The sequence below is a fragment of the Cervus elaphus genome, chromosome 28, assembly GCF_910594005.1.
Source record: "Cervus elaphus chromosome 28, mCerEla1.1, whole genome shotgun sequence".
NCBI classification, from domain to species: Eukaryota; Metazoa; Chordata; class Mammalia; order Artiodactyla; family Cervidae; genus Cervus; species Cervus elaphus.
In genome coordinates, this window is record NC_057842.1 from 62879079 (window position 1) to 63116117 (window position 237039).

Below are 237039 nucleotides of genomic sequence, written 5' to 3' on the forward strand. Positions count from 1 at the left end.
TAAAAATAAAAAACATTGAGTCTTCTAACCCTCCCACTCACCCCAAAAAAGACCTCCAGTCCCTTGATTGTTCAATTTTCTTCTGTCCTCTTATGTTCCCTACCCTAACCAGGCTCGATTCCCCAGTGAAATACCTGTCCTGGGACTATGCAACCTCTTCCCCCGCCTCCTCTGTTCAATCAGAGCAGCACTACTGGAAACACTACAAGATTGTCCTCCTAACTTAGCTGGGTTTTGAATGCTCTATCAGCAATCCTTATATATATAGCCTCTCCTATTCTTCACCTCAAACTTTAACATTTAAAAGTTGATTTCCTACTTTTTCAAGGCTTGCTGCAGCGCAGGAATGCTGTTTCCTAGATCATCACTGCTACTTAAGACTTAGTCTAGAGGTCCTTTCTATTTGGGAAGGCTGACCTTGGCCACCTATTCGAGGCGAGGTCCCATTGACTAACCTGCCAACTTTCTCCTCTTCAATGGGACCTGCCCAATCTCACTCAGTCACTCAGGCGTGTCTGACTCTCTGTGGCCCCGTGGACTGTAGCCAGCCAGGCTCCTCTGTCCATGGGGTTCCAGCTACCACTCTATCTCCTCCTCTACAACCAAACTTTCCAAAAACAGGTTTTTACAGAGTCAAGCTACGAAACTGCCGAGGTCACCAATTACTTTCTTACTACTGAATCCAAGGGATACTTTGCTTCCTTTTAGTCTCATGATCTTTCCTTTCTCTTAATCTACTTTAAAATACTCAGTTAAAAAAAAAAAAAAACTCAGTTAACTCACCTCGGAGTTCAGCCATAGGCCCTTTTGTATACATTTCTCTAGCCAATCACCCATTCACAAAACTGCTCCTCTTCCTGTCTCATCTACCTGAATAAAGGGTATTTCTTCAACCATTTAAGCCAAAATCCTGGAAATCTCTACTTCTCCCCTCCTCTTCCTTTTTCATAACTCATAATGATTAAGTCCTGTCCAGTATTCTAGATCTCTCAAGTCCATTCACTTTTCTCCTTTGGCCATCACCATTCCACACCAACAGTATCCTCTCCCCGCCACATGACTTGGAAAGCCTTAACTGGTCTACTTGAATTCCCCAGTGAAATACTCTCATTAGAGTAAATTTTTAAACTTGTAAGCATTTCATTGTTTTGTTTGGAAACCCAAATGTGAACCGAGGATAAAGTCCAATGCAATTAGGTCTAAGACACTGTGATCTGGCCCTTGCTTATCTTTCCTTGTTCACGTTAAACTCTTATCAGCTTTTTACCATCTCCTCAAAAGTTATCCTTACCACAGCTTTTCATGTCTCCCCATAGCCTGGAGCTTTCTCTGCTTTCCCTCCCTCAACATCTCCCTCTTCAGTTAAGCCTTCAATTGCTTCCCCTCACTACAGACCATACAGTATCATATTCTCACCCTGTTAATCTTACGGTATCCCTAGAACTAGGAAATTATAGTGATTGTGTAATTCTGACCTCCATGAGAGTTTGAATAATCTTCCGTTTAAGAATTCAATACAATTTTACTTCTAAGTCTGTTCTGTTACTACGTTAGGGTTAGGGTTAGGGTGAGGGTTAGGGTACTGGACTAGGTACTTGGCACAAAGTGGGAGGTGACCTAATGGAAAGATTTCTGCCCTTGTGCAGCCGATAGGTTGCTTCTGTGGCACGGGTGGTGAGATTTCAGCAAGGTAGGAAAAGAGCAATCACAACTGAAGATGAGCGGTATCAGGGAACTTGAGTGCTGGGACTGGCCATGCTACGGCTGGGGCTAACGCCTAACTTGAGAAACCTGGGTAGTGACTTTGGATAGAGAGACTAGGGAGAGGAATAGGTTGAAGGTGAAGTGGGGAAGATAATAATTTTGGACGTGACATGCTTAACTGTGACGCAGGCAGCTGAACACGAAAGCCTGAAGCTATGAAAAGTCTGGGTTTTGAATTTAGGTGTGACAGCCACAGTGCTAACACTGAACTCCACAGAATGGACGGCATCATCCAGAGAGTGCAGAGACTCACACGGAGCCAAAGGTCAGGTCCTGGGAGAACTAGGATTGGTACCAGTGAGGAAGCAGCCAGAAAAGCTGAAGATAAGCAGAAAACCAAGAGCAAAGGCCAAAAAAACCAAAGAGAATACTTTAAAGAGGACGTCATCAACCCTTCCGAGTGCTCCTGAAGCAGTAAACGAGAAAAAGAAGAGCCAACAGCTCTGACAGCCCAGGAGAGGCTGCTGATCCTAATGAAGGCAACCTCAGAAAACTCGTAGGGTATACGAGGTGCCAGTACATGAAAAACGGAGGTGACTCAAATTAGTTACGACGGAAACTAAATCAAAGAGGTTATAGCTGGATGGGATCAAAAGACCTCCTCCTTCACCCCTTTCCTTAAAGAATAGCAGCCGTTAGGGGCATGCTGTGAGCTGTTGGGAAGAATCCAGTGGAAGACTGATAGGACAAGAATAGTTAATTCAGAGTTTTTGAGACGGTGAGGAGGGGCTGACTTTTCCTAAGGAGAAGAGAGAGCAGATACCGATGCGTTTGTAAATGTAGGGATGAAAAGCTGAGAAAGTTCCTATCAAATTTTTGCATTTTTCTCAGAGAATTTAAAAACTGCCAAGTAGTTTTGAGCCTATTTGAGATTATTAACCTGCCTTTTGTAATAATTTTCTCCCATTCAACTGCTCAAGAGTAGACAGAAAACATTGAGGGTTTTCCAGATCATGTGAAGGGAGGTGCAGGGGTATGGTCTGAAGATACCTGTAAAGGGGAATCTAGCCTCTAAGCCAGACTGGATGAAGACAGGAGTGAACTGGTAAAGAGTGATCAAGTGGTGGGATTAACTGTTAGTTGTGATGACGTAGAAATACTTTTTAGTGGAGGGAGCTTAAGCAGATGAGCTGGAAAGTTTGTGGTTGGAGAAATGGAATTTTAATTCCAGACTTGGAAGTGATACAGGTTTTGATTATGTCAAAGCACAGTGCTCCCATTTATGGGAAGATCACTGCAATAAGAGGTACCTTGAATGAGCAAGGTCATTAGGAAATAAAAGAAGATATAATTTGTTCACTGAGTGGCAGGTTGGGACGCAGATAATAAACAACAAATACAAAAATTAAACACGCTGGTATAGAAAATGAACACATGAAACTTCACTAGAGTCATCTGGGCGGCTCTCTGAGGGGCTGCCATTCAAGCTGAGCTCATAAACACAGAGGAATAAGCATTCCAAAGAAAATGTGTAAAGGCTTGAGGTGCTGGGGGTGGGTGATGTGGAAGCATCAGGAAAATGGGAAATTGTATGAGTGTCTGGAAAGCTTCCGGTTCAAGATGGCAGAGCAGGAGGAGGCGCGCTCATCTCCTTCTGCGAGAGGACCAGAATTGCAACTAGCTGCTGGACCACCACCAACAGGAGGATGCTAGAACCCAACAAAAAGTGATACCCACATCCAAAGACCAAAGCTGCAGGGAGGTGGCAGGAGGGACACAGTCACGATAAAATCAAGTCCCACACCTGCCCGGCGGGCGACCCACAGACTGGAGAAGAACACCGAAGTTGCTCTTGCACTGTTGTGAAAGTTCTTAACCCCAGGCTTCCTGGCCTGGGGATCCGACAAAAGAACTGGGAATCCTCAGGGAACCTTGCCTTGAGGGCCAGCGGGGTTCAATTATAGCACTTCCAGAGGACTAGGGGAAACAGACTCCAGTCTTGGAGAGCACAAAAAAATGTTATGCGCACCAAGATACAGAGGAGACCCCACTGGACACTGAACCAAAACTGCCTGCCAGTGCTGGAGGGCCTCCTGTGGAGACGTGGGTCGGCAAGGGCTCGCCACAGGGATGGGAGCACTGGATGGTCACCCTGGGTGTAAACCCTCTTAGAGCTCGCCATTAACCCCACCATAGAGTCTGCAGGCCCCAGGGCTGGGTTGCCTCAGGCCAAACAACTACAAGGGAGGGAGTGCAATCAACAGGTAATTGTATTAAAGCTTTACTGAGCAAGGTCCTGCCCACCAGAGCAAGACCCAGTTTTTCCATCACCAGTCCTTCTCATCAGGAAGCTTATACAAGACTGTGAGCCTCGTCCATCAAAAGGCAGACAAAAGGAGCAGCAGTCTCACGGTGGCTAAAACAAAAACCAAATTAGAGAAAATTAATCACAATAAAAAGCAGAAAGTTAGGTCCCAGATGAAGGGACAAGGTAAAACCTGAGGAAAACAACTAAAGAAATAGAGAGGCGACCTTCCAAAAGAATTCAGAATCATGATACTGAAGACAATCCAGGATCTCGGGAAAAGAATGGAGGCAAAGACTTGAGAAGATGCAAGCAATGTTTACCAAAGACCTAGAAGAACTAAAGAACAAACAGACAAGAGATGAGTAATACACGAGAAGGAATCAAAAGCAGTAAATGAAGCAGAACAAATAAATGACCAGGAGGACAGGATAGTGGAAATCACTGCTGTAGAACAGAACACAGAAATAAGAAAGAAATGAAATGAAGACAGCTTAAGAGACCTCTCAACAACACTGAAAGTGAAAGTGAAGTCACTCGGTGCAGTCAGACTCTCTGCTACCCCATGGACTGTGGTCTACCAGGCTTTTTCATTCATGGGATTTAGAGTACTGGAGTGGGCTGCTCTCCGTGAAAGGGAGAGAGAGTGAAAAGGCTGGTTTAAAACTCAACATTTAGAAAACTAAGATTATGGCATCTGGTCTCTTCACTTCATGGCAAATAGTGGAAACAATGGCAGACTTTATTCTTGGGGGCTCCAAAATCATTGCAGATGGTGACTGCAGCCATGAAATTAAGATACTTGCTCCTTAGAAGTTATGACCAACCTAGACAGCATATTAAAAAGCAGAGACATTACTTTGCCAACAAAGGTCCATCTAGTCAAGGCTGTGGTTTTTCCAGTAGTCACGTATGGATGTGAGAGTTGCACTATAAAGAAAGCTAAGCGCCAAAGAATTGATGCATCTGAACTGTGGTGTTGGAGAAGACTCTTGAGAGTCCCTTGGACTGCGAGGAGATCCAACCAGTCCATCCTAAAGGAAATCAATCCTGAATATTCATTGGAAGGACTGATGCTGAAGCTGAAACTCCAATACTTTGGCCACCTGATGCGAAGAGCTGATTCGTTTGAAAAGACCCTGATGCTGTGGAAGACTGAAGGTAGGAGAAGGGGTTGACAGAGGATGAGATGGTTGGATGGCATCACCGACTCAGCGGACATGAGTTTGAGCAAGCTCCGGGAGTTGGTGATAGAAAGGGAGGCCTGGTTGCTGCAGTTGATGGGGTCACAGAGAGTCAGACATGACTGAGCAACTGAACAGAACTGAACTGAATGAATAGCTGAAAACTTTCCGAACACAGAAAAGGAAATAATCAACCAAGTCCAGGAAGCACAAAGTCCCAGGCAGGATAGACCCAAGGAGGAACACATAGAGACATATAGTAATCAAACTGACAAAAGTCACACAGATAAAATATTAAATATTAAAAGCAACACATAATAAACAAGGGAAAAATGACAAATGACATACAAGGGAACTCCCATCAGGCTATCAGCTGATTTTTCAACAGAAACTCTACAAGCCAGGAAGGAATGGCATGATATATTTAAAGTGATGAAAAGGAAGAACCTACAGTCAAGAATATTCTACCCAGCAAGACTCTCCTTCAGGTTTGACAAAGAAATCAAAACCCTTCCAGACAAGCAAATGTTAAGAGAGTTCAGCACCACCAAACCAGCTTTACAACAAATGCTGAAGGAACTTCTCTAGGCAGGCAGGGAACACAAGAGAAGGAAAAGACCTACAGAAAGTACACCCAAATAATTAAGAAAACGGTAGTAGGATCATACATATGGATAATTACCTTAAATGTACATGGACTAAATGCATCAACCAAAAGACACAGACTGGCTGGGTGGATGAAGACATCTGCCTGTATGCACTTCCACTTACCACATGACTGTTTGAGACTCCCCAAACTATATGTGACTATTTCATATTACTAAGTTAATCATGTTCCCATTATGGCTTACAATTATCTTTTTTGTCTGGCTATTGATTGTGAAACTGATAAAAGTCTTTTACTCTAGTGAATTATGTAACTATTACTCACTTAATACCATTGTATGATTGGTCAACAGAAAAAGAATAAAAGTCAATTTCCACCGAAATGCTTCCGTGGTGGCTCAAATGGTAACAAACTTGCCTACAATGCAGGAGACCTGGGTTCAATCCCTGGGCTGGGAAGATCCCCTGGAGGAGGGCATGGCAACCCACTCCAGTGTTCTTGCCTGGAGAATCCCACAGACAGAGGAGCCTGGCTGGCTACAGTCCATGGTGTTGCAAAGAGTCAAACACGACTGAGCGACTAACCACAGCACGTTTTCACCAAAAACTAGGGTATAATAGAAAAACCTGTAATTACCTTTTAAAATCCAGATGCATATCGGAATTATCTTGACATTTTTTGAAAAATACAAATGCTCAGGCATTGCTTTTTTCTCCAGAGCTCCAGATGTTTCTAATGAGCAGTCATGGTTAAAAACAACTGGACTACACAATGATCTTTTACTTTTATCTAGTATTGTTTACTTCTTCTCTTTCAGATTCAGTGCTCCCGTTTCACTTAGTTTGTTTTCCAACTTTTCCATCTCTTGTTTTTTATGATCTTTATCAAGTCTTTATCAAGTGTAGTAGGAAAGCTTTTGTATACATATATATAAAAATGCATTATATATATTAGGAAAATAATGAATTTTTGCCTAAAAAAATTACGACATTTTGATTCCACTACACTTTGAATAGAATGTTAGATTTCTAATTAAAAAATAGATATGCAACAAAGGTTTACTGTATAGCATAGGAAACTACAGTCAATCTTATATTTCACCGTCATTGAAGTCTGAAAAATTCCCACTGTTAACATGTAACATCTTTTCTGTATAAAAGAAGTTCCACATGTTAAGACACAGTGGGTTCTTTAAAGGGAGATCTAATACAGTTTAGAAAACTTCTCTGATCACTGCCATCACCTTCCCACCCACTGACATCACACACACTACCCACTAATTTTTGCCTGAACTATTTCAAGTTTCCCAACTTTTAACTTCCAACTTATCCGACCTATCCTCTATACTGTGCCAACTGCCCTTCTAAAATTGGTACCTGATTAGATTGTTCAACATAAATGCATTCAGTAAGCACTTAAAAATCAAAATATGGTGAAGATAACACGGCATACGAGAACCTTCATGATCTGGTCCATCTGCCTCTTTGGTTCAGTTTCTCCAACTCCCTATCTTTCCGCACTGACCACCATAATACTGCAAATACTGCATTATGCAACTTCCCACCTACAGCCGACAATTCCCTTTTCCCCTCTGACCAGCTGTTGACCTCTCATTCATCTTTCAAGACTCATCTTTCTATAAACACTCATAACCACTTATCTTTCTCCCTGAAAACAGAGCATTTCCTCCTTAATATCTCTAGCTTTTATGTAGTTTTAATAGCTACAGCAACTGTGTTTGCTTACCTGATCACAATTTGCCTTGTTAAACTCTCTGTCCAGCAGTTTAAAAAAATAATTTACTTATGCTGACTCAATTTGACATTGCTGAAAAATTCTCAAAATGTTACATTTCACTTAACTTGATGTATTTTGAATAACATGTTCTGACTGGTAAGATTCAAATTCTCTGGGTTTAGAAGAGAGGAAAAAAAAATCCACTTTTCAAATGATGAAACCTTAGGCAAATTTACACTGTGGGAAGAAAGTATCTCAAAGGGATTGAGGAAAAGTATACCAAGAAAAATATATACTTTTTGATTCTTTTTTAATACTTAGGCATTACATTCCGTATCAAATTTTACCAACATGCTGTTGTTCTATAAATTCATCATTTATTTTATACCATAATTTGATTTTTCTGTTCCATGCTAAAAAGCCCACTATTCCATAATTACTTTTAGCATACAGTACCTGGAATATAAAAAAAATTAACTCAATGTTGGCAAATCTCCCCCCCCCCCACCTCCGCCGACACGTAGGAGAACAATTACAGAAACGTCTAGTGGTTAATTTTCTTAAGCTAATAAGCAAAAGAAAAGCCCCAATACATTGGCATTTTCCCTTAACAGGCTCATCACTACATTCATCAGAAATAAACCTATCTGCTGCCGTACTATAGAGCAGTTTGCCAAATTCCTACCTTTAAGAGTTAGGTCAACTTCTAAGAAAACTGTAGGAAACATTCAATGTTGACAAAAATTTAATATTAAAATTATTCAAAGTTAAGTTACTATTAATTTAGAAAAAAAAAACATGTATTAATCACCCATAAGAACAATTTTTATTTTAATAAATAACAGTGGGCTTACCAAAGGGTAGAGATTTTAATGTGTCAAGTTTTATGCATATTGGTAATAAACCTTAAGGAGGTGAAACCAACTATTCCATATACCCCATTCGGCCCTAAAAATAAAACTATAATACTTTAATAATAAAACTTAAAAAAATATTTCCCAAAAGAAAATAATTCACTCCTTGACCATGCTTATTTATTCAGAGTACCAGCAATTTCAGTTAATATTAAGTGCTTCATTTTTCCTGCAAGTCTGATGTTGCACAGGGAATATACACATTTTCATATCACAATATCATCAATATCTCAGGCAAATAATATTGTGAATGTAACTGGTTTATAACAAACAAAGTAAAAAATCAATGCTACTATTCATGGCAAACAGAAACAAAAGTAAATTTGAAAGGATGTTTTCTTTTGTTTCCAGTACTGATTTTAGTTGGACTTCAAAGGAAGGTTCATAAACTCTCCTGAAATAACCTCTATCTCTGGCCGTAAATCCACAGTATAAATATGGTGAATAAAGCTAAACTATAAGAGCTAACTATATACTGAATAATCAAAATAATCAATTATAACAACTAATACTGCTCTGGAAGACCAATCTAATGAAAAAAGTATCATTAGATATGGCAGGAAAATACAGACAAATCTGTACAATCTAACATCTATAAACAGTAAAATCAAAACATCCAACTTCCTTATAGAAAGTGTTTTATCTATGTAATTATAAATGTTTAAGGAACTCTTGCATTTTATAAACACAAGATGGGCTCACTTTGATGATACCAATTTTAAGATTTATAAAAATGTTTAAAAAAATCTTTCCACAAAAGTTTATACAGTTTAAAGCTATACACCAATCTATAAATCTCAGAAAATGGGGGAGGGGGGGAACAAAACCTTTATAAGATCACATGTATAAAACAAGAAATGAAATGTGATTTTATTTAAGGCAATACTGGGCTACTTCACAAATCACCACCTCAAATATTTACACTGCTCCACACTACTGTTTCTATCACATTCACAAAGGATTTTTTTTTTAAATACGAAATGTTTAAAATCTTTGATGTAGGAAATCCTTTATTCACATTTCCATTATATTTCATGGAATCATAGTAACTATATCCAATTAAAAGCTTTGAAAAAAAAAATGTAGCTATAGGAAATTCCTAAAGAATCTGCTTTAATTTCACATGTATACCACCCAAAAAATCCTGGAAGGTAAATTTACAAAGCAGAGCAAGTTGTTGATATAATGTGCCTACTTTGTGAAAAGTAAATTTTTTTTGGAGATCATCTTGTAAATAAATGTTTTATGTAAAAAAATCAATGAACTATGGCAGAGTTTCTAGTTTTTAGTTCAAAAAATTCTTAAAACAATAAAAGAACAGTTTTAAAAACTTGATCACTTGGTTAAAAATTAAAATTCCAAATATAAATGTGTCATTTAATAGTTTAGACTTACACACTGCTGGTGGCAGCAAATGATTTACAATAATAAATATATACAAAAAAAGGTATCTACAAACAAAGAGTACTGTTACACATGAGCAGTGACCTGGTGAGACAAATCAATCACACAGATAACTCAGTTTAGTTCATGAAAAGGGCAACTGGCTGATAGAAATTTGAGGTTTAGCTCAACTATTTACAGTAACTGAAGTATGGATTCTGTTCCTCAAGTCCCATAGGGATAAAAAAAAGTTTTACATGACAAAATGCCATGTTTTTTTTTTTTTTTCTTTTTTGGCCAGGTTAATTCATGTCAGCAACAACAAAAAATAACGAAAAAGTTTCACAATTTTAGCATGCTTGATGGCTTCCTATTTAAAATAAAACTGTAAATAATGTATTTATAGCACATCAGTTATCAGTACTGCCCTCTCCCTGTGGCTTTGCCCATACTGATGTCTTTCATAACAGACACATCTGGATCATTTGAATGTACTTCAAGTTTTTTCAGACTGACGGTAGGTTTCATTTCCTGAAGCTGCTTTAAGACAAGCTCAGTGCAATCTTTCAGAGTCTTGTCTAGAACAATTTTTACATTCTCACTGCACTGAAGCTGTGTTGGATTGGCAAACTGTACAAAAGTTTCACTTTCTTTACAAGAACATATATGATTTCCACTAGTCACGGCAGTCTTGTCGACATTTTTCCTTGAATTTGAATGAGATCCTTTTTTACTCCCACTATTGGGATGATCTTTGTCGGTATTTTTCTTCTGTTTCACTGCAGACTCCTCCAGGAACTTGAGAAAGGACACCTCAAACCCCATTGGTTTAAATGAGCTCCAGTCAAAAGATGCAGGGTGCTCCTCAGTGGTCTGAATGGCGACAGCGGTCTCTTCTTCCTTGTGTGTACTACCTAATTCAGCTGCTGGGGCTGGTTCGGCCTTTTCAACTTTTCTCTTTTTATTTTGGGAGACATTTTTTTCTTTATTAACTCTCTTCAAATTGCTTGTTTTTTGTTTTTCTGACTGGCAGGGGTTATTTTCCTTAAAATCATTACTTACGTTTGAAGAGGTCTGAGGCTGGGCCTCCGTACTTGTGTTGTCTTCATTTATTAATTTGGTAATAAATAATTCTGTTAGTTCATCCACTTCATCTTTTTCATTTTTCACAACTTCCTTCTGTGGAACTACAGCTGTTCTTGCATTATCATTGCTCTCTGATACACCTGTGTCAGAATCCTTCACACCAGTCTTTTCAACTTCTTGCTCAGAAGTTTCCTTTAATTGTGAGCTGCAACACCGTTTGAAGACAATGAGGAGATTGCGGTGTTGTGATGTAAATGCCTTAGATAACTTATGGCATTTATAATGTCTGATTATATTGCTTTCACTTGTAACAACTGATGTACACCCCTTTATCATACATGGATACTGGGTAACAAATCTGCTCGTACATTCAGACAAGGCATCATTTCTAGCCTTTATAGAATATACATGCTTTCCACGTTTCAGAGAGTAAGGCTTATTTTCTTCAATCTGCACAATCTTTGCAGTCTTGTTTTCCAAATTATTTTTTTTCTTTCGTTTGGTCTTAGGCATTTTGACTCCTTCCCTTCCAGATCTGTATTTTGTCCCCCGGTGTTTAGACTTTGTCTTTTCTTGGTTTGCTTTGCTTGATATGTTTTCCTGACCAGGTGTTAATCTTCGTGGCCGGATGAGATGAGCTTTATGTTTGTCATTATGCTTATTAAAGATGTGTCGGAGGAGATTAGACCGGGTTGCATATATTCGGTCACAGCCTTCACAGTCACATTTGTATATGCCGTCTTCTTCAGTTTTACTTCCCCTGGCCCCGATTCCATGATCTGCCTCAAGATGAACAACATAGTTCAAATATGTTGTAAATGAAGATTTACACTCTGACTGATCACATGGAAATTTCCCAACATCCACTGAAGCGGTCATACTTTCAATTTCTTCAGGCGACATCTCGTGAAGCTTCATGTAGTGTTGTATTAGGCCAGTAATTGCTTGGAAAATACGGGAACAGTCACTCACCTGACATCGAAATTCTTTCACAGTTTGTTTCGTCTCAATGTCTTCACTCTCTTTACCAGCTTCACTCTCTTCTTCAACCTCTGCAGAAAATGCAGGCAGATCTGATTTGTGCACAGCCTGGTAATGCAGAATTAAGTTCTGCTGTATCGTGAAAGCAGCAAAGCAACCCTGATGGACACAGCGGTAAGGTCGGTAGGGACTGTATCTCGTGGGAAACTCAGGAGACTGAGAAACTGGCTTCTTGCGTTTCCTCTCCTCCTTTTCCTTTTTGTGTCTCCTAACTTTCCGTCCTTTGGTTTGCACATTTGTGAGAGGATTTGTATTACATTGTTCTGAAGTAATTGCAATCACTTGAGAAGAACTTTCTGTTTTTTCAGGACTTTTTTTTTCTAGAAGTTGTTTTTCTGGGATCACCGCTATACTACTGAGGGCGTTTTCTTTCATCACCCCTAACCCTAGAGCAGGCTGGGGCTCCCTTTTATTTTCCTCTGTCAGAGCTAGCTGTCTTTTCACTTGTGTAATTCGTGGGGCTGATGAATTTTCACTCTGAGATTTTCTTCCATAAGGTCTTTTTATTTTTAATTTGACCATTTCTTCTGTTGTAAAATGATGTACCAACTGACAGTGTGCCCGAAGATTAGAGTTTCTTGTAAATGTCTTTGTACATGTAGGTACTACACATTTAAATGGAGCAAATTTCAGCTGATTCTTCTTAATTTCAAGAATCATCTCTGGAGTGTACTGATGAATTTTCCCGTAGTGCTTAAACAGTGCATCTTTTGTCATAGCACTGTAATTACACCCTTGGTTTTGACACACAAAGGGCTTATTAACTCTGTCATTAAACTGAATGTTGCTTATAATTTCAGAAACTGGCTGAACCACTGTGACATTTGCAATTGATTTCACAGGGGTGGGAGTCAGTGTCACTGATGTATTTATCAGCACACACTGGGGTGCTGGAGTGGACAGGTCATTTTCTAATTTTAATTTCTGTAAGCCTTCTAAAATCTCCTGCATTTGATCCTCCTTATGTAATACTTCAGACTGAGGAATGCTACTTTTTGTTGGCATGACACCTATGAAGGAGGGAAACTGAGATGACTCAGATAACTTGTTATTTTGTACAGTGTTTACTGAAGGAAGCTGAATGTTATAATTTATTTGAGCATTCTGTGATGTTTCACCAATACCCTGAGATCCATTTTTTACCTCAAGTATTTGAGAATTCATAGCACTTTTAATAATTTCAAGAGTCTTTTCAAAGTTTTGTATGACATTGTCTTCAGAGATCTGCAAATCAGAATTTATTGAAGGTGTGCATGAATTCAAAGCCATCATTTGGGAATCACCATTTTCAGTTTTTAATGTTAAAGGAGCTAACACTGTATGGGACTCAAGACTGGTTTTGAAGTTTTCTTTCACATCAGTCATAAACAACTGATTGTCAACATTATTTAATTTCTGTGTTAGATTTTCCACCAAACCCTGAGGTTCACAATTGGGAATTACAGTGGAATGAAGGTTAGTAGTTGGTATCTCAATGCTCTTTGCTATAAGTCCCATTGCTGTCAAGTCACTTGTTACCAAGTTTTGGGGAGTATTAGGGGCAATTAGTGGAGGAGTAACTTTCTTTCTTCTCTTAGAAGCACTGTTTCCTTTCTTATTTAAATGACTAGACCTTGTGTTCTGAGGACCACTTATAACTGAAACACGTGAACTGCTACCAGTAAAATTTTGTGATGGCCCGCTAGAATTAGGGAATGAACCAGAACACAAACCATTTTCAACAGTCTTCAGCAGTAAGTCGTTTGTTGGGAAAACAGGCAAGCTGCTGCACTCCTCCATGGAGGAAGCTTTGGGGCTTGGGGCCCCGTTCTGGCCTGTCAGCAGGGGGCTCGGGTGGCACACGGTCTGCAGCAGGGCTGGCACAGGGGGGTTTGGCATCACTGTCGCGCTCTCCTGTGCTGCGTCGGAGACACAGCCTGTGGGGACGTGAGGGAGCGCATCGGCGCCCTCAAACGTGCTGGGGATGCCAGCCGTTTCCAAAGCCTGCTTGATGATTTCGCTCCCCTCCTGACTAACACTTGTATTAAAGCTAGTCACACCAGTCCGAGGAAATGTATTTGGTAAAAATGTTGAGGAGCGGTTTTCAGCAGCAAGAAGTTGCAGGAATGACGGATCTTTAAAACATGCTTCTGGACTGAATGTAGACTGTTGTGGCTGCTGCAAGTTTACTGCATTTGTAGAGAGAATCATGCTGGCAAGAAGAGAAGGCTGCCCATTATTCTGTAGAAGTTCTTGAGCAATTTCTGCCCCATCCAGTGGTTTACAGTAAGATCGCTTAGACAAGTGTCCACCCAGAGATCTGGGGTTGGTGAAAGCCCTGTAACACCTGCTGCAGATAAATTTCCCATCTCTGATGATCGCCGGCCATTTAGCCCTTTTGTTGTGCTTGGGTTTTCTCTCTTTCCCATTTGGGCCCCGCCCGCGGTCTTTCTTCACTTTCTCCGGTCCAGGCTGTTGGGCGCCAGTGCCACTGAGGTCATTTGCAACACTGACTTGTGAAGGAAAAACTGCATTCTCACCATTCCCTCCCTTTAGAAAGGAGGAACTGGTGTTTCCTTCGATCTGCGAAGAAAAATGATTTGTATTATTTTCCAGTTGGGAGAAAACGGAGTTAGTCCCACTGTCTGCTGGTGAAGGGAAGAGAGACACGGAGCTGCTTTCTGCAGGTAACGGAAGAAAAGGGTCTGAGCCGCTGTCAATATTCAAAGGCAAAACCGTTTTGGTTAGGTCTTCCATTTGTGCTGGCAAGGTGGTGCTAGATAAATTCTCCATCTGGGAACATAACAGACCACCACCCTGTTCATTCTTATCCTGAGAAGGTATATTTGGATTTATGACACTTTCCACCGAGGGCAACAGTGGGGTTGACACCCTTGCTAAATGAGCTGGGAAAATGGATGATGCGACATGCTGCAACTGATCAGAACAAGCAGGAGTCCCGCTGGCTTTGGTCTGTGGTGTAAAAAATGCGTTACTAGAGCTGCTCACCTGCGATGGCAAAAAATAAACAAACTTTCCATTATTTGGTGTATTTAAATTGTTAGCTTTCTGACCCCTTTTGCTTTTGCGTTGCATTTTGAATGCTGCATACTGGTCGGGGTGTGCTGTCTTCATGTGTTTCCCAATACTCTGTGAAGAGTTATAAGTTCGAGTACATCCCTCAACCTGGCAACTGAATTTCTGAACTGGTGCTTTTGGAGGCACTGATGGAGTTCCTAAAGAATTACTGACACTGGGCTGTGGTGGAACAAATGTGATACTTTCCAGCGTCTTCAGAGGTAAATTATAAAGACTGGATGATGTTTTAAGGTTACCTCCACATTCAAACTTGGGAGTTGGTAAACTGTTTTGAAACCCTGCCTGGTTTTGCACAGAAAAGGTCATCAGGTTGCTCACTTGTCTTTCTAAGTTTTGTGTGGTCATGCCGTCCATCTTGAGGGCTTCTGAGGCCACTAAAGAATTCTGAGTAACGTGGGTTTCATTAAAACAATCCTGTTCCTTTCTCTCCTGGAAATCTGTGTGACACAAATCATTACAAGTATTTTCAACTGGTGTATGTAAGTTTGTGACCAGTGATTCACCAGTGCTTTCCACAGTTGAGTTTTCTTGCTTTCCAAAGTTCCCCTCGATCCCCTGATTGAGGGACACCTTAATGGACACGGCTACTTCACTGGCCTGAAGCAGAGGAGTGGTAGCCGTGTTTCCTAAACCATTTGGCAGTGCTCCATCAGTCTGCCCGAGCTCCAAAGCAGAAATCTGGTCTTGTTTGGTCACAGGTGATTCTGCCTTGCTTTTATCCCAAGCATCACTTCTATCAGCTGGGATGGTGTTTTCAACACTATTTTCTGAAGGAAGCATGGATCTTTCTTTCTCAGAGTTCCCTTCTGCACTCTGACTCACTCTGGAAGGCTGAACAGAATCTCTGGCTGAATTAAGTTGGTCTTCAGGAGGCAGCACTTTTTCAGGAGTATTGTGATCTTCCAGATGCTTTTCAAGCTCACTCTGAGAACGGTAAACTTTACCACAACCTGTGAACTTACATGTGTAGGTGTTATAATGCTGTGCTTCATGGTCATACAGTAAATAAGCTTCTGAGAAAACCCGGCCACATCGAGGAAACATGCACTTCGCCCTGAAGACCGGGTGCTCCTTGCGGTGGGTTAAGAGCTCCGCGTAGCTGTTGAAGCCGGCCCTGCACTTCATCTGTATACAGATGTACGGCCTGCTGCCACAGTGCATCTGTAGGTGGTCATTCAGGTGGGCGACGCTTACAAAATGCCGCCTGCAGTACTGGCAGATGACTTTTCTGCTCTGCATTTCAAGAAAGCGCTTGGCGTCTTCATTATCCTTATGTCCCTTTACGTGAGCAATTAAATTTTTAAAGTACTTAAAGCCCTTTTTACAACATGTGACAGGGCAGTTGAACTCGTTCACAGGTACTGGTTTCTGGACTGGGGCCGCCTCTGGCTCGTAAGACTTGTCTCTGTCATCAGTTTCATCATCTGAGCCGTCGTTGTCGTTGAACACTATGAAGTCTGCGGAATAGAGACTGTTCTTCTTGATCGGCCGCTGCTCCTGCTTGGCCACAGCATTTGTCTTCTGATTCTCGTTGGTAGTTGTGATCTTAGGAGGCCTTCCCAACCTTCTTAATGGTTTCATAGCTGCCAGTCTCTCTTTACTTGACTGTTTAACATGCAACGTGACATGAGGGACGAAGGTCTCTTTAGAGTTAAAGCTCTTTGCACAAATGGGGCAACTGTAAACCCCGTCCTTGTAATGTTTCTGAGCGTGCCGCACGATTCGGTGGCCGAGGAATTCCTTGTCACACAGCACACAGTACTGCATGTAGGCCTGCCAATTCCTGAACCGAGCCGATATAAACCCCCTCTCTCTCAACTGTTTTATCTCTCTCTTTTTCTGCTTTTCATCACAAATGTCTCTAAGGAGGCCAGAATTAGCACCAATTCCACCATTCACAGAAGTGTCTTTACTCTCTTCCTGGTAGTCTGCTACTTTCTCATAAACCTCACTGTCATTTAATTCATCTATTGAAGACACGATGGATGCTTCTTCTCCCATCAATGCAAGACACTGTCGTTTTAAAGTTTTCCAATCCCAGAATTCTGGATCAAAGGGCCACTGAGTTTTCAGTACAAGTAAGAGCTCACAGCGTAGGGAATTTGGTATTGGAAGATTCTCTTCATCATATTTCTGGTCTGGCTGGTTATACAACATTTCCACAGCATAATATGCATCTACTGTAGGCTCAATAAGAAATTCACTCAGTTGACAAGCACGCTTAACTTCCAGATCATCAGGCAACAAGCATGAAATGGTCTTGCAGATAGATATTTTCACTTCAGTATTTTCTGTAGATTCCAGGCGAAGAGCTTTTACGCATAACTCTATACAAGTGGAAAGTCCAGCTCCTTCAGTCTGTGAAGAAGCAAGCAAGAAATGTTACCTTAATTTACACTCATCAACGCAGATTTGTAAATTTAGTAATTTTAAAACTGAGGTTTGTTTTCTCAAATTTTGCAATAGCCCATCTATGAAAAGAACCCCTCCCAAGCACTGTGGCTGTGTGTGTGTGTGAAATGAGCTGCAGAGAATAGCAGAGAAAACATAAACGCTGGTAGCTAAGACATGAGTATAAAATCATGTAATGGCCAGACAAACTTGGATGCTATTTAACTTCTCTGATCTTTCACATCACAATATAAAATAAGAGATCAAAACAACACTTAAACTTAATGAAACTGTTGTGAACATTAATAGATACCATGCATCTAAAGTATCATCTTTTGCACATAGTAAGTGATTAAGAAATGTCGTTAACTTTATCACAAATTTCATTTCCTAAGTTTGTATTTACAATCCTTCTGAAACAACAACCCTCTTAGTTTAGTTATAAAACTGAGAATGTCCCCATAATCCCTAACTCATTAGCAATGAAAAGAGATTCTCATATTTGAGAATAAAGTCTTTTTTAAATACTGGGAATCCTAATTCAATCATAAGGTGAAGTGAAGTGAAATGAAGTGAAAGTCGCTCAGTCATGTCCCACTCTTTGCGACCCCATGGAATTCTCCAGGCCAGGATACTGGAGTTGGGTAGCCTTTCCCTTCTCTAGCGGAGCTTCGCAACCCAGGGATTGAACCCAGGTCTCCTGCATTGTAGGAGGATTCTCTACCAGCTGAGCCACAAGGGAAGCCCAAAATTGAATGCCAAATCACCTACCTTATGACTGGAACATCCTGAGAATTAGGAGTAGCAGGAGACACAACAAACCTTTTATCCTTTTGAATTAGCATCTTGAACTATTATGATAATATAGCAGTAACAAAGGTAAGAGTCATTTGAAAAATATATGAAGAGATAAAAATGGGTTTTAAGAGGCTAAAAGACAACAAATAAATGAGAAATAAGCCAGTCACAAGATGTGGCCACATTCAGGGGAATGAAATATATGTGCTTTAGACCAAAGGGCAAGGAAGTCAAAAGAAGTTCAAAAGAGCCGAGAGGATTTGTATTTTCACAGGTTAAGAAGGAAACAAAATATTTCACTAAAAGGGAAGCTTAGATTTGTGGGCCAAGAGGACAGCGAGTGAGACAGGCTGAGAAACTGGACTGGCCATCTTAATGTTGTAAATCAGCCTGAAACCTTAACAAAGAAGGCCAGCAAAACAATGTCAAAATTTTTGTTCTTGTGAGTTTTTTGTCGGTCTGTGTATGTGTGACTGAAGATTAAGTTTACGGGTAATATTCAATTCATGAACTGGTTATATGACAACTATCTTTAGAGCTGAGTTAAGAGAGAGCTAGGTGGACAGCGTCAGAACTGAGTTAAATTACAGAGCACTGAACTGGCGTCTGGACAATCAGGAGTGCTTAGTGTGGGAAAAAATCACACACGTGGCGCTCAGAGGCACGTCGTGAGGAGCGAACGGAGGAGAAAACTGCCTTTTCTTCATGCTGTGTTTCATGACTCTTTGGTTACTAGGAACTGTGTCTGGCCAACACCACTTGCGAGTCTAACAGGTAAGCGGGTGAGGGCCTCTCCTTCCTTCGCTCAGAGCCTACTCACAGGTAAGCGGGTGAGGGCCTCTCCTTCCTTCCCTCAGAGCCTACTCACAGGTAAGCGGGTGAGGGCCTCTCCTTCCCTCGCTCAGAGCCTACTCACAGGTAAGCGGGTGAGGGCCTCTCCTTCCTTCCCTCAGCGCCTACTCACAGGTAAGCGGGTGAGGGCCTCTCCTTCCTTCCCTCAGCGCCTACTCACAGGTAAGCGGTGAGGCCCTCTCCTTCCTTCACTCAGCGCCTACTCACAGGTAAGCGGTGAGGCCCTCTCCTTCCTTCACTCAGCGCCTACTCACAGGTAAGCGGGTTAGGGCCTCTCCTTCCTTCACTCAGCGCCTACTCACAGGTAAGCGGGTTAGGGCCTCTCCTTCCTTCCCTCAGCGCCTACTCACAGGTAAGCGGGTTAGGGCCTCTCCTTCCTTCCCTCAGAGCCTACTCACAGGTAAGCGGGTGAGGGCCTCTCCTTCCTTCCCTCAGTGCCTACTCACAGGTAAGCGGGTGAGGGCCTCTCCTTCCTTCACTCAGCGCCTACTCACAGGTAAGCGGGTGAGGGCCTCTCCTTCCCTCGCTCAGAGCCTACTCACAGGTAAGCGGGTGAGGGCCTCTCCTTCCCTCGCTCAGCGCCTACTCACAGGTAAGCGGTGAGGCCCTCTCCTTCCTTCACTCAGTGCCTACTCACAGGTAAGCGGGTGAGGGCCTCTCCTTCCTTCCCTCAGCGCCTACTCACAGGTAAGCGGGTGAGGGCCTCTCCTTCCTTCCCTCAGCGCCTACTCACAGGTAAGCGGGTGAGGGCCTCTCCTTCCTTCGCTCAGAGCCTACTCACAGGTAAGCGGGTGAGGGCCTCTCCTTCCTTCCCTCAGAGCCTACTCACAGGTAAGCGGGTGAGGCCCTCTCCTTCCTTCGCTCAGAGCCTACTCACAGGTAAGCGGGTGAGGGCCTCTCCTTCCTTCGCTCAGAGCCTACTCACAGGTAAGCGGGTTAGGGCCTCTCCTTCCTTCCCTCAGCGCCTACTCACAGGTAAGCGGGTGAGGGCCTCTCCTTCCCTCGCTCAGCGCCTACTCACAGGTAAGCGGGTTAGGGCCTCTCCTTCCTTCCCTCAGAGCCTACTCACAGGTAAGCGGGTGAGGGCCTCTCCTTCCTTCGCTCAGAGCCTACTCACAGGTAAGTGGGTGAGGGCCTCTCCTTCCTTCCCTCAGCGCCTACTCACAGGTAAGTGGGTGAGGGCCTCTCCTTCCCTCGCTCAGCGCCTACTCACAGGTAAGCGGGTGAGGGCCTCTCCTTCCTTCCCTCAGCGCCTACTCACAGGTAAGCGGGTGAGGGCCTCTCCTTCCTTCCCTCAGCGCCTACTCACAGGTAAGCGGGTGAGGGCCTCTCCTTCCTTCCCTCAGCGCCTACTCACAGGTAAGCGGGTGAGGGCCTCTCCTTCCTTTGCTCAGCGCCTACTCACAGGTAAGCGGGTGAGGGCCTCTCCTTCCTTCCCTCAGCGCCTACTCACAGGTAAGCGGGTTAGGGCCTCTCCTTCCTTCACTCAGCGCCTACTCACAGGTAAGCGGGTTAGGGCCTCTCCTTCCTTCGCTCAGCGCCTACTCACAGGTAAGCGGGTTAGGGCCTCTCCTTCCTTCACTCAGCGCCTACTCACAGGTAAGCGGGTGAGGGCCTCTCCTTCCCTCGCTCAGCGCCTACTCACAGGTAAGCGGGTTAGGGCCTCTCCTTCCTTCGCTCAGCGCCTACTCACAGGTAAGCGGGTGAGGGCCTCTCCTTCCCTCCCTAAGCGCCTACTCTGCACCAGGGACTGTGCCGAGCCTCCTGCTTTTCTCGGCTCAGCAGTCCCGATATCCCACTAGTCAAGAAAGACGTATTACAAAGCAACTGGCAATGGGTCTCGGCAAATATGAGATCCTTAAAGGTAGGGCTTTATATTTCCAACTCTTTGACTGCAGGCGTCTAGGAAAAAATAAATCAAATGATGAACCAAGTTATCTGCCCCATTTCCTTTACAGATCTCAATTACAGTTTAAGAAGGAAATAATTATTCTAAGTCATTATGTCAGCAGCTGGGCAACAATTCTCAACAACTCCTGGAGCTCTGAGGTACAGAGGGGAAAGGGGCACACCAGATAAACATTCCTGTTCTTTCCTCTACTGCTCATTCCTGTTCTTTACTCCTGAAAATGAAGAGAAATTATTTCAGGAGGAAAAAAAAAGCAAAAGATACATGTAATAGTTACTGACCAAATACAGATCTTAAAAGATCAAAGACAGTTAGAATGTCTTTTGGTCCCTACTTTCAAACCCAAAATTATACATACAAATACTTCATGTCATGCTACATCCTAGCTTTCAAGGATCCCTAAGACCTGTTTGGCATCCCATCCCATGCAGTGGTAGCACCTTTGGAAGCTGTCTTTGTGTACTTTTAAAGTGGAAACCAAATGCATTCCTACAAGGATTACTATAACAAAAGAAATTAGTTTTGTAAAAGCTGGATTCTGATTTTTGCTAGTAAATGAACGGAAACACATATGCAATCTCTATTATCACTGCCCTTTAGAATTTTGTCTCATCTACTGTTTAATCCATCTGTTAAGTGTTTTCATGTCTATGATTATGTTTTTGTATTTCTAAAAGTTCTTTTGACTCTTTTTAAAATCTGCTTGGTCATTTTATAGGACCTCTCTTTTTCACACTTTCATTCCTTATTTTATATCTTTAAATATATGTATCTAATAGATTTATCAGACTGTATTTAAAGACTCAAGCAAATGATTCCATCGTTTTGTCTACTGAAATTCATTCACGTTGGATTGTTTTGTATGCTTAATAGATAGTGATGGTTAACTTATTTATGTCTTTAAATATATGTTATTTATACTTTTTATCCTTTAAAAAGTTTAATCCTACTGTTAGCTGTCTCTGCAAAAACTGCCCATGGCTGACACTTTCATTATAAAGCTGGATGGTGAACCTATCTTGAGAAGAGCTTTATCAAAGAAATCATGTATTGAAGGTATGTCCCTCCAAAGTAGTTCTTCATTTGCTTCTGCCAGGGATCCCAGGCATTTACCAGCCCAGGACTTCACCCTTACCTTTTTAAATATTACTTAGGTAGGGGAGCAAACTCCACTACCCCAAAATGTGTCTCTTTGACAGGAGGATTATTTTAGGCTGATTATTTTTAAAAAACAGAAGACTAAGGAGGTTTTTCTTGTTATCCCCCAAAACTCCTCTTTATTGACTAAAAGAATTTAGAAAAAGGGCCTGCTCCTGTAACAGAGCTATTTCCAGACATATCTGCAAAGAACATGGGTTGGGCATGGTGGAGGAAACTCTGTAGGGCCTGGAGATCAGTCTACCATGTCTCCTTGTTTCTTCAGGACCCAACAAGCATTTGCTTTTCCATTTCCATGTGAACTCCCTGCTTTTGCTCCGAAGGCCCAAACTGCCACTCCCAACATTCTCTCTTTGTCTTTAACTGAGAGCGGTAATTAAGGTGAAGATTTTGGCCATTTTGGCAAGCTACTTAGTTTTCTTGGGCCTCTCCCAAGTATATATGTTATTAAACTTTTGCTTGGTGTTCTCCTGTTAATCTGCCCCATGTCTGTTTAATTCTTAGAAGAGCCAACATAACTAAGAAGGAAAAGGAGAGGAAAAGGTCTTCTTCCCTGACACCCACTTGATGTGGGGATTCCTGGTTATAGTGTAGGGTAAATGTGGACCCTAAATCTGTGTGAAGGCAGACCTATGGTTACAATTTATTAGGAAAAACATTTTCCTTCTCTGACCCACAGTCCAGTTGGACAAGGTTTCCAACCATCATCTGTGTTCAAGTAATATTTTTCTAGTTCACTTTGCAATGAAATTATAGTACTTTACAAGTTAGTGGAAAGGAAGTGGGGGACATGGAACTCAGTTCTAAATCCCCAACTTAAAAAGGGCCCAAGATGCTGTATCTTATCTTATCCCTGTGTGGATATAAAACTTCAAACCCCTAAGCTGCTCCAAGTACTAACACCCCACTCCCCAGCAGGTTAGGAGAACCCTAGCCTCAGCTCAGTTTCTACTCCAGTTTTGAGGTTCCTCTTCTTTTTAAGTCTAGGGAATTCCCCACTATTCTTGTAATTAAGCTGCTAACCACTAAGAACAATGTTTTATTTCATCAAGTATTTCTGGGTCTTTTGTAGAAGAAGGAATCTTAGATACTATAATCTGCCAGACAGCAAACAAAGGAAGCTATATTTCTTTTTACACTTTCTAAATTTACATAGAACCAAATTATCAAAACAGTGTTAACACCTAGAAGAAAAACTGTGGAATGATAAAATATGAGTATTATGTATACAGTGCTTGTCTTCAGGCTAAGAGCAAGCCCCTGGCTATCATTTGCATTTTTAAGTTTCTCTGTATCAAGTAAAATTAAGGACTAATAAAATCAATATTCAAAGCATTAATTGAAATAAAAGTCACTGGAAGTCCACATATTAAATGTGTAATTTACACATCTGAAATTAAGATACCTTGATCATTCTTACCTCTGAATTAATAACTTTAATCAGGAAGAAAATGTGATATACTGTCTTGGTTAACAAAGAAAGTTGACGACATCTTTCTAGGTACACTTGAATAGATGGTTCTACTCTCTGCTGTAATTTACTCCAAAAGAGAGTGAGTTCCCTAAAAAGAAAAAAAAAAGTAAGTTGGAGGTGCAATGTAAAATCATGAACTTTGTCTAGTAATTACATTCGAAATTAAAACTAGTTTCAGATTCTAATGCTATATGTGGAATGACGTTTAAAAGAAAAAGACCCTCAATTTTCTAGAGACTTATTAAATAAAATCAAGATATGATTTATCACTTAATATTAAGATTTTTCAATCTCAAAGAAGCACTCACCCTTTTACTAGGAAACCACCTGACATTTAAATAAGATACATACCCGACATTTAAACAAGATACACACACATCTGAACTTTAAAAGTAATAAGAAATGCAAAATATGTGTATATATAAAATGCATCAATGGCAAAATGATTTTTAAAAAGCATTTAATTTTTATCTTCTAATAATTTATTATTAGATAATGTTAAGAATCTATGATGACATAGAACCCAGAAGAAAACAACTGCTCTGTGCTACCGCAGTGGAAAAAAATAAAAGACTTTGAAAAATAAACTTTGAAATTTATTCCAAATGCAATCACACTGTATTTCTCATAGAAAATAACCCTACTGAACTGAGAAATTTTCTACCCTTTTACCTATCATCCTATTTCTCTCTGTCCTCCACAGTTAACTTCCACACAAATCTTTGCTGTTTCAAGTATTCTCCATATAGGCCTTTCCAATTAGCTCCTCAGTTTCCAGTCCTGGAAGCTTTGCCCTTTTCACCATCCACTTGAGTAACTTGCTCATCTACTGGATTTTAACCTGCATATTGAGGACTTCAAAATCTGTCTCTCTAGTCTTGACCACTTTCACCTCTTTAGTTTTTTCTAAGACTTCCCCACTTTGATCTCTCCTGAAACTTGAAAGTTAATACATGAAAAGGATAATTAACATTCTTTTTGGTTCACTGCCCTTCTAATTTAACACATCATTATCACTGACCCTATCTATCAGCCTCTTCAAACATTTCTTTCACCTCACCCCATATCCACAGGAAACTTTAACTCCCCAGCTGAACTACTTACAGGCTTTCGAGTTGACTTTTCTATCTCAACTCAATTCTGTACTGCCACTTCCTACCATGAGCTCACCCTCACAGTTCAGGTAAATATTCTTAAATTTCAGAATGCTGTACACTAAATTTTCTTTTGTGTTTCCACGATACAAGTACAACACTGAAGACTAACAATACAGTTGACTGACCAGATAAATTGTCAGTGTGAGCTAACACTAACTTAAGACAGCTGATCTTAAGTTTTCTGACTTAACTCAAGTAATTATCCCTGCTATCTGTATCCTCCCAAAGGACGATATATATAACAGGTTTGCACACTAGGGAATGTACCATATGAAGAAATGTGTATTGAAGAATTTAGTGAAGTATTAATAGAATGACACCTCGTAAGTGGGTAAATGAACTATATTTCTACACGTAAATGACTAGCACCTAGTTATGCATTAACAGCAAAAAGTGTGCAATATGCAAAGGAACAATACATACATTAAAGGTGGCTTCCATATCTGAAAACATTTTTATTGTAGTATTAAATAAAATAAGCCCTTCTTTCATCTTCCAACATTTAAAATTTTCCTAGTCATAACTGATCATTATATGATCATTACTGGTATACTGAGGAATTGTGTGGTCTCTTAACAGAAAAAAATTTTTAAGTTATAATATGAACTACTTGATAATCAGTTTACACAGCATACAGTATCTGAAAATAAGCTTTTTTGTCTTGGTAACACTAAAAAGATTTTTAAAAATATGTTCTTAAGCTATCTGCACAACCTATCTGTAATCTTACTTAAAAACCTTCTCTTTTCAAAAGAAAATCAACTCACCAAGCACAGTACATATCTCCCTGTTGAAGCTGACGTGATAAAAATGCAGTACATAAGACAAGAGCACTTTTTTCGTCACCCTCAGATTCTAAGTTACAGATCATTTCTAGGGCATCTTTGCAATCAACTTCTGAAATCTACAGAGAAAGGATACAGAAATATGCCATAAAATGGTTTTAGGTTAGAATATATAGTAATATACTTTACAATTTTTATTAGGTATGTACAGATCATTTTCTATGGTAAAACCTCATTAACTCATACATTATCAATTCATAATTTGTCATGACTGGGCTACTGTTTAAAGAAATAATCTTTCTTCAAGTCAGAGAACCAATGATCTTCAAAACCTTTATAAGTATTCATTTATATGTAAATAACTAATGCTAATTACAAGCAACGCCTACCCATTAAATCAGGTCTATAATACTGAAAAAGAAAAGCTGCTACTTGTATTTTTTTCCGTTTATCCAGTAATTTAAAAAGCATTAGAATGAACAAAAAGACAGAAACATTTACTGGATATAGACTAAGAAACAAAGTGTCTATTCATTGCAGGGAATAAAATAAAACATGAAACATTTTATGTAGCTATACCACTTTTAAATGAAGCTCACCTCAGTTTTCTATAAATCTCCATTATTTTTCTTTTCATATATATTCATTCCATCTCAAAGCTTGTCAAGTCATGCATGCATAAGTATAACCTAGATGAAGGCAACTTGCTTCATTTAATTATGCACTTACATCTATTGCTTATTTTTAAAAAATTAAAATTTATTATCTCTACTACAATGATTTACTACAATAAACAATCATAATGTACCTATGATCTCTATAAGGATTTGCTTTAAGATAAAGATGTGACAAAGAGCACACAATCACAGATCACTGGTGTTCCACAGAATTAACATGGCACAACTGTCAAATGGCAAAAAAAATTGAAGATCGATACAAACCATTAGCACCCATGTATCACAGAGCTAACTATACATCTCCCTGTTAATCTCTGTGCCTCCTCATTAATTTTTGAGTACAGGAAAAGTGTGTGTGTGTGTGTGTGTGTGTAAAAATGTAAGGTGTTTAGAATTAAACAAGTGTCTGAATGGAAATGTGGTAATCCTGAGGTTTGATCTTTGACAACAAGGATAAAGACTGCAAGGGGACAGATTCAGAAGTTCCATTTTACATATTAAATCGAGCTAGGAAACACTAAGGCCCAACTCTGAATCTATGTGTTTAACAACAATCACTCCTTAAAGTAAATAGGAAGTTAGTGTAAGAGTTATGACTAAAACCCAAATCCTGGAACTCTCTGGCACAGTACGTTTTCCATTATTCCTGTGTCTGCCTCTTTTGTACAGATCTTTATCTATAAAGAACCCTACGTAAACAAACACAAAAAGGGCTGAACAATATATATTTATACAATTAATATTTTCAAATACCTACAATAAGTTAAATGTATTGTTAGACATTTTATACATGTATGTAATTATTAATCTTAATTTTTCTACTAGACAGGCATTAGAAACATTTTACACGTAAGACGTCAGTAATAACAACAAAGAGCAGCTACTCTACTATTCATTCGTGTCCACTTCTTCAGAAGCATTGCTAACCCAGTGCAGTGGCCTGCCTGGTACACACGACTGTTTCTTTTTAGAGACAAGACGCAGAGAATTAAGTTACTTGCTCAAAGCTGCATGCTTAATTAGCAGAGTCAAGATTTCAAACCAGATCTAGCTTCAAAGTCTGTGCTTCTTCTAGACTTCTACATAAGCATATTACATAAGCGCACTGAGGGTCTTCATTGATCAATGCTGATTTTACAAGTTCAAGTTTTAAAAAATTCTTACATCACGCAAGTCTAATTTATTTTGAATCAAATTTTCATGTTTTTTAAAAACCTAAGGTGTTCTTACTGAATGCTTAAATAATGCAAAATATGTACATTATATATAAGAAATTAGTTTTTCCAATGATATTACCTATATTAGCTTACACTTAATAATAAAACATATTTATATCTATCTAAAATACAAAACCAACAAAGGTAGCTCCTATAAATCCACAAATATACAACATACTAACTGAAACATCTGCTATATTCAATTATATTTCACTTTTTATTGGTATGCTAAGGAAGCAATTTTTACTAAGCACTACTCATTTCCCTAATATAGATACCCCACTTGAAAAAAAAAATAGGACACTATAGAGAAACTGAAACCTAATCAATGGCTGAATTAAAACTGTGCAAGTGAAACATAGGTCAACTTTAGCCATCAATGAGCAAGAACTATATTTTATAATCCAAGGCAGCATAAAGTAAGGATTATCAATATACTACCAATATAGGGACTATTTATATATTACAGATATCTATTCTGTATTGCTTTGAAAAAATGAGCAAAAATTTAACACTAGAAAATTTAAAAATATGAATAAAACACTGGAAGTCAATTAGCACCATCCCTTTGCTAAATCCCTTTGTAAAGTGTAAAAATCATTTCAAAAGTGCAAATAATGACTTTTATGTTTTAATATAGCCTTCTGCCAGATATTAAAAAAATATAGAACAGTTCATATTTTACATACATTTACCAAGTGCACTTTTAAAATGTATGGGCTTGAATACATGTCAGGAGAAGCTTTTTGCTTATCAAAATAAAATTGCTTTCCTCCATTCAGAAAAGGACTTAAATCGTAAACCTGTCACACTAAAATAATTAGCTACTTTTTTTTTTAACTCTCAGAGTAGCAACATCTTGGGCTAGATTTAAAAGACAAATAATCTATAGTGTTAGGGAATAAAAAATTTCGTAACTGTTTATGGGAGCATAACTCATAACCTTTTTTGGGGGGGGGATGGTAGCATGGCCCGATTTAAGATGTGTAGGTTCTTTGATTCAGCAATTCTACTTATAGAAATTTACCTCACCAGTGTACCCCCAAGAAGAATGAAAGGATGTATCAATAAGTACCAGGCAACAATTTAAATGTCCTCTAGTTTGACTAAAATATTAATTAAAAATCTATACTATGGAATTATGCAGCCATGAGAAGGAATGAGGTTGATTTATAAGAAATGACATGGAAAGATGTCCATACTAAGAGCAGGAAAAGTCCCTATCAGCCAGGATGTGTGTATGTTTAAAGAAGGTTTATATGTAAAAATATTAGAAATAAAAAATTTCACATTTAATGATTACTTGGGTCAGATGGGAAATAACAGAGACAAAGGAGATTTTACTTTCATGTTTATTTTGACAACAAAACCAGGAGAAATACTGAATATAAAATAAACACTGCTAACTTCATTTTTATACTGACACCAAGAACCTAGGCCAAAGCCCAGCCCTTATAGAGAAGCCAGATAAACACGGGTCTCTCCGCCTCGCTCCTCGGCCATCCACCAGGGCTAGCTGTTATTTCCGTCACAGTGCAAGGGTCCTGAGAAACAGTCAGCCCTTGCTCACAGGCTCACGGATAAAGACTAAAGGTCCAGGTCATGGCTGACTCTAATATCTACTGCCACCTACTCTAAAGAATGGGTAGAAACCTCAAGTGTTTACAAGAACCAGGTAGGTAAGGGAAATGTTTGCAGTGGGCCATGTGAGGGAGCGCGCATGCCTCCTCTGAATGGGGCAATGTCTGGGCAGTTGCTCCAAAGTGATTACTTTCCTTGGGGCAGAAGGGATGACAGAATTTACTTCACTTGGAACAATCAATATGTTTGTAATAGAAAAATAAAAGAATAGTCAAACAATCTCTAAGTGAAAAGAGATTCCTAACAAGGAGCGTTGTCAGACTTACACATATCCTGTTCTGTTCTACAGTATTGATCTAGGTTCGCTTCTGGTGGGGAAACTGATTCTGTGTACTCTGCTTAAAGAACATGGAGTATCTTAGTTTCACCTGCCTAAAATGAGAAGGAAAAAACAACTTCCCATGACATCAGAGACACCCAGGGGCCTCAGAGAGAATTTTCCCGAGGAGCTCCCACAGCAGAGTGGGCTGCTGTTACTTAACTCCGGACAATTAAACCAAGAGGGAATTTAGGTTCAATACTGCAAGATTTTTTTGATTATTCAGGATAGCTAGAAATAGAGACTTTCCTGGAGATAACAGATTCATAGTCTTCAACTTCAAACAGGACTTTAAAAGTTAATGTAACCACCCTATCTTTAGATACTTTCCTGCCAGAAGGTACGCGTCTAAGGGTCCGTCCTTTACTCACTTACAACCCTCTTGGTGTTTAGAGGACACCTTTCATTTACTTAATAAAAATCTGCTGAAGGAAGGATGAGCAGACGGACAGACTTAATTAAGGGTTGGGACTGAACTGATAATGAAAACTTAAATGAAGCTGAAAAATACATAGAATGCAATATCATAATAACTATTTAAGGACTAAAAAATGTCACACACATTTCAAAAGCTGTATCTCAAGAAACTTTATACATCTGCCAATGAAGTTGTCTACAGAGTTATTCTTGACTAATAAGAAAATTTCAATCCTCTATTTAGCTCCTATTACAGCAATGAAAAAGCCATTACCTGAGATAAAAGAGAAACACTAAAGAGAAAAATAGCTAATATTCAAACTAATGATATCTCTTAAGCCAGAGCCCTTGGCTCTACTTCATCTGGTCTAGAAACTGCATCACTCTTCCCAGGATCCTCATTATCCAAAACATACACAACAGGCTTCTCATCTTGGTCCAACGCTATCATCTTCCTCTTTATTTTCTATTCTCAAGAAAAATCACACAATCACCATTATAATTCCAACCTTTAACCTCATGTGGGCATTTAGCTTTCTGTCAGAGGTTATCTTTGTTCTGGATTCTGACTGCAGTCTCCATCTACTCAGGGGATCGTGCACCTCTGTTAATTGTCCCCTCTCTCTCTTATTTCAGCTTTTCCCTTTGCATATCCTAAAATCTGTCCCACAATCCCTTTGTTCTCCATTTGCTACCGCTCTAGAATCAAAGGATACTTATATTAGAGATATAAGACATATATACACATCACTGTCCAATGTATTATAGTTTTATCTATTCTCTTTATATACATATTCTGCTTTTTTGATCAACAACTTTCAATTCTCCTACCCAGTCTTCAACTTCATTTTGGAATTACGAGTCCTCTAAGATGCAAAATTCCATTTGGATTACGATTCTACTTTTAGAAATCTGTAGTATAAAATACACAAATACATGAATACTATGCTTTCTGCCAACTAGAAGTGAAAAAAACACAATCACTGGTCTTACAAAGAAAAACTAAATATGCAAATTTAAACTATGCAAATAAATATATATATAGATAGACAGATATAGAGAAATATCAGAGGAAGAGAGAGAGAGTATTATTAGGGGGAAGACATATAAATTTTTTAAAGTTACTTAGTTAAAATAAAATCTGCAAGTATTGTGAAGTCAGGTAAAACTGAAATTAAAGCCCAAACACTAATATAAAATGCTAGCTAAATTAAGCTACCACCGTCTTTCTGATAAAAAAGAGCCAACTTATTTAAAGTAGAAGCCAGGTGAAATGTTTACACAGAATCCTGAAAGCTGCTTACAATCACTATCTAAGAGCACATCAAAAATTTAGCACTGATAACAATGGCTCTTCACGATTTAAGAGAAAAGAAAGTCAAAGACATTCTAATATAATTAAAAATTATTAGCTTTACTTAAAAAATAACTACTAACAAAAGAAAACATACTCACCTCTTCGATTAACTTTTCATTTGGTGATGATGTACAAAGACAGACAAGGTAAGTTTGCTTAAAACTACCTTTTGTACCAATCTCTGGATGGTCAGAACACAGCTTTGCTAGAGCAGTTGCTTGACTTAACTGATTTGTTTTGATTAGATGTTTAATTCTCATATCCAACAAGATGGGACCCTCAAAAGCTAAAAATTCATTCACTTTAAAAAACAAGACATAATAGATTATTAACATTTGGTAAATAGTTCATTTGCAATACAAATACTTACAAGCAATATTTGTTTAAAGCACAGAAACTAAACTTTTTTGTTGTTGCAATTTTCTATCATTCTCAGACTAGCACAAAATATTTGATCTTATAAGCAGAAGATGATCATGTAGTTAATTTTTTAGAGTTGTATTAAATACTTTAGCCCCTTAAAGTACTATTTATAATGATTTACAATGAGGTGAGTTGAATTCCTGATTATAAAAATAATTTTGCATTGAATTCTGAGTCGGTGTTATTAAAATTATATTAAATTCTTTCTCCCACAGCTTTTATTCTTGAATTATCAGGGGTTAGCATTTCTAGACTTTTGCAGGGCAAGGGCATTACACACTTATATGTGTATACGCACAGTCCCTCAGCTGTGCCTGACTTTTTGCAATCCCATGGACTATAGCTCGCCAGTTTCCTCTGCCCATGAAATATTCCAGCCAATACTGAAGTGGGTTGCCATTTCCTACTCCAGGGCATCTTACTGACCCAGGGATTGAACCTGTCTCTCTTGGCATTTCCTGCAATGGCAGGAGGATTCTTATATGGGTAACCCCAAAAGGATGTTTGGGTATTCTAGAAGATGAAATTCAACTAATATTGTGTTCAATTCTGTTGATGTATTTTCATTTTAAAAGGTGAAGTCTGCGCATGCATGCTCAGTCGTGTCTGACTCTGTGCGACCCCATGGATTGCAACCCGCCAGGCTCCCCTGTCCATGCGATTTTTCGGGCAAAAATACTGCAGTAGGTTGCCATTTCCTCCTCCAGGGGATCTTCCTGACCCAGGGGTGGAACTCGCATCTTCTGCGGCTCCTGCACTGCATGTGGATTCTACACTGCTGCGCCATCAGGGAAGCGCTATCTTGCCTTAATAGGAGTCTTAGGACAAATTTAAATTATCTATGGAAAAATGAGGGGTTGGAGGGTAGTCTGCTGAAAGTTCTCTAGGTTTTCAAAGTATCAACCAATAAACCTCAACACTTGCTTAAGACCCGCTAATGTATAATAAATATTCATTCTGTTCAAACTTTGAATTTCTGAGTGCTTGTCTGATCAACTACAAGGAAGAATTTAACTTTTTTTTCTAATTTGTGAAGGCAACTTTAAAATTTAACAAACACAAATTTAAACTTTTCCTTAAGTTTTCTTTACCAGGATGAAAATGGTGCTTAAAAGTTTACTTGGTGATGGCTAGCCAACAACCTTTGGAAGACTTTCAAGTGATAAAATTTTATATGCCCTATAAATAAAACAAGATTTCTCAACTTGTGAAAGGACTGGAAAACATGTCTAGGAAGTAATTTGTGGGTTAGAACATGGAAAATAAAAGATGTTCTTCCTCTTTGTAAATATCCTTTGCTACCATTTAGTAACTTTGGCTCTAACTATACTCCACTATGAAAATATTCTTCTATAAAATAGTATGATCAAAGCTCCTCAGTATTAAAACCATGAGCACATAAGCAATTTAATACAGGATCCCAAATTTCATTCTTTTCTTGAAGTCTAGACCTTATTCCTGCTACTCTCTATTCTTTACACATTAAACTACACCAAAAAAAAATATATATATAAAGACTAAACACAAAGAAATAACACTATTTGTATAACCCTATGGTACCTCTGATGGTATGTCTGACATACATAGGGCATTACTTTTCTTTTCAATATCACACGATTCTGTTAGGACAATTACACTGCAAATATCCTTTCATAGCTTAGCTCAATAGCCAAAGCAAAATCTGTAAAGATTTTCAATGAAAACACTAAGGAAATAAGAGTTTTTAAAAAAAGATATTCTGGCTATAAGTTATGGACTTTAAGAAACAGCCTGAGGTTCCAAAAAACACTAGTGGTAAAAAGCCTGGGAATTATTTCACATACTCCCACAAAAACTCATACTCAGTGAACTCTGAAGATCATAGCAAAGAAATTATTTAAAGGTGGCAACTTTTAAATGAAACTAATGATAATAGAATTTCAAACAGTCCCTAAAATCTCAAAGAGCAGCATGTAGTTAGAATGACAAATTACACAAAATAATTTCTGTACTAATTCAAGTAGAGTAGAATATGTTACTATACATTGCAAAGACATATTTGTGTGTGTGTTTTTAAACAATGGAAAACCATTGCCACACTTAGCGCAAAACAGATTTCAAAGAAATATAGAACATTAGAGCGGAAGGAGCTTCACAGATCGTTTTGTCCAGCTCCATCGTTGGGCAGATGAGTAAACTGAGGCTCACGGAAGGCAAACGACTTCCTAGGGTCATAAACCCAGTTATCACAGAACTGGAACCAGAAGCAGACCAGTCCTGCAAACTTCCACCTTAACACAGTGGTGCAATGAGAAAAATAAAATTCCTCTTTAGCTAGTGTGCCTACTGCTCGTTAGAACAGCACTTTAAGTAACAGAGCTGTGAAGTAGCATTCGTTTTCAGAGGAAAGTAATTATGTATTCTGAAGCTCATGGTTCAAATGGATCAAAAGTAGATTTCATTTAACACTCTATTCAGAACCTCCCCCTATGGGAGGGAAACTCACTCCCCACATTCCTCCTCCTCCTTCTCCATCTTCCTTTTACCTGCTTTCCTTTCCCCCATTCCTCTATATGTTTCTCTATTTCTCTCCAATCCAGGACATGTTTTCCTTACAAAGTTATAACAGCACATCAAAGATTATCAGACTCTTGAAAAAAAGCTTTATCTTTATCCTTGAGTAGCTAGTCACATCAAATTTCACTCCCTACCCTGCTTTCCCCACCCTCTATCCCAGAAAACTATAAAATACATTGAATTTTACTTGGGTAGCCTTTTTATCTATTTTCTGTGTAATTTATGTACTTGGGAGGAAAAAGCAGTTTTTATTTACTACATTCAAGCGTATCAAGAGATCTGGATGACCTACAATGGCAATGTAAATGAGTGATACTGTCAGTTCAATTAAAGTAATAACGGCCTTCTTTCCATAAAATGCTACTTACATAATAGTAAAAAGAAAAACATGAAAGATAGAATTAATTTTTAAACTATTACAATATGTAAGCTGAATATTTGTGATAAATCTTTATATAAATATTAACTGATCATGTACCATACACCAAAATTGTAGGACTTAGTTCTGGACTCCCCCCAAAGTGGAGTCAAATCTATTTACCGAGTGTCTATCTCCACACTCAGATTTGCACATAATTCCCCTTGCAGCATCTCCAGCTAGCTGGTTCCCAATCATCTCAAACACTGCATACAAAAATATCTATGCCACAATATGTGTTATAAAACTAAAGAGAACTAAAAGGTGGTGTGAAAATTTTCCTCTTCTCCCTTGTTCCTCCTTCTTATCCTAACCTACAGTTCACCATACAATCCTGTTATTTCCAACTCCTAAATACTTAACCCCATTCATTTTTCTCCACCTATACACCTACCATTCACCCCCTTCTCCCAGCCAAAATTGTTAAATCTCTCAGGTGACCCTGTTGCATTCTGCTAGTCTTTCTAACACATCTCCGCTAGGACTCAGGATGCTTTTCCCCCCTGCTCTGAAGAACATACTCAATTCTCTTTTCCCAGCTAAAATTTCCAAGTGGTTTTCCTTTGCGTTCAAATGGTAAATTCCAAAATTCCCATCATGACCTTCATGAATCTGCATCACCTATTCCATTAAAAAAAAATTATTTTCTCTTAAGATCGATTCAGCATTTGAGCAAGAAGTAAAAAGGCATCCAAAATAAAAAGGAAGAAATAATATCATCTGAATGCAGATAATAGAAAATCCTAAAGATTACACACACACTAAATAAATTTAGCGAAGTTGCAGGATATCAAAACCAGAACACAAAAACAAGACGCATTTCTATACACTAATGATGAACAAACTGAAAAGGTAATTCAGAAAACAATTCCATTTATAATAGCAACAAAAAGAACAAAGTGCTTAGCAGGCCTGACCAAGAGAGTGAAACACTTGTACAGCGAGACCGATAACCACTGGGTGTGCGCTAAGTCGCTTCAGGCATCTCCAACTCTTAACTCTTTGCAACTCTGTGAAGGGTAGCCTGCCAGGCTTCTCTGTCCATGGCGTCTCCAGGCAAGAATACTGAACAGGTTGCCATGCCCTCCTCCAGGGAATCTTCCCAAACCAGGGGCTGAACCCGAGCTTCTCTCGTCCCCTGTATTGGCAGGTGGGTTCTTTACCACTAGTGCCGCCTGGGAAGCAAACAGATAATTTGAATTCATGTCGCTCAGACATGTTCGACTCTTTGCGACCCCATGGACTACAGCTCACCAGATTCTTATGTCCATGGGATTCTCCAGGTGAGAATACTGGAGTGGGTAGCCATTACCTTCTCCAGAGATCTTACCGACCCAGGGACTGAACCCAGGCCTTCCACACGGCAGGCAGATTCTTTCCTGCCTGAGTCAGCAGGGAAGCTCTGCACGAAATTAAACATTACTGAAGAAATTAAAGACGACACAGGAAAACGCAAGGAACCCCATGTTCATGGATTTGAAGACTTACTGTGGTTAAGACGGCCAACAACCCAAAGCAAACTATGGATTCAATGTAATCCCAACAAAACTGAATGGCTATTTTGAAGAGATAGAAAAACTGACCCTAAAACTCATATACAGTCTCAAGGAACCCCAAACAGCCAAAACAATTCTGAAAAAGAATGAAGCTGGAGGTCTCACACTTCCTCACTTCAAATGGACTGCAAAACAATCAAAAGTGGCGTAACAGACAGCAATACAGGCAATGCAACAGAATAGAAAAAGCTCAAAAAAAAAAAGAAAAAGCTCATCTATGGCTGATTCATATCAATGTATGACCAAAAAAATAAATAAATAAAAAAAAAAAAGAAAAAAAAAAAAAAGAAAAAGCTCAGAAAGAAACCCTCACTAAATGATCAAATAATCTTCAACCAGGTGGCAAGACCACTCAAAATAGGAAACGATAGTCTCTTCAACAAATGGTGCTGGGTAAACTGGATATTCACATGCAAAAGAATAAAATTAAACTCTTATACCATATAAAAAAAAATATGAAATGAACTAAAGACCTAAATATAATACCCAAAACTATAAAATTTATAGAAGAAAACAATGGGGAAAAGCTTCAAGAACTGGACTTGGCAATGATTGATTAGGTATGATACCAAGGGTTAGCCAAGAACAACAAAAAAATAAGACTACATTGAAGTTAACTTCCTACATCAAAGGACAGAATCAACAGAGTAAAAAGGCAACTTACACAATGGGAGAGAATATTTGCAAATTATATGTGATAAGAGGTTAATGTTCAGAACATGTAAAGAACTCCTATAATGCAACAACAACAAAAGTCAAATACTCCAATTGAAAATCGGCAAAGGACATGAAGAGACACTTCTCCAAAAATGATACACAAATCAAAACTACAGTGAGATATCATTTCACACCTGTCTCAGAATGGCTGTTTTCAAAAGCACAACAACAAAACAAAAAGAGAAAATAAATGTTGGGTGAAGGTGAGAGGAACTGTAACCTCTGTGTCCTATTGACAGCACTATAAAATGATACAACCTCTAAGGAAAACAGTCTAGAAGTGCCTCAAAAAATGTAGCTATCCGCTTCTGGAGGTCACAGAAGAGGTCAGACGAGGGTCTCAGAGAGGCATCTGCACTCCCATGCTCACAGCAACCCTGCTCACGAGGGCCAAGAGGCAGAAGTGACCCAAACGTCCATCACAGGCGAGTGGACAGGTAAGTGTGGCACGCACATATAATGCAGTATTATTCACCTTTAAAACAGAAGGAAATTCTGTCACATACTAGCAGGTTGTATGTGGAGGACATTATGCTAAGTGAAATAAGCCAGTCACAAAAACGTAAATATGCAGTACGACTCCGCTTATACCAGGTGTTTAAAGCAGTCAAAGTCATAGAAACAAAACGCAGAATGGTGACTAGCCAGGGACTGGGAGCGGTGTATGGGAAAAGGAGGGAGCTACTGTTTAAAATCCTTTTGCAAGTGATAACATTTTTTTGCAAGATTAAAAAAGTTCTGCAGATCTGTTTCAAAACAATATGAACATACAAAACACTACTGAACTCTTACTAAACTGTACACTTAAAAATACACTTAAAAATGACTAAATGATACACTTTATTTTGTTTTTACCCCAAGAAAAAAATGCAGTAAAAAAATCAATTCAGCATTATTAGTCCAAAAAATTCAAATTCAGAAATTTAAGAAAAGCTTAACATTTCCTTCACCCAACCTCTCACCCTTTCCTGGAAGAACAAGCTAAATTTCAAGAAACAGCATTTTCACTCAAGATTTCAGAATTGCTTAAACTGCCTACTTTGTCATTAAGCCTGAAACTTCATGATCGTAACTGATTTTTGACATGATTGATATAAAACAGAATTTAAATAAATTTTAAAAATTCCATGTTACAGATGAACCTAGTGAGTCTCTGGGAGATAGTGGAAGACAGAGGAGCCCGGCGTGCTACAGTCCATGGGGCTGCAAAGAGTCAGACACAACTTAGCAACTGACCAACAACAACAAAGGTAAGTAAGTAACCCTAAAATTTTCTTGTGGAATAAGATTTAATTATTACTATTACATTTAATTGAATTCTCATGTCTTTATCCATGTAACATGATAATGAAATCAGACTCAGAACAGAAACAATGAATTTTTCTAGGATGTTTAGAAAAGCCAGGAAGTTTTTGTCTTAAAATCATTAATAGTAAAAATAAAATCTTGGTGGTCACCATGTATCTAGTTATATAACAGTAGAATATAATTAAGGTTAACAAAATGCAAAATAAAACCTCAGTCTGAAATGGGAAAGTGAACACTTCTACAATTTTACTGCAGTTAAATTCCATCAGCTCAATTCTATCCAGAGTCACTGATCCAAGTAAAATGTACACAGAGAGCAATCTAATTTAGCAGTGATTTTTTAAAATAAAATCCAAAATGTTCTATTTATTTTTTATAACAAGACAAGGTCAGTAAGAGCAAAAGGGAGAGAAGGCAAAATAATTTTAACTTAACAACAACAACAAAAAAACCAAATAGAAATGGTTAGGAGAACTGTATTTCTTAAGCTTATTTCATGTATAATCTACAAGATGTTCTTTTTAGTGATTTTATATAAGAAATGTTTTAACACTCAAAAAAACTGTCAACATATTTAAATGTAGGTTTCAGAATCACCCATTTTGGTATTCTATACGTAGAATATATAGGTGAAGATACACACAGGCCCATAAAAAATACAGGAAAAGTTTCAACAAGTCAAAGAACTAGAGATTTCTATCGGAAAACAAATTCAGCTGCATGTAATCAGATCTGGCCTCATTTCATCTGTTCTCTCCTCCCATCTCTTCCTTTAAAATATTATCACATCGTAGGTATGCTAATATCTGGTAAACCAAGCAGCAAGTTTTTCCTGTTTATTTTAAAATGCCAAGTTTATTACTGAAATAAAGACTTATTTTCTCACAAAGCTCTGAAGGATTTATAAGTACTGTGGAAAATCTTAAGCTTTAGAAATTTCCTTTGAGCACCAAGGAGTTCAAAAAACAAAAAATGAACCACAGGCCTTAGGATTCAAGAAAGAATTGGCAAGCTGGTAAAAATACAATTTATGCAACTACAAATTATTCCAAAATAAAGGGGAAAGGGCTGAAGGAATTCAGTGTAACTGTTAGTAGGGCGCTCTTTCAGAGTTTAGATTTTTACAATAATGACATATACAAAAAAAGAAAAAACAGCAGGGTCAGGACCAAGGATGCATACACCATCAATGTCGGCACCTGGTACTGACCTCCGCAAACTGTCACTGGAAAGATGGCCCCCAGCTCACCGACTGGACTGCCCTGGCGGCTCAGTGGTAAAGAGTCTGCCGGCAACGCGACCTTCCAGAAAAGCAAGGCAACTCAGTCTAGAATCCTTGCCAGGGGAACCCACGGACAGAGGCAGCCGGCAGGGTACACTCCACGGGGCTGAAACAGTGTCAGACGCAGTGAGCAGCTCAACAAGCAGCGTCCGAATACGCTGGACGTAATCAAACTGGTGCAGGCGGGTAGCTTCTTGAGAAGGGTCTCTGCTCCTTGGGTTTGATTATTCATTGTTTATGAGGACAGAGAGAATGGTGGGTCTGATAATAACCTTTAGATTGAAAAGGATAGAACAATGGAGCAAATGGAAACAGATGGGAAAATATAATTTTCAAAATGGGACTTAGGTACATTTTGCAAACTGTAGATTAGAGGAATAAATATATTCCTAAGAGCCTTAAAATTAATACATTAAAAATATGACTTGTGAGTGTTCAGGAAATAAAAGTGACTGTTAGGAACCAAGAAAGATTCACCAAACAAAAATTAGGTTACACTTTTACAAAAATTATCTCAAAATGTATCACAGACCAAAATACATAACGCAAAACTATTAATATGATACTTCCAGGAGATAAAGTGAAGTCGCTCAGTCGTGTCCAACTCTTTGCAACCCCATGGACTGTAGCGTGCCAGGCTCCTCTGTCCATGGGGTTTTCCAGGCAAGAATACTGGAGTGGGTTGCCATTTCCTTCTCCAGGGTCCAGAAGATAAGAGGAGAAAAATCTATATGATCTTGGGTTTGGTGATTATTTTTAGATAAAACAAAAGCACAATCCATGAAAGAAAAAAAAAATAAGTTGGACTTTATTAAAATTTAAAACTTCTGCCCTCTGCAAGGCACTGTGAAGAAAAATGACAAGTCACAGAGTAAATGGAGATATGCGCCAAGCTGCTACCTGCTGAAGGACCTGTATCAAACCGCAACAAAAAGGAACCGCGGGTGACCGAGAAATTGTCATACTGAGCAAGTCAGAGAGACAAGTATCATGGCATCGCTTACATGTGGACTCCAAAATAAACAGAGTACAGATAAAGCTATTTACCAAACTGGAAGAGTCACAGATGTAGAAGACAATCTTACAGTTACCAAGGGGGAAAGGCGGGGATTAAACCGGGAGACTGGGGTAGACACATACACTCTACCATACATAACACAGGCCAGTTACAGAGACCTGCCGCACAGCGCAGGGGACTCCACTCAACTCTGCAGTGACCCACATGGGAACAGGGGCCGAAAAGGAGGCTACGTGCGCGAACGGGGGCTACGTGCGCGAACGGGGGCTACGTGCGCGAACGGGGCTACGTGCGCGAACGGGGCTACGTGCGCGAACGGGGGCTACGTGCGTGAACGGGGCTACGTGCGCGAACAGGGGCTAGGTGCGCGAACGGGGGCTACGTGCGCGAACGGGGCTACGTGCGCGAACAGGGGCTAGGTGCGCGAACGGGGGCTACGTGTGTGAACGGGACTAGTGTGTGAACAGGGGCTACGTATGTGAACGGGGCTACGTGCGTGAACGGGGGCTGTGTATGAACAGAGGCTACGTGCGTGAACGGGGCTACGTGCGTGAACAGGGGCTACGTGCGTGAACAGGGGCTACGTGTGTGAACGGGGCTACGTGTATGAACAGAGGCTACGTGCGCTAACGGGGCTACGTGCGCGAACGGGGGCTACGTGCGTGAACGGGGGCTACGTATATGAACAGGGGCTACGTGCGCGAACGGGGGCTACGTGTATGAACAGAGGCTACGTGCGTGAACGGGGGCTACGTGCGCGAACAGGGGCTACGTGTGTGAACGGGGCTACGTGTATGAACAGAGGCTACGTGCGCGAACAGGGGCTACGTGTGTGAACGGGGCTACGTGTATGAACAGAGGCTACGTGCACGAACAGGGGCTACGTGTGTGAACGGGGCTACGTGTATCAACACGTGTATCTACGTGCGCGAACGGGGGCTAGGTGCGCGAACGGGGCTAGGTGCGCGAATGGGGGCTACGTGTGTGAACGGGGCCTAGGTGCGCGAACGGAGGCTGTGTGTGTGAACGGAGGCTACGTGCGCGAACGCGGGCTGTGTGAATGGGGACTACGTGTGTGAACGGGGGCTACGTGCGTGAACGGGGCTACGTGCGCGAACGGAGGCTTCGTGTGCGAACGCGGGTTGTGTGTGTGAACGGAGGCTACGTGTGTGAATACACATATGTATGTATGTACGAACGGTTCACGTTCCTGTACAGCGGGAACTAACACAGCATTGTAAACCAACTATACGCCAGTAAAAAACACCAAAAACAAAAAACTCAACTAAAAGAGCAGAATATATAAACAGATCCTTCTCCAAATAAGATATACAGCTGGTAACTATTCACATGAAAAGATGTTCACAATCATCTGTCTGTAGAGAAACACAAAGCAATGGGATATCATGACACACCTATCAGAATGGCTGGCCACCTGATGTGAAGAGCTGACTCAGTGGAAAAGCCCCTGATGCTGGGAAAGACTGAAGGCAGGAGGAGAAGGGGACAACAGAGGATGAGATGGTTGGATGTCATCTCCGACTCAATGGACATGGGTTTGGGTGGATTCTGGGAATTGGTGATGGACAGGGAGGCCTGGCGTGCTGTGGTTCCTGAGGCTGCAGAGAGTCGGACATGACTGAGCAACTGAACTGAAAATTCCCAAAATAGATAAAATCAACTACCAGTGAGAATTCAGAACAGCCTGCAGAATGCTATAGTTGGGCAGCTTCTCACAAAGCAAAATATACTATCTTTCTCCTAGGTATTTACCCAACTGATCTGAAAATTTATCCACAAAAATGTGTATGCAAATATTTATAGCAGTTATATTCATAAATGCCAAAAACTGGTAGAAAACAAGATGTCTTTTAATAGGTGAATGGATAAACAAACTGTGGTACATTCTTACAATGGAATATAATTCAGCAACTTTTTTTTGAATGAGCTACTAAGTCACTCTAATACATAGATAAATGTTACATGCATATTGTTAAATGAATGAAGGTAGACTGAAAAGTCCATAAATGTGGATAAGTAATTGTCATCTGTTCAGGAGAGGGTTGAATAGGTGAAGCACAGTTAGTTAATCTTTTTTAGGGCAATGAAACTATCCTGTATGACACTGTAATGGAGGATACATGATAATATGCATTGGTCAAAACCCAAACAACTTTACGGCACAAAGGACTCCAAAGGTAGGCAAATTTGAATATGATTTAGGAGGTTGCGAAGCCCAGGACAGATTGCAGAATATGGCAAAAGATTCTATCTTACAAATGTGATGAAAGAACTTCACTGAAAGAGATGGAAGAACGGTATGCTCACCTAACGGGACAAGAGGAGTCAGTGCGGATATGCAGAGGAGCTGTGTCCACGGATTCCACAGGGGTACAGGTTATCAATTCTGAAACTACTACACATATACTAGGAGTAAGGAAGGAGGAATATACGGAGGGTCTGTAGTAAAAAAAGCAAGTCTGAAAACGCTACATACTGTAAGATTCCAAGTATATGATATTCTTCTGAAATGAGAGGTTATAGATAATCAAGAAGAGAAGGTCAGAATGATCCAGGTGCAATAGATTAGAGCTGGAGACATCTGTATAACTCTCACATATAGTTTAATACAGATACAACTGGCCACATACACATTTATAAATACGTGTACACACACAGATTAATTATACCTACATACATTTTTTTACTCTGTCTGCTCAGAGTAAACAGAGTTTACTCTGTTCTGCTGAACTAAGGTTCCTTGGAGAAATAGCTGATTCTAGGACTGGAGCAAGAATTATGCAGAATAAACCTGAAGCATCTTGTAGAAACAGAAAACAAGGAAGTACTCAAAAACGTAACCCACAACCATGGGGATATGTCAAAGGGACAGAGAAGTTAACTTGAAGAGTTCCCAGTGGTTAAAGCTGAACAATTTGATCAACGAAATAGTGTTGGATTATCACCAAAGCATAAAGTAAATATCAGTGAGTCTATACTAATTAAACAGATAAGGAAGAAAAGACAAATCTCGAGCTTTCTTGGTAATACAGTGGTTAAGAATCCGCCTGGCAATGCAAGCAATTCCAGTTCGATCCCTGGGCTGGGAAGATCCCACAATTAAGTCCAGGTGCCACAACTACTGAACCAGTACTCTAGAACCCACGAGCCGCAACTGGGGAGCCCAGGCACTGCAACTACGGAAGCCGGCAAGTCTAGAGCCAGTGGTCTACAACAAGAGAAGCCACAGAAATGAGAGCCCACACACCACAACCAAGAGCAGCCTCCGCTCACTGTAACGAAGAGACAGCCCGATGCAGCAATGAAGACCCACCGTAACTAAGAGAGAGCCCGATGCAGCGATGAAGATCCACCGTAACTAACAGAGAGCCCGATGCAGCGATGAAGAGTCACGGTAACTAAGAGAGAGCCCGATGCAGTGATGAAGACCCACCGTAACTAACAGAGAGCCCGATGCTGCGATGAAGACCCACCACAGCCAAAAAATATATGTCATCTTTAAAAAAGACAAATTGCCTGTGGAGAACTCCAAATAATCTGTGTAGATACTGCCTCCTCAAAGGGGTGGAGCTTAACTCTCCAGCTCCTAAGCGTGGCCTCTGCATGTGGTGACTTCCTCCCGAAGAGCACAACATGGAAAGGTGGAGAGAATAATTCCACAGAGAAAAGCCCAAAAGGCACACGGCCTCAGCCAGCTGACCAACCTCAACACCAACAGTGAGGAAACCTACCTACTGCCTCAGCCAGCTGACCAAGGCCAACACCAACAGTGAGGAAACCTACTGACTGCCTCAGCCAGCTGACCAAGGCCAACACCAACAGTGAGGAAACCTACCGACTGCCTCAGCCAGCTGACCAGCGTCAACACCAACAGTGAGGAAACCTACCTACTACCTCAGCCAGCTGACCAAGGCTAACACCAACAGTGAGGAAACCTACTGACTACCTCAGCCAGCTGACCAAGGCCAACACCAACAGTGAGGAAACCTACTGACTGCCTGCCTCAGCCAGCTGACCAAGGCCAACACCAACAGTGAAGAAGTCATGTTGATTATAGGTACCTTTGGTGTGATGACAATGGCACTGGACCTCAGTGATCTTCCTCCCCAACCCATAAGCCAAGTACTAATCCTGCGAGCAACATCAGACAGATCCCAACTGAGGGAGATTCTACAACACTCTTCAAAACTGACAAGATCACCAAAAACAAGGAAAGTCTGAAAATAATGTCACAGCCAAGAGGAACCTAATGACACATGATGACTAAATGTAATGTGATATCCTGGATGGGATCCTAGAACAGAAGAAGGATATTAGGTAAAAACCAGGGAAATCTGAATAAGGTACAGACTTTAGTTAATTCTGATATTGCTTTATTAATTGTGACAAATAGATCATACTAATGTACAACAATCATAGTTGGGAAAACTGGTGTGGAGTATTTGGAAAACTATTCTAAAATAGTTCATTTAAAATATGATTAGGTCAGGGACTTCCCTGGTAGCCCAGTGTGTGAGAATCCACCTTGAAATGCAGAGGACATGGGCTCAAACTTCTTTTGGGAAGTAAGATCCCAAACGCCTGGAGCAACTAGGCCCTGAGCCTCAGCTACTGAGCCACACGCCATGGAGCAACTGAGGCCTTGAGCCTCAGCTACTGAGCCACACGCCCTGAGCCCCTGAGCCACCCTAGAGCCCGTGAGCAGCACTCAAAGTCTCGCACGATGAAATGAAGATTCTGTGCACTGCAACTAAGACCAGACGCTGTCAGATAAATAAACAAAAATATTTTAAAAAACATTAATGTCAGACTAACCTCAATAGTAAACAACCTTACTTAACATAATTCTAGCCAAATAGCTCTTGCGGTCTTTCATCACAGCATCCTTAGAGATAAAAAGGAAGGCCATGGACCAGACACAAGGAAACAGGCCTATGTGGTGAAACAACCATCATCAAAGGGCACTGGCCGAAAGACTGAAAGCAAACAAGACAATTTCTCCAAGTATTCCAGGGGCTAGGTTTTTGGGTATCACCTTCTTGATGGTCATTATCAAGAACCTGGATGCCAACACGGTGTATGCTAATATCATCTTCTTAAACTTGGAAAGACAAAACCCTGGAATTAACAAAACCAAGATTTAACATAATATGGACAAGCTGCAGAAGCAGAATGCATTTAACACTTTGAAATTTAAGAAAAAAAGAAAAAAAGGAATACTTTGTATGCCAAAATACTATGTATAAAAATGCAAATAATTTGAGTACTATGTATTTTTTTAGAAATTTTTTGTGATTTTAGTAACCTCACTGAGTTTCGAGAATGATAAGGCCACCCCAAAAAGGTAATGTCATCATAAGTCACACTAAGATGAAGAGGATGGAGTGCCCGTGACTTCAGAGCCGGCCAGGTCGTACTTGGGGTTCACGTTAAGTTTTGAGAATTACACATGAACGACAAACAAGATGCACCGAAGTCAGAAATCAGGACTGTATACTTAAGAGTCATGCCACACCGGGACAGCTTTTAGTCCCTTTAGAGGGATCTGTACTTTGTTAGGTATGCATGGCTTTAGGGGTAGCACTAGATCCAAAAGAGAGCAACTCTAAGTACATAGATCTTCACAATTTACACAATAAAGATTATCTAATATAAGAGCAGCTATTAACGGAGTGAATTACATAGTTACCATTCTCTATAAGTGTTCAAGCAAAGGCCCATTCATTTACCAGTGAGTGATGTTTTAGAAGGGAGTTAAAACTGAGTAAAAGATAAGTGATCATTCAGTGCCTTTCCAATTCTGAGATGAAAGGCGCTGTAACATGTAAGCCTGAAGTTCCTGTAATAGTCAAAGGCCATCTACTTGAATTACACTGGTTTAATTATTAGAGTTACGTTATTCTAGGGTACTACAACCTTAAAGTGAAACCAACATTTTTAATTGAGTCCCATACACCCTCAATCCCTAAATCAAAGAACATTTCTTGGTTCAGCTGGCCTTTGCATGTGTGCCATCACGACCAACGCTTTGGGACCCCATGAACTACAGACTGCCAGGCTGCTCTGTCCATGGGGATTCTCCAGGCAAGAATACTGGAGTGGGTTGCCGTTCCCTTCTCTAGGGGATCTTCCTGAACCAGAGATCAAACCCAGATCTCCTGCACTGCAGGTAGATTCTTTACCACTGAGCCACCTGGCTTTAGCAGTTCTAAAATTAGTCAATAAAAATTAGTTATAAATCAGAATTAAGTTGATTATCCATTGTTCAAATATTACATCAAAACTTCCGACGCTTTGCTATAAACAAACTAACACACACAGCCTGTTACAGTGTACCTACTACTGGCAGAGCTCTACTCTCATCAAACCTCACAGGCCAGCAGCGGTTAAACCAAGGGTCTGGACAGACCTTATAAAAAGCCCAAGTCCCACAGGCTGTACAACTGCCCAACCTGAAAATGTAAATAAATCAGCGGACACGCGTAACATTTTAACTACGTCAACACACACTTCGAGTCTATGTGATTACCCACAGAGTAACTGCCACCAAAGAAGCAGGTCTAAATAACAGGGCCAAATGAAGACTACAGCTGCAGTCTCTCAGTCACGTGACACCTCTGGTTACGTCACAAGTCACACTGAGATCTGGCCACCTACAGTCTATCTGCTACTGTAGAAACTCCTTCTGCTTTATGACCCAAGTGATTCCAGTAGCTATGCCAGGTGAGGATCATGAAGTAACGGAGCACAGGGATGGGCAGACATCTGTTACAGAAACCATGTCAGGCGCATTGCAACAAGGACGGACACTGAGCACACATTAAGGTAAATTTTAAATCTCTGCAAAGGTAAAGGTTCTATTTTTCTGTATTAGCATAATGTGTGAGTTTGGCAAAGATGCTCTTCAGAAACTGACAACAGAAAAAAGGAGTTAAATCTTTATTTAAGTGAGGTGTGATTTTATTTTATTAGGCTGGGTGCAACACGGCATAGTATAAAAAGGACAGAGCTGGGGACCGCCCTCCAATTCCCAGCTCCACTTCACATCACTGGCAGTGTGATACAGAAAAGACAACTCATCTTTCTGAGCCTGTATTTTCCCACCTGTAAAACAGGGACAAAAAAAGATCCTACTTTTCCACAGGATCATTGTGAAGATTAAAAGAAACCAGGCATATAAAAGCACAGTACAAACAGCAATAACTATACAATGTAATTTGGTATCATTATTAATATATTATATCCACTATTTCTAAACCTGAGAAGAGTAAAAAGTAGAATTTAATTATAGAAATAAAAACATAGTGGTAATACACTGGGGATAAAAAAATAATACACCAAAGGCAAAAAGCCCCTAAGACTCTCAACCTTTAAATGTTGTTCTTATTATTCTAAATAATGAGGATCTATTTCTCTAAGAATAATGTAACTAATCTGTGGAAACACACCAAGGGCAGTAACACAAATGAACTTTCAGTGAATGCCAAGAACCAGACAACACTGCTAAAACTATCCAGAAAGGTGTGGAAATGTTGAGAGAGGAGTCAGGCAGGAAGAGTCAGCTCCGTGAGGAGTTTGGAGATGAGCTGAGAAGTCTTTTGGTAAATGTCAAAGTACCAGAAGAGCTGACGACGGTGAGTTTACTCCTTTCTCAGAGCCTCAGAAACTGCTATCACGGAGCAAAATGCCTAAGCTTTGCCATCAACCAACAAGGAAAGCGACCATAAACAATGGAAGAAACTTTTTTATTTCTCTAGTTAAATACCTTGGGAAAACAGGGTGAAATCTGAGCACTTTCCTAAACAATCTGGAGAAAATATCACAGGTAAGAATATGTGCTCTTCTTCACAGCACATACAGTTTTTGAACTCTGAACATTAAGTGTTACACGTATTAGTGATTTAGCCATCTACTTCTAGTAGGACACCTATCAGTTTCAGTTTAACTGGGATCTTTATTGCCTAAGCTCATATAATAACAACAACAAAGCAGGATAAAGTAAGTCTGAGAAAAAACTGTTTGAGAAAGAGTACTAATCTTAGAGGCAGAAGACTTTAGAGTTACTAGCGTTAATCTTATCTATTTTGAGAAAAATCATTTAACTACCCTACTTTTGCTTCTCCATCTGTCAAATAAGTTATCAAATATAAGCTAGATTGCCACCTGTCAGGATGTTACAGAGGGAATTCCTCTGATAAAATAATGTTGAGAAAAAAACTGAGTTTCTCTGTTACCCTAAGATTACATAACCCTATAAATACATCTTCCCCCAATTTAAAAAAAAAGGTGAAGGGCCTCAAGCACCTCATATAAAATTTAAATAAAACGGTCCTTCTTGGAATATTCTGGGATTATATCAAAACAATTTTAAGTACTTATTTCCTCTAGTCTAATGATGCTTTTTTCTTTCTCTCTTCTCTCTAGAAAATTTACCTTTATCCTTATCCAATGGTTCCTGGGAAAGAATAGTGCACAGTACCGGGTTTTTCCACACCCCAGTCTCTTGAGCTAGAGTAGCTAAAAAATGCAATTCACAGCTGCCATTCTCCATCAGCTTTTCATGAGCTACCTATAAATATTAAATAAACATCCAAAGAATTACAACAGATTTTCAAAACCAAGCTTATCAGCCTTTAAATATAATACTAAACTTTTGAAAAATAAGACTTTAATCTTAAAATTTTCATGTCACATTACAAAGTGCTGCATTCTTCTGATTTTTAAAGATGAATTTCAAGAATAAGAATTATACTAATTATAAATTTTAAATAAATAAAATAAATTTCTAGAAATAAGTTCATATTATTTTTCCCCCAAGATCTAAATCAACAGTAAAGTTATTTCTCGAGGAAGCTATCAGAATATCCATAGCATGAAAGACCTTATACATTTTATATCCTCTGTTAGTAAAAAAATTTTCCAAAAAACTTCTACCATTAACAGATGACAAATTTACATCAAGGCCTAAATGACAACTTATATACACGTATTTCAATAAAAGGGACTTGTGAAAACAACTAAATGTATGACTTTTCATACATTTGTAAGACTGCATAGTCTTAGCAATATCCTATTAAAGCTGACACTGAACCTTGCTTACTTGTTTCCAAGTGTTCATGCAACTGGCATATTTTTCAGGCCACAAAAGACCAACAATTTTAAATCAATTCAGAAATTGTTTACTGAGAATTTCTGTGGGCCAAGTACCAGGGAAGAGAGCAACTAGTCCCTGCGTTTATGGGGCCTATCCTCTAGTTCGGTAGAGAAATGTTTAGTTAAAACACAGGCAAAATAAAATAAATGTAGTTAAGCCGGTATAAAATAAGCCTGAAGAAGCTCTGAAATGAAAGCAAAGTGTCATGGAAACTCTTAAAGCTCATGCTATGTTTGTATTAAAAATCTATTCCTCAAAACCATAAAAATCTCACTGAAACAAGTTCAAGGGCCTTAAGATTTTTTTTTTTTTTTGAGCAAATGCCGAGAGCTACCATACTGGGATTTAGTTATTTCCTTCTCATTAACACACATGAAAAAGTATCAAGTAGTGCTATTTCAAAAGGAAAGTTTCAAAGTTTACCTTATGCTGACAAACAAAATTAGTATGAGGAATTCAGTATTATATTTGCAATATAAACTATCTACTTAATTAACTCTGTGGTAGAGTGTATGTGAGTACCAAACTATGAAAATAGTTCTGAAACAATCCTTTACCTAAAAATAACCACTTGCAGGGAAAAAAAACCTGAGACACAAGTTATTGCTATGCTGAAGTAGAAACTGCATGATCAAAAAGTTAGTTGCAATGTGACAAACAGGACAAGACACTTTCAACAGTTATTAAGTATCTACTATGTGTAAAATACTATGTGAAATCCTATGGTATAAAGACATGAATCCTATCTTTAAGAATTTTGCAAATTTAATTTGCAATTAAAATAGATTTTAATGTTTAATGTTAAAATAGAAAAGTTGACTTTTCTGCCTAACTATAGTTTATTTCACATGCTTCTAAAATCTGAGACTAATCTACTTTTAATATTTCTTCTATGCAAAAACATAAGGCCAAAAGGTATTTTAAGAACTCTGGATAGAGGAATAGAGAGACAACTATACTTTCTGAGATTAGCTGGCAGGAACATTCTTTTAAACTAACCAATTAATCAAAATTTACTTGAAGCTATAATATATCCAGCACAATCTAGTGCTTAAACAAAATTTAATATTCTTGAAATACTCCAAAACAACTAAGAGCTAAACTATGTAGTACTTTTATAAGTAGAATCACAGCACTAAGTAAAAGAGATAAAGCATGTGTTTTCAGATACAGGAGAAAGCCTGGGCTATGGAATAAAGAATCTCGGTTCAAATTACTACTCTGATATTAGCTGTGAAAGTATGGGCCAATAAATACTGTAGAACTGAGCCTCAGTTTCCTCACCTTTAAAATGGGAAAAAATATAACCTACCCCCACAAAGTTTTCATAAGGATTAAATGAGGTATGTTAAATTCTTATAAAGCACACCACAATTTTCAGCAATTAAACTGTTTGTTTGTTTTTTTTTAAACTGTTTCTAAACACAAATGAGGGCATTTTCTTTTGTGTTCTCTTACTGCCGTGGCAAAGTTCTAATTATTTGATCTTGAAGAACTGTGCAATATTCAATCAATCTACTTAAGTGTATATATTTATTTAATAAACATCTTGACTAGGTGCAAGTCATCACTGTTAAAAAGAACAGCAATTAATGTTTGTCATCACTTAAATCTTTTACATTTTAACTATAAATAATTTATTCAGAATAAAGAAAATCGCCATAAAATATACCTATGTTAAATCTAGTAGGTAAATATTCTCACCTGCACCAGTGTCTGAAATTGCTCCCACTGCTTATCAGATAATTCAACAGGCAGACACAGCAAAAGTTCAACACAGCTTCTGAAAAAACAAAAAGTCGTAAGGATACAAATAATTATTAAAATTTAAAGTAAAATAAGAAAAATAATTCTAATATTATCAGTAGACTCTCCATAACTCTTTAAAATTAAACTATCATAAGACCTGAGATGCAGAGTTAAAACAAAAAGCTTAATCTAAGTTTTTTATTTACTCAAAAGTTTACTTACAATGCCAAGCGTTCCAGAACCAAAGCTACATTTTCACATTCAGAGGTAAGATAAGGTCGGGCTTTCACGTAACTTTGGATAGCCACTGTGTATACCTCCAATAAAGGTAAAGGGTCTTCTGAAGTTTTCCACTTCTCTGCATATTCAAGGAGTGTCTGTTTGGAAGGAATAATAGAAAGTATTCAATGTAAATCAAAATACAAATTGACAAATCAACTGTTTTTCTTTCCTCCCTAGGAAATTTTGAAAAATTATTTTATAAAAACAAAAAGCAGTTTATACAGATTAAAATATTAAAAGTAATAGAGCCACAATCCAGCAGCTCTTTGTAGGAGAAAATAATAGTTAATTCATCCAAAAATAGCATCATTTCATGAAGTCTGGTTTTAAATAGTGCAAGCATTCTCTTCTATCTTTCTGAGTCAAAACGCCATCTTTCACCCCCAAAGTTCTGAGATTTAAAAGTTATTTTAAAAAGAAGATGTGTGGGCAAGTTATATTTGAGCAGGCATGCAGTGAAGAATTTCAAATATTTGTTTTCTATTTTTCATGCAAGGAACATAAAACTCAAAATCTAACAATAAATGAATCACATTATGGACAGAAAAGACATGAAGTATTTTCAGTTATAAAAAGTAATATTATTTGCATATTACTGCTTTATGACAAGTTTTATCATTAAAAAAATCAATCTAAAGATGTTCGGCATACATAAAATCACTATTAAAGATTTTGAGAATGATTATAAGTTCAAGAAATTTTTATAATAAAGTGCTTATTTTTTAAAATAAAGAACACTCTTCATTCCTTAATGAAGTAACGAGTTCAACTATTTTACCTCATCAAAATTATTAAAAGGAAAAACAAAATGCTGCTTATCCTACAGAAGTAAGAAATGGAAGAAACTGGCAGCAGTAATTAGACACCCACTTGTTCTACAGCTATTAAAACCGTTACTTACTAAAAACTATCTAAAAGGTTCTACAATTATGCTAAATGAAGTAGAACTCTAATTAAATGTTTTTATAATATAGAAGACGACCACAATTAGTCCTTCTCACACTTCAAGGTTTAAGACTCATCAACACATGGCAAATTTAGGTGCTATTTCCTAGAAAAGAGGGCATCTTGAAGGAATACTCCATGAGGTCTTGCTTGTACCCTCTGGCATACAGAGGAAGCTTTTTAAAAACGTGCAAGGAGGAAAGTAGGAAGGACAGAATTATATTTTACTATCAAACACTCAAAAGAAAACACTTATTACCTTGTCCTCTCTACAACCCTGTAACTACTAGAAGTAGTAAGCAATCAGAGAGAATGAGGAATAGAAAAGGTAAACTGGTAAATTAAAGAGCAACATAGTAACAACTTATTTTTCTGAGTAGTCATATATTCCTAAACCCAGACCCTCTCCAAGTTGGACAGAAGTACAAATTACTTGAAGGCCTAGTACTTGGAACTGGCATGTGAAACAAGAGCAGTCTGTGGGACTGAGTCCTTTCCCTGTGGAGTACGACCTAACTGAACTGAACTAACTGAACTGAATTGGAGGACACCTATTTGGCGTCAGAGAGTTTGAGAAGTGGTACTGGAAAAAATGCCACGTGTTCATAAAGTTGTCAGTACAAATCTCTCAATAGGACTTGGAAAAATCAAAACAAAACCTACCAAATGAATGGAAAAATCTGCATTCTGGAATTGTCTTGTGATTATCCCTCTATTTCTAGGAATAAAACTTAGCATGACGTTCTGTGTCTAAAAAATGTTAAATGTGCAAATGTTGTCATGGTTGGTTTTAGTGTTTTCCTTGGTTATGCAGGAGACATAAGAAACCCGGGTTCGATCCCTGGGTCAGGAAGATCCCCTGGAGAAGGGAATGGCTACTCACTCCAGTATTCTTGCCTGGGAAATTCCATGGACAGAGGAGCCTGCTAGGCTACAGTCTCCAGGGTCACAAAGAATCTGACACAACTGAGTGTCTAACACTTCACTTTGGTTATTTTATGATATGATGATATGATGCAGGATGACTCCACTCACACCTTCAAGGTTTTTGAAACTGTAACACCAACCATGAACAGTATGAAAAGGCAAAAAGATAGGACACTGAAAAGATGAACTCCCCAGGTCAGTAGGTGCCCAATATGCTACTGGAGACCAGTGGAGAAATAACTCCAGAAAAAATGAAGAGACAGAGCCAAAGCAAAAACAACACCCAGCTGTGGGTGTGACTGGTGATGGAAGTAAAGTCTGATGCTCTGAAGAGCAACAATGCACAGGAACCGGGAATGTCAGCTCCATGAATCAAGGCAAACTGGAAGTGGTCACACAGGAGATGGCAAGAGTGAGCATCGACGTCTTAGGAACTGGTGAACTAAAATGTACTGGAATGGGAGAATTTAACTCAGATGACCATTATATCTACAACTGTGGGCAAGAATTCCTTAGAAGAAATGGAGTAGTGATCACAGTCAACAAGAGTCTGAAATGCAGTACTTGGATGCAATCTCAAAAACAACAGAATGATCTCTGTTTGTTTCCAAGGCAAAACATTCAGTATCGCAGTAATCCAAGTTTATACCCCGACCAGTAATGCTGAAGTTGAACAGTTCTATGAAGACCTACAGTCTTCTAGAACTATCACTCCAAAAAGATGTCCTTTTTATTACAGGGGCCTGAAATGCAAGAGTAGGAAGGCAAGAGATACCTGAAGTAACAGGTAAATTTGGCCTTGGGAGTTTTGCCAAGAGTACGCACAGGTCATAGCAAACACTCTCTTGCAACAATACAAGAGAGGACTCTACACATGGACATCACCAGGTGGTCAATATTGAAATCAGATTGATTACATTCTTTGCAGCCAAAGATGGAGAAGCTCTCTACAGTTAGTAAAAACAAGACGGGGAGTTGACAGTGGCTCAGATCATGAACTCCTTATTGCAAAATTCAGACTGAAATTGAAGAAAATAGGGAAAACCACTAAGACCACTCCGGTATGACCTAAATAAAATCCCTTATGATTATACAGTGGAAGTAAACAAATAGATTCTGTGGAAAATTCTTCAAGAGATGGGAATACCAGACCACCTGACCTGCCTCTTGAGAAACTTGTATGCAGGTCAGGAAGCAACAGTTAGAACTGGACATGGAACAACAGACTGGTTCCAAATTGGGAAAGGAGTACGTCAAGGCTGTATATTGTCACCCTGCTTATTTAACTTATATGCAGAGTACATCATGAGAAATGCTGGGCTGGAAGAAGCACAAGCTGGAATCAAGATTGCTGGGAGAAATATCAATAACCTCAGATATGCAGATGACACCACCCTTATAGCAGAAAGTGAAGAAGAACTAAAAAACCTCTCGATGAAAGTGAAAGAGGAGAGTGAAAAAGTTGGCTTAAAACTCAACATTCAGAAAACTAAGATCATGGCATCTAGTCCCATCACTTCATGGCACATAGATGGGGAAACAATGGGGACAGACTTTATTTTTGGGGGCTCCAAAATCACTGCAGATGGTGACTGCAGCCATGAAATTAAAAGATGCTTGCTCCTTGGAAGAAAAGTTATGACCAACCTAGACAGCCTATTAAAAAGCAGAGAACAAAGGTTCATCTAGTCAAAGCTATGGTTTTTCCAGTAGTCATGTATGGATATGAGAGTTGGACTATAAAGAAGAATAGATGCTTTTGAACTGTGGTGTTGGAGAAGACTCTTGGGAGTCCCTTGGACTGCAAGGAGATCCAACCAGTCCATCTAAAGGAAATCAACCCTCAATATTCACTGCAAGGACTGATTCATTGGAAGACCGAAGCTGAAAACTCCAATACTTTGGCCACCTGATGTGAAGAACTAACTCATTTGAAAAGACCCTGATGCTGGGAAAGATTGAAGGCGGGAGGAGAAGGGGATGACAGGAAGATAAGATGGTTGGATGGCATCACCGACTCAATGGACATGAGTCTGAGTAATCTCCAGGAGTTGGTGATGGACAGGGAGGCCGGGAGTGCTGCAGTCCATGGGTCGCAGAGTCGGACACAACTGAGTGACTGAACTGAACTGATCCATATAATTCTTACTTCACCTAGCACCTGTCTCTCTACTGAAGATCATTAAATATTATTTTCCTTTTTCTGGAAAAAGAAGTTTGGATGTCTAGGGAATTTCATGCCTGCCAAATGTTAATATGGGTTTGATCAAACACTTAGGTTTCCCCTATTAATTCTCTTGCAGTAATAAATCAATCTTGTAATAGTTTTAACTTCTCCTGGAAAAGAAAATAATGTACTGACTTCCTAAAAGTTTTGAAATTATGTTTCTTCCTTTTCTTGTCTCCCAATCAATCCCCTTCCAAAAAAACCCTTAAAAAACTACATATATCTACATGTGGGTATATATATCTACATTTTGCCCAGGCTCTACATTTCTTGATAGATCTGGCTCTGCACAGGGTACTTATATACCTTTTTTCCTTTACATAACTGAGTTCTGCTGTCCAGTTATAACCAAAGATGAGCTATTTTAGGTATAACAAGGTCTGAATTGATGAGGAAAATAACTGACAAATCACAGAATGTTAGAACCATAAAGCACGTTAAAAATTATATACTTTCACCTCATTTATAGATGAAGAAAGAGGGAGAGAAAGCAGATTCTGGTGAAAAGCAGAGCTCTTAGGTGGCTGCTTAATGATCTGGGACTAAGTGTATTAATAATTGGGGAAAGGGTAGAAGAAAAGGATCACAGCAGATGATGAGATGGTATGAAAAAAAAACTAATGGCATGCTTGTTCTGATGACTTACAAGGGAATAAGTTTCAAAGCTGGGCTAAAAAACAAATATCTATTTTTACAAAGCTATGAGTTGATATGCAAACTGGTTAGTGTACAGATTGATAGTAGAGCTTCCCCTGTTTCTCAAGACCCTAAAATTAGCAGGACCACCATGGAACTGGAAGCATTCCCAACACGACTGGCTAATAAACTATGCTTTCTTCAACTAAAAAAGTTATTTATATATCTACTGCCTTAATCTATACAAAACCTTTCATTTCAGGCAGGAATTTCAGAATAATCACTCATATTCTTTATGCAGAATCAGAACAGATCTTAAAGATCACTTAATTTTGTTTTATGAAGTTGAGTGACCTACAATTCGAATATTAACTGAATTCAGTAATTAGCAAAGCCAGGTAGCCTCGCTCTCTATGAAACATTCTGTCCGCTACATACTGTTTGTGGCAATGTCACAGAACCATAAATCTGTAGATTACTTTATTATTTCAATTATTCCTCCTAACTTTATGAGGTTATGGACTGTTTATCCAATTTGCCAGTCATATTCCAGGTGAAAGTAAGGAGACCCAACTCAAAGCAGCAGAATCAGTAAGAAAGGTTTCCCACATAGTAAGACATTAAGAGGAAGGACAGGCTGCCGGACTGGTTAGTTCAGCAGCTCAACAATATCTCCAAGGACCCATCTCTGCCGTTACTCTGCATCCTGCTCCCACCCAATCCCGAGGTCTCAGCAAAAACCAGGTGAGACCACCACTTCATGTGCCTCTTTTTAAGGAACAAAGAAACCTTTTCCAGAAACCAAAAGCCCAATTCTGTCAGTAAATTTTTCCTCCAGTCTCAATGACTAGAATTTCATCACATGCCTATGCCAAAAATCACACAGCCATTGAGAGAAAATGGACACATGTATATGTATGACTGAGTCCCTTTGCTGTCCCCCTGAAACTATCACAACATTGTTAATCTGCTACACTCCAACACAAAATAAAAAGTTAAAAAAAATCACAGAGTATAAAGGACTCCATGGTTGACTTTTAAACCAATCAAACGGCACTCTCCAAGGTTCCTTCCTATTTTAAAATAAAAATGTGTGAGCAAAATCAGGGTTCTATTAGAAAGTGGGGAGGGCCTAAGCCTCACACTTTGGTTGTCCCTCCAATGATCTTGTGTTCAAGAATGAGTAAGTCTGTTTGTCTGTGTGTGATGCTTTCATATTTACATATACATACAGAAATGGACAAAGATAAAAGTCATCGTGAACTGATTTGGAGAGGCATATGGGAGGAGATAGTATAGAAGAGATAGGAAAAGAAATCTGTAAGTCTTCCTACAAGGCATGGACTGCTTCCATTAATGAGTAAACTATAAGTTTAGTAAGCAAATTTAAACCTGTGGTCTATGAAGAATGGCTTCCTTGGTGGCTCAGACAGTAAAGAGTCCACCTGCAATGTGGGAGACCTGGGTTTGATCCCTGGGTTGGGAAGATCCCCCAAAGGAGGGCATGGCAGTCTACTCCAGTGTTCTTGCCTGGACAATCCCCATGGACAGAGGAGCCTGGGGGGGGCTACAGCCCACGGGGTCACAAAGAGTCAGACACAACTGAGCGACTAAGCACAGCACAGCGTCAAGAATGACAGACGGAACTAAGGATCAGATGCTTAATGTGGACAGTAAACAATACTTACTAAATATTCACTACATACCAGACACGGTTCTGCAAGTCTTACATGTAATACTTATTACCAATTAGATAAATTACAGTCATATGCTGATATTAAAATGGACAAAGGTACAAAATGAATAAGTCCTAAGATCACAGAGCTAGACAGAGAGGAGATTCAAACCTTAATAGTCTGACTTCAGAGCCTGAATTCTCAAACACTATGCTCTGCATTTCTAGAAAAATAAAGTGCTGATTCAGAGCCAAAGTAACAAATCTGAAGACGTGTCACACAAAACAAGTTTTATTCTTTGTGGCCTCAGAGGATAAACCAAGAGCACTAGGTTAAAGGTTTAAGATAAATCTCTGCTTCCTATCAGACTGACCATGCAACAGAGTTAACCAAAAATTGAACAGGTTGGCCTCCTGGGACAGGTGGATCTATCACTGAAGTTACTCAAGCAGGAGCAAAATGGCTCTGAGTTTAGACTGCAATAAATAAAGGAGTCATACTTAGGAGACACATTCCATCATGCCAAAAGAGAGTATACTAGTGGGGATGGAGGGGGAGCCCCTAAACTGGTGATTCACAGAGGTTTTGACTGATGGGCATATTGTTTAAAAATTATTTTAGTTTCTAACATTTAGAAATCATAAGTTTACAGAGAATCTGGATTTCTAACTTTTTCTAATTTGGAAAACGTGGAAACCCTGGGTTCACATTCCAGCACTGCAACAACTGGTTGAAGCTGAGGCACTAGCTCTCTGGCTGCTGGAATCCTCACCTCGCTGTCTCCTTCTTGAAGGGACCTACTGGATTCCCACAAGTTAACTGTGTCATCACCTCGATTCTATAGTGTGTATTAGGTAGCAGGCCTGGGATCTGAGAAAGAAATACAAGCAAAAGAAAGGTTCAAGGGTCACATTCCGGCAGGATCTCTAAAACAGTGTTTCTCAACCTCTTTTTCATTCTCATCTGCTCCTATGGAGACTTGACTTTTTTTCCTAACTGGCCCCCACCCCCAATGAAACTGTAATACCACAAATGTACTATATATCTGTTTAGGGACCACAAACTATTATAATATCTAAAATTCTTTTTACTCCCTGAGAACCAATTTTGTCCCCCTGGGAACAAAAATGCACATTTAATAGTCTGGCTAAGCTGATTTATTATTCTCTAAGTCAGCAGAGACTGAAATATCTATAGGGATAAAGGCAGTATAGATTGTAATTTCCAGAAGCTTCTTTTAGTTCCTCTCATGATTATTAGGAGAAAAAAGAAAAGAAGAACAAAACCACAGGAGTGTTCAATCTAATGAGCAGGAGGATTAAATTACACTATTGTTCTCTGTAGAGGCAAGACCGGAGCGCTGGATACATTTACACTGTTACATGCAGGGTCCAATTTCAGTTTACAGCTACGATACCCTAGAGTGCATGTTTTCAAAAGTTTTGACCTCAAAACCATTTACTTTCTTAAAAATTACTGAGAAATCCAAAGTGTTTGTTTATGGAGGCTGTAACTACTGATTTTTACCATGTGAGAATTAGACATGAAAACTGAGATGTTTAATTATATACTTATAAATGGATTTAAAATAACAAGAAACTCATCCTATGTTACTATCAATACAGTATTTTTAATGAAAAATTTTTTTCAAAAAATTAGAAGAGTGGTATTTTTTACATTTTTCAAATCTCTTCAATGTTTGACTTAATAGAAAAGAGGAGGATCCTCGTATCTATCTCTGAATTTAATCTGCTGCAATATCACACATCATGTAACCTCCAGAAAAACTCCACTGGACAAAAGTGAAAGAAACAACAGGTTTTTCACTTTTTTGTACCCACTGAGTCTGAGTGTGGGTGATACTCTTTCAGAATTTCAAACTTGCTAAATGTTACTTTAAGGTTTTGTGTGAAAATGGTGGATCTAGACACATACAATTTGTACTTTGCTCCCTTCAAACCTCACTAAATCAAGAGTAATTTTTTTTAAGTGACATAAACTTACAAGGACTAAGAAAACAGGAGTAGGGGAAAGATAAACAAAATTTTAAACACTGGAAAGCATATGGAAGATTCGAACTCTTGAGGAAAATGACTCCTAAGTAAGGAGGGTTTAGGTAAAGAGCTAATCCTTCGGAATCACCAAAGGGCTCAAGAACCAGAGCATCTGGTGCTTCTGGCAACGGGGCAAAGGTGAGACAGAATGCCAGGGCTGTGCAGGCAGCTGGCCCCCCTGATTTCTGCGTCCCTCTCTACCGTCAGGTGACCCGAGCTGGGCATCACCACAGTCGCCAGCAGTTTATTCTGGAGAGAAGTAGAGAATGATACCTGCATGAGATGAGGGGAGCGTTCAGTTCAGTTCAGTCGCTCAGTCCTTCAGTCGTGTCCGACTCTTTGCAACCCCGGGGACCGCAGCACGCCAGGCCTCCCCGTCCATCACCAGCTCCCTGAGCTTGCCCAAACTCGTCCGTTGAGTTGGTGATGCCATCCAACCATCTCATCCTCTGTCAGCCCCTTCTCCTCCTGCCTTCAATCTTTCCCAGCATCAGGGTCTTTTCAAATGAGTTAGTTCTTCGCATCAGGTGGCCAAAAGTATTTGGAGTTTCAGCTTCAGCATCAGTCCTTCCAATGAATATTCAGGATTGATTTCCTTTAGGACGGACTGGTTGGATCTCCTTGCTGTCCAAGGGACTCTCAAGAGTCTTCTCCAACAACACAGTTCAAAAGCATCAATTCTTTGGCACTCAGCTTTCTTTATATTCCAACTCTCATATCCATACATGACCACTGGAAAAACCATAGCTTTGACTAGATGGACCTTTGTTGGCAAAGTAATGTCTGCTTTTTAATATGCTGCCTAGGTTGGTCATAACTTTTCTTCCAAGGAGTAAGCATCTTTTAATTTCAAGGCTGCAGTCACCATCTGCAGTGATTTTAGAGCCCCCCAAAATAAAGTCTGTCACTGTTTCCATTGTTTCCCCATCTATGTGCCATGAAGTGATGGGACCAGATGCCATGATCTTAGTTTTCTAAATGCTGAGTTTTAAGCCAACTTTTTCACTCTCCTCTTTCACCCTCATCAAGAGACTCTTTAGTTCTTCTTCACTTTCTGCCATAAGGGTGGTGTCATCTGCAGATATTTGTCCCAGCAATCTTGATTCCAGCTTGTGCTTCTTCCAGCCCAGCGTCTCTCATGATGTACTCTGCATATAAGTTAAATAAGCAGGGTGACAATATACAGCCCTGACGTACTCCTTTTCCTATTTGGAACCAGTCTGTTGTTCCACGTCCAGTTCTAACTGTTGCTTCCTGACCTGCATACAGGTTTCTCAAGAGGCAGGTCAGGTGGTCTGCTATTCCCAACTTTTGAAGAATTTTCCACAGTTTGTTGTGATCCACACAGTCTAAGGCTTTGGCATAGTCAATAAAGCAGAAATAGATGTTTTTCTGGAACTCTCTTGCTTTTTCAATAATCCAATGGATGTTGGCAATTTGATCTCTGTTTCCTCTGCCTTTTCTAAAACCAGCTTGAACATCTGGAAGTTCATGGTTCACGTACTGTTGAAGCCAGGCTTGGAGAATTTTGAGCATTACTTTACTAGCGTGTGAGATGAGTGCAACTGTGTGGTAGTTTAAGCATTCTTTGGCATTGCTATTCTTTGGGATTGGAATGAAAACTGACCTTTTCCAGTCCTCTGGCCACTGCTGAGTTTTCCAAATACTGACTATAGAGACAACTTCCCTTCTTGAGTTCCTTTCTCCTCATAATTGCCAAAATCTCCTTAGATGAGTCAGTCTCAGGAAATTCACGAGAAAAGACCCAAAGATTCTGAAACAAAGTTCTCCACCATGAAAAGGAAACAGCTGAACCCCCTTATGGTTAAGGTCACAACAAACCCCATGCGTGGGCTCGGCGTTCTCAGTGGGTTTGCTGGTGGTACGCCTTTAAGTGGGGCTTCCCAGCTGACTCAGTGGGAAGAATCCACCCACCAGGGCAACTTTCCCTGGTCAGGAAGGTTCCTGGGGAAGGGAATGGCACCCCACCCCAGTACTCCTGCCTAGAAAACCCCATGGACAGAGGAGCCTAGCGGGCTGCAGTCCATGGTGCTGCAGACGTGGACGTGACTGAGCATGCATGCACACACACCCCTTTAAAGAATGGGAGCCAAGACAAACTAGTGTGAAAGGAAACTTGGAGTAAAAACAAGAAGACAAGATTCCCAGAAACCATCATCAATATCTAGGGGTCAGAGAATGTCTTAGACCTGTGAATAAAAATACCACATCATAAAGGAGTATTTATAGAAAAAAGATTTAAATTGAAAATATAATAGCAGAAATGAAAACCTCAAAGAGTTGGAAGATAAACTGAGGAAATTTACCCCAAAATTAAAAGGCACAGGAAAGAAAAGACAAGAAGATCTGGAGAAGAGCGCTAGAGATCTCAAAATCAACAACAGGAATTCCAGAAGTTAGAACAGAAAAACGGAGGGGAAATCAAAGAACTAATTCGAGTTAATTTCCTAGAATCTAAGGACACAAATTCTAAGAACTGAAAGACCCACTGAGCGCACAGCACAATCACTTAAATTAGACCTGTATCAAGGCACTACTTCATAAAATTCTGGCACTCAAGGACAGAGAAGACCAAAACAAACTTCAGGCAAGACTGGGGGCAGAGCAGACTTCTCAACAGCAACACTGGAGCCAAAGGAAAATGAGGCACTCCATGAAAAACTGAAGGGGAATCATTTCCGCCCAACTACCACAGGTATTAAGGCAGAAAAGTCATTTTCAGACATGCAAGTTTTCAAGAAGCTCAGTGTGTAGGCGTATTTTTTCCACAATGCTACTGAAGGGAGAGTTTCATCAAAACGAGGGGAGATAAACCAAGAAGGGAATGAAAACGGTATGCAGGGGAAGGGGAACAGGAGAGAGGTGAAGAGGGAACATCCCAAGAAGACAGTGGGCCTGAAAAGTAACCACCACATGTCAGATGACTCCAGGGCAAATTTCCTCAAGGTGAACTTAACAGACTACCTAACGTGCCTGAGTAAGCTGAGAGGAGATTTATACAACTGAGGGAGACTCTGGATTGAACTAGTGAGGTAAACATAGAATATTCAGCTAAGAAAATAAGGTAATCTAAGTATATTAACCTGTACTCGGCAATTAGAGAATGCACATTCTTTAAAAATGCAAAACATTTACAAAAACTGACTCCACACTAGGCCACGGTCACAATAATAACAAAGAATATTATACATTTCACATTCTTTGAACACAAAGCTATAAAGCTAGAAAATATTAACAAGATACACCCACAAAGAAAACTACAAATTTGAAAATCTTTAAGTGCATTTTTTAAAAAGAATTTTAATTTTATCTTGGAGTGCAGTTGAGTAACACAGCTGTGTGAGGTCTCAGGAGTACAGTAAAGAGACTCAGCTACACGTGTTTGATTCAGTTACACGTGTCACCTACCCTTTTTTCAAATTCTTCTCCCGTTTAGGTTATCACAGAACACTGAGAAGGGCTCCTCGTGCTGTCCTTGTTGGCTACATCTATTTTAAATATAGGAGTGTGCACATGTCAATCCCAAATTCCACATCTATCACTCCCTCCCTCATGTGAATTTCTAAATCATGGGGGGAAGAAATCATAACAGAAATCAGAGAATACTCAGATCTGAATTATAGCCAAAATAAATAAAAATCTGCAGGATGCAGCTAAAGCAATCTTAAGAGGGAAATTTATAGATGCATATGTTTGTACTTCAAGTTGTGCTATAGCTTAAAAAAAAAAAAAATGTAAATTTGTTCCAACACAGTATGAGCAAAACATTAAACTTCTATTCGCCTATGTGTGACTTTTTTTAGTGAGAAACATTAGGTGAAACTAGAAAAGTACACCCGGCTGAACTAAGCTGTATAAGAAAATAGAAAATGCACACAACTCAAACATGTACCAGCTATGTCAGTTCACCAGGTGTGTGATGGGCCATATCTATCCACACATGGTTTCCACTTTCTGTCCATTTTCAAAGAATTCTCTTCCCACCACCTCACCTTAACTCACAAACTGCAACCCTTCTGACACCCACTCCTACAAAGTATAGGTCTTTTTCAAGGTAAAGCACCATGTTTATCTTAGTTATGTCTGTCTTAACCACTAAAGAGATATAAAATTGTGCTGCAGTTCTTACAAGACTCCATTGGGTGACAATGATGAAGTTCTATTTTCCCCCATAAGCCTTGTGATTTTTGTTGTACAATTTTGCACAGCAAAGTGATTGGCAGTAATACTTATGTTGTGATAAAGCTAAACTGGCTGCATAAGAAAAAGACGAAATGAAAAGTCAGAGAATATTATTGAGACAGAGAAATCTGAACATATATTGTAATCAGACATTATTATTGTGTCAGTATTAAACTTTCTGAGCGTGATGACTGCATTTTTTGGATTTAAGAGATAAACACAAGGGGGCAATGTCATGATGCCTAACTCTAAAGAATTCAAGGGAAAAAAAGAGAATTAAAGCATGAGACAAAATACATATAGCAAAATGCTAACACTGGGTATTCAGTGTACTATCCTTGTACTTCTTCTATAATAAAAAGCTTGGAAAAGCAAAATATTGGGGATGGCAACTGACAGACTGAATGCCTCACTCTTTGTATCCACACTTTTTCACATGACTTTGGAATACTTTTCTCAGAATAGCAGAGAAGATTTTCCTACCCCACGTGACTTGCTTTGACAGAATGTGGCAGAAGTGATAGCAGGTTATCTATGACTTTAAGAATCTTGCTCCTTTGTACGCTTCTACCATCAAGAGGAGGTGTGTCCAAATTAGGCTGCTGTTTCCAGGAAGATGAGAAGATGTCATCCCTGTTGCTCTAGTTGAGACCACCCTCTTATCAGTTGACATCCAGTCAACCTTAAACCTGTGTATGACTTCAGTCAAGGCCAGCAGATTGCCTTGCCAACCCTGTCCTGACTTCAGATAAATGAGCAATATGTACTTACTATCAGATGTGACTAGGGTTTTGTGGTTATTACACAGAATTTTGTCAAAACAACTAAGTAGTTAAGTTAAACAAAGAGTATAAATTCAAAGAAAGCAAAAAATTTTAAAGTAATAAAAAATAAGAGCAGATGGATAAGAAATAGAAAATAAAAATACAACAGAGAAGATCAATAAAACCAAACACTGGTCATCTGAAAAGACTTAAAAAAAAAAAAATCCTCAGGCAAAAATAATCAAGAAAAAAAGAGAAGGTACAAACAGATTGAGGAATGAGAAAGGGACCAAAACTACAGAATGTAGGTTTTTTGTTTTTTTTTTATCTTAATACACTGTTATTCCTTATTTGAAACAGCTTTAAAAATCTTTAACTATTTGTTTTTTAATGAAACAGCTTAAAGATATGAATGAAATGGGAAGTGTTTAAGAAAAAGTTACTAAAAGTATCTCATAAAGTCCTTTACTCACTAAAGAAACTGAATCCATTTTTTAAAAAAGAATCAAGTTGGTTTTCTATAGTAAAATCCAGGAACTGATCCTTCAGGAAATAGATTGTCTATTAAAGAAAACTCTGGAAGAAAGAAAAGGATAAAGGGAGGGAATAAAAGTTTCCCAAGATCTTGTTTGAGGCTTAAAATAAACTTAAAACTGAGTAAAACTGAATAAACATAATATGAGAAAGGAAAATCACAGACCAATCTCACTTAGTAAACAGATTTTAAAATCCCAAATATTACCCAACCAAATCCTGCAATAAACTCTCGAAAATTAAAACAAACAAACAAACAAACTGAGACAATCACAAAGTTACAGCAAGTTGAGAACACAGCACACACACAGTTTTTTCCAGAACCATTTGGGAGTAAGTTGCCAACCTGGCACTCCACAGCTTTCAAATATCTAATGTGTATTTCCTGCAAACGAGGACTTCCTACATGATCAGAGTAAGATCACGAGAATCAGGAAATAAACAGTAGTACACTACTACCATGTAACTCAGACACCACTCAAGTGTGCCAATTACTCCAATGCCATCTTGGACGGCAAAGGATACAGTTCAGAACCATGCTCTGCATTCAGCTGGCATGGTCCCTTCAATCTCTAAGTCCTAAGTGGAGCCTTAAAGACTCATTTAGGACTCTTACACTATCAAAGATTAGACACCAGTTATTCTTGTAGAAAAGCTGTCAAATCGGATTCAGTGTTTTCTCATAATTATACCCATATTACACATTTTGGCAGAAATATCACAGAAGCAGGATGATTTCTGCCCACTGGATCCTATCAAGCAACACGTGATTTCAGCTTGTCCCATGACGGATGAGGTTTCTGCTGGTCACCTGATTAAGTCAGGGCTGCCCTCATCAGGGCTTGGGCTCCGCCTGCTGCAGCTGGCTGTGTAGGCAGGCAGTCCTTCCTCCTCCCTCTGCGGAGACACGGACGCCCCAGGCCGGGCTGCTCTGCCCCTCCCCACCTGTGCGCACCTCACCGGAGCTCTCACCCCACAAGCAGCCGCCCCTGCAAACTCCCGCGGGGCCCTCCTCGCCCCAACCGGGCTGTGACTCCTGCCCCGCAGAGCTGCTCCTCACCCAGCCCGGCTGCGACGCTCACCCGGGGCCAATGCAGCACCCTGCTCCCACCACAGACACCTACTCTGCTCGCCTCTACGTAAGGTATCAAGGACTGACCTGTTCAAGGAAGGAAACGGAAGGACTGCAGTGTATTCTTTAAATGTATTTTGGACTCAGGGGGATTTATCTTACCAATAAACAGATTACTCTCATTTTAAACTAATTTATCATAGTAATAGATGTAAAGGGAAGTTATATGATTATCTCAATAACTACCAAAAAAGGACAGAATAAAAATACAACCCATTCAAGGTAAAGAATAATACAAAACCTTTCTGAAACGATGAATAGAAGGAGAGCTCTTTTAACTTGATAAAACGTATTTTGTAAAAGGCACGGCAAACTTCATACTTAAGGGTGAAATGTTAACAGCATTTCTCTTTAAAGTCAGAAACAAAAACAAATGCCTGCCATCACTGCTTCTACTCAATGTTGTAGGCCTCATCAGAGCAATGAGAAAAAGAAATGAACAGAATAAAGACTGAAAAGGAAAAATAAACGTGTCATGACTGCAGAAAATGCGGATATAAGAAGTCCAAGAGCATTCAGATTAGCTAGAGGATATAAAACTGATAAAAAAAAAAATCAACTCTATTCACAAGCAAGCAAGTAGAAGCATCTGTTAAAAAGACACCATTCACAGTAACTAAACCTATGAGGTACTTAAGAATAAATCTAACAAAATATATATATATCTAACAAAATATATATATATATAAGATCTTTCCAGGAAAAATTATGAAACTTTATTTAAAGACATAAAAGAAGGCCTGCATAAATGGAGATACTTCACTCATGAATATCAGAAGACAAAAAAAAATTTTAAATGGCAATATGTCCCAAATTTAATATAGTGAAAGGAATGCTGAAGAAATTCCCCGTAAGGATTTTTCATATAACCTGGTAAGTTGACTCTAAAGTTCACACAAAATGCCAAACCAATTTTGAAAGAGCCAGGTGGGATTATATCCCCTAGCCAGATAGCAAGACATCTTAAAGAGAGGGAAATTGAGAGTGCATGTATCTGTACAGGTACAGATAACGAAGGAGAACTAGAGGCTTTAACAGAGTTAGGGATATATGGAAGAGTGGGTATACAACAGGTGTGCCAGTAGTGATCAGTGAGAAATACACAGACCATTCCATGGATAATGCTGAGACAACCAGCTCCTCAGGAGAAAAAACTACAGTTCTCAGTATATAACAGAATTATATTTCAAATGGATTAAATATCTAAAAATATAAATGTGAAAACCAATACTTTAAAACATTAAGAATACAGGAGGAGAAGATCTCAAGATCTTGAGAGTATTGCAAAGGACAATGAAGGATTCCTTACACAAGATGCAAAACACACAGCCATAAAGGAAGACGCTGACAGCTATAGTTCCACTGGAACTTAGCATTTGGTCACCCGAAACCCCACATAAAATGAAAAGCTACAACCGGCAAGAGGTATTTGAAACCCATATTCCCAGGAATACATATTAACATATCCATAATACAAAGTTCCTCTGAACAGAACTGGTAAAGTTCTTCCCAACCACCCAGCCAGTCAGAAGTCTGACTTCAAAGCGCCGACCGGCACCCCTCCGCGCGCCTGGGCCGCTGCCGAGGCGCCCTCAGCAGCCCCGGCCGGAGCCTTCCCTGAGTGCGGGCGCTGCTTCTGTGCCGTCCTTCTCCTCAACAGTGAGAACCGAATGAGTCACCCTTACTCGTGATGAAATCCAGGGTTATTTCACAATCTTACTTCCATATTATTCTGGTGCAGACACTTGTTTCCCAACACCACAGTGGACTGACTGTCCCTGACAAACGGCCACTCTTGTAGCTATTTCAGCAGCACCTCAGCATTTTCAAAGAAAATCAATTATGAACTTGACATCATTCACATGCCCACACGCTCATTCTAGGATGTGAGGTGACCATTCAGAACCTGAGCTTCTGACAGCTCTAAATCCTAAACAATTTCTAATATGGATGCTATAAACACTCACTTTCCAGAATTTCCAAGAATCCAAGGCCTAATTCCTTGCAGCATTTTGGTGGCAGGAACATCACAACCCCCAAATTTTCTATTCCCTACAGCCATGATGTGGCCCACTACTCCCTCTAGTTCTAACAGTACTGGCTTGGCCAAAAGGTTTGGTTTTACCATACCATCTTATGGAAAACTCAAATGAACTTTTTAGCCAACCCAATATATCCTTCCAGTCCTAAAGAAGGGCAATGCCAAAGGAGGTTCAAACTATCATACAAATGCACTCACTTCACATGCTGGCAAGATAATGCTCAAAATCCTTGAAGCAAGTCTTTAGAAATATGTGAACAGAGAACTTCCAAATGTACAAGTTGGGTTTTGAAGAGGCAGGGATCAAAGTGCCAACATTTGTTGGAACATAGAAAAAGCAAGAGGATTCTAGAAAAACATCTATTCCTGCTTCACTGACTACACTAAATTGACTGTGTGGATCACACAGACCGTGGAAAATCCTCAAAGACATGGGAATACCAGACCACCTTACCTGTCTCCCAAGAACCCGGCATGCAGGGCAAGAATCAACAGTTAGAACCAGGCATAGAACCAATCACTGGTTCAAAAGTGGGAAAGGAGTATGACAAGGCTGTATGTTGTCACCCTGCTTATTTAACTTCCATGCAGAGTACATCATACAAAATGCCAGGCTGGATGAATAACACGCTGGAATCAAGACTGCAGGGAGAAATATCAACCTCAGATATGCAGGTTTAGTTTTTTGGGCTCCAAAATCACTGCAGATGGTGATTGCAACCACAAAATTAAAAGATGCTCCTTGGAAGAAAAGCTATGACCAACCTAGACAGCATTATCAAAAAGCAGAGACATCACTTTGCCAACAAAGATCCATCCAGTCAAAGCTATGGTTTCTCCAGTGGTCGTGTATGGATGTGAGAGTTGGACCATAAAGAAAGCTGCGCAGGAAAGAACTGATGCTTTTGAGCTGTGTGTGGTGTTGGGCAAGACTCTAGAGAGTCCCTTGGACTGAAAGAAGATCAAACCAGTCAATCCTAAAGGAAATCAACCCTGAATATTCACTGGAAGGACTGATGCTGAAGCTCAAACTCCAAATACTTTGGCCACCTGTTGGGAAGAGCCGACTCATTGGGAAAGATCCTGCTGCTGGGAAAGACTGAAGGCAGGAGAAGGGGATGACATAGGATGAGATGGTTGGATGGCATCACTGACTCAACCAATATGAGTTTGAGAAAGCTCTGGGAAATGGTGAAGGACGGGAAGCCTGACGTGCTGCAGTCCATGGAGTCACAGAGGTGCACACGACGGAGGGACTGAACAACAGACGCGCAGATGATACCACTCTAAAGACAAAAAGCAAAGAGGAGCGGAAGGGCCTGCTGATGAAGGTCAAAGGGGAGCGTGCAAAAGGTGAACTGAAACTCAACATTCAAAAACCAAAGATCACAGCATCTGGTCCCATCACTTCAAAGCAAACAGAAGAGGAAAAAGTGGAAGCAGGGACAGACTTTATTTTCTTGGGCTCCAAAATCACTGTGGACAGTGAGAGCAGCCATGAAATTAAAAGACTTGGCTCCTTGGGAGGAAAGTTATGACAAACCTAGAAAACAGATAAAAAAGCAGAGACATTACTTGGCCAATAAAGATCCATACAGTCAAAGCTATGGTTTTTCCAGAAGTCATGCATAGATATGAGAGATGGACCATAATGAAGGTTGATAAGAATTGATGCTTTTGAATTGTGGGGCTGGAGAAGACTCTTGAGAGTCCCTTGGACTGCAAGAGATCAAACCAGTCAATCCTAAAGGAGATCAATCCTAAATATTCACTGGAAGGACTGATGCCGAAGGTGAGGCTCCAATACTTCGGCCACCTGATGTGAGGAGCTGACTCGCTGGAAAAGACCCTGATACCGGGAATGACTGAAGGCAAACAGAGAAGGGGGTGGCAGAGGATGAGATGGTTAGACAGCATCACCAACTCAATGGACATGAATTGGAGCAAACTCAGAGGTGGCAGAGGACAGAGAAGCCTGCCCCACTACAGTTCACAGGGCTGCAGAGTTGGACACAAGACTTAGCAAATGAACAAATAACATAAGCAAGGTTTACAAAAGCAGTCAAATATTTGAGTTCCTTGGTGTAGCGGGTCTCAATTTTAGACTAATATGAACATGTTTGACACTAACCTGTTCACGATGCCCATGAAAGTGAAAGTGGCCCAGACACGTCTGACTCTTTGCGACCCCGTGGACAACACAGCCCTTGGAATTCTCCAGGCCAGAATCCTGGAGTGGGTAGCTGTTCCCTTCTTCAGGAGATCTTTCCAACCCAGGGATCGAACCCAGGTCTCCCGCATTGCAAGTGTATTCTTTACCAGCTGAACCACAATGCCCTTAAGTGACTCTTTAATTTCCTAAGAAACTTGATGTAACAGAGATTAAAAAGTAACAAGGTCTAGCACATAACCTAGAAAGGAAGTGTTTTTAGAGTCCATCCAATTAACTCTTACAAAACTATATAACTCTTTCTGCATACAGGAAATATACCCTAAAATTGACAACTGTGACTGCAGTTTTGTCTCCACAGTATTTCTTAGAATTTCTTAGAATTACACTCTAAGAACACAAAATATGTCTGATTAGTGCTGTTACAGAAGAGGTCCTAGAAAGCTCCCTTGCCTCTTCTGTTACATGGGACAAAGTGAAAAGGAGTTGCCTATGAACTAGAGAGGGGGCCGTCACCAAGCCAGACTCTGCTCATGCCTTGGCCTTGGCCTCCCCAACCCCCAGAGCTGTGAGGAATGAACTTCTACTGCTTTTAAGCCATCAAGTTTATGTTATTCAGGCTACAGCAGCTCAAATGAACTAATACACCTACTTCAGAACATTAAATATTACAGCAGAAAGCCCAGCTTAAAAAGTGATCAATTCTTCAAAACTAAACCTCTACCTTAAACCACTCATAAGTATTAACTCAGAATAGACTGCAGAGGTAAAAGGAAGGAAGACTGGAGACTGCAGATCATCTAGAATAAAACGCAGGAAAAACCTCCGTCGCTGTACAGAAGCCTTGTAGTTTGATGCAGTCCTGCTTATCTACTTCTGCTAATCATCAGGGAAATGCAAAGCAAAACCATGACAAGGTATCAACTCAGATCTCTTAGGATATCTGTCATCAAAAAGACCAAATTAGTACTGGAGAAGATGTGGAGGAAAGGGAACCCTTGTGAAATGTTGGTGGGAGTGTAAAGTGCACAACCATTGTGGAAAACAGTATGGAGGATCCTCAAAAAATTAAAAATGGAACTACTGTATGATCCAGCAATTCTACTTCTTGAATATATACCCAAAGAAACTAAATAAGTATCTTGAAAAGATATCTGGAACCCAATGTTCATGCAGCAACTTTCACAATTGCCAAAATGTAGAAACAGCTGAACTGTCTACTGACAAAGAATGAAAACGTTATATATATAAATTCAGTCACAAAAAAAGAAAAATCCTGTTATTTGCTACATCGTGGATGAACCTACAGGATGTTATGCAAAGTGAAATAAGCCAGACAGAAAACCAGACACTACACGATCTCACTCACACACAGAATTAAAATGTCAAAATCACAGAAGCAGAGAGTAGAATGGTGACTGCCAGAGACTGGGGTGTGGGAGGGATATAGAAATGCTGGCCCAAGGATACAAACATTCAGTTATTAGGTAAATAGGCTTTAGGAATCTAATGTACAGCACAGTGACTAGAGTTAATTTCAAATTTTCTATGACAGTTAAGTCCCAGGGTTCTCACCACACACACACACACACACACACAAAAACATGGTAACTAGGTGAGGTGATGGATAGGCTAAATTAATTTGATTGTAATAATTTCATAATGTGTATGCATATCAAATCATTATCATGCACACCCTAAATAAATACAATTTTATTTATTAACTGCACCTCAAGAGACCTGGAAAAAATTGAAAGCATTTGCTGGGAGAAAATTTTTGCAAATAACGTACATGATACAGGACTTGTATCCAGAATACATAAAGAACTATTACAACTCTATAATAAAAAGAAAAACGACCACCCCCTCCCAAAATAAATGGGCAAAGGTTTTACATGGACAGTCAACCAAAGATTAGCAAATGACTTAAAAAGCACATGAAATGATGTTCAATATCATTAGTCACTAGGGAAATGCAAATTAAACCACAAGATACCACGATAAATCCACTAGAATAGCTGTAATTAAAGACAGACAATACCCAGTCTTGGTGAGAATCTAGAGAACCCTCATGCATGCTGGGAAGAATGTAAAATGGTACATACAACCACTTGTGACAAATAATCTGGCAGTTTCATAAAACAGTAAACATAAATTCACTATCTAAACCAGCAATTCTGCTAGCAAAGCACCCCAACAAATATAAACATGGTGATAAAAAGAAATGTATATGAATGTTCACAGCAACACTAACTGGCAACAAGTCAAATGTCCATTAGATGGAGTGGATGGGCAAATAAAATGTATTATATCCATACAGTTGAATATTATCCAATAAAAAAATAAAAAGAAATGAAATACTTCACAGCTTTTATCCCACTTGCTGAGAATATCCATATATCCTGCCATGTGTCTATGGGCAACCCAAAGCCCCTCTGAAGGTATTGTGTAAAACACAGTACATGCACCATATAACTTTTTGAAAAGTCATAAAATTTTGAATTCTGAATCACATCTGGCTTCAACGGTTTCAAAAAAGGATTGCTGAATTCACAGAGAATTAATAACTTTCTCAAGCCCTTCTAACACATTCAAGTATTTTGTATCATATAATAACCTATATTAAGCATTATCCATTTCCCAACTACAAATTAGTCCTTATTTTAATATTTTTAAATGACTGAACATGAAGCACAAAGACAATGTATACTATGTAATATGACTCGATTATTTCAGAATTTAAATTTTAAACTGCGTCATATAAGACATAGATCTCTAGTTGTCTGAATTTCCTGATTTTAATGCATCATATTCATGGAATCAACTTGAAACTAATGGAAAATACTGATCAATATATTTAAGATTGCTTAAAACATTAATGGTTTGAAATCATATTTTTTCCAGAAAATATTAACTGTCAATTCATAGGCACCTGATATAAAGATTTAAAAAAATACTCCTAAAACAGAAACTATCTAAAAACCATTTCAGCCATAGATCCTTTATAACCTTGAATCAGAGATGAAAAATAAAACCTTCTGAAAGACTTCTCCATTGCAAAGCACAGTCTATGAAAAAGAAATTTTCATACCACCCCAGCTGTCGGAAGTCTAAGACTAGAAGCAGCAAGGAGCTACCATCTCACTTTGCAGAATGACAAAAATTATAAAACTTAAATATCAGTAATAGATTGTTTAATAAATTATGGTATAGGTATAGTGAAGTCACTCAGTCGTGTCCGACTCTTTGTGACCTCACGGACTGTAGCCCACCAGGCTCCTCTGTCCATGGGATTCTCCAGGCAAGAACACTGGAGTGGGTTGCTGTTTCCTTCTCCAGGGGATCTCCCCGACCCAGGGATCAAACCCGGGTCTTCCTGCATTGCAGCCAGACACTTTACCACCTGAATCACCAGGGAAGACCTATTTAGGTATATATGGTATATACTCATTATAAAATGTTTTATTTAAAAAGAATGAAGTAGTTTTGAATTTACTGACACGAAATAATCAGTATATATTATTAGGTGAAAAAAATATACAGCACAGAACAATATTTATTATATTATCTTGCTATTTAAATACAAATATATAAAGAATCACATTTAAGTGAATGCATAGGAAAATGTCTACAAAGACACAGTTTTGTAACTAGTTATCCCTGGAGTGAAGAGCAGAACAGGATAGGCAGGATGACACTTTATATTCCTCGGATTTTTAACAAGAATGTCATTTTTAACTTAAAGGGAATAGTTAAAAAATGGAAAGAGACTATTAATATTATGTACTGGAGAGCTAATAAAAACTAGTAACACAGAAGCATTTTATCTGACTTAAAGAACGTTTAAACCACACAGACAACCGTGTTAGAAGTGACTTTCAGAGGACGCTAATGACTATTACATTTCTTTGAATAATTACCATCAGTGAGGAATCTCACTTCAAACAATGACTTCACTGGCTCCTACTAAGTCAAACTCTACAGACAGATTATATATTAGGGTCCAATCCCTGGAAATGAGTTTTATATCACCAAAAACTATTAAAGTTGATCAAAAGTAAAATAAATGTATGTTTCAAAGATGTTTTTTAGATCTTTAAATATTCCTTTGAAGGAATTTTTCTGCAGTATTCTTAAAAAATATATCCATGGGCCTAAGAACTCCTTTTTCTGCTAAATTTTCCTGTAGCAAGTATAGGCAATTTTCACTGCTTCAAGAACTTCAAAATCTTCTAGGATATTCTATCTTGACAGTATTTATTCACTTCCAAGATAATATTCACCAATGCCTGTGAAAGTACCAGAATAAAACAAGCCGAGAATAGGGCGTAATCATGATAGTGGAATTTTACTGGTTATTGTGGAGTTTTAGGGTTAGCAAGAGAGTAAAAATAGAAAGATTACCTGTGTTTAAAACTTAACCTCTATTAAAAACAATTTTTTTTTTCTAGATAGAAAGACTTATTGTGCTCACACACGCACACACACACACACGGAAATGGTAGAGAGAGAAAGTCATCCAAAAGGACATGAGTCAAACGAAAGAGCTGCCAATGCCCCAAACTGGAACAATTTGAGCAATAAAGTACAATAGTATTAAATTATAACCCAAGGTATAAAACATAGCCAAGAATCCAGATTGATGTAAATAAATGTGGCAAAAGAGACAAACTTCCCATTATAAAAAAATTACAAGGACTTCCCTGGTGGTACTGTGGGTAAGAATCTGCCTGCCAATGCAGGGAACACAGATTCAACCCCACATGCTGTGGAGCAACTAACCCCACGTGCCACAGCTACTAAGCCCATGCACTCAGAGCCCATGCTCTGCAACAGGAGAAGCTGCTGCAATGAGAAGCCCAAGCATCGCAACCAAGAGCAGTCCCTGCTTGCTGCAACTAGAGAAAGCCTGCACACAGCAACAAAGATGCAGAGTAACCAAAAATATTTTTAAATGACTATAAAACGGTTACTAATTTCTTAAAAAAAAAAAATTAAAAATAATTTATCCAGACACCACAATCAAGGAGGTAGAACCTACCTTGCCACATCTTAAGTGTAGGGATTTCCTTCCAAAGAGTACATCATGGGAAGGGTGAAAAAAGAGTGACATTACATTGGAGAAACCTACCAACACTACTGAGCCAGATAATCAGGTCAACATCAACAGTGTCAGATCATTTACTGTTAATACGTACCTGTAACGTGACAGGCTGAGGGCAGGGAGAAGGGGACGACAGAGGATGAGATGGTTGGATGGCATCACCGACTCAGTGGACATGGGTTTGGGTGGACTCCGGGAGTTGGTGATGGACAGGGAGGCCTGGCGTGCTGCGGTTCATGGGGTCGCAAAGAGTCGGACACGACTGAGCGACTGACTGAACTCAACATGACTGTGGCGACAGCAGCACTTGACACGCTTGGTCTTCCTGCCGAAACACTCTAACTTCAGTCCAATCAAGGGAAGACCATTAGGCAGACTCCGTTTCAGGGATTTTCACAATACCTAACCAGTACTTCTCAGAACAGAAGCAGAAGGTGTTAAGAAGAGGTGGCAAGAATACACAGAAGAACTGTACAAAAAAGATCTTCATGACCCAGATAATCACAATGGTGTGTGTGATCACTCAGAGCCAGACATCCTGGAATGTGAATTCAAGTGGGCCTTAGGAAGCATCACTACAACAAAGCTAGTGGAGGTGATGGAATTCCAGTTGACCTATTTCAATTCCTAAAAGATGATGCTGTGAAAGTGCTGCACTCAATATGCCAGCAAATTTGGAAAACTCAGCAGTGGCCACAGGACTGGGAAAGGTCAGTTTTCATTCCAGCCCCAAAGAAAGGCAATGCCAAAGAATGCTCAAACTACCACACAATTGCACTCATCTCACACGCTAGTAAAGTGTTGCTCAAAATTCTCCAAGCCAGGCTTCAACAGTACATGAGCCATCAACTTCTAGATATTCAAGCTGGTTTTAGAAAAGGCAAAGGAACCAGAGATCAAATTGCCAACATCCATTGGATCACGGAAAAAGCAAGAGAGTTCAAAACAAAAACATCTATTTCTGCTTTATTGACTATGCCAAAGCCTTAGACTGTGTGGATCACAGTAAACTGTGGAAAATTCTGAAAGAGATGGGAATACCAGACCACCTGACCTGCCTCTTGAGAAATCTGTATGCAGGTCAGGAAGCAACAGTTAGAACTGGACATGGAACAACAGACTGGTTCCAAATAGGAAAAGGAGTATGTCAAGGATGTATATTGTCACCCTGTTTATTTAACTTATAAGCAGAATACATCATGAGAAATGCTGGGCTGGATGAAGTACAAGCTGGATCAAGATTGCTGGGAGAAATATCAATAACCTCAGATATGCAGATGACACCACCCTTATGGCAGAAAGTGAAGAAGAACTAAAGAGCCTCTTGATGAAAGTTAAAGAGGAGAGTGAAAAAGTTGGCTTAAAGCTCAACATTCAGAAAACTAAGATCATGGCATCTAGTCCCATCACTTCATGGCAAATATGACGGGGAAACAGTGGCTGACTTTATTTTTTTGTGCTCCAAAATCACTGCAGATGGTGACTGCAGCCATGAAATTAAAAGATGCTTGCTCCTTGGAAGGAAAGTTATGACCAACCTAGACAGCATATTAAAAAGCAGAGACATTACTTTGTCAACAAAGGTCCGTCTAGTCAAGGTTATGGTTTTTCCAGTGGTCATGTATGGATGTGAGTTGGACTATAAAGAAAGCTGAGTGCTGAAGAATTTATGCTTTTGAACTGTGGTGTTGGAGAAGACTCTTGAGAGGCCCTTGGACTGCAAGGAGATCCAACCAGTCCATCCTAAAGGAGATCAGTCCTGGGTGTTCACTGGAAGGACTGATGTTGAAGCTGAAACTCCAATACTTTGGCCACCTGATGCGATGAACTGACTCACTGGAAAAAATCCTGATGTTGGGAAAGATTGAAGGTGGGAGAAGGGGACGACAGAGAATGAGATTGTTCGATGGCATCAGCAACTCAATGGACATGAGTTTGGGTAAACTCTGGGAGCTGGTGATGGGCAGGGAGGCCTGGTGTGCTGCAGTCCATGGGGTCGCAAAGAGTCAGACACGACTGAGCGACTGAACTGAACTGCTCAAAACTTAAGGTCATCAAATACAAGAAGTCTGAGAAGTTCATTAGCGCACAAAGAAACCTAAGGAGGTGTGACAGCTAAGTGTAAAGCGTTCTCGATGGGATTCTGAAACAAGAAAAAACATTAAGAGAAAAAACTAAGAAAATGCCAATAAAGTATAACTTCAGTTAGTGATACTGTATCATACAGGGTCATTAACTATGAGAAATTCACTACACAAACGCAAGATGTGCCTAATGTGGGAACCTGGTCATGGGGTAAATGGGAATTCACTGTCCTGTCTTCAAAATGTTTTTGTGCATCTAAAACTATCCTAACAAGAAATTTATTTTCTGGGACTTCCCTGGTGGTCCTGTGGTTAAGAATCTGTGTTGCAGTGCAGGGGATGCAGGTTCAATCCCTGGTTGGGGAACTAAGAGCCCACATGCCTTCTTGGAGCAACTAAACCCACACTGCAACTACTGAGCACAATGCAGCCAAATAAATGAATAACTATTTTTTAAAAAAGAAATTTATTTTTAAAAGGTTATTTACTTGTTAAAATCTTTCATTAATTTTCAAACTTAGTATCTATTTGTTACAAAAGCTAATATAGCTAATTAATTCTAAACTTAAGAATTCTTAGATAATGCAAAAAAATTAAATAAGAATACTGACATTCTAAAACCTAATTTTAACAGAAGTATATTTTTAACTCTTTAAAATAATCACCCAAACCAAATTAACAGGGTTGCAAGCTAATATTATTTGATCTGCTCTCCTCTGTCTTTCCATTGATATACAATCACCCTTGGATATATACAACATTTAAACAGTTCCTGAAACCTAGAATACTGGTTAAAAATCTGTCAGGCCTCAGGATAAATTAAACAACGCATACAGTCCTATAGCAGAAACACAAGACTTGGAGGATGGTAAGAGATTTCCTAGGTACCTGCCAACAGGACTCGTTACCTCAGGGAGTTCTCTACTCTAAAGAAGGTGCCAAAGCTGGCTGACTTGTTTCCCTCCTCCCACCATATTATCCATTTGTACACACCTCTTTCCAGATGCCTTCAGGAGTACCATTTTCAGAGATGCAAATGAAGAAGGGAAACACATTAACAGTGATGGAATCATAACCAAATCTCACTCTGGGGGAGGAGTTTTTCCATGTACTGTTTCTGGCAAACTGTGGACTGCTCAAAATATCCAGGAATAAATTTAAATTTCCCAGACATGTTTTGTTTGGCTGACACAATGTGTTTTGGGGATCCTCCCAGACATTTTGAGTTAGTGCCAATATTTCAAAATTGGGACAATGCACATGTGATTTCTAGTTCTTGGACAAACCGGAAGATCTAGCAATTATGGGTCCAGAGCTCCCCACGGCAGTAACGAGCAAGCAGGGAGTACCTGAGTCGTCATGGAGGCGCTGTCTGGCTCTTCACTGCCCTTCCCTACCCAAGCGACTCTTTTATTTCACATTCCTGCTACTTACAGGCGTTCACTGTTCCACTGCCAGCACAGACAGTTAAGTAGTAAAAGCAGCTTTAACACAGAAGCACCAAACTGCATTAGGTCATCAGTAAATGCCAAACATTTGTCCACAAAACAGGTTCATTCAACAGGCCATCAGCTAAAGATCCAGCTAAGGACATGTGTATTTTCCAGCATTAAGTGCCAAGGCCTTGGAATCCAGCTAGCTAAGTCACTTCAGTCGTGTCCGACTCTGTGCAACCCCACAGACGGCAGCCCACCAGGCTCCCCCGTCCCTCGGATTCTCCAGGCAAGAACACTGGAGTGGGTTGCCATTTCCTTCTCCAATGCATGAAAGTGAAAAGTGAAAGTGAAGTCGCTCAGTTGTGTCCGACTCTTAGTGACCCCATGGATGCAGCCTACCAGGCTCCTCCGTCCATGGGATTTTCCAGGCAAGAGTACTGGAGTGAGGTGCCATTAGCTTCTCCGAAGACACAACATATGCCACATCAGTCTCACATTATATTTTCTTGCAGATGACAACCAGCAAGAAAAACATGCATTTGATAGTAATACATACTATAAACTGGGCTTCCCTGGTGCTCAGACTGCAGTGCAGGAGACCCGGGTTCAATCCCTGGTTTGGAAGATCCCCTAGAGAAGGAAATGGCAACCCACTCCAGCATTCTTGCCTGGAAAAATCCACAATCCGCCTGCAGTGCAGGAGACCCGGGTTCAACCCCTGGGTTGAAAGATCCCCTAGAGAAGGAAATGGCAACCCACTCCAGCATTCTTGCCTGGAAAAATCCACAGATAGAGAAGCCTGGTGGGTTCCTTCTCAGGGGGTCACAGAGAGTTGGACACGATTCAGTGACTAACACACACACACACTACAAATTACTTCCCTCCAGATTACTTTCACTATTGCAAAGAATTCTATTTTTCTTTAAGATGATTAGATTCATCTCCTTGTAATTATAGTCTTTCTTAAGTACATCACACACTTACTGAATCAATCTCATATGTCAAAGACTTAAAGACTTATATAAAGTACCATTCTTTCCACTGCAGGGAGAAAAATTTCTACTTGTAACTTTACTAAAAAATACATTTTTCCTTTTCAAAAGCACTCATGGTATACACAGTAATTATAAGCTAGGTTGTTTTTTGTTTTTTTTTTTTAATGGGCTCCTTCACTGGAAATGTCATTTGCTTTTAAAAATTTACTTAAAATACTAACTGGATAAATGTTCCACTGGGAAAATAATCATCTACAAAGTCAGGATTATCAGTTTTATCTTCAATAATCTCTCTACCAAAGTTGTCACAAATAGTGAAGTTAAACACAAATCAGATTCTGGTGTCGTTTTATCAATTAAAAATACATAATTTATTTACTACACTATGTAGATTCATTACTTTCATGCCAGGGTAAAGGCTATTGGATACCGCAAAATTATTGGCTACAGAATCAATAATCTGATTATTATTTTTATTATTTTCATCTTCAACTTCTGGAAACATTATCTTCATCCATTTTAAGCCTCAAAGAAAAAGCTGGAACTAGGGTTCACACAAATAGTGGATGTCAGATATGCAGTAAGCAGAGAATTGAGAAAAATTCCTGGGAATGAATGTAGTATTTACTAGAGTATTTTAGTCAACTGCATAGCAGCAATAACTGCAGGCATGTGCTAAGTGTCCCTGAAGATAGATCAGTCTTAGAATTAGCAAAGTTACTAACTGTAAACATCCACAAGAAACCTCAAATATGAAAATGTTAAACAGAATCAAACTCAGAGGTCTAGAGATGAACCACGTAGGAAGTCACTAGCACCAAGTCAGCCAGGACGGCACTTCTGTCTCCTGCCTCCCCAGCCCCACATCCTCCGCCAGTGCGGGTGTGCTGTTTTTAACCCAACCTCCTACTTGGGGAATTTCTTTAAAGATAACTCCTGCCTGTCATTTGCTAATTTATTCCAAAACTGATCAGGTGGAAATTTTTTGAGCAATAAATATGCTAATAATTTTAAGACTGAAAAGTTCTCATTTGATGCTTCCTGATTGTTTAAAGTATGAGAGATATTAAACTATGAAAACACACACAATTGCTCCATTCCCTCATCTAAACAACTTTGGGGAGCAATGACTTTTCAGGACCACTCCTACGTAATTATAATCCTACTAGAATGAAAAACTGAATTTACAACCACGGTGTGTGTGTGTATATATATATTCCTTTAATACCAAAGCCAGTTTCCATGAACTAGCTGATGAGAGAAATATGCAAAGTGTACGAGGCGGAAAGTACTGATGTTAATCTGCATACAGTGTTTACGTTTAGTATGTAATTTATCTCATTGTAGCCCACTGCATCAGGGTCAAACGAAAAAACTGGGGATTTGAACAGGGAAAGTCTCACATGAAGAGTGCTCGTAACAGGGAGAAACAGACAGACAGGTAAAGAGCACTCTAAAAAACACTCAAGAGCCGAGACAGAACCAGAAGCAAAAAAACCAGCCAGGCAGCGGGCCCCTCCCCAAAGCGAGGGCTTGCACTCTGGTGGAGAAGACTTGGCTGCGGCCCACAGGATGGTACAGAAGTCTGGCAGGCTGGGCTCCCTGGCCTAAGCGGCTGGCCAGCAGCATCTGCCCAGAGAGGCCGCGGGACACAGCCTACGGAGTAAGCAGCCGCACAGGGCGCGGGGCTGCAGCGGGGCTGCGCCACGTCCGTGTCAGGACACGGAGAGGGGGTCCCAAACCCCGGGGCTGGGGCTGTGAGCTCAGCGGGACGCTGTCCACGCTGGGCACCCACCGGGGCAGAGCCACTGGCTGTCCCTGCATCTGTGCCACGCACGGCCACGCAGCCGCGGCGAGAAACAAGAAGCCCTCTTTGTGCAAAGTCCCTTCAGATCCCCTCCTGACAAACTCAATCAATGGAGAGATGCTTAAAGGACCAAGCTCCAACATCAGAGCAAGCGGACTCAGAGCTGAGAGGGAATCTGACGTAACAGGCACACTCAGCGTTCAGGGATCCTCATAAAGGGTAAAGCAGGACAGAAACACAAACCGGAAATACACATTACATTAAATGTGGCTCAAAGGCAGGATGAAAAACAAAACCGTCACTTCTCCAGTACACTATGAAAATGCGGAAAATAAACCCAGCAGTTATACAACAATGTATCTCAGAAACATCAGCTACTTGTAGCACTATAAACCAGAGGTTTCCAAACAGAGTACAAGATACAGTACAGAAGAGGGAAAAAACTTTTCCTATGAAATCTATCTAAAATACAAACTTTATTACTTAATAAACAGATTCAAATAGCAATGCAAGCTGAAGTAATAAGCATGCACATGTGTGAAGTTTATAATAAGACATCCCTATACTGAGGTTTCATATTCAAATGTTTATGAGATTCCCAACTAAAAGCAGTTTTAAAGACCACTGATGACCTACTTTTCCCCATGGACTTTAGGTACTTCTTTGCACTATATAGAGGCCAAACAACACAAATGCAGTTTTTTTTTTTATTCTGATAAAGAATTGATCTTAGTTATATTAGGACATTAGAAACAGATTTCTTCAACAAGTTGCCCTCATTGTAATTTATTATAAATATGTATTGATTATACCCTTAAAAGACCTATAAATTGAGAGACCCTAAGGACTGCAGCACACCAAGCTTCCCTGTCCTTCACCGTCTTCCAGACATTGCTCAAACTTGTGTCCACTGAGTCGGTGATGCCATTCAACCATCTCATCCTCTGTCATCCCCTTCTCCTCCTGTCTTCAATCTTTCCCAGTCAGGGTCTTTTCCAGTCAGTCAGCTCTTCACGTCAGATGCCCAAAGTATTGGGAGCCTCAGTTTCAGCATCAGTTCTTCCAATGAATATTCAGGATTGATTTCCTTTAGGATGGACTGGTTTGATCTTGCAGTCCAAAGGATTCTCAGTAGTCTCCTCCAACACCACAGTTCAAAAGCACCAATTCTTTGGCAGTCAGCCTTCTTTATGGTCCAACTCTCACATCCATACGTGACTACTGGAAAAACCATAGCTTTGACTAGACGGACCTCTGTTGGCAAAGTAACGTCTCTGCTTTTTAATACGCTGTCTAAGTTGGTCACAGCTTTTCTTCCAAGGAGCAAGTGTCTTTTAATTTCATGGCTGCAGTCACCATCTGCAGTGATTTTGGAGCCCAAGAAAAAAAAATCTGTCACTGTTTCCATTGTTTCCCCATCTATTTGACATGAAGTGATGGGACCAGATGCCACGATCTTTATTTTTTGAATGTTAAGTTTTAAGCCAGCTTTTTCACTCTCCTCTTTCACCTTCAACAAGCAGCTCTTTAGTTCCTCTTCTCTTTCTGCCAGTAGGATGGTGTCATCTGCATATCTGAGGTTACTGATATTTCTCCCGGCAATCTTGATTCCAGCTTGTGCTTCATCCAGTCCTGAATTTCGCATGATGTACTCTGCATATAAGTTAAATAAGCAGGGTGACGATATACAGCCTTGATGTACTCCTTTCCCAATATGCAACATTACTCAAAGAAATTAAAAACTAATGAAATTCCCACTACTGCCAAACAAAGAAACCAAGACATTCTTAAATAAGACTATTACTCAAATTTGATCACAATAACTGCCTATATTCATTGCTCTACTTTCCTGAAGTTTAGTTTCAAAAAATTTAAGGTTATTATTGTAAGCTCTCTTCATATGTAAAATAAATTTTAATACCCAAAAAGAAACAAAAGAAGTTTAACTTAGTTTGTGTTTTGCTTTTAAAATTAAATAAGTTTATTGACTTGGGCAAGTTACTTTACTTATTTGTGCCTCAGCAGTCTCCTACATAAATATGGGTAGTGGACAGCTCCCTAAGAGGATGACTGAGGATTACAGTGAGCTCACCTCTCTCAGTCCCTCACGCCACCCCCCCCCCCACACACACACCCACATCCCAGGACCTTGCACACAGTCAGCACTTAGCAAACGCATGATACTAAGACAGCTACTGCTCATCACACGTTCAAGTCTGCTTCATAAAAACATCTGATCAAATTGAACCCTTGCCTCAAACACAGAAAACTCATGTCGGAATTGACATGAAACATGAGTGGTCAGAAGAAACCTAATTTCTATAAGTAACGGAGCACAAAATTCAACCCACAGTTTAAACCAACCTATTCAAGAAAAAAAAGAGAAGACACTCATGCAACAGATTTAACCACTTCTGCTTCAGTAAAATAAGGCATGGCCCCTGCTTTTAAGGAGCTCCAGTTTGGGGAGAGGATGAAGAGACAACCACAATCTTAATATGGAAAACCTATGATAAAAAGTCAGAAAAGCACACACAGTTCATTAAAAAGGGATAGGGAATATACCATTAAATCCATTTAGAAGTACAGCAAAGCCTCATGAAAAATGTAATAATAACTAACAGTCTGATCAGATTGAAGGGAGAAAATATGGAGAAACGGAGTTGATAACAGAAGGAAACACTGAAGGGGAAAGCTAAAGCCGAAGCACAGAGGTGAGGGAAGCTATGCAAACTGTAGTAAAGAACAGACGATAAACTCTTACGGCTTTACCTAAAAAAGAAATGAGAGATATGGCTGCCACTAAGTCAGGCTGGCAGGCTGGGTGCCAGGTCACGACCGTCCTTGAATGCAAGGCTAATGAGCCTGAATTTTGTTTTTCACGGAAGAGCATTTTATGTGGCGCTTATTAATGTGACGGGTGCTGTGTGGTGCCTCAGTGACCTCACGATACAACTCCCATATTTAACAGGTTAGGAGACCGAGCCTGCAGCCAGTCAAGAGCGGAGCTGGGGTTTCAGTTCCCGGTGCCTGGACTCTTCCACACTGTGCTACCCTTCTAAAAGTCTTTAAAGATATGTTCTCCATGCTTTGAAAGGGTAACACAATCTTAGTGACAATGTAGAAGATAGATTAGCGAAGTGAATGGACAGAAAAGTACCTTCACGAAAACACCTCTGTTGGGTTTTTTTTGTTGCTGTTGTAAGAAACTAAGCGGTTACTGACAGTACATCAGATCTCAGCAGAGGAGGGTACAAGGGTCCGGGCGCGTATAAAGCTGACGGAACTCAGTGACTGGGCTGCGGAGGTGGAGGAGGAGCTGAAAATGACTCAAGGTTTCAGAACCCAAGTTTGCGGGGGAGGGGAGCAGAGTCTTCCTTCTGGTCGGGGGTGGGGGAGTGGAGAGGAGCATGGATGGGCTCAATCTCAGACTTGTTTACTGGAAATACCAACTTGGGGGCTCCCTGCTGGCTCGCTGGTGAAGAATGCAGCTGCCCGTGCGGGAGCCACGGGTTCAGTCCCTGCTGAGGAGAGACCCCACGTGCCGTGGAGCCACTAAGCCGGTGTACCCCAACGACGGAGCCTGCGCCTGGCAAGCCCGAGCGCCGCCGCCGGGGAGCCGCCCCCACCCTTCGCAACGAGAGAAGAGCCGGTGCGGCAGCAGAGGCCGAGCGCTGCCAAAAACAGACAAGTAAGTAGAAATGAAAACAACAACAAAAGTACCCGCTGAGCTCCCAGGAGGAAGGGTCCCACAGGTGGTCGGGAACACAGGCAAGAGCTAAAAAGAGTGGCAAGGCCTAAGAGGAGGGACGCCCTGGAAATCGCATCCTGAGTGACGGGGAAGCTGTCGGAGTGCACACCTGCTGAAGAGGAGCACCGTCTGGAATGCACTGATGTGAGCCGCCTTCTGATCAGTGTCCTGTCTCAGGCACGATGATGAGGTGGGGAAAATGGTGGAGGGTCACTAGTGAAGAGTGAAAGGAAGAAAAGAACACTGAAGAAATGCCACAAAAATCTTCAGAACTGCTGGGTCTGGTCCTCTTAAATACTAATATATTAATATTAGTGAATAATGACCATGCATTTCCAGCAGGTGAAAGGAACTCAGGGAAGACGACGAAGGAACAGTCACAAAGGTAGGAGCATCGGAAGGGCAGTGTAAATAAACTGAAGGGAGAGCGACTTAAGATGGGGTCAAACATTTTAAAATGCTAACAGAGGCTGAGCAAGCTCCACTTCAGCTGGTAGCCTTGAATGAGTCCAATATTACCCAATTTTCTGATTTTCCAGGAGAAATCAAACAGTCTCATTTCAACATGAAAGCCTATGATTTTTAAAATGTTGACAATTAAATTTTATTAAACACAATGTGCAGGCATAGGAAATAGTCTAAGTTGCTGGATTGCTACTTGGATCTAAAGTTAATAAAGTATTACAAATATGCCAAGCAAATGACCTTCAAAAGAGCATTTTCGAAAGACAACATAGGGGGTGCTTTTCCAAAGAAGTTTGGCAAGAAAGACTAGAAAACAAGAGTTAAAGAAAACATCTAAAAATGGTACTGACGAGCCCAAGTGCAGGGCAGGAATAGAGACACAGACGGAGAGAATGGACCTGTGGACACAGGGGAGGAGAGGGTGAGACCAGTCAAGCGGCGCCGGCATGAATGCACCACAAGGCGGGACAGAGCCAGTGGGAATGTTCTCTGTACACGGGGAGCCCCGCCCAGCTGGTGAGGACCTGGCGGGCGGGGCCTCAAGAGGGAGGGGTTGTCTATATACACACACATATATACTTACAGCTAATGTGCACTGTTGTATGGCAGAAACCAACACAACATTATAAAGCAATTACCCTCCAGTTAAAAATTTAAAAAATAAATAAATTTTAGGATAGAAGACATCTCATATGTGGAGAGAAAGGGTTAAAAAAAGGAAGAAAATCTGAAGACATGATCAACAAAGCAATAAGACAAGAAAGACACACACACATCTCTGTAAGCTGAAGGAGAGACGTGACGGAAAGAAAAACATAAAGGAACAGGAAAGTGGAAAGGTTCTATGAGAAGACGCACAGCTGAAAAGACCATCCAGTCTGCAGCAAGGATCAGGGTTAGTGGAAAGGTTCTCTGAGAAGGCCACAGATAAGATCCACTTGCCAGGTAACAGTCACTTCCTCACAAACGCAAGAAAGAAAAGAAATGATTTAGAGAAAAACATGAAATATGAGGGGTATACAAGCTGGTCTAGGTCCCCAGTAAGCTTCCAGAAAGAATGAAACGCAAGCCCTGAGTGTGCCTGTGGGACGGCTCCATGTGCAAGTTTCACTATGATTTAACATCTACTGTTTCTCTGGTAAGATGCAGCTTCCCTATCTAGACATACTTACATCAGTGCCATGTTCCCAGAGAAGTAAGTGCATTTTAAATCTGAAGTACCAAAAACTGAGTTTATTTAGTGTGGAAAAATTAAATACAATGTATTACTTCATTGATGGCTTTGTTATTGCCTCTAAGACAAGCTCACTCATTCTCTCCTGGGAGAGTGTACAGCGGCAGCAGAATGAAGGAAAATAAAAAGACCCATCTGAGAAGAAGAAGACATCTGAAGAGAACAATGCTTGGACTCCCTTTGCCGCCCCCGGCAGCAGTGCTACTGACCTCCTCAGCCTCACACTCACCAAACCTTCCGCGGCTGCAACAGCAGTGTTACTGACCTCCTCAGCCTCACACTCACCAAACCTTCCGCGGCTGCAACAGCAGTGTTACTGATCTCCTCAGCCTCACACTCACCAAACCTTCCGCGGCTGCAACAGCAGTGTTACTGATCTCCTCAGCCTTACACTCACCAAACCTTCCGCGGCTGCAACAGCAGTGTTACTGACCTCCTCAGCCTCACACTCACCAAACCTTCCGCGGCTGCAACAGCAGTGCTACTGATCTCCTCAGCCTCACACTCACCAAACCTTCCGCGGCTGCAACAGCAGTGTTACTGATCTCCTCAGCCTCACACTCACCAAACCTTCCGCGGCTGCAACAGCAGTGTTACTGATCTCCTCAGCCTTACACTCACCAAACCTTCCGCGGCTGCAACAGCAGTGTTACTGACCTCCTCAGCCTCACACTCACCAAACCTTCCGCGGCTGCAACAGCAGTGCTACTGATCTCCTCAGCCTCACACTCACCAAACCTTCCGCGGCTGCAACAGCAGTGTTACTGATCTCCTCAGCCTTACACTCACCAAACCTTCCGCGGCTGCAACTTTTCTGTTTTACTCACAAGATTTCAAGTCAGACTTGGGGGGGAGGGGAAGGAGAAGGGAGTTCCCTCATTCCTTTTTTTTAAGTTTGAAAACCACTAGAGAAGAACCTAAAGACTATTTTACTAAGATTAATATTCTCTCATATGGGGTCGCAAAGAGTCAGACCTGACTTGGCGACAGAAATATATTCTTTTCTGAGGGAAAGTTTCACATCTTGTCCTTGTAAATGTATTATTAATAACAGCTAACGTTTGCTGTGTGCTTCCAGCATCATGATATGCAAAGTGCCCAACATATATTATATCTTAATCACAGCAGCTTTAAGGCAGATATTATTCTTACTTCTAGTCCAGAGATGAGGACACAGGCACAAAACCAAGCTTGAAGTCCCAGAGAAGTAGGAGAGCTGGATTCAAATCATAGTTCAAAATCCATACTTTTGGCTACTAGGTAATACTAGATTCTCTCATCCCAGCCTCTCAAATCCCAGTTTTACAATTTTGGACAAAGGAAAGATTTTAATTGCAAAGCCAATAATCTTCTCCTGGCATATTCACACACATTGAATAATATGTACCCCTTCTCCAAAGACAAAAAGATCTTTCATAAGTTATTATAAAATCTAATTCTGCGTTCTCTAAAATGTAGACTTCAACCAAGTTGGTAAATCAGAAATCTAATGCTATTTTCAGAGTGATAACAGATGACTTGAAAATGACAGTATTAACACAAAAAAATTATGCTAGATCATTATCATATATAAAACAACAAAGGTGTTTCCAAAGTAGTCTCTAAGTGTAAATGAAAATGTTACTTTATATGACAACAATCACTTTACATAATCATGCCTTTGATCAATTCTTGTAACAACCAACAAAAGTCTGTAGCACCTCAATTTCAAGGAAAAACAAACAGGAAAGTCATAGGTAGTATGTCAAGGGTCACAATAAACAATTTTTATGAAAATTAAAATCAACATCCTTAGAATTCCAACACTTTAGTTCACAGTATCTAATGAACTATCAAGCAAGGTATACGTGAAAGAATCTAGAGGGTAGGTTTTCCTATCAAGTAAAACAAAAGATGACTCTGGGGGGAGGGGGGGTACTAAACACTGTAAATGTTTTCATTAAAGATAGGTAAATCCTCAAAGGTCTTTTTGGGTGTTAATTTCTCTTCAGGTAGCATGCACAATATCAGGTTGCCTTTTCAGAAATACTAAATAGGTCACAGTACTAAATATACTAAGTCTGACTCATTTCTTGCCAACATATTCAATTTTACATACTACTAGGGTTAATCCTGAATTACTAAGAAGCAGTAGTTTATGACAAGCACTCAGATACTCTCCCTATAAAATATCTTCATGCTGATGATGAACTTCATGATCAATTTGTTTGAGGATATAGATTTTATTCACACTATTATGCTATCTGCAATATCCCAATTTAGTCCAGCAGTTTTTTTTTAAATTTCCCTAAAAAGATTCAAAACACAGTTATATAAATATGTAGTGGGTAAGTCATGGCAAGTTACAGATACAAACTACTTAAGCATCAATGTTAGGCCATGCTCGTGCTCACTCATGTCCAACTCTCTGCAACACCATGGACTGTAGCCTGCCAGGCTCCTCTGTCCATGGGGATTCTCCAGGCAACTGTAGTGACTTGCCACTTCCTACTCAGGGGACTGACAAAGGTCTGTCTAGTCAAAGCTATAGTTTTTCCAGAAGTCATGCATGGATGTGAGAGTTGGACCATAAAGAAGGCTGAGTGCCGAAGAATTGGTACTTTTGAACTGTGGTGTTGAAGAAGACACTTGAGAGTTCCTTAGACTGCAAGGACATCAAACCAGCCAATCCTAAAGGAAATCAGTCCTGAATATTCACTGGAAGGACGGATGCTGAGGCTGAAACTCCAGTACTTTGGGCACCTGATGCGCAGACTCAACTCACTGGAAAAGACCCTGATGCTGGGAAAGATAGAAGGCAGGAGGAGAGGGGAACAACAGAGGATGAGATAGTTGAATGGCATCACTGACTCAATGGACATTAGTTTGAGCAATCTCTGGGAGCTGGTGAAGAACAGGGAAGCCTGCCATGCTGCAGTTCATGGGGTTCCAAAGAGTGAGACATGAATGAACGACTGAGCAACAACTCAGGGGATCTTCCCAACCAAGGGATTGAACCTGCGTCTCCAGCATTGACCGGTGGATTCTTTACCACTGAACCACCTGGAAAGCCCATTAATTTTTAACAGGTATTTTATTAAGCTTCACGTTTTATTCTTTTGAAATATAATCTTGTGCAAGTTTTGTTCAGAAAATAAAAATCTACACTTTTCAGAATATAAACTGACAAAAATACTCATGCTTTTGAATTAAGTGTATAATGATGTTTTCAAGTTTTTTATGTTAAATGGGATTTCTTATATTTACAGAAATTAGGAAATGATCAAGAATATGTACAAATGTTTATCTAGAAAACACAAAATGCAAGCTATTTATTTTATACAAATAAAAATTCTAAATGCCTGCTTTTGACAATAATGGCTCATCTAAAAGCAGCAGCAAACATAAGCATCCTGATTTACTGGAAATAAATTTCTCTCAAAATCACAAATATCTGCTTCATTAACTTTGGTAAGTCAAAATTACTACAGGACTTAATTTAAGTATTTGTTATGCCAGCTTTCCAGTATCTCTGCAGATTGCTTAGGGGAGTTCCCTGGCAGTCCAGTGGTCAGGGTTCAACACCTGGTCAGGCAGCTGAGAGGCAAAAAAACCCAAAACACCCCAAAACTAACTGGGATGACAACCAAATCAATTAATTATTGTTTTTAAATTTAGATGACCTCTCTCTAAATGTAAAATCTGGGACTTCCCTAGCAGCCCAGTGGTTAAGACTCTGCGCTTCCAATGCAGGGGACTCAGATTCGATCTAGGATCCTATATGCCACAGAGCAATGAAGGCCACATGACAGCTACTGAGCCCAAATGCCCTAAGATCCCACATGCTACAACTAAGACCTGACCCAGCCAAATACATAAATGATAGTAAAAAAAAAAAAGAAAGAAAGTAAATAAAGCTTGTATCTAGGAGTGATAAACTCAGAACACAAGTAATACTGCCTACCAGACTTGGAGCTGGTGAGGGGACAGGGCGGCCTGGCGTGCTGCAGTCCGCGGGGGCACAGAGGGGTGCACGCGACCAGGGAACCGAACACACGCTGCGACGCTGCTGTACGCCAGGCAACGTAAGGATGCCAAGCCTTCCACACGAACACATCATCCACGTATTTGAAATTCATGCTTTAAAGAACTGCTTCATTCTGACCATTTAACCACATAGCTCAGTCTTCCTAAACAAGTGCCTGATAACAGTGAAATAAATCACTGTCATACTGAACAAGCATCATATAGCAAAGATGAGATCTTAAGAGGCAATCTGGGTAAACAGACATTTAAACATACTAAACAGTTCTTAATCCTATGACCTCATAGGTCTTCAGATTAAACAATTCACTGTTAGTAAAGCATCTAACAGTGCCTGCTTTGAACATTAATTATTTTCCTCTTCAGTCTGTTAGGTCTAGTCTATAACTCCAAGCTTCACCCTCACCCCAGACAAAGTATGAGCTAAAACCTTGCGTGGATTGTTGGAGACCTCCTATTTGAACACAAAGACTTTTCACTGCATAACACTGCTCCTCTGAACAAAGTCACAAAAGCAGTAAAATGAGGAATGAACAATTTAGATTGAGCAGAAAATTCCTGCTGAAAAGTGAAAGTATGACAAAAATAGTGACAAAGCAAGGAGATGACTGGGCTCAAGCTTCACTGTGGGTTTGATCCTGGGCCAGCATTTCTCAAACCGATTCCCTGGACACATGCTGGGTTTTCAGCATTCACTGTAAGAAATGTAAAATTATAATTTTGATGCTCCTCACAAATAAAAATGTATGCATGATCTGAATCAACTAGACTAGAAGGCTACCTTACAACAAAGGGCTACCTGGGTTTGTGCTTACTCGTGAATTGTGCCCACTAATTCCCTCAAAGTTGTGTTTGCCAATTTGTTGGTTATGATGTATTAGTGGATCACAAAATCAACAGCAGCTTTCAAAAAATAACAGAATGCATCACACATAGTAAAGGTAAGTATTTATGTCTGCTAATCTTGTTTCAGTGGACAACTTAGTGGTGAAGTAAAAAAAGTTGCATCTTACTCTGAGCTGAGTAACTCTAAAACCTACAGACTCTTGAGATTCTGCAAACAGAGACCTGAGAAAAACTGTCATGAGTACGGGACTGTCACTGAGGTAGAAGGTTAAAAGCAGGATGTTGGGAAAATTTCACGAACTGAATGACAGGTTAAAAGAAGTTTATCAGTTAAGAAAAAATAAGTTCAAACATTAGGACAAGAACTGTATTTTTATTATTAAACTGTGTAAGACAGAGAGACAACACAAAACACCAAATACAGACTAGGTTTGACATTAAGGTAAAGAACCATGGGAAATAAGAAATTGTTCCATAAATTTTCCAAAGGTACAATGATGGGGTGGGATGCCTTTCTATTTAGAGACTGAGTTTAGAAAACAGGAATGAAATGCCTTTTGCCAACCAGGGAGAAAATGGACAATTAGATATGCTTTGAAAATCTAACTATCTTTGAATATCACAGAATATATGTGAGAAGAAAGCAGAGATGGGGCTACAGAGAAGAAAAATAAAAATGTGACCCATAAAACTGCCTGGAATTGCAGTGGAGAATAAACACAAGTGGGATGTCGTTCCGTTCAGTTCAGTCCCTCGGTCGTGTCCAACTCTTTGAGACCCCAGGGACAGCAGCATGCCAGGCCTCCCTGTCCACCAACTCCCGGAGTTTATTAAAACTCATCTCCATTGAGTCAGAGATGCCATCCAACCCTCTCATCCTGTGCCAACCCCTTCTCCTGCCTTTAATCTTTCCCAGCATGAAAAAAGTATGGTCTGTTCCAATGAGTCAGTTCTTCGCATCAGGTGGCCAAAGTACTGGAGTTTCAGCTTCAGCATCAGTCCTTCCAATGAATATTTAAAAATGATTTCCTTTCGGATGGACTGGCTGATCTCCTTGCTGTCCAAGGGACTCTCAAGAGTCTTCTCCAACAACACAGTTCAAAAGCACCAATTCTTCGGCACTCAGCTTTCTTCATAGTCCAACTCTCTTATCCAAACATGACTACTGGAAAAACCATAGCTTTGACTAGATGGACATTTGTTGGTAAAGTAACGTCTCTGCTTTTTAATACGCTGTCTAGGTTGGTCATAACTTTTCTGCCAAGGAGCAAGCGTCTTTTAATTTCATGGCTGCAGTCACCATCTGCAGTGATTTTGGAGCCCCCCAAAATAAAATCTGTCATTGTTTCCACTGTTTCCTCATCTACTTGCCATGAAGTGATGGGACCAGATGCCATGATCTTAGTTTTCTGAATGCTGAGTTTTAAGCCAACTTTTTCACGCTCCTCTTTCACTTTCATCAGAAGGCTCTTTTCTTTAGTTCTTCTTTGCTTTCTGCCATAAGGGTGGTATCATCTGCATATCTGAGGTTATTGATATTTCTCCCGACAATCTTGATTCCAGCTTGTGCTTCCTCTAGCCCAGCATTTCTCATGATGTTCTCTGCATAGAAGTTAAATAAGCAGGGTGACAATATGCAGCCTTGACGTACTCCTTTTCCTATTTGGAACCAGTCTGTTGTTCCATGTCCAGTTCTAACTGTTGCTTCCTGACCTGCATACAGGTTTCTCAGGAGGCAGGTCAGGTGATCTGGTATTCCCATCTCTTGAAGAATTTTCCAGTTTGTTGTGATCCACACAGTCAAGGGCTTTGGCATAGTCAATAAAGCAGAAATAGATGTTTTTTCTGGAACTCTCTTGCTTTTTCAATGATCCAACGGATGTTGGCAATTTGATCTCTGGTTCCTCTGCCTTTTCTAAAACCAGCTTGAACATCTGGAAGTTCACTGTTCCCGTATTGCTGAAGCCTGGCTTGGAGAATTTTGAGCATCACTTTGCTAGCGTGTGAGATGAGTGCAATTGTGTGGTAGTTTGAGCATTCTTTGGCACTGCCTTTCTTTGGGATTGGAAAGAAAACTGACATTTTCCAGCCCTGTGGCCACTGCTGAGTTTTCCAAATTTGCTGGCATATTGAGTGCAGCACTTTCACAGCATCATCTTTAGGATGTGAAATAGCTCAACTGGAATTCCATCACCTCACTAGCTTTGTTTGTAATGATGCTTCCTAAGGCCCACCTGACTTCACATTCCAGGATGTCTGGCTCTAGGTGAGTGACCACACCACTAGGACATGTCATAGATTGTTATAAAAGTGGTCCCTGAAGAATCACATCTCACTACACCCACAAAGGGGCTGATTCTGACTACTTGCTGAGCCAACGGGTCATGACAGAAGCAGAAGCTTGGAAAGCCGCTGTTCGAGGGAACCGGCATTCCTGCTGCCAAGTGAAGAAATTCAGGCTGCCTCACTAGAGCAGAGGGTAAGAGCGGAGCAGAGACGAGCCAACCTCACTGGGGCTCCTCAACCAAACCACCAACCACAAGACGGGAGCGGGCTCATCCGGGATCACTCAGTTCAGACCACCAACCAGCTGCCTGCAGAGCTGTTCCTCAGACCCATAAACCTGTAACAGTAACAGAGAAGGGCTACTCTCTTAGAGCCACTGTGGTTGAGTAGTTACCTGGCATCGACTGATACAGGGTATTTCAAGAAAAAACAAAGGCTGTTAAGATTCTGAACTTCTAAATATGTGAGGACCTCAAACTTGGAAGCGCAAGTCTTCAGGAAATGGTAACCATATATCCTCTACACTTACAAGATTAGTTAAAATTCCTTGGTTTGGATCTTACATCCTTAAACTGGTTCTAACCTACCTTTTCTATCCTGTTTTTCATCTCAGCCCCTGACATTTTCTCCAAGATGCCAGTTTGAAAAGTTGTTCCAGTTCCCTGAGGTTTATTCCCATCCTTCTAACATTAGTTACCCACATTTAAGACCCAATGTAAACAGTGTTTTCCTTTCCTGTTCAATTTTTAGCCAATTTAAGTAATTTCAAAATACTCTAGTTTTTCTTAATTCACACTCCATTTACTGTATCACCAGGTACTTTATTATCTAATAGCATTATTTAACTATGAATGTATGCGCCAGATTCTGCAAAGTCTATGCTACAAGTCTCCAGAGCTCTCTTAATGCTCCCACATAAGAGGAATTTAAATATTTGCTTAAAATACATTTATAAATATGTGTGTAACTGATTGAATTTTAACAAATCTTGGCTAAATATAGGTAAGGCGGGAGAGGCAACATTTTTTCTAATGAGGTGCACTGTGCAACTCTAAATGCTAAAAGAGAAACAATGAATCAAGAGACTCTCCTGGAAAATACATAGTTAAAAGTTATACAGGGTATCTGACAAACACATTAATAATAAGTAAACTTTCCATTTTAGAAGCAAGGCTACTCACATATTGGTTGGTTAATTTTTGAACTGAATTTATGTGTGGGAGTTGAGAAAAATAAGGTAATTTCTCAACTTTGACAGCATCTCAAGGAAAATAAGTACAGCAGCAGTTTCATAGTTAAGACCACACGTTTTCAAAAATCCTTGGTTTTGCAGATAAGTAATATAAAATATTATGAATGGCAATTGAAGATTACATCTTCCCTTCCCCTATTTTAAGTTAGGACCAGGAAGTGTTAAGGAGACAAGCAAAATTCAGTAAAGCTTTCCTTTACTAAGTATATTCTGGAAAGTATATTAGTATACTTAGTATATTCTATACTAAGTATATTCTGCAAAGCAGAATTTAATGTCTCTAGCATGCAATCATTCTAATTATGAACACCTAAATTATTTCCCCTGGGCATTACCTAAACTTTTGAAGTTTAAATGACTTATTACTCCCTCAATACCTAAAGTAATTATCACTAATTAACAAGCAAGCCATCTTTTCTTCTGATTTGAAGTGACCTACAAATTAACTTAAGATAGTCTCTAACAATCAAGTCTGGTTTCCCAAGGAGAATGTTTAAGAATTTTCAAAATTCTTGCCACTACAATTAAAACGAAGCAAAAAACGCAGACAAAAAAATCAACTTGTATCAAATAAACGAAAGAAATATATACAAAGAAATACTGTAACTGCACAATTTTAACTTAGTAGCTCTCAAAGGTTTTAACTTCATTTTTGTTTCTCACACCAATAAGGCACTAAACATAGTTAATAAAGGCATTAAGGTCTAAGTCAAATCCCACCTCTTCAATAAAGCCTTCTGATACCCCAGGCTGAAGTGCTTACTACCTATTTGGAATTCTACTGAAACTGCTGCACATGAAATTAAATTCTTCTTCTAAATAATCACCAACAATTAACTGATTAAGACACAGACTAGAATCAATATACAATTTAAAACAGAAAGCCACAGGTTTACACGTGCAGCTACAAAATGCTCTCAGATACCTTTTTTTTTTTTGGTGAAACAAAGATGCACTATACACTATGCCCTCATTTTAAAATTTTTTCTTAAAAGAGTAAACGGCATTTCTGGCAAGATCCATAAAATACTATTAAGGGACTATCTTTGTGGAAGGTGACTGGACATCTAGGGTGGGAAGGAGATCAAGTTTTCAGTTTGTCTTTTAAAAAATCATTTTAACATACCACATTTTCAATTTAAAAAGAGAATAAAAAATAAAGCAAGTATGTTGATACACAGCCTTTGACTCTCTTCAACTGTCATCTTGAAGTGACATTTCAATCTTTTCTTTTTGGGGGGGTGGGGAGTGGGGAGGGAACGATGCTTTGCCACTTGGCATACGAGATCCTAGCTCACCTGTGAGACCAGGGATTGACTCTCACGCCCCCTGCAGTGGAAGCAGAGGTCTAACCACTGGACGGCCAAGCATGTACCTAAAGTGATGTTTAAATCTTATTCGTTTACTTCTTACTAGTCTCCTGTATCTTTTTGTAAGCACAGAATTTCAGTGACATCAAAAGGTCAACAAATCTCTGCTTTAATCAGGTCAACTAAGGATGCTGAATTTGCCACCCTTTTTAACCTAGTAAAAGTGAATTGTTTGAGTAATTGTTTAAGTAATTGCTTGTAACTTCTGCTAAGAAAGTAGAAATGCTGAAGTTCAATGTGCACTGAAGCTCCGTGTGCATTTACACAACGGTCACAAAGCACTGGCCTGGATCTGTTCCAGATTAACTCCATTTCTTAATACACCTGTGTGCCTAGTTGCTCAGTCACATCTGACTTTGCGACCCCATGGACTGTAGCCTATCAGGCTCCTCTGCCTATGGGGGATTCTCCAGGCAAGACTACTGGAGCGGGTTGCCATGCCCTCCTCCAGGGGCTCTTCCCAGCCCAGGGGTCAAACCCAGGTCTCCAGCATGCAGGCGGTTCATTGTCTGAGCCAGCAGGGAAGCCCAACATACCTATGTTAACATAAGAAGAGCATAACAGTCAAAAACATTAATATATTCCTTTTCTTTTTTCCACTGTTTCTCAAAAGGGCACTGTGGGTCTTTGTGGGTCTTTAGGCAGAGAGGTACATTTCAGTGGTGTGCAACTGTCCTGGTGACTTCAGAAAATGTAGCATCCATGGCCCATGAGCACTAAATGCCAGTTATCATAACCCCAGTCACTGCAGTAACCAAACAACTGACCCCACATATTTCCAGATGTCCTTGAATAGAGAAATGCAGTGGGAAAAAGCACTATGCCTAGCTGAGAAGCACTGCTTATATGAATTATGGTATGAACAAAGGTATGAGATATGTGTGTGTGTATGATATGCAACTGAATTTCCACAACAGCAATTTCACCTTTTAAAATAATTATTAGGGACTTCCCTGGTGGTCCGCTGGCTAAGATTCCACACTCCCAATTCAAGAACTAGATCCTGCATGCCACAACTAAGTATCCCACAGGTAGCAAGGAAGATTGGAGACCTCATGTCACAACTGAACCCTGCGCAGCCAAATAAATAAAATCTTTAGAAAAGATTTTATTTAGAAACCTAAATAAAATGGTTATCAGTTTTGGTAATAACCAAAAACCAGTCATTACTCATTCATCAAGCAGTCATCCAGTCAGGTATATAATGCTGTCAACAAACACCATGTTCCAACAACTCATTCTTCAACTATTTCAATACCATAAGTTTTTAAATGAACAATCATTTTAAAATCCTTTCAGAACAATTCTTCTACTGGAATGCCTCTGCTGAAACTTCCAAACAGTGTTCTGTATAAAAGATATAAATCACACTTTGCTGCAATTATTTGCCTTTCTCCAGAGGCTGTAGAATCTTTGTGGCCAAGGAACACGCTCACGGTCGCCTGGTCCCCATGCAGGTGTTCAATAACAATGCTGAAAGCGTGAGTGAATGCTGGTCTTGTCTAATACAAGAAAGTCCCAAGTCCCAACTACCATCAGTTTTTATATATAATAATGATACAGATGTTTTTATTCTAATTTGTTTTTTAAACAAGTAAGCATTATCCAGATTACAACTAGCTTAAAAACATGTAAAGAAACCTAAGATTTTTCTTTACAGACACTCCCTTGTGCCCATGTCTACCACCTTCCCCTCCTTTTATTTTTAAAATAAAAGTACTTAAAGCAAATGCTCATGTAAAAGCAGGGCATGCTTCCAGGAAGCAGCCCAATATAAAGAGCAAAACAATACTGTTAACAATAGGAAAAACTTAAACATTTCTCATTTCTATTCTACGTCTCAGAACTCAAGAAATCTGTTACTCTCCCAAACCTCATTCAAAAGGAAAGAAAAATCTGTAACAGAAAAGAGTAAGCAACTTTATTTCCGTCAGTTTCACTACATTCTCCAGAAATTCACCTTTTGTTAAGATAAAAAATTCAGGATATAAACTAAGTCATATTTTAAAATCCACGCAACAGTGAGGGTTCCACAAGCACCAAGCATCAACACTCACAGAATGCTAACTCTGAAGCACACTAACTCTGACAAATATTTACTCATCTTTGCCTTCCTGAAGCGTGTGAACATTCCCGTTTTACAATGAAGCCTCAGACAGAAAAGCTAAACAATAAAGGCAGATGCAATTTCTAGCTCCTAGTATTTCTAGCACTGTTTTTAGACCGCTCTAATAAATCCTGTAATTGTTAACCATTGCTCTGCTCAATTCCTATCTGAAATGTTAAGTAACAATGGCTATGACACAATTTTAAAGAAACAATTGTTTCCAGTTATCTCCCATCTAGCAAAACCAAATAGGTAACCAAATATATATACACACACACATATAGAAAATGTTCTACAGCAGATCTGAAACATCAGATACACCCTCATATTCAAATAATGGAGATCACTTTTAAATGCAGTCACATTATTGCGGGATTTTAGTGCCTGCAATGCTTCATTTTTGAAAATCACAAACCCAGCATTTGTTTTATCACTATTTCAAGTAGCACTGGTCAGTAAAAACAATGTACATGTTGTAAGACTAAACACTTGAAACTGATACAGGAAGTTTCTTTCATGCTGACAAAAAGGAAGACTGCTTCATGCATTAAAAATCATTTTAAAGTGACAACTATCTATGTTGCACAGCCTCCAAATGAAACCAACTTGTATGAGACTTCACTTTCCCAGAATTATTAATTCTGCTTATAATTACAGCTGCTCAAGAGTATTTACAGTAATCAGCCTTAAATCCATCAGTGGAAACTGCTACCTGAAAAATGTCTTTCAGCAAAGATACACTTTTCACGGACTAAAAAGCTAACTTCACTTACAAATGAAAGAGCTCCTTTTATGCATATCTTACTAAAGTTTTCTGGCTTTAAAAAAAAATCTAAGATAAACTTTAATATCTACAAGGCCAATTAGGAATGAGTGGTTAAAGTCAGGATAGTGAGATTAGTAAATTTCAACAATTCTATAATCCTAGGATTCAAAGGAATGACATAATCTCTAATTATGGCAAAGGTATTCACCAGACCTATATTACCTTTTAAGTGGGTGGCTTTCACATTGCATTTATTCCCAGAAAGTCACCTTGCGGTCTCACAAATTTGTTTTTGGTTTGCTTATTTCAAGAAAATGAACCACTATCAAATAATCTGTGACAATAAGGTGCAAATAACAATGGAGAATTTTGAGTATGGGATCAAGTATCCCTGATCTTGTAAAGCTTTCAGAGAGTGGAGGCTAAAAATTAAGTGAAAATGTGATCGAGTCTGATATGCTAAAAAGGCCCACCATTGTTTCACCTGAAGTTCAGTATCTTTCCTAAACAACTTCTCTATAATATGTTCATAAGCTAACTCAAAATGCGACCCCTAGAAATTCTTTTGCTTCCTCAAGAAGATAATCTAACCAAAATCTTCACCATAGCCAGCAGCAGCACCTTGAAATTTCAAACCTAACTGGAGGGTATGTAATCAAGTCCAAATGTAGACACAAACTCCCCGATTTCTATCAAGCAAACAGTGCTATTAACATTCCAAATCCTGGTTAGAACGCAGTTACTGGAAAGCAGCGTCCTTGTTGCAAAAAAAAGAGGAGGGTAAGGCCTGAAACTGACCTGAGCACGGGTCCACATAACCTTCTCCGTTCCACCGGGAGGCCAAACAGGGACGGCTCCAAGCAATAGAGGGGTGGGTAGGCGGGGGAGGAAGGGCAGACAGGACACACACTCCTCCAAGGGTGAAAGCAAAAGAGAAGCGGGCTCTGGAGAAGCCACCCCGTAGGGACATTCGACCCTAGGATACACACATGGTTTCCCTCCGCCGAGGAGAGCAGCCTTTACCATGGAAGCGGGACTCCTAGCAAGTAAAGGCAGGAGGGGACGACCCCCGCCCCCTACCCCCGAACGTCTCGCCGGCTGGAAGGGGTCGGCGGGGACTGCTCCTCGGAACATCAACAAAGGCCCCTTCAGTCCTAAAGCGAAACTCGAACAACAAAGGCCGGGAGACAGCGAGAACGGGACCGGGGGGCGGGACGGATGAAAGCAAGCCAGCGGAGGCAAAGCTATCAAACCAGTGGGGGCGCAGGCCCGTCGAAGTGGGGAGCAGGGGCGCAGAGGCGCGGGGCGCGGTAATCCCCGGTGCACAATGAGAGGAGGAAGCGGACCTGGCCTCCATTCCCGGCTTACCCGCGTCCACAGCGGCGAGGGCTGCAGACCTCGCCGTCTGCATCTCTCGGTGTCGGGGACCGCGCAGTCCCGAGTTCGGGGAAGGAGAGGGGAGGGGGGGTTTCCATCCTGACCACAACTCCCTTCCCCCAGCCGGGAGCAGCCGACAACAACCGCCACAACGGCAGCCACACAAAGGCGCCTTCCTGGTGCTCGCCGCTCCCGCCCGGGCGGCGGCGCCGACGATGCCAAGGCAGCGCCGACCACCGCTCGGCCGCCAGGCGCTCGCTCGCCCTCGTCCCCCTCCAGCAGCGGGAAAGGGGGAGGGGACCCTCGGCGCCCTCACCTGGCACAGCTGCTGACAGTACTCCGCGGCCGCCTCCACGGCCGGCACCCGGCTTTCCCGCAGCCGCCGCTCCAGCTCCTGGAGCCGCTCGCCCAGGCGCTGCAGCTCCGCGGCGCAGCCGCCTCCGCCGCGACTCAACCTCTCCTGCTCGGCCTCCTCGTCCGCCATCTTCACACCCCGCTCCGTCGCGTACGCACCTGGGTCACGTGATAACACAATGCCACGTTCGGCGGGGTCACGTGCCGGGCGCGCTCGCACGCCGCCGAGCACGTACAAAGGGCCCGGCGGGGAGGACGGGGGCGGGCAGGGTGGCGCGAGGCCGCCGGAGGGAGGTGAGGGGAAGGGGAAAGCAGGAGGGCGGGGTTGGGCGGTGCGGAAAACCGCGGCTTACTTACCGCGAGCGGGAAGTGGGCAGCAGCGGACGACAGGGGCGGGCCGGCGGAGGCCTGTTCTCGGTCACGTGGGCGCCGCGACGCGGGGAAAAGCCTAGGGAGGGGCTGCCCTTTCGAGCGTCCGGATCCCGGCGTGGCTCTCCCCAGTCCCCGAAGTCTGCTGCGGACACATGTCCCAGCTCCCCAAGAGGACGGGTGAGGGGGCGCTCTGGGTGGGGTGGGGTAAGGGCTGCATTTGCGATTGGCCCGAAGGCAGGCCAGAGGCAGGGGAACTGGGAGCAGGTAAAACCTACCCATGGACACAAGCCCGAGAGCCAAAGCGAGACGCTGGACTGTCAAAATTGCCCCCAACTTCTCACCGGGATGGGGAGGAGAGATCTCCTCCCACTGCCTGAGGTACCAGATCTCGTCCCACTCTCCTCTGCAGCCCCAAGAACGCCTCTCCCTTGGAAATACAATCTCTAGGGGGTGGAGGCAACAAAGAAAAATAACAATTGGATCACAGCAGAATGAGGTCCAGTCAGTCCTCAGTCTGGAGAACGGAGCAAACCCATGAAAAGCGGAGCTTAAAAGATTTCATACTGTGAAATTGTGGACGTTGAAACCAGGTGATTTGAAACCACGAAGACATTTCTGGAATAAATGATAGCCAACTAATCTGTTCCACCGCGATTTAAGACTCTCCTACACACTACAGAAATCACCAACACTGAAACACGTTGTATATGAAAGCTCTTGGAAGTAGGTCAAGACCAAAAAAAGACAGCAATAAGGACTTCACTAAAAATCCCAACGGAGGTAAAATTGTAAAACAAAACAATAAGGTTATCTAGAGTTATAAGTTTAACAGCATTTTTTCCTGGCGCTGTAAATAGAGATGGTCTTCTGAACCATATTTTATTTACAACCTGAAAAGAATGGATACTTGGCACTTGAACAAAATAGAACTAGAACAAAAATTCAAGTGCGTAAGTAAAGTTCAGACTAAAATATTTTTTTAAGTAGTCTAAAATTAGACAAAAGGCTTATCTTCCTTACAACTGGTCTACAGAAATTCAGGAACAATGATAGTGATGAGGTATCTAGAGATTTCTAGTATTAGTAGGAAACATTCTAGACAGTTTGTTGTCCAGAATGAATGTTTTGTAATGCATCAGTGATGGCAGTGTTTGACAGTGGGCACAAAATTAACCCTTTATGAAAACAATTATCAGCTAAATAATAATACAGCATGGGTGTGCTGATATTACCTATTAACAACACAGGTTCTTCAAATATTTACGAAGAGAAGAGTCTGTGGAGTACACTCAAAGACTAAGGAACAAAGATACAAACGTGTCATTGAGAGCTAAAAACCAAAAATTAAGGTAGCTAATGGATATTAGTATTTGTAGCTCATGTTCCCAAGTGGGGTATTTTAGGTATCTAAGCCAGATTTCTCCAATGTATGTTATCGTCAGATGCCAGTGAAAATATAAAAAATGAGAAATATGAGATTAGCCACCAGTAAATCCAAAACATCTAAGGTATCAAAGGCCAGCAAGGCATATTTTCAAGTATAATGCCTTACACCACACCTAATATATAAAAAGAAAGAAAAAAAAGGAGAAAAGAAAGCAAAATATATCCAAAAGAGATGTATCCACTTATTGGCTTAAAAGCCCGGAGAATGTCGATCATTTCCACTTCCTGCTCTTGTAAGCCCTAAAACCAAAAAGATTTGATTAACAAATTGATTTTAAGCATTATCACTGTCTTGCAAATGTGCCTCAGCTTGGACTACTAAGTCGTTCACTTTTATTTGGTATCTTTCCTCCCCACCGCCCCGTTCCTACATTCCTGCTTTAGAATCTATGGAAAATGCAAGGATTGGAGTGAGGGGTGTAATCACTTAACAATCATTTATTGATACTTTTGCGCAGGGGAAAATCAAAGGTGAATAGAAACTGTCCCTGCCTTGAGGCAGCGTACAGTTTTGAGGAAGAGTGACCTGCAGTGGCAGTCCCTCTGACAAGTGCTCTATTATGAAAATGAACGTAGATTCAATTTGGAACGCCAAAGGTGCTAGCTAGACATGTCCATCGAATCTCTACAGAAGTGCAGGTTTTTTAATTAAACGAGGACTGGAAATTCTATGCTTTGACAAGTCGATCTTCTCGCAGGAATTTCATTATATATTTAAAAAGGTGTATCTACAAGTACACAATGTATTATTGCGCTTAAGTCTATTTGGTCTTATATTAATAATAACATACCTGTCAGGTCATGGGAATCATTGCACACGCGCGCACACACCCCTACTTACTGAGACGTTGCTGGGGGGGAATTCAGAGGCCTGTCCACGCAGAAAACAAGCATAAGCCCTGGGCCCAAGAGACTCAGCGTCTCTGGGGACCTCAGTGTCTGCGTCGCGAATACCCCGTACCCATATAGGACACAGCGCGACTGCTATGGATGTGATATAATCATGTGGACCTTCACTCCCGAGAGACTCGATTTCAGAGTAAATTTGGGAGACAGAAAAAGCCCTCCACTCCACCCCTGCGATCAGCAAAGCTGGGGAGACTCTTAGGGGACAGAGATCACTGCATCCAGGCCGCGCCTGCCAGCCTGCTTCATGAGTTTCCCAGGCTGCGTGAGCCCCCACCTCGCCAGTGCACATTTTCCCCCTAAAATTCTTGAAATAGCAGATCCTGGGAGCCGGAAGGGCGCGGGGCTGTGCCTGCTAACAGAGCCAGAAGGCCGCGCCCGGGCTGCGGCGGGCGCGGCGGATGGCTCAGGGCTGAGGCCCCCAGGGCGCAGAGCAACCCCGGCCCGCTGGGAGAGCCCGCGGGCCGCAGAGGGCGGAGGGCGCGCCGCCTTGCCGCCGCCCTTTCTCCCTGCCCCGGCTTTCTCCTGCGGCGACTGGGAAGGTGCCTGGGGCTGGAACCGGGCTGAGGTTGCCTCCGATCCGCTCGGCTAGCCGTGTCCTCGGGTCCGCACTCGGGCGGGGCTGGGCTCCCGGGGCGCGGCCGGGCGCTCGCTGCCCGGAGGCCGGCGCTTAGCAGCCGCAGCCCTGACATCTGGCGGCGCGGCTCTTCCACCCAGCCCTGCGGATCGAGGCCGCGGAACCACTGTGGATCCTGGCTCAGGAGTCGCGGCCGCCCGGGACCTCCAGGCCGAGGGATGCTGGAGCCTCTCAAGGGAGCGGCGGGGATGCTAGAGTCTGTCGTGCGGAGGCCCCGACGCGGGCACGGCTGCTGGGTCTCCGGCGGGCTCTACCTGCTCTTCTCCGAGGGGCTGGGCCGCCAGGCCTCAGACAAGCCGCCTTCTGAATCTCTGAGGTGAGGGCCGAGTCTGTCTGGGGATCGGTCCGGTAGGAAGTATCCCCCTGCTCCCCACCCCACGCCGCCCGGAGTCTGGGAATCACTCATTGTCTGCAGACACAAAGAAGGGGCCTGGGTTGGAGGTCTGCTGGAATTGGTTAAAAACACAGCACACTTTGCCGAGGAAAACATCTTCCGTGAGACAGCAGAGAATGGGGTCCGCAGTTGAGAACAAGAGACAGGTGATGTGCCAGATACTGAACGGATGCCAAAGGCACCGCAACCGCCGGGCCGCGTTTAAAAGGATGGCTTGAATTCTTTCCAGAAAGAAGATAGCATATATATTTAAATGAAAGTGAAAAAGTGAAAGTGGTAGTTGCTCAGTCCTGTCAGACTCTTTGCGACCCCATGAACTGTAACCCACCAGGCTCCTCTGTCCATGGGATTCTCCAGGCAAGAATGCTGGAGTGGGTAGCCATTCCCTCTCCAGGGGATATATTTATATGAAAAAGTAGTTAAATGAAGAGGGATATTTGTATTGCCTATTTGGATTTGTCTTTCTTTCCCTGAGGAAAAGCCAAGTGCGGGTGAGAAAAGACTAATAGCATTCTAAGGAAAAATACTTTTAATAGAGTGTCAATTATTCAAACATATTAACCTAGGTGAAAAGAATTGCAAAATAAAGCAAAATAAAATCTTGAAATCATAAATGTGGCCTATGCTGTCTCAGGGAATGCTTGTGTTGATTCACAGCATCTGTCTGGAGAAGAAATATAGAAACTGCCTTTAGAAAGGCAATATAAAAAGTGCCTTTTTCTTATTTCTAAGTATTAATCATTGCATTTCCTTTACCTCATTGGAAATCCATCAAACAATATCACTTTTGTGGTATCTGGATTTTTAAAAACAGGATTGTCAAAGTGTGATGAACTTGGAAACGCACAGGTTTCTTTTACTATTTTAAGACATCAACTTCTTAGGAGTTTTGCTGATTTCTGTGATTCATACAGGTATATTCTTCAATATAACAACAAAAACAATAATAATAGCATCAGTTTGGGTGTTCAGTATTCTGTTCATACACTGGACCAGATCAGTCCCACGAGATGCTGACCCTCTGTCACACCCTTACAAAAATGTTCATTTACTCTGATTCCTCTCTCCACACCCTCACTCTCTCGACCACACCCTGTGTAATCAGGGCTCCTTGGATCAGTCTTCCTTTCTCTTGGTAGTGGAGTGAAGTCTGGATGTATCTGTCATCAAAGTTGAACTGACTGATGTGTTCTGCTTTCCCTTAGCTCACATGACACCCCCCCCTCCACTTTCCATACAGAAATAACCACCCTTCAAAACTCCTATCGCTTCAATCTATTATTTACTGCATTTTGATTTGAAATCCCTTATCTTGCCTTTTATTACAGTCCATGCTCGTGAGCCTATAAGCCCTTTGAGGGTAGAGATCGTGTCTTATATCCAGGCTCCCTTCTGTATTATTCCTTGACACATTTCAGGGTAAAAATGAGTAGTCAATAAATGTCCGTTGAACTAAATTCAATTCAATTTATTTTGGGCAGTCATAGATAATATATTTATACTTATCCTCATATTATCAAAAATATCCTAGACTTTACAGAGTGAGTAATGATCCTCTCTAAACACCGTGTGTGTGCTAAGTTGTTTCAGCTGTGTCCGGCTCTTTGCAGCCCTGTGGACTGTAGCCCACCAGGCTCCTCTGTCCATTCTCTAGGCAAGAATAGGATTATCTAGGCATTTAGATATGACCTAAACAAAATCCCTTATGATTATACAGTGGAAATGACAAATAGATTCAAGGGATTAGATCTGAGAGACAGAGTCCCTGAAGAACTTTGGATGGAGGTTCATGGCATTGTACCAGAGGCAGTGATCATGACCATTCCCGAGAAAAAGAAAGGCAAAAAGGCATAATGGTTGTCTGAGGAGGCCTTACAAATAGCTGAGAGAAGAGAAGTGAAAGGCAAAGGAGGAAAGGGAAGATTTACCCATCTGAATGCAGAGTTTCAAAGAATAGCAAGGAGAGATTAAAAAAAAAAAAAAAGCCTTCCTCAGTGACCAGTGCAAAGAAATAGAGGAAAATAATAGAACAGGAAAGACTAGAGGTCTCTTCAAGAAAATTAGAAATACCAAGGGAACATTTCATGTAAAGATGGGCATAATTAAGGACAGAAATGGTAGGGACCTAACAGAAGCAGAAAATATTAAGAAGAGGTGGCAAGAATACACAGAAGAACTATGCAAAAAAGATCTTCATGACCCAGATAACCACATTGTGATGGTGTGATCACTCACCTAGAGCCAGACATCCTGGAATGCGAAGTCAAGTGGACCTTAGGAAGCATCATCACTGTGAACAAAGCTAGTGGAGGTGACAGAATTCCAGTTGAGCTATGTCAAATCCTAAAAGATGATGCTGTGAAAGTGCTACACTCAATATGCCAGCAAACTGGCATACTGGAAAACTCAGCAGTGGCCACAGGACTGGAAAAGGTCAGTTTTCATTCCAGCCCCAAAGAAAGGCAATGCCAAAGAATGTTTAAACTACCACACATTTGCACTCATCTCACACACTAGCTAAGTAATGCTCAAAATTCTCCAAGCCAGGCTTCAACAGTATATGAACTGTGAACTTCGAGATGTTCAAGCTGGCTTTAGAAATGGCAGCGGAACCAGACAGCAAATTGCCAACATCTGTTGGATCACTGAAAAAGCAAGAGAGTTCCAGAAAAACATATACCTCTGCTTTATTGACTATGCCAAAGCCTTTGACTGTGTGGATCACAACAAACTGTGGAAAATTCTTCAAGAGATGGAAATACCAGATCACCTGACCTGCCTCCTGAGAAATGTTTATGCAGGTCAAGAAGAAACAGTTAGAACTGGACATGGAACAAGACACTGGTTCTAAATAGGGAAAGGAGTACATCAAGGCTGTATATTGTCACCCTGTTTATTTAACTTATATGCAGAGAACATCATGAAAAATGCTGGGCTGAATGAGACATTAGCTGGAATCAAGATTGCCAGGAGAAATATCAATAATCTCAGATGTGGAGATGACATCACCCTTATGGCAGAAAGTGAAGAAGCGCTCTTTCCCTTCGGCAAGCCACTGAAGATCCTGGTGTTGCCACGGGCCACCACCCTGCCCGGTGTGACCCGTGTTGTAAGAACAAGCTGAACCCAAAGTCCTGCTTCTGCCGCGGTGTCCCTGATGCTAAGATCTGCATCTTCGACTTGGGGCGTAAGAAGGCCAAAGTGGATGAGTTCCCATTCTTTGGCCACATGGTGTCAGATGAGTATAGCAGCTCACCTCTGAAGCCCTGGCAGCTGCCCGTATTTGTGCCAACAAGTACTTGGTGAAAAGCTGTGGCAAAGATGGTTTTCACATCCGAGTGGGGCTCCACCCCTTCTGTGTCACCCGCATCAACAGGAATTTGTCTTGCGCTGGAGCTGATAGACTCCAGACAGGTATGCGAGGTGCCTTTGGAAAGCCCCAGGGCACAGTGGCCAGGGTCCACATTGGCCAGGTCATAATGTCCATCCTTACCAAGCTGCAGAACAAGGAGCATGTGATTGAAGCCCTCCGCCGGGCCAAGTTCAAGTTCCCTGGCCACCAGAAGATCCACATCTCCAAGAAGTGGGGATTTACCAAGTTCAATGTGGATGAATTTGAAAACACGGTGACAGAAAAGCGACTCATCCCGGACGGCTGTGGTGTCAAATACATCCCTAATCGTGGTTCCCTGGACAAATGGTGGGCCCTGCACTCATGGCGCTGCCCCCTTCTTGATCATGCTCACCAATAACTGCTATTTCCTGTCAAAATCAAATCAAATAAAAAATAAAGTGAAGAAGAGCTAAAGAGTCTCTTGGTTAAAGAGGAGAGTGAAAAAGTTAGCTTAAAACTCAATATGCAGAAAACTAAGATCATGGCATCCAGTCCCATCACTTCATGTCAAATAGATGGGGAAACAGAGACTTTATTTGGGGGGGCTCCAAAATCACTGCAGATGGTGACTGCATCCATGAAATTAAAAGACACTTGCTCCTTGGAAGGAAAGTTATGACCAACCTAGACAGTATATTAAAAAGCAGAGACATTACTTTACCAACAAAGGTCCATCTAGTCAAAGCTATGGTTTTTCCAGTAGTCATGTATGGATGTGAGCGTTGGACTATAAAGAAAGCTGAGCACTGAAGAAATGATGCTTTTGAACTGCGGTGTTGGAGAAGATTCTTGAGAGTCCCTTGGACTACAAGGAGATCCAACCAGTCCATCCTGAAGGAGATCAGTCCTGGGTGTTCATTGGAAGGACTGATGCTGAAACTGAAGCTCCAATACTTTGGCCACCTGATGCGAAGTACTGACTCATTTGAAAAGACCCTGATGCTAGGAAAGACTGAAGGCAGGAGGAGAAGGGGATGGTAGAGGATGAGATGGTTGGATGGCATCACCAACTCGATGGATATGAGTTTGAGCAAGCTCCGGGTGTTGGTGAAGGACAGGGCGGCCTGGTGTGCCGCAGTCCATGGAGTCACAGCATCGGACATGACAGAGCGACTGAACTGAACTGAACTGAGGTAAGAAGAATGGAGCGGGTTGCCATGCTCTTCTCCAGATGGTAAAGAATCTGCCTGCAATGCGGAAGACCTCGGTTTGATCACTGGGTTGGGAAGATCTCCTCGAAGAGGGTACGGCAACCCATTCCAGTATACTTGCCTGGAGAATCCCAATGGACAGAGGAGCCTGGCGGGCTACAGTCCACGGGGTCGCAAAGAGTCAGGCACAACTGACCGACTCAGCACAGCACACCTCCAGGAACCTATTTACAGCCGCCTTTCAAATATTTGGGGGAGTCTGCGTTAATCAACCAAATTATCTGTAATCAACCGTTATGGCAAGCAGAATCAAAAGATGGCAAGATAATTGTTCAGTTGTTACACTGTATCAGATAAACTGCAAGAACGCAGGCTCTAGCGTTCTCTTTCACAAACAAACTGTGCTTTAGATCTAATTTAATTTTGTCTTTGCTCTCACATTTTGTTACAATATTGTTTTTTCTTTTATTGTCTGCTCAAGAGAGTCTAAATTTCCAGTCCAATTGTTTTTTTTTTAACATAATCAAATCTTTTCTCAATTTTTTCACCATGAGATTACTCACTGTCATTTAGTGCAATGCTTAATATGAGACCTTACCACCTTCCTAGAATTCTAAAGAGAAAAATAAATGTAAGAAGATTACCTCTGACTCCAGATAAGGTTTATTCTTCAGTGTCTGAATTATGTTACAGGAGAACCTCTAAAACTTTAGTGTGCATCAATTCACTTGAAAATTTTGACTTAAATGCAAATTCTCAGGCCACACCTCTAGAAAGTCTGGTTAAGTAGACTGAAGTTGGGCTCTAGAAATCTGCATTTCTAACCATCACTTTGGGATCCTTCAAATAATATGGTTCCAGACCTAGAGTTACCGAATTTCTACCTTCCTCTCCTTCCCTCTGACTCATGGCCATTGTATCTATTTTGTAGAAAAGAAAGAAAAAAAGGCTAAATAACCTCTTTCTTGCCCCACCCACCAGTGGGCACAAATCTGTTTTCAAAAAAGTTATAGCCAATTCCTCAAAATTTGCTCTAATCATCCTATTATTCAAAGCCTTTGTTTTGTGAATCATTTAACTCCTAAGCTCCTAGTTCAATGAGAAGCTTGTGGGAGGGGTGTTTTTAATGAGTATGCATTTTTGAACCTCTTCCTCATGCATCCCCAGAAAAACTCCTTGTTAAGGAGAAGAACATGATTACTTCTTAACAGCCCTATGAGAAGTGGTGTGAAGGGGTAGGAGAAGAGTTCAAAAATTTCCCTTTATTTATCAGTCTTATTAAAGTGCATCTTTTTATACATACAAGGGTAAGTGGACAGGGAAGAAAGACTTAAATTTGATTTGTAAATTCCAAATATCCATGGTTCTGAGACTTCCTATACTTGCTAATTAGGTGCCATTAGTTTTAAAATTATAAATATAATTTGTGTTTGCATAAAATTTTCAAACAGCAAATAAAGATATAAAATAAAAAATAAACATCTTCCTCCATTTCTGACCTCCAAAATCAAGTCCCACCCTGTTACTTGGCTCAGCAGTGGTTTACTTAGTCTTAAAATTTTATTTTCACTGGTGATCCAGTGGTTAGAACTCTGCACTCTCACTGCTAGGAACTGAGGTTCAATCTCTGGTTAGGGAACTAAGATCCTGCAAGCCATGCAGTGGCCAAAAAAAAAAAAGAATTTTCTTCTGTATATATAAGCAATGTATGCTTATTACCACTCTTATTTTTTAACAAATCTATTCATGCCACTTAGTTGAATGGTTTTCCATTTTGCTTCTTTCTCTCAATAATTTATTTACAAGTTTTCCATATCGGCATTCCTTTTAATGGGCATATGATAGTCCATGGTATAAATGAAGGTAATTTAATTAATCATTTCTCTGATGGGCAATTAGGTTATTTTTTGTTTTTTTAAATAAAAATGCTGCAGAGACCTTCCTTGTGCATATATTTGATTATTTGAATAGGTAAATGAGTGGGATAAGTTCTCCAATGAAGAATTGTTAAATGAAAATAATTTGTGATTTTAATTTACTCAGATGTTGCTAAATTGTGCTTCCAAAAGGTTGGACCAGCTACAGTCCCATCAACACTTTAGAAAGGTGTTGAAAAGAACCCATTTTCAAGGAATCCTTCGTAGAACTACGTTTTGTCAAGCCTTTAAAACAATCTCATCATTTAAAAATAGCACCATACTTTGATGAGCATTTCTTAAATGTTGGGTCAAATCGAGCAGCCTTTTTTAAGCTGAAGTAGAGTCGATTGACAGTGTTGTGCTAGTTTCGGTTGTGCAGCACAGGCATTCCGTATTTTTTCAAATTATATTCCATTATAGGCTGTCACAGGGTTTGGGGCCTACTTCCCTGTGTTATACGGTAAATCCTTGTTACCTGCTTGTTCTACTCATGGTGGTTTGCATATGTTAATGTTGTGCCTCTCAGCTGTTCTCCCCACCTTTGGGGACCAGTAGTCTGTGAGTCTGTTTCTGGTTTGTATACACATTCATTTATATTATTTTTTAGATTCCACATATAAGAGATAGCCTACAGTATTTATCTTTCTCTGTCTGACTTACTTTACTGAGTATAATCATCTCTAGGCCCATCCATGTTGCTGCAAATGGCAACATTTCATTCTTTTTATGGCTGAGTAACATTCCGTTGTGTGTGTGCCTGTGTGTATGTGTGTGTGTTCACACCACATCTTAAGCCAGTCATCTGTTAATGAGCATTTGTGTGTGTGCGCCTGTGTGTGTGTGCGTTCACACCACATCTCAAGCCAGTCATCTGTTAATCAGCGTTTGTGTGTGTGCGCCTGTGTGTGTGTGCGTTCACACCACGTCTCAAGCCAGTCATCTGTTAATCAGCCTTTGTGTGTGTGCGCCTGTGTGTGTGTGCATTCACACCACGTCTTAAGCCAGTCATCTGTTAATCAGCGTTTGTGTGTGTGCGCCTGTGTGTATGTGTGTGTGTTCACACCACATCTTAAGCCAGTCATCTGTTAATGAGCATTTGTGTATGTGTGCGTTCACACCACGTCTTAAGCCAGTCATCAGTTAATCAGCATTTGTGTGTGTGTGCCTGTGTGTGTGTGTGTGTGTGTATTCACACCACATCTTAAGCCAGTCATCTGTTAATCAGCGTTTGGGTTACTCTGTGTCTTGGCTATGGTAGACAGTGCTGCTATGAACATAGGGATACGTGTATCTTTTCAAATTAGAGTTTTCTCCTTTTCAAGATGTAAACACAGGAATGGAATTGTTGGATCATATGATAGTTGTACTTTGAGTTTTTTGCAGGAAGTTCCATTGTTTTCCATAGTGGCTGTACCAATTTACATCCCCACCAAAGTGTGGGAGGGTTCCCTTTTCCCAACACCTTCTCCAGTACGTTGTTTGTGGACTTTTTGAAGATGACTGTTCTGACAAGTGTGAGGTGATACCTCACTGTGGTTTTGATTTGCCTTCTCTGATAATTAGTGACACTGAGCCTCTTTTCGTGTGGCCTTCACTTTTGGGCAAAAATTTCCATTGCATTATGAGGTCTTAGAGCTCCCATTCAAGTCTATATCTTTCTCTGTAGACTAAGTACATTATAAATTTAACGTCACTCTTAATATTGGTATTGCTTTTAGCAAACTCACAATAGAAAATTTCGGACCTTCTACAAACATTTAATGAAAGGGTCTATGGATGTCACACTTTGTAAGGATGATGAGAAAATGTAAAGATAAGAAGACATTATTCATACCCTAATGATCTTATTTTCTGGGATATTAACTGGCTTTGGAACATCTTACCCTGAATAGATTTGCTCTGAGAGCTGCCTGGCATACACAGGGGGGCCCTGGCCCCTCGGACTGTTTGAGGCGGTCTGCCCTGATGCTGAACCTGATTGGATTGTAATGACTCTTTGACCCAGAAATTCGCAGTTGGAATGCAGAGTCATTTGATATGTGTGTGAAGCTGAGTGGATGGAGATAGTGAGGCATACACCTGTGAGGTGAGTTGCTGCAGTAGAAGAAGAGGCAAAGAAAGCCAACTCGCTGGGCAGGAAATGAAGCCGATGTGTAGAAAGAAGCGGAGCCTGCGGGGTCCCGAAAAGCCAGTGACCGAGCGGGTGCTTTCCGTGAGGCCTGACATCCTTGTGGTCCCTGACTGACTCCCATGGGTGAGTTAATAATATCCCTTTTTACTTAATTTCACAGTTGTAATTAACAGAATGTTGACTCAGATGGGGAAATGAAATAAACAGCCGCGAGACAAAGGAGAAACTAAGAAACACGTTAGGTAAGTGACATGTGTAGAGAACAGCTCAGCACGTACGACCGAAGGTCCGGCAGGTGGGATCCAGCGCCGGAAGGGTAGATTAGAGCTGTGACTATCACAGCACCGCTGACAGTCCTGTGTCTGGCCACACCTCGCGGCTTGCGGAATCTTACTCCTCTGACCAGGGATCCAACCTCTGCCGGCAGCGACAGCATACAGTCCTAACCACTGGACTGCCAGCCTGTTGACCGTTTTGAGCAGCACAGTGACGTGATAACGATAACTTACCATCTACTGAGTGTTGTTCGTAATAAAATGCCAGGCAAGCATTCCTGCAGTGAGTTTCCATTTTCTTCTCCGGGGGATCTTCCCGATCCAGGGATCAAATCTCTGTCTGTGGCATCTTTTGCATTGTTAGGTGGATTCTTTATCACTGCACCACCTGGGAAGGCCAAAAATGCCAGGGAAAATCATCTTATGTGCATATGTTCATGTAATTGCAACTATAATGACAGCTTATAGAAATTATTATTATCCACAATACAAATAAGAACTAGTGAATTGAAGGTAAAGTGGCTTAACTAATCCTCCACCCTTAGCTTACTCCAGATTTGGGGGCTCAAATCTGATGTTGTTGTTTAGTCGCTAAGTCTTGTCTGACCCTTTTGCGACCCCTTGGACTGTAGCCTGCCAAGCTTCTCTGTCCATGGGAATTTCCCAGGCAAGAATACTGGAGCAGGTTGCCACTGACCTCCAGGAGATCTTCCTGACCCAGGGATCGAACCCACGTCTTCCACGCGTCTCCTGCATTGTATCAGATTCTTTACCATTGAGCCACCTTGCATTGCCTTAAAATCGGAGTTGTCCTTTACAAGAGGAACTCTAGCTGGAAATCCTCAGGACCAAATAGAAGAGACAGAAGGCAAAGAGGCTAATTAAGAAACTTTTTCCTGGGAGAGGTTTATAAGAGCTGCTGGGACACGACATTGGGAAGGGAGAAGAGAAGTGATGGAAAGATTTCGTAGGCAAGTCTGAACAGCTGTGGGACAGACAGGAGAGGGGAAGCAAAAGGTCAAAGCTGAACTCAAGGTTTGGAAGCCAAAACCTGGAAGGGCAGTAATACCCTGAACAGAAATAAGAAAGCAAGAGAAAGCTTAACCTGGGTGAGAGCAAGTGCGGGAGGGGATCTTGATGGGTTCATTTTGGGATGGAGATGCCAGCACAACACCTAGGTGATGCTGTCTATCAGGCAGGTGGATGCGGGAGGGGAAAAGTTCAGCTTGGAGATATTGATTTGGGAGTCAGGTTTATAAAAATTAAAATAAAAATCAAAGCCGTGAAAATGGATGGGATGGCCAAAGTAGAGGATACAATGAGAAGGCTGATGGCCAAAACTTAAAAAATATTTAGTGGCTTGAAAGGGGTTTCTAAAGAGATCAAAGATCCAATATAATAGAAGCATGTTGAGTCACTGGAAGCAAAACAAAGCAAACAAAAAAATAGTAATCACTCAACATCAGAGCAGCTAAGACACAAGTTCAGATTTTAAGGATCTGAGAAGATATGCCCCCCTCCCCAGATAGAAACTTAACAGTGGCAAGTGTATCAAAGGAAGTTACTTTCCAAAATAATTGTACCAAAAAATGGCTTTATGAGTTCAGAGGCGGAAATGGAGGGCTCAGGCTTCAATTCATGAAGATCATCACTACAGATACTCTGGACATCCTGCATGACGCCTGCAGGGCACACGGATGCAGTCATCTTTAACACAGTGGGGACTTTACGTGTACTGTGCTTTAAAGGGAAAGTGTTTGGACCAACGGAAAATTCTTAGTGCACAAACTTTATACAGGATAGTAATGGAGATCGGTTACCCTTTTAAAAGTAACCTTTTGAGTCCCATATATATATATATATATATATATACATATGTATAGCTCGAGTAAACGAAAAATACAAAATACTCCAACATCTTGTTTGTCCTAAAGCTAGTTTTGATAGTTATAGACCTACGACCTCAAATAAACATGTACACAGTAGTTTCTAATTATTCTGTGAGGAGCGATACGTAGCGATCACTTGGAAGTTAAAACCTGATGTTTTGACTTTAATCTTGAAAGTTGATGTGAAGCACATTCGATTCATTTTTTCATTCCTGCTTTTACTCGTTTGCCAGGAAACCCAAGCACAGAGAACACGTAAGCTTCTCCCGGTTTCTCTTTTCGGCTTCACTCCCCTGCTGGTTGTGCCAGTCAGCACTCGGTAAAAAAGGATTCTTACTTTCTAAATGATGCACCAAAGCCGAGACAGTTGAGTGCTTCTAAGTGTTCGGTTTCTCTCTATACTTGAAATAGGGCAGCACTAGAGGAAGGAGCTCCTACAGTGGAATGAAAGTAACAGCAAGACTTGGGCTTCCTGAAGCTAAGTTAAAACAAGTTGCCTCCTTGGTTCACTGAGTATTTTATATAAAATAAGTAATTCTTACTAGAAATCAAGCCATTTGCGACCTGTCACTAATACAAAACAGAAATAATGTACCAGAAAGCCATTCTATCAGCAGAAATATCAAATGAGAAAGAAACATTAGCTCACTCTTAATATTCCTTTACTGATGTAAGAGAATAAGTTTTCCCCTTAAGGGAATATTTTAACATCTAAGTTAATAAACAATTTCAAACATGGTATATTCATGAAGTTTTTTACTAATATTACACAGCATAATAATTGCTTAAAATTGAGTCTCATTTAATTGAATAAACAAAATAAGAAACGAAAGAGCAGAAATAAAAACCAATACTACAAAATATAAAAAATCATAAGAGGAACAGTTATATGCCAATAAATTTGACAGCCTATAGGAAATGGGCAAATTTCTAGAAAGATGCAGCTTGCCAAGACTGAGTCAAGAAGAAACAGACAATAATATCACTTCCATGTGGAATCTATTTTTTTAAAATGATACAAAGGAAATCATTAAAAAACAGAAACAGACTCACAGATTTTGAAAACAACCTTATAGTTACCAAAGGGGACGTGGGGGAGAAGGATAAATTAGGAGCTTGGAATTAACGTACATACACTACATAAAACAAATAATCAACAAGGACCTGCCATATAGCACAGGAAACTCTGCTCAATATTCTGTAATAACCTAAGTGGGAAAAGAGACTGAAAAGGAATCAATACATTTATACATATAACTGAATCATGCTGCTTATAGCTGAAACTAACATGACATTGTAAATCAACTCTACTCAAATTTTTTTAAAAAGAAGAAGAAACAGACAAATTGAACACAGCAATTGCTAGAAGTGAAACAAAATCTATAATTTTAAAAAATCATCACACACAAAACTCTAAGAGTAGATGGCGTCATTGTGGAATTCTACCAAATATATAAAGAAGAACTTATACTATACTTCTCAAACTATTCCAAAAAATTGAAGATAATAATAGTAAACAATAAATGCTGGAGAGGGTGTGGAGAAAAGGGACCCTCCTACACTGTTGGTGGGACTGTAAATTGGTGTAGCCACAATGGAGAACATACTTTTCATGTATGTATGGAAACTCCATACATATATATTGAGCTTCCCCTGTGGCTCAGCTGGTAAAGAACCCGCCTGCAATGTGGGAGACCTGGGTTCGATTCCTGGGTTGGGAAGATCCCGTGGAGAAGGGAATGGCTATCCACTCCAGCATTCTGGCCTAGATATTCCATGGACTGCATAGTCCATGGGGTCGGACATGATTGAGCAACTTGCGCTTCCCATACATACATATCATATGTGTATAGCTATATCTATCCATATACACATAGACATGTATAGGGAACACTACTCAGCCATAAGAAAGACTTTGCAGCAACATGGAAGGACCTAGAGATTAACATGCTAAGTGAAGTGTCAGAAACAAATATCACATGATATCACATAAATGTGGAGTCTGAAAAAATTATACAAATGAATATGGATAATTCATTTCAGTCGCTCAGTCATGTCTGACTCTTTGCGACCCCATGGACTGCAGTACGCCAGGCTTCCCTGTCCATCACCAACTCCCAGAGCTTGTTCAAACGCATGTCCATGGAGTCAGTGATACCACCTAACCATCTCATCCTCTGTCGTCCCTTTCTCCTCCCACCTTCAATTATTCCCAGCATCAGGGTCTTTTCAAATGAGTCAGTTCTTCAAATCAGGTGGCCAACGTATTGGAGTTTCAGCTTCAACATCAGTCCTTCCAATGAACACCCAGGACTGATCTCCTTTAGGATGGACTGGTTGGATCTCCTTGCAGTCCAAGTGACTCTCAAGAGTTTTCTCCAAGACCACAGTTCAAAAGCATCAGTTCTTCGGCGCTCAGCTTTCCAACTCTCTTATCCATACACGCCTACTGGAAAACCCATAGCTTTGACTAGACGGACCTTTGTTGGTAAAGTAATGTCTCTGCTTTTTAATATGCTGTCTAGGTTGGTCATAACATATGGAGGTCAGAATGATCCACGTGAGAAAGACTTGATTAGCCGTTGCTGGCTTTGAAGATGAAAGGGAGCAACAGCCTCTAGAAACTGGAAAAGGCAAGGAAGTGGATTCTCTTCTAGAGCCTCTAGAAGGAATGTAGCCCTGCCAAAACCTTGACCTTAACAGTGAGACTCCTTTAGGACTTCTGACCTCCTGAACTGTGAGTTAACAAATCTGTATTGTTCTAAGCTACTTAGTCTGCGGTCATTTATTACAGTCGTCACAGGAAACCAACACAAGTGCTAATGTCCTAAAAGATGGAAGATAGTCTTTAAACTGGTTAATTTTAGTACAGAATCAACAACTTGAAACTTGTAAAACAGAGATACCTAAGACAAAATGGGCTTCCCATGTGGCTCAGTGGTGAAAGAATTCACCTACCAACGCAGGAGTTGCAGGAGATCCCTGTCCAACCCTTGGGTCTGGAAGATCCCCTGGAGAAGGAAATGGCAACCCACTCCAGTATTCTTGCCTGGAAAACCCCATGGAGAGAGGAGCCTGGAAATGTTAGAAAACATAACAATGATTTGGCTTAGAAAACAATTTATCAAAACCAATTGCTAAGTGTTACTGCTGGTTGTAAAGGATGTTAATACCAGATTCTTGATGCAGAGGATGTTTTCACATTGTTCAGCAGCATTACACTCAGAAGCCAAATAAGCCTTTCAATCAGAGTATTTGTACTTTGTTTCCGTTTACTAAAATAAAGCTTACTAAAAGGAGGCATATGCCCAGTAGAGTGTGTTGAATTCAATCAACACAGCTGGATTTGGAATTTTAATTTCACTAGCAGTATGAGAAGGTTCACCTGTAACCAGCTCTCTGGGGAAGATTGTCTTCCTGTGTAATCTGATTTCCATAGTTACATAGAATGAGAACCCGGCTCCTTGAAAACAAGGTATTGATCTGCTAAGAATTTACCTTATTCTTATTCATAAAGCTGTTTTCAGTTGCAAGCATTTAAGGCTCTGAAAAATCACCCTATTCTAAAGGAATATTAACTAAAGCTTGGAGTGACAGTTGTTGCCCTGATTTTTCTTCTCCTATTTAATAGATTACCATGCATTCAAGTTGTAACACATTCTGCAAAAGTAATACTAGCCTTTGAGAAGCTGAGAAGTCTCTGAACCGACCAGTTGTTCAGTCACTCAGTCGTGTCCAACTCTTTGCAACCCTGGGGACTGCAGCACACCAGGCTTCCCTGTCCTTCACCATCTCCTGGAGTTTGTTCAAACTCAAGTCCATTGAGTTGGTGACGCCATCCATCCTCTATCATCCCTTTTCTCCTCTGCCTTCAATCTTTCCCAGCATCAGGGTCTTTTCTAATGAGTTCCTGAATTTTCATGATCTGAAAATATTCTTTTTTTTTATTGGAATATAGTTGCTTTACAATGTTGTGTTAGTTTCTGGAGTATAGTGAAGTGAGTCAGCTGCAGGGATACGTATTTCCCTTCCCTGGTGGACCTCCCTCCCACACCCTCTTCATCCCACCCTTCTAGGTCATCACAGAGCTCCACGCTGAGACTCTTGTGCCTTGTAGCAGGTTCCCGCTAACTGTCTATTTTACACTTGGGAGTATACAAATTTTTAATGGGCCTTATCCTCTTTTGGTTTGTTGGACATTTTCAACAAAATATCCCTGACTTTAATTTATAAATCAAATGGTGGGAGAAAAAGGAGTGACAGCCTTCTGAGAATATTTTTTGGGGGAATAGATTGATTACAGAAGGGTTTGTAGGCCCAGAGATTTTATGGTCAGTCTTACAAAATTCCCAGTTTCTTGCAGAGACTTATTTCTAATTACTAAACTTTATTCTTCACAAAGTGTTTACACCTTCACACCTTTCCTTTCCTTTCCTTTTCTTAACTATCAAGACATTCCCCAAGAAATTTCCTTTATAACCATATACATGCCGGTATAGACAACACAGCCATTTCAAACAATACTGAGCTCCATTTGGCGAGGATAATGTGTGAAAATAATGGCGGTGAGTTTCTTGAAGTGGAAGAATGTGCTCCTAGCACTGTTGATGCTCTGCTGTGTTAATATAAGTGAGAATTATTCTTTGGTAAACATTCAGCCATAAATTCTTCCTGGCAGGTGGGAAAAACCAGCAAGTGGGTTCCAGAACCCAAAGAAATACTGCAGGTTGGACTGTGATGGGCTGCAATAAAGGAAGAAGTAACCAAATGACGGAGGATTACACAAGGAGACCAGTGCATGAAAAATTTGAGGTCCTGGCCTGATAGCTCATTTCTGTCATCTCTGCACCGTTACATCTGGAGTTGTCCGGTTTTCAGTTCCAGGACCTCTCATTGCTAGCTAGACTCTTCTCTGTAGGTCCATCTGTACCCGTATTTTCAGCTTTCCTTAGTATTAACTATGTGTTTTCCCTTCTACTCCTAATAATAATTAGTGCCACACTCTAATTCTAAAGTTCTGCCATCATTTTAATAATTTGATCTTTAAGTTTTTGGCTTGTCCCATCTTAGTTTCTTGGCTTAGGGGTAGACAGTATAATCAAACAACCAAAGTATATTTGATTAACAGTATAACCAAAATAACCAAATGTTATTTTAAGCAGCTTTTCCTCAAAAATATGAGTTTGGTTTTGCCTTCCTGGAAAGCACTCTATCTCCGATCTCCTTTTAAGTAAAGGTTTTCTATGTAAAAACTATATAAAGCCCAAGTAGTCTCAAAATACCCTCTCTACTGTATTACCAAAGCAGAATGAGAGTGGAAGAAAAGGTTCCAAATTTTCATGTTCCAGCTATGTGCAGTAAATTATTTTTTTCTGAATTACATTTCCTTAAATCTTTTGTCAATTATTATTGAGAATTGCATCATTTTCTCAGTAAAATAAACCAGAACCTGTAAAAGAGGTTTCACAAAATACAACAGCAAGGATGAAATCCAACTCAATTTTAATAAGTGCTGTGTTAGGTCCTTGGGGTTTTTGATTGATGATAAACCTATGTATAGTACTTGTTAAATGTTTATTGATTTCAGCCTCCTGGTAAAAATCATTGCCTAGTGGAAAAACAATAGCGGAGAAATAAAATGAAAAGCAATACAGTATTTATTTTTTAAAAGATTAATGGGAATACAATGAATGTAATAAATTCCTCTTGTAACATAGTTGAGTAGCAGAACTAAGAATGTAGAAAATATTGGGAGAAGAATGTAATATTAACCATTTCTTAATAAAAAGCTTTATAACACATATATCTTCAGCAGCTAAATTTATTTTCCTGTAGCTCTTTGTGTATAATTTTCAGTCATACAACCCTTTGCATTAATTTGCAATTAATTCAAAGTATTATGGTGATATAGAATTTAGCAAGAAAGTATTAACTTCCTCCTCTAAATCTCTCCTGAAATCAACACCTTGCAAATACATTCTTTGTTCGGGATGCACAGACTCCATTGTTCAGCACCAAGATAACAGCTTCACACACAGTTATTCTCTGACTTGATTAGGGCCAAAATGTCACCTTTGCTGAAAGCAAACCACTGCTTTTCACAGCAATCAAGTGATCAACATTGCACTTTACAGATATAAATTGTTAATGGATTTCTGTAGGAAAAAAAAAATGTCATTGATAGGGTAAGTTGTTGTGTAAGCCAAGAATTGGAGAAACCTGCAGGAATCTAGGACAAACATAATTTTATGATTCATTTAAAAATAATTATTTAAATTGATCACTAAATCCTGTTTCTCAAATGTGTTCTTTTTAATAAGTCCTCCAATATTTATTAAACTGCGTTTGGCACTGAATCAAATCGCCATAATCTGCACCAAATGAGGTTTTAAAACACTCAGTAGTTACGGATGGGACCCCCGTGTTCTTCTGTGTCCTTAACCCTTTCCCAGTTGTACTGTGGGATGGATGTTAGGCTGCCAATGTCCCCAGATGTCCCAGGGATAATGGAACCAGAGCAACAAGGCAGCAATTTCCTTTTTTCTTTTTCTCTTTTGCGCCACCTAAGATCGTATTTCTCTGATCAGGGATCGAACTCAGGCCCTCAGCTGTGGAAGCACAGAATCCTAAACAGAATCGAGGAATTATTAAGGCAGCAACTTCTTGTTTTTGATCAATTGTTTCCTTGCTTTTAAATCTGAATCTCCAGGACCAAGTATAAGGCAGAGAGACTGGAAAGAATGCTTGATAAATGAGTTCCGCTCTGCGCTGACCTCCCTTCACTCCTGCCTGAGAGCTGTGAGTGAAACCACTGCCTGACGGCATCAGCCCTGAAGAGGTGTCCAGAAGCAGCTCAGTGCCCACAGCTTCCCGCTGCCCTGCTGGCTCCTTTTAAGGAGACAGATAATTAAGACTCTTGTGTGCTTGCGCTCCGTCACTACGTCGTGTTCTGCTGTTTGCGACTCCACGGACTGTAGCCTTCGCCAGGCTCCTCTAAGAGAGTCTCCAGGCAAGACTGCTGGAGCGGGTTGCTATTTCCTTCTCCAGGGGCTCTTCCCGCACCAGGGTTCGAACCCACGTCTCCTGCATTTGCCGGCGGATTCTTTACCACTGAGCTGCCGTGTGTGCGGGGTAAGTTGCCTCAGTTGTGTTCAACTCTTTGTGACCTGTGGACTATAGCCCACCAGGCTCCTCTGTCCTTTGTCTAGGCAGGAATAGTGGTATGGGTTGCTGTGCTTCCCGCCAGAGGATCTTCCTGACCCAGGGATCGAACCCCGCGTTGCTCACGTCTCCCGCATTGGCAGGCAGGGTCTTCATCACTAGCACCACCTGGGAAGCCCCACCACCTGGGGCACCAGGGAAGCCCGATTAATAGGCTAGAAATATTTATATAGAATATCAAATATTTACTGAACGTTATATGTGATCATCTTAAAGAACTATTGAGGAAGTGATAGTGCAGCCCATACAATGCATGTTGTAAGAACCAGAAAAAGGAAGAATTCAGAACAGAATGAAATATGATTCATGGGGGAGAGAGGACTTGGGTGGAAGGCAAAGACATATCGATGTTGCTTTTGTCGCTAAGTCCTGTGCAACTCTTTTGTGACCCCACGGACTGTAGCCCGCCAGCCTCTTCTCTCCATGGAATTCCCCAGCAAGAATACTGGAGTCAGTTGCCATTTCCTTCTCCAGAGACATATTGGTTATTAGTAAAAGTTAAGCAAACACAGAATACAAAAATCAAGCAAGAAGGAACAGGTCTTCAAAAGGATAGTCTTTTATTTCTGGAATCACCTCTAAAGTAGACAATCACTATAACCTGGATACATGCAGAAACTGAAAAAGAATTAAGAGCTAATAATAAGTGACGACTCCTTTCCCCTTAACTGGCTCAATCCCATAATGGGCAAAGAAGTGCTCTTTATGAAGGCTCAGTTGTGGATGTAGATATACGAAGAAACTTCCCTTCAGCAGGCAAAATGGCCAGGGGAGAATGATTGCTCTTTTCTTTCTCTGGCTAGTCTTCAGGTGAAATTGTCCAAAAAAAATAAAACCACACCAAAAATTATTCTGAAATATAAATTTCCCTGTGCTGTGCTTAGTCACTCAGTTGTGTCCGACTCTCAGTGACCCCATGATCTGCAGCCCGCCAGGCTCCTCTGTCCGTGGGGGTCTCCAGGCAAGAGTACTGGAGTGGGTTGCCATGTCCTCCTCCAGGGGATCTTCCCAACACAAGAATTGAACCCAGGTCTCCTGCATTGAAGATGGATTCTTTATCATCTGCGCCACCAGAGAAGCCCAAGAATGCTGGAGTGTGTAGTCTATCCCTTCTCCAGGGGAACATCCCAACCCAGGAATTGAACCAGGGTTTCCTGCATTGCAGGTGGATTCTTTACCGTCTGAGCTAGCAGGGAAGCCCATAAATTCCCCCTCTAGAAACAAATAGGAGAGCAAATTGCTGCTAGTGTTAAGACCATGCACTACTGTTTGGGGAAATTTCCCAGATGCCATCTTGTGAAATCATGTGTGTCTGTGTGTTTGTGTGTGCGTGCATGAAGTTCACGATGAAGATCTTGCACTTAAACCTCTATTGCCACATCACCCCTTCCACATGCTTTTCCCACGGAGCTTAACCTCTGCATAACTATTCCATTATTTGCTCAGAAAAAACATTATGAAACTGTCATGGACTGAATTGTGTCCCCTCCCCCACCCCCAGAAATTAATACATTTAAGCCCTAACTTCTATTGTCATGGTATTCGGAGATAGAATCCTTGGGGGGTAATTAGGTTTTGTTATTGTTCAGTCGCTCAGTCAAGTCTGATTCTCTGAGCCCGTGGACTGCAGCACGCCAGGCGTCCCTGTCCTTCGCTATCTCCCCAAGTTTGCTCAATCTCATGTTGAGTCGGTGATGCCATCCAACCATCCCATTCTCTGTCATCTCCTGTCATCCCCTTCTCCTCTTGCCTTCTATCTTTCCCAGCATCAGGGTCTCTTCTCAGGTGGTCAAAGTACTGGAGCTTCAGTTTCAATATCAGTCCTTCCAGTGAACATTCAGAATTGACTTCCTTTAGGATTAGTTAGTTCAGTCGCTTAGTCGTGTCTGACTATTTGCGACCCTGTGGACTGCAGCATGCCAGGCATTCCTGTCCATCATCAACTCCCAGAGTTTACTCAAACTCATGTGGATTGAGTTGGTGATACCATCCAACCTTCTCATCCTCTGTCGTCCCTTTCTCCCCCTGTGTTCATTCTTTCCCAGCATCAGGGTCTTTCCCATGAGTCGGTTCTTCAAATCAGGTGGCCAAAGTATTGGAGTTTCAGCTTCAACATCAGTCCTTCCAATGAATATTCAGAACTTATTTCCTTTAGGATAGTCTGGTTGGATCTCCTTGCAGTCCAAGGGACTCTCAGGAGTCCTCTCCAACCCCACAGTTCAAAAGCATCAATCCTTCCACACTCAGCTTTCTTTAGAGTCCAACTCTCATATCCATACATGACTACTGGAAAAAACATAGCTTTGATTAGACAGACCTTTGTTGGTAAAGTAATGTCTCTACTTTTTAATATGCTATCTAGGTTGGTCATAACTTTTCTTCCAAGGAGCAAGCGTCTTTTAATTTCACGGCTGCAGTCACCATCTGCAGTGATTTTGGAACCCCCCCCAAATAAAGTCTCTCACTGTTTCCCCATCTATTGTTCTCCCCATCTAAAGTCTCTCATTGTTTCCACATCTATTTGACATGAAGTGATGGGACCAGATGCCATGATCTTAGTTTTCTGAATGTTGAGTTTTAAGCCAACTTTCTCACTCTCCTCTTTCACTTTCATCAAGAGGCTCTTTTCTTTAGTTCTTCACTTTCTGCCATAAGGGTGGTGTCATCTGCATATCTGAGGTTATTGATATTTCTCCCTGCAATCTTGATTCCAGCTTGTGCTTCATCCAGTGTGACATTTTGCATGATGTACTTTGCATATAAGTTAAATAAGCAGGGTGACAATATACAGCCTTGATGTACTCCTTTCTTGATTTGAAATGAGTTTGTTGTTCCATGTCCAGTTCTAACTTTGCTCCTTGACCTGAACACAGATTTCTCAGGAGGCAGGTCAGATGATCTGGTATTCCCATCTCTTGAAGAATTTTCCTCAGTTTGTTGTGATCCACACAGTCAAAGGCTTTGGCATAGTCAATAAAGCAAAAGTAGATATTTTTCTGGAACTCTCTTGCTTTTTTCAATGATCCAGCGGATGTTGGCAATTTGATCTCTGGTTCCTCTGCCTTTTCTAAATCTAGCTTGAACATCTGGAAGTTCAGGGTTCACATACTATTGAAGCCTGGCTTGGAGAATTTTGAGCATTACTTAGCTAGTGTGTGAGATGAGTGCAATTGTGTGGTAGTTTGAGCATTCTTTGGCATTGCCTTTCTTTGGGGTTGGAATGAAAACTGATCTTTTCCAGTCCTGTGGCCACTGCTAAGTTTTGCAAATTTGCTGGCATATTAAGCGTAGCACTTTCACAGCATCATCTGTTAGAATTTGAAATAGCTCATCTGGAATCCCATCACCTCCACTAGCTTTGTTCATAGTGATGCTTCCTAAGGTCACTTCACTTCGCATTCCAGGATGTCTGGCTCTAGATGAGTGATCATACCATCGTGATTATCTGGGTCGTGAAGATCTTTTTCTGTACAGTTCTTCTGTGTATTCTTGCCCCCTCTTCTTAATATTTTCTGTTTCTGTTAGGATTGACTGGTTTGATCTCCTTGCAGTCCAAGGGACTTTCAAAAGTCTTCTCCAGCACCACTGTTCAAAAGCATCAGTTCTTCAGTACTCAGCCTTCTTTATAGTTTCAGATGGGGTAATCAGGATGGGACCCTCAAGAAGGGGTTAGTGACCTTTAGGAAGAGAAGCCAGAGCTTGCGCTTTCTTTCTTTCCACCATGTTGGGATGTAGTAAGAAGGTGACCATCTACAAACCAGGAATAGAATCCTCACCAGGATGCAACCGTGATAGCACCCTGATCTCAGACTTCCATCCTCAGAACTGAGAAAATAAATTCCTGCTGTGTGAGCCCCACAGTCTGTGGTATTTGTTCATGGCAGGTTCATGAGGACATTTTCTGAATGTCAAGTGGGATATTGACTTTTAGTCTACAGGAATGTATTATGGTGAACATAAACTGCAGCTTCTTACCTCTTATGTGTCATGATGTCAGGGCTGGAGCTGGGTCTGATCATAAAATGCCAGTGACAAAGAGACCCCAATTGTTACTTACTTGAGAGAGTATTACTTGGAGAACAGAAGGACTCACAAATGACGGAGAAGCCCTTAATGTTACCTCAGGGGTTAAGGGTCTCACATCTTCCTCTGCTGGGCCATGCTTTTATAGTCTATACAGATCACCAGCTTGCTCTGCACGTCTTGTGGAAAGATCACCTTGTATCCCTAATTACTGGCACAGGCACAGAACCAGAGATTTTTTACTTGGTGTGTGTCTAGGTGAACAAGTATAAACTTCAACAAGCAGAATCTGATGCTTATGATTGGAACCATCTACCACAGCAAAGACCAGAATCTGCAGCAATGGCTTCTTCAAAAGTGTAATGGAGAGAAACTTCTGGATGATCAGACTGAACGATTAAATTAATTCCAGGTTTTTTGTCCTCCCCACCCCTTACCCTGACCATGTGGTGTGACTTGCGAGATCTTAGTTCCCCAGCCAGGGATTGAACCTGGGCCCCACCAGTGAAAGCACCCAGCCCTAGCCATTGGAAGGCCGGGGAATTCCCAGGCAACAGTTCACGCTGGGCGTGAGGGCATGTGCAGGAGAGAGACTGCTTGAGTTATTAAGCTATTTATTGGCTGGAAACACAAATTATCACTCTCATCTTTTGGGAAAAGTCACATTATCCCTTAAATTACTGTGACTATGGTCCATGTATCGGGGGCTTCCCAGATGGCTCTAGTGATGAAGTATCTGCCTGCAACGCAGGAGATGCAAGAGACGCGGGTTCAATCCCTGGGTGGGGAGGGTCCCCTGGAGAAGAAAACGGCAGCCGACTCTAGTACTCTTGCCTGGGACACCCCATGGACAGAGGAGCCTAATGGGCTACATTATAGTCCATAGGGCCGCAGAGAGTCGGACACGACTGAGGATGCGTGCACAGACATGCACGTGGTGCGTACATAGAGAATCCCAGGTTGTCCGCACGGAAAGTAATGGCTAGAAATTATATTCAAAGATTGTAAAGCCAGCAGTCCTGCCCTAAACGCAAGTTCTCTTTATATGAAATTGTAATATACTTAATTTATTTTTGTATGCAATTTAGTAATCATGAAAAGTTTATTTCCAAAATAGGTGAATGATTATTTTTGGAGTAATTTAAGAAAGGAGAGAACTGGAAATAGAAAAGAAGAAAATGACGATAGCATTAATGGCAAACTATGAGAACAGGGTTCTACAAATTTTGAACTACAGGAACAAGGGTGGAAAAAATACAAATATTGGAATCAGCCTGTTATGTCTGCTAGAAGAAAGGACACTGAGATGCCCCTAAATGGGTGACTCAGAAACCTGCTTCAGTCCAACTCTGGGGGCACCAGTAAAAGTCTTGGGTAATAAAAGGTAATACAGCTTTAACATCTGGGTGAAGAAGCAGACACACGAAAAGCATAACTTTTCATGTGATAATACACAACTTAGGATGTGTATTATCTCCAGAAAAGTCAAACAAGCTTACCAGAATTTCCTTGAGACTGTAAGTGAAGGCGATCCTAAGAAGTTGCTAGTAAACAGGAAATGGTACCTGGAAATTAATGGTATCGTGCCCATTATTACTCATTTACAATGTTTCTACACCCAGCTTCAACCCTGGTCAAATGCATGGTGGAAGGAAGACTGTATATGACAGGTGTTTTTACATCTGTTCAAGTTCACAAACCCACATCTACAACCCTTGTACACAGATCCGTTTCATAATTCAGAGATTTTTTGAAGTATTAATTTCAGAAAAATTATATCTATGTACATATACACATATACATGTTTTGCTGAGAAATACTGAAGTGCTTGATTACTCTATTATAAGTTATTTTCCCAAACTCCACCAGAGGCCAGATAGATATAAAAACAATATAATAATTACATATATATTCTTTATATACATATTATAATTATTTATATACATATATATATACATATATAGAAAGTTTAAGAAAGCAACTCATAATCAAGTAATCTAGCACTCTAATATTTCTCAGGAATACATAAATATTCACACAAAGTAGAATAAAGATTGTAAATGATCTCCTCAGTTTGGGCCAGGATTTACTGCCAAATGAGTCTGAGTTGGGTTGGGTTTTACTGCCAACAGGGTAATGAATAAGTTTTTAGATTTCGGAGGTAAGGCTGTGGGATTATAAAATTATATTGCTTTTTTAAAAACCTAAGACTTAGTTTTGGCCAAGAACTATGGAGTTGTGCCAAATTATACTTTTCCCATGATCGCTGAGGTCATCGAATCTGGGGTAGACAAACCATAATGTGTAGACGAGTTCCTAGGACATCTTCCAGAGAAGTTGCCTGGAAGGGTTTTCTCACAGTGACCGGGCACAGAGCTATTGGCACAGTCTTGTCTTGTGACTCTAGTCAGTAGGACCTGTTCACGTTTTCCACCATTTTTATCTCGTCTTGATGAGGTTGCAGGAGCCCAGTCTGCAATTATTTTAGCATGCACCTATAACAAAGCAACAGAAACCTAAACACCAGCCCCACAGTAAGCCCAGACATACAAACAGGGGCCTTTCAGGAAAATAATAAACTGAGCAAAACAGAGAAACAGAAAATAGGAAATGCAGGGAATGTGAGGAAAAGTAGGGAAGAGTCTCCCAGAATAACTTCATGCTGGATCCTAACAGAAAAAAAGCTGAAAAAGCAGTATGGGACCAGGCAGGAACCGATGGTCTTGTGCTAAGATATCTGCATAATTGATTTTCTCCAGTGGCGCAGCGGTAAAGAATCCACCTGCAATGCAGAAGCTGTCGGAGACACAGGTTCACATCCCTGACTTGGGCGGATCCCCTGGAGGAGGGCATGGCAACCCACTTTGGAGCTCTTGCCTGGAGAATCCCGAGGACAGAGGAGCCTGGTGGTCTATAGTCCATGCGGTCACAAAGAGTGGGACAAAACTCAAGTGACTTAGCATGCATGCCAAGTGTAGGGAGAAGAATACTAATAGCTCATATGGGTCGAATAGTCTTTAGGTGCCTGGCATTGTCTGTTTTACGTGAACTGGGTTAATTACTTGTCACAGCAACTTCATGAAAAGGGTGCTCTTATTACCCACATTTTATGGATGAAGAGACTAAGGCATTTCTAAACATTTTAGAAATGCATGGGGAAACAGCTGCAATTCATATGATTGTTGCTTCTATGCCAAGTACAAAGGTCATAATGATAAAAATAATAATGTGTATTAGTGTTGATTTTTTGTGACTCATGGTCTATGGCATTTTTGTGTTAGTTTATTTGCTGTTCACAGCAGTACTATGATGTGACTCTTACTACTCACATTTTACATGCATCTGTGGATAATTCCCTGGTAGCTCAGAGGGTAAAGAATCTGCCTGCAATGCAGGAGACCGAGACTTGATCCCTAGGTCAGGAAGACTCCTGGAGAAGGGAATGGCACCCACATCAGTATTCTTGCTTGGAGAATTCCATGGATAGAGGAGCCTAGCAGGCTACAGTCCATGGGTCTCAAAGAGCTGGATACAACTGAGCAGCCATCAGTTTCACTTTCATGGATAGCTATTACTTATCATTAGAAGAAAGATGGAATTTGCAGCATTCAATTTTCAAAAAAAATTTTTAATGATGCAACCTGTGAGAAATCTTTATTCCTGTAAGTAATGAGAATGGAAGAAGCTTTATTGTGGCAATATTACTCAATTTTTAAAACTTCTTTCAAGTTCTGTGCTAAAAATAGGGCAACTGACAGCTTGATTAGGTGTTCCTTCAATTTTGTTGAAAGCACAGAATTAGAAACCTCCTAACCGGCAAAGTATTTGTTACTGTCTTTAGAGTTCTCCCATTTCTGCGAATCTCCCAGAGGGCTTCACTCAAAGTTATCAAATGAGTATTCAGTGTGGAGAGCCGCGAGCCTTAGCTTTCCACACCAAACTGGCTGGGATCGCAAGGCACGGGTCTCATCAAGCAGTCATCTCACTTTGGCACACGGATGGCTGTGGCAGCATCTTGAGGCTCGGCAAGATTCTTCTCAAGAAGCAATATTTGCTGAGGGCGAAAACAGACAAATGAGCTCTCAGAGGTCAAAGTTCTTTACCCTGACCACATACACAATCATTTCATTCCAGAAAGACTTTAGAGGAGCTATAATTAATCATTGACCTTGGCCATAAAACTATTTCAGTAAAGGACTCAGAAAATGTATACCTTTAAGAAATATGATATTCTGATGGAAATATTAAGTTAAACTGGTTGTAAGATATTGATAAGTGGATTTATAGTGTTTTAAATTATGAACTCATTTAAGGTTGGGTGATATTGAACAAAAACAAAGACTTTGATTCGAGAATACTTGGTCTTTAGTTTTCTTGAGGGAAGTCATGTAGTAGAAAGTTTGATTCTATCTTAAAGCCAATATTGGACCATTTGAATAGGCATGTAATCTGTGTGTAAGAGAATGTTTATCTCTGTTTGTAGTGGGACCATGTATTCAAACCACGGAAAAAGTGAAAGTGTGAGTCACTCATTTGTATCTAACTCTTGTAGTCCACCAGGCTCCTCTGTCCAGGGAATGCTCCAGGTGAGAAGACTGGAGTGGGTACCATACCCTTCTGCAGCAGACCTCCCCGACCCAGGGATTGAACCCAAGTCTCCTGCATTGCAGGTGGGTTCTTTACCATCCGAGCCACCAAGAAGTGCTATCAAATCACAAGGGTAAAAGCAAAAAGCAGCGAGGGGCGTTGCAGAGGCCTGTTTCGTCTCAGTGGAAACTGTTAGTGGGCACATCAGGAAACTACTCTCTTCTTTCAGACTCTTCTTAAGCTAGTTCAAATAGATACAGATTATAAATGAGCACAAAAGGCAAAACAGTATGATTTAAAAAGGATTTCTATTTGAGTGCATGCAGCTTGACCGATAATTTATGCTGTTCCCAAAAGACAAGAAATAAAGCAATTATCCTTCAATAAAAAAAAAGACAAGAAAGATGAATAAAAGACAAAAAATTATTATGTTATTGTGGGAGAAATAGTAATGCTCACCAAATGTTTCATTTGTCATATGTTTCATTTGGTTCCTCCTCCATGTCTCAGCCTCTTAATGGTTTGTGAACCTATGTGACTAGTTCTGGCCAATGAAATGGGAGCCAAAGAGATCTTCAGAGTGAAGGAATAAGCAGCCTATGTATAATTTTTCAGCCTCTCTTCTTTTCTTTCTTTTATTTTTTTAGTTTTTCTCTCTCTTCTTTTCTAACTGAGGAAGTTATGTGTTCCATATGGAGTGCCTACAATTTGGTAGGGTCTTGGTCAGCCTGGGTCCTTGGATGGAGCAGAGATACTTGCTGACCTGTGATGGACATGTAGGATGAGCAAGAAATGCATCTTTATTATATTAAGCAAGCAACCGAGAATTCAAGATTAACTTGTTGCCACAATATAACCCAGTATATCTCAACAATTGCATTTTTGTAATAGATTTCTCCACACTCTATTGCGTTTAATAATGCTAATAGCATTATTTCTAATAATGTTAATAGGCAAATGATTTTCTCTGAAGAATGCCTTTTCTTCACAATGAACATCAGTTTGGGAAATCCAGTATTAGTTTAAAAAACACAGAACTGACATACACATTATGTGAAAGATGTAGTGAATCAGTAGGTCAAAGAGCTTTTCTTTGGGAATGATACATACATGTGCGTGGTTGAGTCCCTTCACTGTTCACACAGAATTATCACAACATTGTTAATCGGCTGTACCCCAGTACAAACTAAAAAGTTCAAAAGCAAAAACAACTGTTCTTTGAAATATGATATTAAATTATTGTTGGGATCTAAACTGACAGACGTACATATGTAGAGTTAATGAAGGCAAACCGTTTGGATGCATTCAAAACAGTCCTTACTGTTGTTTAGTTGCTAAGTCACGTCTGACTCTTGCAACCCCATGGACTACAGCCTGCCAAGCTTCTCTGTCCGTGGGATTTCCCAGGCAATACTGGAGTGGGTTGCCGTTTCCTTCTCCAGAGGATCTTACCAACCCAGCGATCGGAACCTATGTCTCCTGACCTGGCAGGTGGATTCTGAGCCACTGGGGAAGCCCAAAGACAGTGCTTTAAGGCTTAATAATTCCAAAATTAGAAAATCACATACTACTGTTTATGTAGGTTGAGATTTTAAAGTCAATAAGCAATGAGAACAATGCTGGTGTGCAGTCAGAGGGCCCTCTGGGGTGTGGGAAGTCTGGTCTGGGTGTGAATGTCGGCTCTACTGTTTCTAGTTTACCAAGTGTCATTTCACTTATTTGTAAAATGACGATAAATCTTTTTATCTTTCAGAGTCACTGTGAGAAGTAATTATGGTAATCTGATGTATATTAACTATTTAGTCTGGATCCCGGCCCTCAGAAATCACTCATAACTGTGATGATAATGATGATGGTTTCATCAACCAAGATTTGAGATGCTACAGTTAAATTCACAAACTCATACCTTGAGTAACTTGGCCCCAGACCCCGCCCTCATTATAAGATCTGATTTGTTGTTTGAACTCTGCTTGGGCTGTAATCCAAGATTTTGTGTGTCTGTTTGTGTGTGCGTGTGTTTATGATTTCTTTTTGTCCTTTTAAAGAAGATTAAGGAGATTAAGCAATTTGTAGGGAATAAGGAACCAATAGCATCTTCCAAATTCTTTCAGATGTCTTATTAACTGTGGCTTTTTTGACTCCTGAGATCTTGATCAAACTCCTTTCTGGGACGGAGCCCAATTTGCTGAGGCAGCCCTGTGACTGTGATCAGCAGTCCATTGATAGCAGGTGAGGAGGACAGTTTCGCCTTTGAAGAAGCAGTGCTGATTTTTAGAAGTCATTGGATAACAAGAATCTACCCTCAAAATCAGGAAGATTCCTGGTCTCTTTACCCTCTCCATAGCCTTAATTTTTACCACCCAATCCCAAGTGTAATGGCTTCTTGGTAAACTATGAAAAGGAATTTTAAAAAAGTAAAAATAATAACCTTAGCCCAAATATTCATTTTGAGAGAAAGCAGGGAGGAAATAAACAGGATATCTTTTGTAACAATATCCAGGGTAGAAATACAGCCAAAGCTTTTTCCAAATTTATCTTACTTGCTACCTTTCAGCACACACACATTCTGTGTTTAAATACATTTAGAGAGAATTTTTCCTTTTAGATGAATATATTTCTGTCTTAAAGACTGGCTCAGTGGAAAGCCCAAGATAAGTTCCCACAGGAAGTTTCCACCAATCCTTACTGTGTTATTTGAAATAAATAAAAGAAGAACGTAAAGAAGAAGGTGTGTGTCCAAAATTCAGAGTGAGCCTTTATTCAGGAAATATGTTACATTTACCTAAGGATGAAAGATGTCAGTGTGGCTAAATTACTTTTACTTCTGATGGATTTTTTTTAACCTTGAAATCTGAAGAGATAAAAACTCTAAATTTTTCTGACTTGTTTCCCAGTTAAATTATATTCTCTCTAAATTTTACTTCATAATTTGTCTCCTCTTTGCTGCCAGAACATTTTTATAATTTGTAATTACATTTTAATTACATTTTTATTTGACTTTCTTTAGTATTTATCTCTCCTATTCAAAACACACACTGTGAAAGCAGAGCTTAATTATATATATATATAATTTATTTCTTCTTCTTCTTCTCTTACTTTTTGGTCATGCACGAGTCATGCTGGATCTTAGTTCCCTAACCAGGGATCGAACTCTAGCCCCCTGAAGTGAAAGTGCAGAGCCTTAGTCACTGGATCAGCACAGAGGTCCCAGAGATCACTCGTATTTTGCTCACACGTAAATTTTTGTTTATAATCACCAGCACCTGGGTGGATACTGTCTGGTACATGGGAGTCGTTTAATGATCATGACTGAATAGAGAATTTAGAGAATTAAATCTTATATTGTTATGTCTTAATATATGTTATACAATTCAGTTCTTTTAGAATATATATATTCTATATATATTTATATATATTCCGTTATATATATATTCTATATATATTATACATATTATAGAATATATAATATATATATATTATAATATATATAAATTGCTTGCAAAGTCAATGTATTAGAATCTTTACCTTTAATTTACCAATTGGTCATGTTACCCTAAAGAAATCCTAGATGTTGAGGGTCCTCAAGGGAGTTTAATAGCTTAAACAATTCCGCATCTGCCAGCTCTATAATGTAGCCTAGAACGCAGATACTATTAATGGGTGATATTGGTCATAGGAAATCAATGTGAGGCAGGATCTGTCTCAAGTTGGACTCAAGCTCAGCCCATTCCCTGGCCATATTTTATTGGTAATTAATTTCCTATGGCTGCTATAAGATAGTGCCACAAACATATTGGCTTAAAACCAATCACATTTATTATTATACAGTTCTGGAGGTCAGAAATCCAAAATTGTTCTACTGGGATAAAACTGGTGCCAGCAAACCTGCATGCCTTCTGGAAGCTCAGGGGAAAAATGCATTTCCTTGCCTTTGCTGGCCTCCAGAGGCTGTCTACATTTCTTAACCTGTGGCCCCTTCCTCCATCCTCAAAGCCAGCAGCATAGCATCTTCTCTCCTCTATGACCTCTGCTTCTGCCTTTACATCTCTCTCTTTCTTTGTTTCTCTCTGATTCTCCTGCCTCCTTATTATAAGGACCCTTGTGATTACATTGGGCTCACACAGATAATCCAAGACAATCTTTCTTTCCAAATCCTTAATTTAGTCTCAACTGCAAGATCCCTGTAAGGCAGGTTCTGGGGATCAGGAGGTGGGCATCTATTGGGAGGGTCATTATGTAACTTGTCACAGTTGATCCAGGATAAGAATATGACCAAAGTCAGGCCAGCATCCGTCTGGACTTTTTTGCCCTGGAACTCGAGAAAAATCACTTATGGTAATGGAAGCTCTGACATATGAAGTTTAGGATCCACCAGCAATCATATTCTGTGAGGTACAGAAGAGACTGGCATAAAGGAAAAAGAATGGAGTCCCAGACACAGAGAACAAAATGTATAGTACCAAGGGTGGGGAGAGGGAAGTGGGGGGCACGGGGAGACGGGCACTGACATATGCACACTATTTATGTGTGCATGCATGCTACGTTGCTTCAGTTGTGTTCGACTCTTTGCAACGCTGTGGACTGCAGCCCGCCAGGCTCCTCTGTCCGTGGGATTCTCCAGGCAAGAATACTGGAGTGGGCTGCCCTGTCCTCCTCCAGGGGATCTTCCCGACCCAGGGATCAAACTGATGTCTCTTTTCAGTTTCCTGCATTGGCAGCTGGGTTCTTCACCATTAACACCATCTGGTAAGCCCCATCACTGTTGATACTACATATAAAATAGGTAACTAATGAGGACCAAGTGTATCGCGCGGGGAACTCTGCTCAGAGCTCTGTGTGTGTGTGTGTTAGTCGCTCAGTTGTGTCCGACTCTTTGCGACCCTCTGGACTGTAGCCCACCAGGCTCCTCTGTCCATGGGATTCTCCAGGCAAGAATACTGGAGTGGATTGTGATTCCTTTCTCCAGAAGATCTTCCTGACCCAGGGGTCGAACCCTGGTCTCCTGCATTGCAGGCAGATTCTTCACCATTTGAGCTACACGGAAGTCCTACTCAAAGCTCTGTGGCGTCCTAAACAGGAAGGAAATTCAAAAAGAGGGGTTATATGTATACATAGAGCTGATTTGATTTGCTATACAGTAGGAACTAATGTGACATTGTAAAGCAACTATACTCCAGTTAAAAAAAATAGAATGGAGTCCCTGAAAGAAAAACTAATGTGGAAACAGAGGGCTGAGGGGCAGGTGTCTCTTGGCCAGGTGCCTATAACGGATCACACTGCTATACACTTGAAACTAACACAGCATTTTAAATAACTACACTTCAGTAACAAAATCATGAAAAAGAGCATGCAACAAAAGACAGTCTTCACCCTCAAGGAGCTAAGAGGCCCACGGGAGGCATGGTCGCAAATCTTCACTGTGATGAGTACTGTGGCCGGGGCCGGGGCCACCCTGTGGAAGCAGGCTTGAGGACACTTCATCCAGGAGTGTGCAGGCCAGGGATGGTTCCCAGAAAGGTGATGCTTGGGCTGAACCTTCAAAGATAAGAGGAGATTTTGGATAGTCAGGGAGAGGATATTCCACGAGAAGTCTTAGAGCATGGTAGATTCCATGCATCATGAGCCGTGTGATTTTATAAAAACAAACATTTTATGTGCTGTACTGATGAGAAATGAGATTAGGGAGCTTGACAGGGCAAAATTGAAAAGGTCTCAAGGCTCATGCTAGGGAGTTAAGGTGCTGTTTCCAAAAGCAATTGCACAGTGCCTGGCATAGAATATTGACCATCACATCGCTGATGGTTCTGATGCCGAGACTGCTCATAATCAATACAGGAATCAAAAGGCCTGTTTGCAGAATTGATATTTGGCATTGGGACTGTTACACTGATGTCTTTGCTCTGGGAGAGAAAAATCAATGTTGGAGAACTAGGTTTTATTTTGCATTTTTAAAATCCAAAGATCAAAGGCATGAATATGACTGGGCAGCTGTATAATGAAGGGGATGACAAGTAAAACTGGAAAGATTGAAAATAATATGCACTTAAGACTTTCAGGTTCCTCTACCTTCCTAATATACTAATTGCTAGTAGCAAGGATCTTAGCCTGGGGTCTGGGATGCTGAAAATATTTTGAAGTTTTAAGCAAAATTTTGGGCATGACATAAAAAGGAACGAAGTGACGTAGATGAACCTAGAGTTTGTCGTACAGAGTGAGGTCAGGCAGAAAGAGGAAACAAACACTGAATGTTACTGCGTGTGTATGGAATCTAGAAAGACGGTACAGATGAGTCTATTTGCAGAGCACACATAGAGACGCAGACATGGAGGAAGGACACGTGGACAGAAGCAGAAGAAGGTGGAACAAAGGGAGAGTAGTCTTGACATATGTACACTACGCTCGGCGGTAAAGAACCTGCCTGCAAAGCAGAAGACCTGGGCTCGATCCCTGGGTTGGGAAGATCCCCTGGAAATTGCAAAGGCTATTCTTTCCTGGAGAATCCCCGTGGACAGAGGAACCTGGCAGGCTACAGTCCGTGGGGCCTCAGAGAGTGGGATACTGCCGAGCGACTAACACTCGCAGCTTCATGTGTGAAGTAGGTAGCTAGTGGGAAGCTGCTGTGTAACGCAGGGAGCCCAGCTCAGGGCCCTGCGGTGACTTGGAGGGGACGGGACAGGGTTGGTGGAAGGGAGGTCCACGAGTGAGGGGACACGCGCATGCTTAGAGCTGAGCCCCCTCATTGTGCAGTAGAAACCGACACCGCTTTGGGAAGCAATTATCCTCCAACTAACAACAATTGACAGCCTGAGTGCATTGGTTTATTTTCTGAGGGATATTTTAGGGGTTTTGAAATTTTATCAAATTCAAACAATCCCTTGGCTTCCAAGTTAGGATCCACTGGCTTCGAGCAGGCAACTAGAACAAAAAAATGTGAGGACAAAAAAATTGTTTAGACATTGCATGGTAGCTCATAGTGGTAGAAATTTCTTTTGAGGGGAGCAAAGAGATAGTAAGTAGGCCAACAGCCAGCGGTCTGAAAAACAATCTCCGAAACTCTGATGCCTTATGGTAATCACAATCTATTTCTTCCTCACTGTGAAGATCAGTGCAGTTAGTGGTGGAGGGTGGAAGGTACGGGAGGGTCTTCTATACACAGTTGACTGAGGCTTAGGCTCCTTCTGTGCTGTGACTCTGCCATCTTCAACAGGTCCCCTCAGAGGCACCCTGGCATTATCCAGGAAGCACAGGGGGAAGCCCTCTTAACTGCCTGGATGGACGAGGCACATCCCTTTTCACATCTCATTCAGAAGAACTGACTATATGGTCCCTTCTTCTAAGTGCTCAGGGGCTGGGAAGTGTTTATCTGGGTGCACAGAAGAGGAAATGTATTTGGCGAATACCCAGCTAGTCTCTGTCCTGGGGATTTTAGTTTATTTTTGTATTAATTTATTGGCGCATAGATGCTCAATGATGTCATGTTAGTTTCTGCTGTACAGAAAAGCGAATCAGCTATATGTTTACACATGACCCCTCCTTTTTGGATTTTCTTTCTGTTTAGGTCACCACGGAACATTGAGTAGAGTTCCTGTGCTATACAGTATGTTTTCATTAATTATCTAATCTATATATCGCCTCAATAGTGTATATATGTCAATCCCGGCCTCCCAATTCATCACCACCACCCCCACCGCTGCTCCCCCTTGATATCCACACATTTGTTCTCTATGTCTGTGTCTCTATTTCTGCTTTGTAAATCAGATCATCTATACTAATTTTCTAGGTTCCACATGCATGCATTAACATTTGGTATTTGTTTTTCTGATTTACTTCACTCTGTACAATAGTCTTTAGGTCCATCCACATCTCTGGTAGCTCAGCTAGTAAAGAATCCACCTGCAATGCAGGAGACCCCGGTTCGATCCCTGGGTTGGGAAGATCCCCTGGAGGAGGGCATGGCAACCCACTCCAGTATACTTGCCTGGAGAACCCCATGGACAAAGGAGCCTGGCGGGCTGCGGTCCCTGGGGTCACAAAGGGTCAGACACAGCTGAGCGACTACGCACAGCACCAGTCTCTGCAAGCAGTGTGATTTCATTTTTCATGGCCCAGTAATATTCCATTCGTCAAGTATTTGAAAAAGCAAGAGAGTTCCGGAAAAACTTCTATTTCTGCTTTATTGACTACGCCAAAACCTTCGACTATGTAGATCACAATAAACTGTGGAAAATTCTGAAAGAGATGGGAATACCAGACCACCTGACCTGTCTCTTGAGAAACCTGTATGCAGGTCAGGAAGCAACAGTTAGAACTGGACATGGAACAACAGACTGGTTCCAAATCAGAAAAGCACTACGTCAAGGCTGTATATTGTCACCCTGCTTATTTAACTTATATGCAGAGTACATCATGAGAAACGCTGGGCTGGAGGAAGCACAAGCTGGAATCAAGATTGCCGGGAGAAATATCAATAACCTCAGATATGCAGATGACACCACCCTTATGGCAGAAAGTGAAGAGGAACTAAGAAGCCTCTTGATGAAAGTGAAAGAAGAGAGTGAAAAATTGGCTTAAAGCTTAACATTCAGAAAACTAAGCTCATGGCATCTGGTCCCATCACTTCATGGGAAATAGATGGGGAGACAGTGGAAACAGTGTCAGACTTTATTTTTTGGGGCTCCAAAATCACTGCAGATGGTGACTGCAGCCATGAAATTAAAAGACGCTTGCTCCTTGGAAGGAAAGTTATGACCAACCTAGATAGCATATTAAGAAGCAGAGACATTACTTTGCCAACAAATGTCCATCTAGTCAAAGCTATGGTTTTTCCAGTGGTCATATATGGATGTGAGAGTTGGACTATAAAGAAAGCTGAGCACTGAAAAATTAATGTTTTTGAACTATGGTGTTGGAGAAGACTCTTGAGAGTCCCTTGGACAGCAAGGAGATCCAACCAGTCCATCCTAAAGGAGACCAGTCCTGGGTGTTCATTGGAAGGACTGATGCTGAAGCTGAAGCTCCAATACTTTGGCCACCTGATGCGAAGAGTTGACTCACTGGAAAAAGCCCTGGTGCTGGGAGGGATTGGGGGCAGGAGGAGAAGGGGACGACAGAGGATGAGATGGTTGGATGGCATCACTGACTCCATGGACATGGGTTTGAGTAAACTCCGGGAGTTGGTGATGGACAGGGAGGCCTGGCGTGCTGCAGTTCATGGGTTGCAGAGAGTCGGATACGAGTGAGCGACTGAACTGAACTGAACTGAATATTCCATTGTATATGTGTAGCATCTCTTTATCGATACATTCCTCTGTTGATAGACATTTAGGTTGCTTCCACGTCCTGGCCATTGTCAATAGTGTTGCAATGAATATTAGATGGCATGTATCTTTTTGAATTATGATTTTCTCTGAGTATACGCCCAGGAGTAGGATTGTTGGATCATAGGGTAGTTCTATTTTTAGTTTCTTAGGAAACCTCCATACTGTTCTCCACAGTAGCTGTACCAATTTACATTCCCAATAGCACTGTAAGAGGGTTACTGTTTTTCCACATCCTCTCCAGCATTTATTGTTTGTAGATTTTTTGGTGATGGCCTTCTGATTGGTGTGAAGTGATACCTCATTATAGTTTTGATTTGCACTTCTTTTATAATTAGTGATGTTGAGTATCTTTTCATGTGTACCCCGGGGAGTTTTAGAAATTGGTTTCTTATCTGCTGGTCATGGTTTTGGTATAATTCTAGATGAAAATAAAAAATGGAATAAACTAGATATCCTTTCTCAAAGACCATATGGTTGTTCACATGGGGTTTTAAAAAATGTGTCTTTAAAGTTCAAAAAATATTTTGTCAGAAGCACAACTGCAAGAATTTTCTGGTTCATCAGCACCCTCAAAGACAGTCACCCATCCAATAACTCAGATGGACTGTGAGATAAAGGCCCAGCCTTTAACATGAAGAAAATGATTCCTCCCTATCCTCCTTTCTACACTGAAGATGCTATCAGTATTTAAAGGACCAGGATATTTTATTGTCAAATAAGATTCTCTTTCTTCTTTCATTCTGATAAGCTCTTTTCTGAAACATTAGTCCAAGAGTTCCTCAACTCAACCTGCAGAACAAGTCAATTCCAGAGGAGAACCCAAAGATCAAGTGATGTCATACTAAAATGCTTTACTTTGAAAGACATTTTCAAGAGACTACTTTAATCATATAGAATTTTGCTAATTAAAGAGCCAATTTAAATGCCAACTCTACTAACTGAATTTTGAGTTACATTTAATTTTAATTGTTTCTGTCCTCTAAAAATATACATCAGAGCTTTTTAATTTTAATTCCACATTTTACATAGCAGTTAACTCTCCCACACAGCCAGCTCCAACAGTCACAGAAGCAGAAGTAAGTGCTTGCTTAGGGTACTGTTTTCCAGTTTCAAGTTCATCTGTTGAACTCTTTAGATTAAGTACCACCCTTTACCGTATCTTACTGATCTGACAAAAGCCAAGCAGACAGTGTGGTCTGAATGGGTGCAATCATGGTCAGATTCTGACTTGACATAGTCCTTTTCTGACTTTAAATAGTTTCTTCTCTATTAAAAACAGTCCTGCCTCTTCCTCTTGATTGCTAAGTGATTTCCTAGTTCTGTCTTCATTTGTTCGTTTCAAAAATGTACTGAAAATCTTCTTCTTAGCTATGTGGCCTTAAGCAAATCACCCTGCATTACGGAGGCTCAGATTTTCTACCTTTGAAATAAGAATAATCTCCTAGGTTTGTTGAGAAGTCCTCAAACTGGATGATGAAAAGGAAGCAGTTTGCAATCTTTCAGTGGCTGTAGAAATACCGTTATCAATACAACCACTGACTGCGGAATACTGAACAATCAGTATTCCAGAGTTCAGAGAAGGAAGCAAGTGCAGCTTGAGGAGCGAGAGATGAAAGTGGGGAGATAGAGGACTTGTGCTGAGTCATGCTGGAAGAAGAGGATTGAAACATATGGAGAGGAGGGACTTCCCTGGTGGTCCAGGGGCTAAGACTTTGCACTCCCAATGCGGGGGCCCCGGGTTTGATCTGTGGTCAGAAACTAGATCCCACATGCCACAACTGAAAAATCCTGCATGCTGCAACTAAGACCTGGTTCACCCAAATAGATGAATACGTTAATAAATAAATATATTTTAAAAAAATATAAATATATGGAGAGGGAAGGGGAGGGCAACTCAGAACTGTAAGATCTCTCTTGAAGAAAATACACACAGGTAGAACTGCACAACTCAGGTTGGCTGGCTCTGAAGCAGGTTGTTGGCCTGGGTGGACTGAGGAATAAACGTGAAAGGTAGATTCGGATCAAGCAGAGAGTCTTTTGGTTGACAAAACAGCTTGAATCAGTTTTCGATTAGGACATGGTAGGATGAGGTTGGTATTTTCGGAAGACTCGTCTGGCGAGAAGGGCGAGTGACTAGATGCACAAACACCGGTTGGACGGCTGCCGTGTTCTAACCCCGGTGAGAAGGAACAGAAGCCCGAGCTGTGTGAGCGCAGTGGGGCGAGAAAAAGAAATGGGACGCGAGAGAAGCGGAAGACCCTCGCGGCCATCCGTGCCGCCACCACCAGAAGCACAAAAGCCACGGCCTTGCAAGGGAGCAGCGCGGACTCGGCCGGGCAGATAGAGGGAGACGTGGGCAGTGACTCCAGCCTTAGTTTCACTGCCGAGGAGAATGACGTCCTCAACAGGCAAGACGGCACTTTCTGGGGCGGAGGGACGGGGGCGTCCACGCTGGGTGTACTGAGTTTGAGGTGAAGGCTGCACACGAAGTGAAAGTCTCAGGACTCCTCGCCGGCCTCCTCGCCTTGACAGTTACGTCCTCTGATGTCGGACTGCTGTAGTCTCTTTCTTGCATGCACTGTGCTGTCATACTTTCACGCCTTTCTCTTGCCCTCCCCACCTTTATTTTTATATTTTCCTTAAGTCAGGCTTCTTCTGCCACTAAGCCTGAAGGTCAGACTCTGTGACCCCATGGACTACAGCAGGACAGGCTTCCGTCCTTCGCTGTCTTCTGGAGTTTGCTCAAATTCAAGTCCATTGAATCGGTGGTGCTATCTAACCATCTCACCCTCTGCTGCCCCCATCTTCTCTTGCCTTCAGTCTTTCCCAGCATCAGGGTCTTTTCCTCAAGTGGCCAAAGTATTGGAACTTCAGCTTTGGCATCAGTCCTTCCAATGAATAAAATCAGACTTAGTGACGTATAATTGACATACAGTAAAATCCATCATTTCCAGATTATGCTGTGAGTATCAGCAAAAGTATAATGTCATAGAAGGACTTCCCTAGTGGTTCAGAGATTAAGACTCTGTGCTTGCAATGCAGGGGATGCAGGTTTGATCCCTGGTCCGGGAACTAAGATCCCACATGTGACGGGGCAGCTAAGCCCATGGGCTGCAACTAAAGGAGTCTGTGCGTCCCAGTGAAGAGCCCACTCACCGCTGTGAAGACTCAGCCCAGCCAAAATTTTAAAAAAAGTATATGGTCATACAACTACCACTACACTCAAACAGAAAATTTCCTCTGTATTTCTCTGGAGTCAAACTCCTCACTCTATTTCCAAAACTCCGATCTCTGTCCCTATAGTTTTGCCTTTTCCAGAATCACACCTTTTGTGCCAGACTTCCTTACTTAGCCTAATGATTTTGAGATTCACTCCTGCTTTACAGGTACCAATAGTTTGTTTCTGTTTATTGTTGAATATAATTCCTATGTACGGAGGTGCCGTACTTGGCATATACATTCACCATTTGAAGAACAACTGAATTATTTTTAGCTTTTGGCTATTATGCTTCAAGCTTTGATGAATTTTCACCTACAGGTCTTTGCATGGACATAATTTCTCTTGGATAAATACCTAGGAGAGAGATTGTTGGATCACAGCATAAGTATATATTTAATGTTACAAGAAACGGACAAACTCTCCTAAAATGACAATACCATTGACATTCCCACTAACAGTGAATGAGGGTTCCAGTGGATGTTTGGGGTGCCTCCCCGCCTCTCCTGCTTCCTCCCACTGCCCACCACGTTGCTACGCTGTTAACCACCCGATGGAGGAGCCTGTGGTATAAATATCCTGTCTGAACAACAGGTAATGAGGAATTGAGGCTTGCCAGCAACCACGTACATGAGTTAGGAAATCAGTTCTCCGCCCTAGTTGAGCCTTGAGATGACTGCAACCACATGTGACAGCTGGGCTGCAGTCTCAAGAGAGCCCTTGATTCAGATTCACCCCCTAAGACGGTCCCAGACTTCTGACCCTCGGAACCCATGTGGGTAGCAAGCGTTTGTGGTTTTAAGCTCCAGACTTTGGGGTAATTGGTTACACAGCAGTGTCTAGTTAGTGCCCTGAAACAAGACCCTGGTGTGAGGCTCAGGGGAGATGTCAGGTCTGGTAGAGAGATTTCACATGAAACTAAGATAGAGGGTAAGACTCAAGCTTTATGCTTGAGGTCAGAGCTTTCAACCTTTCTAGGACCCAATCCAGCATGTCTCCATCACAAAGGATATAAATAATGTTCAAAGCAAAAGAAATTGTTAAAAATACAGTATTTGAAAAAAAAATACAGTATTTGATGGGTAGGGAGAGGGAGTGACATACTCAATGATTGTAGTCTCTCAATTCTCTGAACTATTTTTTTTTTAATTTTGGTAATTCCACACAGCATGAGGGATCTTAGCTCCCTGACCAAGGATTGAGCATTCTTTGGCATTGCCTTTCTTTGGGGTTGGAATGAAAACTGACTTTTTCCAGTCCTGTGTCCACTGCTGCATTTTCCAAATTTGCTGGCATATTGAGTGCAGCACTTTCACAGCATCATCTTTCAGGATTTGAAATAGCTCAGCTGAAATTCCATCACCTCCACTAGTTTTGTTCATAGTGATGCTTCCCAAGGACCATTTGACTTTGCATTCCAGAATGTCTGACTCTAGGTGAGTGATCACATCATCGTGATTAAGTGGATTGTGAAGATCTTTTTCGTATAGTACTTCTGTGTATTTTTGCCACCTTTTCTTAATATCTTCTCCTTCTGTTAGGTCCATACCATTTCTGTCCTTTATTGTGCCCATCTTTGCATGAAATGTCCCCTTGGTATCTCTAATTTTCTTGAAGAGATCTCTAGTCTTTCCCATTCTATTATTTTCCTCTATTTCTTTATATTGATCACTGAGGAAGGCTTTCATATCTCTCCTTGCTATTCTTTGGAAGTCTGCATTCAAATGAGTATAACTTTCCTTTTCTCCTTTGCCTGTAGCTTTTCTTCTTTTCTCAGCTATTTGCAAGGCCTCCTCAGAGAGCCATTTTGCCTTTTGCATGTCTTTTTCTTGGGGATGGTTTTGATCACTGTACAGTGTCATGAACCCCTGTCCATAGTTCTTCAGGCAATCTATCAAATCTAATCCCTTGAATCTATTTGTCATTTCCACTGTATAATCATAAGGGGTTTGATTTAGGTCATACCTGAATGATCTAGTGATTTTCCCTACTTTCTTCAATTTAACTCTGAATTTTGCAATAAGGAGTTCATGATCTGAGTCACAGTCAGCTCCCAGTCTTGTTTTTGCTGACTGTAGAGAGCTTCTCCATCTTTGGCTGCAAAGAATATAATCAATCTGATTTTTGTATTGACCACCTGGTGATGTCCATGTGTAGAGTCATCCCATGTTGTTGTAAGAGAATGTTTGCCATGACCCATGCGTTCTCTTGGCAAAAGTCTGTTAGCCTTTGCCCTGCTTCTTTTTGTATTCCAAGGCCAAACCTGCCTGTTATTCCAGGTATCTCTTGACTTCCTACTTTTGCATTCCAGTCCCCTATGAATAAAGGGGCATCTTTTTTTGGTGTTAGTTCTAGAAGGTCTTTTAAGTCATCATAGAACTGTTCAATTTCAGCTTCTTTGGCATTAGTGCTTGGAGCATAGACTTGGATTACTGTGATATTGAATGGTTTGTCTTGGAAATGAACAGGGATCATTCGATCATTTTCGATTCTTGCCCACAGTAGTAGATATAATGGTCATCTGAATTAAATTTGCCCATTCCAGTCCATTTTAGTTCACTGATTCCTAAAATGTCAGTGTTCACTCTTGCCATTTCCTGTCTGACCACTTCCAATTTACCTTAGTTCATGGACCTAACGTTCCAGATTCCTATGCAACATTGTTCTTTACAGCATCCGACTTTACTTCCATCACCAGTCACAACCACAACTGGATGCTGTTTTTGCTTTGGCTCCATTTCTTCATCTTTCTGGAGTTATTTCTCCACTCTTCTGCAGTAGCATATTGGGCACCTACTGACCTGGGGAGTTCATCTTTCAGTGTCCTATCTTTTTGCCTTTTCATACTGTTCATGGGATTCTCAAGGCAAGAATACTGAAGTGGTTTGCCATTCCCTTCTCCAGTGGACCATATTTTGTCAGAACTTTCCACCATGACCCGTCCATCTTGGGTGGCCCTACATGGCATAGCTCATACTTTCATTGAGTTAGACAAGACTGTGGTCCATGTGATCAGTTTGGTTAGTTTTCTGTGATTGTGGTGTTCATTCTGTCTGCCCTGTGATGAATAAGGATAAGAAGCTTATGGAAGCTTCCTGATGGGAGAGACTGACTGTGGGAGAAACTGGGTCTTGTTCTGATGGGCGGGACCATGCTCAGTAAATCTTTAATCCAATTTTCTGTTGATGGGTGGGGCTATGTTCCCTCTCTGTTGTTTGGCCTGAGGCCACAGTGTTGACCCACGCCTCCACCAGAGACTCCTGGACTCTCACAGGCAGAACTGACCCAGTCTCTTCTGGGGCACTGCGCCTCTCTCCTGGCTCCTGGTGCACACACCGCTTTGTTTGTGCCTCCAGGAGCCTGTTTCCCCAGTCCTGTGGAAGGTCTGTAAGCAAATCCCACTGGCCTCCAACGTCAAATTCCCTTGGGGTTCTCAGGCCCTTTGCTGGATCCCCAGGTTGGGAACTCTGTTATGGGTCCTAGAACTTTCTTAACAGTGTGAGAATTTCTTTGGTATAATTGCTCTGCAGTTTGTGGGTCATCTGCTTGGTGGCTCTGTGGTGGGTAATGCTGAGTGACCCAGGCCTGCTGCAGCCAGAACCCCTGCTCCCTGGCAGGCCACCACTGACCCGTGCCTCTGCAGGAGACACTCAGACACTCAAAGGCATGTCTGGCTCCGTCCCTGGGGGGTCTCTGGGTCTTGGTGTGCACAAGGTTTTCTTTGAGCCTTTCTTGGAGCCATTGATTCTAAATGCAACTTTGCCCCTCCTACTGTCCCGTTGGGGCTTCTTCTTTGCCCTTGGACATGGGGTATCTTTTATTGGTGTGATCCAACATTTTCCTTTCAATGGTTGTCTAGCAGTAAGTTGCAATTTTGTAGTTCTTGAAAGAGAAGATGAGCGCACGTCCTTCTACATTTATTTATTTAGAAAATATTTATTTATTTGGCTGCATCAGGTCTCAGTTGTACCATGCGGGATCTTCAGTCTTGCATTGCGGAATCTCTGTTGTGGGACTTAGGATCTTTAGTGGTGGCCTGCAGGACTAAGCATTTGAACTCTTAGTCATGGCATGTGGGATCTAGCTCCCTGACCAGGGATGGAACTCCATTTCCCTACTTTGGGAGCAAGGAGTCTTAGCCACTGGGTCAGCAGGGAATTCCCTTAGGCAGCATTTAGACTATGAGCTTAGGCAGAATCCTTCCACCCTCCTGTTCAACTAGAGCCTGGGGGTTGGGGTGGTTAGGTGTGTGGTGCGAGAGTGTCAAGACAATGTTTATGACAAGGTTTCCTTGTGGCTCAGCTGGTAAGTAATCCACCTGCAACTTGGGAGACCTGGGTTCGACCCCTGGGTTGGGAAGATCTGCTGGAGAAGAGAAAGGAATACAGTATTCTGGCCTGGAGAATTCCATGGACTATGCAGTCCGTGGGGTCACAAAGAATCGGACACGACTGAGCAACTTTCACTTTCCTTCTTTCCCTTTAAACATACTTTCTGTTGAATTGCTGCCAAGATTTCACACCAGGACAGCCACACTGCTGGCCCTGCTTATTGAGGGAATCATGGGGCACCTGTGACCCACCAAAGGCAACATTCCAAGGACGTGTCTTTTACTTAATGAAAGTTACTATGATGGCCTCCCACCAAGTTCTTCACTGTCTCTGAATCTGCACATGGCCATTGATACAGACACAGAGGGAAAAGACACAATTTTCTGAACGTAGCACCCTTACCTCTCCCAGCAAAATAGCCAAGCCCTTCAGGATGGAGAGGATTTAGGCAAACCCACATCACATCTAATGTCCCCTAAGACTTCAGCAGAATGAGGGTAGGAAGTTCCTTTGGTCTTCATTTCTCTCTCACCTCATGCACTATAAATATAACTAAACCACTCTATCAATTCAATTGCTTCTTTTTTGATTTTTGCACAAAACCCATTTCTTCTGTGAAGCCTTTCATTGATAGTCCACTACTGAAAGCTTTCTGAAATGAAAGTGGGAGGAGGTATGTGCAAAGCCCCAAAAAAGGAGAAATGTTAAACAAATTACTTTTCACCTGTGAGATTTCCCTCTCTTTCTCTGCAGCGTTATTGGCCTCCTCTATTGACATTTCAGGCTAGAGGAAGATTATGCATAATTGTAGCAGCAGTTTCTTTATCTCTCTGAGGATGCCAGTGACAGAGTCTGTTAGCCCGGGAAACAGGATGTTTGCATTATTGATTGGGCCATGCTGTTTTGACTGAAGTAGCAGGGAATATTCTCCGGTGGTTAGCATGTGTCAAGTTGGCCTGCTTCTTGTCCATCACTTCTGGGGAGAGTTTGTTGCTGCTGCGTGGGTTAGACATCAGTCTCAGGTTGTTCTTTCAGGCTGTCAGTCAACTACCTGCTCCTGCTGATTAAAAACCTCATCTTCGCTGAGAAGCGGTCTGCTGCCAGCCTTCGAGCCTGTGACCGTGGGGATAGTCGTTTGGTGCTTCGGGCTATCTTTATTGCAGACTCTTGGGGCTTGGGGTTCCAGCTGTCCGTGGGAAGTGGAGGCTTGCAGAGCTGAATAAATGACTCGACCATTTTCAATTTAGTTGTGCTACAGGGACAGCTGCAGAGGGAACCATGTGGTATTACACCTTGACGACACGGCTGGCTGGCTAAATGGTGCTGCACAATCATGGTTTGCAAGCTTTGGTACAGAAAATGCAAATCTTTTGGCTCAGCTGACTGAGAATTTGATCCAGGAGGTCCCAGATGGGACCCAAGGATCTGTATTTTAAACAAACAGCCTGATCAATCTGATTTAGCTGGAACACGGTACAGACTACAAGAAACAGCTACACAACATTCAAGAGTCAAGTTGAGGTTAGGAGTTCTGTCTTCATACGCTCATGACAAGTCAAAGAGAATATTGAGGGAAAAATCCCAATACTTTTAATTTATAGCAACCAGATTGTTAAAGATATGATTTATGTTTAATTTCTCTATTTTTTTTGAGTAAGTAAATTTATTATGGTAATCAGTTTTTAAAAAACTGAAGTATAGTGGATTTATCGTGTTGTGTAGAAATAGACTCACAGACAAAGGAAACGGGAAAGTGGCGGGGTGGTGGGGGACGGGCAGAGAGGATATAAATTAGGAGTCTGGGGTTAGCAGATACAAACCACTGTATATAAAATAGATACACCAAATTAAAGATAAAATTAACAGCTTGAGGAATATTTTTGAATAGGTAGTTACAGAAAAATAATCCATAAATGATCTATAATGTGTGAAATGATGTTTAGCCTTGCTCAAAATTATATAAACAAAAATTAGATACTCTTTTTCATCTATTTCACAGCAATTAACATATTTCATGACATCAACTTTGGGGTGGTTGTGGTGGAGAAGAGCACTTGAGCAATCTCTAAATAAGTTTAAAAGACTCAAATTCTTTGATCCAGCAATTCCACTTCTCAGTGTATCCTAGCACTATAATTGTACATGTAACCAAAACAAGGATAATAATTATAGTACTGTTTGTAATAGTTAAAAACTTGGAAATAATCCAAATAAAACTTATTAGAGGGCTGGTTAAGTAATTCATGATTCATAATTCTTTGTACTATTTTTTTTCTGACCAAGTCACTTGCAGATTTTATTTCCCCAATCAGGGATTGAAACCAGGCCCTCAGCAGTGAAAGCATGCAGTCTTAACAACTAGACCACAAGGAATTTCCTACTGGGTACTATTTGAAAAAGTATGTTTAGATTTGTGTAGTTGGATATGGAAAAAACCACCAAGATACATAGCTAGATTTAAAAAGAGAAGGCAAGACATTCAACAATATGTTTATTATGTTTCTATTTGTATACAGCAACCCCCCATAAAAGGTGTTTAGGTACTCAGAAAATTTCTGGAAACATTAAGAAATTGTTAAAAGTGGATACCTTTGGGAATGGGAGTGTGTTAAGAGGAAGACTTATTTTTCCTTATAAATACTCCTGTGTTGCTTGAAAATTTAAAATCATGTAATGCATCTTTGCAATTACTGAAGCAAAAGCTACTTGAAAAAGCAAGGATTTTACATACCTCAGTTGTTTTTCTGATTGAGGCAATATGTTTATGATAATCATACTTAGCTATTAGAAAGATTAAATTATGTTTTATAAAACAAATCAACTGAGTATATGAAACACTTACAAAGGTAGTTATTTTGAAAAAAAATAGTGTAAATGACAAAATGTCATTAGGAAAAATCTGTGCATTTTAGCATAGCCTATATGTACTTCTCCGAGTCACATAGCTGTGGTTGTTGCGTTGCTCAATTGCACCCAAATCTGTGACCCCATGGACTGAAGCACTCCAGGCTTCCCTGTCCTTCACCGTGCTCAAACTCATGTCCATTGAGTTGGTGATGTCATCCAACCATCTCGTCCTCTGTCATCCCCTTCTCCTCCGGCCTTCAATCTTTCCCAGCATCAGGGTCTTCTCTAATAAGTCAGCTTTTCGCATCAGGTGGCCAAAGTATTGGGGCTTCAGTATCAGTCCTTCCAATGAATATTCAAGATTGGTTTCCTTTAGGATTGACTGGTTTGATCTCCTTGCAGTCACTGCGTCATACTGCTATGAAAAGATGTTCCTGACACCTACTCTGTACTATGACATGCTTTCAGGACTTTGCCTAGTAAGCATGGATATTTTCCTTGTCATCTGGAACCAATTAAGTTAGGGGGTCCCTAAAGAAAGAGAACCAGGAATGGCTTTCTAGATATAAGAGAAGTGATTTTTCACCTAAGCCATTTTGTGATCTAAAGCTGGCCACAAGCTTGCCCTTAAACAGGCCTCGGTAATTTATAATCTTAAAAAGTATTTCTGTGGCCACACTGGGTCTGTGTTGTGGCACATGGGCTTTTTCTAGTTGTGGAGCAGAGGTTTAGCTGCCCTTCAAAGTGTGGAATCTTCCCAGACCAGCAATAGAACCCATGTCCCCTGGATTGGAAGGCAGATTCTTAGCCATGGGACCACCAAGGAAGACTCACTTTTTAAAATACTCTTATTAAAAAATGTTTTTTAAAAATTATTTTTCAAATTCTTTTCTCGTATAGGTCATTAAGTAATAAATGATCTTAAGGGAACAAAGGAATGCAGAAACAGAAAAGGCAAGTGATAGTGCAGGGATAAAGCAGCGTTCTAGTTCTTTCTCAAGGGATGTGTAGTAATACACAATACATAATAACACATACATATCTCTGAGTTCTGCAGGAACCAAGGCCCCACCCATGTGAAGGATGAAATGATTACATTGGCCCTCCTCAGTTCAGTTCAGTCACTCAGTCGTGTCTGACTCTGAGACCCCATGGAGTGCAGCGCGCCAGGCCTCCCTGTCCATCACCAACCCCCAGAGTTTACTCAAACTCATGTCCATTGAGTCGGTGATCATCCTACCATCTCATCCTCTGTCATCCCTTTCTCCTCCCAACTTCAATCTTTCCCAGCATCAGGGTCTTTTCATTATTTATTTATTTAGGGTCTTTTCAAATGAGTCAGCTCTTTGTGTCAAGTGGCCAAAGTATTGGAGCTTCAACTTCAACATCAGTCCTTCCAATGAATATTCAGGACTGATTTCCTTTGGGGATGGACTGGTTGGATCTCCTTGCAGTCCAAGGGATTCTCAAGAGTCTTCTCCAACATCACAGTTCAAAAGCATCAATTCTTCAGTGCTCAGCCTTCCTTATAGTCCACCTCTCACATCCATACATGACTACTGGAGAAACCATCTCTTTAACTAGACTGACCTTTGCTGGTAATGTAATGTCTCAGCTTTTTAATATGCTGTCTAGGTTGGTTATAACTTTTCTTCCAAGGAGCAAGCGTCTTTTAATCTCACGACTACAGTCACCATCTGCAGGGATTTTGGAGCCCCCCCAAAATAAGGTTTCTCACTATTTCCATTGTTTCCCCATCTATTTGCCATGAAGTGATGGGACCAGATGCCATGATCTTAGTTTTCTGAATGTTGAGCTTTAAGCCAACTTTTTCACTCTCCTCTTTCACTTTCATCAAGAGGCTTTTTAGTTCTTCTTCACTTTCTGCCATAAGGGTGGTGTCATCTGCATATCTGAGGTTATTGATATTTCTCCCGGCAATCTTGATTCCAGCTTGTGCTTCATCCAGCATGGCATTTCTCATGATGTACTCTGCATATAAGTTAAACAAGCAGGGTGACAATATACAGCCTTGAAGTACTCCTTTCCCAATTTGGAACCAGTCTGTTGTTCCATGTCCATTCCTAACTGTTGCTTCCTGACCTGCATACCTGTTGACCCTCCTGACTTCAATCAACTAAAGTTAGGACTCTGTTGACCTCTGCCCCAATTCTATGCTGAGTTTAAGCTCCTTCATGAATAAGCACATACCCTTAACTTAAAACTTCCCCAATCTTGCCTTCTGGGGAGATCTGCTTTGGGAAAGAGCCGTGTGTTCTCCTTACTTGCTGCAAGTAATAAGAAATACTTCCTTCCCCTGATCTTCAGTTTGGTTGCGTCTAGTGGCTCGACATCCACCAAGAGGCAAATCCAGTTTTCAGGGAACAATCCTAGTGTTTTCGCCAGTCTGCCTCTTTGTAACTAGCACTGCGGATTTTAGCAACGGAGATGGTGGCTGGTGTGAGGCATTAAGTTGTGTCCACTTTTTGCGACTTCATGGACTGTAGCCCGCCAGGCTTCTGTCCACAGAATTCTCCAGGCAAGAATATTGCAGTGCATTGCTATTTCCTTTTCCAGGAGATCTTCCTAACCCAGGGATCGAACCCAGGTCTCCTGCCTTGCAGGTGGATTTTTTACTGCCTGAGCTACCAGAGAAGCCCCTTAGCAACTGAGAGGCAACGGTAAATGAATGACAGATCTGGACATCTCACCCACCAGCCCTACAAGTTATCCAAAGAACGGGGGAAATAGAGCTGCCAGGAGGGCAATAGTCCTGCCAATAATACGTGGAAGCAACTGCGTAAAATCGTTTGATTTAAAAATGTTTTTGTTAATAGTACTTCACCCAATTATAAATAAAAATTGTATTTTCCCAGTTAACTAAAATTTAATTTCCCCAATTATAATGAAAAGTAAAATGTATTCTATACTTTAAAAAGTACAGAAAAGTATAATTTATACTATATTAACAGAAATATGTTTCTCTAAAGTCTGAGGACAAAGGCAGAGTTTCCTCCAATTTTATATTCTGTTCATTGTTTTAAGGAGAATTTGGACAGGGATGGGAAGTTAATGTATTTATTGATGTATACATAGGCTATATGTAGAAACATATATAAGGAACTGGAAACAGAACTACAAGTAGAGAAATGGGGATCTGGGGTTGGGAAGAGGTCACATGTAGAAGAAACTGGTTTTTTTTTTTTAATTTGTTTATTTTTAACTGGAGGATAATTATTTTAAAATATTGTGTTGGCTTCTGCCATACATCAACATGAAGCAGCCACAGGTATGTATATGTCCCCTCCCGCTTGTACCTACCACCCACCTCCCAGAAGGAATTATTTTTGACAACTCTTTTGTATCGTTTATTTTACCACATCGTGTTAAAAAACTGTAAGCTCTAAAAACACTATAAAATGTTCATATGAATCCCCTAATATTCTTAATTCTTACATAGAAATATGTGGAATAAAAATGGAATCCATAATTAGCCATAAACCAAAAGAAAATACTTTAATAAGATCACACAAGAAACATAAATTCTACTTAATTTTCCAGATACAAAAGAAAGAAGTTTTGAAAGAAAGCACAAATGGAGGGGAGAGACTAGGGTAATGGAGAGTGAAATGACTGAATGACTTGGTGGGGGAGGGCAAAGGGATTTTCCCACAAGACATGAAAGGCTTTCTTCTCCTAAAGCTATAAAGGTTCTAGGTTTCCAAAATAAGCCTGCTACTTTGAAAATACACTGCCAGTACTTTGGGATTTACATGGCAGAAATTCATGAAGAAGGGTGATACCAATCATCACCAGGAAAACGTGAATAGGGGATTTACCTGGTGGCCCAGTGGCTAAGACTCTGCACTTCCATTGCAGGAGACCGGGTCTAATCCCTGGCCTCCTATGAACATTTTATATTCATCTGAACAAGGAGCTAGATCCCATGTTCTGCTAAAGATCCTGCACATCCCACAACTATGACCCAGCGCAGCCAAAAAACATTCATCTTTTAAAGGTGAATGGATAGAGTAGATACTGGAAGAAACTGTGGAAGGAGAGTACGGAAATTTGAAAAAGGTGGAAGAACTGAAGCTGAAGGAGGAAGCAGATAGAACAGGCTCCATTGTGAAAGCAGGACTGCGTCTCCGGCAGGACTGTGGACTCCGAGTTCTAAGCCCAGGATCTGTGGAAACGGCATTCCAACTGGAAAACCAGGCCCCCAGGATGGAAGAGCCCCAGGGCTTGTACCTAGACTCTCCAACACCTAAAAGAATACCCTAATTATCTGTGTAACTGAATAGAATCGTACATTCTATTATGCTTATTGGGGTATGACCACAGGCCTATTGATAATTGTCCACTGTTAACTACCTAGGCTTAAGGCATATGAATCACGAGTTAACTTTGATTGTATCTTTCTTTTCCTTTGTTCAGACTAGTTTCAGGGAATTTGGGGAGGTGGGTTTGGGCACGTACACTTAGGGTATATAAGGTTTTCACAGAAACGGGTTGGGGTCCTTGGCTAAGAGGAGACTCTGCCTTGGGACCGCCGGTGTAATAAACTGCACCCCACTATCTGCATTGTCCTTCTGAGTGAGTTTGTTTCCCGGATCGTGTAGCTACAACAAAACAAATCAACTTATTGGAGATAATAAGCCCCAGAACAATTTTGTTTCCTTTGGTCCCTCTCTTCATGTTAAACGAGAATCACCTTTTGTGTTTACAGGGATCTTCCCCCTGGGGAAGTACTTGGTAGTTTGTGTCCAAGTTCTTACAGAAATGGCCCTAAGCAGAGTAGACGGAGGCAGGGATGGCTTTTAGGATCACAACCCTAAAGGCAGGGTAGAAGCAGTCCTCATAGGAGCCCGAGGCTCTTGGTGAATTTTAGGAATACAGTGTGCTGGGAATCTTGGAGCAAGATGTCCCACAGTTGGCAAGCTGCGACATTGAAGTATTTTTCTGTTTGGGAAAAACCGAGCTTTACAAAAGTGAAGTGAGGGGGAAAAGGCACAAATATTGGGAAGCAGTCAGTCCTTCTCAGCACCGCCTTATGCCTTCCCCATGCATCCTTATTAAAGCCTGATGCATGTTTAATTTTAGAAAAGTCTAAATACGTGTATGTTGTCTTTTTCTGTTTTCTACTGGGATAATGTTGTAAGGCTAGAAATGCTCTGTACCTAGAATCTGAATTTTACAGCCCTGCTTTTTTAAGTAAACATCAGGTACTTAGCTAATTAAATATAATACTTGTAGGATCTTGTTTATAGGAAAGTGTCAACTTTCAGGATGTTGTGTATAAGTCTTGATAAAATTATGTAGAAAATAACAGAGTACTCATGTTTCATAGGCTGACCTTGCAGTCAACACTACCTGAAAATGGCTCAAAACAAAAAATAATCTAAGGGCTGAAACAAGATAAGATCAAATTGATGTCATGGTAATTATGTGAAGTACCATTCAATCACTGGGTGGAATTTACTGTTGATCCCTGGGCTTAGATGCAGGTGGGAACATGCAGCTTTTATGACTCTGCTGGTATATAAGGCAGGTGAGGACTTTAATAAAAGCAGTTGCTGAGAAATCACAAGACAAAGCTAAAATTCTTCTTCAGATCCACAATCAACTGCCCTGACTACATTCTGCAAAAAATCCAGAGGACGGTAATATGAATGAAATAATTTGTGGGATTTTAGTTGAGGGGTAAAATATTTGAGGACACAAGGGAGCTGGTTGTGCATAAACCCTCGTAAGAAGAGAGACAGGCATTTACGCAGTCTCCTTTCAGCACTCATGATTGAATTGGGAGGAAGTCTGCAAAATTGTGGTCTGTGATCACAGGCTAAGATGTTATCTAACTGAAGCCAGAAACCAACTGTCTCCTGCTGTGATGTGTGAGTGTCTGTCAGTAACTAAAAATTTTTCTCAAGAAATATTGGATGTCATTTGAAAGGCATCCATTTCAGTGTCTTCCAGGGGTCAGGCAGGGGGAGAGTAGACCTCATGTAAGTTGGTGATACTGTTTTGTCATCGGATTTTAAATGACGCTTAGCTGTATTCAAGCTGGTCAGTGGTAAACCAGCTCACCTGTTCAGCAGAATGACCATAGCTTTGCATATCTTTTCAAATAGATGTTCTTGGGTAGACTTGAATTGTAACACTGAAATCTCTTGAACAACATTGTTTCCTTTTTCCTCTTTCATAGAATGCCAGGAAGATAAGTGTCAGTAGTATTTCCCACTGTTACTGATGGACCTTGCAGTTCAACATCACTTGGCTAATTCAAATTTGTTTGTTCTGCTGAGAGTTTCCATAAATGTTTGCTAAAAGTTATATTTGCATCAGTGCTACTTAGAATGGGAGCTAGTGCTCTCCCCGCCCCACCCCACCCCCCTATTATTTTTGAGAAACAGGATTTGGGCAAATAGAAGAATTATGAGCTGACACTACGTGGGTCTCACAGGAATACAGAAGCTTCATGTCACTTTCATGGGAACTTTGTTTTCCTAAATTCTACTATCCTCTCTCCATCCAAAAAGAAGATATTTTATATTAGAACAGAGGAATATTTTTAAGCTTCTGAAGATGTCTTTTAAATAATTACTTGACTTAACACCAATTCAATTACTCACAATATTGGCCACCCAATATTTTGATTCTAATACTTAGCTATAGTCCTGAGTTATTTTTGTGATAAGAACAATCACCATTTATGAAAAGTTTATGTGTCTTCATTTTAACTTTGACTTTGGCTTAAGTTTCTTTTTCCCCTTTTCTTTCTTTTTTTGCAGTCATAGAGTTGTTGGAATTTTGAGTCATATTTCTCACCATTTCTTGCCGAAGATAGTAGCATGTGAACAGTGTTAGAAAAGCAATTTATTATGTTCCAGAACAAATTCTCAGTTTTATTGTGTATTTCTCAAATTTACATTAAAACTCAAAGTAAGAGCTAGGAGACAAAATAGTAAAATTAGAAGGTAATGTGCATTTTGTTAAAAAATAGATCAAGATATTCTGCTTTTACAAAGAGAAAATGTACAGGAATCAGTTCATATTTCCATTGAGAACAGCATGATCTATAGCACCAAACTTCCATTTTTATAGATTGTAAATCCCAGCGTAGTTTACTGTCAACTTATGATCCTTGCAAATTCTGGTCTTGGTGCGTAACATTATAGCATTGCCCGTTGTTGTTGTTGCTCAGTCGATAAATTGTGTCTGACTCTTTGCAACCTCATGGACTGCAGCACAACAGGCTTCCCTGGCCTTCACTATCTCCTGAAGTAGGCTCAAACTCATGTTCACTGAGGCAGTGAAGCCATCCAACCATCTCATCCTCTGTTGTTGCCCCCTTCTCCTCCTGCCCTCAATCTTTCCCAGCATCAGGGTCTTTTCCAATGAGTTGGCTCTTTGCTTCAGCATTAGTCTTTCCAATGACTATTCAGGGTTGTTTTCCTCTAGGACTGACTGGTTTGATCTCCTTGATGTCCAGGGTAACCTCAAGAGTCTTCTCCAGCACGGCAATTTGAAAGCATCATTTCTTTGGCATTCACATTCTATATATGGTCCAGCTCTCTCGTCCGTATGTTACTACCAGAAAGACCATAGCGTTGACTACACTCACTGTAATATTGTACAGAAGAATCCGCTAATTCCTTGATTCCTCAGAGCTAACACTATAGAAAGGCTCCAGTATTCTTTGTTCACTGGGGTCTGCAAGGGAGAGAGGGAGAGAGATTGAGAGTGGGCTGAGGCTGGAGTGGGAGCTGAATCAAGGGCAGTGTTAGGAACTGAATTTGAAAAGACAACAGCGTGATCCATGCTTAAATCAATGCTCTGAAGAGTTTGGATTACCTGTGTGCTTTTAGGCAGGTGAAGGGCACTATCTTAGGATCAGTTCACTTTCCAGATGATATTGGCAAATCCTTTTACTTTTCTGAAATAGGTGCCATAATGCTTTCCCTATAGAACTGTAGAGAGAATGGATATGAAACCTCATGCTTGGGGCTTCCCTGGTGATCCAGGGGTTAAGACTTGATCTTCCAATGCAGGGGTATGAGTTCTGTCCCTGGTCCAGGAGCTAAGATCCCACATGCCTCAAGGCCAAAAAACCAAAAAATGTAAAAGAGAAGCACTATTGTAACAAGTTCAACAAAGATTTTAAAAATGATCTACATAAAAAAAATGTTTTTTAAAAAGCCAATGATTGTCTGCTTTTCTCACTCCCATTAATCATACAGTAGTTCTCATTACTTGATCAGATATAAATTGTCTCTTTATCTGAATGAAATCCCTTTCTTAAGGTTGTTCTGAAGAAGGTGAAGTCAGAAACATATGCAAAATAAAAAACTACACAAGCAAATGATCTTTAAGCTGGCACAACATAATGTTGCTCTAAAGGAAAAGACGTCAGTGTTTTATTTATGTATATGATTGTGCTAGTGGTAAAGAATCCGCCTGCCTATGCAGAAGACATAAGAGACACGGGTTCGATCCCTGGATAGGGAAGATCCCCTGGAGGAGGAAATGGCAACCCACTCCAGTACTGTTGCCTGGAGAATCCCCATTGATAGAAGGGCCTGGTGGGCTACAGTCTGTAGGATTGCCAGAAGTCGGACACGAATGGAGCAACTTAGCAATTGTAGCATATCACCTGAAAAAACAGTTTAAGAAGTTCATTGTGAAATATAAAGATTTGAAGGCAGTTTAGGAATATGGGATTCAGAGCTTGGAGTTGTAAAGAGACATTCTAAAATCTTAGCTCTGCCAGTGATGAATTTTATAAACTTGCCTGGGTTACTTCACTTATGGAATTTCTTTATCTGCCAAAATGAAATGAATACCTCACAGTGTTACCATCAGCATTAAATATATGTGAGTGTTGAAGGTGCTCAAAAGAATACCTAGCAGACAGACACAAGTACTCAATTAATGGTAGGTTTTCTTTTTAAAGTGGAAATTATTATTATTACTGATTTCAGTATGACAGATACTGTGAACAATGCTAACTCCAAGTTTTTCACACTTTTCTCCCTAATTGGTTAACTGAATGTGTGTTAGATAAATTACACCCCGCAGAGGAAAAGTACCAGAAGAAAGAGGAGAGACAAGACTGGGGTCCCATATCTCAGACCTTGGAGGAGAGGTTTTATTACAAGAGAGGGCAGTTGTTCTGGTTACCTATTACTGTGCATCACAGTACTGAAAAGCTTAGTGGGTAAAACAGAAAGTTACGATTATCTCTCAAGGTTCTGCAGGTGGATTGGGCTCAGTTGGGCAGTTTTTACTTAAATGTCTATTGAGTATGTTACACTACTGTTTCTGTTTTATGTTTTGGCTTCTCGGCTGCGAGGCATGTAGGATCTTAGCTCCCCAACCAGGGATCCACCCCGCAGCTCCTGCCCTGGAAGGCCAAGTCTTAACCACCAGGCCGGCAGGGCAGCCCTCGGGCAGTTCTTACCCTCCGCTTCTCACGCATCTGTGGTCTGACGGTGACTGCGGCCAGAGTCCTCCGAAGGCTTGCCGGGGCGGGTCATCCCGAGGGCTGCTTTACGCGTTACTTCTGGGCCTCTTTCTCTCCTCGTGGCGTCTCACTCTCCAGGGCTGGCCCACGCGGCTCACAGCCTTCTCGGAGCGGGGTGGTCTCCGCGTAGTAGCTCTTCCCACGTGGCAGCGGGCTCCTAAGACACGGGACGCAGGAACGCCCGGTCCGCGCAGGGCTACCGCCGCGACTGGCGCGGCGCTGGCCTGGGGTAAGGGGCTTCTCTCGGCGTGAGTAGTCTCAGAGCCCGCCTAGAGCGGTGGGGTACAAGGACACACACACCACTTTTGGATGTGGAAGTAGCAAGGTCACGCTGCAGAGTGAAGAGACAGAGAGAGATTTTTGTGTCCGTGTCTTGGGAAGTACACTTGCCATAGCGGAGGACACTTAGGGGTGATAAACGAAAAGGGAACTGCTTTTTGCAGTTCTGCTCTGTTTTTATCACAGGAAAATAATGCTTATAAAGCAGGGCGCTGGGAATGAGAAATCTACAATCTCAGGCCCGTATCACAGTTGAGAGACTTTAGGGCAACGTTTGTATGACTTAGTGCTTTTAAATGGAAATCATAGTTGGTATGCCAAATGCATGAAAATAGCTCAAATAAACATTAAAAAGTTTTCACAAATTTTAAAAGTTACAGGGAAGATTCTTATATTGCTACAATAGTGCTCTGTGTAAACCTGTTCTGGCTGCTGGATGTTTTACTTTTCTGTGTGATAAGTTGACACTAGTCAATGTTTTGTTCCTGATAGCATTTATAACTGCAATAACGTTGAATTAAAAAAAAAGAGTAGTTTTAAACAACAAATATTTGAATTTCTCATTTAAAACAGTATTTTTATGGTGCATAGAATTTGTCCTATCTAAATTTCTTGCTGATTTAGTTTGCAGACAAGTTAAAAAATGCTTATGTGCTAGAAAAGCCAGAAGGGTAATGGTAGAGCTAAGATTTTAATTACATAATTATGACAACAGTCTGAAGCGCCTTAATATAACAATTAAAGTAGAACGTGTACATCTTATTTTAAGCCCCTTAAATTTAGTCAGTTAAGAAAAGAAGCTTCTCACATACAGATGGCCAACAAACACATGAAAAGATGCTCAACATTGCTCATTATTAGAGAAATGCCAGTCAGAACTCCAATGAAGTATATATGTATGTACATTACTGTGTGTGGCGTAGATGGCAAGTGGGAATCTTCTGTATGGCACAGGAGCTCAGCTCAGGGCTCTGTGACCACCGAGAGGGGTGGGATGGGGCGGGAGGTGGGCAGGGGTTCCGGACTGAGGGATAAAAGACAAGGAGAGCATAATACGAAAAATAAAGAAAGGGAGCTTCTCAAAATATGACTGTTACAAGAGTGATCATAAAGGAATTGAAATTTTTATAATTCTATGAGCATTTCAATTCCCTTCTAAATACTGCCTGCTCTTTTCCTTTTTTAAAAAAATATTTAAAGGCCATCTTTTGTTCTCCTTGTTTTTACGGGAACCCCTGGTTTTTTTGTTTGCTTTGGTTTGATTTTGTTTACAAAGTATAGTTGTATACGGGGTACTTTATGTGTCTCTTGTCTCTGAGACCGCCCCTTTTTGTTCGCTCTTTCTCTTCATTTCATGTGGAAAGTAAGTGGAGTCCCTTTTAGGATTTTGCGAAGCCATAAAGCACTGTTAAGTAATTGATAAACAGAAATCCCATCCCAGACACCGCTGCAGAGCTCTATGACTTCACCGACTTTCCTCTGGATACTGGAGCAATTTGTGACCACAGTATTTGCAGCCTCTGTGGTTAGACTGGGGAAATGATGAGGACTGCTAAATAGAAGCTCCAGAACAAGTGTCAAAATGGTAAAATATCTGTTTACTACTGTGATGGCTTTTGTCCCCATGAAGCATGTGTTCTGTGTTCTCATTAGCTTTTCACCTCTCCGTTTTCCTGTCCCCAGCTTATCAAATGTTTCAACGTCTGCAAATTCGCCACTCTAATGCACAGTTACTCAGCTTTGTGTCTGGGTCAGGGAGCAGGACGCTTACCCATATTTGTGTCACTCATACTTGGCCCAGTGCCTGGTATGTAGCAGGTACTTACTCAGTCTTTAAATCTTTCAAAGGCTCAACTTGGACCTTAAATCTTGCGTTTCATAATGTTGAACTGTCAAATCATCCAAAGCTCAGGTTTTCATATATTAGGGAAAATATTAATTATCTGTATCAAAGAATGGATGAGGGGATTTGAGACAGATCTTGGGAGTATTAACCAGTGTCTCCTCATTCCATCCCCCCGACCTCTCAGCCATCCTTTGACCATCAGTGAATGCACTGCTGGGTTTCAAGGTCACTTTGGGGCCTAGGAGCAATTTCAATGTCTACTTGGAAGAACTGAGAACTTGGAGGATTATTGAGGTTTGGGGCTGCAGCGTGGAATTGCAAAATACACACACAGCTGGACCTGGGATTCAAAATCTGTTATAAGACCAGGGTAAAAAAGCACTCATTGAAACTAGAGCACATGAAGAAAGAAAATGAGAAGTCAAGGCTACTCAGGCTGAGCTTCCTGAGCCCTGAAGAAGCCGTCCAGCAAGAGACAGTGGTGGTCAGTTGATAGGAGGTCGAGGTGAGCCTGTTCGGGGATCCACTCCCTGGGAGTTGGTGGGATAAAGGATGGAGGATGCTGAACATTCCACTTACCCCTGCGACTGTCCACCTTCAGATCTTTCATCAAGGCCGAACTATTGCTATCCGCTGTTCCAGACACAGGTGGTGCTAGCGGTAAAGAACCCCCCTGCCAATGCAGGAGATGTGAAAAAAGCAGGTTTGATCCTTGGGTCAGGAAGACTCCCCTGGAGGAGGGCATGACAGGCCACTCCAATATTCTTGCCTGGAGAATCCCATGGACAGAGGAGCCTGGTGGGCTACAGTCCATAGAGTCACAAAGGGTCAGACATGACTGAAATGACCACACGGGCATGCACGTACCAGGCAAGATGTTGAAACTTACAGACCTCTCTTCAGTTTAACAAACATGTCGTGAATCCCTGTCTCGTGCCAGGCAGTGTGCTGGGGATTAAAGGCTTTTCTTTCAAGGGTCCCTTTCATTAGCGATCCTTCACGGAAGGCAGCCTATTTTCTTCTTCTTGGTTGTCAGCTGGGCTAGATGGGACTAATGAGGTGAAACCTTAGGTTAACCCTCTAGAAATCAGTTAGATTTAATCTGTTTTGTTAACACAGAATTATGCTTTTACTCCTAACCAGTCATCTCAAAAGTGTGCTATGAATCAGTTGCACCTCCCAGTATGAAGAGTATGGATGAGTCACCCCATCTATTACCACCTTCATAAAAATTGAAAACCTCACTCTCTGGCTGTGGGGGGTAGAAATGACAGCATCTTTGCAGATAAATAAAAGGCAGGATGTCATGTTGTACCAAAGACTTGTCATCTTGGAACAATCTTTTATATATGCTATGTACATATATATGTGTTCATGTACATACATGCATGTACAAACAAATATACACACATCCACACACATTACATATGTAAATATACACATGTAATATTTATGTATCTATGTACATTTAATTTGCCTTGAAGCCTTTTAATAATAGGATAGATAGACTAGGACAATAGATTTCTCAATCCTGGCACCTTAATTTATAAACACTTTTTTTTTTTTCTGATAAAAATAGAGTGGAGGAGCTGCAAAAAGAAGCCTTTTCATTGTTTATTGTCCCTAAGTTTTCACTGCTACGGCAGGTGAACTTTTCAAAAACGGCCACAAAAATGCATGCGGGCGTGCTAAGTCACTTCAGAGATTAGTATATCTGATTTAGATCAAGCATGTTTTGCAAAATCGCATAAATCCCAGCTGAACATAATTATTGTTCCTGCCCTGGATCTTAATGTTTTTTTAATATATCGTTTCGTAAAATGACTCCTGCCTGCAGCATATTTAACACTTACACATTCATATATTAGCCAGCTACAAATTTTATAGCCCAGTGAGACTACATTGTCTCTAATGAATTTATTATCTGAAAATATTTTATTTAACTAAACGTTTATTCTAAGTTGTCATTCAAGAGTTATCTTGCTCCTCAGGATGAATGACAGCTCTACACAAGAAAGCCTTGATTGATTTTATCACTGATCTAAAGTCCCAGTGGGGCTTCCCGGTTGGCGCTAGTGGTAAAGAACCTGCCTGCCAAAGGAGGAGACATAAGAGACATGGGTTTGATCCCCGGGTCGGGAAGATCCTCTGGAGGAAGGCATGGCCACCCACTCCAGTATTCTTGTCTGGAGAATCCCATGGACAGAGGAGCCTGGCGGGCTACAGTCCATGGGTTCACAAAATATTGAACAGGACTGAAGCGACTTAGCATGTGTGCACACAGTCATGGTACAACAAGACTGCATCTACTCTAGGCCTGTGCTAGAAAGGGGGTGGGTTGGGGGTCACAGTTTTTACCCTTAAGAAGCTTTACATGGATGGAAAGACAAACGTATGTAACTGGCTAGTATTCAGGACAGACTGAGAAACTTTATCTAAAAATCATAAGCAAAAGTATAGGTAAATGCAGTGGAGAGTTATTTATTCTGCCTTTGAGGTAGGATGAAACCTTCATCATGAAGCTGGTGGCCGGCAGCTCCTTAAACTAAGTCTGAGGTGGATGGGCTAAGAAACGGGAGAAAGGCCTTACAGGTCAAGTTGAGCACACACACGTTTCCTTGGCCTCATGTTATTTTGATGGGGCAGGAGGGGAGGGCATGTTGAGTGGATGTTGAGATGGACTGTGGCGTTGGACGTCTAGAGTCTGTGATGCCTGCAGTGTCCTCACTCAGAATATGGAGAGGCTGAGATTAGTATATCTGATTTAGATCAAGCATTTTTTGCAAAATCGCATAAATCCCAGCTGAACATAATTATTGTTCCTGCCCTGGATCTTAATGTTTTTCTTCCAAATTCCCAAACAGAAAGACCTCAGGGTGATTAGACTGATGAAAATGTTTGTTAAAATGTTTTCAGAAACACCTAGAATTTGAGAGTTAATCCCTTTTTGCTTGGTTAATCTCATCTCTTTTTAAAATGAAGACAAAGCCATTTCTGTTATTAAAAGCTGAAGCTATGGTGACTTGGTTCTGCTTTTTAAATCTTCTCCTCAGCATAAAGCAAAGCCTAAAATGTGCAGCAGCGCTATGCTCTCGCTTTCTGCCATCTTGTTATAAGCGCTTCTCTCTGAATTAATTCTGATATAATTGTTCGCTGCATAATGCTGAATTTTCATAATATATGAGCTGCAATATCAAAGCATGAAAATGATACTAGTTTAAAAAGGAAACCCATTGCAATTCTGATATTTTCCCTGTGACTTTGTATATCACTTAAGAAATTGTTCTCAAACTTTTGAATCTTAGAAACAGTTTAAGATCTTAAAAATTATTGAAGAGCTCAAAGAATTTTTTAATGAACTTATATTTATTAATAGTTTTTGATTTAGAGATTATGTTATGAGTTTTAGAATATTCATTCAATTAAAAACAACTTAAAAAACATGTTAGCATAGATAAAATATATTTATTAAAAAATGACAATTTCCAAAACAAAAAAGTCAGCGGGAAGAATGGAATTGTTTTACCTTTAAGCAAAAATTTAAACAGCACTGAGCTAATAGAATACAGCTACATTCTCACCTGCTTCTTTATGCTCTCTGTTACAGTATTGTGTATTATATGGCCTCTAGAATATTTCACTGAACACTCATGAGGGGTAAGGGTGAAAAACCGAAACAACATCTTGGTATTGTGAAAATAATTTTGACCTCCCAGACCCACTGAAAGTCTTTAGGATCCTCAGATCACTTGTTGAGAGCCACTGACTTAGGACAATATTTATTCAGTGTTAATCATGGATGAAGAGAAATAAAACCCCTAAATACTAGGCGTAAGTATATAGATTAGGTAGAAATAATGACATACATATGTTTTAGCCTTACCAATGTGTACATAGTCTGCTTTCTGTTTTATAAACTGTTAGTTCTGCTGTCTGACAAATTATTCTTATAAGATGTATGGGTTTATATAAACATCTGGCAAAAACATGGTCTTATTATGTCAGTCCACATGAAAAATAGCCACAAGTTTTGAATCATGTGAAATTTTAAGACTCATTCTGAAATGTCTTTTTTTTTTTAAAAGAAACTTTTGGTTTTGATAAATTATAGATTTAGAGGAAGTTGCAGAAAAATAGATGGGGAAGTCCTGAGTGCTCTTAGCTAGCTCCCCAGGAGCCCTTCCCAGGTGGCTCAGTGGGTGAAGAACCTGCCTTTCCATGCAGGAGACGAGGGTCTGAGCCCTGGGTTAGGGAGATCCCCTGGAGGAGGAAATGGCAACCCACTCCAGTATTCTTGCCTGACAAATCCCACGAGCAGAGGCGCCTGGCAGGTCCATGGGGTCTCAAAGGGTCAGACACAATTGAACCAGTGAGCACACACACCACAAACCCCGCGATAGTACCTTCCGTAAGGACAGGACGAAGGGGCAGCCAGGAAACTGCCGTTGGTGCAGCCCGCAGTTGATCTGGATTTCATCAGTGCTGTGTGTGTTTCTCTGCAGGTTCACCCCGAGTGTATTTTAGTGTATCCCTGTCACAATCAAGATGAAGAGCTCTTCCGTCGCCACAGGCTCCCTGATGCCATCTCTGTATGGCCACACTTATCTACTCCCATCAACTCCCTCTCCAATACTAACTCCTCAAAACTGTTCATCTATTCTCCACCTCTATGCTTTTATTATTTCAAAAGTGTTATATAAATGGAATCATGCAGTATGCAGCCTTCACTCGGCATGATACCCTTGAGATCCATCCAAGTTGCATGTCTATCAATAATGTGTTCCTTTTTGCTGCCACACCACGTTCTCGTTTGCGTAACCAACCATTCCTCTCCATCCACCGGAGGGCATCTGGATCATTTGAGTTTGGGGCTGTTATAAGTAAAGCTGCTCTGAACTTCTGTGTACAAATTTTACCTGAACATAGTATGCATTTCTCTGAGACAAATGCCCAAGTGTAACTGTTGGGCTAACATGGTAAGTACGTGTATGGTTTTATAAGAAACTTCCAAACTATTTTCCACAGAGGTTGTACCATTTTATATTTCCAACCAGCAAAGTTTGAATTATCCTGTTTCTTTGCATCCACTTGATGTTATTTTTATTTTATCTGTTAGGTATGTAATATCTCATTGTGGTTTTAATTCCCATGTCCCTAATGGTTGATGTAGAATATTTTAAATGTGCTAATTTGCCTTCTATATGGGCTTCTCTAGTAGCTCAGCTGGTAAAGAATCTGCCTGCAATGCAGGAGACTGTTTCAATTCCTGAGTTGGGAAGATCCCCTGGAGAAGGGATAGGCTGCCCACTCCAGTATTCTCGGGATTCCCTTGGGGCTCAGCTGGTAAAGAATCTGCCAGCAATGTGGGAGACCTGGGTTTGATCCCTGGGTTCTATATATCTTTTCCAGGGCAATGCCCATTTTCCAATTGGATTTTTTTTTCTACTGACTTTTGAGAGTTCTTTATATATTCCAAATGCTAGTCCTTTGTTAGATAAGCAGCTTGCAAATGTTTTCTCCAAGTGTGTATCCTGTAGTTTCGTCCTCTTTGAGAATTAACTCATAATTTAGATGAGGTCCAATATATCAATTTTCTTTTTATAAGTTTTTTTTTGTCTACTCTAAAAACTCTTCACCTAGACCCTGACCCCCCAGTTTTTTTCCTGATAATTTTATGTTTTCACATTTTACAGTTAAATGGATGGTCCATTTTGAATTAGTTTTCTTTTTTTAACTTTTTGAAAACAATTATTTTTAATTGGAGGATAATTGCTTTACAATGTTGTGTTGGTTTCTGCTGCCCAAGAACATGAATCAGCTACAAGAACACACGTATTCCTTCCCTCTTGAGCCTTCCTCCCCCCACCCCAGGGAATTAATGGTCATCTAAGGTGTGAGATTTACATTGAGGTGTTTTGTTTATATGTCCTGCTTTTGCATTTGTTTTGCCTATGGATGTCCAATTGTTTTAGCAGCCATTGTTGGAAAAGTCGAACTCCTCTGTTAAATTGCTCTGACATCTTTGTCAAAAGCCACCTGGGCATATTTGTGTAGAGTCTGTGTTTTGGTTCTCTGTTCTGTCCCATTGGTCCAGGTATCTGTCCTCCTGCTAATATCATGCTATTCTGATTACTGCAGTTGCGTTATAACATCGTAAGACTCAACGCTTAACCAGGAAGTCTGTCTCCTCCCTCTGTGTTTCTGAAATTGCTTCACCTGTCCCAGATCCTTCGCCATTCAGTAATCATTAACTTCTCTGTGTGTACAAAAGCTGTGCTAGGATTTTGATGGACATTTCACTAAGCATAGAGATCAGTTTGAAGAGAACTGACATCTTTACTATGTCGAGTCTTCCAATCCATGAACATGATTTGTCTCTCCATTTATTTAGGTCTTCTTTGATTTACTTCATCGATACTTTGTAATTTTCAGCGTACAAGTCTTGTTCATATTTCATTAGATTTATACTTAAGTATTTTATTTTCTTTGGAGTGAGTATAAATAGTATTTGTGTTTTAATTCATTTCCACATTATTGTTTTTAGTATATAGGCATGTAGTTGATTTTTGTATGTTGTTCTTGTCATTCAATCTTGCTTCCTGAACTCACTAATTAATTCCAGGACCTTTTTTGTAGGTTCCTTGTTTTGTTTTTTTAAATGCAGATGATCATATCATCTCTAAATAGGGACAGTTTTACTTCTTCCTTTTAAATTTGTGGTTATGAGCTGGCTAGAATGTCTAGTACTATATTGAATAAGAGTGATGAGGATGGGCACCCTCACTGTGTTTCTGAGCTTCAGAGGAAAGCATTAGGTTTTTCACTTTAAGTATGATATGATCTGTAGGTTACCTGTAGGTTTTTATAAATGCTCTTTATCCAGTCTTTATCAAGTTGAGAAAACTGTTTTGGTTCTTGTTTGCTGAGAGTCTTTGTTGTGAAAGAGTACTGGAGTTTGTCAAAAGCTTTCCTGTGTCAATTGCTATAATCATATGGTCCTTTTCTTTATTCTTTTGATATGGTGGATTACAATTGAGTGATTTTCAAATATTGAACCAGTCTTGACTATTGCGAATTATTTCCAGTTGGTTGTGTTGAATAATTTTTCTTATACATTACTGTATTCAATTTGCTATTATTTTGTTTAGGATTTTCCCATCTAAATATGAGATAAAAAAATAAATTTCATGAGATGTACCAATCTCTTGTTTTCTTTCTTTGTTCTGTATATTTCTGGCTTTTGTGTCAGGGTAATCCTGGCCTCATAAATTGAGTTGGGAACTGTTCCCTCTTCCATTTTATAAAAGTGATTCTGTAAAATTGGTGTTAATTCTTTAAGTGTTCTGAATTGTATTTTCACAGGTAATTGATTCTCTGTCTCTTATCTTTCATGGTTTGAACATAAGCTCTTTAAATAAACAAGGATAAAAATCTGCCCCTTTTATCTTACACAAGATTTTTCTAAAACATGTAGAGATAAAACCCAATTCTTTTTTTTTAATTTTTAAATATTTTATTGAAACATAGTTGATTTACAATATTGTATTAACTCCTGCTCTATATCAAAGTGACTCAGTTATACCTACATGTACATTCTTTTCTATATTTGTTCCTATTTTAATTTTATTTATTTTTTCATTTATTTTTTTTAGTTGGAGGCTAATTACTTTACAATATTGTAGTGGCTTTGTCATACATTGACATGAATCAGCCATGGATTTACATGTATTCCCCATCCCGATCCCCCCTCCCACCTCCCTCTCCACCCGATTCCTTCTGGGTCTTCCCAGTGCACCAGGCCCGAGCACTTGTCTCATGCATCCAACCTGGGCTGGTGATCTGTTTCACCCTTGTTAATATACATGTTTCAATGCTGTTCTCTTGAAACATCCCACCCTCGCCTTCTCCCACAGAGTCCAAAAGTCTGTTCTGTACATCTGTGTCTCTTTTTCTGTTTTGCATATAGGGTTATCATTACCATCTTTCTAAATTCCATATATATGCGTTAGTATACTGTAGTGGTCTTTATCTTTCTGGCTTACTTCACTCTGTATAATGGGCTCCAGTTTCATCCATCTCATTAGAACTGATTCAAATGAATTCTTTTTAACGGCTGAGTAATATTCCATGGTGTATATGTACCACAGCTTCCTTATCCATTCGTCTGCTGATGGGCATCTAGGTTGCTTCCATGTCCTGGCTATTATAAACAGTGCTGCGATGAACATTGGGGTGCACGTGTCTCTTTCAGATCTGGTTTCCTCGGTGTGTATGCCCAGAAGTGGGATTGCTGGGTCATATGGCAGTTCTATTTCCAGAAGATTTCTTAAAAAACCCAATTCTTAAATGCAGTTAATATCTGGATGTGATTAATCATTCAGCTGACCTTACTTAACATGATCTCATGCATTCAGAATGCTCAGGTAAAGCTGTGCTACAGGTATAAATAAGTTAGGAAGTGCATTTAGGAAAGCTTTGATTAATCTACCTGCTGTCTATTCTTGCCACATTGTTGGATTAGCATTTACTTTGCAATTCATAACTAACTTTACAACTCAGCCTACCCCCAGTGAATAAAAAACGAGAGAGGCATTGTCATTTCCTTCTGTTCTCCAACGTGGAACTGGGAAGGATGGGCTCAGATACTGTTTATTTTATAAATCATAGTTAAGCTTGTCTATTTATTCATCCATCTATCCATCTTATAGATATCCTTAGATATTATCTATTGAAGTTTCATATTTTATAAATAAGGTAATTAAAGATTCCTAACAGGACGTTAAGATTTTGGAAACAGAATTTCTTTTTGTTATCATTATGCCTGGTTATACTGGTTGATATAAGAAATGAGAAGAGTCAATTCTCTACCCCTTTCCTAAAGAGAAATTGCTTTTTTATATGTGGTTTTCAAGTGTATCGGGAGCTGTAGGCCAAGGAGTCAAGACATTGATGACTTAGTTGCAGCAATGTTAAAACTACTGGGTGTGGTTACGCCTGTTAAGTCAATTTTATAGTAACTTTTTTCTCCTATGTCTGTTTTGCAGAAGAGCCATGGATTACTGCAGAAAATATGCAGCTGTCATTCTGGCCGTATTGTCTCTGTTTCTGCAGATTCTCCATTCCTTTCCTGATGGAGAGTTTATGATGCAGGGTGTGTGACCAAACTTGAGTTTGCAGTAACAGGAAAGCACACATTTCTAGACGCACATCAGTAACTCCATTAATTACATTTGTACCTCCTTTCAAATGTGATAAATCTTTGCCATTGGGTGTGTATCGAGGCACTTTTAGATTGTGAACATTAAATGAGTTTCCAAAAATGTACAGTGAAAATGTTATGTTACATGTCCATTTAAATAGCAGCTTGCACATTTCCATCTGAAATAGATTCCTGATTATTCTTTATCTGAGTTTTGCAAGCAAAAACTGCTCCTTATTCAGTTTAGCTTGTTGGTTTTTTTTTTTGCATTTCTCCCAGAAGATTTGGGATTTTTTTAACATTGCCTTTGTAGATGAATTTTCATATCAGTTAACAAGTTAGAAAACAAAATCACTTTATGCAGTAAATTTTTTGCTCTATTTTCTGAAAAATCTCGTATAGTAGCTGATACCACCCCATCTGCTATGAAACTATGAGCTACTATTTGTGATGGTTTTTCTCCAGACAAGTGGTAATATTTTAACCTCTGTTCCCAAGTGCAGATGCCAGATCTAGTAGCAGGCTGTCCCACTCACCAAGCTTTCTTGATTCTGACAAGTGTTCCTCTGTCAATATTTGGAGTTTCTATGGGAGAAAGAAATAGTAGATTCTAAAGTGCAAACTATTTTGCCTCTGGGCAAAACTCTTCTTTTGGATGAGCGTGGTGTTTTCATCTGTCTAGTCTTGCCTTCCCTACAGACATTCTATCAGCACTGGAAGTGCGAAGTCATTCCTAAAGAATCTTCTACCACTGAGATGTCCATGCCCAGCTGCAAAATTATTTTCCTGTGAAAATAACTGTAGTCAGGACAAACAGATATTGTGTATGAAGGTGAACATACAACCAAAAAGTATTTATTTATTTTAATTTCCAATAGAAGAAAAGAATATTTGTTGTCTTGTAATAAGGAATAATTCATAGTTTTTTAAAATTCTTTTTGGATTATTTCCCTCTTAGCCTTTTTCTTTCTTTCTCTTTTTTTTCTTTCTCTCTCTCTCTCTTAAACTTTTGTTTTTTGGTGCTAGGTTGTCCTGAATGCAAGCTAAAGGAAAACAAATACTTCTCCAAGCCAGACGCTCCAATCTATCAGTGCATGGGCTGCTGCTTCTCCAGGGCATACCCCACTCCAGCGAGGTCTAAGAAGACAATGTTGGTCCCCAAGAACATCACCTCGGAAGCCACATGCTGTGTGGCCAAAGCGTTTACCAAGGTGAGGACTTAAAGGGCCTCAGAAACTTTCTAACAGTTCAACCAGAGAAATGTCCTCACAGCACATCCATGGGCTTCACGCCGGAGGTAGCTGATGACCAGTCCTTCAATGGGCATTTGTAGAGCGAAGGGCTGAGCTTGTCCGCTTGAATCAAGATAGTCAGCAGCCTTCTGGACACAGGCTGGATCTATCCAGAATGAAGAAAGTGGACAGAAGTGATAGGGGCAGGTTGGGAGAGAACATAGAATACTTACACAGTGCACATTGAAACTTTCAGAATGAAAATATCAGCTGAAAAGGAGACTATGCAAATATAGCAAGCATCTCTTTTTTAAAGGACTTATTTGTTTGTGTGGCTGCACAGGGTCTTGGCTGCAGCACTCAGTCTGTGGGAACTTTAGTTGTGGCGGCGGGATCTAGTTCTCTGACAGGGCTGGGAACCTGGGCCCCCTGCCAGGCACTGGGCCAGCACAGAAGTCCCACGTAGCAATCATCTACTCAGTTCAGCTGGCCAGAGACAAGTTCACCGAACAGTTTTCAATTTTGCTAGCCTGCCTGTCTATCCGCCTGCATCTATCTATCATCTATCTTTTTTCCCTCCCCTTTAGGCCACAGTGATGGGAAACGTCAGAGTGGAGAACCACACGGACTGCCACTGCAGTACTTGTTATTATCACAAATCTTAGAGGGTTTGCAATGGGCCGTGTTGGTGATGGCTGATTTGCCCAAAAGGAAAGCTAATTTGTCCAGTGTCTACGGCTTTGTGAGATAAAACCCTCCTTTTCCTTGCCATACCGCTTTTAACCTGCTTTGAGAATGTACTGCAGCTTCATTGCTTTTCTCCTTACCCTACAATATAATCAGCAGCCTCGATCTTTTCATTTGGAATGAAATATGGCATTTAGCATGACCATAAAAAGCTGGTTCCACTGGAAATAAAGTCTTTTAAATCATCACTCTGTCGCTGAATTCTAATTTTTTCTGAAAAGTCTCAAGCCAGTTACTTTTGATAGGATTAATGGAAGGGAGTAAGCTGGTGGGTGAGCTGGGTTCCCATGTAGTCAATGGCCTAATACTGGAGAATCTTATTCTAACCAAGCCTTCCAGAGCAAGCTGTGAGCCCCTCAGACAGTGGGCTACTCATGAGACAATCCATTGGGGTGAAGGAAGAAAACATAACTTCTATTTCTATTCATTTGCACATTGTCTTTAGATGTGCAAATAGAGTTTTGTAGTAGTGTGAGTTTTATAGAAGTTTTATAGAAGTACAGATACATTAAAAAATAGAACTGATAACAGATAAGGCTTTAAAAAAACTTCATTCATCACCAATTTGTCAAGATTCCATTTCAAAGTGAAAAACCAATTTCTAAGAGGTTGGTAAATACACCAGATGGCAGGGTGAAAAATTAAAGTGTGTGCATGTACCTTTAAAGAATCACTGAAACACACACACATTACTTAACTTGTTCATTCATTTATTTACATATGGTCTTGGGTGTATAAAATTTATAAATAAACACATATGTGGATATTGGGGATGTTTGGTCACAAGCTTTTTTACTGAAAATTTTCAATTAAAAAAAAAAGGAAGAACACTGTTCTAAGATTTGGTAAAGCCAAAATCGTCTCTAGTCTGAAGTTGCTTCACTGGCTTATGCCTGACCGTAGTTCCTGGCAGCCAGGTTATAACCAAACAGTGGCTAGGGTAAGGATAACATCCTCTACCATTCCATTTTACATCCAGATGGGAATGAGCAAGTTATGAACAAAGAATTAGCTGGGTGCTCACTGGGGACCTGGAGGCCAACCAAGCACTTGTTCTTAGCTCTGTCCAAATGCTTAGGAGTAGTGCCAGGCTTCAAAACCACATTTATTGCACATTTATACTCATAAACAGAGATAGACCATGGTTTTTACCCACTAAATTATATTAGCTATGGTAGAGATCAAAGCCACCCAAAAGTTCAATTCCTAAAGGAGCCAGAATTTAAAAAAAAAAAAATCACACTGGTTACAGCTGAGGCTTTCAAAAAAAATTCATTCATCACCAGTTTGTCAAGATCCCATTTCCGAGTGAAAAATCAATTTCTAACAGGTTGGTAAAAACACCAGGTGTTAGGATGAAAAATTAAAATGAGCACATGCACTTTTAAAGAAACAGTGAAATGCAAACACATTAGCTTATTCATTTGCTTATTTATTATACATTTATTTAATGTCCAATAAGTGCTGGCCTGTGGTTAGACGTTGGAAGTTCAGAGATATCAGGATTCTCTGGAAGGTAAGATCGAGAAAACAAAATGCAGCTTAACTTAAGGAAACAATGGTGCTGATCATGGGCTCATTCAAACATTTAACTGATATTCACTGAGAATCTACACGCGTCAGGTCTTCAGAGCTTGTTTGGAGGATACAGCAGGAGAAGAAAGCTAGGGATCCACCATTGACTGGAGAGCTCCTGTCCATCTGGGGGTCATCCTATTGAACAGATGAGAAGGAATGAGTAATGAAAGAGGAACTGAACATCCCCATGGCCATTCAGGGCAGCCAAATCTGCCCTGGAGAGCACTACAGTAAGATACAGACGCTGCCCTGAAACAATCCACAGTCAGGTAGGGAGGCGAGGCATAGCAAAGAATTAAGATCAAGTGAGACACAAATTGGGCTTCCCAGTGGCTCGAGCGGTAAAGAACCTGGCTGCCAGGAGACATTAAGAGATGTGGGTCCTATCTTTGTGTCGGAAGGAGCCCCTGGAGGAGGGCATGGCAACTCACTCCAGGATTCTTGCCTGGAGAATTCCGTGGACAGAGGAGACTGGTGTGCCATGGTCTATAGTCACATAGGGTCACAGATCAGACACAGTTGAAGCTCTGAGCTTGCAGCAAGCGCGCACAGTATGCAAATCAGGTGCTCTGCGACCACCTAGAGGGGTGGGAGGCGGGTTCAAGAGGGAGGGGGTGTATACACCCATGGCTGATTCATGCTGATGCACGGCAGAAAGCAACACAGTACTGTAAAGCAGTTATTCTACAAATAAAAGCGCATTAAAAGTAAAGATCAAGTGAGATGATGCTATGGAAAACGTACGGATTTGGGGGGCATTCAGTGAGGGATAGTGAACTCAGTCTCCAGTGGAGTTCATCATGGAGAGCGTCACAGGAAAGGTGATACTTGAGTTGGATCTAGAGGATAAGCAGATGGACGGGGGGAAGGGTGTGGTCTGGTTGAGGAAACAGCATACGTAACCAGGACACAGGGAACCGTCCTGAGACGGGAGCCAGTGTGCTGGTCAGAGTGAGGAGCGGCTCAGTGCCTGGACTTTACGGAGCCAGGTGGAGGCCTGGAGCTGCAGAGACAGATGGACACCTGTAGGCAAGTCATGCAAATAACATGCAAAGAAATGGACATTCCAGCTCGGACCCATGCTTCTCAAACTAGCGGGCTTCAAAGTTCTGCCAGCCGTAGGATTAAACATGAGCCTTTCTATAGATCAATTTTGCTTGAAGATTTGGGGACATCTTATTTTAATTTCAAAACAAAAGCAGAGATGTTATAGAGTAGAATGCAAAATTGACAAAATGAGTTTAAAAAGTGGGCCTTGACAAGAAACTTCACATTGTGGGTGGGGCCTTCTGGACTCTGGAAGACCCCACCTGTGGACTTGTGGACCTGTGCTCTTGTGACCCTTCCCAAACCTCCTGGGGGCTGGTTCACTCTTCTTGCATTAGGCGTACTTAAGTGGAGGAGTTTGAGAAGTGCTATTAAAGGAAAGTTATGACCAACCTAGACAGCATATTAAAAAGCAGAGACATTACTTTGCCAACAAAGGTCCATCTAGTCAAGGCTATGATTCTTCGATTGGTCATGTATGGATGTGAGAGTTGGACTGTGAAGAAAGCTGAGCGCTGAAAAATTTATGCTTTTAAACTGTGGTGTTGGAGAACACTCTTGAGGGTCCCTTGGACTGCAAGGAGATCCAACCAGTTCATCCTAAAGGAGATCAGTCCTGAGTGTTCATTGGAAGGACTGATGCTGAAGCTGAAACTCTAATACTTTGGCCACCTCATGCGAACAGCTGACTCGTTGGAAAAGACCCTGATGCTGGGAGGGATTGGGGGCAGGAGGAGAAGGGGACAACAGAGGATGAGATGGCTGGATGGCATCACCAACTCGATGGACATGGGTTTGAGTAAACTCCGGGAGTTGGTGATGGACAGGGAGGCCTGGCGTGCTGCGATTCATGGGGTCGCAAAAAGTCGGACACGACTGAGTTAATTAAAGGAATAATAGGTCCCACTTTGCACTTTAGAAAACTCATTCTGGCAGCAAGTAAAGGGTGATTTGAGAAAGTGAGAGACTGGTCACAGGATCGTGAGTCAGGGCCTTCAACAAACTGTCTCGGCAAGAGGTGGTGGTGGCCTGCTGGCAGGGCGGGTGAGGGTAAGAGGTGGGGACAGAATTGGGAGAAATTAGGAGAAAATGAAGAGGTGATTGTGGGTGTGACTCCTGACTTCTTGGATCACTGATGACTGTTCCCCAAACTGGGAAATAAAAAAGGTCTGTGTGGCAGCAGAGAGGAGAAACGACAGTTCCGACTGGGACAGGCCGGGTTGAGCTGTCCAAGGGTACTGGGTCAGCGTGTCTAACAGGACCATGAGTAGCGCTAGACACAGCTTAGGAAAGCCCTCCAGCCAGCAGCAGTAGCCTTGAGCATCGCCTGTGGTCAGGGGTATCAACACCACAGGGGTGGGGAGGATTGCTCGGGAGGGTGTGAGGGCATGAAGAGGGGAAGATGCTGGACCACCTAGGATAGATTGTGGCCCAGCCTGGCTAAGAGAGTGGGCTGTGACGTCTTTGTTGCTTTCAGTCGCTCAGTTGTTTCCAGCTCTTTGAGATCCCACGGACTGCAGCACGGGAGGCTTCCTTGTCGTTCACCATCTCCCGGAGCTTGCTCAAAATCATGTCTACTGAGTCTGTGGTGTCATCCAACCATCTCGTCCTCGGTTGTCCCCTTCTCCTCCTGCCTTCAATCTTTCCCAGCAGGGGACAGTCAATTAGAAAGCTGTGGTATGAGCCCTCTAGAGAAAAGTTGATCATGTCAGATGGAGAAGTAACGAGGAGGCCGAGAGGCAGGCAAGGAGACTGGAAATCTTGTTTCAAGCCCATCTGAAAAGTGCCTAAAAGTCACCTGAAGGGAAGAAGGATCACATGTTTGAGGGGTGCTTCTTTCAAGCCAACGTCTCCAAGATTCACCTCAGCCAGAGAGTTGCCCCCAATTCTCCTGTTTTGAGTTTCTTTTCTCATGGTTAAGCATGGGATCCCAGGCACCCCCATCTTCAGCGACAACGCGTCTGACTGAGGCTCCACAGCTGACAGTTAACGCCAAGAACGCGATGACTGGAGCAGGACCAGGTCCGTCTGCACTGCGGGCCCTGGATCTGTTTACCAGGGGAGGGGTGTTGGGCAGGACAGTCAGAGGAGGAAACAGAGAAGCAAGATGTCTACGACTTTGTAGCTGTGTGGAGAACTGACAGTGAGTAGAACCAGGGCCGGGGGAGCCTGGGGGGCTGCCGTCCATGGGGTCGCATGGAGTCGGACACGACTGACCCGACTTAGCAGCCGCGGCGGCAGCAACTCCTGTGTGATTACAGGCGCTCACTGTGGACTAGGGCTCAGGACGAGGCCCGAAAACCCAGATGGCTCCTGTCCGCCTCCTGGGAGTGAGGGCAAAGGGCGGATAGGGATGGGACAGCAAGGGGTAGACGGAAGGGAAGAGCAAGAAGAATGGAAAAAGTCGAGTGAGGAAAAACACGCAAGAGGGACTTCCGTGGCGGTGCAGTGGGAAAGAGTCTGCTGCCAAGGCCGGTTCAATCCCTGGTCCGGGAAAATCCCACGAGCCGCAGCTGTGGAAGCCCGCGCTCCCCGAGCCTGCGCTTTGCAGCAAGAGGAGCCGCTGTGACGAGCAGCCCGGGCTCTGAAACGGAGCGCAGGCCCTGCTCACCGCGACTGGAGAGAGCCTGCACGCGGCACCGAGGACCCTGTGCAGCCGAAAGCTGTTTAAAAGATGTGTCCCCGAGCCTGCGCTTTGCAGCAAGAGGAGCCGCTGTGACGAGCAGCCCGGGCTCTGAAACGGAGCGCAGGCCCTGCTCACCGCGACTGGAGAGAGCCTGCACGCGGCACCGAGGACCCTGTGCAGCCGAAAACTGTTTAAAAGATGTGTAAGAGGCGGGCAGGAGACGTGAGAAGCACCGATGGAGGAGTCTGTGGCCTCAGACGCGGCTGAACTGGGTTAAAGAAGAAAGAAAAAGCCGTAAGTCTACGTGCTCCCACTGCGTCCTCCAGCCACCACCAGAATCTAAACAACTGCCTACAGTCAAGACCTCTAGTCTGCAGAAAGCCTGTGCGTGAATGAAGAAAGTGCCTCTCTGGGCAGGCAGAGCATTTTTTAAAAATTGAAATATAGTTGATTGATCATGTGTTATTTTCAGGTGTATAGCAAAGTGATTCAGTGTTGTACATATATAAATAAAATATATATTCTTCAGAACCTTTTCCCTCATATGTTATTACAGAGTACTGAGTTTAGTTCCCTGTGGTACACAGTGGGTCCTTGTTGCTTATTTATTTTATATAGAGCAATGTGTAAATTGGAGAAGGCAATGGCACCCCACTCCAGTACTCTTGCCTGGAAAATCCCATGGACGGAGGAGCCTGGTGGGCTGCAGTCCATGGGGTCGCTAAGAGTCGGACATGACTGAGCGGCTTCACTTTCCCTTTTCACTTTCTTGCATTGGAGAAGGAAATGGCAACCCACTGCAGTGTTCTTGCCTGGAGAATCCCAGGGACGGGGGAGCCTGGTGGGCTGCTGTCTATGGGGTCGCACAGAGTCGGACACGACTGAAGCGACTTAGCAGAAGCAGCAGTGTGTATATGTTAATGCCAAACTCCTAATGTATCCCCTAGCCCCTTTCCCCTTTGGTAACTGTACATTTGCTTTCTATGTCTATGAGACTGTTTCTTTTTTGTAAAGAAGTTGATTTGTATCACTTATAAAGATTTCGCATTTAAGTGATACTGTATGATATTTGTCTTCGTCTGACTTCACTTAGCATGCTAATCTCTAGGTCCATCTATGCTGCTGCCAATGGCATTATTTCATTGTCTTTTTACGGCTGAGTAATTTCCATTGTGTATATATACCATATCTTCTTCATCCATTCATCCGTCAAAGGGCATTTAGTTCGTTTCTGTGTCTTGGTTACCGTAAGCAGTGCTTCTGTGAACACTGAGGTGTATGTAACTCCAGCTATAAACCCAAGCAGAGCATCTTGAGTAAATGACCTCATGCTTGAATGGCATAGAAGAGTGGACGTCAGGCAGTCCTTAGCCCCTAGCTAGGCGCCTCTGCAGTGCATACACCGTGCAACCTTACATGGCAGCTCTGCCCACAATCTCATCATCCTACTTGTCGCATTTTGTAGAGATAATTGTCTTACATTGGCAAGAATCTCAGTTGACATCTACAATTCCAAATGCTGATATCTTCATTATCCTTCTACTGCTGAGAAACTTCTGGAGAAAATAGTGCCCCAAATTGTTTTCTTTTGCTCTTCTCATCTCCGGGGAAACTAGAAGAACTGAACATAATCTGGTCCATCAGGAAGGTAAAACTACAGAATCCACGTGTAAATGACCGTGAAAGGGGCATGAAGAGCGTGGTTAGGAACACAGACCTCAAGAGGCCGTGCTGTGCTTACTCACCCAGTCGTGTCCAAATCTTCGCAACCCCAGGGACTGCACTCCGCCAGGCTCCTCTGCCCGTGGGGATTCTCCAGGCAAGAACACTGGAGTGGGTTGCCATGCACTCCTCCAGGGGCTCTTCCCAACCCAGGGATCGAACCCAGGTCTCCCACATTACAGGTGGACTCTTTACTGTTTGATCCACCAGGGAAACCCCAAGAAGCCTAGAGAGGTCTGCTTATTTGATGAAAAGTTAATCAACACCAAACTGCCCGCCATTAGTATGGCACCTTTACTTTCTCAGAAAGCCCTGAGATGATACCTCAGTGAGACTCACTCAGCCCTTCATGTACCAAAAGTCGAGGCAGGTGGCACCATCTCCACCTGACAATTAGGTAAATTGAGGCACAAAAAGCTTCAGCTGCACAAGGACTGGGGATGCATGGAATTCTGGGTTTCCCCATCTCTAAATTTGGGTAGCTTCTTTTAAATTCCATTGTTTTCTCAAAGGGTGAAATTTTTGCTTTACCAACAAAGGGCTCATTTCTCCATGGATGCTGAATCTGACAACTCTCTTGGAGGTTTGCCCAGGGTAAGAAGCCATCATACTAAAAACAATTGAAGTTTGAATTATAATTGTGACTTGTCCATTGATGTTCTATCTCGAAGTGTGAACTTCAGCTTCACCTTTCTTTCCTCTTGACTCACTCAATACCTCCTTCAGGAACTTTCTATTTGAACTTAATTAGGAGAAACAGAAAGAAATTTCTCTGTTCTGAAAGCCAAGTAGGATTTCCATATTCTCCTCTTCAAAACTACCTAGCACATGGAGTTGTAAATATTAAACACTGCTGTTTTCATGAAGAACTGAAGCCAGGTCTGGGTTTCCTTGAATCTAAGAGAGAAGTGAATTACTGCATGCAACTTCAAAACAGGAGACGTAAAAAGGAAAGAACTGCTGCATGTTTTTAATAAATTCCTTTTTTGCCCCCCAGAAAATACATGTTCAGAAAAGTATTTTCCTTCTGAACTTGACTCCCAGGGCTTACTCGTCTGAAGGACTTGAAAGCTGAGGTTTTGGGGAGAGAGTGAGGAAAATGGGGGTCAGGTAGAACCCTCTGAAGAAGCGGCCAAAAACTTGGCATGTGATCAAAAGTTTCTAAAAGTGTTTTCAAAGGAGAGAGTCTGTCGTTTTAAAGCCATTTTCATTAATGGAATGTTTTAAAAATGGAGGAAAGTAAACTGTGAAACACAAAAAATGTATCAATTTTATCCAGATGCTCTTGATCAGAAGTGTGTTTGAAATATAGTCACATATTCAGCTGTAAATTGCCTGTGAATGGTAATTGATTTTCAGCTAAATTGACAGTAAGAAGAATTTCAGGATGTGAAAGTTTCCTTCTACACACCTTTTTCTCAGTTGCCATTCATGTTGGAGATAATTAGAAAAGACCAGCATTAGCGGTTGGACTAGGAAATGGAGGGCAACAGAGAGGCAGAGTAGAAGGAGCAGTTTGCCCAAGACGGCTCCTGAGGAAGACAGGAAATCTGGGCTAGACACAGAAATGCACCCCGGCTTGGACAAAACGGAGGGAGTGGGAAGGGCATGTGGATCACTGGCGGACACTTGGGTTGATGATGCAGTTGCCGCGGTTCAGTTGCTCAGTCATGTCCAACTCTCTGTGACCCCATGCCCTGCAGCACGCCACGCTTCCCTGTCCTTCACCATCTCCTGGAGCTTGCTCCAACTCATGTCCATTGAGTCGGTGATGCCATCCAACTGTCTCATCCTCTGTCGCCCCCTTCTCCTGCCCTCAGTCTTTCCCAGCATCAGCGTCTTTTCTAATGAGTTGGCTCTTTGCATCAGCTGGCCAAATATTGGAGCTTCAGCTTCAGTGTCAGACCTCCCAGTGAATATTCAGGATTGACTTCCTCTAGGATGGACTTGTTTGACCTGCCGTCCAGGGGACTCTCAAGAGTCTTCTCCAGCACCGCAGTTCAAAAGCATCAGTTCTATGGTGCTCAGCCTTCTTTATGGTTCAGCTCTTGCGTCTGTACATGATGGCTGGAAAAACCATAGCTTTGACTATACAGACCTTTGTTGGCAAAGTGATGTCTCTGCCTTTTAATATGTTGTCTAGGTATGTCATAGCTTTTCTTCCAAGGAGCAAGCATATTTTATTTCATGGCTGCAGTCATCATCCACTTGATTTTGGAGCCCAAGAAAATAAAGTCTGTCAGCGTTTCCATTGTTTCCCCAAATATTTTCCATGAAGTGATGAACCAGATGCCATGATCTTAGTTTTTTGAATGTTGAGCTTTAAGCCAGCTTTTTCACTCTCCTCTTTCACTTTCATCAAGAGGCTCTTTAGTTCCTCTTCGCTTTCTGCCATAGGGTGGTGTCATCTGCATATCTGAGATTATTGATATTTCTCCCGGCAATATTCATTCCAGCTTGTACTTCATCCAGCCCAGCATTTCGCATGATGTACTCTGCATATAAGTTAAATAAGCAGGGTGACAATATACAGCCTTGATGTACTCCTTTTCCAATTTGGAACCAGTCCATTATTACGTTCCTGATTCTAACTGTTGTTTCCTGACCTGTGTACAGGAGGCAGGTCAGATGGTGTGGTATTCCCATCTCTTGAAGAATTTCCCACAATTTGTTGTGATCCACAGAGTCAAAGGCTTTAGTGTAGTTAATGAAACCGAAGTAGATACTTTTCTGGAATTCCCCTGCTTTTTCTATGATCCAACTGATGTTGGCAATTTGATCTCTGGTTCCTCTGCCTTTTCTAAATCCAGCTTGTACATCTGGAATTTCTTGGTTCATGCACTGTTGCAGCCTAGCTTGAAGGATTTTGAGCATTACCTTGCTAGCATGTGAAATGAGTGCAATTGTGTGGTAGTTTGGGCAGTCTTTGGCATTGTCTTTCTTTGGAATTGGAATGAAAACTGACTTTGCACAGATGAACATTATATTCACTAATGTATAGCACTCAACAAATTATAGCTTCATATTTAAACTATTTGATAAGCTAAAGTAAAGCTCAAATTCATTCATATTAATATACAGATTTCAATATGTCATTTGTCAATGAGAGAAAAGGAAAATCCCTTAGATTCCTTATATATATTTTAAACTATTATAATGTTTTGAATGGTTGTAAAATAATGGTTTTAAGAATTTTTGCTTACCTCCATGCCCAAAGTTCTTTTGCAGGTAGTGACTATCAAGGGCCTGCTAGGTGGTGCTAGTGGTAAAGAACCCGCCTGCCACAACGCAGGAGGCATAAGAGGTGTGGTTTTGACCCCGGGGTTGGGAAGATCCCCTGGAGGAAGGCATGGCAATCCATTCCAGTATTTTTGCCTGGGAAATCTCACAGATAGAGAAGTCTGGTGGGCTACGGTTCACAGGGTCATTAAGAGTGGACAACACTGAAGCGACTTAGCACACACGCATGACTATCAATAATTTGAAGAGAATCGTTAAAAAGTCTTGATGAATTTTATGTAGCCATTTTTTAAAAAAATTTATTTATTTATTTATTTTTTCAGTGGGTTTTGTCATACATTGACACGAACCAGCAATAGATTTACACGTATTCCCCATCCCGATCCCCCCTCCCACCTCCCTCTCCACCCGATTCCTCTGGGTCTTCCCAGTGCACCAGGCCCGAGCACTTGTCTCATGCATCCCACCTGGGCTGGTGATCTGTTTCACCATAGATAATATACATGCTGATCTTTCACAACATCCCACCCTCACCTTCTCCCACAGCGTTCAAAAGTCTGTTCTGTACTTCTGTGTCTCTTTTTCTGTTTTGCATATAGGGTTGTCGTTACCATCTTTCTAAATTCCATATATATGTGTTAGTATGCTGTAATGTTCTTTATCTTTCTGGCTTACTTCACTCTGTATAATGGGCTCCAGTTTCATCCATCTCATTAGAACTGGTTCAAATGAATTCTTTTTAACGGCTGAGTAATTTTGAAGATAAAATCTGACAAAAAGCTGTAAAGAAATAACCTCACTTTCCTCAGTGAAATATCTGAAAGCTTTTTATTTGAAATTTTACAAATTTGATACTTTTTTGTATCAGGAAAATATTTTTGTACTATTTGTATTTTTCTCAGAACCATAATTATCTTTCTTTTTTCTTTTTTGTCAAGCCCCATATGAACATCCCCAAATATCCTTCAGCTCACCTTGTTTTGTCCTAGTTTTTATTTTACTTTTTATTGGAGTGTCACTGGTTTACAATGTTGCGTTAGGTTCTGCTATACGGTAACCCGAATCAGCCCGCGTGCACATGGACCCCGTCCCTCTAACACCTCCCTGCCCCAGGCCCAGCCTCTCGGTGACGCAGAGAACTGAGCTGAGCGCCCTGTGCTAGAGGGAAGTCCCGCATGGCTGTCTGTCTTACACATGGCAGTGTCCACATGTCTGCCCTACTCTCCCAAGTCATCTTCTCCTGATTTTTGTGTGCCAGTATTCTTGCCTGAGGATCCCAAGGACAGAGGAGCCTGGCAGACTATAGTCTGTGGGGTTGCAAAGAGTCGGGCACGACTGAGGGGTTATCACTCGCTCATATGAAAAGCTGGGAAACTGGAACAGATGACCAGCTTAGAAAAAAGAAAAAGGCTACTTGGTTGCCATCACAAAGCAAAGCACACACAGAAGCATCTACTGAACATTCAGGAAAGGGAGATCCTGAAAAACGCTTAGCAAACTAGGGTTGGAAAATAGAATTAGTTATGTAATCACTGATATTACTAATTTGAGATGTGTGGAATGCTTCTAACTTTAGCCTCATTTGGTTGGCTGTCTTTACTGTTTCACGTTAGTGAACATAAAAGTATTTAGAAGCATTTTCACAGGTTCATTCTGCTGAGTCCCTTTTCTCTCCTGTGGTTGGGAGAATGGCCACTCTATTTGTTTTTTTTCATCTGTGGGTTCATTGACTCACGTTTCTTATTTGGATTTGACCGGTTTCTCCACTAATATTCTTTTTCTCTTCTGGGATCCAGTCCAAGAATCCCACGCTTCATTTAGGTATTATATCTCCTGAATCTCCTCCCATCTGTGACAGCTTCTCATCTTTCCTTTTCTTACCTGACTGTGACATTTAAAATGAGAACTGATCAGCTATTCTCTAGATTGGCCCTCAGTGTGGATTTGTCTGGGGCTTCCTCATGATCAGATTGAAGCTGTGAATCTTGGTCCTTCTCAGTACATCATTCTGGGGGCTTATAATGTTGATAATGCCAGGTTTCTGGGGATGTAAACCATGATGTGTTGGTTAAGGCAGAATCCATCAGCTTTCTCCACTTCTCCCAAGTTGTCATTTATTACTTATTGCTACTTTCCTGTAATCTAAAATTATTTCAAAATAAAACATTAACAAAAATCCTCTTTATAATCTGGCTTCTTCATCCCCTACTCTACTGTATTGAGTCTCTCCATGGTCACTGCATGCATGCTAAGTCACGTCAGTCGTGTCCGACCCTGCGCGACCCCATAGACGGCAGCCCACCAGGCTCCTCTGTCCCTGGGATCCTCCAGGCAAGAACACTGGAGTGGGCTGCCATTTCCTTCTCCTTCAGTGGTCACTACTCATCTGTTTATTTGGCAAATTCGAACGCTTTGGTCTCTTTGAAGCGTCTGACACTCTTGGCCTCTTCCTTAAAATTCTCTTTGCCTTGCCTCATGTTACACTTTCCTCTCTGGGTTTTCCTTCTCTTGGACTGCTCTGTTTAAATTCGTTTTCTCTCTACTTCCTCAGGAAGGTATTTCCCAGAGTTTTGCTGTTTGGCCCCCTTTTCTTGTGTCTACTTGTATTAAGTTTGCCTTGTAAATTAAAATCCTCTCTACTTATAAGATTCATTTTTTAAAAATTTATTTTATTATTTTATTGGCTGCACCATACTACATGCAGGATCTTAGTTCCCTGGCCAGGGATCGAACCCATGGCCCCTGCATTGGGAACACGGAGTCTTAACCACTGGAATGTCAGGGAAGTCCTACAAGATTCTCAGGGGAGAATGGATACATGTGTATGTATGGCTGAGTCCCTTTGCTGTCCACCTGAATCTATCACAACACTGTTAGTCGGCTGTCCTCCAATATAAAATCAATGCTCAAAAAAAAAAAAAAAAAAGGACTCTACAATAGGCCCCAACCCATCCCTTTGCCTTGTTCCCTCATTTCCTCATTTAACTGCCGACCTGCTGGCCACGCCCGACTCCTGTTTCACAAACGTGTGAATCACGCCTCTGCGCCCTTGCCCTGGGTGTTCTCCCTGCCTTGAAAGCTTTCCTTCTTCGCAGCCCAGGAAAATCCTACTCATTTTCCCACACTCAGTTCATGTGTCTCCTTCTTTGCGATACCTTCTTGGATCTTTTTCTTTTTTTAGCTGCTTCAGGCCTTAGCTGAGGCACGCGGGATCTAGTTCCCTGACCAGGGATCAGACCAGGTCCCTGCATTAGTAGCACAGAGTCTTAACCCCTGGCTCATCAAGGAAGTCCCTTGGATCATTTCTAACAGTATTCATTTTCTTTTCCCCTCAAGGCATGTTGGACTCCCTTCTATTATATCACATATTCATTTGTCCAGCCATTCATTAAGTGACAAGAATTTTTGAGCAGCTACTCTCTGCCAGGCCCTGTTAGGCTTTGAGTATTCACTGGTGAGTGAAGTAGCATAGTCCTTTCTTTGAGCAGTTTGTAGTTAGCAGGCAAAGATAGAAAATCAACAAGTGAATACATAGGTATGTGAGTATAAACTGTGGTAAGGGTATAGAAAACCGATGGTATGCAGCGGTAGAGAACAATGACGTGGAGAAGCGTGGGCATTTTTAGATAAAAGAGTCACAGGAGGCTGCTTTAAAATGACTATTAAAATATCCTCATTAAAAAACTGTCAATGTGGAAAAGTGCAAAAATTAATCATAATTCTACCACTCACAAGCAATAATTGTCATCAGATATATTTTAAACACATAGCTATATTTGTACATGTATATATGCATACATATATACATCACAGGTTCGATCCCTGGGTTAGGAGGATCCCCTGGAGAAGGGCATGTCAACACACATCAATATTTTTGTCTGTAGAATCCCATGGACAGAGAAACTTGGCAGGCTACAGTCCATGGGATTGCAAAGAGTAAGTCAACAACAAAGCAGCTAACACACACACACACATATCTTTTTGAGCAGGACACTTGGCTTGCGGGGTCTTAGTTCCCTAACCAGGGTCTGAACCCAGGCCACCTCGGTGAAAATGTCAAGTCCTAACCACTGGACAACCAGGGAATTTCCAGATATTTTAATATATATATAATATATATTCATTATATATAACATTTTATTTATAATATAAATATATTTATAAAATATACCATATTAAAATACAAATATAAATAAATATATGCATTTATAATAATTTATTGTGTGTATATATGTATATATACACAGAGAGAAAGACAGATGGATAGGGCTTCCCTGGTGGCTTAGATGGTAAAGAATCCACCTGTAATGTGGGAGACCTGGGTCTGATTCCTGGTTTGGGAAGATCCCCTGGGGAAAGGCATGGCAACCCGCTCTGGTATTCTTGCCTGGAGAGCCCCACGGACAGAGGAGCCTGGTTTGCTGCAGCCCACGGGGTCATGAGTCGGAATGATTGAGCGACTCAGCATAGCGCACGGAGAAGGATAAACATCCGGGCTCTCATGATCCTACTGTAAACGTCACTTTAAAAAATGACCTTTAGGGAACTCCCTGGTGGTCCAGCGGCCAGAACTCTGAGCTTTCACTGCTGACGATGCAAGTTCAATCCTTGGTTGGGGGACTAAGGTCCTACAAGCTGGCGTGTTGTGGCAGAAAGAAAAAAACAACTCCCCACAAATCCACTACATTTAGCTTAGTTGGATTCAACCTAATTGAAAAAGACAGAACTGCTGAATTTCAAATAAACATGTAATAGATACCAGTCCCAAGACAGTGACTCTCAACCTCGGCGGCCGGTGAGTACGCCTGAGGGGGCTGGCACAGGGGCAGGGGTGGGGTAGTCAGTTCAACCAGCGCAGGAGGTGAAGCAGGGACCACTTTTGACACGTGATACTGTCTAAGCCAGGCTTCCCTGGTGGCTCAGTCAGTAAAGAATCTGCTTGCAATGCAGGAGAAGCAGGTTCAATTCCTGGGTCGGGAAGATCCCCTGGAGGAGGAAATGGCAACCCACTCCAGTGTTCTTGCCTGGAGAATCCCGTGGACAGAGGAGCCGGGCGGGCCACAGTCTGTGGGGCCGCAAAGAGTTGGACACGACGGAAGTGACTGGCCATGCATGTACGCATGCACAACGTCTGAGCCGGGCTTTGCCCCACAAGCATGTCTTTACAAGGCAGAAGAGGAAGAGGAAGGAGACTTCACTCAGAAGCTAGAGGCCCGTGTTCTCTGAGGCAGGACATTCCTGGGTGAGGCAGCGGTCCAGTCCTCAGCACGGTCGTCAGTGCTGGGGGCTCCGAAATGTGGCAGCCACAGCCAAACATACAGATGAGGCCCACACGACGAAGCGCTGGTCTGTGCTGCTGAGGCATTTGAGTATTAGTTGCTCAGTGAGTCTGACTCTTTGCAACCCCACGGACTGTAGCTCACCAGACTCCTCTGTTAATGGAATTCTCCAGGCAAGAATATTGGACTGGAGTGCCATGCCCTCTCCAGGGGATATTTCCCACCCAGGGATTGAACCCACATCTCCTGCATTGCAAGCAGTTTCTTTACCATCTGAGCCACCAGGGAAGCCCAAACTATATAAGGGAGTTAGCAAAAGAAATATCCATGTTTTCATTAAAAAAAAACTCAGTAGTTAAAGTCAGTTAAGCTACTTAAATGTTTCTTAATCAAAGACTCCTGTGACAAATTCCTCCTGACTTTCAACTCATGAAACATTTATGGAAGATAGCTGTCCATGTGCATTGAAGCAGACGATGAATCTCATGAAGATCAGCTTGTTGTTCCTTGGCTTTAGTTTTGAGGAGACTCAGAGCCAGAGAGGGGGCCTAATTCAATGCCTTTCCAGACTCTGAACGTGCAGCTAGAGTGGATCTCCAGATTTCAAGGACTTCTGAATTCCTGGGGACCAGGCTCCCCCAAGCACTCCTTACTTCATGGCAGAACTCCCTGAAACTGAGCAGGCAATCCTCAGCACAACCCGAGCGCTCCCGGCCAGACTGGGCTGCTGCGAAGCCCAGCGCCACATCCCTGCCCTGGTGCCTGCCCCATGCCAGCGGCTGTCCAGCCCATCTCCCTACCCGGGCAGGCCTGTCCTGTCTAGAGACCACCTGATGTGTTGAGGTGGAAAATGTTGGCTTGTGTGGCTGGGATGAGTGAAGGGAGACAAGGGCTACATCATACAGGATTTGCTTTTGCCTAGATAGGAAGAGAAGATAAATGCTAATTGTCCTGCTGTCACAGATTGACACTCTGCTCATAGCTAGATAGGGGCCATGCACGATTCAGAGAGGAACTCTGACAAGCAGAATTTAATTGTCACTTATATAGCTGTAAATAATTGGGAATGGTTATGGGTTAAGCAAATCCCAGGTGTGATTTCAGCTCTGATAATGACTCTTTCAGCGGTGATGAGGTGTGGTCTGTGGTGTGCGTGGTGGTCTGACTCAGTTTCCCTATTTGAATAAATGGAGGGTGTATTAGTGACTGTAAATTCCACTGAAGAATAAAATGCAGAATGCCACTTTCCTTTAGGTAACAGAGGTCACACCATTAAAACTGCTTCCTAGGTAAAAAAAATATGTATATATATATATACACACACACACATATATATACATTCATATATATATTTACTAAAAATATTACACACACACACATATATACACTCTTATCTAGGACTTTAAAAATTATAGATGCTTGTGTCCAGCCTCAAACTCATTGAATCAGAATCCCTGATGCTTGAGTCCAAGTGTAGGCACAACTTTAAAACTCCATAGAAGTTTCTAATGTGCACCCTTGATTGAGAAATCCTGTTCCAGATGATGATAAAAGTCCTCAAATAAGAACTCAAATAAGAATGGGGACTAGTGTCATCTATTTTTTTTTTTTTTGGTTTTGAAATTACTTTCCCTAAGGATGTTAGTCTTAATTTCAAAGCACTGCTTGAAAATCCTATATTTTGTATTTCTTTCCCCTCAGCTCTCTTGAATAAACATCTTGAGCTAAGCATCAGCAGGAGAAAGCAGCCATGATTATTGCTCTTGGTCTCTGGAGTTTTGGCTTCACTCGAATGAGAGGAATTTCTTAGCAGATTCATTTGTCATGTCACTCGCATTTTTTTTTTTTATGTGAAGAAAGCTGGTTATGGGGTTCTTATTCATGCATGTTCTTTCTCTTAGGACACAGGTAATAAAACAAATCACTACCACCACAAATAACAGTTCCATGAAGTTATAGCACAAAGGAAAATGTTGTCTTTAACTTTGCTTTCAAGCAAGCAAACTCCACTGTTTATTGTCTGGCTGTTCTCCACTCAGAATGTAAAGAGATAATGTTCCACATAGTCACATTCTGTAGTTGTTCCATCATGGCTCAGCTGGTAAAGAATCTGCCTGAAATTCGGGAGACTCCGGGTTTGATCCCTGGGTTGCAAAGATCCCCTGGAGAAGGGAAAGGCTACCCACTCCAGTATTCTGGCTTGGAGAATTCCACTGGGGTCACAAAGAGTCGGACACAACTGAGCAACTTTCACTTTACTTCACGGTTCCATTAATCAACATATCAAAGAAGGCCTACACGATTATTTTAACTCAAAGAGACAGATGTTGATGTGGCTTGGAAGGAATTTAATCTCTGATCCAGGAATTCAACATGCTGAGGTCATCCATTTGGACTCTATTCTCCCCATATGTGACTTATTTAAGCAGATTTATTGAGTCTCCTATACCTTTTCCAGAAGACATGGACACTGATCTCCACTAGAGCAGAAATGCAGGGCAGTGTGTCTAAGACATCTGGGGTAAACGTTTCCTCTTAAAGATACATGGAGCCACGTGACCACTCCTGGTCAATGAGCTGTGTGTGAAAGAGTGACCTGTCACTTCTGGGCTGGGGTGAATTCTCTTTGACTTCCACAGGGACTGTTCCAGGGCGATGTTCCAGATGATGGAACCTCTATGAGCCTGGGTCCCTTAGTGACCATGAGCAGCAGGGCTGCCCATATATATCCATGCAATGGATATATAGCATGAAGAAAAATTTAACCTTTATTTTATTGAGCTTATGCAGTATTACCTACCCAGGATGACCAATACAGGTATTATGAGGTGTCAAAAACACCTCAAGACATGGGCTCCCTTGCTGTATTTTCTTCAGAGTGATCAGTGCTTGGAAGATCAAAATCAAACCTCTGGGAAGCCATGCAAATTTAAGCAAGCACACATTTTATTTTATAAACTTGTTGACTAGGGGACTCTGGTAATTAATTAGAGAATAAGTCCTTATTCAAAACTGTTAAAACCATTTACAAATACACACACAAATATACAGCATATTCTTTCTTAATCAGTCCTAATATTTCTTGGTGACAGCACACTCTCTTACACCCTACGAGGTTGCTGAGTGTTTCATTGACTAGAGCCTGCTAAGTTGCTTCAGTTGTGTCTGACTCTTTGCGATCCCATGGACTGTAGCCCACCAGGCTCCTCTGACCATGGGATTCTCCAGGCAAGAACACTGGAGTGGGTTGCCATGCCCTCCTCCAGGGGATCTTCCCCACCCAGGGACTGAACCTGGGTCTCTTATGTCTCCTGCACTGGGCGGGCTCATCACCACTAGCTCCACCGGGGAAGCCCCTTCACTGACTGGAGCCTTCAGGAAAAGTTGATCCGCTCAGAGCCTGGTGCCAGTGAGGCTGCTGCTTTTCTTTAGGACTTCTGGTCCTACTTCACTACTCTAGGAAATCTAGAAAGACTGAGCATCTCACACCCACCTGCTTAGATCTCTCCACTTAAATTTTCAGGTTCTCAGGACCACAAATTAAGATTCCTGTTAGGGTGAAAGAGGAGTTCTCTTCAGCTTTGTTCTCCTGAAAGAAGGCTTCAGAGCTTCTCATATCCTAGTTTAGGACCTTTAGCTAGAGAAATTAATATACAGACGTGAGGATAACAGTCAAGGTAATTGCAATAACCTGGTCCATATTCCTCTGGAAGCACCAGTTTCTCTAGTTCACTTAAAAGAAAACACACATTCAATAGAAAACATACTTCACTTTTTGAATTTTGGTCTTTTCCTAGACTGGTGCAATGAGGTATGATCCTCTGTTGGGATGCTGGGCAGGGGCAGTGCACCCCAGCTCCCAGCCAGCCAGGCGATCACCAGGGTAAGCAACTGACACACTCAACCACCCGGTGCCCTTACAGCTGTCCTGTTTTTCACTTTCAGTACAGTTTTCAATAGATTACATGATGTGTTCAACACCCTGCGGTAAAATAGGCTTTGTGTTAGATGATTTGCCCAACCATGCTGCTGCTGCTGCTGCTGAGTGGCTTCAGTCGTGTCCGACTCTGTGCGACCCCACAGACGGCAGCCCACCAGGCTCTCCCGTCCCTCGGATTCTCCAGGCAAGAACACTGGAGTGGGTTGCCATTTCCTTCTCCAATGCATGAGAGTGAAAATTGAAACTGAAGTCGCCCAGTCATGTCCGACTCTTACAACCCCATGGACTGCAGCCTACCAGGCTCCTCCATCCATGGGGTTTTCCAGGCAAGAGTACTGGAGTGGGGTGCCATTGCCTTCTCCCTTGCCCAACTATAGGCTTATGTAAATGTTCTGAGCACATTTAAGGTAGGTGAAGCTAAGCTATGATGTTCGCTAGATTAGGTGTACCAAATGCACTTTCGACTTGTGATATTTCAACTTATGCTGGGTTTATGTGCATATAAACCCTTCACAAATTGAAGGAGATGGGTATACAATTTCAACAATCACTGCCTTCAATTTTCTTATAATCTGAGAAAAAGAAGAGGATAACAACAAAACACGTGAATAAGTGTAGAGAAATAAACGAGTGGGCAAAAAAGAAAGCTGTTAGAATTCCTACTAGAAAAAAGTTGCTTCAGGCTGGGGGTGGGGGAGAGTAAGATTTAACCTGTGGCTAAAGACATAAGTTAACTTTTGACAGATGGGAGTGGGCATGTTGGCACATGTGTGGAGTAGTGTGTACAAACGCATAGGGTGGTAATGAGGCTGGAATAAAGAGAGAAGAACTGGGGAGAGAAGCTTGGAAAGATAGCTTGGGAGCAGACTGCTGAACGTGTTGGGCTGTGGACTAAGAATACAGATCTTTAATTTCTAGAAAATGTAGAGTTATAGTTAAAAAATCTTTTTTAGTTATGGAGAGTGTCATAAACCCAGTGACATTATAGTGACACCAGTCTGCCAGCCAACTGCTAGGTTCTTTGGAGAGGGAGGGACCTGGAAGTGAAAATGCTTTCCTGGTAGACCAGTAGTATGTGTGGTGGCAGCTAAAGAGGTTGTGATTTAAAAAGGGGTGCAAATCTGGAGCTGCTGCATTAATGATAATGGTCACGACCAACATCTATTAGCTCATACGCTGTGCCAGGCCCTGTTAGAAGCATTATATACACGTGCTCAGACCTCTGTTGTGTTCTACTTTTGGTGACCCTATGGCCTGTGGCTCACCAGGTTCCTCTGTCCATGCGATTTTCCTGGCAAGAATATTGGCATGGGGTGCCACTTTCTCTTGCCGGGGATCTTTCTGAACCAGGGATCAAACCCACATCTCTCACAGCTCCTGCACTGGCAGGAGCTTTTCCACTAGCGTCACCTGGGAAACGCATTATATGCCAACTGAGCTCCTTTAATTCTCACAAAAACCTTTGAGGCAGGTATTGTTATTATTTGTGTTTTGAAGATTTAAGAACAGAAATGAGGGTAAGTAACCTGCCCCACGCCTTACAAATTGTAAGATTTGGAGTACTCTCCAGTGACTGCCATGGGATGGAAATGGAGGTCAGCAGAATCCCAACTGTCTGATGAGCCTTTCCACTGGCTGCAGAGGGCACGCTGACATGCTGAGCTTATGACATGCTTAGGGGTGAAATATCCCTTTGGGAAGCTGGGACGCGGTCTTCCTTCACCCTCAGATTGCAGTACTGCTCTGTGGAACCTGGGGACTAGTGGGGCAGGGCCAGCAAGGCAGCTCTTAACCAGGACACCTTCCCTGAGACTGAGTTCTTTAACTAGGACACCCTGAAATCTCAGTTAAATGTTCTCGTAGAAAAGGAACAACATGCACTTTGGTGCAGAGATTCATCTGAGTCAGGCACCGCGTTTCCTAGCCATCCATCCTTGTGCAAGTTATGTAACCTTGATGAGGCTTCATTTCCATACTTGCAAAGTGGAGATAATTCCTTCCTCATGGGGTTGTGAGTATTAAAGGGAATGAGGAGGTAAATTGTTCAGCATCTGGCATGTACAAGCTTAGTAAGTGTCAATTTTTTTTTAAATTGCCTGGCACTATCAGCTATTTTAGTATTACCCAACTACATTTTGTTAAGCATGTATTAGATAAATCTGTACAATAAAAGGAAACAACATTGGAAAACGGTTAGCATAGCTACAAAAGAACATGCTAAAAAGAAAAAAAAAAAAAAAAAAGAAAGAAAATGCTAGAGCCAGTCAAGACACACTTGATTCCCATCTTCTTTTCGTCAAATGACCTTTCAGCACAGGCTCTATAGATAATGAAAAGCTCACTACTCTTTCCTCTTCTGGTTTGCAACCCTTTCTTTCAGGAGTTTGACAAAGGGGGAAAGTGCAAGTCGCCTTATCTAAAGCAGTGCAATAATTGGTTGTTTGAACAGCATTTTATATTTGATTTTCCCAAGGGGAGAGTTGCTGGAGCCAGACAGACGTCTGGGCCCCAAGGGCAACCCTTGGCCTCCTTTGCAGGAACGTGTTTAACGCAGACTCCTAAGACGCACAAGTCCACACAGCGCACACACGCAAAATGTAGCTGCAGAAGAGGCCTCTGTGCAACTAGAAAAGCTGATTTAAACAAACCCTCTGTGTGAGGACTTCGATTCTGTCATTATTGTAAGCTGCCAGTCATGCCCTCAGTCAAAGGAGATTGAACATTATTGATCTCTGGAAACTTGTTTCAGCAGCCTCTTTGCTAGTTGGCTGATTTTGTTTTTTTTCACAGTTGCAGAGATGCTTTTGTTCTTTCTAAAGATAGCCACTTCCTTCCTTTGGTGTTTGTGCTTTTTTATGCATCAATACAGGAGAGAAAATATTTTAAATGTTTTGTTCATATGTGTGAAAACCAGTCCGCAGCTGCCTGCTTTTCATTTATTTGCTCACCGCAGTTCCAAGATGCTGCCATGGACTGGGAGCACCACCCAGTGGCAATGTGTAGCCAAAACCTTAAAAAAAGAAAAAAAAAAAAAAAAAAACAGTTGGAGCTGGAAGAAAATATCAGAAGCCATCGATTAGCTTTCTTTGAAATGAACTAGAGAAATTGTGTTTCCAAAGCGGGGATGTGACCAGGTCATTGCAATCACCGTGACTGATAGCCTGATCTTTTTTTTTCTTCTTCTTGCTTTTGTTCCTTTGGTCATTTCATGCCATTTTAATATATTGTTGCTGCCATATGTTTAAAATTTTTTTGTGATGATTGGTAGTACTTATTCCTGAAACAGATCAGGTCGGGACCCTAAGGGGCCTTCCCAGGACAGGTACTCCCCACCCCACCCCTGCAGCCTGTCCTTCTGCCTTCTGTCTGCAGAAAAACTGCAGTCAAGGAATAAACTTAGAGAAATGAGAAAATGCAGAAGTAAAGGCGAAGCAGCCGAACAGGACAAAATAATGACAGTGTAGCTGCTTAGCCAAGTGAGGGACAGTTAGTTCCTCCTCAAGGGCTCTAGAGAATGTTCTGAGCCACGTCCGGAGGACGGTTCTGCAGGCGCCGAAGCCCCACCAGCGGGGAGCGAGCTGCGTGAGGACCGGTCTGTGGCCATGAGGAAAGCTGCCGCTGCGCCAAGATCGGGCCCCAGAGGAAGGGGACAGACCGGCCTGAAACTGCGGACCCACTGTGCTCGGGACAGCCCAGATGCCGCGGACCGGACCACGGAGCGACTTTCAAGAGACTGTCTTTGAGAATGTATCATTTAATTTTACTTATATCTGAACTTCTGTAAATGGAGACAACGTATCCCTTCTTTCCTCTGACCTCCTTTATTCAGCCCAACATTACTAACGAGATGCATCCTTGCGGTTGCCCAGTAGTCGGCTCGTGGCTGAAAGGCATTCCTCTATGCTTAGGACACCATGTACTCATCAACCCTCCTGCTGACGGACGTCTGAGTTGTTTCCAGTTTGGGGTTATAATAAACACCGTGCTACACATATTCTGGTGCTTCCCTCTCAAAACCGTGGCCCCAGCCTTTTTGGCCAGGGACCGGTGTCCTAGAAGACAATTGTTCTATGGCTGGGGCTGGGGAGGGTGATTTTGGGATGATTGAAGCACACTACATTTATTGTGCATTTTATTGTTATTACATCAGCTCTGCCTCGGATCATCAGGCATGAGATTCTGGAGGCTGGGGAGCCCTATCTTAGAACCCATGTGCTGTTTCTTCTCTGTGGAGGGCACGAAGTGCTGTTCTCGGAAGTCCCTCGAGAAAAGTCGCCTGGACAAGCGTGGCTAGTGATGGACAAGTCCTGTGATCACACCTCTGGGCCAACCACACCAGGCTATGCCGCCTCCACCCAGGGGCCCCCAGCCGGTGACTGAGCGCAGTGTAGGAAGCAGAACTGTCCCACAAAGAACTGCTCTAAGGAAGAATCTTAGCCCAGGGCCTTACCATCAGCCTGGCTGGAATTTCTCAGAATTGCCTTGCAATCCAGGGCTCTTTCCAGCCAACCTTCCCCTTCTCCCCGGCCCGCCCCCCCGATTAGGTCCTGGGTGAAAGGCTGGGGGAAACAGCTGAATCTGCTTTCTTGTCCCACTCACTCCAGCCACTGGTCATATAGTAAGACACAAATCATATTGAATCTCAGGAGCTGGTTCCATCACTAAAGAAAAGATTCAGACATGGTGGTCCCTATGTCCACTGGATTTGTGGGTATAATTGTCATGTGCGTGCGGGCAGCTATGTTAAGGGTGGTCTTGAAAAATCTTCCCAAGAGGAAAGTTTTTCCTTTTTGTGTCTTAGAGCTTTCATGTGAGGTAGTTTTCTTCCTCAGTAAAGCACAAACTTTGGAATGTTCTTTAACGAGCAGCCACTGGTAGCAGCAGCTTCTCGGTTTGTGCTTGTCTGAAATGTCTTATTTTGCCTTAATTCTTAGAAGTTTTTTCTTTCTTCTTTCTCTCTCCTCCCCCCTCCCTTCCTCCATTCTTTCCTTCCTCCCTTGCTTCCTTCCATCCTTCCTTCTTTTCATTCTTGGGTTGGATATTCTAGGTTACTTGTCAGTTTTGATCCACATATTTGAAGAAATTATTTCACTGATTCTTGGCTTCTATGGTTGCTGTGATAAGTCAGTTTTTAAAATTCTAGCTGCTTAGGCCGCTTTTAGGTTCTGTAATTTCAGTGTAGTGCATCCATCTGTGTGTAGTTTTTATTTATTGTTTAAGTTCTTGGGATTTCCTGTTTCTTAGATCTGTGGATTGCTGTATCCACTCAGTCCTGAGATCTTCGGATCTTACTTGTGCTCCATATGTCTTTCCTCTTGACGACCCTCGGGACTGAATCAGCCTAGACAGCCAGTGTTCAGATATCAGAGAATTGACTTCTCTAAGAAATATTTTAATTTTTAAAAATATTTATTTTGATGGAAATATATATATGTTTTTGAATATGTCTTTTAGTTCCCTGAGAGCTCAGTTGGTAAAGAATCCACAATGCAGGAGACCCCAGTTTGACTCCTGGGTGAGGAAGATCCCCTGGAGAACGGATAGGCTACCCACTCCAGTATTCTTGGGCTTCCCTGGTGCCTCAGTTCTATTCAGTTCAGTCACTCAGTCATGTCTGACTCTTTGTGACCCCATGAACCACAGCATGCCAGGCCTCCTTGTCCATCACCAACTCTCGGAGTCCACCCAAAGCCATGTCCATTGAGTCGGTGATGCCATCCAACCATCTCATCCTCTGTCGTCCCCTTCTCCTCCTGCCCTCAATCTTTCCCAGCATCAGGGTCTTTTCAAATGAGTCAGCTCTTCGCATCAGGTGGCCAAAGTATTGGAGTTTCAACTTCAACATCAGTCCTACCAATGAACACCCAGGACTGATCTCCTTTAGGATGGACTGGTTGGATCTCCTTGCAGTCCAAGGGACTCTCAAGAGTCTTCTCCAGCACCACAGTTCAAAAACATCAATTCTTCAGTGTTCAGCTTTCTTTATAGTCCAACTCTCACATCCATACATGACCACTGGAAAAACCTTAGCCTTGACTAGATGAACCTTTGTTGACAAAGTAATGTCTCTGCTTTTTAATATGCTATCTAGGTTGGTCATAACTTTCCTTCTAAGGAGTAAGCATCTTTTAATTTCATGGCTGCAGTCACCATCTGCAGTGATTTTGGAGCCCAGAAAAATAGTTAGCCACTGTTTCCCCATCTATTTGCCATGAAGTGATGGGACCAGATGCCATGATCTTAGTTTTCTGAATGTTGAGCTTTAAGCCAACTTTTTCACTCTCCTCTTTCACTTTCATCAAGAGGCTCTTTAGTTCTTCTTCACTTTCTGCCATAAGGGTGGTGTCATCTGCATATCTGAGGTTATTGATATTTCTCCCGGCAATCTTGATTCCAGCTTGTGCTTCATACAGCCCAGCATTTCTCATGATGTACTCTGCATGTAACTAGCCTTGTGACTCAGTGGTAAAGAATTCGCCTGCAACTCAGGAGACCTGGGTTTGATCTCTGGGTTGGGAAGACGCCCTGGAGAAGGGAAAGGCTACACCCTCCAGTATTCCGGCCTGCAGAATTCAATATATGGGTATTGGCTGCTAGGTGACTTTTTGATCTCCTTTTTAGCGGTGTTTGGAGTATGTGATATATTACTTGGTCCTGGATTGCTGTGTTCACTTCTGCTGTCCGTGTTTAGCCCACCCTGGAAAAGTGTCACCATAGGTTGAACCTGTCATTTCCTCTGCTGTATGACACTAACTTCTACAAGAAATAGCAGACATCAGCTTGACATTATGGGGAGAACGTTGGAAGCCTGGTGGTCTGAAAACAATAGGTGCTCTGCCAAAAGCCAGGGCCTTAAACTCAGCCTCCTGGGTCCTGACATTTTCGGTCATCTAGGCATATGCATGGTGTAGTCCCAGAGAGGCTTGGTGAATGTGAGTCTGCTGGCCTGTGAACCATATACAAGTTAGGTTTTACTGACATAAACCCAAAGGATACGTTTCCCACAAAAGACACCAGTGGATATCATGGACATCTGGCGAGTCTTTTTCATCAGTTTTAATATCAGAAACGTTTTAATGATAGAGAAGGCGCAGGCACCAGCCCAGTGGGGAGGCTTCTAGATGTGCTGTGGCAGCTGTCAATCATTCAGTTTTTAGGTTTTAAGGTGCTGGGTGGGGGACCAGATTGAAGGGCTAGGGCTGCTTTTAATTCCTTCCCTGACAAAGCTACCAGATTCACAGTAGCAAGGACTGTACAAAGTATGTACCTGGCAGACTTCCCTGGCGGTCCAGTGGCTAAGACTCCATGCTCCTCACACAAGGCGCCCAGGTTTGATCCCTGATCAGCTCTCACATGTCACAACTAAGAGTCTGCAGGCCGCAACTAAGAGCTGGTGCAGACAAATAAATGGATATGAAAAAAATACATACAAGAGATGGGGGAGAAGGGCTGGGCAGAGGGGCTTACCAGCCATTCCAGAATTGTGCCTATCATACCACTAGAATTTCTTTGAGGATTTGCTGAGTAATGGCCAGAAAGTACTCAGCACAGTGCCTGAAAAAAATGTTATTATTATTATCATTGGGTTATTAATTTCTTTGAGCCTTAATTTTCTCATCTGTGAAGCAGAGATAAAAAGAAGAGAGTTATTGTAGGAATTAAATACAGTACTGTAGGTGAATGAACTTTTTAAATTATACAGTTCTACGAATTTAATTATATTAATCTTCATGCAAGGGGGAGGATGAGTGGAGGGGGAAACACAGGGTCTTCAAGGACCCTCAGGGGAACTCATATTTCTATACAATGTGAGTAGGCCCAGCTTAGACAGAGGAGGTGTGGGAAGGGTTAGAAATGCCTTAGCTCACCTTTGAACTTATTGAGTGCCATGTACTAAACAGCAGAAGAGTGATTTTTCATGTCTGTGTCTCTATTTCTGCCTTGCGACTAAGATCGTCTACACCATTTTTCTAGATTCCCCACATATGCCTTATATACACATATCTGACTTACTTCACTCTATAAGTGAACAAACATATGGATACCGAGGTGGGGAGTTGGGGGTGGGATGAACTGGGAGATTGGGACAGACGTGTATACACTATTGATCCTACGTGTAAAATGATAACTAATGAGAACAAACTGCCTAGCATAGAAAAATCTACTCAGTGCTCTGCGGTGAACCAAATGGGAAGGAAATCCAAAAAGAGGGGGTGTGTGTAAACACACACCTGCTCCACTTCGTTGTCCAGTGGACACTGATACAGCTATAAAGCCACTAGACTACAATAAAAAAGTAGCAACACCCACACACAAAAGAGCGATTCTAATCCCCTGAGTCAAATGGGTGAGAATGAAGATTTATTCAAGAAAGACTCAGTGCCAAGTATTGTGCTAATAATCATTCTCATAGTAGTAATGATAGTATTTAAAAATAAAGATAACATATTGAGTATTTTGTAGCAGATATTTCATGTATATCATGCATTACAGTTTTCTCAAAATCCCTGTGATGAAACAGAAAAACCACAGTTTGCTATAGAGGAAAGTAAGCCTAAGACTGCTGTTGAATCCAGGTCTGTTTTTCTTTTCATTTTTTTCTGTATTCAGGGCTTCTCATCCTCAGCACACAGCCAGACAGCAAACCCAACCTCAAAAGTTCACAAAGCTTTTTTGTTTGTGTTTGTTTTTTTGTTCAGCAAAATCTATTGATAGACATTGCGAACAATCTAATTCACCCTGAATTCACTTTTGTGTGTGTGTCTGTGTGTGTCTGTTTGTGGCTCAGTCATGTCCGACTCTTTGCAACCCTGTAGACTGTAGCCCACCAGATTCCTCTGTCCATGGAATTCTCCAGGCAAGAATACTGGAGTGGGTTGCCATTCCCTTCTCCAAGGGGTCTTCCCGACCCAGGGATTGAGTCCGGGTATCCTGCATTGCAGGCAGATTCTTTACCCTCGGAGCCACCAGGGAAACCGATCATCATGTGGGTAGTAAATATCTCTTTCTCTACACAATGTTCCCATTTAATTTTAATAGGACAGAAGAATTACTGCAAGTGCTTCCTAACTGGTAAAAAAATGGATATGTTTATTCATTTATTGGCATTGATATGAATAAAAAATTTTTTAAAACTAGTAGGAATCACCAAAGATAGTCATATATTGAGACAGGAGCAATAAGCAATACAAATTTCAGTTCTCCTTGGTCTAAGAGAACTTTGACTTAGAAGCCCTTGAAACCGAGAAGCACTGAAAATGTGGATTTCATTCAGATGGCCTGCTAGCTGTGACAGCAAGAAGAGATCCAGCGTGAGCAATCATGCCCAGCAAGGTCAGAATGCTGCCTGCCTCTTTCTTGCACTCCCTGAAAATTGTAGATAACATATATCTGGATAATTTGTTTTCAGTGGTGGGTCTTTGATACAAACAGTTTGGAATCATGAATAAGCTATATTAACTTTCCACTCAGTCTCATTTTAGAGAAAATTGCTTTGTTTATAAAGTAGTTCTCTTTAGGATAATACCGTTTGAATGAAGTAGATGAATTAAATGCCAACCAATATGTATGCATGTTCTCTTTTCTGTATGAAAATGACCTGAGAGTCTTAGCATCAGTTGCTTTGTGAGAGTGTCTCAGCTATGAGGACAGATGGATTTTTTTAGGTCTCACTTTCTTTTTATGCTCCCTGTCAGCATGCTTGTGCAAGATACTGTCTGGCAATGGGGTCCATAATGATGCTCAAAGGTCAGAGATGTAGAAAAGTATAGCTGGAAAACATTTTAGATAGTATCTGTTTAGGGTTTCTCAAACTGAATTAAAGCCCAGGCCTCCTTGAGAGGCAAAATTCTTTGTGCTTTCACTGTTGACTTAAACTCTATTATGGTGATAGAGAACTATGTACATTTATAAAACTGAGATGAAGACTAACTATCAATTTAGTATGATATATGACTTTGTTAAAACAAAATTTATATTATTGAATTTAATATAAAAATGTTTCAATTTTAAATGTCATTTGTGGATTGGATTCCTTTGACCTTCAGTGTAGTGGAACATCATTGGAGTCCTTACTATTATTGATATTGATGTCCTTTTAGAACATGTATTCATTTCAAATGGACCTATACATTTATAGTATATCCCAATATTGGAGATTTAGAAAGTTTTTTTCACCCAAAAGACTTCTCTGAGTTTTGGCTGCTGCATTTATTCTAGCAGTGTATATATGTAAGCAATATTTTTGTGAATTCCAATTTGAGAAACACTGACTCAGTCTGGCCTATTTACTGTACTTCTGGAAAAATGTCTGTTTACATATGGAACTAGGACTATTAATCTTGGCTTAGCATGTTAAATTTATCATTATTGTTATTTGTTGTTTGAGAGACAATTTTACAACATCTATATATTAGCTGAAAAATGTAGTAGAAGAAACATATCAATAGTTTATCCTGTGATTTTTACTGTCAGTTTTCCTCCAAAGACTCAAAGGCTTCCAGTGCCTGGATAACAGTAGCCTATATTTTTGGTTATTTTATTCACAGAAATTCAGAGCAAATGATTCACGGATTTATAAATGCTGTCTGTTTTTTCATCCTAATTTATCACATTTCTTCAATTCCTTAAGGATAAAGCCACCACCTTGACTGTAATCCTCAACTTGGTCATTAGAATATTCTCTCCTCATCCATACACACTTTACTATGTGAGTTTCAAGCTAATGTTTTGCATGTGAAATTTCATTCTGATGTGTTTTTTTTTAAAGTGGGTGGGAACGTTTACTCTGAATTGTAGATGTGTTTAAATCTGTAATCAAGGAACTCTATGTGAGACAAGATTGGTGTAGTTTTGAAAATCTAATTTAATTCTACTTTTTGTAAAAGGAATAGTGTAAATCCTTCACAATGGCTAGAGGAATGAGAAGCTTCAAGAAAATTCACAACTGTTTCTTTATTCACTAAGTCCACTGAACTGTGAATATTCTCTCTTAACAATATTTTCTTCTGCTTCTTTTTCTTTCGTGTTTCATCTCCATCTAATATGCAATTCTCACATAAAGATACTTTCTAACAAAAACTGCTATGTTTGGGTTGCATTATTTCCCTGGGTTATTATTTCTCCTGCTACTGATCTTTTAAATATATACGTCAAATTTGAAAACCAAGTTTTTAAAGGACAGTTGGTGCTTTGATGAAAATGTCATAAGGTAGAGCCATCTGTTGTAGGTGACATTTTTTCTCCCTTCACGCCTAACTAGAAACTGTCAAGTATTATTTAAGTTGGAGTTAGGACTCTGGACTAGAATTAATGTTATTCTTCTTTACCATTTAGCACAGTCATCAACTGAGATCTTGATTTTGTCTTTGTAAAAGATAATACCTTTTTCGTTTAAGGAGACCATTGGTGGTTCTGTTAGAATGCTGACTCAATCAGGGTAACATTTGCTAGTTAGTGTTAGAATGTGAAATGCAAACCTACTTATTCAAAAAACACCTATTGAGAACCACAAAGTGTTTAATGTGAGACAAAGATGCTTTTTAGCTCTTGTTAATTGGAAAAATGAAAAAAATCGAGATAAAGAAACAGAATGATCTCTTGCTAATTGACAATGAAAAAATAGATGTAAACAAATAAAATTACAGTTAACAATCCAAATGTAAATATAATGACAATTTTAATGAATTTATCACTTCTTTTTTTAGAGGCTACTCACAAGTTTGTGCTACTTAAATTTTTAAATCTTCTCTTATGTCATACATACGACCAAAGGTTTTCTTCCTGAGGTCACCAGTGACCTCTGTGTTGCTGGATTCACTGGACAATTGTAAATCTTCATCTTGTCTCATCATCAGTACTTGGTAGAGTTTATCATCTTATCATTCTAGAAACATTCTTCATTAAGCTTATAGGATTCCACATTCTCCCGTATTTTCTTCTTACTTCACTAGCCATTTTTCCTCCATTTTCTTTTGCTGGCTCCTCCAATCTTCATCTTTTCACTTTGGTAATATCCTTGGGTTTCTTCTCTTCGTTATCTCCTCATTGATGACTGCAGAACCTTGGGAAGCACAGTACAGCGGCTGGCACTACCTAGCAATGCAGCTGTATCACTGCGGCTTTTACGCTTGCTTCCAGACCTCCTGAGCTTCAACTGTCCCCTGTCCTACTGTCCCCTGTCCTACTGTCCCCTGTCCTACTGTCCCCTGTGCTACTGTGCCCTGTCCTACTGTCCCCTGTGCTACTGTCCCCTGTCCTACTGTCCCCTGTCCTACTGTCCCCTGTCCTATTGTCCCCTGTGCTACTGTCCCCTGTCCTACTGTCCCCTGTGCTACTGTCCCCTGTCCTACTGTCCCCTGTCCTACTGTCCCCTGTGCTACTGTCCCCTGTGCTACTGTCCCCTGTGCTACTGTCCCCTGTCCTACTGTCCCCTGTGCTACTGTCCCCTGTCCTACTGTCCCCTCTGCCACTGTCCCCTGTCCTACTGTCCCCTGTGCCGCTGTCCCCTGTCCTACTGTCCCCTGTGCTACTGTGCCCTGTCCTACTGTCCCCTGTGCTACTGTGCCCTGTCCTACTGTCCCCTGTCTTACTGTCCCCTGTGCTACTGTCCCCTGTGCTACTGTCCCCTGTCCTACTGTCCCCTGTCCTACTGTCCTCTGTCCTACTGTCCCCTGTCCTACTGTCCCCTGTCCTACTGTCCCCTGTGCTACTGTCCCCTGTCCTACTGTCCCCTGTCCTACTGTCCTCTGTCCTACTGTCCCCTGTGCTACTGTCCCCTGTCCTACTGTCCCCTGTGCTACTGTCCCCTGTCCTACTGTCCCCTGTGCTACTGTCCCCTGTGCTACTGTCCCCTGTCCTACTGTCCCCTGTGCTACTGTCCCCTGTCCTACTGTCCCCTGTCCTACTGTCCTCTGTCCTACTGTCCCCTGTGCTACTGTCCCCTGTCCTACTGTCCCCTGTGCTACTGTCCTCTGTCCTACTGTCCCCTGTGCTGCTGTCCCCTGTGCTGCTGTCCCCTGTCCTACTGTCCCCTGTGCTACTGTCCCCTGTCCTACTCTCCCCTGTCCTACTGTCCTCTGTCCTACTGTCCCCTGTGCCACTGTCCTCTGTGCTGCTGTCCTCTGTACTACTGTCCTCTGTACAGTGAGGTACACAAAGGTGCAACCACTTGTAGGGGATGCACGCATGTGACAGTGGGTGCCAGACACGTGAGCTGACCTACATGATCGGACATGGGAACGCATGCTCAAATGTTTGAATGTCTGCAGCTTGATGGTTCCAGAGAAGGCAGTGGCACCCCACTCCAGGACTCTTGCCTGGAAAATCCATGGACGGAGGAGCCTGGTAGGCTGCAGTCCATGGGGTTGCTAAGAGTCGGACACGACTGAGCGACTTCACTTTCAGTTTTCACTTTCATGCATTGGAGAAGGAAACGGCAACCCACTCCAGTGTTTTTGCCTGGAGAATCCCAGGGATGGGGGAGCCTGGTGGGCTGCCGTCTATGGGGTCACACAGAGTCGGACACGACTGAAGCGACGTAGCAGCAGCAGCAGCAGCAGCAGCAGCAGCAGCTTGATGGTTCATATGTAGGGGGCTTACTGTACCTCAGCTCAGTGAAAAAGGATGAATTATTGAATAAATGTTGCTGGCACAACTGGCTGTGTAAAAAATCAACTTGTACTCCCACCTTTATCTGCACCTTAAATTAAAGGAAAACATTTCAAATCAGTTAAAAATTTAATATAAAAGTATCAATATCTTACAACAAAATCCTGGTGCTTATATGAAAAATCTAGGGGCTGGAGACACCTTACCCATGACTGCAAATCCAGGGAATGTTAAAGAAAAGATAGGATATTTGATTATGTAAAGATGGCAAAAGTAGCTATAAACTAAGTCAAAAGGCAAATGAAAGCCTGGGAAAATATCTGTAATACAGAGAACAGACAAATGTTTAATATTTATAATATTCAAAGACCTCCTGCAAATTGAGACAAGTTGCCAAAAGATCTCAGTAGAGATATAATAAAAAAGCAGGAACAAACAGTTCATTGAAGAGAAAAGTCAGATAGGTTGTAGCCACATGAAGATCCTAAAACTCAGTGATTCGGAGATACAAATTTAAGTAACATCAAGATGTTATTTTATAATTCAGACAGGTGGAAATTGAAAGCCCAACAATACCTATGCTGGTGGGAACGCAGGGCAAAGACTTCTCTCATTTACTGCAGGTGAAAATATGCATTGTTATAGCCTTTTAGTAATAAAGCATCTGGCAACAGTATTAAAATTATAAATACAAATACACTCTGACCCAGAAATTTCACTCTAGGGAATCTATCTTGTATAAATAAGATGGGGGAATTTTATGCAGCCCATACAAACAATCTACCTATTAGAACCTCCTTATTTAATTCAGTGAGGTTAGTTATCAAGGAGTTACGACTGTGAAAAGCAAGATGCCAAAGAGCGCATAAAAATCCAGTTTTTATAAAATAATTACAAATTCACACGTGTCTATACGATTAATAGCTTTCTTATATGCTTGTATGAGAAGGAAGAGAATTATGGTAGACTGTTAACTTGTGCTCCCTAAGGTGGTGGGGGGGAGGTGAGGAGGCGGCTAGCAAAGAAGAAAGAGAAGAAAAGCATTAACATACAATAAAAGCTTGTCAAGACAGGGACTTCCCTGGTGGTCCAGTGGTTGAGAATCTGCCTGCCAATGCAGGGGACGTGGGTTCAGTCCCTGTTGGCAAACTAAGATTCCACATGCTACAGGGCGACTAAGCCTGCTTGTCGCAACTAAAGAAGCCCAAGGGCCGCAAAGACGGAGCCTGGGTGCCGAAGACAACAAGAAGACTCAGTGCAGCCAAAATAAAAAATAATGTTAAAAAATTAAAAGACAGAAATAAAATTAAACACATTTTAAAAAGTATGCTTATACAGTCACATTTGTGCTTTTAAGCACATTTCTATAGATTTTAAGGTGAAATGAAATGAAATCAAATATGATGAATAAAATAAGGTGAAATTTATGGAATTATTCCTCCCACATCCTTCCCTCTTCTCCTACCAATTATCTTTATTTTAATTTGCTTATATAAGTAACAATTCTATTTCATAGCCTGGTAGTTGCCCAGCCCAGAAATGGGAGTGGGTAGGTGTGATGCTGGGTGTGGGGCTGGGGGGACTCATTTGTCACACGTGACTGAGACCAGCTTTATGAATACAGCATAGTCTGTGCTGGTTTAGACTAAGGGCTACCTGGTAGGTTTTCCTCAGTGGGCCTACAGCTGGGTCTGAATGACGAGCAAAAATAAGCATAAATTGTACCCTTATTAAAGCCATGTCTTTCCCCTGAATCCTGTTGAAGAATTCTATCCTATTGCACAACATGAAACTTCCATTCTGTACTCACATTTCATTCTGGTAGCTCATACACAGTTTCTGGTGCCTACTCTGTTAAACACTGGCTAATCACTGTGATTCATAAACAGATAAGTGATGCCTGCAGGCAGTTCTCAGTGAGGCTGTGGCTTGGGGTGAGAGATGGGCATTTAACAGTGGGAAGCTGCTATAAAGCTCAGGGAACCCAGTCAGGGGCTCGGTGATGACCTGGCAGTGTGGGATGGGGACGGGGACGGGGACGGGGACGCGGATGGGGACGGGGACGGGGACGGGGACTGGGGCGGGGATGGGGATGCGGATGGGGAGGGAGGAAGGCTCAAGCGGATGGGGATGTATGTATGCATATAGCTGATTCATTTCACTGCACATCAGAAACTAACACAACATTCTAAAGCAATTATATTACGATAAAAAAAAAAGATTAAATGGGTTCAGTTCAGTTAAGTTCAGTCGCTCAGTTGTGTCTGACTCTTTGTGACCCCATGAACCACACCACGCCAGGCCTCCTTGTCCATCACCAACTGCTGGAGTCCACCCAAACCCATGTCCATTGAGTCGGTGATGCCATCCAACATCTCATCTTCTGTCGTCCCCTTCTCCTCCTGCCCTCAATCTTTCCCAGCATCAGGGTCTTTTCAAATGAGTCAGCTCTTCGCATCAGGTGGCCAAAGTATTGGAGTTTCAGCTTCAACATCAGTCCTACCAATGAACACCCAGGACTGATCTCCTTTAGGATGGACTGGTTGGATCTCCTTGCAGTCCAAGGGACTCTCAAGAGTCTTCTAAAAGCATCAATTCCTCAGCACTCAGCTTTCTTTATAGTCCAACTCTCACATCCATACATAACTACTGGAAAAACCATAGCCTTGACTAGACGGACCTTTGTTGGCAAAGTAATGTCTCTGCTTTTTAATATGCTGTCTAGTTTGGTCATAACTTCCCTTCCAAGGAGTAAGCATCTTTTAATTCCATCTGCAGTGATTTTGGAGCCCAGAAAAATAAAGTCAGCTACTGTTTCCACTGTTTCCCCATCTATTTGCCATGAAGTGATGGGACCAGATGCCATGATCTTAGTTTTCTGAATGTTGAGCTTTAAACAAACTTTTTCACTCTCCTCTTTCACTTTCTTGGTGAGCATTTTTCATGTTCCTTTACCTGTTGGGTATTTCTCTGCCTTTTCATCTTGTTTATATTGCTGTGTCTGGAGTGGGCTTTCTGTATTCTGGTGGTCTGTGGTTCCTTTTTATTGTGGTGGTTTTACCCAGTGGGTTGGGTTGGACGATTGGCTTGTCAAGGTTTCCTGGTTAGGGAAGCTTGCGTCAGCGTTCTGGTGCGTGGAATTAGATTTCTTCTCTCTGGAGTGCAATGGAGTGCCCAGTAATGAGTTTTGAGATGGGTCTATGTCTTAGGTGTGACCTTGGGCAGCCTGTATGTTGACGTTCAGGGCTATGTTCCTGCGTTGCTGGAGAATTTGCATGGTATGTCTTGCTCTAAAACTTATTGGCTCTTGGGTGGTGGTTGGTTTCAGTGTAGGTATGGAGGCTTTTGGACGGTCTCTTATTACTTAATGTTCCATGTAGTCAGGAGATTTCTAGTGTTTTCAGGTTTTGGGCTTAAGTCTCCTGCCTCTGGATTTCAGTTTTATTCTTCCAGTAGTCTCAAGACTTCTCCAACTATACAGCACTGATAATAAAACTTCTAGGTTAATGGTGAAAAGATTCTCCCCTGTGAGGGACACCCAGAGAGGTTCACAGAGTTACATGAAGAAGAGGAGAGGGAGGAGGGAGATAGAGATGAGCAGGAGAAGAAAAAGGGGGACTCAAGAGGAGAGAGACAGATCTACGCAGTTGTCTGTTCCCAAAGTGTTCTCTGTAGCCCAGACACCCACAAAGATTCACAGAATTGGATTGGGAAGAGAAGGGGAAAGGAGGAAACAGAGGTGTTCTGAGGTAGAAAACGGAGAGTCAAGATTGGGAGAGAGTAATCAACGCACCCCTGAATAAAAATGGGAACTGAATATTGGATTCTTAAATGTCCACAATTTATATCATATACTGAAAAACAAAGATTAAAAATCTAGAGTAGAGGTTAGACTCTTAAAAATACAATGTTAAAAATAAAAACCAAAACACACAAAAAAATTTTAGAAATATATATGAAGTTTGGTTTAAAAATAGGGCTTCTCTTTTTTTTTTTTTGCAAGGTTATAGTGTAATGAAAATGAAAATTAAGTAGTAGAGGAGTAATAGAGGACTTTAAAAGGAGATAAGAGAAAAAGAAAAATAGAAAAAAGAAGAGAAAAAGGAAAAAAAACAAGAAAAAAATTTTTCCTAATTAAAAAAATCATAAAAATCTATGAAAACGAAAGTTAAGGAGTAATGGGGGAGTAATAGGGAATTTTAAAAGAAAATAAAAGAGAAAAAATAAATAAAAAAGAAAAAAATTTTTTTTAATTAAAAAAAAGAGTAAAAATATATCTAGGAGTTTCTCTGGAGCTGTTGCGGTCAGTGTGGGTTCGGCTCAGTTTCAGATAGCTCCTCGTTCCAGCTTACACTTCTCGATATCTACAGGCCCCTTCCGGTGTAGTCGGTGTTACCTACAGGGATTTTAATCTGCTGCACCAGTCCCTTCTGAAGCGGTTCCCTTTGTTTATTTGGCTTCTGTTTGCCGGTTTCTTCAGAGCCTCATTTCCACCCTGACACAGGCGGGCGGAGGTGGACTCTTATTCAGGTAGCTAGTTCCGTCGCTCTGCGGGGCGGGGCTGACGCTGCGGGGAGGGGCTGGCGCTGCTTTCCCCTCTATGCTTCTCAGGCTCCCGGCTGCTCTATATGGAGCGCGCCCCGCGCAGCCCTCGGGTGTTCCACAAAAGCGCAGAACAAAAAGCTGTGCCTGCTTTTTGGGCCTTCCCGTCCAAGCGGCTCAGGCAGCCAGGGGCTTGACGGGCGCACTCTCCCCGGGTGCGGCGCGCCCACTCCCTTCCGCGGTCCCAGTCTCCGCCGGCGCCAGTTGGGTGCGCGCGCCTTCTGCCCTCCGCGTCCCCAGCCCCAGTCCCCGCCCGCACCGGTCGGGTGCCTGCGCCCTGTGTCTCACCGTGACCCTCCCGGCGGATGTCGACCATCCAGAATCTCAGGAGGCCTTTGATTAGAAACTGGAGGCCTGTTTGCAGTGCGGCAGGGGATGCGGTCCTTGGGGCCGAGACTTCCCCTTTCCCCTCCCCCCTGCCTCCTGCCTCCGGCGGAGCTGGGCCGGTCTGCAGCCTGCGAGCTCTTCTCTGGACTTGTTCTGTCCCTTTGTTCTGCGAACAGCCGGCAGTGTGTTTGGGCCGGTTAATTTTCTCTCTCTCTTTTGCTGTCCCACAGTTTAAGTTGGTAACTCACAAAACCTCCCTCCAATTGTCCTCAGGGCACTCAGGCCCGGTCCTTACCCTAAGCAATGCCGGCCGCTCCTCTCCGTTCCGTCCCCACTTGCTGGTGGCAGATGCGGGCATCTGGGGTACTTTTCTGCTGGGAGTTGCCTCCAGGCACATAATCTGTGGGTTTTATTTATTCTTCCCCTCCCAGTCAGATTGCCCTCCGAGATTCAAAAACTTCCCCCAGACCAGCCAGTGGGAGGGTTTCCCAGTGTTTGGAAACTTCCTCTATTAAGACTCCCTTCCCGGGATGGATCTCCATCCCCAGCTCTTTTGTCTCTCTCCTTATCCTCTACATTTTGTCCTACCTCCTTTCGAAGACAATGGGCTGCTTTTCTGGGTGCCTGATAACCTCAGCTAGCGATCAGAAGTTGTTTTGTGAAGTTTGCTCTGCATTCAATTATTCCCTCGATGAATCTGTAGGAGAGAAAGTGGTCTCCCCGTCCCACTCCTCCGCCATCCTGGCTCCTCCCCTCCCCTCTTTCACTTTCATCAAGAGGCTCTTTAGTTCTTCACTTTCTGCCATAAGGGTAGTGTCATCTGCATATCTGAGGTTATTGACATTTCTCCTGGCAATCTTGATTCATAATTGCTAACATAGAGATATCAACAAAGTGGGTGGGAAGCGGAGGACAGAGACAGTTCAGGGAATGCTTTTAGGACAAGCAATGGCTGCACTGGCTTAGGCAGCTGAGAGAACAGCAGCAAGGCTTGGAGCCATCACAGTACCCTTGGCTTTAGGACAGGGGCAGCTGTCCCATGTGTCTGGATATAGAGCATGTGAAAGGGCGAGGATTGCAGGATGGTTTGAGATCAGGTCATGGACAGTCTTCAATTCCATGCTAAGGATTTAGAGCCGGGCATGATGTGACCTGACACGTGCATTTTAGGAAACTCAGTCTAGGGCAGTGTTCCAGGATGAAGTGAAGAACAGAAGATGGGACAAGAAAGGCTTGAAGTGATGCAGCAGTCCTCGTGAAAGCAGGGCGGGTGATGAGACCCTGGACCAGGGCTGGGGGAATAGAAATGGGATAAATAGAAAGAAGTGGGTAAGTGGAGTTTCAAAGTGACTTAAAACAATTCGACACATTATTTTAAAAAAAAGGATAATGTGATTGAGATTTTTCATCTGAATGAGTAGAAGGAGGCAGATGCTACTATTTATGGCAGGAAGAGAGCAGATCTATGAATGAGGAGGAGTTTTATGTGAGGTGTCAGTGGGGCAATCATTCATTCATTCCTTCATTTATTATATTCATAGGTAATATTGGCTTTTGCGCCAGTGTTGTGAGCACTAAGGATGTAGAATTGAACATATCAGATAAAAAATTCCCTCCCTCATGTCAGGAAGCATTTAACAGGAGGCTTCCTGTGTGCTGTTTTGGATCTGTCATGAATCCTCTGAATATTCAGGAATTAAGAGGAGAGGCAAGCCTCTCCCGGGACTGAGGAATGCATGCATTTCCTTCGTTAGTTTTTCCATACGGTGAAAAGTAACTATTTACTGACCCTCTTTTGATTTGGATCGCCTTTTGGCCTTATGGCCTTTATTGCTCCTTGCTTCTTTGGTAAACTTGTAAAGTCTGGTCTCTTGATCTTTATCTGAAAAAGCTACCGGTATATACACTCTTACTGAATTCAATAAAGCACCCTTGTTCCATCAGAGCTTGGGTCCCCATGTCTTTCTCTCTCTCTCTCTCTATTTCTGGCGGATTCCCTGGAGCGTGAAGGCCGGCGGCATAACCCAGGGAATACTAGCCTCTTTCCTTCTTTCACTTTCTCATCGTCGGCTCCGGATCACCAGGTTCTGGTCCATTAAAGGACCCCAACACCCTCGGAAGTGTGCATGGAGAGATAGGCAATAAACAGAATACGTCAGCAACACGTGTGTTTTAGAAGTCGGGATTGCCGTGGAGAAGACTGTGGCGGGGAGAGGGAGCAGGGGACACAGGAGTCTGACGTAGCGTGTGTTGCAGTTTTAAAGGGGTGGTCAGGAAGTTTTCACTGACATTAGATAAAGACATGAAGGAGGCAAGGAAGCCAGCCATGCATATGAAGGGAAACAGGGTTCCAGACAGAGAAAGCAGCAGATGCAAGGCCTGGAGGTGGGACTGTGCTTGGCTTCCTCAAAAGACAGCACCAAGCCTAGTCTAGGCTACTGTCATGAACTTGAAAAGACGCAAGAAAGCATGTGAATAAATAAAGGTGTTGAACACAGTGATGGAACAAACCTCCTGGAATTTGAGGGAAATGTGAGCTGGTCATATAGATGCAGGACCAACTCCAAGACATGATGGCTGAAGCCAAGAGAATAAGGAGAGAGGAAAAGAAAGGCCAGTGAAGGACAGATGAATAGGGGCGTGAAGGGACCTTCTGAGTTCCCAGCTGTAAGATGCGGGCTGAGGCAGAGAAACCAGGGAAGGGCGCTGAGTGGCTGGAGAGGGCTGGGATGCTGCCAGGAAGACTTTGTATGTAATTCCACGTTTAAATTTCTTTACTTAATGAATTTATAAGCAATGATGATTAAAAATAATAGTGTATTCAAAATTATTCTGCAAAATATTCTATCCTATAGGATGGGATCTTAGCTAATTAGAGAAAGCTTTGCCAAAATGTTAAGTCTGGCACTGGCAAAGATTCCATCTCCCTACAATTTCTTTCAATTCTGTATGTTTTCCCTTTGTGTCTCATATTGTTAGCTTTGAAAACAGGAGAATTAGGTTATTCTGAGCAGTTGCTAGGTAAGCACAGATGGTTTTGTGTGGTTGCTGGGTGGCCAGCCCTGTGGCACAGATCTATACTCATAAATTGAGTTTGTCAAAAGCATAAAGAATATCCACCTCTTTACAGGAGCTGTATTTCACCAACCTGTTTTTCTTTTCTCTCCCTCAACTACGGCAAAGCACCTGAGTGAACTATCATGTATCATAATCAGTAATCTCTTACTTGCTCCTGGGAACAACATATTATTTTTTGTTTGTTCCTGGGCATTTTTCATATGCAATAAACTCAGCTGACATATGTATCCATTAATTAAGAGTGTCAAAGCTTAATGACTGAGGGCAGATAAGGAAAGTCTTGCTAGGGGTCAGGTCTAATAAATTGCGTGGGTTTATTTGTAGTGCCAGTCAACTGTTTTTGGTCTCTCTTTTTTCAGCCAAGTTAAGTGTGAGTTACAGTGCTCACTACTGTAGCACTAAAATCAAAATGATACAGAGAAGATTAACATGCAACCTGACCAAGTATGATATGCAAATTTGTGAAGCATTTCATAATTTTTTTTAAAAAAGTGAGTTACAGCCACAAAACCTAGAATCTTCCAGTTTCCTCATTGCTACTTCTTTCATTAAGAGAAATTTACTGGCTAAGAATGTGGTCATTGGCAAAACTCTTCTTTGGTCTTCATTATTTGTAAACTGCATGACCACAGGCAAGTTATCTTTCTCTTTACCCTCAATTTTCTCATCGGTCTCAAAAGAGTTGTTTGTGAAGCTTAAGTGAGATGAAGCATGCATCAGGGTCAGTAGTGATTAAAAGATTGGAAAAAGTTATACTTTCTGTCATAAACTCACACCCACCAAAAAGAAAGTCCCACAGAGTTGCTTTAAAGTCAACCTAACTACTGGATTCTGAACAAAGAGGTTATCATTGTTTATCACTTGCTAAGCATCCTGAAGGACTGTGTTTGCATCTGTACGTAATGTAAACTTCCCAGGTGGCGCTAGTGGTAAAGAATCTGCCTGCCAGTGCAGCAGACGCAGAGCTGAGGGCTTGATCCCTGTATCAGGAAGATCCCCTGGAGCAGGAAAAGGCCTAGGATTCTGGCCTGGAAAATTCCCTGGATAGGGAAGCCTGGCGGGCTTCAGTTCATGGAGTTACAAAGAGCTGGACATGGCTGAGCACGCACACATCCTATAATGTAAACTACATAAACCCCAGATTGCACAGACCAGGCCTTCTCTTTTTCCTCTGACTCTGAAATGTTTTTCTGTCATGAAGGAGGTTCTTTGGATTATTTATTTTTATCATGTGAGCCCAAGCCTGTGATCACGTGAGGCCCAGTTCATTATCTAAATGACAGGAAGTTAGAGTGTTTCAACCGTAGAAAAGCTAGAGTATAATTTTTAAGAAACTTCTTCCTGCAAGTGTCAGTGTTGGTTTCTAATAATCATGAATTAATGTTAGTCTGTCCTCTCTTAGGATCTAATAAACTATTGTTGTTGTTGTTGCTTAACCCCACTCTTTTGGGACCCCAAAGCCTGCCAGGCTCCTCTGTCCATGGGATTTCCCAGGCAAGAATACTGGAGTGGGTTGCCCTGTTCTCTGCCAGGAAATCTTCTTGACTCAGGAATCAAACCTACATCTCCTACATTGGCAGGCAGAATCTTTAGCACTGAGTCAGCAGGGAAGCCCCTGACAAGCTATTAAATAATGTCTAATAATTAGATGATGGGCTGAGAAATCCATTTTTCATATTTATTATTTGCCCTTAACTCTTCTGTCCATTTTTCCTTCAGTGACCTCTCACCATCAGGCACACAAGGAGATGATTACTGTTTCCACATGAAGATTCGAGACTGTTCAGCTTGAGAGTGGCAACGCTGTGCTTATTCCACTAAACTGCTAGTTTTCAAAAAGCCGAATGACTGGCTCGTAGTTACAAGCTTCTTATATCTAACTGAGCTGCCCATCAGACACCTACTTTTTAAAGGCAATGCTTCTTACTTCAAATCACTTGGCATTACAGGAACAGTTTCCAAAACCCTGATGGAAAAATATTCTTCAGAGGAGAGGCCCAACATTTCAATCCAGCTTCCACTGAGAATATTAGATCTCTTTCTCTCTCTTTTTTTTTTGGCAGCTGAACAAAACGCGTTTTATTTGTGATATACAAATACAACCAGTGCAAAAAGAGATCACTTTTCGCCTTTGATCCCTGTGATAACAAGTTGCTAAAGAAAAAGTATATATATATATCAAGAAGGAGTTTATCTTCGAAGTTTTCTCTAAAGAAACCCTAGGAAGAGTTAAAAAAAAGAACCATAAACCTGTCATATATACATCTGATATTAGCAGAAATAACCTGAAAGGAGGTAAAATCTCAAAATTAATGTTTTAACATGCCCTAAATACACAAACAAAAAAGCCTAGTTCAAAAGTCCTGCTATGTATCTCAGAACCAAGACCTTGGGGGAGATGGAGAAAGACTGACAATTCAAAACCGAATGGGCTCCATACCAGCGATAGGGTGGCCTGTGGACCTCAGGCAGCCCCTCCCCCTCGCACAGTCTTTAGGAAGCAGCAGAGGGGGCTGGGTCAGCAGGGCGCAGAGCCATCTGCCCACCTACCAAGGGACTCAGTGTCAGGGGTCCGCGAGCAGAAAGAGAGGATGGATGCACGTCAGGTGGGATTTACACTGGGGTCCCTTTTGGTTCCTTTCAGTGGGAGGTATCAGAAATCCGTAAGCTCTTAAAACATGTTTAATAAACTTGCTTCGATGAGATGGTTAGACAGAAACACTGACTCAGTGGACATGAGTTTGAGCAAGATCCAGGAGATGGTGAAGGACAGGGAAGCCTGGCCTGCTGCAGTCCATGGGGTCACCAAGAGTCAAACACGACTGAGCGACTGAACAGCAACAAAGTTGGTTTGGTTTTTAAAGGAAAAAAGAAAAAGAAATCCAAGATCTAAGACAGTAAATATTCAGCATTCTGTGTCCTTTGAGAGAGAGCAGGGATCGGAGGAAAACCTCTTCTGAAATATGCTTCTGTCCGTCCATGATTCTTGGAAGGAGCTCTCCAGTGCCCTTCCAGCCATTAAACTCTCCCCCTTGGGAACGTGCCCTGGGAGGGGAGGGGCAAGTGGGCTTATGCCTGTGCAGAGCTGCGAGGCCCTCTCCAAGGGAGGGCCAGTCCACGGTTGATGGGCCAAGAGCAGCTCCCAGCAGTCAGCAGTCAGGGCTGGGTGCGGGAAGGGGCTCTGTGCACGGCTGCCCCCTCACCCCTGCAGGAATCTAGGGGAGATCTGCCTGCGCTCAGGGGGTGGGGCCTGAGCAGACAGGTTAGAAGGACAGACACACCTCCTCGGGAGGAACCTCAGGAAGGCAGAAACTTTGAGACACTCCCTACAGCAGAGCTCAAGGTTGTCCAAGGGAAGGGGTGGGGCGCTTCTTCCTGGGTAAGGGTTTAGTCATTTTCTTCCTGAGAAGGGAAACAAGGTCTGGAGACCAGGACTCTGCATCTTTTGATCAGAACTCTGATTTGGAGATTAGAGTCTAAGCTGTCTTCATCCCATGACGGAGAAAGGCCTTCTCCCCACCCCGACCTGTGCCAGGAGATGCCACCAAGAAAAGCGAGTGTCTGAGAGGCGGTCTTGAGGCAGCCCGTGCTGCAGGGCGGTGGCGCTGATGCCTCTCTGTGGCAGGGAGGGGTCAGGCTGGGGAGAGCGGGCAGAGGGGCCTGCTGCTGGCTGGGGGCACTCTAGAGGCGGTGGGGCAGTGGGGAGGGACCCCCACATTGTGAGAGCTATCAGAACCAAGAGAGGGTTGGAAATGGCACTAAATATGCCAGGAGTGAGGGGTCCTTCTTGGGGAAGACGAGGGCCGCCCTGATGTTATTCCCCTACCTCTTGAGAGTAGGAACATGGATATCTGGGGTGGTGTGAGAGGCAGGGGGAGAAAAGTGGTGAGTGTTGATGGAGAAGGGCAGGCAGGACCTCTGGTTTTCTTCGATGAATGAAAAACTTGAGTCGCTGCTGTGAGGTCACGAGATTAAGATCAGGAGGCAGCCAGGTTCAAAGGCCCGAAGCAGCCACAGTCCCCAAGGCAGGCCCCGTCCACCCTTGTTCCCGGTCCTCTTGGCCCCTCGCTGACAAGGAAAGGAGAGAGGGCGGCAGCCTTCCTCCGGAGCCCGCTGGTCGCCCGGGACAAGTGCACGCTTCCTGTGGGTCCAAAGGCACGGCCCCAAAGGGCTCCCTGGCTTCCCTGTGTCACGGCACCAGAGGCCTTCCTGAGATCTTCATCAGAGCATTCCACACACGAAATAGGAGCCTTTTCGAAGCCTATCTCTGGCTCTCGAAGCCTCCTCTTTGAGAACCAGCTAGACCCCGACTGAGGACTCCAGGACGTTCAGAAAGGTGGGTATAGACCCTCCATTTGTCCAAGTGTGTGGGTGGGCGGAGGGGGTGGTGACCGTTTAGGTCACCGCAGAGCCCTGAGTAGAGGTCCCTAACAGTAGGTGCCCACTGTTACCTGAAACACAGCGTCAATAGTGTATAGATGTCAACCCCAATCTCCCAATTCATCCTGTCCTCCCCCTTCCCCCTCTGAGTGTCCATGTATCTGCTCTCTACATCTGTGTCTCTGTTTCTGTTCTGCAGAGAAGATCATCTATATTGTTTTTCTAGATTCCACACGTATGCATTAATATATGATATTTATTTTTCTCTTTCTGATTTACTTCACTCTGTATGCCACTCTCTAGGTCCATCCACATCTCTCAAATCATCCAATTTCATTCCTTTTATGGCTGAGTAATATTCCAGCCACATTGCATTTAATATTGTACACATGCACAACATCTTTATCGGTTCTTCTGTTGATGGACATTTAGTTTCCTTCCATGTCCTGGCTATTATAAATAGCGCTGCAATGAACACTGGGGGGCATGTGTCTTTTTGAATTATGGTTTCCTCTGGATATCCACCCAAGAATGGGATTGTTGGGTCATGTGGTAGTTCTCTTTGCAGTTTTTTAAGGAACCTCCATGCTGTTCTCCATAGTGCCTGTATCAATTTACATTCAAAGCAAGAGTGTAAGGGGATTCCCTGTTCTGCATATGCTCTCCAACTTATTTATTTATTTAAAACCATTTTTGGGGGGTTTTAACTGTTTTTTAAATTGAAATATAACGTCAGTTGTCAGTTTTGCCTCCTCACTGACTGATGAGATAAATCAGTACAAATTTTGGTATGAAGGTGGATTTCAGTCTGGAAGTTTATGGAGAAATCTATTTAAATGTCCTAAAGTTAAGCAAGAATAGTCATTAACTATGCAAAAATAAAAAATCATATTATGCGATAGGAATCAGAAAAAATAGATGCTATAATAATTGTAGCTATAATAGCATCAAAACAATGATTTTTATCAGTGACATAAACAAATGATTCATTTTGAATGTGCTGCAACTTAGATTTATTGTTCTCCCTTGGTTCCATTTTGGAATGTCTGGTACAAAAACTACAGATATCTCGGGGCTTCAATCCATGATGAAGCCAAATAATCACCCAATTTTTGTTGAGATGAGTTGAAATTTGAATGCTTTATTTGTGGTTATAGTATGCCACCTGTTTGGTGTACTTAAAAAAAAAAAAAAGAAAAGCTCTTGTTTTTTCTTGAAAGCTTTCATTGTTTCCCTGGATTTCAAATAACTTTGCTCTAAAAGATGTTGGACTTTGGTGCTTATGTTTCAGACATCAGTGTATTTCACTTATTTGAAATATGTTGCAGAGATAGGACAGCTGAATTTTAGTAAAACCCAGCTGGTGAAAACTATTATTCTCCCATTCTCCCATTTATGAGACAATCTCTAAATTCTCTGAATTGGTTTCCAGACTGCAATCCCATAATCCCACTGTGTTTCAGTAAAATGAAAGATCTAGCAATGATCTAGCTATTTAAACAAAGGATCATTGGAACTGAAGACAAAGGGTGAAGAGAATGGTAGGCTATTGTTTGAAATCTCATGGTGTGTCAGTTAGCTTTTATTGAATGACAAAACACCCCAAAACTTTGTGGCTTAAAACAGAACCCATTTGTTTGGTTCACACTGTTTGCAGTGGGAGTTGGAATGCACAGGGCAGTTCTGGTTTAGGCTGGTTCTCAGTTATCTGCAGTTAGCTGTTGGCTGGCACTGCTCCCACTGGTCGAGTAGCTCTTGACTTGGATGGCGGGAGTGACTGGACCATAGGCCTTTCACCCTCGATAGGCTTGTTTGGGCTCCGTCTTAAGGTGGTGGTAGTGGTGGGGTCAGAGGGGCAGCCCCCAAAGCACAGGTGCTTTTCAATCCTTTGCTTGCTTCACGCTTGCTAGTATCCATTGCTCAAACACGCCCCGTGGCCAAGTTCAGAGTCAAGTCTGCAAGTGCTCCATTGTGCTTATGGCACATGGCTTACTCAGTAAGATCAACCACTGAGTTAAGAGGGGAACCCTTGTCATATATTTCTGGCACAATTCAAAATCTGTCATTTAAAAAAACATTTTGGGGATTCTCTGGTGACCCAGTGGTCAGGATGCAGGGCTTTCACTGCCGTGGGCTCGGTTTTGATCCTTGGTTGCAGAACTAAGATCCCCCAGACCACACAGCATGGCCAAATAAATAAATAAAACGTTTTAGAGATTGGCCAAAGACAGACTCAGTGGCAAATAGTAGATATGTCCAGCTAAAATTAATCCTTTGTCCAAAAACTTTGGGAAGCATTGTTTGGGTGAGCAGACATTGATTATGATATTCAGTCAGAGGGAGTTGTGTGTTCTCTCTGCTCAGAGTTACCATTGCCCATATTAAAAAAGTGCTGAGAATCTTTGCTTGGGTTCTAGAATAGCTGTCTTAGATAATTCAGTTCAACTCAACCTATCCTTGTGTGTCTAGAGTTTTAGTGAAAGTATGTATTTTTAGCTTATGTGCTTTAAGTATATATATAATTATACCATGAAGACTTTTAGTAGAGTTGTAGTTATAAAATCAAGTTAGAATACGATATTGGAGTTCTAAAAGATTGAGAATTATTGATTCACAGAGCAGAGAGAGACCATTTTCCATCACTGCCTAATATTGGGGTGAGGCCAGAGTGTGACCACTGTAACTCATTTTTGGAAAACAGCAGAAACTGCTCTCAGGTGATAGGATGCATCTGAAAAATCAAGTACAGTCTCTGTCCTCACCCCGTCTATTCCAGCCCACTGTACCCAACACCTTGCTTTAGTACTTCAGGAAATTCAAGAGTTTTGAATGTAATTGGTTTTAAGAAAAGAAACTAATTTAGTTCTTATCATTTAAATAATTAGCATCAATGTTCATAAACTAAACTTAAATTGTTTTCCCACTTAGCATTTCAAGTGAGAGCTTTCTCTCCTGCATTCAAATGTCCCTACTGCCTGGCGACCCTTTCCGCCTCTTCGAAAGAATTTGTCCATTTTCCACTCTCTTTTTATATTTCTTTGTCACATACCTCTTGCTCCAGAGCTGACTTTTGATGTCAGGAATGAAGAAAGCGCTAGATGCTGCATGGCCTCAGTAATTAGCATCACTTGGGAAGATTGATTTGAAGCAGTGAAGGGTTTGAACTAGTTACTTTGAAGAAAAAAAATTTTTGTTGAGTTGTTTCCACACCGTTGAACCCCTTGAATGTTTAAAAGACAGTAAAAGTCAGCTGTACCTGACTTGAAGGAACTGACACTCCATTTCAAGAGCTGCTTATGAAAAAAAGAAACTGGAAGGAAAAGCTGGAAGGCACAGCCAGAGGGGTTGGAATGGATGGTGAAATTCAGAGAAGAGCAGCTCCATAAAAGTGAGTAAAATTAGTCTTTTTCAAGGATGTGTGACTTGAGGTGAGGCTTATAGGGAGTAGAAATTTTCAGAATTAAAGTGACTAAGGAATTGAGGTCCTAAATTATATAAGTGGAGTACAAAGCATGGAGAATATTTTTATTTTCTGGATTCTGCTTGTAGCATTCACTCTAAAGTATGAGATTTTAAAACACCAAAGACAGAAGGGGCAAGCCAGCCGTGCAAGCTGGGGCAAACTGGTCTTGGATGCCCATGAGCCAGAAGAAGAGTGGTCTGACTGAAGCAGGGGGTCTGATGAAACTAACTGGAGCCAGTCTGGGAACATAAACACAACCGGATTAAGGAGGGCCTTGACTACCCAGATGAGGATCCTGAGTGTGATTTGCATGTGTTAGGAACTCAGAAATGTTTGAAAAGAAACACAGGGACCTCCCCAGTGGTCCAGTGGTTAAAAGCTCACCTTCCCATTCAGGAGGTGTGGGTTCAGCCCCTGGTCAGGTAGCTAAGATCCCACATGCCTTGGAACCAAGAAACCAAAACATAACAGGAGCAATATTATAATAAATTCAGTAAAGACTTAAAAATAGCCCATATCAAATAATCTTTTAAAAAAAAATTGCTTCCTTAAAAAAGAAAAGCAATGTATTTAATGTCTTTTAAGATTAGAGCATTGAACTTATAGTTATTTGACTGCAGCTGGGAATGAGTGCCTGAAGAGAAAGCCCACCAAATTGTTTTTATGACCAGTTAAGGGTAATTAGAAATCGGTTCACTTATTTATATATCACTGGCAAACATTAAATTTATTCTCTATCGGTTCCCAATTCTGCAATCTTGTTAAGACTTGCAGTTGCCTCAATTATTCTTTTTGCATGTATGGTACCAGTGAAAGCTTCAGATGCCCCCAGTTCGGATAGCACCAAATTCGAATCAGTGGTATCTCAGTCAATGAAGCATTCCTTACGGATATCTCAGCACTCTGAAGAACGAGAAATTCTGCATTTTCATCTCATGCTGTAGTGACATGAACCAGGCTGTCGCTGCTGCGGAAAAGGTAAAGACATAGACTGAACTGTGTTTCCTTCTCCTCCAGATTCTTACGCTGAAGCCCTCACCCTCAGTGTGACTGTATTTTGGAGGGCCTTTAGGGTGATAGATAAAATTAAATGAGGTTGTAAGGGTGGGGCCCTGTTTTGATACAATTGGTGTCTTTCCAAGAAGAGAAAGAGTTTAATAGAACTCACTGTGCATGTGCAGAGAAGAAAGCCATTGAGGACACAGTGAGAAGGTGGCCATTTACAAGTCAGGGAGAGAGACCTCAGCAGAAACTGAATTTTCCAGCTCCTGATCTTGGACTTCTAGCCTTCAGAACTGTGAGAAAATAAACTCCTGTTGTGTAAGTCCCCTGGTCTGTGGCTCTTTGTTATGGCGAGCGGAGTGGACTAACACAGGAAGTCGCCCTAAGAACGACAGCGGCTTCATCTGTCCTACTGTCCATGCCTGAGCTCTAGGCGTGTAAGGTTGCAGGTTTCTGTCTGAATGACTTTAAAGGATGTGAGGTTCTATATCCTGACTTTAAGAAACCCATCACTTGTTTGTTTGGCTGCTTCAGGCCTTAGTTGCGGCAAGCGGAATCTTCGCTGCGTCATCTGAGCTCTTTCCCCTGCAGGGCCAGGGCTGCCCCGCGGCACGTAGGACGTCAGCTCCTCAACCAGGGGTGGAACCTGGGTCCCCTGAATTGCAAGGCAGATCTGTAACCCCTGGGCCACCTGGGAAGTCCCACCAGATCTTGACTGTGTCATCCTTGTATACATATTGCTCTCAAGTGTCTGGAGATAACTTCTTGACAAAACCTTAGCAAGGGCTATTGTAAATTTTGATCATGGGTGAGAAGTTCATGAGAAAATTTCCCTGAGGAAATATGCACTTTTGTGCAGATGAGAGCAGTTATGTTTGCTAACACAGAGTATTGATTCATGAGCTCTAATTTAAATCGGTGAGTGACTTATCTCTCGACGATCCAGGGCCTGGCACACCTGTTTGTGTGATGTGTAGATTGTCTTTTGGCTGATGGACGTTACTTGATATTTTGCCAATAAGTCCTTTGTCCTTAACAGAACTGGTTGCGCTTTTTATTTGTCTTGGCCGCGCCATGCAGCTTGCAGTATTTCGGTTGCCTAACCGGGGATCAGAGCCAGACCCTTGGCAGTGAAAGCTCCGAGTTCTAACCACCAGAACACCAGGGAAGTCCCTAAGACAACATTTTTTAAAACCTGAAAACAAAGACATCTTAATAGGTTCTGCTTGAATTAATAGATTTTTTCCTATTATAAAGAGATTAAAACGGGTAGCATTTTGGAAGAGAGAGATACTACTACTACTATTATTATGCCTTTTGTGGGACAAATATGTCTGGCAGACCAGCTTTAACCTTAGAGTCACACAAGTTGATTTTTAAAGAGAATGGAAAAACCTGAAAAACTTCTAAGAAATATAGGTAAGAATCATGTTTCAAAATCATAGTGATTCTGCCCGGAAGCCACTGTTAATCGCTCAGTCTTGTCTGACTCTTTGTGACCCCATGGACTGTAGCCCACCAGGCTCCTCTGTCCATGGAATTCTGCAGGCAAGAATACTGGAGTGAAGTGCCATTTCCTTTTCCAGTGGAACTTCTCCACCTGGGGTTCGAACCTGCATCTCCAGTGTTTCCTGCATTGCAGGTGATTCTTTACCTGTCAAGCCACTGGGGAAGCCCTAGGGCCTTGGTAGAGAAGGTTAAATTAAAGTGAGGGAATTAGGATGGACTCTCCTCCAATTTGACTGTATCTTCACCAGAAGAGGAACGTTTCTTACTTTAATTTTTATTATAGTGTGGTTGCCTCACAATTTTGTGTTGGTTTCTGCAGCATGGCAAAATGGATCAGCTGTACATAACTATATCCCTGCTTTTTTTGGATTTTCTTCCAATTCAGGTCACCACAGACCGCTGAGTAGAGCTCCCTGTGCTATAAAGGAGGGTCTCATTAGTCTCTTTTATTTTTATTTTTTTTTCATTGGTCTCTTTTATACGTAGTGTTAATAGTGTGGGCTCCCCAGGTGGTGCCAGTGATAAAGAATCTGCCTGCCAATGAGGAGACACAAGAGACGGGTTTGCTCCCTGGGCTGGGGAGATCCCCTGGAGGAGGAAATGGCAAGCCGTTTCAGTATCCTTGCCTGAAATATTCCATGGACAGAGGAGTCTGGCAGGCAAACAGTTCATGGGGTCACAAAGAGTTAGATACACCTGAGCGACAGCACAGATCAATATCCACGTCAGTCCCCACTTTCCGCTCATCCACTCCCCTTTCCCACCTGGTATCCATGCGTTTGGTCTGTAAGACAAGAAGGGGAAATGGGGACACACCCAGGGACAGAGGGGAAAGGCCGAATAAGGACCCAGCGATAAGGTGTCCATCTGTAACGCAAGGAGGGGGAGGGCAGGCAGGGAAAGCCGAACCTTCTGACACCTTGATCTTGGACTTGCAGCCTCCAGCACGATGAGAAGGTAAATTTCCATAGTCTAAGCCACTGTGGTACTTTCTTCTGGAAGCCCTAGGAACAAATATTCATTGAGCTGGGTTGTGGGGGACGGGAGAATAAGGGTGGGAGGCAGGCGCCACAGAGGAGGCTGGGACTAGGAGCTGGGGTGCACAGAGGCAGGAAGAGCTGGGGCAGGAGCTCAGGTCTGACTGGCAGCAAAGATGCCCCCGTGAGCAACGCAGCTCCCCTTGGCATACGCACCCAGCCTGGGCAGGTGCCCAAAAACAGGTGTTTGGAGGCACAGCTAGAGCCTGGGGGGTCTTCGTGAGGGAAATGTATCGATAGATTTATCTCTGGGGAATTGGGGAAGGAAGACAGAGGTCCTACAGATGATGAAGTGGTGGTGATGGGAGTGGATCATCAGTGATGTGACCGATTACGGCACAATTTGATTTATTATTAGGAATTGTGATTCTTCTTTGGGTCAAAAGGAGGGTTTTATGCTGTGCAGGGTATGCATGTCTGTGTATACTAAACCGTATATTTAAAGAATATATTTTAGTTATTTTAGCATTAAGGCTATCTGAATGGATGGGCATTCATTCATGTTTTTCTGTTGTCTGCCCTTCTTAACATAGTATCTCTCAGCATTTGATAACTGAATTTTAAAGATTCTGTCTTTCTGTGTCAAATTCAGTAACAAATCATTTAATAGGCCATCCTTATAGATGGTTATAGCACAGCTGGAAATTTTTATATTGAGACCAAAAATGATAGCTTAGTTATTGCATTTTGTAGATTAAACAGTAGGTGAAACTAGTGGATGTCATAATTGTCTAACATCCCCCAAATTTATTCCAGTAATGCTTTGTTTTGGGTTTATTTCATTACCTAATTTTAATTTAATTACCTAATTTAATGACTTAATTTTAATGTATTCTTATAATTTGCATATTCCTTTATTTACTTATTTATCCCCAAAGTTAACTTTTCTAATGTTCTGGCATATTATTAAATAGATTACATTGTGACCAGTAGAGGGCATCAAGGAATCATCACACGTACAGGCTTTGAAGAGACAGAAATACTGGTGTTTTAGTTGTGGGACAATTTCAACCAAAGCATTAGTACTACAATAATTCCATGATATAAATATGTTTAAATCATCATAGTAACATTACTGAGTGATCATTTTGTGTCTCGGTCACTGCAGACGTACCTTAGTTACACACCTGAAAAACAAAAGTAGCTCTTAATTATGTTGAAATGGAAATTGTTGAATTTTGACATTCTTAGGAACAATATAAAGTGCTAAATATTAAAAAGTGGCATAAATTCTGACTTTTGAAATATGTATATACAGTCTCCGAGTGTCTGTGTCTACTCATCTCTTAAGTGCGGAAGATTGAGCAAATGCTCTCTGAGGTCTTTCCTAGTAACACAATACGTGACAATGAGGCTCTTCACCTGGAAATACCACTACGAAGAGAATCCTGTCTATCAGCCACTGGAGGGCTCCCTTGATCAAACCAGAACTTGGATTGAAGGTGCCATGTAGTTTCTGGACCTTGCATATCTGATTTCTCAGCATTATTTATCAAAGTAGAACCCCTGTTTGCATTGCATTGTCTTACATAGGTTTAGAGGTTTTCTGATTTCACTTCCTTCCCCCTCCAATCTCTTCTCTCTCTGGCTTTGTAGTTTACCAAGGCATCTTTTTGAGTTGTTGTTAAGTTGCTCAGTCGTGTCTCTTTGTGACCCTATGGAATGCAGCATGCCAGGCTTTGGCTTCCTGTCCTTCTCCATCTCCCAGAGTTTGCTCAAACTTACATCCGTTGAGTTGGTGACGCCATCCAACCGTCTCATCCTCTGTTGTCCCCTTTTCCTACTACCTTCAAATCTTTCCCAGCCTTAGGGTCTTTTGAAATTAGTCAGCTCTTTGCATCAGGTGCCCAGAGTACTGGAGCTTCAGCTTCAGCATCAGTCTTTCCAGTGAATATTGAGTTGAATTCCTTTAGGATGGACTGGTTTGATCTCTTTGCAGTCCAAGGGGCTCTCAAGAGTCCTCTCCAGCACCACAGTTCGAAAGCATCAATTGTTCGGCACTCAGCCCTTTTTTATTGTCCAGCTCTCACATCCATACATGACCACTGGAAAAGCCATAGCTTTGACTATACAAGCTTTGTTGGCAAAGTAATGTCTCTGCTTTTTAATAAGCTCTCTAGGTTGGTCATTGCTTTCCTCCCAAGGAGCAAGGGTCTTTTTGAGTATTACATCATTTAACTCTCACAACAGCCTGGGGAATAAATTTTTTTTTTTAATGGATGAAGAAATGGAGGCTCTGAGAGACTGAGCAACTGTCCTTGAGTTCATGCAATAATTTTGGAGTGAGAAATTTTGGGGGGTATGCAGTGTGTTGTATGGCATGCAGGGTATTAATTCCAAGACCAGGGATTGAAACCGTGCCCCCTGCATTGGGAGCACATAATCTTAACCAAAGAATGCTCAAACTACCGCAAAATTGCACTCATCTCACACACTAGTAAAGTAATGCTCAAAATTCTCCAAGCCAGGCTTCAGCAATACGTGAACAGTGAACTTCCAGATGTTCAAGCTGGTTTTAGAAAAGGCAGAGGAACCAGAGATCAAATTGCCAACATCCGCTGGATCATCGAAAAAGCAAGAGAGTTCCAGAAAAACATCTATTTCTGGTTTATTGACTATGCCAAAGCCTTCGACTGTGTGGATCACAATAAACTGTGGGAAATTCTGAAAGAGATGGGAATATCAGACCACCTGACCTGCCTCTTGAGAAACCTATATGCAGGTCAGAAAGCAACAGTTAGAACTGAACATGGAACAACAGACTGGTTCCAAATAGGAAAAGGAGTACGTCAGTGCTGTATATTGTCACCCTGCTTATTTAACTTATAAGCAGAGTACATCATGAGAAACACGGGGTCGAAGAGGCACAAGCTGGAATCAAGATTGCTGGGAGAAATATCAATAACCTCAGATATGCAGATGACACCACCCTTATGGCAGAAAGTGAAGAGGAACTAAAAAGCCTCTTGATGAAAGTGAAAGAGGAGAGTGAAAAAGTTGGCTTAAAGCTCAACATTCAGAAAACTAAGCTCATGGCATCTGGTCCCATCACTTCATGGGAAGTAGATGGGGAAAAAATGGAAATAGTGACAAGATTCCTTGGGCTCCAAAATCACTGTGGATGGTTACTGTAGCCATGAAATTAGAAGACGATTGTTCCTTGGAAGAAAAGCTATGACAAACCTAGACTGTGTATTAAAAAGCAGAGACATCATTTTGCAGACAAAGTTCTGTCTAGTCAAAGCTATGGTTTTTCCAGTAGTCATGTATGGATGTTGAGAGTTGGACTATAAAGAAAGCTGAGCACCAAAAAATTGATGCTTTTGAACTGTGGTGTTGGAGAAGACTCTTGAGAGTTCCTTAGACTGCATGCAGATCAAACTGGTCAGTCCTAAAGGAAATCAACCCTGAATATTCGCTGGAGGGACTGATGCTGAAGCTGAAGCTCCAACACTTTGGCCGCCTGATGGGAAGAGCTGAGTCGTTGCAAAAGACCCTGATGCTGGGAAAGATTGAAGGCAGTTGAAAACGGGACGACAGAGGAGGAGATGGTTGGATGGCGTCACCGACTCAGTGGACGTGAATTTGAGCAAATTCCTGGAGATGGGGAAGGACAGGGAGGACTGGTGTGCTGCAGTCCATGGGGTTGCAGTCGGACACTGCTGAGTGACTGAGCAACAACACCACAGTCCTCCGCACTGCGCTGTGGGCAAAAGAGTGAGCCTGAGAGGCTAGGTGAGTGCCCTGTCCTGGCCCTTGTTCTCTGAACAGTCACGGCTCTGGTTTCACATCTGCGTGAGGTCCCATGTGTGGACACTCCGATTCACTGCCTTTCTCTTTCCACTCGCTCAAGAATAAACTCAGATTTTCTGCTTCAGTGTCATCAGAGTTTTGCAAGTATGCGTGTATGTACCTATGATTTCTGTCTCTATTATTGCTTGCCATTGCTGCAAGTGGGCTTCTCAGGTGGCACTTGTGCTAAAGAATCTACCTGCCAGTGTGGGGATGCCACAGACGCAGTTTTGATCCCTGGGTTGGGAAGATCCCCTGGCAACCCGCTCCAGTATTCTTGCCTGAAAAGTCTCATGGACAGAAGAGCCTGGTGGGTTACAGTCCAAGGAGTTGCAAAGACTTGGCCATAACTGAGCACAACATGGCATTGCTCCAAGTGTGAAATGCAGAGATTTCATCCTCCTGCCAGTTTCTCTTCAAATGGCTTTAGATGAGAATGTTCTGGACTGATTTACATGATTCTATGTTCTGCAGAGGGTGGTTCCCAGACCAGTGACATCAGCCTCACTTGGGAGTGTGTTAGCAATGCAGAATCTCCAGACTCTCTCCAGACTTACCAAAGCAGAAGCATGAGAAATATGGCCTTTTATTGCATTTTACACATGGTATTGAAAATACTTGTGAAGTAGTTTCTTCCTTTCATTAGAATAAAATTTCAGTTTGGGAAGGAATCTGTATTGTCTAGCTTTCCATTGAGTATCAGGGCCTGGCATAGTTCTCGGCAGATGGTAGGTGCTCAGTAAATGTTTGTTGATGATAAATGAGTGGATATCTGCAGAGTAAGTCTTGTTTGCTTAACCTAGTTGTTAAGTAACCGATGTGTTTAGAAGGGCTCAATGAAAGAATAATGCTAACAGTGCAGACAAATGAGGTGTGTAATTAACACCTCTGGTCCTATTGTTTCCTCGAAGAGATTTTCTGCCCAGCTGACTGTGAATTAAGCTAGGGTTGGCCGTCTCCAAAGTGGGAAAAGGATTGGCCTGTCTGGCAAAGAAGATGAGTCTTGCTGTCTTCCACTACTGTATCCTCAAGTTATGAGACTGGTGATCCACTCCTTCGCAGTCTGAAACTTCACAGTATTTTGATTTCAAAAGGTCATATTCTAGTTAAATCTACAGATTTGTCTGTCCTATTTTACCTCTGAAGCTGAACATCTCCCCACCTTCCCTTCCCCCTCACTGTTTTTCTTCTTTGGTGTACACTCCCCCTCACCGCTCTCTGACTATTCCAATACCTGTCTACCTAGTCTCCATTCCTCCATTCTTCTGCATTCAAAGAGGGTTTCCAAACTGCGGGTCTGGCCGTGTTCTCCTTTGGTTAACATCCTCAGGCATTTTCCTGCTGCTTGTAGGACTAAACCCAGCATCCTTAGTGAGGCATCTGAGGCTCTTCGTGGACCTGGCTGTCTGCCCAGCCTCCTCTCCTGTCACTCCCCGTCCTAACTTACACTCTGACCGCCACTTACCACGCCTCTAAGCCATGTCAGACTTTTGCCACCCCATGGACCATAGCCCGTTATGCTCCTCTGTCCATGGGATTTCCCAGGCAAGAACACTGAGTGCATTGCCATTTTCTTCTCCAGGGCATCTTCCCAGCCCAGGGGTCAAACCTGCATCTCCTGCATTGGCAGGCAGATTCTTGACCACTGAGCCACCAGGGAAGCCCTGACTGTGATGGTAACTGCTGTCAAAAGAGAGACAGGAGCCTCTGGAACATTCTTGAAGCTAAACCTCAAGGATCCGGAGTATAGTTTGGGGACCAGAAGGCTGTCAGGAACTGTTCGAGGCAGCTCTTGGTGACAGATGACACTGTTGGTCCCTCGGCAGCAGGAATTAATTAAGCTTCATTCGTGTCCTTTGCCATGGATGCCAGTGGCCTACTTGTTTTTTTTTAGCTTCCCTTTACTAATCTTTCTACTCCTGCTTCTCCGATAGTGCACTGTCTCTTCGTACATTTTTCATTCAGATTCTTGAGAGGAACAACTGTCATCATTGCAACTGATCGCTTTCTGTTTGTGGGGAGCTTCTATACCTGGCCACCCCACTGAACATAGCCAGCTGGTAGATGTAGCTGCCCTTGGGTCAGGCGCTGACTGGCTGGATCAGTCAGTGGATGACCGATAGGGGTCAGGGTATCACGTGGTACTATGTGGTGGTTTCTGGGTCAAGAACCACCTACAGCGGCTTTTCTTAGCAGGGCCTGTGTTTTATAACCTACTTAGAAGGAATTTGTGGGCAAGGTATGCGTTCTAAGGCAAGATATCTTCCACGTAGACATATTTTGAAAATTCTGGTCGTGATTTCTCCTAGGTATTCCCAGTGAGGCTGATGTTTGCATAGCCTCCTTTTCCAGTTTGTATTGTCATTTGTGAAGTGACATGTGCATAAATGGTGTGCCTGACTTTGCAATATTATTTTACCTCTTAAAATAGTTTACTGAAGTTCCAGTTTCAGCTTTTCAGGATTGCAGGACACATTCAGGATTGCTCAGTAATAGCTTCAGTCTACTTGACTTTGGGATCCTTCATTTATTCATTTATCCATCAAACATTTCTGGAGTGCCTATGCTAGGGAATGGTTGTACAGAGAGAAGTAAGACACAGTACCCGCCTTCAAGGATCTTACAAACTACCTAGGGAGTCTGACATATAAACTAAATTAATACTGGTATTAACAGCCTGTTATAGTGGTTTGATGAATGCAAAGAGAAAAACTATCACTGTTTTTTAAATGAGGTGGGAGGGGGGATGGGGAATACATGTAACTCTATGGCTGATTCATATCAATGTATGACAAAACCCACTGAAATGTTGTGAAGTAATTAGCCTCCAAATAATAAAAAAAAAAATAGTAACAACAATCTCATTAGGACTGATTCAAATGAATTCTTTTTGACGGCTGAGTAATATTCCATGGTGTATATGTACCACAGCTTCCTTATCCATTCATCTGCTGATGGGCATCTAGGTTGCTTCCATGTCCTGGCTATTATAAACAGTGCTGCGATGAACATTGGGGTGCACGTGTCTCTTTCAGATCTGGTTTCCTCAGTGTGTATGCCCAGAAGTGGGATTGCTGGGTCATATGGCAGTTCTATTTCCAGTTTTTTAAGGAATCTCCACACTGTTTTCCATAGTGGCTGTACTAGTTTGCATTCCTACCAACAGTGTAAGAGGGTTCCCTTTTCTCCACACCCTCTCCAGCATTTATTGCTTGTAGACTTTTGGATAGCAGCCATCCTGACTGGCGTGTAATGGTACCTCATTGTGGTTTTGATTTGCATTTCTCTAATAATGAGTGATGTTGAGCACCTTTTCATGTGTTTGTTAGCCCACTATACAGAGTGAAGTAAGCCAGAAAGATAAAGAACATTACAGCATACTAACACATATATATGGAATTTAGAAAGATGGTAACGATAACCCTATATGCAAAACAGAAAAAGAGACACAGAAATACAGAACAGACTTTTGAACTCTGTGGGAGAAGGTGAGGGTGGGATGTTTCAAAAGAACAGCATGTATACTATCTATGGTGAAACAGATCACCAGCCCAGGTGGGATGCATGAGACAAGTGCTCGGGCCTGGTACACTGGGAAGACCCAGAGGAATCGGGTGGAGAGGGAGGTGGGAGGGGGGATCGGGATGGGGAATAAGTGTAAATCTATGGCTGATTCATATCAAAAAAAAAAATAAAAGAAAGAAAAAAAAAATCAGTTTCTTTTTCAAAAAAAAAAAAAAAATAGTAACAACAACAACAAAAAATCACTTCTCAAAATACAGCGCTGCTCCATCTTCCCCCAATCTCCCATGCTCAGCCCATCCCATCCCATCCCATCTTCTCTCATATATGACACGGCGTTTCTAACCGGACTCTTGTATTTATTCAACTGATGACACGTGCCTATATCAAACAAACCTTTGCTTTCCTCACTGGGGTTCAGGACATTGTTTTTCTTTCTGTGGGTATGCGTGTGTGATTAGAAAGGGGAGTCAGGCCTCAGTTCTTCGTCACTGAGAAACTGATATATAAGAAGTATTCAAGTCAAGTTGCCAGGCAAGAGGACACACGCTGCCTCAGAGGTTTTAGAGTCCCCGTCAACACGCTTTACCATATGGATGTTCTTGTTCTCTATGAACGCCTCTGGCGGCCCCCACCTGCAAAGTCCAGCTAGAGGGACGCTTTAGCTTGGGCCCTCAGCTCCTTTGTATCACTGTTTCACACCTCTGAATGTGTATTTATATATTCCCCGAGTTGTTCTCCTTTGCCATCCAAATACCAACTCAGGCTTCACTGCTTAACTGAGTGACTGATTTATTCATTTGTTGGTTCCTTACTGGGTGCTTAACCATGAACCGGAAACACTTGGGATCACTGGTCTGCTCAGTATTAGGCTGCTCAGGAGTCTAAATTTTCCTCAGAGAACTGTTTCCATCCTCATTCCTTTGGGTGTCTTCATGAACTAGCTTTGCCTAAATCATCCCTTGACATGTGACTACTTGATGCCATACAAACTAGACAAACATGCCAACCTGATTTCTTGTATCCATGTTGTTTATCCATTTTCTGAAGAACCATTCCTTCTCCATTCTTCAGAGCCTCTGGTATGACCTTCCTATTCCCTGAGAATCAGATGAGCAAATGCGCTCTGCTGTCTCATCTCTTCCTCATCCTCTTAGCAAAGGAAATGCTTACAGCCCCCTCTAAAATTGTATTTTATCTAAATGGAAAATAAACATGATCAGATTTCTATAAATTTGCCCTTAAGACTAGGGTCTCATACATATATTAAGTTAACCTCTCTCTTGGTAAATGTCACATTGCCCTTGAAAATATGTGGGTTATTTTCAGATATTTTTGATGTTGATTTTTTAACATAATTCCACAATGATAAGAGAACAGACTCTATATGATTTCAATACCTTGAGACTATGAAATTTTTGCACCTTGTTTTATGTCCCTGGATATGTTCCACTGTTTCCTAGTTTATGGAGACTTGAATAGAATTTCTGCCCTACTGTTGCGTGAAAATTGCATAAATCTTAATTATGTTGAATTGGTTCATAGTGTTTTTCAGGTCTACTATATCCTTCTACTTTTCTGTATATTCATCCTATTAATTTTGGAGAATTTGATATTGAAACTCCAAATAAAAAATTTAATTTATCTAGTTAAAAAATAATTGCAATATGTGGTAGAACTATATGTAACTTTGTTCTTTATTTTCCAAGTCTCCTGTAAATGTATCATATTTAATAATTTAAAAAATAAAAATAGAAAAAAGTGCAATCCAATATATAGTAGGTACAGACAAATACTATTTGATTCTGCTTATATGAGGTACCTAGAGCAGATAAATTCATAAAGTCAGAAAGTGCATTGGTAGATGTCAGGAATAAGGGGATAGGATGGGGAAGAGGAGTGGGGAGTTGGTGTTTAATGGGGACAGAGTTTCAGTTTAGGAAGGTGAAAAATTCGGGGGATGGATGATGGTGAGAGTTGCCTAACGATGTTAATGTCCTTAGTGCCTCTGAACTGCAGTTAAATATGGTTAAAATAGTATGTTTTATATTATGTGACTTTTAACACAATAAAAAAAAACATTTAAGAAAAAGACCAGGGTCTCCTAGTTTCCCACCTGGATTATCTTCCCCCTTTCCCCTTCTGTTTTCCTCTCGCAGA

At 41.5% G+C, this 237039-nt stretch overlaps 2 protein-coding genes, 1 long non-coding RNA gene, 1 other non-coding gene and 1 pseudogene across 7 annotated transcripts; 3 read left to right on the forward strand and 2 right to left on the reverse strand.

The window, feature by feature from the left end:
* Window positions 1-7830: 7830 nt before the first annotated feature.
* Window positions 7831-102729, reverse strand: ZNF292 (zinc finger protein 292). Of its 3 annotated transcripts, XM_043890546.1 has the most exons (9): window positions 102599-102729; window positions 102204-102400; window positions 51616-51770; window positions 51349-51427; window positions 48924-49059; window positions 31290-31492; window positions 25546-25682; window positions 23568-23709; window positions 7831-17397 (listed from the first exon to the last, which is right to left on the reverse strand). In XM_043890546.1, the coding sequence occupies exons 2-9, from the start codon at window positions 102369-102371 to the stop codon at window positions 10252-10254; spliced, it is 8166 nt and encodes a 2721-aa protein (XP_043746481.1). In that variant the 5' UTR covers window positions 102372-102400; window positions 102599-102729; the 3' UTR covers window positions 7831-10251. The 3 variants fall into 3 exon arrangements, with proteins under 3 accessions (XP_043746481.1, XP_043746482.1, XP_043746483.1); XM_043890547.1 differs by lacking the exon at window positions 102599-102729 and having other exon boundaries at window positions 102204-102409; XM_043890548.1 differs by lacking the exons at window positions 31290-31492; window positions 48924-49059; window positions 51349-51427; ... (1 more) ...; window positions 102204-102400; window positions 102599-102729 and adding an exon at window positions 26163-26181.
* Window positions 102730-105752: 3023 nt separating this feature from the next.
* On the forward strand, window positions 105753-175315 carry CGA (glycoprotein hormones, alpha polypeptide). Of its 2 annotated transcripts, none has more exons than XM_043890550.1 (4): window positions 105753-105918; window positions 172994-173100; window positions 174175-174359; window positions 174968-175315. In XM_043890550.1, exons 1-4 carry the CDS (start codon window positions 105761-105763, stop codon window positions 175043-175045), a joined length of 528 nt encoding a protein of 175 aa, XP_043746485.1. In that variant the 5' UTR covers window positions 105753-105760; the 3' UTR covers window positions 175046-175315. The 2 variants fall into 2 exon arrangements, with proteins under 2 accessions (XP_043746485.1, XP_043746486.1); XM_043890551.1 differs by lacking the exon at window positions 105753-105918 and adding an exon at window positions 157894-157964.
* Window positions 106113-109748, forward strand: LOC122685213 (annotated as a pseudogene).
* A 1794-nt stretch (window positions 175316-177109) lies between the features above and the next one.
* LOC122685394 lies at window positions 177110-181277 on the reverse strand. The gene is made up of 3 exons (XR_006338370.1): window positions 181261-181277; window positions 181029-181116; window positions 177110-177131 (listed from the first exon to the last, which is right to left on the reverse strand). It is a non-coding gene; the product is annotated as an uncharacterized LOC122685394 (long non-coding RNA).
* Window positions 181278-216552: 35275 nt separating this feature from the next.
* Window positions 216553-216655, forward strand: LOC122685670. The gene has a single exon (XR_006338519.1). It is a non-coding gene; the product is annotated as a U6 spliceosomal RNA (small nuclear RNA).
* Window positions 216656-237039: the final 20384 nt, after the last annotated feature.

What these genes read in the sequence shown, in the direction of transcription:
- ZNF292 (XM_043890546.1), bottom strand. Translation starts at nt 102,371, where the DNA reads ATGGCGGACGAGGAGGCCGAGCAGGAGAGGTTGAGTCGCGGCGGAGGC. An exon ending in ATGAAAAGTTAATCGAAGAG is followed by an intron (nt 25,683 to 31,289) that starts GTGAGTATGTTT and finishes CTTTCTCTGTAG; the next exon opens with ATTTCAGAAGTTGATTGCAA. An exon ending in GGAGATATGTACTGTGCTTG is followed by an intron (nt 23,710 to 25,545) that starts GTGAGTTGATTT and finishes TTTTCTTTTTAG; the next exon opens with GGAACTCACTCTCTTTTGGA.
- CGA (XM_043890550.1), top strand. Translation starts at nt 105,761, where the DNA reads ATGCTGGAGCCTCTCAAGGGAGCGGCGGGGATGCTAGAGTCTGTCGTG. An exon ending in CCGCCTTCTGAATCTCTGAG is followed by an intron (nt 105,919 to 172,993) that starts GTGAGGGCCGAG and finishes TCTGTTTTGCAG; the next exon opens with AAGAGCCATGGATTACTGCA. An exon ending in TGGCCAAAGCGTTTACCAAG is followed by an intron (nt 174,360 to 174,967) that starts GTGAGGACTTAA and finishes CCTCCCCTTTAG; the next exon opens with GCCACAGTGATGGGAAACGT.